Source organism: Saccoglossus kowalevskii, chromosome 13 (genome assembly GCF_978046115.1).
Source record: "Saccoglossus kowalevskii chromosome 13, keSacKowa6.1, whole genome shotgun sequence".
Lineage (NCBI taxonomy): Eukaryota > Metazoa > Hemichordata > Enteropneusta > Harrimaniidae > Saccoglossus > Saccoglossus kowalevskii.
The window spans coordinates 25,208,258-25,435,855 of record NC_140653.1 but is presented as its reverse complement, the minus strand read 5'-3'; the positions used below and the strand labels follow the sequence as shown (position 1 = coordinate 25,435,855).

At 35.7% G+C, this 227,598-nt stretch overlaps 16 protein-coding genes, 1 long non-coding RNA gene and 1 other non-coding gene across 24 annotated transcripts; 10 read left to right on the top strand and 8 right to left on the bottom strand.

Annotated features, from left to right (window-relative positions):
* Nucleotides 1-7,764: 7,764 nt before the first annotated feature.
* LOC100368065 (arylsulfatase B-like) lies at nucleotides 7,765-33,126 on the top strand. The gene is made up of 16 exons (XM_085507376.1): nucleotides 7,765-7,818; nucleotides 9,848-9,866; nucleotides 10,250-10,400; nucleotides 10,621-10,672; nucleotides 10,850-10,953; nucleotides 11,368-11,483; nucleotides 11,702-11,769; nucleotides 11,982-12,083; nucleotides 12,244-12,307; nucleotides 12,432-12,529; nucleotides 12,760-12,896; nucleotides 13,162-13,220; nucleotides 31,504-31,621; nucleotides 31,847-31,917; nucleotides 32,065-32,172; nucleotides 32,595-33,126. The coding sequence occupies exons 1-16, from the start codon at nucleotides 7,765-7,767 to the stop codon at nucleotides 32,765-32,767; spliced, it is 1,494 nt and encodes a 497-aa protein (XP_085363502.1). The 3' UTR covers nucleotides 32,768-33,126.
* On the top strand, nucleotides 26,663-31,413 carry LOC100367915 (arylsulfatase B-like). The gene is made up of 12 exons (XM_002732450.3): nucleotides 26,663-26,738; nucleotides 27,615-27,633; nucleotides 28,298-28,448; nucleotides 28,713-28,764; nucleotides 28,924-29,027; nucleotides 29,424-29,539; nucleotides 29,707-29,774; nucleotides 29,956-30,057; nucleotides 30,210-30,273; nucleotides 30,486-30,583; nucleotides 30,942-31,078; nucleotides 31,323-31,413. Exons 1-12 carry the CDS (start codon nucleotides 26,685-26,687, stop codon nucleotides 31,411-31,413), a joined length of 1,056 nt encoding a protein of 351 aa, XP_002732496.2. The 5' UTR covers nucleotides 26,663-26,684.
* Nucleotides 33,127-38,614: 5,488 nt separating the features above from the next.
* Nucleotides 38,615-40,426, bottom strand: LOC146735106 (arylsulfatase I-like). The gene is made up of 4 exons (XM_085507140.1): nucleotides 40,315-40,426; nucleotides 39,902-39,972; nucleotides 39,641-39,748; nucleotides 38,615-39,171 (listed from the first exon to the last, which is right to left on the bottom strand). The coding sequence occupies exons 1-4, from the start codon at nucleotides 40,407-40,409 to the stop codon at nucleotides 38,999-39,001; spliced, it is 447 nt and encodes a 148-aa protein (XP_085363266.1). The 5' UTR covers nucleotides 40,410-40,426; the 3' UTR covers nucleotides 38,615-38,998.
* A 102-nt stretch (nucleotides 40,427-40,528) lies between these two features.
* On the bottom strand, nucleotides 40,529-46,020 carry LOC100368670 (arylsulfatase B-like). Its single transcript, XM_085507375.1, has 12 exons — nucleotides 45,947-46,020; nucleotides 44,460-44,478; nucleotides 43,524-43,674; nucleotides 43,274-43,325; nucleotides 42,936-43,039; nucleotides 42,538-42,653; nucleotides 42,178-42,245; nucleotides 41,879-41,980; nucleotides 41,649-41,712; nucleotides 41,303-41,400; nucleotides 40,833-40,969; nucleotides 40,529-40,604 (listed from the first exon to the last, which is right to left on the bottom strand). Exons 1-12 carry the CDS (start codon nucleotides 46,001-46,003, stop codon nucleotides 40,529-40,531), a joined length of 1,044 nt encoding a protein of 347 aa, XP_085363501.1. The 5' UTR covers nucleotides 46,004-46,020.
* A 308-nt stretch (nucleotides 46,021-46,328) lies between these two features.
* Nucleotides 46,329-48,966, top strand: LOC146735105 (arylsulfatase B-like). Its single transcript, XM_085507374.1, has 5 exons — nucleotides 46,329-46,342; nucleotides 47,758-47,873; nucleotides 48,045-48,112; nucleotides 48,533-48,596; nucleotides 48,845-48,966. Exons 1-5 carry the CDS (start codon nucleotides 46,329-46,331, stop codon nucleotides 48,964-48,966), a joined length of 384 nt encoding a protein of 127 aa, XP_085363500.1.
* Nucleotides 48,967-49,280: 314 nt separating this feature from the next.
* LOC146735104 (uncharacterized) lies at nucleotides 49,281-49,902 on the top strand. Its single transcript, XR_014931331.1, has 3 exons — nucleotides 49,281-49,412; nucleotides 49,656-49,714; nucleotides 49,836-49,902. It is a non-coding gene; the product is annotated as an uncharacterized LOC146735104 (long non-coding RNA).
* Nucleotides 49,903-54,644: 4,742 nt separating this feature from the next.
* LOC100371095 (arylsulfatase I-like) lies at nucleotides 54,645-56,373 on the bottom strand. The gene is made up of 4 exons (XM_085506769.1): nucleotides 56,267-56,373; nucleotides 55,865-55,935; nucleotides 55,593-55,700; nucleotides 54,645-55,201 (listed from the first exon to the last, which is right to left on the bottom strand). Exons 1-4 carry the CDS (start codon nucleotides 56,359-56,361, stop codon nucleotides 55,029-55,031), a joined length of 447 nt encoding a protein of 148 aa, XP_085362895.1. The 5' UTR covers nucleotides 56,362-56,373; the 3' UTR covers nucleotides 54,645-55,028.
* Nucleotides 56,374-56,480: 107 nt separating this feature from the next.
* On the bottom strand, nucleotides 56,481-62,047 carry LOC146735103 (arylsulfatase B-like). Its single transcript, XM_085507373.1, has 12 exons — nucleotides 61,974-62,047; nucleotides 60,486-60,504; nucleotides 59,458-59,608; nucleotides 59,225-59,276; nucleotides 58,875-58,978; nucleotides 58,494-58,609; nucleotides 58,144-58,211; nucleotides 57,834-57,935; nucleotides 57,609-57,672; nucleotides 57,259-57,356; nucleotides 56,789-56,925; nucleotides 56,481-56,556 (listed from the first exon to the last, which is right to left on the bottom strand). The coding sequence occupies exons 1-12, from the start codon at nucleotides 62,028-62,030 to the stop codon at nucleotides 56,481-56,483; spliced, it is 1,044 nt and encodes a 347-aa protein (XP_085363499.1). The 5' UTR covers nucleotides 62,031-62,047.
* Nucleotides 62,048-62,356: 309 nt separating this feature from the next.
* LOC144347215 (arylsulfatase B-like) lies at nucleotides 62,357-67,053 on the top strand. The gene is made up of 10 exons (XM_085507371.1): nucleotides 62,357-62,370; nucleotides 63,784-63,899; nucleotides 64,071-64,138; nucleotides 64,560-64,623; nucleotides 65,310-65,439; nucleotides 65,683-65,741; nucleotides 65,863-65,899; nucleotides 66,223-66,293; nucleotides 66,441-66,548; nucleotides 66,986-67,053. Exons 1-10 carry the CDS (start codon nucleotides 62,357-62,359, stop codon nucleotides 67,051-67,053), a joined length of 735 nt encoding a protein of 244 aa, XP_085363497.1.
* Nucleotides 67,054-70,883: 3,830 nt separating this feature from the next.
* On the bottom strand, nucleotides 70,884-78,208 carry LOC102801983 (arylsulfatase B-like). The gene is made up of 16 exons (XM_085507139.1): nucleotides 78,120-78,208; nucleotides 76,737-76,755; nucleotides 75,710-75,860; nucleotides 75,477-75,528; nucleotides 75,125-75,228; nucleotides 74,740-74,855; nucleotides 74,387-74,454; nucleotides 74,077-74,178; nucleotides 73,847-73,910; nucleotides 73,498-73,595; nucleotides 73,028-73,164; nucleotides 72,737-72,795; nucleotides 72,506-72,623; nucleotides 72,104-72,174; nucleotides 71,832-71,939; nucleotides 70,884-71,440 (listed from the first exon to the last, which is right to left on the bottom strand). The coding sequence occupies exons 1-16, from the start codon at nucleotides 78,174-78,176 to the stop codon at nucleotides 71,268-71,270; spliced, it is 1,497 nt and encodes a 498-aa protein (XP_085363265.1). The 5' UTR covers nucleotides 78,177-78,208; the 3' UTR covers nucleotides 70,884-71,267.
* A 13,829-nt stretch (nucleotides 78,209-92,037) lies between these two features.
* On the bottom strand, nucleotides 92,038-93,204 carry LOC102806696 (somatostatin receptor type 5-like). The gene has a single exon (XM_006813663.1). It carries the CDS (start codon nucleotides 93,202-93,204, stop codon nucleotides 92,038-92,040), a length of 1,167 nt encoding a protein of 388 aa, XP_006813726.1.
* An 8,331-nt stretch (nucleotides 93,205-101,535) lies between these two features.
* On the top strand, nucleotides 101,536-108,914 carry LOC144347217 (uncharacterized). Its single transcript, XM_078007340.2, has 2 exons — nucleotides 101,536-101,832; nucleotides 105,445-108,914. The coding sequence occupies exon 2, from the start codon at nucleotides 105,553-105,555 to the stop codon at nucleotides 107,833-107,835; it is 2,283 nt and encodes a 760-aa protein (XP_077863466.1). The 5' UTR covers nucleotides 101,536-101,832; nucleotides 105,445-105,552; the 3' UTR covers nucleotides 107,836-108,914.
* A 2,119-nt stretch (nucleotides 108,915-111,033) lies between these two features.
* LOC102806812 (uncharacterized) lies at nucleotides 111,034-125,549 on the bottom strand. Of its 5 annotated transcripts, XM_085507135.1 has the most exons (3): nucleotides 123,220-123,272; nucleotides 122,641-122,762; nucleotides 111,034-113,571 (listed from the first exon to the last, which is right to left on the bottom strand). In XM_085507135.1, the coding sequence occupies exon 3, from the start codon at nucleotides 113,400-113,402 to the stop codon at nucleotides 112,014-112,016; it is 1,389 nt and encodes a 462-aa protein (XP_085363261.1). In that variant the 5' UTR covers nucleotides 113,403-113,571; nucleotides 122,641-122,762; nucleotides 123,220-123,272; the 3' UTR covers nucleotides 111,034-112,013. The 5 variants fall into 5 exon arrangements, with proteins under 5 accessions (XP_085363261.1, XP_006813727.1, XP_085363264.1 ...); XM_006813664.2 differs by lacking the exons at nucleotides 122,641-122,762; nucleotides 123,220-123,272 and adding an exon at nucleotides 125,015-125,549; XM_085507138.1 differs by lacking the exons at nucleotides 122,641-122,762; nucleotides 123,220-123,272 and adding an exon at nucleotides 123,893-123,955.
* An 826-nt stretch (nucleotides 125,550-126,375) lies between these two features.
* LOC144347218 (uncharacterized) lies at nucleotides 126,376-137,504 on the bottom strand. Its single transcript, XM_078007341.2, has 14 exons — nucleotides 137,473-137,504; nucleotides 134,961-135,716; nucleotides 134,575-134,878; nucleotides 134,074-134,187; nucleotides 133,425-133,586; nucleotides 132,832-133,080; nucleotides 131,670-132,415; nucleotides 131,037-131,343; nucleotides 130,338-130,448; nucleotides 128,722-128,895; nucleotides 128,315-128,581; nucleotides 127,795-128,155; nucleotides 127,558-127,621; nucleotides 126,376-127,463 (listed from the first exon to the last, which is right to left on the bottom strand). The coding sequence occupies exons 2-14, from the start codon at nucleotides 135,687-135,689 to the stop codon at nucleotides 127,365-127,367; spliced, it is 3,687 nt and encodes a 1,228-aa protein (XP_077863467.2). The 5' UTR covers nucleotides 135,690-135,716; nucleotides 137,473-137,504; the 3' UTR covers nucleotides 126,376-127,364.
* A 405-nt stretch (nucleotides 137,505-137,909) lies between these two features.
* On the top strand, nucleotides 137,910-137,980 carry TRNAG-GCC (transfer RNA glycine (anticodon GCC)). Its single transcript has one exon. It is a non-coding gene; the product is annotated as a tRNA-Gly (tRNA).
* A 1,733-nt stretch (nucleotides 137,981-139,713) lies between these two features.
* Nucleotides 139,714-167,287, top strand: LOC144347219 (stimulated by retinoic acid gene 6 protein-like). Of its 2 annotated transcripts, none has more exons than XM_085507132.1 (19): nucleotides 139,714-139,784; nucleotides 147,964-148,016; nucleotides 148,517-148,589; nucleotides 149,326-149,411; nucleotides 149,893-150,032; nucleotides 154,891-155,060; nucleotides 155,655-155,780; nucleotides 156,459-156,556; nucleotides 156,855-156,931; nucleotides 158,183-158,244; nucleotides 158,360-158,438; nucleotides 158,595-158,670; nucleotides 159,566-159,659; nucleotides 160,272-160,320; nucleotides 160,953-160,989; nucleotides 161,254-161,355; nucleotides 162,334-162,497; nucleotides 164,224-164,376; nucleotides 165,117-167,287. In XM_085507132.1, exons 2-19 carry the CDS (start codon nucleotides 148,000-148,002, stop codon nucleotides 165,326-165,328), a joined length of 1,815 nt encoding a protein of 604 aa, XP_085363258.1. In that variant the 5' UTR covers nucleotides 139,714-139,784; nucleotides 147,964-147,999; the 3' UTR covers nucleotides 165,329-167,287. The 2 variants fall into 2 exon arrangements, with proteins under 2 accessions (XP_085363258.1, XP_085363257.1); XM_085507131.1 differs by having other exon boundaries at nucleotides 160,881-160,989.
* On the top strand, nucleotides 166,954-177,605 carry LOC146735102 (receptor for retinol uptake stra6-like). The gene is made up of 10 exons (XM_085507370.1): nucleotides 166,954-167,042; nucleotides 170,072-170,144; nucleotides 172,265-172,350; nucleotides 172,436-172,587; nucleotides 172,898-173,061; nucleotides 173,152-173,286; nucleotides 174,386-174,465; nucleotides 174,618-174,703; nucleotides 174,818-174,879; nucleotides 177,597-177,605. Exons 1-10 carry the CDS (start codon nucleotides 166,954-166,956, stop codon nucleotides 177,603-177,605), a joined length of 936 nt encoding a protein of 311 aa, XP_085363496.1.
* LOC100372386 (stimulated by retinoic acid gene 6 protein-like) lies at nucleotides 177,266-181,067 on the top strand. 2 transcript variants are annotated; one of them, XM_085507134.1, is made up of 7 exons: nucleotides 177,266-177,928; nucleotides 178,256-178,304; nucleotides 178,512-178,620; nucleotides 179,308-179,409; nucleotides 179,927-180,090; nucleotides 180,327-180,494; nucleotides 180,671-181,067. In XM_085507134.1, exons 1-7 carry the CDS (start codon nucleotides 177,842-177,844, stop codon nucleotides 180,883-180,885), a joined length of 894 nt encoding a protein of 297 aa, XP_085363260.1. In that variant the 5' UTR covers nucleotides 177,266-177,841; the 3' UTR covers nucleotides 180,886-181,067. The 2 variants fall into 2 exon arrangements, with proteins under 2 accessions (XP_085363260.1, XP_085363259.1); XM_085507133.1 differs by having other exon boundaries at nucleotides 180,665-181,067.
* The last annotated feature ends 46,531 nt before the right edge of the window (nucleotides 181,068-227,598 follow it).

Here is a 227,598-nt window from a genome sequence, read left to right as displayed (position 1 = left end):
ATACGGCGTGGAAACAGAATGCAAAGACAAATTCGCTTTCATAACACATTACTCCTCTGGCAATAAGACGGAAAAAGGCTAAAACGATAGAAACTACTAAGTCACATATAAACCTGTCAATCATGAACAAAAGCTTGCGTTATCAAACATTACGTATATAAGCGCACCAAACTCTCATCTCAAAAAGACATTAAAAAACGTTACAAAGGTGCTATCAACTCAAAAAGCGTCAGAAGTATTCCGGAAACAACACATAAACAAAAACAACTCTTAAAACGTCGATATCTCTGTACTCGACAAATCTCAAAACTCTGAAAAACACGTGGGGGTATCATTCCTCCCATCATATTCCGTACTCATAAACTCATAAAAACTCCATAAAACATCGCAAAACTCATAACACTGTGTTGCAAATACTTGTCAACTGAGGCGCGCTTAAATCGTTATAAAGGACCTCGAACGTCACCAAATATCAGTTCAAAACAAAAATCTGGGCGCTTACATACATACAATTCGACATCACAAAAAAACGGTAAAAACAATAGAAAAAACCAGCAATACATTACATTACTGAGCAATAGGGTTAGGGTTCTGGAAAAGGGTTCAACGTCCTGAGTTATACAGTGTCAGTTACAGTGTCCAACCAGCGGTTCTCTAGGCAATACACAGATAGCTAAAGTCAAAGTCTATAAGCGTCTCTGCTTTTGTCGCGTTATTCCGGGTCGTTCTTTTTCTTCATCTTGTCTTTAATGTCGCTCAATTCTTAATTATACAGTCCTATCCGGTACTCATCCTTCATAAGGGGTTCAGAGGTCTTCATCTCTTCAGCGTTGTACATCGGTGCCATACTGGTAAAGTCGTTAGTCGTCAAGCGCGGTTTCGTCTCTGCCATCGAGCCAGTTAGTTCGGTTCACAAGAAAGACACACCTTCGCCATTTCACTTTTTTTCACAGGATGTCAATGTGCGTAAGGCGCAATGCCCGGATTCTCCACCACGTATCAGGGGGAAATCTCTTTCTCGGGGTTCTCCACACTTGTCAGGGGGAAAACTCGTCTCGTCTCTCTATCTCGTCCCCTTGAGGTACGGGATCGGGAAAGTCACTTTAACTTTACAGTCAAATAAGACACACACAACGAAATTCGTGTCAGCTCTCATCTTAGTCGGTCAATCGAGCACTCTATAAGACACGGCGCCCGGGGGAAAATCCCCAAGACTGTCGCAAGGCTGACTCAAGACTCGCCCAAGACTGCGTCAAGGCTCGCCCCAAGTCTCTCCAGGACTGCTCTAGACTGCGTCTATCGTGGAGTACTCTTCAAGACCAACTCAAACTCTCTTTATTCATTTTCAAAACTCTAACCAATTACAAAACAGTAAAAAGACTCTAGGGCGTAACCTTCAATCATAAAACCAATCACACTAAGTACTGGATACGTCATATCTTTTGATTAATCGTTCACTACATTAATAACTATGAATATAAACTGTCAGAATGAGTAGTCTAAAAAGCGGTGGTTATCTGGTAATTAGTTCCAAATCACTGAGCCAAGTTCCGTCCAAAACTTCAAATAGGCCTACACGATGACAGACATAACACAGCAATTCGCTAATAATCAGTTAATTAAGTCGGTCAACAGATACGCAAAAACAAATTCATGACAGTGCACCCAACTACTGCATGGCGTACTATTGCATGTGAAGCGCCTATTGTCATTACCAAATGTGCCGTCACATATTTTGCAACGGTTTTCTAAGGACGATGCTGACTTATTTTTTTCTTTTCTTTTTCTCCACAGCCATCTTGGTTGCAATTGCAATTACACGTGGGTAATACTACGATTAGTGCATTCACACGAAACCATCTACATATTTCGTGTTAATGCGATGCCACTTACAAGATTGTGATTTATTGGCTATCCAATCTTAACACCCATCAGTCAGATCATGGAACGTACCTTCCATGGTCAGATCAATCAGATTCTACTTTGTGTATACGCTTCAACACAACATGCATGTAATATTGCCACGGTTGATGGTAGAGGGCGTTAGACGAGAGGCAATTAACGCTTCACTACTCGCACTCATTCCTATCGCCGTGTTGCCTAATAGTGATCCTGTGACTTCAGGAGCAGAATACACAGTACCCAAGTAGCCGTAGTGCTAACCTTGCAACAATGACAGAACTCCAGCCGATAATTATGATGACCTTGCTAGTACTAAAGTATTATAGTAAAATTGCAGTCATAATTTCATGTTTGCTATTTTCAGACTGTAACGCACGTAAATTCTTCGAAACCAAATTTAATTAACAGTATCTGTGGAGTGGCTTTTCGGTCGTTATAAACTGCCGGCTTTGAGAGATTTACGTGCATTTACGCTGGACGACGGATCAAATAGTATTGCCATAAATCGAACGGTCACACACCGAAAAAGTTGCCCGCAATATGACGACAATGCACAGCTCATGATAGTTCAGTCGCTAGAAATGGGAAACACATTTTTTCTTGAAATGCATAAATAAACACATGTGGATGCATTTTAGGATACATTCACATTGTACGTGATAACAATCAAGTTAGGTTATAAGAAATAAGCTACAAAATAGTTGTGTATATCACATTAATATGTGTAAATTTCCAATTCTTCCAACGTATTTTCTTGTTTTTATACTACTGTCGTAAGAGGTGACGGAAAGCCGTATTTTTTTTTTAAAAAAACACACATAATAGTGTGATAAGTCTAAAACATAATTTCCCAATTTTCATTAAACTGCGTTATATAAGGATTTATAAAACTACTAGTAGTACCGCCGCCAATACACTATTTCCGTACATAAACGAAATAAGAAACTTCAAATAGTTCAATGTTTCTTTAAGTTTCGAAACAGGCGACATGCCCGGTGAGTTTCAACACCGTATGAATTGATGACGTCACGTGCTCAATTTGATGCACTGCTATCGTATGGATTTTGGAAATACATAGTTGCCGACATATTGTTTCATTATCTTGTGTTTCGAAAAATCGAAAAGAAATTATGGATCATGTCTCTTCATTTATTGACGAAATAGCGTTAGGACACGACACTGAACTGTTTTTGATTACACAGTGAATTGGGGGTAATTTGTTCCGGTTATGCAATGGCAGGTTAGGGAATAATCGCTTGTAGTGTGATGGTATCATTAAGTCGTGAGTCGGGTCACCACAGTCATTCACGCACAACGAATTATGTAGAGATAAACATGTAGAATAATTAACCAATTAGAACATATACAAGCATCATCGCCCCACACCAAAAAAACGTCTGGGTGGAACATTCTATTGTGTAAATAGACGGCGAAACAAAAAAAGTAACGAGAGAGTGTGGATAAAAGACAAATTAATTTTAAATAGTTTTAATAACACGTTTTTCCTACTCACTTTGCGGTTACTGATGTGAATTCACACCCGTGGCCGCAGCTTATCACACTGCATAAATTTGGTTAATCAACCTAATTTAGTGGATATGTGGATGTAATATATTTCCCACGCCCAATGTTTAAGTATGCACTATGATGATGCAATGTGGATGCCTTCCAGCATAAAGGCAAACTTGACTTCCAATTCTAAAGTATTTACATATTCCGCGCCCATATTCGATCAAAGAAGAAACAATTGTCCGATTTTAATTAAACACTACGTTCATTGAAACTGGTTAAAAGATTAGATGAAAAACGAAAATCAAAACTAGTATCCAAAATTGTAAAACAATATTAAATTAGATTGTGTACCCAAATGCTAAGGCAGAACGTTGGGCAACGTAACAAGCAACGTATACGTTGTCTCATGAGTCGTCCCGAGTGCATGTCAAAACCGCCAAATACAAAAACTACATACGGTGGGTTTCCAGGTATCTACACGCTCGTCGCCAAAGTAAATTACCTCGTGTAACCGTTATTGTCGCCGATTTTACCCCATGCGCTGCTCGATGTGTTGCCACAAGAAAGACCTCGTGCAAACAAGATCATGCTTCCCATTCGTAAAGGAAACAGAACAAATTTTAAATAATAATAATAATAATGCATACACATTTGTTTGCATGTCGTATTAAGTCGGATCTAGCGACGTCGTTGCAGACGTCGTGAACTCCTCAACCCTTCAATCCAGTTATCAAGTTTCCTGGCACTAAATAAACGGATATGTAGTAAATTATCTCATTGGTTCATAATTTAATCACCAAATATATATTCTATTGGTTTAAATTTGAAACTCGTCATTAAAGCCACGTCAATGATTGTATCTGAAATCAGACGACATCGGCAAGTAAGGTAGCATGTGTTGACATGCATTTTAAAACTGCTGGTGACGACGCGCTATAATTGGCGTTGACAGTTTCAGTACTGGTAGAAGAGTGACGTAACAAACAATGTCAATTTCGGTCTGCGTGACAATGTATAGCATACCGAGAGTTATAGAATTTACTCTCACAACTTCTAGCCTAAAGTAAAAATTAAAAAACCGACCAAACTCAGAAAAAAATGAACTAAAAACCCAGTGGCTTGTTTGAAAATTTGTGAATTTCCACAACAAAACAAAACAAAACACGTTAATGAACGAACCAATGAGATTATTTTCTCATGTTATTATGTTTAATTATTATGTTTTTAAATGTCTGCCTTTCATTAGCATGACACTTATTTCGTCAAAAGTTCAATATATCGTCATTCAATTCTACAAATGCCGTCACATGTCGTATCAATTGATTTCAACAACATATCATTATTGCAGAATTGTTATGAAGGAACTGCAAACAAGTTTAATGTGCGACTTTTGTTGTTACCTTGATGTTACTGAAGTATAATATATTACTTTAAAACTCGCACTTATAATTTCTCGTCAATTACGTCTAACTTAAACGCGCGGAATTGTATTTCCATTGCGAGCCGATAGCGCTTCTGCGTCTGAAGTAAACAAAGAAAAGTGTTTTAACGTGTCGTAAATCTGACGCACAGTTTTCAAATAAGAAAAACATTAGAACGCGTCCACTTTCGAACATATTCGTTCGTCGTTTTAAGGAAGGGTAAATTGTATTGTTTTAATATTAATACAGGATACGTAACCCGTAAACAGATATTTAGCATGTAAATTAGTTAATTATACGCAAAGCCTGTGAGAGAGTCGCATTAAATGTGCATCTACACAAACATATAACAAGTTGCAATGCATAGATACAAAAAAACAGTCCAGCAGTTTTAATGTATCTCGGTGTATTGTGTTACGACGACTGTGATAAACCATACAATACCCGACGGACGTTGACTTCAGTAGCCTACAAAGTCGATGGTTGAAATCGAGCGTGGTTTTGGCGATACACGCTAACACGCCTAGTTACATTATTGACGCATTGAAATCGTGGTATACATGAGATGGCTGACCATGTAACTATGTGTGCATGCGCATTGCAACCCCTGCTGTCTTGAGACATATCACATGTTCTTCTTACTATGTAAAAACATCAATGTCACGTATAAAAACGTATTGAAGACAATTTATTGTTGAATGGCTGAGGCTATATGAAAATTGAAACATAGCGAATTCTAGTAGTTCAATTGTAACAAAATTCACTACCTTGGGACTTTCATCATGAAAAAACAAACTTTCTCTCAAATTTCAGTATAGCACACAGAAGTTAATCAGGGTGTTATAATATTGTCTAGCAGTTATTATATAATTGCCGAATAGTGTGACGTCATAAAAAATATATAAAACAATAAATTGGAGGCAAAAAAATGGATAATGGGAATAAAGAAGATAATTTCTAATAATAACTTTTAATATATAATGTCATGTTCCAGCAAAAATAATCGTGTTTACCTCTCATTGCACGTTGTATGTTTGCTGTGTCATTTACAAAATAGTCAATATTGTATTCAAAATATATTAATTTCCACACTTAATAATATGAGGTTATTTCGAGGATAACCTTATTATTATACATCTTTTTCTTTCAAGAATACATCTTGGGAATGTCGAAATCCAAAAGGTTTAGAACGAAATCAGCGAACTTCTTTGTGTGGAGTCCGGTAAAACCCAGATGGCAGCCATGTTTGTTTTTATTATTAGAGGACGCTTGTACGCGTAATCGTTCCATATTTGGAATTCGCATTTCCTTATAAGGTAGGATGAAAATACCTGGTAAAATACCGCAAAATTACGGCACGCTGTAACTTATGGCGTTACGGTGAGAGATGTATAATAATGCTTATTACAAACACTGATAGTTATATTGATTGACGTTTATTGCAGACTGTTAGCGCCCAATGATACGCATTTACCAATATACTAATTGTATTCCGTGTTCCATTTCGCAAAACACAAATCCCAACAACAGTACAGCTTCCTGATACTAATAACCTACTTTATATTAAGGTAAATTTTCATAAAGCACATCAACTTAAAATTAAAATAATTGTATATTTTCCAACAGATTAGTAAGAAAAGCAATGTTTAAGGTGAAAATAAGGTGATCAGAAATCAAGAGCGACAACCGGTATTTCTGTAATTGTATACAGTGGAACTTTCTATTTGATATTTGATATCATATCATCTTTGTATACTTCCTGCACGTGGTGCCGTTTTTTTCAAAATACCAACATGGTCACGGTACCAGTACTTATACGTTAACACTTGAATTTTCCAAACACCTGTCACACATATTTATTTATTTATTCAGATACTTTTGTTGAACACGCAAAAAACATTATGAATGATATATTATACCCGCAATAAATTATTCTGACGTTACAATAGGCTTTGTTTATAAAACAAATTATATGTATTTACCAGTGAATATTATTAAACAACATTTACTAAACAACGTCAATTACAGAATTGCGATTGCCACCGAAACTATTTATCAAAATAATTTTGAAAATATTGATGTGCATTATTTTGGACATTTCACAACAAACAAATCATAGAATGAACATTAAAATACTCACATTGAAACATGAGAAGATTTATAATGTATCTATGCCAATGTTACACAAATTTGTCGCCACATATATGCCATCTGTAAATGACCACTTAAATATAAGGTTTAAATATTGCCTCTAAGATGCCGCCTAGAAATTACCCATCAAATGTTCCCTAGAATATGCCCCTTTACCGGTGAGATGCCACCTAGTAATACATACGGAATGTCGCCTTGAAATTGATACCGGGATGCTGCCTAAAAATTTCCCCTGAGATACAGCCTATAAATTGCCACTGGGATGCAGTCTAGAAATTGCCACTGAGATGTCCCCTAACAATTGCCACTGAGATGCAGTCTATAAATTGACACTACGGTGCCGCCAAGAAATTGCCACTGAGACGCCGCCTTTTAATTTCTAATTCTAATCGCTTCACAATTGCCACTGCGGGCCCTTAGAAATTGCGACTGCGATGCCACCCAGATGCATATAGATGCTGCGTCCAATGTTCTTAACTTTAGTGGACATTCTATCTGCTATAACACTATCTACCCTTTTTACAACTGGTCAAGCGGTTATGGTTACTGTCACGTGCAAGTAAATAATTTATTATGGTTCTTCTTTATTTCTGCATCTAAAGGTACCAGCAATTTACAGGTCGTTGCGTAACCGAATCAATAAATTTGAACTTCTTTGTACTATACGTTTATTTTTGTTCACTGGTATTTTGAATATTACACAACACACAACACCGATAAGTATATATATTAGACAACTTGTGTGCAATGATAACAACCGCGAATCGAGGCAGCCACGATGAGTAGTCTACATTGCATAGTTGTTTTTCTGGCGCTGGCAGTTGTCAGCAAGGTAAGTAACAACCGGCAACATTTAAAAACATACCATATGTCTTGTTTGGAAAATTGTATTAACCTTTCTCTTGTTGAAATTTTTTTGTCGCAAACTAGCTTGATAAAAATTAGTTTAGTTCAACTTATAGTTTGTTCTGTGCCATGGAGGGCGTATGTTCAAGTGTCATGCTGCGGGCTCTGTAACTATGTATTTGGCGGTACCGAAGAGTGTGTACGTCGATGAAAGAGCAAACATTATATCCGATAAAATCTTTCAGTTTTGCATGGATAATTTATCGCTTATATAACGACTGTTATTTCTGCAGAGGTTCTTGTGATATGGAATCACCAGGCACGGTGATTCACCGTGTTCGACCATTCGTATGACACTACTCCTAAAATGCGAGAACGTATTGATTAGTCAATTATTATGTATGTCCGCAGTTGAACTACTTGAAAATACATGCACACAATATTTTCCTAAGGTAGCGAGACTATTATTTGTGTTGAAAATTACGATTTTCACATTTATTTATTAATTGATGAAATGCACCATAAACTTTCATATGATAAAGTCAATATAACATAGAATGTCATGTAAGTTGGTTAAAATGTAGATTTTCTGAAGGGAAGCAAGGCAGCCTCAGTAGTGTTTTCCAAAATCAACAACACAGGTTTAATCTGTGTGCCTATAAGTTTCAAAGATAAACTCAAGACAAAGCAATGTTAGGATGTGTTATCAGTAGCTATCTGACACACAATGAGTGTTTCCAAACATTTGAGTGGTTTGTCTTCGCCACTGTTTGTTTCACAGATTAGTCATTTGCACATGAATGTGTCAGACACAAGGTCACACAGCCACTGAAAAAAAATCATTGATTTTGGTGTTTTCATATGCCGAATTTATCCAATTATAGCTATCCCATTCCTTTATTTTTTTGGTTTCCAATAGCCTTACACATTTGGATGTCCCTACACATGGTAAAACAGACCTTGATGGGAAAACAAATTGATTGTGCCGATAAACAAGCTTGAAAATCTTTGCTGTTACTTCATGGACGTTTTCTAGGAGTTTATGTTTTTCAAAATACAAGGTCTTTAACAAAAAATAACGTATACTTATTGTCGTCGGATTAACACCAAATTTTCACAGCTTTAAGGTGACAATGAGAGGAACTTGAATGTGTCCAGACAAACTATTTCATCGATTATTTACCAACGAGTTGTGGTTTGAGTTGGGGGCAATGCGACTAAAACAGTAATTGAAATTCAGGACACTATTTTTTAAAACGCGTTGCTTGAATAAAACTAACCAGACACATTCAATTTACCAGACTATTGGACAACTAGGAAAAGTGAAAAAAATACTTCTTATCGCCAGCATAAATGCGTAATTATTTTTTTTACAGAAAAAGTAATTTTTCACCTTTGATTGAGTAACGCGTCGTAGATTGCAGATACGGGCATGCCAAATACACTTGTGAAAAGCTTGAAGTCTGGCGATTCTAAAGATATATACTTTCCCGGGTCTATTTGTAGTCTTTTAGTCACAATTAGAAGATGAAAACAAGTATGCAAATAATAGTCCCGCTACCTTAAAATAAACCGTGGCATATTTTAGTCTGATGTTATTCAAATTGTTGGTTTTCAACTAATTAGTGAATATTTGAATGCATCTATTGCCCCGTTTTTTTTGAGTGTGTGTTTCATTTTAACTCTACATATGATTTTCAAATAAACTTTTTTCAAAATTATCAATGACGTATTCCATAGTGGGCGATGACTGGTCGTGTCATCACGTCAGAAACAATAGAAACAATAGATCAACAGTCTTTAGTATACATTATTTAAATTGGTATTTTTTTTTCAATAATATTTTATGAACAGATAATGAACATATTTTATGTTGGCGCTAATTAAGAAATGTTATGGTTATTGTTACGCACTTTGAAAAATTGTCAATATATTATTAAAGTTGGCGAGGTGATATAACAATGTTGGATTTGTCACTTTTAACGTATTTTTTTTTTATTTCTTTTGAATTACAGCCTTGTATTGCTAAAGCAGGTAAGAATTGTTTATTCATTTGGGGCGGATTTTGCATAGTGTCAAAATATTTTTTCGATTTCCTAATTCTGAAAGCACAAAGTTGGGGGAAGTGGGAACATTTGGTTACAGTATCTGTAATCAGTAAACGAGTATCGCTATCCGAAGTTCTGAAGGTTACAGAAACCTCTGTATCTTGAGATGTTTCGTAACAGCGAAATTCTTAGACTTACAGAGGTGCTTTTATATGACGACGAAGGCTAATACATTTATTATTTATTAATTTAAATTTTCAATTTTTCCAAACAGTGGATTCAGTTCGTTTCGCAGTTTAAGGATACCAACTGAAAAAAAGCTGTTTTAATGTTATACTTCTATATTTATTCTTTCATTATTTTTATCAGATCAACCGCATGTCATTTTAATATTTGTGGATGACATGGGATGGAATGACGTACATTGGCACAACTCTGATATCGCAATGCCCAACTTGATGGATCTCGCCGCTGATGGCGTCATATTCAACCAATCATATACCCATCCTACATGTACACCGTAAGTGATAATATTGTTATTGTGCATGGAGTGTAGTCAGTCAAGTTCAATATCAACATGTGTACTTATATGGTAGCATACAGGTTATTGTCGGATTTCAGTGTCTTGTGTCAATTGTAACCTTATCCTGCTAGTCTGGACAAATAGTGTCTCTATCCTGTGTATATGAATATGCATCTGCATTGTTATACTAAATACATATTTATATGTAATTATTCAGATCAAGAGCTGCTATGATGACGGGATTGTATCCTTTCAAAACAGGAAATCAGGTATGAATTTTTCTCATTTGAACAAATTATACCTAGCTTCGCAGTTTGTATTTACATGAAAATGACATTACAAAATAAATTAGACCCATGTTTTGAAAAATGCTCCTTCCCAGTGCTAACTTATTACTCATCGATTGAATAAAAAGTCAATAAATTCTGTTCATATTCATTTTTTAGCATCAAATGGTGTTCAACCTTCATCCTAGTGGAGTCCCATTGGAATTCAAGCTATTACCAGAAAAACTTAAAGAAGTTGGATACTCTACTCATATGGTAGGAAAGTAAGTAGACCACAGCATGTATAATATTGATCTTACATTTTTTGCTGTACTCAGGATTATACGATTGCATGGCTGAGAGCCAGATCTCATTCTCAGCATTACATTCTGGGTTTTCACATGACTGATAATGTTTCGATAATATACCATTGATAATAATTCTCCAACAAACATTTTAGATAAACTAACACTGTTACTATCAGCATAGACAAATCGAAAACATCTCGTTCAGTGGTAATAGTTTCTGAAACAAATTGATCCGCTTGAACGCCTGAACATGATGTGATATTATAGGATATCAGTAAAAGTCACGCGCATTGACAGATACTAGTATATATATATATATAGATACAATTTCTAAATAATATTTATATTAAACATTTCTAATATCTAAATGTTTTCTAAATTTAATTTTAGATGGCATTTAGGGTTCTGTAAGGATGAGTATCTACCAACAAATCGTGGCTTTGACTCACACTATGGTCTATGGACATTGGGAGTCAGTGATTACGATAAAATGAATGGAGTACTATGTAAGTTAACTATTAATAAAACAATATACTTATATAACATAGAATAATATATGTGAATATGAATATGTCAAAAGTGATATTGTTCCATAATTATGATAGCACATTCGAATCAACTGAAATGGGGATATTACAAGGGTTTGTGAACGGGTTGACTAAGATGTGAATTTCGCTACTAGAGTTTCAGTTTACTCATATTTCAATTCTTTTTGTCTTTCTAGCTCCTTCTGCAGGATATGATTTCCGTGATAACATGGGAGTGGTACCAAAAAGTGACGATTATCTTGCAGTGAGTATGATTAATACTATTGTCATAAACACATATCATTAACATAGTATTTTGTGCTATACACGCATTGATCAGCATCTTCATATTTATATTTGTCATAAGCAATTAAGAAAGAATGATTCCACGCTTTCGAGATTCTCGCGAAAGGTTGAAAATAATGAAATAATAAATCGACAATTTATTTCATTATATCTTTCTATCTTTCTCTACAGTTAATGCTTGGTGATAGAGCAGAGCATATCGTAAATACCCATTACCCTGGAACTCCACTATTTCTTGCGTTTACTCTGGACATCCCTGCTAAGCATCTGGAGGTAATTATCTTATTCTAATTTAACAATAATAGCACAATTAACATAAATTTAGTGTACTAGATGGAAATTAGCCAAAGGAGATATTACGTCAATTTTATATCTATGCGCTTGTTTCTATTTGTGACATATATTCATTTGTGTATGTTTGTGATTTCGTCAGATTCCAGAAGAGTATGAAGAAAAGTATGCCGAGATTGAAGATGACAGAACTAGACAATTTTATGGTATGTGAAGTAATTCCATATAATATGTATCTAGGGCTGTCACATCCAAGGTTTATGACATTTCATTTCTCAGTTGCAATTGCAAATCTGTGAACAAAACATTTAATTATTTTTACTATTGCAGGAAAGTTGACTATGATGGACGATATAATTGGCGGTGTGGTGGATGCATTGAAGAACCGTGGAATGTATGACGATTCGCTAATAATATTCATAGGAGATGTGAGTGTCCAACGTTTAAGATGTTCAGTTATTGTTTTTCACTGTAAACGTACGCGTGTTGATGTTTTAGCCATTTTATGATTATCCGTAGTGTTGTATTTCCATTAGCCAATCTATGTGTCACTTGCGTTCAAATCACAAGACAGATTCAGATAGATATTTAAGATCGTCTCTTTTTGAATGTCATTCTGTCCGTTTTCATGAAAGCTTATTTATGTGTATTTACACAGAATGGAGCGTTGTCGTCTCAATCCGGCTCCAACTATCCATTCCGCGGTATTGCTGGAACGCTGTTTGAGGGCGCTACTCGTGTACCATCTATTGTCAGTGGGAAGGGAATAAAGAAGACTGGATATGAAAGCAATGAGTAAGTTATCTGTGCTAAATACAATCTCACAACGATGCTCACAAGTAAGATTCAAATCCCAAGGTTATTTCAATGCCTTAGTAAGTGTCAATGACAATTTATAACGTAAAATACGCTTCTAAAAGTGTATTGCTGAATAACTCAGAAGACATGTGTCCTATTCCGCCAGTCGTGTATGAAAGATCCCGCATTGTAGATTTGAACTACTCTTTTAAATTTGACATTTTTGCAAGATAATGTAAGTTAATTTTCGCTTGATTCTCAGGTTATACAGCATAGTCGATATACACAGAACAATCCTTGATGTGGCTGGAGCAGAAGCTGGTAAGTTAACACAATTATTCAGTAGTATTTCATGTCTGACCGGAGAATGTTAGATGGTAGGCGTTGTTACATTTACATCGAGTATTTATAATTTGTTTCGTATTATACTTGACAGAGCCTGAACTAGACGGTTTAAGTATGTGGCCTACATGGTCAAAAGGTAAACCATCGCCAAGAAATGAAATCCTCTATAATATCGATGATGATCCAGTGTCACCTGGTGCTGCTATCAGGTAGGCAATGATATATGTATATGTGTATGAGGGGTTAGTTGGTTAAAAAACTGTTTTCATTTCTGGTTTATGAACAAGAATTGAAAAATTAGCTTTATTAATATTTAGCATAACTGAATAAATGATCCAAAAAATGAAAACGAGTGCAAAACAATGTTCTATTCTATATATCACGAACCTATGGTGGAATATAACATATATGCATACATACTCATCATGAATTATCTTTTGTATTCTTTTAGGATCGGAGACTATAAACTGATTACAGGACACCCTGATTTATTGTATCCATATCGGGATATCAGTTTAACAGGTAACCCAAATAGTTCTCGATTAATATTTTATCAGAACCAAAGATTACTGCATGGCGGTTGTAGCTTGGATCGAGAAGGCAGTGGGTTGCAGTTATCATGTCTCAATGTGATGCGACAGAATCTGACGTATTTCAATGTATATTTATTTCAGATAACTATTACAATTATGGTGACGCCCCAGCAAGCGGATTGCCAAGTACTGACCAACAATCACACGCACCGGCTCCACAGAACGTAGAATACTTGTTCAATATCGTAGGTAAGAGTGATGGATTTTTTTTTTTTTTTTTTTCGTTTTTGATTGGGTGTGCTAAAAAGTGAACAAATATAAGAACATGTAAATTATGGACATATAAACACACACGCAGTAACTATGATAATATTGATCCTGCATTCCACTCACCAAAACACATATGACTCAGCGAACTTTATGGTGTAGTACGATGGTCAAACGTATGAAATACATTGACTACTATTGTCTCTCTTTCAATGCAGTTGACCCAGAAGAACGAAACGACATCTCCGCTGATCATCCAGATATAGTACAGGATTTACGTGCTCGATTGGATGAACATCGTAAACTGCTAATTCCACCGGTAAACCAAACAACAGAGCTAGCCGGTGCCGCCGGGAATTTTAATGATGTATGGTCGCCTGGTTGGTGTTAACTCAAAACATACGACGGTTCCCTTTCTTTGTGGATTTCTGATACACGTGACATAAAATTGTCCACTTACGTCAGCACCTTGTATGCTCGTCGAATTGGCTAGATATTTGTGGAACGAGGTTATTGTTTATTACGTACTCAGACAGAACTTTTACTCACGTGCTAGCAATAATTGTAATTGATCGATTATTTACTTGGGTTTTCAATGGAATCTAATAAAAGTTCATTGTTAAGATGAAGAATTGTGCTATTCAGTAGTTCATTATGGGAAGAGGATGTATTATTAGTTTTAATTAACTTTCAATTCATAGTTCATGTCACATTCTAAACTCTCTTAAATATAAATTATTATGACTTTCCATTGAATATAATTCACGGTTATATTTTACTGAAGGGAAATTGGCATGCACATGAAACAGATTAATCATGCCAAAATCAAGGTGAAACCCTTTGTTTAAGGTGGAGCATGTCTGCGGAGTGAGTGAGTGAGTGGGTCATCGAATTCCAAGTGAGAACAAAGATCGAACATGGAAACATGTGTACCTTTCAGATTAATTGTATTTAGCACGCATCTAAACCAGGAATAAAAACTGAAATGCATGTCGGGAGTTATTTCAGCGTGATGTAAACTTCTACTCCCAGTAGTTGTAACGGACAAATGTCAAATGTTTTTGACGATGTTATCACAAGAATGTTCTAATTTTCTTTTATACATAAGTACTCTCAACAAAATGTTGCCGGGTGTTTAAGTCGTCACAACGGTTTTCTATGGATGATGCTGACTATTTTTCTTTTCTTTTACTTTTAATTTAGCGGATTTAGTGGCTTATTAACGAAAATACCAAAATTAAAGGCAGTGAATAACTATCGGATTTACATTAATTTAAATTTTTGTTATTTTGCATAAAACACTCACAGTTATCACAGACCACAATGAATGTGCAAATACTTCAATAATTGAAAGCATTGTTTATGTATTTGAAAATATTTAGACTTTTTCCTGCCATGAGTGTCGATTTGTCCCAAGGTCATTTTGTCGCAGCTGGTTTGTCTAGTGGTCTCTCATCACAACTTGTTCTTCGTCTGAAATACTGTCTTGTTGCATATTGCTTAATTATTTCGTGAGTTAAGCTAATAAGATTACCAATATATCAATGAGAAGCTATTATTGTCACCAAATAATACAATAGTAATTATTATCACAGAAAAGTGTGTTTCATTAGTAAAAGTGTCAACCCATCGACCTTTTCTTTTAAACTACTGATTCCGATGTCAATTCATGCCTGTGGGTGCATCTTATAATGCTGTATCGTATTCGAAAATTTAAAAGGTTGCCACAGAGAGTGCGAGCCGGAAATACTCTTAGTTGTTTTTAAAGAAATTCTGTGTTTAGTATTGTTCACTGGTATGTGTATACGTGGTGATCTAGGTCTGCAGCGTTGTTTAATACATCAAGCGGCAAGTCGCTTTGATTCCCATCTACAACCACCTGCCAATCCGATTGGACAAACAATCCACGTATGGCAGCTTCTTACGCTTCGATATCATTAATGTTCTGTTGTATTTTGTGCATGTTGACTGAAACACGCGGGGGAACGACATTTCAACACATTGCATCGTTCGTATACATACATCTATGATGTGGCAATTTATCAACGCATCCCGCATTGTACATGTGATATCATGAGTACAATTTCCTGACTTGAGAAAGACGAACACTGTTACTAGAAGAAATACATGCCCGCTTATTTATAGTAAAATATAACGAATCATTCCTAAACGACCGATATCACGTCTTATGTGTTTGTATAGATTGAAGTAGAAGTGGAGTGGATACACACCAACAAAGTGGAACATTTTGTACAAGTGGAGTCGCAAACATGGAGACTCACAATGTTTCATAATTTATATTATTATTTACTCGAATTTAAGTCAAGTTTACGAAGCTTAGGATTAGTAATAAAGTGGGAAGGTATGGTTCAATTTATATTAATATTAATATAATTTACCATACCTTCCCCCGTTACTAAACCTAAGCTTCGCAAACATTTCTATGTTCAGTCACGGGATATTCAACTTTTATTTAATTAAACTTAATTAAAACACAATTCTACATTATATTGCATTGTAATTGAGTTTAATTAAACCCTAATTAGAACGCAACCGTATATAGGAACGCGTTTTAATCGAGTTCATATCGCAACTATATTAAAAGTTAATTCAACTATAATATTAAAAATTAATCCAATGCGTGGCGTTACAACTACGGTAAGTTTGAGTGAGTGAGCGTGTGTGGGCACGTACAACGATGTAATGGAGGTGATCATAATCAAACCAGCCGTTTTCGGCCCGGTGTCCGCGGAGTTCAGGGGAGCTGATTTGTTCTCAGGGGAACTCCCCGGAACATTGTATTTCAATATATGCAAAAATATTCATGAGCTGACAATTCAGTGCGGCGCCTCCTTTTCGCCAGCGGACTGGAACAAATTGAAAACCCATCTCAAACTCCAATAGAGCAATAATTGCTATGTGAAAAAAAGGAAAAAACTTAAAAGTAAATAAAACAAATCATGAACGCTCGTATGTTTGTACATTTTTAAGACATCGGAGTAAGGTTTCTACTGACCTATTTCCTATTATTTATAACATCGTGAATACGCAACTTTGACAAAACGCTGGATTCGCGGTACACAGTTTCCAAAGTAAAATAACATTACGTCCGCATTCTACAAATATTCACAGCTATATTATAGTAACAATGGGATTATATAACTCCGTAATTCATAACATTGTGACGACGCAACGAATCATTTTTCTTGAGAACCCGGGGGAGGCAACTACCAGTCAAACCATCGAGGTCTAACTGAATTAAAATTATTTCGTGACTTGGAAGCACTGGTACTAAAAACATCTAGGAAATCTCTAACATGCCAGGAATTTCGGCTCCCTAAACTTTGAATCAATTTCTATTAGAATTTCCAAACACAGACATTTGTCAGTTATTTTTTCTATATGAACCTGTTCGTATTTGGACTGAAAAATGCCGTTTCCGGGTGACTTCATTGAAAGCTTATTAGTGAAATCATAGACCACAGTCCCTCTATCCCCGGTCTGGAAACGACTAGCGTTCTTTTGTTTCGAACCGCGGTGCTGGTAAACAAACCGCTCACACCCGGGCCGAGGGAGTCAGGAAGACAGATTACAATACCGTCAACATATTCATTAAAATCGGAAAATTTACCGTCATGCAAAGCGATATCTCACGGTATGACTTCACTTTGACTTCAAATTCGGGCAACCACAACGTAAACAAACATGTAAACAAAATTATCACTATGAAATTTGTTTTTTTTAACGGTGATGCGCATCAAAACCAGCCTACAACTCATAAACATCCAGTTCCTACAATGTAAAGATTAGTATCGGGAATTATTTTCATCTTCTAGTTTTAATAGGAAAAAAACTTCGCGTGCCAACATGCTGACATCGCTAAACAAATTTTGTTAAAATGACGTCGTTCATGTTAACGTGATCGATTGAAAAAACATGTGATATTTCTGATTCTGGAGGGTTCATAACAGTCCAAGTCAACTAGACAACATCTAATGACCTCATTCTATGCAAAAGTATATACCAATGCTTCAATGTTTTTATATAAATGTTTTTAGCACAGAATTGAGTACATTGTCATTTCAAAACGTCGTCATTTGCATTTACGATCTAAAAAGCATCCATAAAAGTCGCTCAATTTAACATTAATAAAATGTGGTGTGACAAATAACAAAACAGCCATTTTTAATGATATGTTTCGATCATAACATGTCAAAATCGAAGACAAATATTGGTTTCGCGCCGAGAAGTATGGTAAATAAAATAGAGTTCATTTCAATCACCCCAAAATCAAAAACGACAAACATCTGGGTAAAGGTATAAACATTTGTTGCGAAAATGTGTTTCTGCTTGTAAAATAGATGAGTTAGAGAACTACTAGCCGGCTAAAATATGACCTTATGCAGATATCCTGATTAAAAATTATGTGAAAAAGCACGAATTCTGGAATAAACAACTTAGTTGTAAAAAGTACATAACACTGACGATGTCAAAAACAGTGGCCGGCTGCATACTGATCACGTGACAATGCTTTGCCCATACCCGCAATGCGCCTTTGCCAGGGAAGGAGGCCAATTCACACCTAATACAATGACCGTTTCCAGACCGGGGATAGAGGGACTGTGCATAGACCTTGGAAAGAAAGGGACGGGCAACTACAGTATTTCTTTTGTTTTAACCTGGATTATAATCCTCCAAATAATCTCACAAACCTATTAACGAATGAACAACCATCTGTTTATTTGCACTCTCGGCAGCACTCGTGAAATCGCGCAAAACGCGTGAGTTTCCCTGCGTGGCTACCAAAGCAACGGTCATGAATATGCTAATTGATGTAAATGGTTTCCACTTAGTATCACATGTTTCCAAAAGTAGTTTAGAAAATTCAGAATTTCGACTTTTGTAAAAAAAGTCATCAAATTAAAATACCATAATTACTTCGCAAATTGCACGACTCAAGTAAAAACGCAATAATTAGGTGAAAACCAAAAGTGTTTTTATTTTCCCGAAAATGTGGGCAGTCGCAGGATAGGTATCAGTCAACCATTTGTCACCGCACATAAAATCAACCGAGTAGTTATTTTATACTGATGAAAAAACGAATTGTAACTCAATTTATATTAAGTGTCACCTAATAACAGTACAAAATAATTGGATCTTGTATTGAAATCTAGTAACAATTCGATGTAATGAGCACAAACACTGGAAGACGTGTTGCAAACTGCGCGGCCGATTGATTGTGAACAACGATATAATGGCTTCCTTTTCTTGGTAAATTGTTTATAACTGTAGTAACCCACGCTGCACGCCGGATGTCGGGAAATCCTTTGTTTTATAATCCAGTTGCACGCCCCCACTTTCTAAGTTTAAGTCTATGGTGAAATCGACGGAGCTCCTCTTAGAGCTCCTTCGAGGATATGGTAGCTCCCTCGAACTCCGCGGATACCGGCCCGGAACCCACTGGTTTGATTTAGATAACATCCCGACATGATGGTTTACAAAAGATTAGTCGTTACATGTGGGGCTGTGAAACACAGGAATAACGATAATATTGCCATTACAGTAGCGATTTATTTAACGTGTTTGGCTATCATAGAGAAGAACATCTGTATATGAGTACTGGGTTTGTATTTATCGATGTCCTAATGTTGCAGCTATACATTTTTGTCAATTTCTTTCCGTCATCGTCTAAACTTTATTATATTTAATAATGCTACGCACCAGTAGTAGCATTTATTTCACGTTGAATTGTTTGCTTATTTTGTACGTGGCGAGCATGCTTTATAACGATTCAATGTTACATCCGTTATGTAACCGGAACTCGAAATAAAACAAATAAACACATATGAATGAGTTAATTGCCGTTTTGGCTATTTATAGAATACATGTTAAGCGTCAGAAATGGTTATTCTCTATACCAGTATGAGTGTCCAAAATGGAATGACGGAAAATTAATACAAAGAAAACGATTGAAAGAGCAAAATTATTGGCATTTCGTAAAATTAAATTTGCGGATTAAAATAGACTAATACACTGTATATATCCTTCTTAAGAGACGTGCATATTATCCCATTCATTTGCTCTAATGTCAACAATTATTCAGTATCATGCTATGGGGGGGGGGTAAACAATATGCACACATTTAAATCAACATTTTTCTCATTTCCAAACAAACTACATGCAAAACAAAATATCGACACAATACAATTAAACAGTTTAATACAATTAAATACAATACAACTAAACTTTTCCGTAAAGTATTTAGATGTAGGATGTATCAAAAACAAGTTAAAATATGTTGGACAAACTAGAACCACAGTAAATAGAACGCATGATTCGTAAACTTTCCAATTAGAGAAAAGAGGCATGTAATAGGGAGGGGGGTATAACGACGAATCCATGAAATAAACGACCAAGTACGATAACCTGTAATTCTGTTGTTATTGTTGGTTATTTAGTACCATATATCATCGTTGTATGTTTCCTGCACTTTTACAGAAAAACAACACTGCGTCACGGTACCAGTACGTGTACATTAACACTTGAATTTCCCACACAGCTGTTACATACATCCTATTATTTATAACCCACGAAATGAACCCAAATACCTTTGTTGAATAAAAACACAATGAATGGTATCGGTATGTAAATTATTTTCACGTTTTCATATGCTTTGTCTATAAAAACAAATAATGTATTTACCAGAGAATATTATTAAACAACGTTTATAAAAAACGTTTATTACAGCCTTGGAATTGCTGAATATATTATCTTAAATTTATAGTCTCGTCCCCGTAACTATTTAACAAATTATGAGTGTTCTAGAAATATAGATGGAATCAAATGTGAATTATTTTGGCGATGGCACTACGAATAAATTGTAAAAGGAATATTTAAATTCTCACTTGAAAACATTAGAAGTTTTAAATGATTTTATAATGGTTATGCCAAATGAATGTTACACCAATTTTGTGATACATTGTTAATAACTAATTTTTTAGTAAACTGCCCCGCGCACGGAAACGGCTTTTAATCTCGCTCTAATTTCAGATAAACAATTATGCCTTCGATAAATTACTATTTGAATGTTACAAAGAAATTGTCAGGGGAGCTTAGAAATTACGAATGACAGATTCTGCGTTACTTTGAAGAAACTGCTTTACGAAAGCATGATAATAAATGTGTACTTTAGTGTACTTCACTCTCTAATTTCAGATAAACAATTATGCTTTCGCGAAGTTGCCAATGAGATGCCGTCTACGAATTGGCACTGCAATATCGCCAAGAAATTGTCGTGGGGGGGGGGGCTAAGAAATTGCGACTGCGTTGCCACACAGACAGATTCTGCGATAAGAAAGCTAACAGTACACATACACAGTAAGGGAAATAACCGTTTCCAACAAAACCACATACTTATTACCCATCTAATTTTTCAAAAAAGCACATATTTTTAATATGTTAACCGAAAAGACTAATATTTATATCTGGAATTTGTAAATTGTTCAAGACCGCTGAGTCGGAATGCTGAGTCCAATGTGCTAAACGTGTGTGAATATTCTATCTGTAAAAATGTACCCGCCCCTTTTTTACATAGGCTGGTCAACCGGTTATGATTACTGTCACCTGCAAGTGAATAATTTATTAAGATGCATTTTTATTTCTATGTCTAAAGGTACCAGCAATTTATAGTTTGTTGCGTAACCGAATTAATAAATTTCAACTTTTTTGTACTAAATGTTGCCGGGTGTTTATGCCGGATATCAACTCAACTCAGTGATACACATTTCATGTGCACCCACATACTGTAACAGCATGTCGCACGTGATGCACCTATCACCATTACCAAATTTGTCGTAACAAAGTGTTCTAAGGACGATGCTGACTTAATTTTCGTTTACTTTTTATTTTTCTAATTTAGCGGATTTAGTGGAATTTAATTACTTATTAACAAAAATACCGAAATTAAAAGACAGTGAATAAATATTGCGTAAACATTAATTTAGTAACATGTAGATTTTGTTTGTATTTTGCATTAAACACTCGACGTTACCACAGACCACAATGAATGTGTAAGTTAACAACACTAAATTGATGTAAATAATCCAATAATTGAAAGTAATCCTTTATGTATTTGAAAATATTGAAACTCAATGCTGCTATATACCAGTTTATATAATAATTTGTATTTAGTTGTAGTTAATATCGCATGAGTGTTGATTTCTCCAAAGCCATTTTGTCTCAGCTGATTTGCCGAGTGGTCTCCCATCACACAACGCTGTTTCTTCCTAAAGTACTGTATTGTTGCATATTGCATATTTATTTAGTGAGTTAAGCTAGTAAGATTACCCATATATCAATGAGAATTTAATGTTGTCACCGCCTAATACAGTAGTAATTATGATCACGGCAGGGCTCGAAATTAGCGGCAGTCCCGCGTCCACAGACTACCAGTTTCTTCCTTGAGGCTACCAATTTTCAAATTCGGTAGCCCAATTGGGCTACCAAAAATCCATTACCTTCTCGGGTATGCGTAAGTAAGTTGGAATAGCCCGCATTGAGTTTCTGGAGTGCGTGTGTGGCAGGGTGACGCGCGAGGCAATTTGCCGGGCAACAATGAATTGTCCTTCCCTCTTGTTGCGTGATTTAATTAATTATTTCGCGCGTCCAATTTTTGATTATTACTCAGTAGAGATTTTAAATAAATTCGTTGAATTGTTATGAAATGCAAATTAGTTTCATCGTAAGAGAGTGATTCCGGACTCATATTAAACACTCGATGCTGGAGAATATCCAGAGTTCTTGACCTGATAATCGCAAATTAACCAATCAAAATGGTGGATGATGCCAACGTGCTCAAATTAACATAGCTTATTTAAATACGTTAATGTTATTGAACGCAACGCAGAAGAGATTTGCCGATATTGTAGTAAACTGTTTTGGCTTGGATTTAGATAGGAAAACAGCATGATTTTGTATTAAACAATAAATTAGTTGTTTTAAAAAAATAAACTGACCGTTTGAAAAAATAATTTAACATAGTTTATAGTGATAACAGCTCACTGTCGAAACGAAGCTTACCCATTCACGCTAGCCACGATAAAAATCATACTCTTGAATAGGCGTCAATGACTACGATAAAATTTAAATTAAACTATATTAGCCGTCCGGGATGATTTAAATGTCTAATTTCGCCAAAATATGTAATGAAAACGCGATTTCTTTTATTTTTTAAACTAAACTTACAAATTTACGGCAGAATACAGTACATTGTAAGATGTACATGACATTTGTTTAAAGAGCTTTTATTAGTAAACATATTTACCTATCGACCCACGCCAGTCAAGCTGTGGACTTTTCCTTTTCACTTCATACCTGCAAAAAAGTTAATTTACCTAATTTGATGGATATGTGGATATTATGTTTATGTATGCAATGTGATGCAGTCATGTAATGTGAATGCCTGGCCACACAACGCAAACTTGACTTTCAACTGCTGGGTATTTACATTGCGTGACCATATTCGGTCAACGAACTTTAAATTTTGAGGCATTCAGTGGCAGTGCATTTCCCGGGTGGCAATGTGAACATCAACTAATTTCAACAAATTTCAATGACTTGAAAGGTTAATAAAGAATATCGAACAAGTTTTCCTTGTAAGTCTCGTTGTAGTGAGCAATCGAAGCAGGAAGTTAGGAAAATTTTAGAATTATGAATTTAAAATATAGACTAGCAAAACTAAAATACGCGAGTATCCTTGAAAATAGTATGATTTAGGTGAAAATACCATAATGCAAACAACAAGTGTTTTTATTTTCCCGAAAACAACCGAAAATGTGGCAGTCGCAGGATAAGTATTAGTCAACCATTTGTCACCGCACATAAAATCAGCCGAGTAGATAATTTATAGTGATGGAAAAACGAATTGTAACTCCCCATATATTAAGTGTCATCTAAAAGTATAAAAAATGGGTCTTGTATTGCATTCTAGTGACAATTCGATGTAATGAGCACAAACAGTGAAAGACGTGTTACAAACTGCGCGGCCGATTGATTATGAATGACGTCATACGGCTTTCTTAGCTTGGTCATTTGTTTATAACCGTAGTAATCCACGTTGCACGTCGTGAAATCCTTTGTTTTATAATACAGTTGCCCGCCACTCTCTTTCTAAGGTCTACGGTGAAATCGGTGGAGCTCCTCAGTGCTCCGTGGATACCGGGCCGGAAACCGCTGATTTGATTTTGCTCACATCCCTAACATGGTTTACAAAAGATTAGTCTTTACATGTGGGTTTGTGAAACACGGGAATAACGATAATATTGCCATTACAGTAGCGGTTTATTTTGACGTGTTTGGCTATCATACTGGAGACGAACATCTGTATATTAGTACAGGGTTTATATTTGTCGATGTCCTAATGTCGCTATACATGTATATGTCAATTTCTTTCCGTCATCGTCTTAACTTTATTATATTTAATAATGCTACGCACAAGTAGTAGCATTTATTCACCAGTCAGTAATTTAGTGATGTCACCATTTCGTTTGGAACGGATAGTGAAAATTAAGGGACGCTGTGCGTTGAATTGTTTGCTTACTTTGTACCGTAGCGAGCATGCTTTATAAATATTCAGTTATGTAACCGGAACTGGAAACACATCTTCCTCGAAATAAAACAAATAAATACATATGAATGAGTTAATTGCCGTTTTGGTTATTTATAGAATGCATGTTAAGCTTCATAAATAATTATTCTCTATACCAGTGTGAGTGTTCAAAATAGAATGACGTCAAGTTAATATAAAGAAAACAATTGAAGGAGCAAAATTATTGGCATTTCGTAAAATTAAATTTGCGGCTTAAAATAGACTAATACACTGTATATATCCCTCTTAAGAGACGTGCATATTATCCCATTCATTTGCTCTAATGTCAACAATTATTCAGTATCATGCTATGGGGGGGGGGGGGGTAAACAATATGCACGCATTTACATCATCATGTTTTGCAGCTTCCAAATAAACTTCATACAAAATAAGATATCCACACAATACAATTAAACAGGTTAGCAAAACTTTTCCGTAAATTATTTTGAAGTAGGATGTATCAAAAACAAGTTACCATAAGAAATTAAAATATGTGGGACGAACTAGAACCACGGTAAAAAGAACACATGATTCGTAAAGTTTCCACTTATAGAAAAGAAGCGTGTAATAAGGAGGGTGATATGACGATGAATACATGAAATAAACGACCAAGTAAGATAACCTGTAATTCTGTAATTGTAATTGTTGGTTATTTAGTACCATATATCATCGTTGTATGTTTCCTGCACTTTTACAGAAAAACAACACTGCGTCACGGTACCAGTACTTATGTATTAACACTTGAATTTCCCACAGCTGTCACATACATCATATTATTTATAACCCATGAAATGAACCCAAATACCTTTGTTGAATAAAAACACAATGAATGGTATCGGTATGTTAATTATTTTCACGTTTTCATATGCTTTGTCTATGAAAAACAAATAATGTATTTACCAGAGAATATTATTAAACAACGTTTATGAACGTTTATTACAGCCTTGGAATTGCTGCTGAATACACTATCTTAAATTAATAGTCTCGTCCCCGTAACTATTTAACAAATTATTAGTGTTCTAGAAATATAGATAGAATCAAATGTGAACTATTTTGGCCATGGAACTACGAACAAATCGTAGAAGGAATATTTTAAGCATGAGAAGTCTTTAATAATTTTATAATGTTTATGCCAATTTTGTAATAAATTGGTAATAAATAATTTCTTAGTAAACTGCCCTGCGCACGGAAACGGCTCTTTATCGCGCTATAATTTCAGATAAACAATTATACCTTCGAGAAATTGGAATGTCGTCTAGAAATTGTCAGGGGGGCTTAGAAATTGCGAAAAACAGATACAGACAGATTCTGCGTTACTTTGAAGAAACTGCTTTACGAAAGCATGATAATAGATGTGTACTTTAGTGTACTTCACTCTCTAATATCAGATAAAACAATTATGCCTTCGCGAAGTTGTCACTGAGATGCCGTATAGGAATTGGCACTGCAATGTCGCCAAGAAATTGTCGTGGGAGGGGGGGGGGGGCTTAGAAATTGCGACTGCGTTCCCACTCAGACAGATTCTGCGTTAAGAAATCTAACAGTACACATACATAGTAAGGAAAATAAACCACATATTTATTACCCATCTAGTGTTTCAACAAAAGCACATATTTTTAGTAAGTTAACCGAAAAGACTAATATTTACATCTGGAATTTGTAAATTGTTTTCAATGCAAACTATTGCTCAGATGTCAGGACCGGAATGCTGAGTGTGAATATTTTATCTGTAAAAATGTACCCGCCCCTTTTTTAACATAGGCTGGTCAACCGGTTATGATTACTGTCACCTGCAAGTGAATAATTCATTAAGATGCTCTTTTATTTCTGTGTCTAAAGGTACCAGCAATTTATAGTTTGTTGCGTAACCGAATTAATAAATTTCAACTTTTTTGTACTACACGTTTATTCTATTAATAGCACACTACAACGATAAGTATATATATTAGACAAGTTCTATGCAATTGATAACGATCGCGAATCGAAGCAGTCACGATGAGTAGTCTACATTGCATAGCTGTTTTCCTGGCACTGGCAGTTGTCAGCAAGGTGAGTAACAACCGGCAACGTTTAGTAACATACCAATTTACTTGATTGGTTTAATTTGACGTCCTATATTCAATTAAGAACGATTCCGTTGTTTTAAATACTCCCGGTTAATTGGTGAAATGTTTTCGCCGCAGACTAGTTGGAGAAAATATTGAGTTTATTCGTGATATCTTATTTTGTTCAAATTATAATGCACCTTCGACCACGGAGGGTTCCGTGTGTATTGGACGATACGAGTGTTTACGTCCAATGAAAAGTAAACATTATAGCTGATGAAGACTTTGAGTTTGGCATGGGCAATCTATCGGTTTTGTAACGACTGTTATTCTTCAAAAGGTTCTTAGGAACTATTCGCCATATTTTTGACTATTTGGAATCACTGTGCATGGTGATTCTCCGTGTCCGGCCATCCCATATTTTGGAATCGTCCCACCATTCAATAAAAATAACACGATATCGTGTTCTTGTTGTATTACTGTTTCCGTGGGGTGTTTAGTGGATATATTCATGCATACATTGTTAGTTTTTTGAGTTTGTGTTTCATTTTAACTCGACATATGTTTCTCAAATAAACTCTGTTCAAAATTCTCCATGGCGATGACTGGTATAGCATTTATCTGATAAATATACCGGTATTTTCTTAGCCAGAAACAGAGGTTAATTTTTAGCATAAATTTAAAAAAATGCAATTTTTTCTATAATATTATAAGATTTTTTCACTTAACAAATTCATGTTGCTGCAGATTAAGAACATTTTATAGTTATTGTTAAGCTCTTTGAATTGACAGTGAATATAATATTACAGTTGGCGATGTGATAAAACGATGTTGGATTTGTCACATTTAACACATTTTTTTTATTTCTTTTGTATTACAGCCCAGTATTGCTGAAGCAGGTACGATTATTTTTTTTTTCATTTTGGGAGACCTTCGCTAAGTGTCGAAGGATATTTGCATATTCTAAACTTGAAATCAACAAGTTTTGGAAGTGCGAACTGTCACCATTCGGTTATAGTATTTGACAACACTAAACGAGTAGTTTCGCTACCAGACGTTCAGAACGATACAGAAACTTGGATGTTTCAAATATCAAGAATTTTTTCAATGCCAAGTTTGCTAGATGTCTGGTAGAATATAAGTATTGTTATGACGATGATGTCAAATCAATTAATTATTTACAAAAGATAAAAAATGTAAATTATTCTCCGTAAGGGATATAGTTCGTTTCGTTCGTTTCAAACTGCACACTTAAAGGAAAGTTTATATAATTAGGTATTAACTCTTCACACTCAGTATGTAACAAACACGATGATTGGTCGTTTAAGAATTGTAGTTTTCCATGACAGGTGTTGATGGCTAACTTGTTTTATACGTAATATTTTCTATTTGTATCGATTGGCAAACTGTAAACTAGCGAACATGTTTCATGATTGAGCGTCAACAAGTATTATAGGTTATATCATAAGTTATATATGTTTTAATGTTGAGTTATGTTTTCATGTTGAACTCCGTTTCAATGTTATACATTTTTTTTATTTTTTCATTCATTATTTTTATCAGATCAACCGCATGTTATTCTAATATTTGTGGATGACATGGGATGGAATGATGTACATTGGCACAACCCTGATATCGCAATGCCCAACTTGATGGATCTCGCCGCTGATGGCGTCATATTCAACCAATCATATACCCATCCAACATGTACACCGTAAGTGATAATATTGTTAATGTGCATGGAATTTAGTTATAAATTGTTCAGTCAAGTTCAATATAACAGCAATAAAAGTCAATGTAGAATTTCAGCGTCTTGCTTCTATTTTGAATTATGGGTTCATTGACATCATGATAGCATACAGGTTAATTTCAGTATCTAGCTTCAATTCTAAATCCTGAGTTGGTACCGTATGATATGATACGCAATATACGTCTGAAATATTATACCATATATAGATGTTTATATGTAATTCTTTAGATCAAGAGCTGCTATGATGACGGGATTGTATCCTTTCAAAACTGGAAATCAGGTAAGAATTACTTTCAACGAAATACAATGTATCTGGCTTCGCAGCACATATTTACTGGAAAATAACGATACAAATTTACATTTTTTAAAATAACACTAACATTGTTTCATTAGTTAAATAGAAAACCTAAAAGAAATTCTGTTCATATATATTTTACAGCATCAAATGGTGTTCAACCTTCATCCTAGTGGGGTTCCATTGGAATTCAAGCTATTACCAGAAAAACTTAAAGAAGTTGGATACTCTACTCATATGGTAGGAAAGTAAGTAGACCATAGCATTTGTTTGCTGTACTAAAGATTATGCGATTGCGATGCTGAGAGCCTGATCTAATTCTCAGCTTTACATTCTTATGCTATTTGTGTTTTTTAAATAAATTTTTAATAAAGGATATCCTTCATATAAGCTTAGGCAATTTAAGAAGATCTTTTTCAGTGGCCAGAGTTTTTTAAAACAAGTTGTCGCAAAGGCAGGAACCTCAAAAAATAATTTGATATCGGTAAATAACCTCGACCGCAGGAATGTCATTACACGTGGTTGCTAATTTGACACAAAATAAAAGTCACACGCAATGATAGAAAGCAAAAATATACAGATACAGTCAATAATATTTCTATGTATTTCTATTATGTATTTCTAATTTCTAAATTTGTTTTTAGATGGCATTTAGGGTTCTGTAAAGATGAGTATCTACCAACAAATCGTGGTTTTGATTCCCACTATGGTCTGTGGACATTGGGTGTCGGTGATTACGATAAAATGAATGGAGTACTCTGTAAGTTAACTATTAGTAAAACAATATACTTAATCATAAATATATGTCTAAGTATATGACAGTGGTGATATTGTGCCATAGTTATGATAACACGTTTTCGGGAACGGGTCGACTGAGACAACGATTTTATTCAGTTCACTCATCTTTGAATTGATTTGTCATTCTAGCTCCTTCAGCAGGATATGATTTCCGTGATAACATGGGAGTAGTGCCAAAAAGTGACGGTTATCTTGCAGTGAGTATGAATAATATTATTGTCATAAACCAATGTCAAAACACGCATTAAACAGAAACGTATATTGTTTACAACTAATTAGGTAAAGCACGGTGCCACGCTTTCGAGATTCTGGTAAAAACTTGAAAACAATAAAATAATAAATCGACAAATTATATCATTATATCTTTCTCATACACAGTTAATGCTTGGTGATAGAGCAGAGCATATCGTAAATACACATTACCCAGGAACTCCACTTTTTCTTGCGTTTACTCTGGACATCCCTGCTAAGCATCTGGAGGTAACTATCTTATTTTGTTGGTTACAGTGAGCTAACAACAATAGTATAATTAACCTAAATTTAATCACTTGATGGAAATCCTTCTTTGGTACAAAATGTGTATATCATGCATGTACTTGTATACATTTATGTTTGTGTGTTATTTCCTCAAGATTCCAGAAGAGTATGAAGAAAAGTATTCTGATATCGAAGATGATAGAACTAGGCAATTTTATGGTGAGTAAAGTAATTCCATATAAGCATAGTTCTATTCATCCCTGGCCTAGGACATTACATACGTCATCAAGTGAACGTCGAAACATTAACCATAATGCATTCGTATTTATTAGTACGATGTTAAATAACACTATGGGTCCGCCTTACTTGTAATAAATGAATGCCCCGTTAAAGTATGTAAAATTAAAAATTTAGTATTTTCACTATTGCAGGAAAGTTGACTATGATGGACGATATAATTGGCGGTGTGGTGGATGCGTTGAAGAACCGTGGAATGTATGACGATTCGCTAATAATATTCATAGGAGACGTAAGTGACCAACGTCTATTATGTTCAGTTAATTTAAAAACGTGCTGATATCTAGTCTATGACTATCTGTAAATGTCTGTGTCATGTTTTGTCCAAATGTGGAGACTGATTTAGATGGATAGTTATCATCGTTTTATTTTGAATGCTACAGTTTTACAAGGCATCGCCTACTTTAACTTTGCGTGATTAATTTGATATATTTTAAATTCTAAACCTCCTCGTTTACCATAATCTATCTTCCCGTGTAGATATTTAAGAATTTCCACTCTCAGATTTCATAATTTAATAATAATATAGTTGAGTGGAATTCCAAGTTTGTGTCGTCCATATATCCATATGACTATATTTATTTACATAGAATGGAGCGTTATCGTCTCAATCGGGCTCCAACTATCCATTCCGCGGTATTGCTGGAACGATGTTTGAGGGCGCTACTCGCGTACCATCTATTGTCAGTGGGAAGGGAATAAAGAAGACTGGATATGAAAGCAATGAGTAAGTTAACTGTAGTAATTACAATCTCACAACGATGATCACGAGTATGATTGAAATCCCAAGGTTAATGCACTGTCTTAGTCAGTGTCAATGACAATATATAACATAAAATACCCTTCTAAAATGTGATGCTAAGCAATTCAGAAGACATGTACCAGGGCCAGCTAGTCGCGTTGTTTTATACAGTTTTAAATTTTCAACCATTCTCAGATAACATATAAGTTAATTTCCACTTGGTTCATAGGTTATACAGCATAGTTGATATACACAGAACAATCCTTGATGTGGCTGGAGCTAAAGCTGGTAAGTTAACACAAAAAGTCAATAAATTTTAGGCATGTTGTTTCACGACCGAATGTTAAATAGTGGACGTTTTAATATTTACATCGAGGTTTCTATAATATGTTTCGTATTGTATTTGACAGAGCCTGAACTTGACGGTTTAAGTATGTGGCCTACATGGTCAGAAGATAAACCATCGCCAAGAAATGAAATCCTCTATAATATCGATGATGATCCAGTGTCCCCTGGTGCTGCTATCAGGTAAACAGTGATATATGTATGTATGTACGTTAGTTGCGTATACAAAACTGTTTTCATTTCCGGTTTCTGTAGAATAATTGAAATTCTACTTTTTATTGTATCATTTAGAAGAACCGAATAATTGTTCTAACAAATGATAAAGGTGTGTGTGCTGCAAAACAATGGTGGAATATAACATATATGCATACAATCATGTCATGAATTATGTTTTGTATGTTTTTTTAGGATCGGCGACTATAAACTGATTACAGGACACCCGGATTTATTGTATCCATATCGGGACATCAGTTTAACAGGTAAACACCCACAGAATTTTCGATTATAGTGTTATCAGAACCAACGTATCGCGGACGTATTTTCGATAGTGAAGGCAGTGGAATTGCATTTACTATGCCTCAATATGATTACACGATCTGACGCATGTCAATGTATATTTATTTCAGATAACTATTACAATTACGGTGACGCCCCAGCAAGCGGATTGCCAAGTACAGACCAACAATCACACGCACCGGCTCCACAGAACGTAGAATACTTGTTCAATGTCGTTGGTAAGACGTTTTTTTTTCAAACAAGTGAACAAACATAAGTACAGACAAACTATTAACAAATAAACACCCATACCATGACCACTACAGCATAGCGTCTTGTTCATGTAAGCAGACGCGCGCATTAGAGGAAAGAGATACTGATTCATAACAAAATGTTCCCAAGCAAGTTTTCAGTTTCACAATTTTGTTAAAATAGTGAATGTTTTATTGATTCAATTCTAAGGTGATTATTTAAAAGTTTGAAATTGTTTGTAAATTTCCTGAATTGTGTCATGAAATGTTACTGTCACCTTATCGCATGGTCAAATACGATTATCGCAAGTTCAACAAAATAGTCGCCATTTGATATAATATTTCCCGAAACATGCCCCAATATTGAAATAAATTTACAAAGACTTACTCATGTTCCTTTTTCAATGCAGTTGACCCAGAAGAAAGGAACGACATCTCCGCTGATCATCCAGATATAGTACAGGATTTACGTGATCGATTGGATGAACATCGTAAACTGCTAATTCCACCAGTAAACCAAACAACAGAGCTAGCCGGTGCAGCTGGGAATTTTAATGATGTATGGTCACCTGGTTGGTGTTAAATGAACTAATACATACACTCAAAGCATGCGACGGTTCCCAAACTACTCAATCTATCATATCACTTATTATTCAATACTGTTGTTCGATCTAATATTACTTATTTATCTTGTTAGTGTATAGCCAATATTAGATTTCTGTTACGCGTGACATGAAAATGTTTGCTTACGTCAGCAACTTGTAGGCTCGTTCGAATTGGCTAAATATTTGTGAAACGAGGTTATTGTTTACTGCGTAACTGGCTACGAACGAGATAGCAGATTGTATGACGTACTCAGGCAAAACATATCACGTGTTATACTCTTCGATGATTTAATTGGGTTGTCAAAGGTATGAAATAAAAGTTCATTGTTACAACGAAGAAATTTGCTTCTCAGTAGTTTATTTTGAGTAGTGGATGTTATGTTATTTTTAATTCATTCTTATGTCACATTCTAAATACTTATAACTACATAAGCACTTTATTATGGGTTCCTATTTTTGTCATATTTGAATGAATTGAGAAATGTCAAGAAACTTTCACCGAAAAATAAATTGGCATGTACATAAAACAGAATAATCCTGCCTTTCTACCATAGTCGACACAATTTGTCAAGCTTGCCAGAAAAAATGGTGAGAATACTACTTTTTTTTGAAAACTATTACATCGAAATTCCTCTCCCCTTAATATACTGTTTTGTTATTATAGGTAGTGAGTTTCTAAATGTTACCCACGTTTTGGTTTCTATACCTGTATATCAATATCACATACTTATTTGGCCATGCGGTCAACAGTATGCGTATGTCCTCCGACATGCTGTAAGTTACCCGTATGAAATGTATTTTCTCGAGGCCGCAATTCATATATTATAGGTAACTCAAATCCCACACGGGATTCTGGATTCTGCTCAGTACGAACGATAACTATTTTAATTTCAACAGCAATGTTCAACATATATTTACATTGACATACTCTAAATGAAAACCCTAATTGGTAATACTATGAATGTATACAAGATATTTATTATAGTTGTTTTGTCTCAGACTTTAGTCTTATCACTAAAGCATGATTTTTAAAGATGTCATCATGGTAGAAGACATTGGTCTATGGTGGACTGTGGAAAAGAAATGCGGGAAAACGGGCATTAGGAAATAATTGACTGAGTGATTGTTACTGACGTAGAATATATATTGACTTTAAATACAAAGGGTACACTCATTTCTCGCATCCTCTATCCCGAGACTTTGGCATGACTTGAATACTAGATTCAGATTAATGTCAATTTTATATTATAATACATATTATATGCATGTCTCAAATCCGTCTAAGATGATAACAGTCGTCGCACAATGTCAATGATTTGTTCACTACGTCTTTCCCATTTAGATTTCCTCTTCAGTCTATTCTCGTAATTTTCCAGCGACAAAACATAGCAAACTGCCGGGTCTGCGTGCTTTGTGGTACACTTCTCTGTTGGTCCGAAAGCAATACACATCGGCTTGAGCATTTGAACGACAAGTCATTGAATTACGTCATCTCCGCTAGCATTGTTAATAATGCAGACGTCATCTTTTTTACAAATATTAGTTGATACATGCACAGAGTTTGAAAATGACCTAATTCTTGAAGTGGCGCAATACATAAAAAGTGTAAACTTTTCCAACTGATCGAGCATTATTTGCAAATAACACCACATATATGTGTGCAAGTGTCATCCTAGTTACTGCCTTTTTTTTAATTCATATCGAGTTCGTTAAATGATTAGAACTTCGAGGGCGTGAGGGTCTGCTAAATATGCATAATTTAATATAAACACATTTTGAAAGAAAATAGTTTCCATATGCCTACTTTAAAGAAACCTTATAATAAATAACCTTTTATACAAATATGGCATAATAAATCACTAAATTTTAAATAGAGCAGTGGCGGGGCATGGGGCAGAGGGGGCGACCTCGAAAAAAATTTTTGGGGCGTCGCTCTCCAGAATCAAGCTGAAACCCTTTGTGTCAGAATAATTTCGTTTCAGAGGGTCTGGATTTCATGTTTTTAAGACGGGGGCATGCCCTGGACTTTCTAGTTAGGTGGCGCTTTCGGCGCGAGGTTGGTGAGAAGATCTCGTCACTCCATGTAACATTGCGTGTCGTTGCCTCTGTACAATGGCTCGAACAATACATGCACTAGACACGTACCGAGAACTATATACTCATATGATATTGTTAATACATACAATTTGTTTGATAAATTTACATTTGTTATACGGCAATACATACGACTGGATAAAACAATTGAAAGACGACTGTATCTTCAGGAAATCGGAAAAATTTCTCCACGTTTCCGCTGCAATTTTAGAAGAATAGCAATCAGAATCAAATATTGTACATTTTCGTTGTCGTATACTTGGAAGTAGCATTTTGAATTGCAATTACAGTGGCTGAATATAAATATATTGTGTTATATTTTACGATTTTTTTATTTTACTTTTATGTCCGAGAAATTTGCCGAATCAGCTAATAAAAATCTGGAAAAGTTATTTCAAATTATAGTGACACGCCTTGGGTATGTCATGCAATGAATCATGCAGTTCAGATTCAGAATTTTCTCATTCTGTATTGAAACTGGTCGATATCGTGGTGAGTATGTTAAAGAAAAAAAGAATCATCTAGAAAACTGGTAACACTTGTTATATTGACCACTTTATAAAGATTTTCGTGGAATTTTGTGTAATGTTCCTTGTTATCAGAATGGTTATGGATTGCACACAATGTGAATCCGGAAGCACTTATGTTTTGTTTTTCAATAAAATACACTGCTTTAATAAGAAACTTTCTTTCAAAAACAATATTAATAATAAAAAAAAAACATCTGTAATTTCAAACAGTGGAGTTTTAGTATTTATGGAAAAGTGTTTGTCGGAGTAAATGCTTTCTGTTGAAAATTAACACAAAGCAAAAGCACCAAAATGTTTTTCAAGGCAAAAGCACTTACAATGCTTCAAACCAAACCACCAGACTATATATAATGTTACACAATGTGCTAAGTATAAGACATATTTGTGTTTATGAGAGTAATTTCGATTGCTACTTCTTTTGTGAGATATCTTTTGTAAACGACGTTTTCTCACGATGAGCAGTTTTATATGTTCGGTGTTCAAGTGACTGGTAACTTGGCTCGTGCGCATGCACGATTGGATTATACAATCAGAAGCAAGTGGAAAGGTGGCTTGTTCGACAACTTGGATTGATGACTTTTAGATTTTCCGAGACGGGAACCGGAAGTTATCATAAATAAACTTGAGGTATGGTGGTGTTGCTCCCTTACAAAACTTAAATTTAAAAATTTAAATTAAAAAATGTAATTGATATAGCCGACGTCGGCAGTTCTGTACTAGATTCTCGTTTGCATTTTCATTAATTTTCATTGTGTTTTGGTTGGTACGATAAGTGATTTAACTAAACTTACTACATTAATTTTACAGCGAAATAAATTTCTTATCGAAATCATTCAGAGACTTGATCTGAGTTATAATAAGGCAGATTTTCGTTTCACAATTAATACGCGTACGCTTAATTATTTTGGGAAATATTACATATTTTAATTTAAATATCGCATTGCTCGAAACATTAATGATTAATAAAATTGCTTACCGGTTCTTGATAACATATTTTTCAGATAAAAGAGGTAATTGGTCAGAGCGAACGAAGGTGGTTTTGCCAATATTGGAAATTGAATTTGTGCTGTTAAATATGGATTATTTTTATTTGGTTAATATCTGGTAAGGTAATACACACTTGCCAGTTTGAATATTTCGTATGGCGTGCTTTCTTTTGCTTTTTCACAGCTACCGTGAGATATATATATCTTTATTTAGAGTGAGTATTTAGCCCATTGGCTTGATGGTTTATATACTAGTCCTATAATAAATATATTTACTTACTGTCTGTCAATTATCCCATACAATATCAAAAATCGCCGTATAGCAATTGTAAGGTTACTGTCATGAATTTGTTTTTGCGTATCTGTTGACCGACTTAATTAGCTGATTATTAGCGAATTGCTGTGTTATGTCTGTCATCGTTTAGGCCTATTTGAAGTTTTGGACGGAACTTGGCTCAGTGATTTGGAACTAATTACGAGATAACCGTCGCTATTCTGACTATTAATTCTGACAGTTGGTATTCGTAGTTATTAATGTAGTGAACGATTTATCAAAAGATATGACGCATTCAGTACTTAGTGTGATTGGCTTTATGATTGAAAGTTACGCCCTAGAGTCTTTTTACTGTTTTGTAATTGGTTAGAGTTTTGAAAATGAATAAAGTTGTTTTAGTTGGTCTTGGGGAGTACAGCAGAACAGACGCAGTCCTGGAGAGACTTGGGGCGAGCCTTGACGCAGTCTAAAAGAGTCTTGGGTCAGCCTTGCGATAGTCTTGGAGATTTTTCCCCAGGGCGCTGTGTCTTATAGAGTGCTCGATTGACCGACTAAGACGAGAGCTGAAACGTATTACGTTGTGTGTGTCTTATTTGACTGTAAAGTTAAAGTGACTTTCCCAATCCCATACCTCAAGGGGGCGAGATATAGAGACGAGACGAGATTTCCACCTGACACGTGTGGAGAACCCAGAGAGAGAGATTTACCCCGTGATATTACCATAAATATGTACTGATGAGGTCGTGTTACATACCAGTATATAGACCCGGGTACTTGTCTGGTGCGTATAAGGTTAGTAAATGGGGTTGGCCAAGCAAGGGTATTCCTAAAAATGTTCCTTCCATTTCTAATGTAGTAAGTCTAATGTAATAATGTAGTAAATTAGAAAGTTACTCTTTTTAAAACAAGTATACACGGATTTTTCTCTAAAAAGCACTGTTTATGTATTGATGCAACTTTGAAAACCGTTTGCAAGATTTGTCTGTGAATGTATTAAATGATATTGTCAATAAGATGACGTCTGAATTATTAGCATTCCATGATTTGTCGGTTTTGGGGGAATAGAATAGAATCAAACAGGTTTACGAAGAATATGTTAACACTAATTCATGCAGTGCTGTCTCGACAACCGTCTTGAATGTTGAGTGTGAGTCGAAAACAAAGTTGAAAACGGGGGGTAAAGGAGCTTAATGGCGCAATATGCCCAAAATAAAGTTGTAAACAGCAGCTACCAACCAAACTACGCCAAGTGACGTTCAGAAGCTCAATTTGGTTTGTAATGCTTTCTGACAAGAACCAAATGACGAGTGTACCACTCAGCACGCAGAACCGGATTGTGGCTACGACAACGTGGTCGTGGGAGAAACACGGGTCAGAGAATAAAATAAAGAGAAACGATGATCGGGTAAGTGAAGAAATCCTTCTCTTCGTGTGGTAACTGTTACTATCTTAGACGCAAATAGAATTTAGTTCCAGATATACTGTGTACAAACTGGCATGAATCTGAATCTGTTATTCGAAGGTTTGACAAAGTCAGGGAAAAAGAGAAATAGCTGTCACCAATATGTATTCTCAACAAGAGATGATATATGCACACTTATTTACTCGTTTTATCCGGGAAACAGTAAATGTCACGTCCTTTTGGGGGAAGTGTGTCGCAGATTATTGCCCTCAAAATACTGGAATTTGATTTTAATTTAGGTGGAATTTCGATCAAAGTTCACCAAGATTAAAATGTTTCATGTGCATGCCAATTCATATTTTTCGGTTAAATTTCCTTGGCATCTCTCAAATCTTACTCAAGTATCAAATCAGTCAAATATTGAAAAAGATTATATCATTAACATTGATTTGTATACTCCCTGGGAACTCATAATAGTTCGGTTAAGTAAATAAAAAAAATAATCCACGCTCCGTTCAAAATGTACTACTGAGAAACACTTTTCATCGTAACAATGAACTTTTATTTGATACCATTGAAAATGAAACAAAATAATCCATGAGTTAAAATTATTGATAACACGTGATATGTTTTTCCTGAGTATGTCATACAATGTGCTGTCTCGTTCGTAGCCAATCACGTAGTAGACAACAACCTCGTTCCACAAATATCTAGCTATATCGAACGAGTCTACATGCTGCGGACGTAAGCAAAGATATTCATATCACATGTATCTGAAATCTACAAATAAGATATTGTCTGTGAAATAACAAATTAAATAATATTAGACATTAATAATCGAATAATAAGGAATGCGATAGAATGGGTAGCTAGATTTAAAATGAAGGGAATGTCGCATGTTTTGAGTGTACGTATCAGTCGATTTAACACCAACCAGGTGACCAGACATCATTGAAATTTCCGGCGGCACCAGCTAGCTCTGTTGTTTGGTTTACCGGTGGAATTAGCAGTTTACGATGTTCATCCAATCGATCACGTAAATCTTGTACTATATCTTGATTATCAGCGGAGATGTCGTTTCTTTCCTCTGGGTCAACTGCATTGAAAGAGAGACATTAGTAGTCATTGTGTTTTCATACGTTTGGCCATCGTACCACGCCAAGTCAAGTTTAGTTTTTGAACGAGTAGAATGTCGACCAGATTACTATTAATGTCACAGGTGTAAAACTAAAGAATACCCTAATTGAACATATATTAAGGTAACAGTAACGTTTCATGACACAATTGCGAGCTTTTTAATCAATTTTGTGTTGAATCAGTGTAAAATATACTTTGGAAATGACATTACATGCTAATCATTTTTTTAAGTATACTTGATGAACTGAAAACCTGCTTTGGATCAGTAACTTTGGCGTACTAAGGTTTTCAACTGCATACAGGGACACTATGTTTTTCCGTAGTTGTAACTGTGTGTCTGTATATGTATATTCATATGTGTTTATGTTCATACTTGTACTCATATGTGTTTAATTCTTGTCATTTTCAAGCATAAACGTCATTCTTACCTACGACATTGAACAAGTATTCAACGTTCTGTGGCGCCGGTGCGTTTGCCTCTTGGTCTGTACTTGGCAATCCGCTTGCTGGGGGGTCACCGTAGTTGTAATAGTTATCTGAAATAAATATACATTGACATGCTTTAAATGGTGAGAAAGGATAGATGCAAATCCACTGCCTTCACTATCCATACTACGTCCGCCATACAGTAATCGTTCAGTACCTTGCAATTGGTTCTGATAACAATCAAGTATTCGATATGTGTTTACCTGTTAAACTGATATCCCGATATGGATACAATAAATCCGGGTGTCCTGTAATCAGCTTATAGTCTCCGACTCTAAAATCATAAAATGCATAATTTATGACGAGATTATATTCATATATGTTATATTATTTTATAGGATCGCAATATATAGATAATCTTCTAGAATAGAGCACTGGTTTTGCAGTACACATTCGTTTCAATTAATTATTATTAATTATCATTTATTCAGTAATTCAAAATAACAGTGAGTACCAATAATCCAATATTCAATTCTTGTTCACAAACCCGAGTTTTAAATATCCATCTCCCCTCCCCATTCCGCACATACACATACATATAAATGTACGTTTGTGGTGTGTCTGTAATGTGTGTCGTCACAACGATTATAAGACGTGTATCTGTATCATTGCTTACCTGATAGCAGCACCAGGGGACACTGGATCATCATCGATATTATAGAGGATTTCCCTTCTTGGCGATGGTAGATCTTCTGACCATGTAGGAAACATACTGAAACCGTCAAGTTCAGGCTCTGTCAAATACAATACGTAACACATTGTAGTAAATGTTAAAACGCCCACTATTTAACATTATTTGACGAGACATAATACTTCCAGAGTGTACTGACTTATTGTGGTAACTTACCAGCTTTAGCCCCAGCTACATCAAGGATTGTTCTGTGTATATCAACTATGCTGTATAACCTGAGAATCAAGTGAAAATGAACTTAAGTTATCTAGGGAAGTGTGGTTCAACAACATTGCGGAACTTTTCAAACACGTGCATTTTATTTGAATAGTGCAGTGTCACATTTTTATTTATTTTACTTATTTATTATATTGTCATTGGTTCTGACTAAGACGTTAAATTGATCTAGGGATTTTAATCTTAGTCACGACCATCGAGATTGTCAATTATCACAATTAACTTACTCATTGCTTTCATATCCAGTCTTCTTTATTCCCTTCCCACTGACAATTGATGGCACGCGAGTAGCACCCTCAAACAGAGTTCCAGCAATACCGCGGAATGGATAGTTAGAGCCGGCTTGGGATGACAACGCTCCATTCTGTGTAAATAAACATGAATAAATGAATATTTTAACAATACAAACTGGGACATCTATTCAACTCAAGTTATGGACTCAAGTCAATATAAATGATGAAATCTGAGGGAAAACATTCTGAGATATCTACGTAGAAAAATGAATCACGTTCATAAAGTAATCATCCCCAGTCAAAAAATAGGATATGTTTTCTTAAAAACTTGAGTGCCATTCAAAATAAATACTTAATTCTAAATTTGTCTTCTAATGTTGAAGATAAATACAGATAGTCATAAACTGACTAAGACATCAACATATTTAGAAATTAACTGAACAAATCAGACGTTGGACACTTACGTCTCCTATGAATATTATTAGCGAATCTTCATACATTCCACGGTTCTTCAGCGCATCGATCACTCCGCCAATTATATCATCCATCATAGTCAGCTTTCCTGCAATGGTAAAAATAAGACAATGTTCTTTTGTTTTTTTCATTTAACACACTTTAACGGGACAACCATTTATATCAACTACGAAATGTTATTTCTGACCAGCGCAGAAGGAATGTTTGCGGATCTCTAGTTGTGTACACAGTTACCATCGTAACAAGAAGTAATAATGCTTTATAGTTAATGTTTCATAAGACAGGAATGTCGTCCCCCTAGATAGAACTATGCTTGTACAGAATTACAGCACATACCATAAAACTGCCTTGTTCTATCATCTTCGATATCTGCATAAGCCTCTTCATACTCTTCTGGAATCTTGGGAAAACACAAAAACACAGAAATTTATGTACGTAAAAGATAAAACGTAGCAAATACATGATATATACAGCTGGTATTGGCGGACTTCCACCTAGTTTACTAAATTTAAGTTAATTGTACAATTGTTGTTAGTGTACGGTAACCAACAGAATACGATAATTACCTCCAGATGTTTAGCAGGGATGTCCAGAGTAAACGTAAGAAAGAGTGGAGTTCCTGGGTAATGGGTATTTACGATATGCTCTGCTCTGTCACCAAGCATCAACTGTGGATAAGAAAATATGTTATAATTTGTTGATTTTTTTTCAAATTTTCACCAAAAGTGTGCTATCATTCTTCACCGAAGTTGCCCATAAATATAAAGAAGAAGTTGTCTATCAATACATGTGTACAGCGCGTTCTAATCTCAAAAACTATATGCCAAAGACATTTGCTTATAACAATAATATTAATCATACTCACTGCAAGATAACCGTCACTTTTTGGTACTACTCCCATGTTATCACGGAAATCATATCCTGCAGAAGGAGCTGGAAAGAAAAATCAATTCAAAGTTAACTCGTCAAATTCCCATCTCAATTGACCCTTCCTCATAATACATCAAAACCGTGGAATAATATCTCTACTCTCGTATTCATAATCATATATAATGTAGGATTACATAGTGATCTAAAAGCCGACGTATATCATCTAGTGTTAGGGTTCATTATGAACTCCACATGCCCATTGCTGTGTTTGTTATAAAAACATGTGTATATCACATATTCGAAGTAAATGAAACAATGTACCCATTCAAAATAATGTTACTAATATTTAACTTACATAGCACTCCATTCAATTTATCGTAATCACCGACACCCAATGTCCATAGACCATAGTGAGAGTCAAAACCACGATTGGTTGGTAGATACTCGTCCTTACAGAACCCTAAATGCCATCTAAATTTAAAAAAAAAAAAAAACATTTCATATTGAAGAAACAAATATATATTATATACCGTATAGCATGTGATTTAATTTAAGTTCTCGTATAATTTGTATGTATTTAGTTTGAAAATACAAATAACATAATAATAATAATAATAATAATAATAATAATAATAATAATAATAATAATAATAATAATAATAATAATAATAATAATAATGCCGCGAATTATTAGATCAGGCTCTCAGTATTGCAATCGCATCTTCAATGTGATATATGCTATGGTCTACTTACTTTCCAACCATATGAGTAGCGTATCCAACTTCTTTAAGTTTTTCAGGTAAAAGCTTGAAATTCAATGGAACCCCGCTAGGATGAAGGTTGAACACCATTTGATGCTGTAAATAAATATGTATAAGATGTTATTTTTTAATTAATTATTGAGAATTAAGTCAACAATCATAAGAAACATTCAAATAATTGGACATATTTGTTTTGTGAAGTCATTTTCAAGGATACGTGAACCTCCTATAATTTACATTATATGTACATATTGTATGTATATATATAATATCTGCGAAGCCAGGTACATTGAATACAAATTAAATTCTAATAAAAAAAATAATTCTTACCTGATTTCCTGTTTTGAAAGGATACAATCCTGTCATCATAGCAGCTCTTGATCTAAATAATTACATATAAATATATATATATATTAACAAACCAGGTGTATATTGCATATACATAGAGACTATTTGCCCGGGATTTAAAATTCAAGCTCGACACTGAAATTCGACATCAACCTATTCGCTGTTATATAATTACGCATGTTAATATTGAACTAAACTTAATTTCATGCACAATAACGATATTATCACTTACGGTGTGCATGTTGGATGGGTGTATGATTGGTTGAAGATGACGCCATCTGCGGCGAGATCCATCAAGTTGGGCATTGCGATATCAGGGTTGTGCCAATGTACGTCATTCCATCCCATGTCATCCACAAATATTAGAATAATATGCGGTTGATCTGATAAAAATAATGAATGAATATAAATGTATAACATTGCAACATAGCTCAACTAGTATATTGTATGCATAATAATATGTGGTATTGAATGTTTTAACAAATGAATGTAATCGTTATGAATTAATAGTATGGCAGGAAAAAACATGTCAGACATCGGCCAATAAAATAATCGCACTGTTTTTGTGTATAATTTATGATATTCTCTCTGTAACTTCATATATTTGTTGACGTTGAATCATGAAACATGTTGGCTAGTATACACTGTGTGCCACTCAATACAAATACAAAATAATACATACAAAATACGATAACCATCTACCGGGGAACATTGAATACTTAATTAAGACATTATCGACTTCTTAAAGTACGATTAATTTTATGTATGTTCCTGCTATGCGATTACCTTCTATGAATACAATAATAGTAATAATAATGATAACAATAAAATATCCGCACGTGAATATGTTAGTTGCTCATTTTATCAGGGGTGGATTACGGTATTAAATTTTTGGTAACTCTTCCAAAATATGTATTTACTGTATTCGCGGGATTATAAATTCATTGTCATAACATTGCTCCTGCTTAGGTACAATTCCTGTAACAAAAGTGTCATTCCGTAATATCTTAATATTTAAACACACAAAGTTTTTGGGACTTTCAGAACTTTTTATGACTAAAATATTCGTTTACGGATTACAGTTACTCTAACTATATATTGACAGTTCATATCTCCCTCGCTTTCGACACTCAGTGAGTCTCCCACAAAATAAATAAACTATTCATACCTGTTTCAGCAATACATGGCTGTAAATACAAGAGAGATTAAATTTTACGTTAAAAGTCACAAATTTAACATCGTCAACTGTAATGTTATATTCACTAATAATTCAAGGAGCTCCTTAACAACAATCGTAAAATGTTCTTAAACGACGCCAACAAAAAATATATTCAATGAGGAATACTTGAAATACTATTCGAAAATTGCCAATTTACGTAATTTATATATAAGCAGCGATCGCCTACTCTGGAATACGTTGGGAATTATTTTGACAAGAGTTTTTTTAAACCAGATGAAACACACACCAAAGAAACGATGTATGAATGTATCCACAAATGTGTGGAAACGTACAATTGGGAATGATAAGTATCGGTGAGGACATACAACCGAAAATAAAAAAAAATAAAAAAAGTTATCAGGCGAGAATATTATGAATCTACATAATAAAACGGAACCAGTACTACCACACGAATATGATATCGCATTGTAATTTTTTAAATGGTATCAACAATTTCATCATATAGAATTTTGAATAGTCAAAAGTATGGCGAATAGTTGGTAAGTTATCGGAGCCTTGGTTTTCAAATTGTAATTAATATTATTGTAATATTTTACAGAAGTAAATACATTTTAACCCGATATCAGGAAGGAATTCTGGTAGCGTCGGGATACATTTAGGATTTGAAATTAGCTGACAAACAAACGAAATGAGTGTGTTTACACATGTGACTGTGTGTCAGCAACAATAATTTGGGGAAATAGTTGATATGTTCCCTTATGTGTGCTATCCATTAACTAGAAATACATAATGTAACAAGAGCTTGAAAAAGTATGTGTATCTATGAAATTATCGCTAGTTTTAGAATCGTGGCTGTTATTCAAAACCCATATAAAATACATCGTCTGAAATGTTTCAAGTGAAGACAGATTATCAATTCAAGAATGTCCAACATCGCTTTATATTCCAGAAGAGTCTTTTGTAAAACGGGTACCAAAATAAAGGCTTTGATATATTTATCGTGGTGCACGAAGTTGACAACACCGTGAGAGGAGAGGTAAATGTTGTTTTCGACATCGATCTATGTAGCACATTAATTGCCTTTGTCATGGAGTCATTCTATCGGACAAATGGACTATGTAAAACTACAAGTCAGATATAATGTTTGCTCTATCATTGGACACACACACACCCTTCAGTACCGCCCGACACACACTGCCAGTCAAATGGACTATGTAAAACTACAAGTCAGATATAATGTTTGCTCTATCATTGGACACACACACACCCTTCAGTGCCGCCCGTCACACACTGCCAGTCAAACGGATGTTGTCAACGCACTCTACGTTACATAAAAAACAACATCACATACGATGGCCTATGAAGGAAACTATTTTACCAGCTAGGCTGCGCCTTAGAATTTACACCAATAAATATTCAATTAAAAATAGTCACGACAAATTAAAACAGACAAGACATTGCCGGTTGTTACTTACCTTGCTGACAAATGCCAGTGCCAGGAAAACAGCTATGCAATGTAGACTACTCATCATGACTGCTTCGATTGACGACTGTTATCAATTGCTTACTACATGTCTAATATATATACTTATCGGTGTAGTGGGCTATTAATATCCCACATATCGGTGTACAAAAATAAACAAGAAGTACAAAGAAGTCAAAATGTGTTGATCCGGTCACTTAGCAAATTGCTGGTACCTTCAGACACAAAAATAAAAAAGGGCCAAACACAATATACACTTGAAGGTGTCAGTAAGCATACCCTGTTGACCATTCTATATTATAACGGGCGTGTACTTTTATACAAAACTTCCCTAACGTTTCATACATTGAACGGGGCATTTCGAATTAGCGGTCATGACGCTTGCGCAGTATTTTTCTTCTAAACTAAACTTTTCTTCTTGTTTGCAAATACCATGTTATAAATATAAGGTTTTGTTGAGAAGGTTTATTTTACGTACAAAGAGAAAACGCTACAGGATTATATCTTAGTAATAATTTTAAGAAGATTCTCAGAGACAATTCTAGAGACCACCTCCCACCTAATTCGCAATTTTTAAGGACAGTGTGAAACCAGTGGTAATATTTATCGTATATTTGAAATTAGAGAGCAGTGAAAACCTTGTTCTGTACTTTGAAAATAGAAAAGATACATTTTCGGCACTACTGTTTGTTCGAAAATTATTGTGAAATTGTCTTATTGGGGAACGTCAATACTAAACGACACAATTAACAAACATTTGTATGACATTGACATGTACAAATCTCTCTTAATTTGATAAAATATTTACGGGAACGAGGTTGTAAGTTTAAGAAACTATATCAATTTCGGTATCAATCCCAAGTCCGTAATAAGCAGTGTTTAACACTTTTCACTGGTAAATACATACAACTTGTTTATAAAAACAAAGCCTATTGTAACATCAGAATGTTTCATTACGGGTATAATATACAATTAATTGTATTTCCATGCGTGCTCAGTTGTATCTTGGTGTATCTAGGTGTCGCGTGTGGTAAATAATAAGATGTGTATGACAGGTGTGTGGGAAATTCATGTGTTAAAGTATTAAGTACTGGTACCGTGACTCAGAAAAAAAAACTATGTTGCTATTTTGAAAAACGGGTTCACGTGCAGGAAACATGCGACATGCGATGATATGATACTAACAAAAATACAATTTAAATTAGAAAATACATTACTCTGTTTCTATTACACATTTCTTTTCCGAAAATTGTGACAATGCTTAGCTAACTTTTGACCAAAAGGTACAGTTCTTGGAATCTCACAACGGAAATAAAGACCAAATGAACATTTATACGGGTGGGGTAGGGTTTTGACAGATTCTTGTGAAGACAGTAAGAATATAATTTCACACAATGGTGTCGTTGGTGTCTATCGTGAACATTCTTTGTAATTATTGTAAAGTGATAAAAATTAAGAGTTATTTGGTTTATTGGTTAGTTGAAGAAATGTTTTTTTTTTAATTATTGCCCAGACTTTGCCCTAGAAAAGAAATGTCAGCCGGTTTCGCCAATTTACCAACATCTGGACAGGTTGTCGTTTTATTATTCTTGATCTAAATAATCATCGTGATATTGGTTGTTTTGTTAATCGAGAAACTGAACGGTCTACAATTGGCAATGTGTAATGAACATTGTTTAACATATTTATCATTATGTGTAGTAAGCAATCTTAGATGTAGAATAATTTATGTGATATGTACTGGTAATAAGTATTTCTATTTTATAGTTTTAATTTTTAAATGTTTTCTAAATTTGATTTTAGATGGCATTTAGGGTTCTGTAAAGATGAGTATCTACCAACAAATCGTGGTTTTGACTCACACTATGGTATATGGACATTGGGAGTCGGTGACTACGATAAAATGAATGGAGTACTATGTAAGTTAACTATTAGTAAAACAATATACTTATTCATATATGTGTCTGTGTATATGACAGTGGAGATTTTATGCCATAGTTATGATAACAATTTGTTGTGACCGGGTCGACTGAGACGGAGATTTTATTCGGGTTTCCATTCACTCATCTTTGAATGGTTTGTCTTTCTAGCTCCTTCAGCAGGATATGATTTCCGTGATAACATGGGAGTAGTACCAAAAAGTGACGATTATCTTGCAGTGAGTATGATTAATACTATTGTCATAAACCAAAGTCAAAACATGCAGATATCAGAAACTTATTTTGTTTATAAGTCATTAAAGCATGGTTCCACGCTTTCGAGATTCTGGTAAAAACTTGAAAACAATAAAATAATAAATCGACAAATTATATCATTATATCTTTCTCATACACAGTTAATGCTTAGTGATAGAGCAGAGCATATCGTAAATACACATTACCCAGGAACTCCACACTTTCTTGCGTTTACTTTGGATATCCCTGCTAAGCATCTGGAGGCAACTATCTTATTCTGTTGGTTACAGTGAGCTAACAACAATAGTACAATCTCCTTAAATTTAGTCGCTTGATGAAATTTGTATATCATGTAAGTACTTGTATTCATGTATATATTTATTTTGTGTGTTATTTATTACAAGATTCCAGAAGAGTATGAAGAAAAGTACTCTGGTATCGAAGATGATAGAACTAGACAATTTTATGGTGAGTAAAATAATTCCATATAAGCATAGTTATATTCATCCCTGGCTTAGAACATTACATATGTCATCAAGTGAACGTCGAAACATTAACCATAATGCATTCGTATTTATTAGTACGATGGTAAATGACACTATGGGTCCGCTGCCAATCCCTGTTCGAAAATAAACAGCCTTTGTTGTAATAAATGAATGCTCTGTTAAAGAATGCAAAATGAACAAAAAAACAATTTAGTAGTTTTACTATTGCAGGAAAGTTGACTATGATGGACGACATAATAGGCGGTGTGGTGGATGCATTGAAGAACAGTGGAATGAATGACGATTCGCTAATAATTTTCATAGGTGACGTAAGTAACCAACGTCTGTTATAACTAGTTTATGACTATCTTTAAATGTCTGTGTAATTTTTTGTCCGAATCAGGAGACTGATTTAGATGAATAGTTATCATCGTTTTATTTTGAATGGTACAGTTTTTAGAAAGCATCGCCTACTTTAACTCTGCGTGATTAATTTGATATATTTTAAATTTTACACCTCCTCGATTTGCATAATCTATCTTTCCCGTGTAGATATTTAAGAATGTCCACTCTCAGATTTCATAGGTTAATAATATTATAGTCGAGTGGAATTCCAAGTTTGTGTCGTCCATATATCCATATGACTATATTTATTTACATATAATAGAGCGTTATCGTTTCAATCTGGCTTCAACTATCCATCCTGCGGTATTGCTGGAACGCTGTTTGAGGGCGCTACTCGAGTACCATCTATTGTCAGTGGGAAGGGAATGAAGAAGACTGGATATGAAAGCAATGAGTAAGTTAACTGTAGTAATTACAATCTCACAACGATGATCACGAGTATGATTGAAATCCCAAGGTTAATGCGCTGTCTTAGTCACTGTCAATGACAATATATAAAATAAAATACCCTTCTAAAATGTGATGCTAAGCAATTAAAAGACATGAACCTTGGCCCGCTAGTCGCGTTGTTTTATACAGTTTAAAATTTTCAACCATTCTCAGATAAGATACAAGTTAATTTCCACTTTGTTCATAGGTTATACAGCATAGTTGATATACACAGAACAATCCTTGATGTGGCTGGAGCTAAAGCTGGTAAGTTAACACAAGAAGTCAATAAATTTTAGGCATGTTGTTTCACGACAGAATGTAAATAGTGGGCGTTTTAATATTTACATCGAGGTTTCTATAATCTGTTTCGTATTGTATTTGACAGAGCCTGAACTTGACGGTTTAAGTATGTGGCCTACATGGTCAGAAGATAAACCATCGCCAAGAAATGAAATCATCGATGATGATCCAGTGTCCCCTGGTGCTGCTATCAGGTAAGCACTGATATATGTATGTATGTACGTTAGTTGGGTATACAAAACTGTTTTCATTTCCGGTTTCTGTAGAATAATTGAAATACTACTTTGTATTGTATCATTTAGAAGAACCGAATAATTGATCCAGCAAATGAAAACAAGAGTGTGTGCTGCAAAACAATGTTCTATTCTATATATCACGAACCTATGGTGGAATATAACATATATGCATACAATCATGTCATGAATTATGTTTTGTATGTTTTTAGGATTGGAGACTATAAACTAATTACTGGACACCCGGATTTATTGTATCCATATCCTGACCTCAGTTTAACAGGTAAGCACCCACAGAATTTTCGATTATAGTGTTATCAGAACTAACGTATCGCGAACGTATTTTCGATAGTGAAGGCAGTGGAATTGCATTTACTATGCCTCAATATGATTACACAAACTGACGCATGTCAATGTATATTTATTGCAGATAACTATTACAATTACGGTGACGCCCCAGCAAGCGGATTGCCAAGTACAGACCAACAATCACACGCACCGGCTCCACAGAACGTAGAATACTTGTTCAATGTCGTAGGTAAGAATGACGTTGTTTTTTTCAAGTATTAAAAATCAAGTGAACAAATATAAGTACAGACAAACTATTAACAAATAAACACCCATACTATGACCACTACAGCAAAGCGTCTTGTTCATGTAAGCAGACGCGCGCATTAGAGGACACAGGTACTGATTCATAACAAAATGTTCCCAAGCAAGTTTTCAGTTTCACAATTTTGTTAAAATAGTGAATGTTTTATATATTCAATTCTAAGGTGATTATTTAGAAGTTTGAAATTGTTTGTAAATTGCCTGAATTGTATCATGAAAGGTTACTGTCACCTTATCGCATGGTCAAATAAGATTATCGCAATTTCAACAAAATAGTCGACATTTGATATAATATTTCCCGAAACATGCCCCAATATTAAAATAAATTTACAAAGACTTACTCATGTTCCTTTTTCAATGCAGTTGACCCAGAAGAAAGAAACGACATCTCCGCTTATCATCCAGATTGGATGAACATCGTAAACTTCTAATTCAACCAGTAAACCAAACAACTGAACTTGCCGGTGCAGCTGGGAATTTTAATGATGTGTGGTCATCTGGTTGGTATTAAATGAACTAATGCGTACTCTCAAAGCATGCGACGGTTCCCAAACTACTCAATCTTTCAAATCACTTATTATTCAATACTGATGTTCAATCTAATATTACCTATTTAACTTGTTAGTGTACAGACAATATTAGATTTCTGTTACACGTGACATGAAAATGTTTGCCTACGTCAGCAACTTGTAGGCTTGTTCGAATTGACTAGATATTTGTGGAACGAGGTCGTTGTTTACTGCGTAACTAGCTACTAGCTAACTGCCTTTTTAAAATTCATATCGAGTTCGTTAAATGATTAGAACTTGTTAGATGAAACAATGTTTTCGAGGGCGTGAGGGTCTGCTAAATATGCATAATTTAATATAAACACATCTTGAAAGAAAACAGTTTCCATATGCTTACTTTAATGCAACCTCATAATAAATAAACTTTTATACAAATATGGCATAATAAATCGCAGAGGGGCGACCTCGAAAAAAATTTTGGGGGCGTCGCTCTCCAGAATCAAGCTGAAACCCTTTGTGTCAGCATAATTTGCCCCTCAAAATACAGAGAATAGCGTTTCAGAGGGTCTGGATTTCATGTTTTTAAGACGGGGGCATGCCCCGGACTTTTTAGTTAGGTGGTGCTTTCGGCGCGATGTTGGTGAGCAGATCTCGTCGCTCCATGTAAAAGTTCGTGTCGTTGCCTCTGTACAATGGCTCGAACAATATATGCACTAGTCACGTACCTAGAACTATATACTCACATGATATTGTTAATACATACAATTTGTTTGATAAATTTACATTTGTTATACGGCATTACATACGACTGGATGTAACAATTGAAAGACGATTGCATCTTCCGGAAATCGGAAAAATTTCTCCACGTTGCCGCTGCAATTTTAGAAGAATAGGAATCAGAAATCAAATATTGTACATTTTCGTTGTCGTTTACTTGGAAGTAGCATTTTGAATTGCAATTACAGTGGTTGAATATAAATATATTGGTGTTATATTTTACGATTTTTTTTATTTTACGTTTATGTCTGAGAATCAGCTAATACAAATCTGGAAAAGTTATTTTCAAATTATAGTGACACGCCTTGGGTATGTCATGCAATGAATCATGCAGTTCAGATTCAGAATTTTCTCATTCTGTATTGAAACTGGTCGATATCGTGGTGAGTATGTTAAAGAAAGAAAGAATCATCTAGAAAACTGGTAACACTTGTTATATTGACCACTATATAAGTATTTGTCGTAGTAAATGCTTTCTGTTGAAAATTAACACAAAGCAAAAGCATCAACATGTTTTTCAAGGCAAAAGCACTAACAATGCTTCAAACCAAACCACCAGACTATAATGTTACACAATGTGCTAGGTATAAGACATACTTGTGTTTATGAGAGTAATTTCGACTGCTACTTCTTTTGTGAGATATCTTTTGTAGACGGTTTCTCACGATGAGCAGTTTTATATGTTCAGTGTTCAAGTGACTTGTAACTTGGCTCGTGCGCATGCACGATTGGATTATACAATCAGAAGCAAGTGGACAGGTGGCTTGTTCGACAACTTGGATTGATGACTTTTAGATTTTTCGAGACGGGAACCGGAAGTTATCATAAATAAACTTGAGGTATGGTGGAGTTGCTCCCTTACAAAACTTAAATTTAAAAATTTAAATTCAAAAATTTAATTGATATAGCCGACGTCGGCAGTTCTGTACTGGATTCTCGTTTGCATTTTCATTAATTGTCATTGTGTTTTAGTTGGTATGATAAGTGATTTAACTAAACTTACTACATAAATTTTACAGCGAAATAAATTTCTTATCGAAATCATTCAGAGACTTGATCTAAGTTATAATATGGCAGATTTTCGTTCCACATTTAATACGCGTACGCTTAATTATTTTGGGAAATATTACATATTTTAATTTAAATATCGCATCGCTCGAAACATTAATGATAGTAAACTTGCTTACCGGTTCTTGATAACATATTTTTCAGATAAAAGAGGTAATTGCTCAGAGCGAACGAAGGTGGTTTTGCCAATATTGGAAATTGAATTTGTGCTGTTAAATATGGATTATTTTTATTTGGTTAATATCTGGTAAGGTAATACACACTTGCCAGTTTGAATATTTCGTATGGCGTGCTTTCTTTTGCTTTTTCACAGCTACCGTGAGATATATATATATATCTTTATTTAGAGTGAGTATTTAGCCCATTGGCTTGATGGTTTATATACTAGTCCTATAATAAATATATTTACTTACTGTCTGTTAATTATCCCATACAATATCATCAATCGCCGTATAGCAAATGTAAGGTTACCATAAATATGTACTGATGAGGTCGTATTACATACCAGTATATAGACCCGGGTACTTGTCTGGTGCGTATAATGTTAGTAAATGGGGTTGGCCAAGCAAGGGTATTCCTAAAAATGTTCCTTCCATTTATAATGTAGTATGTCTAATGTAATAATGTAGTAAATTAGAAAGTTACTCTTTTTAAAACAAGTATACACGATTTTTTCTCCAAAAAGCACCGTTTATGTATTGATGCAACTCTGAAAACCGTTTGCAAGATTTGTCTGTGCTTGTATTAAATGATATTGTCAAGAAGATGACGTCTGAATTATTAGCATTCCATGACTTGTCGGTTTTGGAGAATAGAATAGAATCAAACAGGTTTACGAAGAATATGTTAACACTAATTCATGCAGTGCTGTCTCGACAACCGTCTTGAATGTTGAGTGTGAGTCGAAAACAAAGTTGAAAACGGGGGGTAAAGGAGCTTAATGGCGCAATATGCCCAAAATAAAGTTGTAAACAGCAGCTACCAACCAAACTACGCCAAGTGACGTTCAGAAGCTCAATTTGGTTTGTAATGCTTTCTGACAAGAACCAAATGACGAGTGTAACACTCAGCACCCAGAACCGGATTGTGGCTACGACAACGTGGTCGTGGGAGAAACACGGGTCAGAGAATAAAATAAAGAGAAACGATGATCGGGTAAGTGAAGAAATCCTTCTCTTCGTGTGGTAACTGTTACTATCTTAGACGCAAATAGAATTTAGGACCAGATATACTGTGTACAAACTGGCATGAATCTGAATCTGTTATTCGAAGGTTTGACAAAGTCAGGGAAAAAGAGAAATAGCTGTCACCAATATGTATTCTTAACAAGAGATGATATATGCACACTTATTTACTCGTTTTATCCGGGAACAGTAAATGTCACGTCCTTTTGGGGGAAGTGTGTCGCAGATTATTGCCCTCAAAATACTGGAATTTGATTTTTAATTAATTTAGGTGGAATTTCGATCAAAGTTCACCAAAATTAAAATGTTTCATGTGCATGCCAATTCATATTTTTCGGTTAAATTTCCTTGGCATCTCTCAAATCCTACTCAAGTATCAAATCAGTCAAATATTGAAAAAGATTATAACATTAACATTGATTTGTATACTCCCAGGGAACTCATAATAGTTCGGTTAAGTAAATAAAAATAATAATCCACGCTCCTTTCAAAATGTACTACTGAGAAACACTTTTCATCGTAACAATGAACATTTATTTGATACCATTGAAAATGAAACAAAATAATCCATGAGTTAAAATTATTGATAACAAGTGATATGTTTTTCCTGAGTATGTCATACAATGTGCTGTCTCGTTAGTAGCCAATCACGTAGTAAACAACAACCTCGTTCCACAAATATCTAGCTATATCAAACGAGTCTACATGCTGCGGACGTAAGCAAAGATATTCATATCACATGTATCAGAAATCTACAAATGAGATATTGTCTGTGAAATAACAAATTAAATAATATTAGACATCAATAATCGAATAATAAGGAATGCGATAGAATGGATAGCTAGATTTAAAATGTAGGGAATGTCGCATGTTTTGAGTTTACGTATCAGTTGATTTAACACCAACCAGGTGACCAGACATCATTGAAATTTCCGGCGGCACCAGCTAGCTCTGTTGTTTGGTTTACCGGTGGAATTAGCAGTTTACGATGTTCATCCAATCGATCACGTAAATCTTGTACTATATCTTGATTATCAGCTGAGATGTCGTTTCTTTCCTCTGGGTCAACTGCATTGAAAGGGAGACATTAGTAGTCAATGTGTTTTCATACATTTGGCCATCGTCCCACGCCAAGTCAAGTTTAGTTTTTGAACGAGTAGAATGTCGACCAGATTACCATTGATGTCACCGGTGTAAAACTAAAGATAACCCTAATTGAAGGTAACAGTAACGTTTCATGATACAATTTCGAGCTTTTTAATCACTTTTGTGTTGAATCAGTGTAAAATTTACTTTGGAAATGACATTACATTCTAATCATTTTTCAGGGACAATATGTTTTTCCGTAGTTGTAACTGTGCGTGTGTATATCTATATCCATATGTGTTTATGTTCATATTTTGCATGTAATCATATGTATTTAATTCTTTTCATTCTCAAACATAAACGCCATTCTTACCTACGACATTGAACAAGTATTCAACGTTCTGTGGAGCTGGTGCGTTTGCCTCTTGGTCTGTACTTGGCAATCCGCTTGCTGGGGGGTCACCGTAGTTGTAATAGTTATCTGAAATAAATATACATTGACGTGCTTTAAATGGTGGTGTCACATTGAGAAAGGATAAATGCAAATTCACTGCCTTCACTATCCATACTACGTCCGCCATACAGTAATCGTTCAGTACCTTGCAATTGGTTCTGATAACAATCAAGTATTCGATATGTGTTTACCTGTTAAACTGATATCCCGATATGGATACAATAAATCGGGGTGTCCTGTAATCAGCTTATAGTCTCCGACTCTAAAATCATACAAGGCATAATTTATGACGAGATTATATACATATATGTTATATTACATTATAGAATAAAATACATAGAATAGAACATTGGTTTTGCAGTACACAATCGTTTCAATTAATTCTTATTAATTATTAATTATTCAGTAATTTAAAATAACAATGTGTACCAATAATCCAATATTCAATTCTTGTTCACAAACCCGAGTTTTAAATATCCATCTCCCCTCCCCATTCAGCACATACACATACACATATAAATGTACGTTTGTGGTGTGTCTGTAATGTGTGTCGTCACAACGATTATAAGACGTGTATCTGTATCATTGCTTACCTGATAGCAGCACCAGGGGACACTGGATCATCATCGATATTATAGAGGATTTCCCTTCTTGGCGATGGTAGATCTTCTGACCATGTAGGAAACATACTGAAACCGTCAAGTTCAGGCTCTGTCAAATACAATACGTAACACATTGTAGTAAATGTTAAAACGCCCACTATTTAACATTATTTGACGAGACATAATACTTCCAGAGTGTACTGAATTATTGTGTTAACTTACCAGCTTTAGCCCCAGCCACATCAAGGATTGTTCTGTGTATATCAACTATGCTGTATAACCTGAGAATCAAGTGAAAATGAACTTAAGTTATCTAGGGAAGTGTGGTTCAACAACATTGCGGAACTTTTCAAACACGTGCATTTTATTTGAATGGTGCAGTGTCACATTTTTATTTATTGTATTTATTTATTTATTATATTGTCATTGGTTCTGACTAAGACGTTAAATTGATCTAGGGATTTTAATCTTAGTCACGATCATCGAGATTGTCAATTATCACAATTAACTTACTCATTGCTTTCATATCCAGTCTTCTTTATTCCCTTCCCACTGACAATAGATGGTACACGAGTAGCACCCTCAAACAGAGTTCCAGCAATACCGCGGAATGGATAGTTAGAGCCGGCTTGGGATGACAACGCTCCATTCTGTGTAAATAAACATGAATAAATGAATATTTTAACAATACAAACTGGGACATCTATTCAACTCAAGTTATGGACTCAAGTCAATATAAATGATGAAATCTGAGGGAAAACATTCTGAGATATCTATGTAGAAAAATGAATCACGTTCATAAAGTAATCATCCCCAGTCAAAAAATAGGATATGTTTTCTTAAAAACTTGAGTGCCATTCAAAATAAATACTTAATTCTAAATTAGTCTTCTAATGTTGAAGATAAATACAGATAGTCATAAACTGTCTAAGACATCAACATATTTAGAAATTAACTGAACAAATCAGACGTTGGACACTTACGTCTCCTATGAATATTATTAGCGAATCTTCATACATTCCACGGTTCTTCAGCGCATCGATCACTCCGCCAATTATATCGTCCATCATAGTCAGCTTTCCTGCAATGGTAAAAATAGGACAATGTTCTTTTGTTTTGTTTTTTCATTTAACACACTTTAACGGGGCAACCATGTATATCTACTACGAAATGTTATTTCCGACCAGCGCAGAAGGAATGTTTGCGGATCTCTAGTTGTGTATACAGTTACCATCGTAACAAGGAGTAATAATGCTTTACAGTTAATGCTTCATAAGACAGGAATGTAGTCCCCCTAGACAGAACTATGCTTATACAGAATTACAGCACATACCATAGAATTGCCTTGTTCTATCATCTTCGATATCTGCATAAGCCTCTTCATACTCTTCTGGAATCTTGGGAAAACACAAACACACAGAAATGTATGTACGTAAAAGATAAAACGTAGCAAATACATGATATATACAACCGGTATTGGCGGACTTCCACCTGGTTTACTAAATTTAAGTTAATTGTACAATTGTTGTTTGTGTACGGCAACCAATACGATAATTACCTCCAGATGTTTAGCAGGGATGTCCAGAGTGAAAGTAAGAAAGAGTGGAGTTCCTGGGTAATGGGTATTTACGATATGCTCTGCTCTGTCACCAAGCATCAACTGTGGATAAGAAAATATGTTATAATTTGTTGATTTATTATTGAATTTTTTTCAAATTTTTACCAAAAGTGTGCTATCATTCTTCACCGAAGTTGCCCATAAATATAAGGAAGAAGTTGTCTATCAATACATGTGCACAGTGCGTTCTAATCTCAAAAACTATATGCCAAAGACATTTGATTATAACAATAATATTAATCATACTCACTGCAAGATAACCGTCACTTTTTGGCACTACTCCCATGTTATCACGGAAATCATATCCTGCTGAAGGAGCTGGAAAGACAAATCAATTCAAAGTTAACTCGTCAAATTCCCATCTTAATTGACCCTTCCTAATAATACATCAAAACCGTGGAATAATATCTCTACTCTCGTATTCATAATCATATATAATGTAGGGTTACATAGTGATCTAAAAGCCGACGTATATTATCTAGTGTTATGAACTCCACATGCCCATTGCTGTGTTTGTTATAAAAACATGTTTATATAACATATTCGAAGTAAATGAAACAATGTACCCATTCAAAATAATGTTACTAATATTTAACTTACAGAGTACTCCGTTCAATTTATCGTAATCACCGACACCCAATGTCCATAGACCATAGTGAGAGTCAAAACCACGATTTGTTGGTAGATACTCATCCTTACAGAACCCTAAATGCCATCTAAATTACAAAAAAACATTTCATATTGAAGAAACAAATATGTACTATATACCGTATAGCATGTGATTTAATTTAAGTCCTCGTATAAAAAAAATTTAGTTTGAAAATACAAATAACATAATAATAATAATAATAATAATAATAATAATAATAATAATAATAATAATAATAATAATAATAATAATAATAGTGCCGCGAATTATTAGATCAGGCTCTCAGCATTGCAATCGCATCTTCAATGTGATATATGCTATGGTCTACTTACTTTCCTACCATATGAGTAGAGTATCCAACTTCTTTAAGTTTTTCTGGTAAAAGCTTGAAATTCAATGGAACCCCGCTAGGATGAAGGTTGAACACCATTTGATGCTGTAAATAAATATGAATAGAATTTATTTAAGATGTTATTTTCTAATAAATTAATGAAAATTAAATCATCAATCAGAAGAAACATTCAAATTATTGGACAAATTTGTTTTGAGACGTCATTTTTAAGGATACGTGAACCTCCAATAATGTTACATTATATGTACATATTGTATGTATATATATAATATCTGCGAAGCCAGGTACATTGAATAAAAATTAAATTCTAATAAAAAAAATAATTCTTACCTGATTTCCTGTTTTGAAAGGATACAATCCTGTCATCATAGCAGCTCTTGACCTAAAGAATAAGATATAAATATATTAACAAATCAGATGTATACATAGAGAATATTTGCCCGGGATTTAAAATTCAAGCTCGAAACTGAAATTCGACATTAACCTATTCACTGTTATATAATTACGCATGTTAATATTGAACTAAACTGAATTTCATGCATAGTAACGATATTATCACTTACGGTGTACATGTAGGATGGGTATATGATTGGTTGAAGATGACACCATCAGCGGCGAGATCCATCAAGTTGGGCATTGCGATATCAGGGTTATGCCAATGTACGTCATTCCATCCCATGTCATCCACAAATATTAAAATAATATGCGGTTGATCTGATAAAAATAATGAATGAATATAAATGTATAACATTGCAACATCGCTCAACTAGTATATTGTATGCATATAGGACCGGAGAGAAATGTTGGATGCTGCAAAGTTCATGCCTTTCATCGACTCAAAATTCTCAAAAAATGTTCACTCGTGAAATCAAAGCTGTATGTGGTATTGAATGATTTAACAAATGAATTTTATTCGTTCTGAACTAATAGTATGGCAGGAAAAAACACGTAACACATCGGCCAATAAGATAATCGCACTGTTTTTGTGTATAATTTATGATATTCTTTCTGTAACTTCATATATTTGTTGACGTTGAATCATGAAATATGTTGGCTACTATACATTGTGTGCCACTCCATACAACTACAAAAACATACATACAAAATACGATAACCATCTACCGGGGAACATTGAATACTTAATTAATTAAGACATTATCGACTTCTTAAAGTACGATTAATTGTATGTATGTTCCTGCTATGCGATTACCTTCTATGAATACAATAATAGTAATAATAATGATAACAATAATATATCCGCACGTTCATGTGTTAGTTGCTCATTTTATCAGGGGTGGATTGCGGTATTAAATTTTTGGTAACTCTTCCAAAATATGTATTTACTGTATTCGCGGATTATAAATTCATTGTCATAACATTGCTCCTGCTTAGGTACAATTCCTGTAACAAAAGTGTCATTCCGTAATATCTTGATATTTAAACACACAAAGTTTTTGGGATTTTCAGAACTTTTTATGACTAAAATATTCGTTTACGGATTACAGTTACTCTAACTATATATTGGCAGTTCATATCTCCCTCGCTTTCGACACTCAGTGAGTCTCCCACAAAATAAATAAACTATTCATACCTGTTTCAGCAATACATGGCTGTAAATACAAGAGAGATTAAATTTTACGTTAAAAGTCACAAATTTAACATCGTCAACTATAATGTTATATTCACTAATAATTCAAGGAGCTCCTTAACAACAATCGTAAAATGTTCTTAAACGACGCCAACAAAAAATATATTCAATGAGGAATACTTGAAATACTATTCGAAAATTGCCAATTTACGTAATGTATATATAAGCAGCGATCGCCTACTCTGGAATACGTTGGGAATTATTTTGACAAGAGTTTTTTTAAACCAGATGAAACACACACCAAAGAAACGATGTATGAATGTATCCACAAATGTGTGGAAACGTACAATTGGGAATGATAAGTATCAGTGAGGACATACAACCGAAAATAAAAAAAAAATAAAAAAAGTTATCAGGCGAGAATATTATGAATCTACATAATAAAACGGAACCAGTACTACCACACGAATATGATATCGCATTGTAATTTTTTAAATGGTATCAACAATTTCATCATATAGAATTTTGAATAGTCAAAAGTATGGCGAATAGTTGGTAAGTTATCGGAGCCTTGGTTTTCAAATTGTAATTAATATTATTGTAATATTTTACAGAAGTAAATAAATTTTAACCCGATATCAGGAAGCAATTCTGGTAGCGTCGGGATACATTTAGGATTTGAAATTAGCTGACAAACAAACGAAATGAGTGTGTTTACACATGTGACTGTGTGTCAGCAAAAATAATTTGGGGAAATAGTTGATATGTTCCCTTATGTGTGCTATCCATTAACTAGAAATACATAATGGAACAAGAGCTTGAAAAAGTATGTGTATCTATGAAATTATCGCTAGTTTTAGAATCGTGGCTGTTATTCAAAACCCATATAAAATACATCGTCTGAAATGTTTCAAGTGAAGACAGATTATCAATTCAAGAATGTCCAACATCGCTTTATATTCCAGAAGAGTCTTTTGTAAAACGGGTACCAAAATAAAGGCTTTGATATATTTATCGTGGTGCACGAAGTTGACAACACCGTGAGAGGAGAGGTAAATGTTGTTTTCGACATCGATCTATGTAGCACATTAATTGCCTTTGTCATGGAGTCATTCTTTCGGACAAATGGACTATGTAAAACTACAAGTCAGATATAATGTTTGCTCTATCATTGGACACACACACACCCTTCAGTGCCGCCCGACACACACTGCCAGTCAAATGGACTATGTAAAACTACAAGTCAGATATAATGTTTGCTCTATCATTGGACACACTCACACCCTTCAGTGCCGCCCGTCACACACTGCCAGTCAAACGGATGTTGTAAACGCACTCTACGTTACATAAAAAACAACATCACATACGATGGGCTATGAAGGAAACTATTTTACCAGCTAGGCTGCGCCTTAGAATTTTCACCAATAAATAGTCAATTAAAAATAGTCACGACAAATTAAAACAGACAAGACATTGCCGGTTGTTACTTACCTTGCTGACAAATGCCAGTGCCAGGAAAACAGCTATGCAATGTAGACTACTCATCATGACTGTTTCGATTGACGACTGTTATCAATTGCTTACTACATGTCTAATATATATACTTATCGGTGTAGTGGGCTATTAATATCCCACATATCGGTGTGCAAAAATAAACAAGAAGTACAAAGAAGTCAAAATGTGTTGATCCGGTCACTTAGCAAATTGCTGGTACCTTCAGACACAAAAATAAAAAAGGGCCACAACACAATATACACTTGAAGGTGTCAGTAAGCATACCCTGTTGACCATTCTATATTATAACGGGCGTGTACTTTTATACAAAACTTCCCTAACGTTTCATACATTGAACGGGGCATTTCGAATTAGCGGTCATGACGCTTGCGCAGTATTTTTCTTCTAAACTAAACTTTTCTTCTTGTTTGCAAATACCATGTTATAAATATAAGGTTTTGTTGAGAAGGTTTATTTTACGTACAAAGAGAAAACGCTACAGGATTATATCTTAGTAATAATTTTAAGAAGATTCTCAGAGACAATTCTAGAGACCACCTCCCACCTAATTCGCAATTTTTAAGGACAGTGTGAAACCAGTGGTAATATTATCGTATATTTGAAATTAGAGAGCAGTGAAAACCTTGTTCTGTACTTTGAAAATAGAAAAGATACATTTTCGGCACTACTGTTTGTTCGAAAATTATTGTGAAATTGTCTTATTGGGGAACGTCAATACTAAACGACACAATTAACAAACATTTGTATGACATGACATGTACAAATCTCTCTTAATTTGATAAAATATTTACGGGAACGAGGCTGTAAGTTTAAGAAACTATATCAATTTCGGTATCAATCCCAAGTCCGTAATAAGCAGTGTTTAACACTTTTCACTGGTAAATACATACAACTTGTTTATAAAAACAAAGCCTATTGTAACATCAGAATGTTTCATTACGGGTATAATATACTATTAATTGTATTTCTATGCGTGCTCAGTTGTATCTTGGTGTATCTAGGTGTCGCGTGTGGTAAATAATAAGATGTGTATGACAGGTGTGTGGGAAATTCATGTGTTAAAGTATTAAGTACTGGTACCGTGACTCAGAAAAAAAAACTATGTTGCTATTTTGAAAAACGGGTTCACGTGCAGGAAACATGCGACATGCGATGATATGATACTAACAAAAATACAATTTAAATTAGAAAATACATTACTCTGTTTCTATTACACATTTCTTTTCCGAAAATTGTGACAATGATTAGCTAACTTTTGACCAAAAGGTACAGTTCTTGGAATCTCACAACGGAAATAAAGACCAAATGAACATTTATACGGGTGGGGTAGGGTTTTGACAGATTCTTGTGAAGACAGTAAGAATATAATTTCACACAATGGTGTCGTTGGTGTCTATCGTGAACATTCTTTGTAATTATTGTAAAGTGATAAAAATTAAGAGTTATTTGGTTTATTGGTTAGTTGAAGAAATGTTTTTTTTTTAATTATTGCCCAGACTTTGCCCTAGAAAAGAAATGTCAGCCGGTTTCGCCAATTTACCAACATCTGGACAGGTTGTCGTTTTATTATTCTTGATCTAAATAATCATCGTGATATTGGTTGTTTTGTTAATCGAGAAACTGAACGGTCTACAATTGGCAATGTGTAATGAACATTGTTTAACATATTTATCATTATGTGTAGTAAGCAATCTTAGATGTAGAATAATTTATGTGATATGTACTGGTAATAAGTATTTCTATTTTATAGTTTTAATTTTTAAATGTTTTCTAAATTTGATTTTAGATGGCATTTAGGGTTCTGTAAAGATGAGTATCTACCAACAAATCGTGGTTTTGACTCACACTATGGTATATGGACATTGGGAGTCGGTGACTACGATAAAATGAATGGAGTACTATGTAAGTTAACTATTAGTAAAACAATATACTTATTCATATATGTGTCTGTGTATATGACAGTGGAGATTTTATGCCATAGTTATGATAACAATTTGTTGTGACCGGGTCGACTGAGACGGAGATTTTATTCGGGTTTCCATTCACTCATCTTTGAATGGTTTGTCTTTCTAGCTCCTTCAGCAGGATATGATTTCCGTGATAACATGGGAGTAGTACCAAAAAGTGACGATTATCTTGCAGTGAGTATGATTAATACTATTGTCATAAACCAAAGTCAAAACATGCAGATATCAGAAACTTATTTTGTTTATAAGTCATTAAAGCATGGTTCCACGCATTCGAGATTCTGGTAAAAACTTGAAAACAATAAAATAATAAATCGACAAATTATATCATTATATCTTTCTCATACACAGTTAATGCTTAGTGATAGAGCAGAGCATATCGTAAATACACATTACCCAGGAACTCCACACTTTCTTGCGTTTACTTTGGATATCCCTGCTAAGCATCTGGAGGCAACTATCTTATTCTGTTGGTTACAGTGAGCTAACAACAATAGTACAATCTCCTTAAATTTAGTCGCTTGATGAAATTTGTATATCATGTATGTACTTGTATTCATGTATATATTTATGTTTGTGTGTTATTTATTACAAGATTCCAGAAGAGTATGAAGAAAAGTACTCTGGTATCGAAAATGATAGAACTAGACAATTTTATGGTGAGTAAAATAATTCCATATAAGCTTAGTTATATTCATCCCTGGCTTAGAACATTACATATGTCATCAAGTGAACGTCGAAACATTAACCATAATGCATTCGTATTTATTAGTACGATGGTAAATGACACTATGGGTCCGCTGCCATTCCCTGTTCGAAAATAAACAGCCTTTGTTGTAATAAATGAATGCTCTGTTAAAGAATGCAAAATGAACAAAAAAACAATTTAGTAGTTTTACTATTGCAGGAAAGTTGACTATGATGGACGACATAATAGGCGGTGTGGTGGATGCATTGAAGAACCGTGGAATGAATGACGATTCGCTAATAATTTTCATAGGTGACGTAAGTAACCAACGTCTGTTATAACTAGTTTATGACTATCTTTAAATGTCTGTGTAATTTTTTGTCCAAATCAGGAGACTGATTTAGATGAATAGTTATCATCGTTTTATTTTGAATGGTACAGTTTTTAGAAAGCATCGTCTACTTTAACTCTGCGTGATTAATTTGATATATTTTAAATTTTACACCTCCTCGATTTGCATAATCTATCTTTCCCGTGTAGATATTTAAGAATGTCCACTCTCAGATTTCATAGGTTAGTAATATTATAGTCGAGTGGAATTCCAAGTTTGTGTCGTCCATATATCCATATGACTATATTTATTTACATATAATAGAGCGTTATCGTTTCAATCTGGCTTCAACTATCCATCCCGCGGTATTGCTGGAACGCTGTTTGAGGGCGCTACTCGAGTACCATCTATTGTCAGTGGGAAGGGAATGAAGAAGACTGGATATGAAAGCAATGAGTAAGTTAACTGTAGTAATTACAATATCACAACGATACTCACGACTAAGTTTGAAAACCCCAGGTTAATTCAATATCTTAGTCAGCGTCAATGACAATATATAACATAAAATACCCTTCTAAAATGTGATGCTAAGCAATTAAAAGACATGAACCTTGGCCCGCTAGTCGCGTTGTTTTATACAGTTTAAAATTTTCAACCATTCTCAGATAAGATACAAGTTAATTTCCACTTTGTTCATAGGTTATACAGCATAGTTGATATACACAGAACAATCCTTGATGTGGCTGGAGCTAAAGCTGGTAAGTTAACACAAGAAGTCAATAAATTTTAGGCATGTTGTTTCACGACAGAATGTAAATAGTGGGCGTTTTAATATTTACATCGAGGTTTCTATAATCTGTTTCGTATTGTATTTGACAGAGCCTGAACTTGACGGTTTAAGTATGTGGCCTACATGGTCAGAAGATAAACCATCGCCATGAAATGAAATCATCGATGATGATCCAGTGTCCCCTGGTGCTGCTATCAGGTAAGCACTGATATATGTATGTATGTACGTTAGTTGGGTATACAAAACTGTTTTCATTTCCGGTTTCTGTAGAATAATTGAAATACTACTTTGTATTGTATCATTTAGAAGAACCGAATAATTGATCCAGCAAATGAAAACAAGAGTGTGTGCTGCAAAACAATGTTCTATTCTATATATCACGAACCTATGGTGGAATATAACATATATGCATACAATCATGTCATGAATTATGTTTTGTATGTTTTTAGGATTGGAGACTATAAACTAATTACTGGACACCCGGATTTATTGTATCCATATCCTGACCTCAGTTTAACAGGTAAGCACCCACAGAATTTTCGATTATAGTGTTATCAGAACTAACGTATCGCGAACGTATTTTCGATAGTGAAGGCAGTGGAATTGCATTTACTATGCCTCAATATGATTACACAAACTGACGCATGTCAATGTATATTTAATGCAGATAACTATTACAATTACGGTGACGCCCCAGCAAGCGGATTGCCAAGTACAGACCAACAATCACACGCACCGGCTCCACAGAACGTAGAATACTTGTTCAATGTCGTAGGTAAGAATGACGTTGTTTTTTTCAAGTATTAAAAAGCAAGTGAACAAATATAAGTACAGACAAACTATTAACAAATAAACACCCATACTATGACCACTACAGCAAAGCGTCTTGTTCATGTAAGCAGACGCGCGCATTAGAGAACACAGATACTGATTCATAACAAAATGTTCCCAAGCAAGTTTTCAGTTTCACAATTTTGTTAAAATAGTGAATGTTTTATATATTCAATTCTAAGGTGATTATTTAGAAGTTTGAAATTGTTTGTAAATTGCCTGAATTGTATCATGAAAGGTTACTGTCACCTTATCGCATGGTCAAATAAGATTAACGCAATTTCAACAAAATAGTCGACATTTGATATAATATTTCCCGAAACATGCCCCAATATTAAAATAAATTTACAAAGACTTACTCATGTTCCTTTTTCAATGCAGTTGACCCAGAAGAAAGAAACGACATCTCCGCTTATCATCCAGATTGGATGAACATCGTAAACTTCTAATTCAACCAGTAAACCAAACAACAGAACTAGCCGGTGCAGCTGGGAATTTTAATGATGTGTGGTCATCTGGTTGGTATTAAATGAACTAATGCGTACTCTCAAAGCATGCGACGGTTCCCAAACTACTCAATCTTTCATATCACTTATTATTCAATACTGATGTTCAATCTAATATTACCTATTTAACTTGTTAGTGTACAGACAATATTAGATTTCTGTTACACGTGACATGAAAATGTTTGCCTACGTCAGCAACTTGTAGGCTTGTTCGAATTGACTAGATATTTGTGGAACGAGGTCGTTGTTTACTGTGTAACTAGCTACTAGCTAACTGCCTTTTTAAAATTCATATCGAGTTCGTTAAATGATTAGAACTTGTTAGATGAAACAATGTTTTCGAGGGCGTGAAGGTCTGCTAAATATGCATAATTTAATATAAACACATCTTGAAAGAAAACAGTTTCCATATGCTTACTTTAATGCAACCTCATAATAAATAAACTTTTATACAAATATGGCATAATAAATCACTAAATTTTAAATAGAGCAGTAGCGGGGCATGGGGCAGAGGGGCGACCTCGAAAAAAATTTTGGGGGCGTCGCTCTCCAGAATCAAGCTGAAACCCTTTGTGTCAGCATAATTTGCCCCTCAAAATACAGAGAATAGCGTTTCAGAGGGTCTGGATTTCATGTTTTTAAGACGGGGGCATGCCCCGGACTTTTTAGTTAGGTGGTGCTTTCGGCGCGATGTTGCTGAGCAGATCTCGTCGCTCCATGTAAAAGTTCGTGTCGTTGCCTCTGTACAATGGCTCGAACAATACATGCACTAGTCACGTACCGAGAACTATATACTCATATGATATTGTTAATACATACAATTTGTTTGATAAATTTACATTTGTTATACGGCAATACATACGACTGGATAAAACAATTGAAAGACGATTGCATCTTCAGGAAATCGGATAAATGTCTCCACGTTTCCGCTGCAATTTTAGAAGAATAGGAATCAGAAATCAAATATTGTACATTTTCGTTGTCGTATACTTGGAAGTAGCATTTTGAATTGCAATTACAGTGGCTGAATATAAATATATTGGTGTTATATTTTACGATTTTTTTATTTTACTTTTATGTCCGAGAAATTTGCCGAATCAGCTAATAAAAATCTGGAAAAGTTATTTTCAAATTATAGTGACACGCCTTGGGTATGTCATGCAATGAATCATGCAGTTCAGATTCAGAATTTTCTCATTCTGTATTGAAACTGGTCGATATCGTGGTGAGTATGTTAAAGAAAAAAAGAATCATCTAGAAAACTGTTAACACTTGTTATATTGACCACTTTAAAATGATTTTCGTGGAATTTTCTGTAATGTTCCTTGTTATCAGAATGGTTATGGATTGCACACAATATAAATCCGGAAGCACTTATGTTTTATTTTTCAATGAAATACACTGCTTTAATATGAAACATTCTTTCAAAAACAATATTAATAATAAAAAAAAACATCTGTAATTTCAAACAGTGGAGTTTTAGTATTTATGGAAAAGTGTTTGTCGGAGTAAATGCTTTCTGTTGAAAATTAACACAAAAGAAAAGCACTAAAATGTTTTTCAAGGCAAAAGCACTAACAATGCTTCAAACCAAACCACCGGACTATAATGTTACACAATGTGCTAGGTATAAGACATACTTGTGTTTATGAGAGTAATTTCGACTGCTACTTCTTTTGTGAGATATCTTTTGTAGACGGTTTCTCACGATGAGCAGTTTTATATGTTCAGTGTTCAAGTGACTTGTAACTTGGCTCGTGCGCATGCACGATTGGATTATACAATCAGAAGCAAGTGGACAGGTGGCTTGTTCGACAACTTGGATTGATGACTTTTAGATTTTTCGAGACGGGAACCGGAAGTTATCATAAATAAACTTGAGGTATGGTGGTGTTGCTCCCTTACAAAACTTAAATTTAAAAATTTTAAATCAACAATTTAATTGATATAGCCGACGTCGGCAGTTCTGTACTAGATTCTCGTTTGCATTTTCATTAATTTTCATTGTGTTTTGGTTGGTATGATAAGTGATTTGACTAAACTTACTACATTAATTTTACAGCGAAATAAATTTCTTATCGAAATCATTCAGAGACTTGATCTGAGTTATAATAAGGCAGATTTTCGTTCCACATTTAATACGCGTACGCTTAATTATTTTGATAAATATTACATATTTTAATTTAAATATCGCATTGCTCGAAACATTAATGATAGTAAACTTGCTTACCGGTTCTTGATAACATATTTTTCAGATAAAAGAGGTAATTGCTCAGAGCGAACGAAGGTGGTTTTGCCAATATTGGAAATTGAATTTGTGCTGTTAAATATGGATTATTTTTATTTGGTTAATATCTGGTAAGGTAATACACACTTGCCAGTTTGAATATTTCGTATGGCGTGCTTTCTTTTGCTTTTTCACAGCTACCGTGAGATATATATATATATCTTTATTTAGAGTGAGTATTTAGCCCATTGGCTTGATGGTTTATATACTAGTCCTATAATAAATATATTTACTTACTGTCTGTCAATTATCCCATACAATATCATAAATCGCCGTATAGCAAATGTTACATACCAGTATATAGACCCGGGTACTTGTCGGGTGCGTATAATGTTAGTAAATGGGGTTGGCCAAGCAAGGGTATTCCTAAAAAATGTTCCTTCCATTTCTAATGTAGTAAGTCTAATGTAATAATGTAGTAAATTAGAAATTTACTCTTTTTAAAACAAGTATACACGATTTTTTCTCTAAAAAGCACCGTTTATGTATTGATGCAACTCTGAAAACCGTTTGCAAGATTTTTCTGTGCTTGTATTAAATGATATTGTCAAGAAGATGACGTCTGAATTATTAGCATTCCATGACTTGTCGGTTTTGGGGAATAGAATAGAATCAAACAGGTTTACGAAGAATATGTTAACACTAATTCATGCAGTGCTGTCTCGACAACCGTCTTGAATGTTGAGTGTGAGTCGAAAACAAAGTTGAAAACGGGGGGTAAAGGAGCTTAATGGCGCAATATGCCCAAAATAAAGTTGTAAACAGCAGCTACCAACCAAACTACGCCAAGTGACGTTCAGAAGCTCAATTTGGTTTGTAATGCTTTCTGACAAGAACCAAATGACGAGTGTAACACTCAGCACCCAGAACCGGATTGTGGCTACGACAACGTGGTCGTGGGAGAAACACGGGTCAGAAAATAAAATAAAGAGAAACGATGATCGGGTAAGTGAAGAAATCCTTCTCTTCGTGTGGTAACTGTTACTATCTTAGACGCAAATAGAATTTAGGACCAGATATACTGTGTACAAACTGGCATGAATCTGAATCTGTTATTCGAAGGTTTGACAAAGTCAGGGAAAAAGAGAAATAGCTGTCACCAATATGTATTCTCAACAAGAGATGATATATGCACACTTATTTACTCGTTTTATCCGGGAAACAGTAAATGTCACGTCCTTTTGGGGGAAGTGTGTCGCAGATTATTGCCCTCAAAATACTGGAATTTGATTTTTAATTAATTTAGGTGGAATTTCGATCAAAGTTCACCAAAATTAAAATGTTTCATGTGCATGCCAATTCATATTTTTCGGTTAAATTTCCTTGGCATCTCTCAAATCCTACTCAAGTATCAAATCAGTCAAATATTGAAAAAGATTATAACATTAACATTGATTTGTATACTCCCAGGGAACTCATAATAGTTCGGTTAAGTAAATAAAAATAATAATCCACGCTCCTTTCAAAATGTACTACTGAGAAACACTTTTCATCGTAACAATGAACATTTATTTGATACCATTGAAAATGAAACAAAATAATCCATGAGTTAAAATTATTGATAACAAGTGATATGTTTTTCCTGAGTATGTCATACAATGTGCTGTCTCGTTAGTAGCCAATCACGTAGTAAACAACAACCTCGTTCCACAAATATCTAGCTATATCAAACGAGTCTACATGCTGCGGACGCAAGCAAAGATATTCATATCACATGTATCAGAAATCTACAAATGAGATATTGTCTGTGAAATAACAAATTAAATAATATTAGACATTAATAATCGAATAATAAGGAATGCGATAGAATGGATAGCTAGATTTAAAATGTAGGGAATGTCGCATGTTTTGAGTTTACGTATCAGCCGATTTAACACCAACCAGGTGACCAGACATCATTGAAATTCCCTGCGGCACCAGCTAGCTCTGTTGTTTGGTTTACCGGTGGAATTAGCAGTTTACGATGTTCATCCAATCGATCACGTAAATCTTGTACTATATCTTGATTATCAGCTGAGATGTCGTTTCTTTCCTCTGGGTCAACTGCATTGAAAGGGAGACATTAGTAGTCAATGTGTTTTCATAAATTTGGCCATCGTCCCACGCCAAGTCAAGTTTAGTTTTTGAACGAGTAGAATGTCGACCAGATTACCATTGATGTCACCGGTGTAAAACTAAAGATAACCCTAATTGAAGGTAACAGTAACGTTTCATGATACAATTTCGAGCTTTTTAATCACTTTTGTGTTGAATCAGTGTAAAATTTACTTTGGAAATGACATTACATTCTAATCATTTTTCAGGGACAATATGTTTTTCCCTAGTTGTAACTGTGCGTGTGTATATCTATATCCATATGTGTTTATGTTCATATTTTGCATGTAATAATATGTATTTAATCCTTTTCATTCTCAAACATAAACGCCATTCTTACCTACGACATTGAACAAGTATTCAACGTTCTGTGGAGCTGGTGCGTTTGCCTCTTGGTCTGTACTTGGCAATCCGCTTGCTGGGGGGTCACCGTAGTTGTAATAGTTATCTGAAATAAATATACATTGACGTGCTTTAAATGGTGGTGTCACATTGAGAAAGGATAAATGCAAATCCATTGCCTTCACTATCCATACTACGTCCGCCATACAGTAATCGTTCAGTACCTTGCAATTGGTTCTGATAACAATCAAGTATTCGATATGTGTTTACCTGTTAAACTGATATCCCGATATGGATACAATAAATCGGGGTGTCCTGTAATCAGCTTATAGTCTCCGACTCTAAAATCATACAAGGCATAATTTATGAAGAGATTATATACATATATGTTATATTACATTATAGAATAAAATACATAGAATAGAACATTGGTTTTGCAGTACACAATCGTTTCAATTAATTCTTATTAATTATTAATTATTCAGTACTTTAAAATAACAATGTGTACCAATAATCCAATATTCAATTCTTGTTCACAAACCCGAGTTTTAAATATCCATCTCCCCTCCCCATTCCGTACATACACATACACATATAAATGTACGTTTGTGGTATGTCTGTAATGTGTGTCGTCACAACGATTATAAGACGTGTATCTGTATCATTGCTTACCTGATAGCAGCACCAGGGGACACTGGATCATCATCGATATTATAGAGGATTTCCCTTCTTGGCGATGGTAGATCTTCTGACCATGTAGGAAACATACTGAAACCGTCAAGTTCGGGCTCTGCCAAATACAATACGTAACACATTGTAGTAAATGTTAAAACGCCCACTATTTAACATTATTTGACGAGACATAATACTTCCAGAGTGTACTGACTTATTGTGGTAACTTACCAGCTTTAGCCCCAGCCACATCAAGGATTGTTCTGTGTATATCAACTATGCTGTATAACCTATGAACCAAGTGAAAATGAACTTAAATTATCTAGGGAAGTGTGGTTCAACAACATTGCGGAACGTTTCAAACACGTGCATTTTATTTGAATGGTGCAGTGTCACATTTTTATTTATTTTATTTATTTATTTATTATATTGTCATTGGTTCTGACTAAGACGTTAAATTGATCTAGGGATTTTTATCCTTGTCACGATCATCGAGATTGTCAATTATCACAATTAACTTACTCATTGCTTTCATATCCAGTCTTCTTTATTCCCTTCCCACTGACAATTGATGGCACGCGAGTAGCACCCTCAAACAGAGTTCCAGCAATACCGCGGAATGGATAGTTAGAGCCGGCTTGGGATGACAACGCTCCATTCTGTGTAAATAAACATGAATAAATGAATATTTTAACAATACAAACTGGGACATCTATTCAACTCAAGTTATGGACTCAAGTCAATATAAATGATGAAATCTGAGGGAAAACATTCTGAGATATCTACGTAGAAAAATGAATCACGTTCAAGGAGTAATCATCCACAGTCAAAAAATAGAATATGTTTTCTTAAAAACTTGAGTGCCATTCAAAATAAATACTTAATTCTAAATTAGTCTTCTAATGTTGAAGATAAATACAGATAGTCATAAACTGTCTAAGGCATCAACATATTTAGAAATTAACTGAACATATCAGACGTTGGACACTTACGTCTCCTATGAATATTATTAGCGAATCTTCATACATTCCACGGTTCTTCAGCGCATCGATCACTCCGCCAATTATATCGTCCATCATAGTCAGCTTTCCTGCAATGGTAAAAATAGGACAATGTTCTTTTGTTTTGTTTTTTCATTTAACACACTTTAACGGGGCAACCATGTATATCTACTACGAAATGTTATTTCCGACCGCGCAGAAGGAATGTTTGCGGATCGCTAGTTGTGTACACAGTTACCATCGTAACAAGGAGTAATAATGCTTTATAGTTAATGTTTCATAAGACAGGAATGTAGTCCCCCTAGACAGAACTATGCTTATACAGAATTACAGCACATACCATAGAATTGCCTTGTTCTATCATCTTCGATATCTGCATAAGCCTCTTCATACTCTTCTGGAATCTTGGGAAAACACAAACACACAGAAATGTATGTACGTAAAAGATAAAACGTAGCAAATACATGATATATACAACTGGTATTGGCGGACTTCCACCTGGTTTACTAAATTTAAGTTAATTGTACAATTGTTGTTTGTGTACGGCAACCAACAGAATACGATAATTACCTCCAGATGTTTAGCAGGGATGTCCAGAGTGAACGTAAGAAAGAGTGGAGTTCCTGGGTAATGGGTATTTACGATATGCTCTGCTCTGTCACCAAGCATCAACTGTGGATACGAAAATATGTTATAATTTGTTGATTTATTATTGAATTTTTTTCAAATTTTCACCAAAAGTGTGCTATCATTCTTCACCGAAGTTGCCCATAAATATAAGGAAGAAGTTGTCTATCAATACATGTGTACACTGCGTTCTAATCTCAAAAACTATATGCCAAAGACATTTGCTTATAAAAATAATATTAATCATACTCACTGCAAGATAACCGTCACTTTTTGGCACTACTCCCATGTTATCACGGAAATCATATCCTGCTGAAGGAGCTGGAAAGACAAATCAATTCAAAGTTAACTCGTCAAATTCCCATCTTAATTGACCCTTCCTAATAATACATCAAAACCGTGGAATAATATCTCTACTCTCGTATTCATAATCATATATAATAATGTAGGGTTACATAGTGATCTAAAAGCCGACGTATATTATCTAGTGTTATGAACTCCACATGCCCATTGCTGTGTTTGTTATAAAAACATGTTTATATAACATATTCGAAGTAAATGAAACAATGTACCCATTCAAAATAATATTACTAATATTTAACTTACAGAGTACTCCGTTCAATTTATCGTAATCACCGACACCCAATGTCCATAGACCATAGTGAGAGTCAAAACCACGATTTGTTGGTAGATACTCATCCTTACAGAACCCTAAATGCCATCTAAATTACAAAAAAACATTTCATATTGAAGAAACAAATATGTACTATATACCGTATAGCATGTGATTTAATTTAAGTTCTCGTATAATTTGTATGTATTTAGTTTGAAAATACAAATAACATAATATTAATAATAATAATAATAATAATAATAATAATAATAATAATAATAATAATAATAATAATAATAATAGTGCCGCGAATTATTAGATCAGGCTCTCAGTATTGCAATCGCATCTTCAATGTGACATATGCTATAGTCTACTTACTTTCCTACCATATGAGTAGAGTATCCAACTTCTTTAAGTTTTTCTGGTAAAAGCTTGAAATTCAATGGGACTCCACTAGGATGAAGGTTGAACACCATTTGATGCTGTAAATAAATATGAATGGAATTTATTTAAGATGTTATTTTCTAATAAATTAATGAAAATTAAGTCATCAATCAGAAGAAACATTCAAATTATTGGACAAATATGTATTGCGACGTCATTTTAAAGGATACGTGAACCTCCTATAATGTTACATTATATGTACATATAGTATGTATATATATAATATCTGCGAAGCCAGGTACATTGAATAAAAATTAAATTCTAATAAAAAAAAAATAATTCTTGCCTGATTTCCTGTTTTGAAAGGATACAATCCTGTCATCATAGCAGCTCTTGATCTAAAGAATAAGATATAAATATATTAACAAATCAGATGTATACATAGAGAATATTTGCCCAGGATTTAAAATTCAAGCTCGAAACTGAAATTCGACATTAACCTATTCGCTGTTATATAATTACGCATGTTAATATTGAACTAAACTGAATTTCATGCATAGTAACGATATTATCACTTACGGTGTACATGTAGGATGGGTATATGATTGGTTGAAGATGACACCATCAGCGGCGAGATCCATCAAGTTGGGCATTGCGATATCAGGGTTATGCCAATGTACGTCATTCCATCCCATGTCATCCACAAATATTAAAATAATATGCGGTTGATCTGATAAAAATAATGAATGAATATAAATGTATAACATTGCAACATCGCTCAACTAGTATATTGTATGCATATAGGACCGGAGAGAAATGTTGGATGCTGCAAAGTCCATGCCTTTCATCGACTCAAAATTCTCAAAAAATGTTCACTCGTGAAATCAAAGCTGTATGTGGTATTGAATGATTTAACAAATGAATGTAATCGTTATGAACTAATAGTATGGCAGGAAAAAACACGTAACACATCGGCCAATAAGATAATCGCACTGTTTTTGTGTATAATTTATGATATTCTTTCTGTAACTTCATATATTTGTTGACGTTGAATCATGAAATATGTTGGCTACTATACATTGTGTGCCACTCGATACAACTACAAAATAATACATACAAAATACGATAACCATCTACCGGGGAACATTGAATACTTAATTAATTAAGACATTATCGACTTCTTAAAGTACGATTAATTGTATGTATGTTCCTGCTATGCGATTACCTTCTATGAATACAATAATAGTAATAATAATGATAACAATAATATATCCGCACGTTAATGTGTTAGTTGCTCATTTTATCAGGGGTAGATTGCGGCATTAAATTTTTGGTAACTCTTCCGAAATATGTATTTACTGTATTCGCGGATTATAAATTCATTGTCATAACATTGCTCCTGCTTAGGTACAATTCCTGTAACAAAAGTGTCATTCCGTAATATCTTGATATTTAAACACACAAAGTTTTTGGGATTTTCAGAACTTTTTATGACTAAAATATTCGTTTACGGATTACAGTTACTCTAACTTTATATTGGCAGTTCATATCTCCCTCGCTTTCGACACTCAGTGAGTGTCCCACAAAATAAATAAACTATTCATACCTGTTTCAGCAATACATGGCTGTAAATACAAGAGAGATTAAATTTTACGTTAAAAGTCACAAATTTAACATCGTCAACTATAATGTTATATTCACTAATAATTCAAGGAGCTCCTTAACAACAATCGTAAAATGTTCTTAAACGACGCCAACAAAAAATATATTCAATGAGGAATACTTGAAATACTATTCAAAAATTGCCAATTTACGTAATTTATATATAAGCAGCGATCGCCTACTCTGGAATACGTTGGGAATTATTTTGACAAAAGTTTTTTTAAACCAGATGAAACACACACCAAAGAAAAGATGTATGAATGTATCCACAAATGTGTGGAAACGTACAATTGGGAATGATAAGTATCGGTGAGAACATACAACCGAAAATAAAAAAAAATAAAATAAGTTATCAGGCGAGAATATTATGAATCTACATAATAAAACGGAACCAGTACTACCACACGAATATGATATCGCATTGTCATTTCTTAAATGGTATCAACAATTTCATCATATAGAATTTTGAATAGTCAAAAGTATGGCGAATAGTTGGAAAGTTATCGGAGCCTTGGTTTTCAAATTGTAATTAATATTATTGTAATATTTTACAGAAGTAAATAAATTTTAACCCGATATCAGGAAGGAATTCTGGTAGCGTCGGGTTATATGTAGGATTTGAAATTAGCTGACAAACAAACGAAATGAGTGTGTTTACACATGTGACTGTGTGTCAGCAACAATAATTTGGGGAAATAGTTTATATGTTCCCTTATGTGTGCTAGCCATTAACTAGAAATACATAATGTAACAAGAGCTTGAAAAAGTATGTGTATCTATGAAATTATCGCTAGTTTTAGAATCGTGGCTGTTATTCAAAACCCATATAAAATACATCGTCTGAAATGTTTCAAGTGAAGACAGATTATCAATGCGAGAATGTCCAACATCGCTTTATATTCCAGAAGAGTCTATTGTAATATGGATAGCAAAATAAAGGCTTTGATATATTTATCCTGGCGAACGAAGTTGACAACACCGTGAGAGGAGAGGTAAATGTTGTTTTCGACATCGATCTATGTAGCACATTAATTGCCTTTGTCATGGAGTCATTCTATCGGCCTATGTAAAACTACAAGTCAGATATAATGTTTGCTCTATCATTGGACACACACACACCCTTCAGTGCCGCCCGACACACACTGTCAGTCAAACGGATGTTGTAAACGCACTCTACGTTACATAAAAAACAACATCACATACGATGGGCTATGAAGGAAACTATTTTACCAGCTAGGCTGCGCCTTAGAATTTTCACCAATAAATAGTCAATTACAAATAGTCACGACAAATTAAAACAGACAAGACATTGCCGGGTGTTACTTACCTTGCTGACAAATGCCAGTGCCAGGAAAACAGCTATGCAATGTAGACTACTCATCATGACTGCTTCGATTCACGACTGTTAACAATTGCTTACTACATGTCTAATATATATACTTATCGTTGTAGTGGGCTATTAATATCCCACATATCGATGTACAAAAATAAACAAGAAGTACAAAGAAGTCAAAATGTGTTGATCCGGTCACTTAGCAAATTGCTGGTACCTTCAGACACAAAAATAAAAAAGGGCCACAACACAAAATAAAGTAAGGTGGCAGTAAGCATACACTGTTGACCAGTCTATATTATAACGGGCGTGTACGTTTATACAAAAGTTCCCTAACATTTCACACATTGAACGGAGCATTCCGAATTAGCGGTCATGACGCATGCGCAGTATTTTTTTTTAAACTAAACTTTTTTTCTTGTTTGCAAATACCATGTTATAAATATAAGATTTTTTTTAAAAAGTTTATTTTGCGTACAAAGAGAAAACGCTACAGGATTCTAGGTATACTGTCAGTTTGTGAGGCTATTTCTTTAACCATTTATGCTACCAGTCGTATTACATTGATTTGACTAGATATTGGTTAAAGTAAAACAACACAATTTCTAAGAGACATCATAGTAGTAATTTTAAGAAGATTCTCAGAGACAATTCTAGAGACCACCTCCCACCTAATTCGCAATTTTTAAGGACAGTGTGACCCCAGTGGTAATATTTGTTGTGTATTTGAAATTAGAGAGCAGTGAAAACCTTGTTCTGTACCTTGAAAATAGAAAAGATACATTTTTAGCACTACTGTTTATTCGAAAATTATTGTGAAATTGTCTTGTTGGGGAACGTCAATACTAGACGACACAATTAACAAACAATTGTATGACATGACATGTACAAATCTCTCTTAATTTGATAACTAATTACGGGAATGAGGCTGTAAGTTTAAGAAAATATATGCATTTAGGTATCAATCCAAGTCCGTAATAAACGTTGTTTAATAATATTTACTGGTAAATATACATACAACTTGTGTTTTATAACGAAGCCTATTGTAACGTTAGAATGATGCATTGCGGGTATAATATACTATTAACTGTGTTTCTATGCGTGCTCAATAAGAGTATCTAGGTGTATCTAGGTGTATCTAGGTTTCTAGGTGTCGCGTGTGGTAAATAATAAGATGTGTATGACAGGTGTGTGGGAAATTCATGTGTTAAAGTATTAAGTACTGGTACCGTGACTCAGAAAAAAAAACTATGTTGCTATTTTGAAAAACGGGTTCACGTGCAGGAAACATGCGACATGCGATGATATGATACTAACAAACTAATACAATTCAAATGAGAAAATTAACGGTTATGGCACTTGATCGTACTCCTCGTTTCTTTTCCGTAATTTTGAAAATTGTGAAAAGGCTTAGCTAACTTTTGACCACATGGTACAGTTCTCGGAATCTCACAACAGAAATAAAGACCAAATGAACATTTATACGGGCGGGCATGGTTTTGACATGTTTTTTGGAAGACAGTAAGAATTGAATTTCACACAATGGGGTCGTTGGTGTCTATAGTAAACATTCGTTGTAATTACTGTAATATAAATTGATAAAGTGATATAAATTAAGAGTTAGTTGGTTTATTGGTTAGTTGAAGAAATGTTTTTTATTTATTTATTGCCCAGACGTTGCCATAGAAAAATAAATGTCAGCCAGTTTCGCCAATTTACCAACATCTGGACAGGTTGTCGTTTTATTATTTTTGATCTAAATAATCTTCGTCATATTGGTTGTTTGGTTTATCGAGAAACTGAACGGTCTACAATGTGTAATGAACATTTTTCAACATATTTATCATCACTTGTAGTAAGCAGTATTAGAAGTGGAATTATTTATGCGATATGTACTGGTAAAAAATTGAAAATGAAACACAAAACAGACATCGTTTGATGATATGAGACTGGTCATAGACAACTGGGTACTATTGCACTTGGCCGGCTTTTCTGGGACACTGAATCAAATATCTGATCTTGTTTATGTCCGTTATACCATACAGATTTACTGGCATTTAATTTCACTATTTTGATGTTTTGAGCAATTCCAATGGCGTTCACGAACTTGACAGGCAAACGATGAGTTCTATCGTTATTCTACAAAATTGGTTCCCAATGTATATTTATTGTATTTTTCATTATCAACCGTCATACCTTGTTCATTCCCGTTATTAACCTATTTGCCTCGCCTCTATGCCGTGTTTATAGCGCCACTCTTGTATTACGCAGCAAGTATGTGAGGATACAACTACAAAGTAAGGCTATAAAGCACTGAAACACTTCAACTGAACTATCAAAGTAAGGTTATGTCCCCATGAAAAATGCAATAATGAGTGCAACTTCCTCCTCAAGACCCAGAACTCAAACTCCCTTTCGTTAGATGATCCACGTCATGAACTACAAAACAGCTAGCTATGCTAGCATGTGAGTGGTGAAGACATTCTGCAAGTGGCCCATGATTATGTATACGTATCCCAGTCGTTTTTTCCAGCTCGTTGCTCCGCTGTTTATCTTCACAAAACGGTCTCACAGCATATTTAAGTAGCAATGATCACTCCAGGTAGAGTGTTCGTGGCTATGGCCGTAAATGTGTTTGTTGACCTGGAAAGGCTTGCAGGACACGTGTGACATGTCCGTAAAGTTGCAGGTATCGGCTATATGACCTTTATAATGTTAACATGCACACACGCTCGCACACCCATACACGAACATGAATTAGTGTTTTTCACACACAAAAAAAGTAGAAAGTAAATTTCGGACTTTATAGAAAGAAATTATATCAAATTCAAGTTAGAAACTGAGAATATATGGTAACATTTATCGGCATATTTGAGTTAAACATTAACACTAAATATAGTTTACACGCAAAAGCACTTGTAAAAATAGAATATGTAAATAGCATGCGAAAACAATTTCAACTTCAATATGCAACACAGAAAGAAAAATATTCATTAGAAAAGAAATTCCACGTTTGCGTATCTTGTAACTAGTGAACTAATTGTTGTCTTTCATTTGTGTTAATTTGCATATCGCGTCAACCATATTACGAAAGTTATTCTTTAACGTGTTCATAATGACATTGTTGTCTTTACATAGTAAAAAGGACATTCACTATATCTGAAGACAACTGGATTTGTAATTCGCCTGCTTTTTCTTCTTGTTTTTACTTATTTTTCATGACAAATTAATTTGGGTCAATTATTATTTTTTATTATTTTCAGCTAGATGTTGTGGGGATGATTTCTAAAACATTGCCACGGTACATTGCCAAGCAGACCAGAATTGACATCGTTTGCCACACCATTCTTCTCCCAGTAGTATTGTTTAAACTGTCAACGCCAAATATAACGTGCCGTCACCAACAGTCAACAAATGCTATCTTACTTGACTATGTCGTCTGGTTTTAGATACAGTCATGGACGCCACGTTCATGACGAGTTCCAAATTTAAATTATAATATTTCGTGATTAAAGTATGCACCAATACTAATTTATTACACATCCATCTATTCGGTGTAAGGAAACTGGTTAACTGAAGTAAAGGCTAGAGAGTTCACGACATCTAACACGAAGTCTCTAGGTACCACTTGTCATGGATGCGACATTTTATGTACCTAGTATTGGTTAAACATTATACGGGCTGTTCCGCTTCCGTCTAAAGGGAGGTTTACAAGCAACACGCCGAACAGCGCATCGGGAAACTCGGCGACAGTAACGGCTGATAACTTCGGTGAGTGACAGGCGACTAGCTACCTGAAAACCGACATATTATTTTTTTCCAGGCGACGGTTTCTTGCCCAATTTAGCGATGCGGATATGAAATACACACGGACCAACGATGAGACATCGTATAACTTGCTCAGTACGTTGCCTCATGATTTGCCTTAAAATATTGGTGCATAAACTACTTTAATATTGTGTTGACTTATTTAATCCATTGTTGCATTATAAAATTTGAATAAAACTAGTTTTAATATTTGCTATGGGGAATGCAGTGATCTGATCACTTAACCAGTTTCAAATAATGTATACAGTTCCGTCTTGGCTTCAAATTGAACAATTATAGCTTCTCTGGTCGAATATGGGCACGAAATAAGAAAATACCGTACAATTGGAAGTGTTGTTATGTTTCGCCATGCGTCATACATTGCATCACAATACTTACTTACACATTGAACGTGGAAATTTGAAATCAGAATTACGATAAACGTTTCATAAGATGAACATTTCTCCCGAGAAATAAGCCTAATAATTAGTTGTGTGTAAGGCGGTAGCAATAATAAATTCGAATAGATATATAGGAAATCTTACTAGCATATCAAAACTAAACAATTAAGTAATATAAGCGAACAAGAAAAGTTGAAGGATGCACTAAGACAAAACAGCATTTGAACGAAAAAGCGCTGCAACGAAAAGACAATGGCTGGGACAAAATGGCCTAGGAACGAATCGACACTCCTCTCAAATAAAACTACAACGAAACCCATATTATTGTCTAAACGTTTTCATACGGCCAGAATATATATCAATATTTTAAAAATACAAAAGAACATTCAATTATTGAAATATTTATATCAATTTAAAATGTAATAAAGAACATAATAAATATTGTAAACGAATTGATTATTCAGTGCGTTTTAATTCTGTTATCTTCGCCGATGAATAACATTCACTAAATATAATCCACGTGAAAATTGTTTCTCTGGCAAATTTGTGAACTAAAAATTCAGTGACTGTATTCAAAACATCTAAATAGTAAAATCAACTGCTAGAGAAAATACATGGTTTCACTGTAATTACACATTGGTTTTGATATTAGACAAATGATTGTGATATACGAGAAAACAAATGCCTTTTTAGAAGGTGCATACATTATCACATTTCAATATTACAAATTAACGGCTACAAATGCCAGTTATTTTCCTATTTTAATACGCGTTTATATGACTTTTATCAATTTAACGTATAACGTCCATCATTGCATTTTGAAATTGAAATGAATTGGTCAAATTCATTGACGCCCATACTAGTATATAGAATAAAGTAATGTATGAGGGCTATCGCGTGCAATGTGAATGTATCGGAAGTGGTCAATAACGTTTAATTGTGAATAAAAAGGTGCGAAATGGCGACTACAATGAAAACTGTTATCAGTGTTTACATTAAATATTCATTACATTAAACCGAGCAACAGTTACTTTAAAAAATGTGTTATGCTTGCCTGCCGTTGTTTCCTACTTTGGATTGTTTTACAACAATCAATAAGTCCCTTTAACTGCATCAACTTCAAACCATCAATGTCGTTACCAGTGGCCGATTCAAAAAACTCTAATGCAGTTTCTAGTCCTTTTATTGCGTCTGTTGAAGTTGGAGGAGGTTCCATGTTTTCCTTGTCTGTTTCCTCTTCATCGTCGGACGGTATTGGTGTTTCACAGCCACTGATCAGAGCTGCAATTCCCCCATCAGATAAAAGTTCAAACGTGGGAATATCGTCGTCAGCAGTAATCCAATCCATTAATGTATTCTCGGTATAGTCCGTGGCCAAACCATTTGAAGCGGCAGTGTCGATCAGCTGCGAAACAGATTCCTGTTCGGGGTTATTGACGACCTCGTCATTGGTGGACGGTTCGATGCTAAAAGCAGGTCCAAGTCCTTTCATCCAGCACTTCTCAATTGACTCCGATTTAACTTGTCTCCATGCCTTTGCAGTTATGTAACACGTGTCTTTGATCGTGTAGGATTTCAAGCCCGTGTTCAGTGATGAATACTCTGGATCAAGCAAAAGTTGCAACAGTAGTTCGCGGCGATAATTTACTTTGAATGATCGGATAATGCCTTGATCCATTGGCTGAATTTTACTGGTTGTGTTTTTCGGCAAAAACAATGCTTTAATTTTCCCATCTCGTGTTACTAGGGCATCTTCACGTGGGTGAGCTGGGCACTGATCTAAAAGCAGCAATGCTTTCGATTCAAGTCCGTGCGATGACAAGTGGCGACGTACACTTGGGACGAAATGGTTAAAAAACCAGTCCTTGAACAAAAACTGTGTCATCCACGCGTTTCCAGAAGCCATATACACAATCGGCAAATTGTCAGTGTTCACATGATGAAAACAGCGTGGTCGAAGACTTTTTCCAATCACAAGGGGTTTAAGTTTGTGACTGCCGGTCTTATTAGCAGTGAACATGACAGTAATCCGCTGTTTATTTTGTTTGTGTCCAACGTTCTGTGGGTTACTTGCCGATGCCTGCGTCTTGGATGGCAACATTTTCCAAAATAAACCTGCTTCGTCAGCATTATAAATTTGTTCCTCCGAGTAACCACCAGCTTCGATAATTTCTTTCAATTTTCTTGGAAAGTTTCTTGCAGCCTCAAGATCCGCTGATCTAGCCTCCCCTTGTACAGAAATTTCATGGACAGCGTGTCTATTTTGCCAACGCCAGAACCACCCAGCGCTGGCCTCAAAGTCGAAGTCCTGTCCTCGCAATTGTTTAGCCAGGATGCGAGCCTTCTCCCGTATGATAGGACCAGACAGTGGCGTTCCTGCAGATCTTTCTTGAATAAACCATACATATACAGCTTTATCGATGTCTTCATTGGATGCCAGTTTAGCTCGTTTTCGTTTAAGTCCAGATTCCTGGTCCACATCGAAAATGAACTTTCTCAGCTTAGTTTCGTCTTTCACCCATCCGCGAATAGTGGACTCACCTACGCCGAGGTCACGTGCAATCTTCGCCTTGGTTTCACCTTTCCTTACTCGGTCGATCGCTGCAAGTTTATCTCTCACGGAAACGCTTGTTAACTTTCGTTTAGACATACTGCTCAGTTGAAAACTTGAGATCAGAATGAAGCCAGTGGCTGTTTCAGTGAGTTTTTAAACATGTTCATCAAAGTAAACCCGAAAATGGTGTTTATTTCTGGACTGATAGCCGATCACACTTTCACACCTAGCCATTGTTTATGTTCACTCGTTGGCCGCGTACTCGCGGTGTGTACCGGGCATACCTTTGAAATACGGTGCTAATTGATGGCACTGTTTGTAATCATAGTCGGCATGCTTTTATCATTGCCGATTTTACAGCTGTTTAAAACTTCGCACATTTATGAATAAAAACAAACAGACTCATGCACAAAGATGTACTATGATTTTGGGAGCCATGGTGATACCCGCGACTTAGCCGGGACCGCGAGTTAGCGAGGCGCGAGTTAGCGAGGGGCCACTGTATTTAGATATTTCAAGAAAACATGTTTCAAAATCCGGTTATAGAACGGAAGTACAACTAACCAGTCATGAGCTGTGCATTATCGTCGTGTGGCCGACAGTATTTTCGCTGAGCGACCTCACTATGCCTTGCTTTGTTCCGTCACTTACGTTCAGAGTAACCGCACAACATTTAATTTGGACATTACAAACAGGAAATTGCTAGTGTGATTCTAATATAATATGATAATTTAGTGCTACCAGGGTCACAGTATCGCAAATGAATTGTTTTAAAGATCTGCCTGAAGTTCTGTCATCTTTGCGAGGTTCTTGAGCACTTCCGAGTCGATCGCTTGAATACTTTCTATTCTGCTTGTTTAGTTATTTGTTTCATAAATGACTAGCAATGAATGCTCATAGAATTATTAGAGATTTACGACCTATCCTTCCTCCTAGCAATGTTTTGATTACTAGTATTCTTGTAGTTTAAGATGTACTTGATTATTCTGGCTGCTGCTCCAACTGTATGTATAACTTATCTATTTCTGTTCCATCAGGCGCCCTCTATCGTCAGCAATTATCTTTTTTCTGCGTGAAATCCAACGTCGTTCATATGAAATATGTTGTACAAGAATTTGATAGGGAATTTCCAACTTCTCGAGAGATCTCTCTTCACAAATTTAGAATCTTGTGACAAAGATATTTTCTGCTATTCTTGGCGAGCGAGAGTAATTACTGGCGATATTTCCAATTTCTCATCGTGATCTGTGCTCAAAAACGTCTTAATGTCGTGTCACATGTGCATAGGGCTCGCACAACTTGACGAATGAATGAATTGATAGCGGTCGGTTGAAGAAGTTTTTTAAAAAACAGTTAAATGCAAGCTCGTAAATTCGTTATTATGTGTCGTTCTTAGTCATTGTTTTGTGTTTCAATAAAGTACTAGTTACGACCATGGGCAATGTGTATTGCGTTTGAATGAATTGCGTGATGCGGGTAGAGCGTGCGATAAATATCAAGAATAGAACAATAATATGTGCACTTACGCAGTTCATTTGACAGTGGCTTTTTACATATTAAATGTATTGCAGGTAGAGTATCCTAATTACATACATCTGTACTACCAGTAATCTAAAATTTAACGTTTCGAATAATAAAACATTTTTTCAAACAAATAAAAAAATAATGTTAGATTTGTAAAAAGAAAAAATATACCAGTCCACTTTTTGTAAACAAAATTTTGCAATCGTGGCTCACTGTTTAAAATTAATTTTTATAAACAAATTATCACTCTGTGATACAAGTATGTACTTTACCTCGAAAAACACTATCTTATGACGCGCTCATTTGACGATTCACGCGTGATCTACAGGGCACTAAAATATTAGGACAAAAAATAGGTTTTGCTTTTATCGTCGCGCGTCTCATTTTGAAACCTTTGCCTCACGCATTTTTTGCAATTTTGCATGTTTTTGTTGTTCCAAATCAACTTTCAATGCATGTATTTGAAACTTACAATATATATCTTGTTGTTGTGTTGTTGTGTTTAATATTAATAATAAAAATAATAAAACCGTGTCACCGCATCACTTTTCAATTTTTTTATTTTTGCCTTGCTAACGCAGATCATTGTAATCAATATTGAACATTCACTTGCTTAGAATGGTCATTGTTCTTTTGAATAATTTTAATATGACTGTCTGTGTGTATTCTGTTTGCACTTCGACCATTGCATGTATTCTGTTTATTTAGTTGAAGTAATTCATTGTGCATTGATGAATAGTTATTGAACGTGGTACATTATCTCTAGAACTATTTGGAAGATAATGACAGATATATCGTCTATTTATAACCCCACCCCTTCTAGCGCCCTCTGCCATCATCCATAATCATATTTCATGAATGAAGTGTAATGCTCCCTGTATTGTTTTATTTATTCTTGTAAAGCAATAGTACTTGCATGTTTGGGGTATTTGGAAATGTTGTCTATGTTATTTCCAGCTGTTCAAATAATTCTTAACGACGACAAAGTTTGTGCCACCTCGTTCAGTATTTGGTACACCATTACCTTTCTGAATAACATATTCAGCGTAGTTTGCTTGTAGTATTGTTATGAGATATGTTATGTTTGAAAAATAATTGACGATATTTCCGCAAGAAGGAAGTTAAGGACGTGACAAAAGACGTTTTTCTGTATTTTTATAGCAAGGGGTAATTTATACTAATTCTGACTGAATTCTGAATTCAAAACGTCATTGTCGCCAACACATTCCTGGAAAGAGTCACACGTGACGAATGTTTAAATGTTGATAGCGGCCATTATTTTAGCTGTGTCATGATAAAAGCAATCAGTCGCACGCGAATTCCCCCATAATGTATTCATGAGGGAGGCTTCCATTATGAATCAGTGCTGGTGATCAGTATCGGACCATAATAGAGAGCCTCCAGTACTGGACCAGAATTATTGTACTTGATTGAATGATTTGATTGATTGTTCAGATCAGGGGACAAGCGTGCAAAAGAATCATGTGCTGGAGATCTGTCCTGGACAATTATGGAGTGCAAAGATTATGGTTTAGTGCTGGACACGTATTATAATTATGCATTTACTTTCCAATCTTATGAATGAGGCATACAAACGAACCTTGAAATTATGGGGATTCGTTATGGATTGTCAAGAAACCGAATCTATATTTTCCTGTCTCGATATGTTGATCCTAGTGATATGAAATAAAACTTACAAGATGGACAACACATCGAAGCGACTTGCAAAACAAACATCATGTCAGCTGTGTTTAATGACAGAGAAATAATATATAATAATTATAGAATAAAGCAATTACACAATGTAACACACAATCCCGCGATGATATAACTAATAATCAGAAGAGCAAACTAAGGATGGTTCACGAAATGTAGAAGAGTAACAAATTCTATACCTTGTCAAGGCGTACAGAAGTGTTTCCTGTGTTGCCATTGCCAATTAACACAGCATGGTCGACAACGTTTTTTGTTTTTTTTGTTTTTTGTAAACAACAGTATAACACCCAAATATAATAAAAATAAGTGCAATATTGAATTATCAAGTTTTCACCATCGTTTTAAAGCATTACATATGTAAAACATTAATCCAAAACAATCCCCGGTTTAAGTGGCAATAGCTGAGACATTATGGTTTTTTATATATAGAGGTGATTAAATCTCATCAAAATATTACTTTAAAAACAATTGCATAGACAGAAATAACACTACACAAGGCTGTACCACAACCAATGCGATGATAAAACTAACGGTCAAGGTGTCACCATTATATTGTTGAAAGGTCGCCAGAAAGATGCACACTCTGGGGACCTGGACGCAAAACAGCGGTCATCTTTTTTTGCTTGAAAGTGATTTAATGTACAACGTCGGTATGTGCCGCATATAATATGATTTTAGTATCCTCATTTTGCAGACGGCCGGTACAAATTGACACAGGAAAAAATTATTAAAATTAAAAATCGCAGAAAAAAATTAGAGGGGTGAGAATACGTATATGTTATTGAAAATTGACGTTACTCTTGTACTATGTGTATGTTGATAGTGATTTCAAAATACCAAACAACAAAAATGCAGAAAAAATATAACTAAACTGTTGAACAACTGGTGTACAGTTATTATGTGCGATAGCATGTATTTCGTAATATTAATATTCATAAATAGCGTATAATGTACGAAATATCAAATAAATGTGTGCCATTCTGTGAGCCGGATTTTACTATTAAGTGTCCTGTCGCGTTGTGCTATTTAATCTCATATGAGTCGGCTCTTTACTGAACAGGTATGACATGAAAGCAATGACCATACTAGTTCAGGAATTCAGTGTTTTTTTTAATATATTTATCTACTGAATATGTAATGCACATTACAAAAAATGTAACGTACATTTCAATAATACCTTCTGATTTTATATGATTTCAGAAAAAGAACGATACACTGCTAATTATGCAGCCATTTATTGTTATACCACACGGACGACTGAAAATGAAAACATTGAAGTGGCGCATGAAACCACTAGCAGCGGCATTATGGGTGAAACAAGACAATGAATTTGTAACGTGACAGTTCATAAAATAATTGACCAAGAAATAATAATGCAAACAATACTTATGTCGCTAATTGATCTTCAAAATGTGTAGTGTAGAAACAAAAACAATTAAAAGAAATATTGTAGCCACAATAAAAATTAGAAGAATCAGTGTAGACCCAATGCAAATAGAAAAATTATTGTACACACAATAAAAAAATCAGTGTAGACATAATAAGAATTTGAAGAATCAGTGTAGACACAATATGAATTACAAGAATGATTGTAGACACAATAAGACTTAGCGTAGACACAATAAGAATTACGAGAATGATTGTAGACACAATAAGAATTAGTGTAGACACAATAAGAATTACGAGATTGATTGTAGACACAATAAGAATTAGTGTAGACACAATAAGAATTATGAGAATGATTGTAGACACAATAAGACTTAGCGTAGACACAATAAGAATTACGAGAATGATTGTAGACACAATAAGAATTAGTGTAGACACAATAAGAATTACGAGATTGATTGTAGACACAATAAGAATTAGTGTAGACACAATAAGAATTATGAGAATGATTGTAGACACAATAAGACTTAGTGTAGACACAATAAGAATTACGAGAATGATTGTAGACACAATAAGAATTAGTGTAGACACAATAAGAATTACGAGATTGATTGTAGACACAATAAGAATTAGTGTAGACACAATAAGAATTACGAGAATGATTGTAGACACAATAAGAATTAGTGTAGACACAATAAGAATTACGAGAATGATTGTAGACACAATAAGAATTAGTGTAGACACAATAAGAATTACGAGATTGATTGTAGACACAATAAGAATTAGTGTAGACACAATAAGAATTACGAGAATGATTGTAGACACAATAAGAATTAGTGTAGACACAATAAGAATTATGAGAATGATTGTAGACACAATAAGACTTAGTGTAGACACAATAAGAATTACGAGAATGATTGTAGACACAATAAGAATTAGTGTAGACACAATAAGAATTACGAGATTGATTGTAGACACAATAAGAATTAGTGTAGACACAATAAGAATTACGAGAATGATTGTAGACACAATAAGAATTAGTGTAGACACAATAAGAATTACGAGAATGATTGTAGACACAATAAGAATTAGTGTAGACACACTAAGAATTAAAAGAATCAGTGTAGACACAATAAACATTCGGTTATTATATCACATATATCCCCATACAAGGATTGTATATAAATTACGTGCAGTTGTTTCCTAGGAAACACCATATAGATTGGTTATTGATTGTTTAATCTGTTTGTTGGGGAAAACTGTCAAATTGCTAGCACAATTGATTAGACGACTCAATGAAAACCTGTTTTCTCATTTATAAACCAGTTACTATAATGTAAGACATCCCATAATGTGTTCATCCTATTTCACCGGCAATGGCTAAATCGGGTGTTAATTCGATTTTGAATTTATAGCGTACATTAATTTGGTAATATGAAATGTCACGTATATAAGGATAATATTTCTTAGTGTGTATATAGGATTGTCTGAAAATGACCAGATAGGTTAAAATTGAATCCATCTATCCAAATGTACTAAATTCGTCCATGGTTATATTTATGTAACACAAATAAAGTCTCAGTTCTAAAACTTACCACTTATTTATAAAACAAAACTAATTTAATAAAACACTAAAACGTTTCAATTGAATTACGCCCGGAAACGTATTTGTCATTATGCATATCACCCTACTTTAAATAGGTAATATTAACATAACACGTGTTAAAATACATCATTGATGACAATTAGGTGAAGGTAAGAAAGTGAGTTTTCACGGATTGAATACTTAAGTAAATGGCAAAAGATTAGTTGATCAATTATTGGGGCCTGTCGTGTTTGAAATTCTCAGATAACATAAATTTGCACGGAAAACCATCCATGAGATTTTTTAGTGGAAAGCCATTAAAAACGGTCAGTAATAAGTCTGGTATTTAAAAATGTAATTTATACGACATTATTACATAGCTGCTTTTCATAAATGACGGATGTAAAGTATATCTCACATAACGTTTAACACGTTAGTGTCGTTTGAAAGGAGCATATGGCAATTCTGGCACAGAAAGGTTATTATGCAAATTAGCAAATTTGCATAATGTTTATTTCTGAAAACTTGACAAGAATTTCAATTTAAAATCGCTTCAATATCCCTTGCTTGATAATTTTGACAATTTTGTTGTCACATACCTACAATATGTTGTATTTTTTCGTCACAGGACAATTGATAATAAAATTAAATGTAAAATATGCACACAAGTGTAGTTTACGATTGATTGTTGTATCAAAACATCTTTCAATACAAACTTGTTCTATTCATTTTTATCTTCCGAAAAAGATGTTTTAATTGAAATCAGATCAAACTTGTATAAGACGTTTTCTGTAATGATTTTTGACCCACAAAAGGATGTTTTGGGGCACAAATCATGTTCCTTTTAGGAATCAAATTAGGTAATCGCATTTTTGTGAAGCTTCCATATCTAGTTTTATGAATTCTTACAACCCCCAAACAACGTGAGACTTTATAAAATTATACTGTGTTTGTGCAATATGAACGTGTTCTGTCGATGGTGACATTGCCTTTCTTATAAGTACGAGAAGGTACTCTGTAGGAGCATCGTTTGAATGACGATAAAAGTGTGTCTTCCGTGGTTGACGAATAACACCTTGAACGCTTCGATGACGTTGTGGTCATCACAATCCTCTTGTTCGGAGAACTCACATGGAAGTGTTTCTTTTCACGGCTTCGACAAAGAAGAGCTAGATTTCTTCTGAAATTCTCCCCAGCGTAAGTATAAATAATTGGGTTCAAGCAACTGTTGGCGTAGCTCAGACACAGACTAAAGTAGAATGCGATGAGAAATGGCATGGTGATATTATAATTATTGAATCTTTCAAAAAGTCGAAGGATGTGTACGACCCAAAACGGCAACCAACACACGATGAACAACAAGACAACGAGAAGCACCATGATGGTTACTCGATGCGATCTGTGTGGCCTTTTGTTTAGTATGTTGTCACGGCAGTTGAGTTGAGTGAGGTGTATAACGATGCTTGCATAACAGACAGAGATAATAGCGAGTGGAACGCAGAAACCTGTGACGAAACCGTATTGGATGAATACGCTCTGTGGCATCCATTCAGGTGCTGCCACCTCGCAGAGCGTGATACCGTAGAACTCTATCGTGACGGCACTCACCCAGAGAGGTACTGTAACAAGGAAAGCTAGGACCCAGATCAAAACACAGGTCATCCGCGCCGCTTTTATTGTACGATATTTCCTAGACCTCAAACCATGGACTACTGCTAAATATCGGTCAAACGATAGTGCCACGAGGGTAAAAATGCCTGCAAACATATTCAAACCATCAACACCGTGCACTAGTTTACAAACAGCCTCGCCCATTATCCAATTGCTACCAGAGTTTGTGTATGCAAGAAACGGTAACATGACTACGAACAAGAAATCCGCCGAGGCCAAGTTAAGAATATAAACGTTGGCAACTGTTTTGATTTTTGACCGTCGCAGTAACACGTAAATAACCAGAGCGTTGCCGATCAGTCCAGAGAAGCAGATGATACCGAAGATAACTGGAAGAATGGTGTTGAACAGCAGTGGGGATACTTGCCCAGCAATTCCAGGAATGTAATACGATCCGGTACTTTCGTTGAACGTGCTGTTGCCGCCTGTAACCATGGTAAATCTAGTTCGTAAAACTTGCAGATTTGTAGTCTCGCGTGCGTTGTTGTATTATATAAATGCACAATGTGATCGAGTAATGTTGAAACTAATACCGCTACGTACACAGCGCATCTAGGAGTGTGGATGACAACGCAGTGGGTGCTCTTATTAACTTGACGTGTGCTATGAAGTAAATTATATCTAAACTAACACAAACAAAATGATTAAAGGTCAAAGTACCTGTAAACGAACGCATAAATCTCGGAATGCGCTGAATGCAAGTATATGCTTGTATAAACAATACAGCTCCTTGAACTACTTCCTTTGTGAATAGCCTCTGATATGCACATATTTGCACAAGAATTTAAAACATCTTTCAGTTGTATCTTGGTGTCATCAGATTCATTTGATTATTCTGAGATATATCAAAAATTAATATACAGTGTATTACTATACATATATAAATAATTATATTTTGTGATTTCCCTTAGAATACACGGGTCTCATCTGAATTGGATGTTTATTTAGACGGCAGTAGAACACAGAGCAACCTAACTACGTCATTATACACGCAGAACGCGATGCGCGGGCATTATAAATTAAATCAACTACCTCATACATTCTGGTAATTTTCGAGATAGCCTCGAATTTTGCATATACGCCTGCACATAATTCTTCATTCTAATCAAAGAATATATCATCCCTCATTTGAGCTATTCAGTTGTGTAACACATTGTTGCCATGACAATCTAACTGAAACATAGTCTATACGATATATGAATAAACAACAGGAAAAGGTAGCTTTCTTTAAATCCTGACTATTACTTCTTTTGGTGAAAGTTACTAAAAATTCTGAAAGATTATTTTAAGTGAATCCTTGTTGTTTTGTAGGATCATATTTTAATATACTATATATTGGATTCCCAGGCAGAGCTTTGACCTTACACTCGCAGATCTCGCGGGATCTTACTCAATGTTTACATGAGCAGTACAATTCTGAATTTGTGTATTGAAAACCACATAGACACAGACGTACAATAAAATTATATTGAGTATTTGTTAGTTTGATATCGAATATCATTTTAGGACTATTAATGATACCGATTAACGAGATCACGTGGCACCAACGCTGGAGTGCAATTAATACAATTATTCTTGTCTCTGGTCATATTACATTTTTATTATGAATCACCATCGTTATTGTACGCCCAGAAGCAACGATCACGTCATTCATTCATTACCTTGGCGACAGTAGAAAAAAATCATACACCTCAATGATATGTGGCGTTCAGATGGGGGATAATTACCGAGACGTCACGATTTCCGCCGATTCATATTGATTTAGCATTCTCATTAATCGTTATACCTAGAAATGTAAGAATACAAGATCCATCAACGTCCGTAATGCACCATTTGTAGGAGTGTGGTGCGCCTGATAGTAGATCTGATTACGTCAACAACTTTTAACCTGGTTCCAAGTCGGTTTATGATTGCGCTGTACACGTCAGTCGGAAATTTCCCTGCAATGCGGTGGATTATTAGACAGATATTTAGCGTTGATTTCAGTGATTATTGCACAACTGGTTACGAGCGAGGCAGATGATTGATTACCTACTCGGACAAAACTATCACGTTATAGTTAATTTGAGAATCTTAATCTTAATTTGAGAATGCATAACACTAGATGAAATACGCCGTGTGAATACATCTTTCAGTAGCTAGACCCAGAAGAATAAAATAATAGCATGTTCTTTTCCTAGCTTGTCTTGTAATACATATACTAATAATATTAATGTGTTGTATCTGTTGACTTATATTTTGATGGTATCCAGAATGCAATGTGTCAATTACTACCAACATAGACAGCGAAGCACAAGGGAAAGACGTGTGTTTTTGATTCGCACAGCATTTACTTGCTTCACTTCCTATGTTATCAGTTACTACGTAGATGATGCTGCTGCAAATATAACAGAAACAACATAATAGTGAATATTGGCTGTACGTGATGACTGAAAATAATTTGTAATCATTATAAATTGATTGTTCCCGTAGCTGTTACTTAGTATGCATTGTTAACTGTTGGTCAGTATGACTTATTCGTGGCCCCTAGGCATATCATCCTGATACATTGATAGTGAATTTTGTACCTCAGACAGTACAAGGAAGTGTGAATTGTTGGTGGTTATACACCAGTCCTGTTGCCAAATGATGATACTACATTACAGACAGGTGCTTAGAGTGAGCCTGAAATGAGTGTATTGGCGTCGCACAATTCACTATTCTATCTGCTCAATAAGTCATTAGCAGCTATTTACCGATGCGCTTAAGGTCGGTCTCCATCACTACTCAGAAATAATTTGTGCGTTGAAGCAAATAACCCGTTCGTCAATATTGAATGTAGCTAGTAACATGCATGTCTCACTTTTCTAACTGCGTAAACTACAATGTAAATAATGATGAAAGATTAATTGATTAGATGTCCTTCGTCCCACCAATTGTCTCAGTGACACGTGTTGAAACTTCGCGAAAACAGTTCATTGCATATCAACAGTTAAATAAATCAAATGTTGGTTCTTAACGTTCGTACCATGGCACAAATGTACGAACACGATATAAGAGTTCTGTTGTTGTTGTTTTTTATCTGAACGACTTTTAATTAACTAACATTCAAACAAATCTGATCCATAGTTCAAGCATTGAAAACAAGAACTAATTAGTCTCGATGTATACTTCATTTTTCGTTCATCTTCAATATTCAAAGAAAGTCCGATGTTTTTCATGTGATAAGGGGATGATTTGTGTTAACGAAATAAATATTAAACTGATAGTTGAATCTCTGTAACATAATAACACTTGAAATTCACGTTAAAAATATTTACCCAGAGGAAATATTTTAATATAAATTTTTTGTGACTGTCAGTAGTTGTCAAGGGGAAATACTCATTGCATTTATATATATATATATATATTGCATTTGGCATACCACAGTCGGTACGTACGTTCCCGTTCCTCTCATACTCGTATATTCATGTACGTCTGTGGTAGCGTGTCATTGTTGACAAACAAGCATCCACCTATGAGCCTTTGCGTGCGCAGGTGATGACCCCTCCGCTTTAATGTGTTAGACTAGAAAATTTTTAACACGTTGATCAACGTTGTATTAAAGCGGGGGAGTCGTCACCTGCACATGAGCCAGATGGCCATAGCGTGTCATTGTTTACAAACAAGCGTCTACCCGTGAGCCTTTGCGTTTTAGCGTGTGCTGTTATCGTCGCTTGGGACTCAATTCCCGCGCTTGCGCAGGTGACAACGCTCCCCCTTTAACTGAAATTGCAAGTCGCTTAAACAAATACGTATAAACCTACGCAAAACTGCTTAAAATACATACAATACTATGTGCACATACAATTATAGGTAAGGATCGTTATTCATCATCAGCGACACGTTCACATGACAATGCCCATTGACACGGACACAGGCCGGTAAGCTGATTGGTAATCCGTTCCATTCAAAAAATAATAATTTTTCTCGGGTGGTATTTTTTTTTCAAAATTTGTCAACCTAACTATTGTTCAGGTGTGACCAGTCTGTCAAATTTGAAACTTCTATAGAGATTTATTAACACCGCTGAAGTCGAATGTAAGTAACGATTTTGGCTATCACTGAATGCGCGTCTTGTGCATGTCAATCTAGTAAAAGTACCGGCGTCAACTCAAAAACAAAACAGTAATTCCAAGCACACATACAATTAGAGTAAACAATTTTAGAATGAGATATGTGCGAAATTTAGATTCACAGATTTATACGAAGATACATTTTGCGCAAAGCTACGACTAAAAACAGTAGGGCAAATACCAAACCTTCACGGCCAAACTATTCGTTTAGGCAAGATTAAGCCAAACGCTATTAAAATTGGAACGAGTTCGTTGTTTTTGTGTGGAAAAATTCCTTGAATACGAACACCTAATTACACAAATAACCTAGAACCCAATGTTCTTTGGTATTTTTACCCGATTTTAGGGAATCTGAAAACCCCGTTTCTCAAATTGTCTGTTTATTTAGTTTCAAGTCGTATTCAAGATGGCTGTCCATAGTAAATATCGGTAATGTATTTGATAATCACGTGTACGTCAGCTGACAGTGATTGTGCTCGCAATGTATCTTTATTGTGTTACGTAATTGCTATACATTATATTACCATAGAGATTTACTCTATTGTACTTTATTGGCCCCGAATCTGCATAACGTTTTGACATTATATTATAAAGTGCTTTCGTTATCAAGCAACTATTTCGGTGCTGCAGGATTTATGGTGTAAATAAACTTAAAAATAAAACAAAATTAGTACAAATGCCCTTTTAACATTTAACATTCGTTTAGGAATCGTCCCACCATACCCGGTCGTGAATGCAGGAGAGCGCCCTCAATCACCGTATTATACATTTATTTCTCGACCCGCTCGACCATTTATATCACGCTCCTGATTTTGCTGATTGAACGCGTTAAGTAGCAATTCGCGCTAAGATTGGCTGTTTTGGGAAGAGAACGAAGTTCCGTTCGTAAGGAATGGTCGGGTGACGGGCGTATTCGCGACTGTGTAATAATTACTCGTGCTAATAGATGGACTTATTTGGCACAAACCGAATTTTAATCGTCATATTCTAACGTTTAAATAATAGTCGTTGTATTATACTCACAATTGAAGGACTAATGATAATTATTGAAATAGCGCCACCGTGCGATCATTTGATTTATGTTAAAGGGTGGTAGTCGTCGTGCCGCGTCCTGTTCGATATGAGACTCATAGCGACGTATACAACGCGTGTAAAATACATTGTTTATATCCTCGGGGCGTACATCCGGGCATCTTCACTGCCTGGCAACCCTCGCAGTGAAAACAAAGGCCAAAAACTCACAGAAAACGGTACTTTGGAATGGTTGTTGAGACTCCCCTGAACAGTGTAACAAGATTAGCCCTACTTGTGTAACATATATAAATTTGGTTGTTCAGGATTACTTCAAAGTTGAGTTTGTGTTGTTTTCTCAAATTTTCACCGGCTCCATCGGCGTTCCACAGCAGCGCGCACAGAGCCCATAGAAATGCATGTAGAGTGGTGCGCGTCTTAGCAACGTGGAACGTCTTGTGACGTAGCTCCGCTCCCGAGGGTACGTGAAATTCGAACACGCGCTGCGCTACGACTACCGGGCTTTAACGCTCACTTGACATTTAACATTACCGAACGTCGATTATTCGCAATGACAATTATTTTACGGTTATGTATTCGTCGTCCTAGATTTCGTCCACCTTCTTGGCGACACTTTCCACGTACTTGTAGATTACTCTATTACTGTATTACAAAGTCACGTGATGATATGAGTACGCCGTTATTTACATATATATGCTATGCGCCGACGGCGCCATTGAAAGAGTGGAATCAGCCTTTCCCAGTTTATATGTTCGAATTACTATGTTTTTATCGTGCTATTTTTGAGTCCGTGGGGCCCGGGGGGAATCTCTATCAGAAAATATTTACGAATCGGATTCATCGTTGTTGCATATAGTCACTATGGCGACAGGTGATGCAGTTGTTACTAAGGGTCATAGTTCATTATTTATTTGAAGAGCAACATTTGTTGTGACTATGACTATGTTCGACTTTGGACGTTGGTGGCGTAGTTCCAAAATTCTGTAAAAGACTAAACATGGGAATAGCGATAATACATAAACGGGAGGCTTCAAGACAAAACAATACAAACGAAGATAAAACCAATTGCTACACATTTCTGTCACTAAATATTATAATTATATCATAAACTACTGCTCCGGATACTGTTTCATTAAGTTCCTTATACTGCTGTGCAACTGTATAATTCAAGTTTGTGATTCGGAACGAACGACCCATTAAAAAGGTAATAAGTAGTTGTAATTTTTGACATGTTTTGTTTAAATATAACCACATAAAGATAAAGTGATCCTTACATAAAGCGAATGTTACGAGCAATGCGATGTGAAATCTAAGGGTCGAGTTCTCGCTATTGCGTTAAAATCGCTCATGTGATGGGAACCAGGCACTATCACGGTAAATAACACATATGATCATCCGTGAAAAGACGCCAGACAGATGCTTAGCCCCTCCAGATGGCGGCATTGCCCATGTCTCCCGATAAAGTTGTCATCTTGTTCCTTAAATCCCTGAGGTTCGCTTGAAAAAATAAAACATAACCCGGTTACAAACAGTCCTAAACCGAGGGTCCTAGTTTGTCTTATTTTAATGAGCTCCTATTGTAACAGTATGCTGTCCGCAAAGTCACTACAAGTCATAGTCACAGAGATGCAAGGATGTAAAACTGGGACGTACTATTAGCAATCAATCAAAAAACACACACCTTGGATTGTAACTACGGGATTAATTGTAAATGTTTACCAGAGATAGAGCTAATATATACATATCAATCATATACATATCAATCACTTTTGATCACAAAGTCCCCCTTGAGAGAACCAGAATCCACTCACCACTAACTTTGTAACATTTTCTGGGTATCTGAAGTTCAGTCAAGCATGATAAGCCAGCATATTTACCGCAATTGTTTGTTTGTTTTTTTCTGTGAACATTCTTCACATCTATACACAGGGTTGGGTGGGATTAAATAAATGGAGAATATCACTGAATCGACACTTAACAGCGCAAGTCGTTCCAGTCGTTGCCACATTGCAAATTATTTCAGTGGTTTCAAAGACCCACGGTAGATTTGATCCACGGGCTAGAACAGTATTCATCCGAGGATTATTGAATGACTAAAGCGTTCGTCAAACATATCCATGGCGCTCTTGGTGGGTGTAAAACATAAATATCGGGCGTATGAAACTACTTACAAGATTGTGCCTGATTGGCTACCCAACCATAACACCTACCATTCGAACCAATCAGAAAGCAGCTTGTTTGTTGACAGGTTTTTAACGTATCAAATATTTCCTTATATATATTGAATGAACCTTAGCTCTAATGTGTTGATAACAATCTCAATAGCTAAAAATAACAAATTTAATGACACAAAATATATCAGAAATGACTAAAATACTATCACAAAGACTAAAGGCGACACAAGAAGAGCTATGGACCCACAGTTAGCCGTTCAGATGCACGATGATAACCTACCATAAATAAATAAATACCGTAACAGCAAATGAATATGATTTCAGTAAATTTATTTTTATTATCATAAGCGTTTCTTTGTCATGTTTGGGTTAAATACCAGATCGACGAATGAGAACGTGATTTTCGAGTGGCACGAGCCGTGTTGACCCAAACATAAAGGATTAAAAATTTCGGCACGTGCCGAGATCCCGTAACATGAACGTAGCTAATAAGCTAATTGCATTTAGCAATAAGCTAATTATATCGCGTTGTATAATATTTCTCGAAGACACATACAAACATTAAAGGACTATAACATCACATGCATACACGTGCGAACAATACCAATAATGCGACGATGACGTCAATTATTGATCCATTGTTAATGTTGAGTGTTATTGTTGTTTCAAAATACTGTCACCACTGGCCTGAACTAGTTACTTATTAATGGCTACTTGGTTTTCAGTTTGACCAGTGTCATTATCAACAGTCTCCAGTCGTGACCTTGTCACCACAGGAATGTGTCCCGGTATACATAAAATCTATTGATTTTTTTAGTGTTGATGTCAAGGTGTATATATGGGCGTGATCGAGAGACACTGACAACCGAAACATTTTTTTACTAAAAATCGGGCGGTGTTGTTTAATTGTATCCAAATGTTTATGATATGATGATATCATGTTGATATAAATCTCGGTTCAAAGCTATCGGCGTGAAAAGAAAGAGCCCGCCAACGTAGCGAACGCTGTGAACAAACTCGTCCAATCGGGGTCAGTGTTTTCAAGGCGTTACCCTGACATCAATCGACACCCTAAACTACGCCGCAGTTACTTATTCGTTTACTGTTTTGTGATTGACAGACACACCGTCCCAAATTCAAGTGCAATATGCGCTGATCTGAATGGGATATTTGTGTTTCATCACTGCCGAGTCAACATAACTGGTTTCCTTTTTCAATTTTATTAAATAAAACACACATTTTTCACAGCATGCTACTATTCTCAGCACGTTTGGCTCTATTCGGCTTTAACGACCCAGTAACTTTTCGTTTGACAGGTTTCAGTGCTCTATGGAGCGTCGTTATTGAAGCGGTACAATACATCTGTAGATGGGTACAATGTATTCTTTGGGTTTTTATATCGTTCCTATCATCGCTCATTAGCATCATAAAGACTGGAAGCTTCACGTATACACACACTTATAGTGCGGGGAGAGCTCCGTATAGCTTACAGCGTCAGCCTGTGTGGGGGCACGTAGCTGCCACTTGAAGTCAACATGTTTGCACAACACTGGCTTTTCAAACAACCTGTCATCGTATATGGCCAAATCGGGGGATAATACCATGTAGCAACGTCACAGCGAAGAGTGGTGTATACGGTTTTACTGAGCACGCTTCGTTGGACGAGTAGTTGTAAGAAGGGGGATTATTGTAATGACAATTAGGAACCAAGGTGAAGTGTTTCCGACTGATCAGATATACTGCCGATATTTGCCGTAGATCAGGTAATGATTCACTCTAAAGTGTCGCTGTGTGTCCGTCACACGCATGATTTTATTAAACAGCACGTCATCAACCCGCTTATTGATAGTTTTAATTATTTCGCAAGTATACTTCGTTACAATAACCACCTGTTGTTCCGGTACCTGGCACGTTCATTTCCATCCAAAATTTTGCTTTAATGACGACGAACTCAAAGCGGCAAATCGACAATAAACATACGGTAACTACGCTAACAGGTGACATCCTGGTCACTGCAGTGCAACCATGACGAGAACGCCTAAGTAAGGTACCCATTGATCTGCGGAGCTAAGATGACGAGGGGCTAATTCGTGAGTGACATTGTGAGCCCGAGTACACATCAGTTGTGTCAATGAGGGAAAGAAACATATTTGACTTCAATCTTAAGGACCAAGAGTTATTACGATGACAACAGGTTAAAGGGATACTTATAACTCTAGTACGTAACACCATGGTTACGTAAATGTACGAAGGGGGAAGTTCCGTATATTGCTGATAGTTTACAGCAAATACACTACGTCTGTGCGCACCAATGTACGTCACTGTCCTGGCTACCCACATGCCATTATACCCATTTATTCAAACATCTATCCCAAGCGTCCAAATGCCCCGACGTTATACGTGTCAGACGGAGCGAGGAAAACGTAAATGATACATTATACTCAAATTGTTGGATCGATAGATTCGACAAAAAATGTACGAGTTTGTCAATGTATAAGCCTAATTCGATTCACGTTTTGAACAGGTGGGGATATATTTACATTACGACTACTTGTATTAAACGAAATGCATGAACCGGTTAATGAATACCACTGGTTGTAATGCTTATGTAAGTTCGACACAATGGTACTCACTTAGGTTACTATGGAAACCGAAACAGTACCCTTCATTCTATACATAGAAGGTCTGTTTTTAAATACCCAGTTTAAAAGATCGATATCAAACACTCGTGCGCACTGTATTCACTGTGTATAGTACAAGCCAATGCCGTGAACCCGGCCGCTGCCTCTCTACAACAGATTTTATTGGATCTTTAACGAACGTCATCCGTTTTGGTTAATGCATCGTTGTTTAGTTAGAATGCGTGGTATCACGGGTCGGGTACCCAGATCCTTTCTATACTGAGGGGTTTCTGTACAAGCGCTTTATTTTAGAAAAAAACGTACACGACTGCAAATATACTTGGTTAATACCATTTCAACGAACTGAAAGAACGACACTCTAAAATGGCGGACAGAATTCAAAGTTCAGAATAAACATTCGTCTTGGACACGTAGTTATTTACTGTGCCACAGTTAATTGTGTGTCACGGGTTTATCTAGGTGGATTAGTGTGATTTATCGCAGCTCATTCTTGTCGCCAAAGCAAATTTAAAGTCAATAATAATACCAATCTATAAGATAAAATTGAGTCCACGCACTAAACTAGCTTGACAACATGAATTGATGCGACAAACATCGTGATCCTTGACCTTGACGAATTTAGTTATTGTATATATGTATGAAGATTGTTGAAACGTAATCAGGTTCGGTAAATCTCTTAAAATAGCAACCCCCGTAATGAAATCAATGACGATGCGCGTCGTTGGACTGTATCCACATGAATCACAATACACCCAGCATTGTTCTTCCAACTATAACAAATTCTACGAAGTATTTAAATTAACACGAGTGAACGAGTGGCACCAGGTCATTGCACAACGCCGTAGGTAAACAAGTTGACCTTATTTGTAGCAATTACAGTTTTATCGGGCGTGTCAAGAAAAAAATAATAACTAGTTTGCGTGTAGAACACTGTCCATCGCTATGATATTATATAACAAAAAATTCACTCTATTAAAATTTGTATCTTGTTTCGATTTTTAAGAAAGTTTAGAGTAGAAACCCGGCGAACAATGATAATCATGGATTCGGAGCCGATATGTATATTTTACGTCCCGGTTTATATGCTATTTAAAGCCGACAACCAACCAACAACTGTCTCTATCCTATATTTAAGTTTGAGGACATTAGTTGCGTTCACGCACACCTCCTTAGCCCGTGCTAAGCAAACGTGCGTGAATGCTTAGCACGGGCTAAGGAATGCTAAGTACGGGTTAAATCTGATCCGAATTTAAGACGCGGTCTAGACCCTTAGCACAGGCTAACGAAGTGTGCGCGAACGCTTAGCCCAGGGCTAAGCGCCCTCTGCAGCGACCTTTGGGTGTGAACAATATGCACGTGATCAAATATATCCAACTTTCTTATTCCCAAAATGGCAACCGAGCTCAGTTGTACACGCTTCCACACTGATCGGGTCGCTGTAGTCATGGATGTACTAGTACATCCATGCTGTAGTAGCGCGTACAGCAGCTCCAATCGTAGACAAAATAAATTTGGTTCGCTGTCTACGACATGCATTAATACAACTCCGTATTCTATTACGCCGTTGTATACTGTTTCTGTGCATCCAAATAAGTTGGGTTCGTCTTCTCTCGCGTTCCTGTGCACGTCGCTTCAAAATTAGAACGAAACATGTCAGCAGCAGAAATAGAACTTCGCGCGTGTCATCCATTTTTTGTTCGTAAATAGCGGCTTACCAAAGGTTACCAACTAATGGCGTTCCTTAGCCCGTGCTAACGACTGGCCCTCCCTGTGCGTGGACGCAATTGGATCTAGCCAAAATGCAAATATGCTAGATAAGCCTAAATCAGCTTAAATCTTAGCCCGTACTTCGTGTAACGTGAACACAACTATAGTGTCCAATGCTTTGGTGAACAGTTGTAAATTCTGAAGCCTGTGGTCAGATGTATCAAACAAAGGAGAACAAAGACGACATTTCTGCAATAAATTCGAGCTTGTATAACTATAAAATACTTTCAACAAAGCCGATACGAGGTTTAAACAAAAAAAGAGAAATTGAAAATATGAATAGTTGAATAAAATATAATACAGACTTCGTAGAAATGAACGGCATGAAAAACATGAACAAAACAGTTAAAATAGCAAAACAATCTACAAAAGAAATTTTCTATTTTAACTGACTTGTTCATGTTTTTCATGAAACATAAAAACAGAAAATGGAAATATGAAAAAGATGAATGAAAATATACCGTCATAAACTTGTAGCGCTAATCGCTTTTTGAACGCACCAAACACTGATTGCAAAACTAGGTACCTCGCAAAGAAACCCAGAATGAATCCAAACTTTAATGATTTTTTGTTTTAATTGTGAAATACACATTTATGTATTAAGCCAACTGGCATCATAAATACAAATGCAATAAATAAACGTGGGTGCATACATCAGGACGACGGTAAACAGAACCAAGATTATCATAGATCGATCGTTACGGAAGGGGAAAGTGTTATACACAAATTAACATATATAGTTGTACATGCTGCGTCTATTGGTTACATCTGGAATTTGCTAAAGTTAGCAATACCGAATAGCGTGACCGGTGTATACGTACAATAACACTTTTCACGTTTTGCCAGGAGTTTGAAGTCAGCATCTCAGACTGTATTTGCCACCTTGATAAAACGACTATTATCGCAGAGAGGAAATCAATTAAATGCATATGACTTTCTAATTTTGTGTATTTTCTAACATTTCAGATATGATCTGGTGCTAACACAGTTTTAGAATTAAATCCGGGACATACCTTGCTATGGAATAACCAACGTACATGATCGCAGCCAAAATTGGTTTCACAAAGAGAATCCATGTCAGTGTTGGGGCAAGCTACAAGCGGCACGTATCCCGAATCGGGTGGCGTAACCATCGCAGGTGTAGATTATATAGACGGCAAAGAATATCTGCCGAGAGCAAATGACATACTGAAACACACGATGAAGTACGAAACCGACATTTCAAAAAGACGAGAAATGCAGGCGTCCATGGTGACGTACACGGATCGGACCCGTCAACTGCTGAAGGAAAGGGGGTTGTACGACCAGGGCGATGGCGATGTCGTAAACTCGACAAAACAGACGCATCGGGTTGAAAGCAATCGGAGAGTATTCATGTCGTCAATAACCGCGAGCGACATGCACAATTCACTCTCCTTAACGAGTAAATACTTTTCTACCAAAACGCATCTCAATAGGAAGGGTATTAATGCGGGAATGCCGTCATATAGCGGTAATAACGCGCGCTTACCAAATATATTATCAGCTAGTGATCCAACAGGCTATAGTTTTGATATCGTCAGGCGAGGTGTGTCTAGGTTACCTGCTGTAGACGAAGGAGAATCAAATAGTCCGCCGGAAATCATTTCTGGTGTGAATACAAATAAAACAGAAAGAAAGGCAAAAAAAATTAGGACAAGACTAGTATATTTGAAAGATGAGTCACAAACTAAAGCGGTGCGCAAGGCGAAAAAGAAGTTATTAAACTGGGTGCGTGAAGACGAGGGGACACTCCGAATAAATGTCCAACTTCCGACTGTTGAATATGACCCAGAATCGCCCGCGCGGTCGCTGATAAGCGAACTCAGTATTTATCAGTGTGAATCAAATAAAGTTAGTGGCTGTAGTAGTGATATCCAGTGCATTATGTGTAAGTTGGAGAATTGCAACGACATGGTTCGGGAACATGACGGAGAAGGGGACGCACAGAATGACGAACTGCGACAGAACGAAAATAAAGAACAGGATGATAGACAGGTCCCTATGTTTGATTCAGATAGACTGGTAGATGATCCAGAAGAAAGGCTTAGCGATGATGCTGTCGACAAAAATACTGGTACATCACCAGAGTCGAGCGATGAAGGACATAACAAACATACGACCACATCATTGAAAAAGAAAATGAAAAAGAAGGCACGAGCTTCAATTATTAGGAAAACTAAATTGGCAGGCACGTTACCAGAATCCACGGCTACGTATAGAAGCGAGGTTCGGAGGAAACGCGCAGAAGATAAAAGACTGATTCGGCATTATGAAAATCATGATCGGCCTAAATTGGCAGCGTTGCCAATAAAAAATGGTACAGGAATCCTCGATATTGACACTGAATCATATCACAGGTCTTATAAAATAATTCATCGAGACCCCCCGTCAGTTAAAAAAATCAAAACGTGGTTAGAGAGCAACAATTTAAGTAACTCGTCTCCAGGGGACGACGATAACGGTGACGTGTTGAGAACGCTGTATCGAAGTGGAGGGACACTACAGGACGATAACACAAACCATGGTTCAGAGGCTATAAAACAACGATCGCGACTATCACTGAAAGCAGATTATGTGAGCAACAGCACAGCGCTGCCTCAAAATCGAGATAAAACAACTCTTGGTGAAAGTCACAGGATACTTGCCAAGAAAAAAGATCAAGAACGTTCATCGCGATACACTGTGATGTACGACACCAGCTCCAATCCATCTAAATACCCAGGTGGCACGATCACCTTATCGGATGTAACATCCTTCGTGGACGAATCATTCATGCACTCAACCGTGCTGGAGGATAAGCGATCAAAAGGGAGAGTACGAAAGCTGGGTGGAAGAAACGGCGAAATGCTATGTATCCATGGAAACAAAACAGGGAGTTGTCACAACTGTCAAGAGATTGAAGAAGCCGAGGTGATGCTTGGGAAACAAATCGAGAATTTCACGAAGTCGAACGTCCAATGGAGTGTTGTGTCAGATGGTATGGACAGGTCAAGATGGGGGCGTAGTCGACTGGTTAAGGGACCGCAAGAGGGAGACGCACCAGTTTTGAAACATAGTGCAGACAAAACTCAAGGCGACACAGCGGAACGCTCTCTAGCTGTCCCGAGCATTGCTTCTGGCGTAGAATTCACCAATGATGCATCGATGAAGTCGTATCTTGAAGGCCTCAATGATGATGAGTCTGTTTTATCAGCATTTACAATGGGAAAACGAAGAGTACGATTCACGGAGCATGTAGAAGTACACGAGATTGCCCTTTACAGACGTGATCCAAATAAACCTTTACGGAAGCCACGAAGAGGAAAGAAAAAGAAAGCTCTTCCAGTGCACATTTAAATACTATAACTACATAGTACCTTATTTGTCTGGACGTCGTTTACGTTATTTTACTTTGTCACCAATTCCATTTAAAAAATACAACACAGAAGTTCTTAAACTAATATAAACGCAGGGATTCAGTTTTACAAACTAACCATAACTAAGCCTGTGCAATTTCCCGGAAAAATGTGTACAGAAAGTGCAAAATACTCAGGTATTTAATATGTTAAACATGAGGGGTAAGCTCAGGTCAGTAGTGTTGATGCTAATAAAAAGAACACGTTGTACATGTTGATTTAATGTTGGTAGATTTCTTTCTCTACCCATATCTTGTTAGTCGATGTCGATTTGCGCTTATATAATGTCATTGTTACTATTGGTCTCTTCCAATTACATGAACAATTGTCTTGAATCTTATTAGGCAGGTATATTGACATAGACATACCTAGGAAACGAAGATAATGATTCTGCGAGACCGATTCTAGAAAATATGTCTGCAAATGGTTTAAAATTGAAGAAACTCACTTGGTACTTACAACATTGACTTTCGGGTGTGTATCATATAGTTTTATTTTACTGGCTTCATATATGGGTTATATTAGTGTACGATAAATTGGAAAAAGCTGGTCAGGAGACAAACAAATCACTGGATAAACTGTTGGTACACTCAAGAAAAGAAAATTGAATAGATAGGGCACCACGAAAAACTGGACTGGTCAGACCCTCACCAATCCACACCAATGATTTGAAATGGTTTAAAATGTAACACTTCATTGTCAGTTATGTGCAACACTGTACCGATCACGTCGACAATAAAATAGTTAAGGACGGTGACGCGAATATATACCCCACCACTACAGTGACATGATACAGTAAATGTAATGGCATATTACCAATACTGATCTGGTCTCAATGTTTTGGAACACTTGCATCCAGATTACTGGCAATTTATTTACAGGGAATGCAAAGGGAAATAATAACAGTTATATTCAACGTTTTCGCAATCTCCGATCAGATTTCATTATTATACATATATACATTTGAATGATCTATTGCGATGCGTAACAAATAAATCGAAGTCTGATTCATTATTATAATGATTTTGTTCGCTTATTGTTTTGCCTATTCGCTATGTGAAATATAATAGTATGATCGTCAATATACGAGTTTCGATCGAATACTAGTATGCGTAAATAAGACAATAATTCAAACACTGAGGCCCCCCCTCAAATACTTGACGAGCCGGCTAAGTGAATACAATCATACTCGCTATTATCTTTTCGCGATCTTTCTTGTTTTTTATTATAACCATTAGCTGTGGATCTATATCTTTTCTTGTGTCGGTCTTTAGCTTTTGTGATGGTATTTGGTGTCATTAAATTTGTTATTTTCAGATATTAGTTTGTATTACGCAAGTCTATGGGAGGAACCATAGCTCTTCCGAGTTGATAAAAATCATATTATCTGAAAACAAATTTAATAACACAAAATATGCCAGAAATGACTAAAATACCATCACAAAGTTTAAAGATCGATATAGGAAGAGCTATGAACTGACAGCTATATTACCACGAGTTTGTAAAATGAGGAGTTCCTCAGCTGCATCCATACCGCTTTAAAGTAAATTGCCCAGTTTTAACTTGTATCATTGCTATGGCAACATCTGGGATCTCGATTTATACATCACATGACAGCTTTGAAATTACGTTTTTTTTAGATATACACTATTCTTTGATCTACCTGAAACTCGATGGCGGTGGTCATTGACTCTTGAAACAAATCGTGAATATTCATGAGTTAATCATTATGCATTAGTTATAAAATGCAAGATTGTAATACCCATGTACTCTGGGTATAAAATTCTCTCAATGATAAAAGACCTCGAGCTGCGGCCTCGGCTTTATTTGCGTAATGCCCTCTCATTCGGCTCATAAACATAGACCATTGCTGGCGTTACCTACGGTAGGACCATATAATTCCCTTCCAGTCAAAAACACTGAGGGCGCCCTGTACTTGACTAATAAGCATTTCAATTTAAATGATGGTTATGCCTTATTTATTTGTTGGCACTGAAAAAAATATTGTATTTTGCTATTTTCAGAAAGGTAATTTTAAAATCCCACTGCACTGTTCACTTACCTCGTTCCCCAATTATCTATCTACCACACCACTAGATAGCTGATAAATATTTGATTTGAAACACCGAGAAATCCTGACAAAGTTGCATTCATTTGGTGAATTTACACTAGACGGTGGCTATATGCAAGGGATGGCTCCGTGTGCGTCATAATAAGAAACGCGACAAGATCATTGATAACGAGTCCCTCTCCACTCCGTAGATAAATACAAAATGTATTAGTATTCACGGCAGTCCATCACTGGGCCCTGTTTAGAATACTTTATACCCACATCTCTAACCTTCCCAAAATTGGTTGGCATTTTGAGCGAAAATAAATTGTAAATAAGAGGCTACTTAAGATAGATATTAATGAAATGCATTAATGATATGCATTAATGAAATATGTCGTTGTATCGAGTGTTCATTTCGTTATTAAAGTAAACATCGAACGGGAAAAAGTAGTAATTAGTTTTAACAGTCATGTAATCAATCGTGTAAATTCAGATTACGTCAGTAGTCATTTACGAGTCACTACAAAGGTTCCGCTGATTCTATTAGCTGCCAGAGTGTAATGAATTGTTCAGCGCCCTCTGCCGTTCATGTAGAGCAGCGATAGGAAGTAAAATTAAAGAGCGGTGGTCGTCGCGCTACGAGTGTGCGACTTTTAAACATCGATTTTCCCACAATCAAATGCGCTTTTCTAATGGAAATCACAAGTAAGAGGTTTGACCTGGGCGCGATCGACTTGCACTAATTACCGCCGGTGACTCCTTCGATACCTTCCAATCACCTAAAAAATACCTGGCGCTCTATGGTGTTTTTAAGGTTTATATACTACAGAGGGGCGTATATGTGATTAATTTAATCAACTGTTTCGACATTATTTATCGGTTAAACCTTCTCAAATCTAGCTTCATACTAATCTAATAACATTGTTAACATATTCTTGTACCCTTTTGAATACTGAATATCCTAAAAAAAACGTTTCGGCAGTTATTAATAAGGGAATTCATAGTCTGTGTTCGCACACATTCAGGTTATTGTATTTCTAATTAACCGATGACTAATTCGTACACGTAGATTCAGACTGAGTCAAGTTCAAATATATAAATGACAACGTTTGTTTACAGTTTTAATGTCCTGATGTATAAAAACAAACAAACATAAGAAGTATGATCAATATTATAACTTCAGGTGAAAATACAAGATATTAACATCAGATGGCACAAGCGATGCACATGAACACACATTTCATAAATGAGCTTTTGACATGCATAATGTCGGTTCTATGACGTCATGGTGTTCATCATTATACGGGTGGTGCAAATACAATAACACAAAAACAATGCATTGTAAATATAGCAGTTACTCAGCGACCAGTTCAAATCAGAGTCACTCGACAGGCTAAACAAATGCGTGAGATACGTTTGAGCAATTTCAATAGTATAGCTGACAATAACCAAGTTGAACTCACTAAACCAAAAATCGTGACTCTGAAATTTTACTTTAATTTAACTACCGCCCCCCCTAAATATAATTTAACCGTCATTCCACCCAGCTGGCTATAAATACTATGACGGTTGAGTTGGGAGGAGATAGTGTCACACAGCGAATCATGATCAGTGCATAGTTGCCACAATTTAGCACAGACATTATATTATTCATAACATATTTACGTATGACGTCACGACGTTCGATTCAGTTAAATTTGCCAGACAAAACAAACTCTTCTCTTCTGAGTCGTGGGTATACGCGACGTTTTTTTTTAATTCACTCCTAGCTTGTAAAGGTGGGCCTGGGAATCAATGCTGAATGATTTTTGTTAAATCCACAATATATTACTATTATAGATGTATAAGCACCAATCGTTATACACCATTTCTTTAAATCACGCCCTCTAGTGACGAAAAAATGACGTATATTGGTGAAGGCAACGATCGTTTCAATCGACTACTATGTTTGGTTGGGGGATCGTTCGTCTTCAGATCAAAACGACATCGACGCTTTGAACGAACGTCGTGTCCCTCATTTACGTCATAGAAGAATATAATATATAGGAAAGGTGTCAGAGGTCAAGTCATGTCATGTCAAGCTCATTCTTTGATGACAATCTCGAATTTGCGGATATAGGAAGTTCCACAGGTTCAACTGATTTCAGCTCCACGACTATGGAGGAAGGGGTGAACGTTCTCCCATCCTTGTTCGGCGTGTCCGAACTCCGCGGCGACGGATTGCCATTCTCCGCTCCATTTGAGCGGGACCCGTCGCTCCCCGATTCTCCGTCGCGAATCCCCGTTAATAATGATTCTTCGTTACTCGGGGGGCTTTCGTTTGAGCCACTATCCTTAGTCTTGCTGGATATTTCTTGCGAGATCTCTTCATCCAAATCATATTCTTCATCACTGCCTTCGCTACTGCTATCACTATCTCGGTTACTCACATAACCTTTAGGAAGAACAAATTTCACTTTCTTTTTAGCTTTTTTCTTTGCTGCCGCTGCCTCACGTTCAATCTTTTTTCTGGCATTTCGCTCCATTAATGCCTTGATTTCGTCGGCATAAGCCCCGCTAAGCTGTTTTTCAGCTGGCGATTCCATGTTTCTCGTGACAAGTTTTTCTAATCCGATTTCAATCGGCCATTCAGGTATGTAAATATCGCCCTCTGGTGTTCGTTTGTACATTGGTTTTAAATTGCTACCTGGTTGTCGCTCAGGAATGTAGCTTTTCAGTTCTTGCTCCATCAGTTCAGACCAAAGAAACTGTTTTTTGATGGGGAATTTCTTGGCATCGTCTTTTCCTGAAGCTCCCTTGCGTTTTTTCTTCTTAGCGCGTCTTTTCCTCAGCTGTTTATGACTTATTCTTGGCGGGGTAGGCGGTCTTTTCGTATTCTTCTTTGAATAAAAGTTTCTTTTTTTACCAAAATTGAGCATCGGGGAGTTCTGCAAGGACATCGGTTTAACTACTCTAGGGGTAGAATATTGTGAGTCGACATCGAAGTCTGGATAAGGCAAAATGTCGACGATTTCAATACGCGAACCGCCGCGGTTCCGTTGTCGCCTAATGCTGTTGGACACTGATGTCATTGAATTAAAGAGTTCCGACATGCTGAATGACTGTGACGACTTCTGGTCGATGGCGGGAAGAAATGGCTTCCGCCAAATCTCTGGGTGTGTCCGTGAATCGGGTAGATCGGTTCTCAGGGTACACGTGCTTGCTGATCGATACAGTGGTTCAATCCTTACATCCGGGTCCGGCGACTCAGATGGTATCTCTTCGGACCGGCTAACGCGGTTTAAATTGGCAACTTTAAAACTGTATTGAAAGGCGTCGTCGTTCACCAGGGTAGGTGAACGAACTGAAGATAAGAGTCTTTGGTGAGAAATCTCACGCGCACGGTCTGTGTACGCCAACATTGATTTCTGAATGTCTTTCTTCGTCACATTAATTTCTGCCATGGTAGTAGCCATAAATACAGGTTTATATTGGAAATATGTCGATCCGCCGCAGACGAACCCGATGTGTAGTTATTAACAGTAAGATAGGCGGCTACATCTCATTGCTGGCGTCAGACTAACATGTGCGTTTTTCACACACCACAGCCACAGTATAAAGTCCGTTAACAGTTACTAAGGCAGTCTGAAGAGAGATAAAAACGAAGGAGCTATATCAGTTATTGTTAATGCAGTATTTGTTAATTTAATAATGACATGATACTGTGATCGAAACGGCTAAGGGGACAAATATGCTTACTAATAATAATTGAGGGTGGGAATAGTGCATATACTAAGTATATCTCAATACAATGACGAGCAATGCATCGCCACTTCCATGACAATCCTTACAGACTGACACGCACGATCTTGCATTCGGTTACTTCCATTAGACAACCACTGCCCTTTAAGTTGAAAACAAGTTTTGAAGGAGCTCCCCTGCCTTAATCATAATTACCCTAAATTATTATAAAATATACTCCTCGACAAATCGTTTACACGAACAAGAAATACACCGGGATCGAAATGCAAACGTTCACGTTCTATAGTAGGCCAATACGGGCAAGGATATCTCGACCAGACAGGAAATGGCAGTTATGCTGCAAAGGTCAATAGCAAATGCATTACAACGAGCAAAGATCTGTTCGGTGTCGACAGAACTTAACGACGGTAGATGGTTAAACGATTTAATTATTTGCATACGCCTCTAATTATGTTAGTTAGACTCCCTGCTGTGAAGAGAATATGCTTATGAGTATCGACGGATACTCATAAGTCCACATAAAAATAATATTTGCCGTCACATTAGTTGACGTTTCCACATCAAAATATTATCAAAGACCGAGATGAATTACATCTTTGCCAACGTAGGGTATTATTATTATCACCAAACAAAAAGGGGTGACACATTTAGTTGTGTCTGTCTAGGTTATAAAAAAAGAATAATTGAAAATAATGAAAAAAGAGATTACCCCATCATAACGTTTGTTTAGAGTGATTTTCGGAGAGCGTCGATCATCGTACCTCTGTATTGCCATACGGCTATAGGGAACATCTGTAGATTTCACGATAAAGTTATGTGTTAATGGGTTGTGTGCTCAATCGCAATACTAGCGAAAACGCTTGCCTTGCTTTGACAGTAATCAGCCAAACTCCCGTTTCACTGGCGATTATCACAAAAACAGTGAGCACATTCAGTCGTGTAATAGGGTTTTAAGTCCAGAGAAACAAAAATGTCCTGGTCGATTTTTCGTGCCAGCGTTTGCAATCCGAGTCCGATAAGCCCATGCAAGTAGTCAAGAGAAGACGTGAACAAAAAAAAAACGACTGACTAGTGTTGCCAAGGGCAGCAAGCACGAGTCAATATTGTTCCAGTATCGACCCGCCAGTGTTTGAACGACACGAGTCAGTATATAGCACGGACGTCAACTGTACATACATTCCCAGCCCATATATCGATGTAGACAATTATTTGCCAGTCACCGACAGACTGGTTTTCGTGTGGAATGAAAAATGTCGCTATCCAGCAGAAAAGTGAATTCACATTCACAACATTCCACTAATTCTTAATACACTTAATCGACGGCTGAATTAGATAATTATTGTTATCGTCAAATAATATTGATTAATTTATTAATATATTCAGTGTCATTAAATGATGTCATATGCATCCCGGTCAATCACCAAATATCAGTTATGGCTGTCACATGGTTAATGATATACGGATAAAAAAAAAATGGCGTAAGGCGAAGACCCGAATTTCAAATATTAACAGTTATTCAACGCTCCTGAACCACCATCTGAATAAATCGACACTAACACAGTACCGATACATTGTTGCACTGACAGGCTGCGTTATATGATTCGTTGAAAAAGGTTATCGTGAAAGTGACATTGTTCTCGCCAATATTCAGTGCATTTGAAATACGTAAATCTAATATTTAATGCTGTCACTGAGTAACAATTTAGGAAACTGTGATTATTTAGGGTATAAAGGGCGATATACTGTCCATTATTGCGTGATAAAAAAAAACCAACAGCGTCATATTGGCTTCAGGGAAAGGTCTAGACGCGATGTGCTCGCCTGCGCCTCATACACTATCTTACATGATTGTACAATATTAAAGAACGTGACAAAGATGGAGGAGACGCAGTTACGGCCATTATCACGCAATAATGTGTAGCGCGGAGTCCTTTATTTCAATTACTGATAATACATTTGAACTCGCTAGTACAAGTCATTCAGTGGTCAGTTTTCGAACCTTGGTTTCAAAATGTAGTTATAACAATTCATAAGTTGATTATACAAAAATATGTGATGAATGAAAACAAAAACACGTGTACACATTTATGCTAACAAAATCAGTTGAATGTGACTAGCCAGCCTGAGTGCAAACTCCTAGGTGTGGTTGACGTATTGTAAGTCAGATAGTGCACTTGTGTTGTGCATTCGTTCACATATTTGATCCCAACTCGGGCGCATGGTTCTCGTGTCAGCCATGTATGTAACGAATTACTGTAGTTGTTTGGATATAAGATTTTTGAAAACAGACCACCTGATCTACTTACATACAAACCAGTCCGCAGAGACATTTCTCCGATCCGCAACAGCCTATATACGAAAATACGCACATAGTGCGTACGCTGACTCGATTAACTAGTCAACCACCCAAACATCTCCACGCTCGGCCGCCAACGAATCATAACAATCAGCTGTATGCGGCCGAGGCATCCAAAAACTCAACCCTTTTGCCAATCGGCCACCTCGAATTTCACAATTATTCTATATCTCCCACTGCAATGTACACCAATACAGCATTTACCACATTTGTTAAAATATGTAGTTTCCATAAATTCAAAAAAACAGCCACTGAAAATGCATCAGTGTTTTAGTGGAAAATTAATTTTGCTGCAAACTGTAGTCAGACGCAGTTATACAGTTGCGTTTTGAGTAGTGCGACATTAGCGCTCTACATTATTCTTGCCTGCTAGGTTAAAAGTCAAAGTCAATGTTGAAAAGATTCGGTATCAGTGTGTGTTGAGTTGTTTTCTGAAACTAGTTATAGCGTCCTACCACTTTGATGACGTAATGCGACTTACATCAATTTTTCATTAACAAGTTTCTTGTTTTAATTTCCGGTCTGTAGGTTCATTTTACGTTGATGGACGGAATATAATAAAACATGTTCCATATAATGACAGAAAATTACTCGGTAAATAAATCTAAGTCCCGTCATTGGACAGATCGTTATTTCAGACTAACTCATTCGAAAGACGAAAGGAAATTTAGCGCGTAACTAAAAAGTGAAATTGACGTCTGCATAGTACAAGTTGGGAAATAACCACATCCGGCGGTAGTAACGGTATTTTCTTTTTAAATATATATACTCTTGGTCTGATTCGAGCTGTTCGATGTGAGTTCTGGTTTATGAGACAGTAACATATATCGGAAAACGATTCGAATTCGAGATTTTAAAGCGGGAGGAGCGTCACCTGCACACGCGCGGAAATTGAGTCCCAAGCGACAATAACAACACACGCTAAAAACGCAAAGAGTCATGGTAGACGCTTGTTTGTAAACAATAACACGCTTTAGCTATCTAACGCATGCGCAAGTGACGACTCCCCCGCAAAGGTTTACACCTTTATTTAAGGCGAATTGTGCAATAATAAGTATTATTATTCCTCATAGCCCTATCAGCCAATTTATCGGCGTTCCCAATGTAATTGTAAACAGGTTGAACAACTGAAAAATATTCCGGCCAACAATGTATCGTGCCTCGACTTATTTTTTACATGAATACGGTGAATACTGGGAGATAATTATGGACTCGTAAAACGACTATATCGGTCGGACAGTCTTTGGTCGCCACACTACACGTGGCTAGCGCTGAAACTGGAACTCCGCACAGAATTTCAGAATTGGTCGAGGCCGTAGGAACCGTGCCGGCCATACCGGCTATGGCCGGTGTACTTCTGCACGTCCCCCTTAGCAGACGTGATCATTCGGCGCACGTCAACATACGCCTCGGACCTACGGCCCTCGATGGATGGCCGGACCAACTAATGTTTGCTTCCTACGGCCTTGTTGGTTGACGTCGTATATCGTTTGGTGCTTCTTATTTTATGTCTCGTGTGTCAGGAGTGGTTCAGTTTGTCGCTCTTGTTTTATACTTGCGCCCGCGTCTATGTGTAAACACGGCTTCTGAAATGTCAGACGGTCGCCCGTAGCTAGTTTATACTCACTTAAATCATAAATGTCACCATAATTTATGGAATATGTGTGTACATACTGACCATTAGAAATGTGATGAAATAGCTGATTGCGAATGGAAAAAATTCTGGATGTTTTTATTGGAAGCTGGGTCCAATGGAGAAATTGCAACGCAACCTTTTACAATTGCATGTTTCATTCTGTATAATAATACCAATTTTAGCCAGTTTCAAGGCCGGACCATTTATTCTTCTTTTTCATTGTTGAATAAACAAGATTAAAATTTGGATCGCTTTTACATTGTTGGGACGTTATTTAGACGATGGAAAGGAGAATTGTTACGTCTAACGTCTTGTTTCTTCTCGCAGTTTGTCAGTATTTACGTAGCCAATCTCGACGAAGACGTAGTCTGTAGTTTCATCGGAATGGTGTTTTAAATCGCCCTGGAGTTCTTCCAAATAATTTGAGTCGTTGAGTGAGCACAAAATAATTGTTTAATTTGATTTGGGATACGACACAGTTTCAGTGGATAAACTGTGTATATGGTTTGTTTTGAACTATTGAACGGAAACTCGGAAACAATGGTGAGACGAGACAATAATTGGTACACACAAATAGTTTTGAGAACATGTGAAAAAATCGCAAGACTTTCGCCACTACGATGGTTGTTGTCAACTACTGCCTTAAAATCCGCCAACTCATATTTCTTTTCACTTGTGCTTCCGTTCTCTCTATCTATCTCCTAACCGGGCTGCGATTTTTTCGTGTCTTTCATGATTTTGTTTTTTCGGCAGTCAAATTGGCTTCTCTCACACTCACCTTCGTTGTCACGGATTGTGAAAACTTTGGATATTGCGCAACAAAGCTCACGAAATTGATTTGATCAGGTGCTTGTTCACATTATAGTTAGGCCGGCCTAACTTTGGTATTAAAATTAGGGCCGGCCTCGGCACCGTTTCTCAGCACGACTTATTTAAGCCGGCCTAAAGTTAAGTTCATGTTCACACACAAAATTTATGCAAGCCTAAAATTTCGGTAAGCCTAATGCCTGGCTTCATTATATTATGACGTGAACCCACCTATTGACCCCATCCAATATATATTTTTTTTCATTTGCATATACTAGATACCTCCACATACCAGCCAATAGCCCCACCCCTTCGTACAGGCTAGACGTATACTAAGTAGTTTATTATAGTTCCTGAAATCCCTGTGATCGAACACGATGGTAGGGCGTTAACGACTCGGTTGTATTTTGGTAACATCGTTTTACTTCAGAAAATCAGTTCGAAAAAAGACAATTACTCGTTCCGGCTAATAACCACACAGACGTACTTTGAATGTTCTTTTAACTAAATAACTGGACCTCCTTACCATTTAACGTGCTTCTCCAAAATACGTCAATGCATATTCCAACTGAAGCATAGAGGAACGAATCAAATGTAGCCAAGACTCTCAATATAACCCTCAGATGTTTTTCAATGTAACACAACCGTAACATAAGTACCTCAGAAAATGAAAGCACTACAGCGTTGTTATGGACTGTCGTACCAGATACAAGACGAGTGTCACGTAGCGCTGAGAGTAGTATTCCGAAATGTGGACGGGGAGATTAACGTTATCCCCTTGTCTGACCCGTAAACGAGCAATTTATACCTGTCAGCGAAAGTCCAATTCACACTGGCATCGTCATTAGGTCAATCGTCACATGAAGGCGTAATGGTACCTAATCTCAATGTCACCAGAAGACTTTGTAGTAGTGGAATGAATTTACAAGGTACGCGGCGGCGTCCGCAATGTCGGACGGGAGCTGAATATGTGTCACAGTACACGGCGGGCACAGCGCAGTCGTCAGGGGTAATAGCTAATATAAATTAAACCTATACACGTTGATAAACAATGCATACATGTATTTTTACAATAGCACACGGTATGCTTACCTATCGATTGATCTCAATATGTCTGAACGACCCACAATGCCGACCAGTCACGCCAAACTGGCGGTTTTCACCTCACATTCTTTGTTCCCCATTGAGTGGGCGCTTAGTTTCCATAAGCACACACATCAAACGATTTTACAATAATACTACGCACCTTTTAATGTACTGTACCGCCACGTGAACGGTGAACGCATTAGGTTTAAATTTCGACTATTTTCAAAATAGTGACCCGAGAAAGACTATGACGTGACATGATTAGAACAAGCTTTTATACCAAGGTTGAGTTTACACGTCCCATAGCCCCCTCAAGTCACGCTAAATTACGCAACTGTATTTAATATATTTTTTTAAATAAGATAACTATTTAGTGATTTGACGTTTGCATAAGCATTCATTCAGTCCATTCGTCACCGAGTACAGTCGGAAGGGGAGAGGAGCAACGGCTCCGTAGAGCTGGCACTCTGTGTGGATTAAACGTGACAACATTCTAAGTCCGCGAGTGTTTGTTGAAATTCGAAACCGGGCAAGTAGCGGTGTTACAACTTAAAGCACAGCGAGAAGAACCCTCGATGAAGACGTTTGAGGTTGCAATTTTGAAGAGCTCCCATTTGTGAATACAAATCATTAAATCCCATACATAAATACACCTAGCTCGGTGACAGCAACGTAAATAATGCGACATTATTGATAGCAATGGGATAGCTAACAAGTGCGCGAGAACGCACGCCACAGTGCACGATTTTCAGTAGTATTGAGCATTAGTGATTTAAACAGTTATTTCACCAATAATGAAATAACAACTGCAACTTGTCACAACGTACATTTCTGCACCACTGGAACTTGAAAATGCTGGCCTATATCAATGCATGGCATTATTTGTACACAAAAGACGAGGCAGAAGTAATTTTCCATCTGATCTGGTTCTAGCTATGTTCAGCACCCACGGCACAATGTTCGATAAAGCCAATCCCTGAGATGCGCCCAGGGATTGGCGATACAGCAAATAATCGTGTCTTGGGGCTAGTATGAAAAGACATAGAAGCTGAGAAATTCACGTAATTCAGTTTCTAATCGCTGATCCCGGGGTCACTAGACAAAGCACACATCGATACAAAGAACGGAGGTTTCAAACACATTTAGTACCCCGAAATTAGTTTTCCTCTGATGAATCTATGGGCAGTGCATGGTGCATTTACACGTAAGGAAATGGGGCGCAAAGTTAATATAAAACAACTAAATGACAATGAACTTGATCTGAACTAATTATACACGTATCAATAGTTTTTTTCAGTTCAAAAAGTTATCGACCATGTGCATATAACGAGATAGAGCACGACCCGATATCGTTGTTTATGAGGGATATTCTTCAACTTGAGATAAAGCACAGCACGATTGCGATACAAACTTTAATCTAATCGTAAAAGGTATTAACAAGCCGATTGCAAGATTAAGACGTTTTAAAGTGTCCTGATTTATGTTCTTAAACGATTAAATACACGGGTTTAAAAAATAAATCGCATGCCCAAACGTAACAACGTGCGTGACGTCACCGGCTTTAGCCCGAGGGTGGATTTGGTGAATTACGATAAGTTTATAACCAGCACGGGGATCATAATTATTTGTAAGAACATTTTCACCAAACATTTTGTTATGTTAATTCAGTAGGTGATTTGATCCCTAACAATTCATTTGAGTAAATAACAGCGTGAGTATTGAGCATGAATCACCGTATTTTCATGTTACCACTTTCCCTCAGTGCATCACTCAAGACTATTTGCATTAACTGAACATATGTGTTTGTATAAATGTAGCACTATCATCGTAAATACTAATGGCAGTGAATTTGTTTTGTTCAAAAGAACTATTGAGTTCATTAGCTCTCACTTCTTGTGGTGTATTGTGGAAAGGAATTTTCAACATTGAACCAAACTGTGCCTATATGCAATTGTATATTGACTACTGCATAATGAAAGTTAACAACGACAGGTAAGGTGTTGTTGAGGAATCTAGTTAGAGCAGATCTGACAACCGACTTTGACAGTACCAATACTCTGATTGTCCATGTTAATATCAGTTGTCAGAGAGAGGTAGGGCGAGGACGGACTGTTCCTTTGATGGTCTCAAAACCGCCGTGTGAAAGTGCGTTAAATACAAACGAAATGCCACTAAAATGTTTCAATTCCATATCGAACCACTTTATAAAAGACAATAAAACAAGTCAAAAGAATCTGATTTATTTTACTAGTTGCTGGAGGGAAATGGTTTACCCGCTAATAGGGTTGTCATCAGATCTCTAATTGACTCAGTGGCAGTAAACAACGGGGCATTAAACTTATACAGTTCACGACCATTAAGTGATATCGCATGTTCACTTTGTCCATGGCCGTCAACAAGGTTTGTTCTGTGGCCATGACAGGAATGTCAAGAGGGATTTAGGACAAGAAAACAACACAAAGATAGACATGGCGAATCGTGTTTGAGGCTGATTCTTGGCTCAGATTTGAAAGTTGTGGGGACAACGGCGGACAATAAGTGATGGGTATATTGTCGTATCACATGTTTTGTAAAATAGTCAGTATTATCATTAAACAAACATGATTATAAATGAGCTCGAATTCGTCCACCAATATATTTTGGAGAAAGATAGCGGTGATATAAACTATGTGCTCGAATCATGATGATAAACCACATCATTTGGACAGATATATCATATGATCTTACCGCCAGTGTCAGACATATTTAATAGTAACTCCCCCTCCACAGAGCTTCGAAATTAGCCCTATAGCCCGGTGTAAAATCGAAGAAAACAAACCACTGTCTGGTCGCCGTGCTTATACGATTAAAGCCATAGGGTAGAATTAATTCATATCTAGAAGACCCATTGTATTTCTTCAATACTGGACCTTGGGCCACTCAAAGTGCCCAGTAGTAAAGTGCAATCATACTTATGGGTCGACGGTTTTTCACTAGCCTGGGGCCACGCACTAAGGCATGAAACCAAGTCATAGCCACCACAGAGTGTTGCTTACCGCGTTGCTATGATCAAACGTGTGTTAAATACCTGTTATACTCTCCGGAATTGCCAAGACGCTGTACCCAGTAAACAATTCCGACTTGCCCCGTCGCAGGTGGGGAATGCTCCTTGGGTAACTGCGTTGGATCCAATGAGCAAAGCGTTGTGAACTACATTGAAATCATAAAATGACAAACATTGTTGTGATTCAGGGGTTGACGTGGGGGCCAGGTGAAATTATGGCCGCTTAGGCTAGTATTACACGGCTCTTCAGCCTCGTCACGGTGTATACATAATGCAACAGGTGTGGTTGGGCTGAAAAGGGATCGTTTTACAACCCACGAATCAGCCTGATTGCGTGTAAAGTAACTTCATGTTCTGTCGGTTATTGCTAAGATACGCACAAATATTCGCCACGTAATTATTTTACTCTCTCACAGGAATGCGAAAAAAAGCTCATTCATTTGGGAGTGTCAAGGTGGTTAAACAGAGATCAAAACTCTTCACTCGTTGCGAAAGGGGGATAAATGAAACTGTTTCGGTTGTCACGCAAAATGCAATCAATCGGTAATACGTCCTCGCTCTCTGTGAGTCGTGTGGAGGCGCAAAATACATACGTATACGTACCTCGGTAGTCAAAAACAAACTATACAATCGTACTGGGTGCAACGAGTGGTAACCACGGACTGAAACAATGTTGGTGTCAATGTAAGGGTATACATAAAGCTACATTTCCCTCGAGGCGACTTCACAGCAGTCCGAATGGAACACAAAACATGACTGCATGTAGCGATGCGGAAAACGGATAGCGCTCCAATCAGCGTGGCAACAATTGACCATCTCTTATTCCCTAAACATATACAATTGCAGGTTTCATGTTTATGACACAGCAGAACAGACAGAAAGTGACCAAATTACCGAAAAATAAGCAAACACACGTACATACACGCTCCCGTACTGAGCTGATCCAATCATATAATCATGTCTATGATATCATGCCTATGCGGGGACTGAAATTAGCGTCCTGGAAGTTCAGAACATAGAAGCTGTGCAGTATCACATTTCCCGAACACTCGAACATTTAAATACATTAAATAGAGATACAGTGTTAGAGTGACTTTGCACCCACGGTCAGTCGTTACGCTGCCTGATTTACGGCATATAATGTTAAAGGTGTGCGTATGTGACACCACGTTGGTTTTTAGTGATTATTTATCGATTTTTGAGCTCGCGTTTTACTGCGCGATAGCCAATCAAACGTCGAAAAATGGACCCCATGTAAGTTAATCAGAATACCTACCGTCGTTGAATATCTAAGCTGTTAAATAGCATGGTCTGGTTACCAGAAAATCGGATAGCACGTTGCATTAGCTGCTTTAATGGGGAAACTGTTTTTGTGTTTGTTATTAGGGGTTATTTTTACATAACCGGAGTTGGATCATTCTGACACCAGTTTGCGGCAATGTTCGTCTTTTGTTGCATGTGAACAATATTTTGAATGGCTTACCATGTATGCCAGTTTGTGGGCGTGGGAAGTGTGTATTCAACAAGCGGTTTACAATAACAACCGACTCGGAAATCTATTATATTTAAAGTTTCTAATAAAACAGCTATTGTATTTGTATAACTCGCTCATAATTTTACGAAATTTCCACTCAAGGTATTTTGTTGATTATCGAATTATCGCCGGTCCTAGTCATTAAGTTGGTCGCGGTTAGTTACCGGAGTCTGAACGCGCGGTCATTAACTTAAAATGGACCTGTTGTACATTTCACTGTGGTTTTTAAAACGATGGATTGCTTGTCGAAACTGTTGTCTACTTCATTTGCGTCATTCTGGTCGTTGATTGTACTACATGTACTTTGTATGTCACAGCGGGGATATAGGCTTCATGGCCACGTTACTCGTCATTTCCCGGCGGACGAGGGTCGTCAGTCGGCTTCCACTAAATATGTGTTCACAATCATAACCAAGCTGTGTACTGTAACATTGAATTGTCGTACTAGTTGTTTGTTCTAGGATACAGGTACCATCCATTCATGATTGAAATAAAGCGAACAGAAACACGAAAGAAACTTAACAAAGGCAATTCATTTACTTGTATTTGCACCAAGGTTGTGGGTACAGCATGAGCACTGGCTTCGACAAAGCGTACAGATGAAGTCGAAAGAATATGTCATTATATACATATATATATATTCGTAGTACGTCACATATTCATCTATTTATCTTGCCATCGGGGGAGTAATTTAGTGAATAATAGTAATAACTGCCATTGTCTCATGGTTTTCTCCAGTTTAATCGTTGAAAAATGATTGGAAAGGGCATCATGGTGGCTGGGATCAATCGTTAGCAACGAGCGCTCATTAAAATAACACACAGTAGAGCAAAGTTCGACATTGATAAAATATGACCGACTCACCTGTGTTGTGGATTTCAGGCCAACGACTGCCACAGTTCTTGTTCGGCACCGCTTTCCTCGCGGGCTGCAGATCCCTGATGTCTTGGTAGCCTATTAAAATATGTTTCACTATATCAAAACCTTCTCTGTAGTTAACCGCACATGTCAAGTATCTCCAACTGCGTGTTACGTCCGTTACGTGTTCGCTCATCAGCGGACAACGTTCAATTACGTGTACTCGCCCTTTGGTGAAAATGAAAACGGCGTTGTCGTCACTAGTTTGTGTTCACGTACGGTACAGTTAACATCGGCGACGGCGGCGAACACTCTTATTCATAACGACGATGGGACTCAGTAGGTCGGTCTTCTACTGCACTGAATTACACTTCATAGACGTAGAGGTCGAAACACCGCGAGATCAAAAGTTACCCACCCCTTTATTCTAACTGTGTAACCGAGGTAGCGGGTCTTGTTAGATTACGCAAGTAGATCGATGAGCGATTTGTGTAGGCAGCCTCCAAAACAGTAAACAGAAGGAAGACAGCAAAACACTATTGTTAACAGACGCGCTTTCACAGTTCGTTCAATAAATTGAAATCTATTGTATTTAGAAACTTTAGTCAATCCAGAGAAAGAGATACAGGTAATGACAGTAAATTGGCCGATCTCAAGGTATTGAGCATGCGCAGTGTATTTTTCGTTGAGCGGTGGTTTACCGGTACGTCGTAAAACTAGACTACTAACTATAATTACCCGTTGAAATGGTCGTAACAGAATATTTACACAATGATATTAGGGTAGCCCTTAAGGGTCACACATCCTGGTACCTATAGGAGAGAGGGTGTCAGTACTAAACTTTATTCAACTCAAAAAGTCGACCTTGGACATTTCATAACTACCGCAAACTTATAATAGGAATAATTTTTTTTTTTTTTTTAATATTGTTTTATTTGCGTCACGTTGGTTCCCAATGAGAAAACAAGAATTGATCACAAACTCCATGGAAATGGCCTGTTTGTACTATAATACCTCACTGGCGATGAAGGCGACGGAGACATTTTGAACAATTGTGAAACTGTTACTTCTCATTTAAAAATAAATCCCCCTATTTTGTCCATTTCAAAATATATCATTGTGAAGTTTCACTAGCCGGATTGTTAACGCCATGGTCGTCGGACCGTGACGTGGTCGATATGGGTCACACGCGAGGTATACAACGCTTAGAACATGTTTCAAACATCTTCCGTTTGCCGGGCGCACTCTAGTAGCCGAAGCACTCCAGACTAACGCTAATGGGGCGATTATACTTTAAACCGAGCGTTGCTGTTTAACTTATCACAGCCTGTTCCCAGAAACAGTGCAGTGACAAACCCAGGAATTAATTAGGAATAAAGATCGCGACTAAAAGGTACATTTGCCTCTCTGAAAGCCTAGCAAGGGCAGTGATAGACTCTGGTAAAAAAGGGCCGGACATGTTTGTTTTCCTCAGTAAATTACCATCTATGTTTTTGACATTTGTTGGTTATTTTTTTTTCCAAGACGAAGATTTAGAACAGTACCACGTCATGTATATATACCATATTTACAAAATCTTCATAGTCAAGATCCTGACATTCGACAGCTTAGAGAAGTCATGCGATCTCAAAACGTGAACAAAAAAAGCACACACGAATGATACTGGTGTAACAGGAATAGAACAAAAATGCTTTAAAGATATGGTAGAGACTTCCAGGAAATAAAATTCACATTAATCATTTTCATAGCAGAATTGTTTTAATAACCATAATAAATATATATTTTATGAAATCTCATAATTCATACTACTAAATACAATAAATAGTGTGTGAATAATATTTTGTGAACACTGATTTATTAGTAAAACGACCGTATTTGGCACACTTGATCAGTAGTAATTACAATGTATCAATAGAAAACAAGACATTTGGCAAAAACCAATTAAAATGTACATATATCTATAAAAATCTAAGTTGTAGGGTGATACATGATAACACAACGTCCTGAGAACCTGAATGACATCATAATCTCCACAATTGCATATAAACGTTTCCCTGCACACAATGCATTGTTCGTCGCCAAACACCTGCTCTCAATAACACACCGACACGTTTGAGGCAACCGGAAAACTTATTTAGGACATATATGGCATCCATCATGTTGAGGGCGCTACATCACAATCGCCATTTCAGTTCATGGATCAGACCATGATAAAGTGAATACTGTTCAGTTTGCGAAGAATGGTGACGTCAGTACAACAAAAAACATAATTTCATCAAAGAGAATAACAGATACTAGTAAATGATCACGTGGTAATGATGGTTACCACTACGGGCATCACATGTTCAATCAGCTGTTAATATAGTTGCTCCAGCGATTTTGTAAATGTCATCATGTCGGTTAAATCCACCAGTTGGAAATATGTCTCTAGGTAGTGATGGAAGAACTCAGGAGCCTGAAATGATATAATACGATTTGTGTAAAGTAAAAATGAAGCTATCTTTCTGGATCGCACAGTATTTTGTAATTGATCGAATTATATAACATACCTCTCGCCGAAGTTCTTTCAAGTACAACAGCTGCTCTCCCGAAGTGATTTTTTCCAGTTTCGAACTGAAACATAAACATAAATTACTGAAAATACTTTACGGGTATGTCATTTTACAGAAATCATATCACTGTTTGATGAAAATATCAGCTAATTGGCTACAACGAAGAAAGCATGTCACCGCCACCGGGTTGTTAGCTGGATGAATAATGAGCCTAAACATCAGTCACGTGCTTACCGGTTCAGATCATTTTCAGCTATCCACTTTTCGACGTTCTCCTTTGTCCACATGCGGGCGCTATTCGTCGATGAGGATGTTACGTCACCACTCCCCGCTCCCGACACACTGGTGGCGTTCACCATTTTCTCAGTGATTCTGGTCTTTGTTCCCCGTTTTGTCCGAACACCATTTGTCACTTTTCCCCGCGTGCCGAGCTCTTTCATCATAGCTTGTAACGAAGATTCGAAAACGTCCTCGCCAAGAAACTGGAAGTAAAACTTTGTACCAAGTATAGCTCCCAACCAGCCATCCGGGTGATAATCGGATCGTACTTTTATAGGAACGATCTTTTTACGACATTGGAAAGCATATTCAGCCTCTATGGAAAATAAGTTGAAAATTGATATATTGATTGAAATGCAATATGTTGACGAATTACCTATTATTATCTTGAACGAGGTGGCAAAAGAGAAGACGTCAAACGTGTGCGCACATGGTGATGCACGTAACCACTCAAAATAACGTTGAGACTACATACCAGTTCGACAATTTGGACTGTCTTTATAGTTCTGTGTCATACAGACGACGATGGCAACTGCATTTTCAACGGCATCCGCCATAGCCGATAAAGTAGACCCGCCCATTTGTTCGATGTCCATCCATACGTTGTATCCCTCCGCACGCAGCCGATCTTTTATACGTTTCATCAAATTCTGGTTATCCCATTGGTAGCTGATCATCACGTGACCAACCTCGTCCCTGGCATCAGTTTTGAAGATGTGTTCCATTTCATTGCTTGATCTTTCTACGGATGCGAATGCAAGGAATAATTGTACGCACAGCAAGTAATTACATTAACATATTCGTATACTACTTCATTGAAAATGAATATCTCCCGATAAAGGTAGATATTAACATATTTGCGATGCATATTTTCATGTTTACCTTGTTGGGCATCTTGGTCCTTTAACACCCATAGTGCGCCCTCACATGCCCTTTTCAGTTGTGTATTATTGCTGCTGCGAAGTTGTTCCAGTTTCTCAACCAGGTGGGCATGCTTCAGTATCGTATTTTTGTTATCGTCGTTGAAAGACAATTCCCAAACTGTTTCCGTCGCCGCTAAATAAACGAAAAAGACAAGAAGAATTATTTTTATTATTCCGATTTGCGGTTTCAGTACTAATATGCGTGGTGTTTTTGTTCGGGCGGTGGTAATTCGGGTGAGCTTATCTCACCATTGTCCATGCAGCTTATAATTTTAATTTTCGGGTCCATAAATGAGACATACAATATGACTACATATTCTAAGTGAGACTTATCCTCAAAGAGATACCAGTGGGTGGCAGATAGAAGGAATAAAAGCCAATAACAACAACAAATTGCAAAGATATAACACAACGCGAGAACAATGTAATAATTAAGTCAGATTCAGAAAGAAACGATCACTGCTGTCAAACGCCATCAGTAAAAAAAACTGGCATGACTCAAAACTGCCCTAATTATGCTAACAATAGATTCTTTTAACCCCATTTGCACACACCAGACATGTCGGATATTTGTAGGTCATAAATACTGTTTTCTTGTTCGTATCCAGTCGTGTAAATTCGTCGTCGACTTTCTTATCTATCACAGCACTGCATTGAATGTTTTATTTGCGATACTAAAACATTCTGAACAAGTTGCATTAGTCTAGCTTCATGGCATAGGGGCGGTAAACCATTCGCGTCATGAACCACCTTCGAACAAGCCTACGTAATGAACCAGTTTTGCCGTTACTTTAGAAACTTGCGCGCTTTGGCGTAAAAACGTTTAAATTTCGTATGCGAAGAGAATATTATCCAAGCCCCGACTGATTTCTGCAACGGACGACATTTTACACGACATTTTTTTCACATATTTATATATTTTATATAAAAATATTCCCTCAAGCCAAAATTGGGCAACTTTGATAAATAGCCATGGAAACAAAAAAACAAAAATAACAAAAAAACGAAGTTGCTAGGAAAACAGAACGTTGTTCCTTCCCAGTTTTAGTGTATCACGTGCACCAGTTCATTACAATAACATTACTTCCCACAACGTAGTCCGCGATAAAATTGTTCATATTTACGTTACATAAGTCAAACATTGATAAATAGCTCGGTTATCAAACAACTGCGCAAACACTTGCCATGAGTAGTTAGATGATTTACCGCAAAATTGAACGCTGCCTGTGGCAGAGGTACTATTGCGTAAAAATCAACCTATGCAAAGAAGATTGCGTAGGGAGTTGATTTCGCTACGTAAGCGTTCGATAGCTCATCAGAACGTTGGGAACCAGGGAAACCAAATTGAACGAGCTAGAAATCACCCCCGCCCCCATCCCATTCTCGCACAGAGACCGACTGATGGCGCTGTAACTCGAAACTCGTCTGTTTGAGCGAAGAATCACGTGCACAAGAAAGTGGAATATTACGGTCTATACTGTGATATACTGCACAAACAATATCTGGAGTAGTCTGTACTCAACACTTGACCTAATGTGAAACAATTCTGAAGCAATTATTTAATGACCAACTAACCTATTTGTTCATCCTCTTCTCCGTCCAAAATCAGGGAGCTCAGTGGTGTAAGGACGTCGGCGTTCACGATTTGCACTTTATTAGAATCGTTGATTGCGAGTCTTCTCACGCCTGTAAAACCAAATACAAACAAATGAATGGAAAATACTTGCAATTAACTGTCTTTCGACGAACAATCGATTTAACATTATTTCGAACTACAATCATTGATAAACGCCGCGGTTTGCAACCACATGACGGTATCGGCAAAACTGGGCTGTGTTTTGTGTGCACTTATTTTCAAATGTTGACTATTATTAAAGAGATGCCGAATTGTTCGAGTTAAAAATGACACCGCCCATGTTCTAGAAACTTTGCCCACTTTTACGGAACCAGGCCTAAATTATAACTCGATGTGCAATTAACCGCGACAGTTACCGAACTTCGAGTTACGGGCAACATAGATTGATGTTTTATTGTTGAACGTCCGCATTTAGTAACTCGAACTTCAATTAACAGAATGGACATTTTGATTCTACTTTTTTCATAATAAAGATTTATCATATTTGAATTTATATTTAGCTTAATTGAACATAGTACAGTGCTTTGGTGTAATAACGGAGCCCCCTTCTTTTCTACTTATATGACCCGTGAACAATTATTTCTTTCTCAGATGGAATTTTCCAGACAACTAATTTTGCATGTTTTATGCTTCCTTACCTTTAGTCAACTCTAAAGCGCTGTAACCACCGTCTAAGTGGGAAGGATGCTTGACAGCTTTAGCCAACCGACCGATGATGTAACGAATCAACTCTTCATCCGCGAAGAAACGTTCGCTTTGCTCCTCGTTCAGTGTATATGCCATGATGAAAATTATGTAAGTACGAGGGCGCTCGTCCTGGAGTCCGATCATAGGGGACAAGATTTTATCGACCACGTTTGCTTCTCGCATCATCTGACGAGATTTGGCATGGAGACAGCAGTTGTAGAGGCAGGCCAAAGTAGAACGAGTTGCACGACCAGCGATCTACAAATTGTTAAAGTGGTTAGAGGTTGGAATGATTTGAATTATATGAACTATTAGATCGTTATCATAATACGTGGACATTGTAGATATTTACACCATTTGCCTATTTCGTTATTTCGAGTTATTGCGACCCAAACTAATTCCCGAGAACCCATTATGATATTTCCCGCAATTCGTGCATTCCTACCAATAAATATGTAAATGTGTATTAAAGACGGTGAGTGTAGTCTAAAAACGTCAATGAATAACCTGAAGCGACAGAGTCGAAACGCAAAATACACATGGAATTCAAACGCGCTTCGTTGACTATCGCGCTATAAACTTACCGCATCCTGGGGATTGCCCAGGTATCTCAGTCCCTCGCTGTTCTGGATCTCTTGCACCAAATCAAGAAAGCCTTCTTTCAGAAGAAATTCGCAAACTTCCGAGCTGGCATCAGTGAAATTCCACATCATGGAGATGGACGTATTGAAGGGTCTCCAGTACGAATCATCAACAACCCCCTGATCATCTCTCCAACCGTGCTTTACGTTGTACCGAATCACTTTCAGTACGTACTCCAACCCATTGTGGTTCATGAAAGTTTTCAATAACACGGCTTTGTACTGTCTCCTCGCCTTTATCGACAGTTCTTTTAACGCAGAATATAAACTCGCCATGGAATATAACGGGACGCGAATGTTATCATAAGAATTAAACTCTCCTCTGGAAACAGACGAGGTCACTTTCTCAAGACTATCCTCGAACGACTTTTGCTTTATTAAAATCTTTGCTTTTTGTTCTTCTGAAACATCAGTTAATATATCATCAAATTCGTGGGTAAAACGTGACCCCCCGCTCTTCACGTTCTGTACAAGGTTAACCACATTAATAGCCGATTTGCTTTTCTCATAATCATTAATCGCCTTCAACAGTTTTTCCGTTGTTGATTCGAAATCACCAGCAGTACTTTCAGTAAATTTGTAGTATAGTTTAGCACCTAACAGGAGACCCAGCCAACCATCAGGAGAATAGTTGTCCTCCATCATCAAGGGGATTACTTTCTTTCTTAGTTGAAACGCATATTCTGCTTCTGGTGAACGATTAAGCAGTTGGTAATTAGAGATATAGGTCATATATTGAAAAGAGAAGCAATCTACAAACAATAACACCAGGAAACAAAGACTACAGTAGGAATTTTCAGGGACGAAAATACTTGTTTTTAAAAAAAATCGCATCCATGTTCAAGTTTAAGAAAAAAACACCAGCATCTTAAAATAAAATAAACTCACCCCAAATAGGTGAAAAACTGGTAGTTTATGTTCTACCCTCAATTTCTAAATGACCAGCTCCTAGTGTTACTAAGACCGGATGTTTGGGTGCAAGGCTGGCATATAAAATCGTGTTATCGTTGTACAACAGAATATAATATAAGTACATGTAGTGTACATAGTTCATTGATGACGTCCAACTCAATTAAAACATATATACACGTATTCAAATACTAACCCATCCGACAGTTTGCACTTTCTTTGTATTTCTCAGAGATAGCGATGAGTACGATTTCGGATTGCTCCACGGCATCAGCCATTGCGGACAGCGTCGACCCTTCCATGTTTTCCACATCGACCCATACTTTAATTCCACCCTTTTTAAGATGTTTAACTATATCGAGGATCGTTGCCTGGCAACCCCATTGATAACTTATCATCACGTGTTCGTCTTTGGTGTCAAGCTTACATTCAGACATTTTTGAATCTAGCAAATAGTAAAAATTTTGCAAATAAAAAAAAAAACTATATAATAATATAGTACACTGCAGTAGTACCATGCAATTCATAATATTACTATTTAGGGCCGGAATACAGAAGAGAAATGATGACGGCGTAATTTCGAAGTCAAACAAATAGTAATATGTTGGTGATGATCGGACCGTCTTCATAGTAGCCGTGTGGAAACCTTGACTTTCATCATGGGATACAAATATAAATTTTCACTTCGTTTTGTTGGCAAACTTATGTGACTCGATATTCATGTTCGCATTATAATTTCTTCTGTTTTATCGGTACGTATCAGTAATGCTGAGAGTTTACTATGCTTACCTCTGTTCTTTAAATTCCATAATGTACCCTCTGCCGCCTTTCTCACTTTGCTGTTATCGTGTTTCTGTAGGGTCTCAAGTAATTCTACTGCGCCCTCTGTTTGCAGAATGATCGCTTGGTTTTCTTCGTTAAACGAGAGGTGTCTAAGCGCCTCAATGGCGGCTGTCAATTTCAAGAGAAATGCATTTATTAATTATAATAGTAATATAGCGTGTTAAAAAGTAAAAGACAAAATATCTAAAACAAAGGTGAAGACAACAACAATGATAACGACAAAAACAATGACAACAACACAAATAACAACAATAACAACAATAACAACTTACAACTACCAACTACCTTCCATGCAGCAACAAAAATGGCGGAGACATTAACGACGATGGCCCGGGAAATACAGTAAGACGTCACGTTGTTGCCGTGTAGAAATGCTAAAATGTATCAACATGGTATTTGTATATCGCACCAAAACACTATATCGAAGTTGGATTGACATACGATGGTTCAAAACATATGGCTAACATAATTGCTCTCATCTTTGGTTCACTGTCTACAGGGGCTTGTGACCAGTGTTGCACATACTTTCACGGTTACTAGCTAGATCACATTGCATGCAAGATATGAATGTTGGACAAAGAACCAACAAATTTACCGATTTTCTCGTCTATCAACTTGTCCCCTTTTACGATGCCTATTAACAGCGGCACGGCACCTGCCTTCACGATACTCGTCTTGTTGACATCGTTGACAGCCAGTCGGCCAATCACTGGAAGGGAAATACGGTAATAAATGGCCTCTCAGTTATTGGAAAAAGTTAGAAATAAAGGGAAGAATGTCACAGGGAATCACTACAAGTCTGCATGTTTTCGTTTTTTCAAGTTGAAAACAATACAACGGCAAATCAACAGGTTCAATGCAGCACCAAGGAGTAGCAAGAGGCGATCTACTTTCAACGTTTCAACTTTTGGACTGAAGTAGTCGTTTTTCGAAATATACCACTTTTTAACTGAAGTTTCCATGTTTATAAAACTATGCATAACCGATGAGCATTATAAAACAGATTGGAGTAAATATACAACATTGCAACAATAAGAAGATAATGTTTGTATAAAATTTAAATCAAGCTTAAAAGAACAATAACACAGGAACTTACGAACACAAAGTTCATGAACTGAGAATCCACGACTCCTACGATGTTTCTGTTTGGTGGCTTTCTCAACATGTTTAACGATGTTGTTAATGATGCTTTGATCGTGAAATAACTTTTCACTCTGCTCTTCGTTGACAAGATACGCGGGTATAAGAACGAAATAGATGTCCAGGTCATCGAGGCCTGCTGTCATCAAAGGGGACATCACATCCAGGATTCGGGACTGTTTCACAACGCCTCGTGAAGCCTCGTGAAAGGAACAGTTTGCAATGACAGCTAAACAAGATTTCAGGATTTTCTTCGTAGCCTGGGAAATAAATAAATAACTATATCACGTCATTGTGATTGACAATGTGATTGGTTAGGAATAAATTAAGAGTTAAACTCACGTTATCCATTGCGTACGTCATGGAGAACTGGTACGATGTGCTGAGTACCTCTTGGATCAGTTCAATTACGCCCTCATCGACAATCTCTTTCGCAAGACGGTCACTCGCGTCAGAGAAGTTCCAGAAAATCTGCGCACCATTGTAGAAAACATTATAATATATGGGAATGACTTGTCCTTGTTCGTCCCTCCAGCCGTGTTGATGGGCCGCACGCATGATATCTATAATTATGGTAATCGATTTGCTTTCCACCATATAGAGCGACAGACTTTTTCGATAATATTTCCTTTTCATTAGGCTCTTTTTATTTAAGAAGTACAGCCCGTTTATCATTTGCAGTGATTTTTTAACGATTTCCGATGACGGATCGGCTTCGGTCTGAATGATGTCAATATTGTGTTGACAAATCTGCTTGCTTGTACGTAACTTCGCTTCCACTTCTTCGTCTGTTTCTGCAACAACTTTGAATTCCGACCTCTCTGCTTCTTCCTTCTGGCGTCCGGGGTATATGTTGTGATTTTTACTAGATTTGGTTGGACTCATCTCTAGGGACAATTTTGAACTTTGACATTGAGAAAGGCCCGTTGTCTTCAAATCCCCGTCGTTTTCATCTGGTGAAACAAGGTCATTGCCAACGTCTTGTTTGTACCTGGCATCCAGCAAAGTGTTTAGCTGATTAGTATGGCGCCCTCCCACGACGCTTGACACTGTGCTTGGTTTTGAACCCATTATTGTGGTAGGCTGTGCATATTACTCCTATAATATAAACAGAAATATTTATCCAGCAAATATACATTGTGATTATGATACTAAGTCCCCGACACAGTCCATGTGCACAGAGCTACACACAGTAGGGAGGGAGGTCGTAAATCGGCAAAATTCATAGGACGAGCTACTGAGACCACGGACATTCAAATCACCACACATTTTTTGACTGCGCCTCGGTGAGTAATTATCACATCGGGGCGACAAATATACCCCTCAGTTGCAGTTAATAAATCTTTAGTGTGTGACAGACATTTTAGTTTAGTTTCTGTTGTGTTCTAAAACTACTCGACTAGTATATTTTAAAACAAGCAGCCTGTCGGCTGAGATAGCTCCGCTGTTAGCAATGCGCATGGCAATTAAAGAACAGAAGATATCATTAGAAAATGAACAAATCTGAGAGAGGTCCACATGTAGTACCTATATGTATAATATATCAAAGCAATTGGACTTGCGGTTTTCAACAAGAAGTCGAAAATATCACTTTTTACCAAAAATTACAAAAATATTCATCAAAATTAGAGAATTAAAGATATCATTACAAAATGAACAAACCTGAGAGAGGTCCACATGTAGTACCTATATATGTAATATCAAAGTAATTGGACTTGCGGTTTTCAACAAAAAGTCGAAAATATCACTTTTTACCAAAAATTACAAAAATATTCATCAAAATTAGAGAATTAAAGATATCATTACAAAATGAACAAACCTGAGAGAGGTCCACATGTAGTACCTATATATGTAATATCAAAGTAATTGGACTTGCGGTTTTCAACTAGAAGTCGAAAATATCACTTTTTACCAAAAATTACAAAAATATTCACCGAAATTAGAGAATTAAAGATATCATTACAAAATGAACAAATCTGAGAGAGGTCCACATGTAGTACCTATATATGTAATATCAAAGCAATTGGACTTGCGGTTTTCAACAAGAAGTCGAAAATATCATTTTTTACCAAAAATCACAAAAATATTCACCAAAATTAGAGAATTGAAGATATCATCATGAAATGAACAAATCTGAGAGAGGTCTACCCAAGGTACATATACACCAAGTATCAAAGCATTCAGGCTTGTAGTTTTCAAGAAGAAGTCGAAAAAGTAAAACATTGACACGGACGACGGACGACGGACGACGACGGACAATCACTCATATGATAAGTTCCGCTCGACAAAGTCGACAGCGGAGCTAAAAAAAAGCGCAAGGACTACAGAAAATTATGTATGTGTGGGACTGTACATGACAGCGACGTACTTAGTACGGCCATCCCTCTATATAAATGCGCTACCCTGGCCTGTCGAAAACACAATGCCTCGTCGATTCCAGCTGTCTAGGACTGAACGAATCTTGGTCAGAGGAATTTGCTTTCCCCCATGATTGAGTCTGTGGTGGCGTTGGGGCATACTAGCCCATGCACCATAGACCTCTATGTCCAGGGCAAGTACGAGAGCGAACCGAACTCAACGGTGGGTCACCGGCACAATAACCGGCGGTCTGACTGGTACTAGTACTAGCCGCGATCGCTAAATCTACAAGTATATGCAACAACAATCAATGAATCATGCATGGTGACGTGGGAGAGAAGGCAACGAAGTGCATACCTTTGAATCAGATGCATGAATATTGAAACTTGCGATTCACGGAAGTGTTCTTGACGCCACTCCGATCAAGGAACTATAGTTTATAGTTCCATGCTCCGATCGAGTCGCCGTGAGTACAACATGTACTACTACTACTCACCGAGGCAGGTCCCCCACAACGGTCACGGCGACTCTGTATCACGTCGTTTCTGGATACTAAGAGATCTGTGGTACAGATAATTTAACAGAAGAGACGTGGGTTAAATGTGTACATTCCTCCAGCTAAGTGTTCTTCTCCCAAACTGACGGCGAATACGAAATGCCCTGCGTATAGAAACGAAGAAAGTGAATATTGTTTACGCCTGTATAGTAACTACGTAACCTTTGACCTATGTGATGTGCGTGCGCATAAATGGAGAAAATGGAGGGCTTGCTGCGATGTGCATACTATTTCGGAGACGAACGCTTAGCATAAAATACAATCTAAAAATGAAGTAATATATAAATTAACAAATTGAAAATATGACATTACATAATATGCACATCTACTATTCAGTAAATGTAGTAGGTTTTAGCTATACTAACCAACTCCATGAAGCATCGGTGGTTCAGTGGTAGAATTCTCGCCTGCCACGCGGGAGGCCCGGGTTCGATTCCCGGCCGATGCAACCGTTTTTTTATTTTTATTATTCATTTTTCTTTCGAAAATTATAATAACTTTGTTGTCGTGTTCTACTGAAAAGATATTGCTACATTCTTCAATTACGAAATACTTTTTCGTTTTCACAAATATCTCCAAAAATATATAAGCCAGTCACGCCATGTTTGAACAGCATGGAGATTATACATAGATTGATATTATTAACAAAAAGTCCGCTGACACGGAAATAATTTTTGAACTCCTGACTCCTGATTCTCGAGCTTAAAACACTTTCTAATTGGGAATAGAAGCAGTTATTCAATTGAGTTCCAGGTACCACGGGCGCTTGCAACAGGATTTATGGTTAAGGGTAGGGTTATATACTAATAGAAATAAAGACTTTATTTCTATTAGTATATAACCCTGCCCAACCCTATCCTTAACCATAAATCCTGTTGCAAGCGCCCGTGCCAGGTACTAGTACACGCTATCTATTAGGGATTGGTCAATTACTTCGGCCTAGGGGGGATCGGTGGATCAGTAGGGGGTTTACCCTGTTTTTTGATTGTGCGAATAGGGGGGGTCACCCTGTTTTTGATATCATGTTTTCCAGAATTCACACACGCGCTCATGCATATATTTTTAAAAATTTTATTTCAGAACAAACGATAAAAAAGTTAATCGTACAAATGTGTTCTTAATAACTATTACCTATAAATTTGTTGATGCAAAAAATGCTGTAGGCTAAATATTTTGAGGTTAAAGTTGCCAAATAACTAACAGATTATGCAATGTGGCTAGAATCCCAATTATACAGTTTTAAACACATCCCAAGTCCATGTGCTGCTGATATCAGATTATTTTATTTAAAGTCTGAAGTCACCATTGTATAAGATATTTACTGGATTTATCCAATAATAACAGGAGACGGAAAGACAACACAGCAATTAGTACAAAGAGCAGTGACAGTTTTTGTTCAGCAAATCAAAAAAATTAAATTTTTGAAAATGCTGATATATAAATTAAAATAAATGATGAAAAAATAAATAAATAGTTTTTTTGTTTTTTTAACTTTTAAATATGCATATTTTGCTCTGTAAAATACCAAAATCCAACACAAATTTAAGCAAAAATCAAAGTTTCCTTTGTTTTCATAAGCACAGACTGTGCTTCGGGTGTAAAGCTTTCCTGGTATATAAGATATGAAAGATATTTTAAATCCAACTTAGTTTTCAAAGAGTTCAAACCGCCTAGATTCAAATCCTCTTTTCCTATCTTATAAGGGCGTTTATCGAGTAAGTACTCCACAGCTTTGTTTTTATTTACTATCTTTAGCAGCATAGATTTCCCTCCTTCCTGCAGCCTTTTCTGTAGTCGGATCATTTATTGGCTTTATGCTTCCCCTCCCCTTACAAGGTCCATTAAATGCAAACGCTAAAAATTATGTCAAAATTATGGCAAACCATGATATTTTCATTGCACATATAATACATTTTGTAATCATGTCAGAGCCAAAACTGTTAATTTTTCTTTGTTTTTTTAGCGGGGTCAGCATGTTTTAAGTTTTAAAATATAATGTGGGGGGGGGTCACCCACTTTTTTATTATTTGATAGGGGGTGGGTCAACTGAGATTTACAGCTGGCAAAATGGAATCTGCCGACCCCCCCCCCTAGGCCGAAGTAACTTACCAATCCCTTAGTACTTTCACGAGACAATCAGTATCGCACATGCGCAGACGCCCTTTTTTCCAGGAAAATAACAGTCAAAAGATAACTATCGCGTCGGTCAACAACACTGTAAGCGTCGCGACGCCATACTCGCCTGAAATAAGGTAAGATTCACATTTAATTATTTAATTTAATTTTGTATTAATTGGCATTTAGCTAATGAAGTAAGCGTGGTTGATTAGAAGGACAAATATTTAAATATCTTGACGGTCTGCTCTAATAGTAGCCCGGGTCTAGTATATAGTCATGAAAATGCTTTCACTGTCAATTCATGCAACTAATCGCTCGGTTTCCAAGAAATTCCATGTCATATTTCACCCACATGTGCTTAATGTAACCGATTTTGTTAGACCTGGGCAATGCGTGTGTAGTAACATCGCGCTAAACTGTCACTATTGTCTGCGCTCGGCGATAATAACGAATAATAATTATCAGTGTACCATGTTAGGCTGTGGCGGCGCCATTATTACCAAACGCTTCAGCGTGGTATTAAGATTTTGTTTTCAGGCTTGGGTGGTACCAAGGTGGAAAATGGTTGCACATATGGGGGGTAATTCCTGGAATTGCAATAGAGAGGGTTCAGGCCGAAATACATATATATAGTGTTTCCATGTTTCGTCTGATATTTCTGTGGTATTCTGCTGCTGTAAATAATGCAAGATTTGTTCCGAAATTCAGTGTGTTGTGTGCACTCCAGGGTTATTCGTATTTTTTGCTCAAAACACCCCTATTTTTTAATGGTAGAGTCGAATAGTTTCACTCCCACTGGGAAATCTGCATTGTTACTTGAATGAGAGCTAACTAAACACATTTTCCAGACCGGCGAAAGTGTATGCAACAGCCAATTTTAACAGCCTGTCACGTGATTTTAGTCTGAATGTCAACCTCACAAGAGGCTAATCCATTTACGCAGGTATAACTGGGAATAGAATATGTGAGGGATTGTATCAACAGAGATGTGTATAATGAAAAGTAACATCTATCCTTCTTTTGCATCGCTGAGCATTTTTGTTTTAGTATACTGGTATGAAAATGTTGAATTTGCATGATTTGCAATGTGTTTTTTTACTGAAACTCCCCTATTGATCGAATCCCGGGTTTGAAAGAGAACGGCACACCACGTGATTCGTCTGAATACAATGGTGAAGGCACGCAAGCATGACTGACGTTGTCAGCAGTAGTCGCTGAGCTTCACGCTACAACTTCACTTGTGATGTTGCTTGTTAGCCGTGGATTGAATTAATCTTGATTACCGGTTAAAATGTTGCTTATTTGGCGTTGGTGATCTTTATTTGGAACTGGGTAACGTCGCCAGCAGAAACCTCCTGGGATTTTGATGTTGATGGTTGCGCCTCCATGGCAATCGCTAATTTTACTGCGGGTGGATCTTCCAAGAGTCCTTCGGGGTTTATAAAACTCATTCAACATACATAAAGTTCTCTCAATCGTAGTAGTCCATGTGATGTACACCTAATATGCCAAACATGTTACTGAACGATTTTGCCAATGAAAACAAGCCGGTTGGCGATCCACTCCACTAAAAAAAACTAGCAATATGTTTTCGGCTGTTGCCATGGTAGGACATGAACGTGAAGCTAACGTCGGTTTATAACTAAAACTGGGCACCGTATACAAAGTTCGCAAAAAAACATTCAATCCTTAGAAGTCATTTTATTTTATTGCTAGAACATATGCTGTTGTTAGGGATTGGTCAGTTACTTCGGCCTGGGGGTGGATCAGTAGGGGGGTTACCCTGTTTTTGATTTTGCGAATGGGGGGGGGGGGGGTCACCCTGTTTTCCACAATTCACACACGCGCTTATGTATATATTTTTTTAAATTTTATTTCAGAACAATAGATTAAAAAGTTAATCGTACAAATGTGTTCTTAATAATAACTATTACCCATATTGCCTATAAATTTGTTGATGCAAAAAACGTTATAGGCTAAATATTTTGGGGTTGAAGTTGACAAATAACTAACAGATTATGCAATGCGGCAGAGCCCCATGCAATTATACAGTTAAGTTTTGAACACATCCCAAGTCCACGTGATATCAGATTATTTTATTTAAAGTCTGAAGTCACCATTGTATAAGATATTTACTGGATTTATCCAATTGTAGCTGGAGACGGAAAAACACAGCAATTAGTACAAAGAGCAGTGACAGTTTTTGTTCAGCAAATCAAAAAAGTTAAATGGATTCATGTATATAAATAAATAGTTTTTTTGTTTTTTTTAACTTTTAATTATGCATATTTTGCTCTGTAAAATACCAAAATCCAACACAAATTTATACAAAAATCAAAGTGTCCTTTGTTTTCATAAGCACAGACTGTGCTTCAGGTGTAAAGCTTTCCTGGTCTATAAGATATGAAAGATATATTAAATCCAAATTAGTTTTCGAACCGCCTAGATTCAAATCCTCTTTTCCTATCTTATAAGGGCGTTTATCAAGTGAGTACTCCACAGCTTTGTTTTTATTTACTATCTTTAGCAGCATAGATTTCCCTACTTCCTGCAGCTTTTTCTGTAGTCGTTTTTTGGCTTTATGCTTCCCCCTCCCCTCCTAAGGTGACTGGTCTATTAAATGCAAACACTAAAAATTACGGCAAACCACGATATTTTCAATGCACATCATACATTTTGTAATCATGTCAGAGCCAAAACTGTTAATGTTTCTTTGTTTTTCGGGGGGGGGGGGTCAGCATGTTTTAAAATATAATGTTAGGGGTCGCCCACTTTTTTGTTGTTGATAGGGGTGGGTCAACTGAGATTTACAGCTGACAAAATGGAATCTGCCGACCCCCAGGCCAGAGTAACTGAACAATCCCTTAAATTTATTATTTCCAACCGATAGTATTTTCTAGATTGCAGGCAGCATTTACAGTTCATTCAAAGTTCAAAGTTGCGTCGGGATTACAATGTCGGCGTCGGTGATCTCTTACCGGTGTGCAACGTAGCCAAAATAAAAGGCATGAATACAAGACTAGTGGGAGGTAATAAATTTGGGGTCGAAAGTATTCAAAAAACAATTTTTGGCTGTTGCCATGGTAGCTGTGGACCAGGATTGTTTTGCCAATTAGTGACGGTACGACCTGCCTGTCAATTATAAACAAAATTAGCCAAGCCAAAAAAAATCTCAGTAAATTGTTGCCCACACTCAAGCGGATTAGAATGAGCTACGTCCATGCTTTTTAATCATAGAAATGTAGGGTGTGATACATTTGACGTGAAGGTATTAAAACATTCAGTTGTTGGCTGTTTCCATGGAAACGGTTGTCAGAATTTGTTTTCAGATTTTACCAATAGTAACTTTGTGCCCACACTCAAGCTGAGCAAAATGAGCTATGTCTGAGGTGTTGCATCCAAAATTTGTAGGAGATACATTTCCTGATAACTAGGGTGAAGGTGTGACCTACCTGCTAAGTTTGAGCGAAATCGGCCAAGCCAAACAAATCACAGAAGAATTAATACGTGAAAACACTAGAAATCACACACACACACATATACACAAAATTAAAGTGATTTTAAGGGCAATCCAAGTGGAGCGAATCGCCAATACCATGTTCATTTGCATATTGACCGTGAAAATATCAAAAACATCATTGCATGGGTGATATGCAAATTAGTTTTAGTCAAAATAAGTTACTGCTTAGAAGTACCATTACTGTTGTTCAAATTTCATTTCACTCGGCAAATATATTCATGTACCCAAACGTAAAGTATCGTACTTCTAAATAATGTTTATTTCTGCTATGTTTCGAAAAACGCTACTCTTGAACGGACTACTTTATTCGCTCTCAGACCTCATTTGCATATGGGGTGTGGAAGTACAGATTTTGATTTCAGGGACGAATCAAAATAAATTGCAGTATATATGTAATAATGTGGAATACTTCCCTTCACTGTGAACATTTTTCCGCTAAAATAAATTCCAGTGAAAATGCCATTTCCCTCATACTCTATTGAGACTTGACACGGCACAGTGAAAATTTGATTCACACCGTATGCTTGAAAACTTTTCATCGAAAATAAATTAAGTGAAATTCTGTGTGATTTCATGAGAGTTGAAAATGAAAAAAATATATGACACCCAACCCTACCACTCCATACACAATGTAACCACACCTCAAAAACATCCTTTCACCAGTGTATTCTATTTGAATTCAGGAGAAATTTAAATAAACAAATTATATGACAACGAACTTAATTATAATTTCAACCTCTAGTTCAGCACTGATTAAATAAACTACCTCGTCTTTATGCCAACTTGAAGTTATTCAATGCCTACACCAGTGACTTCAAAATCTATGTTTCAATTCCAGGAATTTCACTTGCTATTAATTGTATGGGAGTGCCAATCTTTCATGAATTTCTATTGTCATGTCAATTTCTTGTGATTACTCGGAAAATGAAGCTGTAACCACAGACCACAGTGCTGCAACTAAATCCTGGTATAAGCACCGGTTAGGCAGTCTTGAACTATGCATGTGAAGCCAGCTGAGAGGTATATCCAATCCTATAGATTTCTCATTGTTTGGTAACTATTTGCTGCAAATGCAACAAAAATCAATATAAAAAAAAATATTACCCACACAGCATTCTACAGGTTACTTGTTGTGGGACAGTAATTCATTTCTACGCCCGAACAAGAAGAACATTTTGGCATGTACTACCTGTGCAAGTCTAGAGCCATCGAAATGTTTTCTCGTGCTTGCTAGCACCGGTAATAACTATACTGGCACACATATATAAATACTTGTTTGTTATTGTTAAACTTATGTAAATGCGCTGGAATACATAATTCATCGTGGGTAGGTGGCAGCTGGTAGGTGGTTGTTACGACCCTGCTCACTCACTCCGACTGGTGCACGCATAGAGCTTAAAGAGCTCAGGGGCAGGCAATAAATATACGCAGTAAAATACTGGCACTCGGCAATTTCACTGACCCTCTTTCTGATTAAGTCTTGGTACTAATCCTATTCGTAAACGTGTACTAATGACGTTTAGTTCAACCATATACTATTTAAATTAGTTCCATGTTCAGCCCAGTGTTTCTGCGAACTCAGTGGTTTGATTTTATACAACTGACGTTGTTTTACCAATAATTTGAAATAAGCCGTAACATTATTTATGAGACAACGCAGTACTTGTTTTTAATTGTATAATGATGTTTATTTAATTGCATCATGGTATTTTGATCAAAAACAGAACATACGTTATTCATTGGCAGCCCTTCAAGCCTAGACCTTGTTGAAAATTTTGCCTGGTTTATCTCAGTAAATACATGGATATACACCCCTGCGTAACATGGGGAAGTAGGCCGGGATTTGTTCTCTTTTTTACTTTGAATATAATCGATTGCCAATTACATAATATGTTGTCCCGTCGTATGCACGGTTTAGTTTCCACTAGTGAACTCGGAGAAAGCTACAAACGTACTAGTATGCAATATGTAAACAGCCCGCCCGCTCCGTCACCTGAAGATCTTCACTTTTTGGCGTAAATGGGAATAATACTTACGCTCCTTTATTTTTCCGCCAGAAATATGTGTTATATTCTATATGACACACACTTGTTAGCATTACAATTGCATTTGTCAATGACCAGACAACAAAGGAAGATAGAACTTTCCATGAGACAAGTGAGGTCATTGACTGACCGTTTCGCTTATGACTCAGATTTAATACTCTAATCTAATTTCATCGTACTAATGTTACGACCTGCGCCGTTGGGTTTTTCCTGTAATTGTTATAAAATTTGTCAATTTGTGTTGTTGTTTTTTTCCGAAAACAATATTTTTATTGCATTTTTCTAAAACACGAGACACTGTTGAAACTTGTATATACCTAACCACACTAAGACCCTCCACTAAGTTACAGCCCACTTGAAGCGGTCAAGGACGATTGAAAACAATTGTACATATGCAATTGCTTATGTCGTTTTTCATCCGTTTTTACGACATTTCTCAGTGGGCGCTTTTTATATAATTCTGATTTTCGGCCAGTCACAAATAATGTAACATAATACTTTGCATTTTGAGCCAGGCAAACACTGGACATTTAGTTGATTCTAACATGGAGGTAAAAATGATTCTAAGAACTTTTCAGCTTATAGCGTCTTTCGAACGGAGTTCAACAATATATATAGTAAATCGTGTGTTGATCAAAACTATAGAACTGTACAGAACTTACATCCCCAAACATGGTAGACTTATTTAAACAATATAAAAACGCACTGCTTAATCTGAACGCATTTTTCGTCCGATTTTGAATTAGTAATTTTGTCAGAACCTTCTAGTTGTGCATATACTAAACACCATTAAACGATCTATTACGTTGTATCATAATTCATGCGTATGACCCGAATCTGTACATATAAAATCAGGTCATCTAACTGGTGAATAGCAAAACGTTCCCCAAGTTGCCTAGCAACATATGTATGTACAAGTGTTGTCCAGGCTGTTTTAACAACGTTACGCCGTAAGTCGACGAGAGTGTCAAATATTGAGTTGCCTTAACGCTGTATAAGGTGGATAATTTTGAGCAGGTTTCTATATTGCACCTAGATAAACACATTATGGTATGCCTGCACCAATCATAGAAGTATTCGTATGATGAAGCACATGGCAATTACAAAATCGCGTTTTCATAGTGTTAAGGCGGCAATGGCTGTGAATTTTGATTTTTTTAATATATCCACATTACCATGACCAAATCTGTTTTTGATACATGGACGAAGTGAGCCTACACACGGCTAAATCATTTTAACATGTGATATGAAAACCATGGCCGGGTTGAGCAGTCGATCACGTGATGTCGATCACGTGATGTCGATCGTTGGCCACAGACTATTATGGAAAATGACATAAAATCAGTAGTGACAGACCATCAAAAATACAGACCCTGATGTGCGGCACATAACATTACTTTGGGCCAGAGAGACGCTCTGGGTCTCAAAGTTAGCCACAATAACTATCCATAGCACATGCTACACCACAACTGCCAATTATGATAGTCTTCACGAATGCTGACACGAGTGACCTTGACCAACTTACCTAACTCTGAATATGATATCCCCCGAATAACCGGGAAGTTCGTGTATTTAAATCCTGGCAATGAAGCATTCTGATTGGCGGAAAAGTTCTAGATATGTTTTAATTGCTCCAATACCAAAACGTGATACCCCCCACTTCACTAAAAGGACGAGGAAAAAAAACACCTCCGCCAATATACTGATTCTCTATTTTCATGACTTTGAAATTATGCATACACCACATTTATTTATGAACAATATTTAATTAAACAATTATTATTGTACAAGTGGGTATGTCCGTTTATGTTTGCCGTTACCCATATCTCTCGCCATGTGTACTACCATACTGCACTACCTTATTCAACATTAGGGCGGATATGTCTGCAGTTGTATAGTTTTCCTGTGGTGCATATGCTTAAATTAAAAAACTGTATACAGACCTTTTACAAATCGTATGGGTTTTATGGCGTTTGTTTGTTTGTTACATATAATTTTTACATAATCTAGTAACATACTGTAGAAGGATTAATTATTCACCGTGTTTTAGTTTTGCTTATTTCGCTGACTGGAAAATGCGCTAAATTAAAACCCAGTGAATATGTAAAATTTAGCATAGAACACACTATCTAAATGATAAATCCGTGAATTTGAAACCCACTGAATATGCCAGAAATGGTAAATCATTGAAATTTTAACCCAGTGAAAATTAGTCATTTTACAGTATTTAATGTTATTTTAATTATTGCCACATGCCGACATTGTAAAAAAACACTACCTGCAAGTGAACTTGAAGGTAACATTAAACTAGATTTATATATACATTTATACATGAACACTAATAATTAAAGTAAAACAATGGTGAAAATGGCTTTCTCATCAACATCGTCATAGTTGTACACTGTGATTTGATACCGTGACCACTTTGGGTCACTAGTTCAGACATCCCTAAACCCACGTGATTTATCAAATCTCGCGTGATCGTGCAATATTCGATACTGACTGTTTGGAGGTCAACTAGTAAATGCACCAGTGAATAGCCTGGAATGCGGCTATTCAGAGTGCCCTTCCCAGTGCACTCACTTTTCAATTTCTCACGATTACAGACGGTATCTATTGTACTACTGTTGACATAAATATAACAATATTAAACGCAGTTCATTTGAATAACTGCCATATGTTGAAACCGAAGCGTGTTTGCAATTCGTTTTATTTAACATGATGTCTAAATATTTTCTTTATCATAAGGTACTTATCTGAAAAGCCAAGAGTTAATTTTCGGAGATGGATGGGTTAGACACGTAAGTACAAATTGTAGAGACTTGTTTCTAAGAAGTACCTTGCACTAGATAACAGTGAATGGGTGTAGATGTAGTTTGGTACTGTTCAGTTATATTTAAGCGTGTACTTCGAGTCCCCGGTATGTGTATTCTGTTAGATGTTTATAGGGGCTGTACGGCAACATAGACTTATAAACATAAATTGATCATGATTTTTGCTGAAAGTGCCAAAACACTACGATCGCAAAGACTGTGGTAAAATGGGTCGTGGTCACAAGGAATATAACAGGAAAATATTATTTCAAATGTATATACGCTTGTTTTCTTGCTATTTTCCGATTGGTCTACCATGAAATGAACAGTGACGATGCACTACTGCTTCACCAACATGACGCGATATGAGTATTAAATGTCATTCAACAGCCGTTTTTTTTTTTCCGGATAAAATTAATACGGTCATTGTAGTTGAAACAAGAAACGTATAATCATTGGCTACGTGTCATATATGTGTGTCTTTCTAGATCCATCCCAGTCCCTGACGCCAAGTGTCAGCGTGCTCTCACGAAATTTGACATCGCTCTGAATGTAGTGTCCGTAAGTGCAAGTTTTTATAATGGTACTGACAAACACCCCTTTGATGCTTTGACAAAAACACACACAAGCTTCGTTCATGTTCCCCAAACGATTCTCTGCCAAGTCCCTGGTTTTCACCCGAGATAGCATTAAATCACTCTTTATTTCTTGTCACTCCTTAACCAATTACAATCAGTATAAGGGACTCCAAGGCCTTGCCTTCAAACAAACAACCAATCACATGAAAGTTTTACACATCATAATCAATTAATTACTCGTCAAACTATCTAGAAAAAACACTACTATATATTGTCAACACTAACTAATATTGATGGGGTAATAGTCTTGCACTAACATTCCACAAAGATACCGCCTTAGTTAGAATCGCAAACAAAATTGGTTTAGGATTACAGCTACTGTATTGTATCTTAAAAACTGCAGAGTCATAAGATGTTTTTGGTTGCTTTCGACCAGCTCGCCATCTGGTCTTGTCATTAACCTTTATCAGTATATGTCATGGCAACCACTGTCAAACTGACTGAAATATAAATCATGATAGAACGTTGACCTGAAGCCTTTATATCCGCCTAAATTCAAATATTCATTTAGCGGTTTTGAAAAAATACATTATAGGACATAAAATATCGAACAGCTCTATCCCAATCTATATTAGACGATTTGTGTACCTTCACCAATCAGCCGAGTTGCAATCTTGCCATGGCAACCGCAATAGTGAGAATTTATCTTTGATTTACAGATTATACTTATGGTGGCTCTCAGTTTCTTACAAAAACGAAAGTTCCTCAAGATGGATATTTGTCATGGACGCCCAGGAGTTATTTAGTAAGTACACTACTGTGATAATTTACGTGCACTCACAAGCCAGAAACATCGCGTGCGATCGACAGGTATATCTCATACTGGGCGTCATTCTCTTAACTAGTGACACCAAGAATGATAGTTTGGATGAATGTACACTTATTTTCACCACTAATTAGGCAACTGACTACGGCAATCGATCCATCAAATCATCATCGACGGACATGTTAAAGGGCGGCAGTCGTCGCGCCGCGTCCTGTTCGATATGAGACTCATAGCGACGTATACAACGCGTGTAAAATACATTGTTTATTTACATGAAATTCGAACACGCGCTGCGCGACGACCACCGCGCTTTAACTATTTTGTCACAGTTTTAATTACCATAGCCAATACATGACGACATTTTACAGTTGAACGTCCAACTTTAATTGTCTCCATAAATGTTGTAATGGTGCAAATGCCTATGTTGAACTATAACGCTACGTGTTGATGATCATTTCAGCCCTGTCAACTTGTTGGACGACCGTACATGCAGGTTTACATATGCAGCAGCCTTTGGTCTTGCATCGGCATCAATATTTAAATACCTCGTTGGCGAAGGAGATCCGTTTGGTGTCAAAGATGTGCCTTCCTACTTAAAAGGTATTTCTATGAAATGTGTTAGGTCGTATATTTCGTACTTGTGCAATAGTATAACAATACTGCGCCAACACAGATGTGGGTATGCATTTTAGCATCAGCTGTTGTAAAATAATTTCAAGGCTTTCTGTCTGCTAACTTCCAACAATGTCGCTGGGAGGGATGGTAGAAATCGACCTCTGACACCACCTTTTTCCATAAATTACAGCAAACAATGCGAAAGTAAATGCCCCTTTTCCTCCCAAAGGCTACGTACATCGCCATTGTTTTAAATAAAAACGCCCTCACGCGGTTATGGCTGACAATTTAAGTGTATCACCGTGACGTCTTAATCCATGACAACATAGGGGGTATTCACTGAAAAACCCGTTGCCAGCAAACTATGTGGAAACCATTGAATTTATTCCCGGGTCCTGTGCAAAGCTGTGTTCCAGAGAGATGCCGACTGCAAATAATATGCGTGCGCAAACAACAATCTTTTCACTTTGTGTCATAAACTTTAAAAAAGGTCTTGTATGGGGTCAAACATTAGTACAGTTTTCGTATTCGACTCTGTCGGGTTCGTTAATTAATTTTCAGTAAAATCTCTAAAATCTACCGGCGCCATTTCTAACCATTTCAACCATTCCTGACGCCTAAACGTCGTTTCGACAATGAGCTGTTATGATGGTAGTACAATTAAAAACAATATTCTTCAAAGCTCAGTTTAACTTTCGAAAACAACGCTTATTTTATTTAATAAAATTATGCCGTTTTCCCATCAAAATTTAAGCCAAGAGATCGTACTAGAACATCGGTAAATCTCTTTCCTGTTGCGTTTGTCATGAAGTCGCCGAACTAACATATTTAAATGAGCTATGGTAATTTGAACAAGTTGACATAATCCAACATTTCGATTGGTCAATTAGCGATTTGACCTACTAGTATCAGGTAGAAGAACACAGTTTCAGGTCATCTTCGAGTTGTGTGTGGAAACACATGTCGGATATCGTATCGCATCGGGCGTTTACAAGCGACCAGAATCATTCGCTTACAATGAAAATAAATTGAATTTTATTTGCATTTCATAACAATTCGATAAATTTATTTTTTGTACGTTATTATAATCACTACTGAGTAATAATCAATAAATGCAACACATCGAAAACAGTTATTCACTTGTGAAACGTACCATGAGCGGATTGTGCTACCGTGATCATTTGCTACAAAGCAATGCATTTGTGTTTGTTTTTATTTGAAACTTTTTTAGAATATACTTCACGTTACCAACGAAATAAAAAAAAATGTATATGCCGAGTATAGTTTTGTCATCTGGTGAATTTCTTTATGATCGACTGATATTTCAAAATTTCATGACACCTATTTAAGAACCAAATTAAGGTAGCGAGAAGGGAAATTTTCACTTTTTTCTTGTTACTTGATACATCATCCTAGGTTTTCAAAAACTGCGAAATATATTGCTCAAATTAGTGTTTTAAAACGCTAGCAGAAAAGACTACAACTGCCGTTTCGTGGATATTTGTATAATATTTATCTTTGGGACCGTTTAAATGATAACATCTTATCTGTATACTCTGTTGTGGACGATTCTGATATAACGGGTGATAAGCTTCCAGTTGCAAACAATGTGTGTTTATCTAACGTCCATTGTCAGTCGAGACTTCGTCGAAGAAACATGGTCATACAGTACTCATTTCGCATAACCTTCCGCATTTACATCGACCGCTTATCGCTTAATTTCCGACCGCGCGGTCTTGCCGACCGGAAACCGACCGCATTTTAATCACGTGTTTTTCGCTCGCTCGCTCATTAAAAACACCAACCACTCGCCCAAACACTGATCACTGGCACATGAGTGGTCCATGGAACTATGTGGTTATAGTTCCATGAGTGGTCGAAATGGTGGTTTTGATAGTAAAGTGTGAACATGCAACTAGTATTAACTATTATTAAATTCTGAACGACACTTCAAATCTAATAGTTGTATGACACTTGTATCGTGAAAGCAACTGAACTGCGACCTCTTGTTACGTGTTTTGGGTACTTGTTCTAGATGTAATATTTTATTTTATTTTAGTTACGTGAAACAACAAAGGTAACTCCTTTTAACAGAGCAGAGAAACGAGGAAATGTTAATGATTAATTCCCAAAATAACGTTACCAAATCCACGTCGGTCAACAGGTGGTCTAGTAAAATTTGACATTCAATTTTCAAAATTAAGTCACGATAACTGAATAACTTCGGTCTATACGTACCGTAAAAGTGTTCCCACAAAACATATGTTCGACTAAAACGGCCACATGCCCTGAAAAAATCGAACAGAGCTTGACATGTATGAATAATTTATTGGGCTTAAAAAAATCGTGTCAAATTTAGTTATGGCCATAATAAATATGTGGTGGCCAGTCGATGACCAATTCGAAACTCAGGATTCACACGGAAGTCCCTCAGGGCTGAAAATCATCGACCCTACTCTGGTTTACTTTATTTTACAACTTGCAGAGAAAACTGATTCGCCGTGGATTCTAATGTATCTCAGCCTAGTATTTTCTTTTTGAACTGATGTCAAATCCCACCCGTTTGTCAAAATATACCGATGCGAATAATTTTGAAGCTTGTCACAGCACAAAAAACTATGTGAATCGACGCCAGATATAAGATGGTACGACGACCCTTCAATTAGCGTCAAATATGCTTTGTTACAACATTGGCTGAAAGCCACATTATCGGAGCACGACCTGGGTCACAGAACCATATTTGTCCGTTCAATATCTGTTTGTTCAATCTTTTTTAACGCGGAAGTTGCCAACAAATGTTGAAAAACTCGTGAATTTCATGGATTCGTATAAAATAAAGCTAGCGATTGCTAAGAATGGTTGTTAATATTTACCCCTATGCTCTTCGAATTTTTATTTTTTTTATTTCAAGGTAAGTAATGGCTAGTTGAAGTTGCATCGACTCTAGCTCTGATGTAGTTTTGCGATGTAAAATAAAATATATATTATAATAATAATACTTGTTTAATAATTTGGGGTTTCAGCCCACAAATTAGGGACATGATCTCCATGAATTACGGTCAAAGTTTGTCCTGTCTCGACTGATTGTGTTGATCGACGCCCGTCCTAAACTCAGTATGGAGAAACAAACGGGGATCGATATTCCAAACAAATTATTGGGACACGGTCGACAGTCTTTCCAAACAATTGAAATTATCAACGAAAGACGATATTTTTCTAGATATTTACAAACATACTGTCATGACAAACATATGCAAAATTAACAAATACACAAAGAGGTGTAATATTAGGTTTTATTTTAGGCTTAGAAATATTTTTTTTCACTCAGCCCATGCATGGAACTGCCATATTTAGCTTCATGGTCCTTCAGCTTGTCTTCGCCTCGGGGAAAACAACAACAATTATACAAAACACATTGCGAAGACTCGAAAATCAGGAAAGAAAACTCAGACAACCATGTCGTACTTGTGTTGAAATACATTTTGTATTTTACGTCAGAATATTTTTTAAATAAAATATTCACTCCAAGCGAAATCGAGGTCAAAGGGTCAGATTGCGTGCATATAATTATTGTCTGGTCGAATTCAACAAGCGGTCGCAAAAGCGAGAGAAAAAGGTGATTGGAAAGCGGGCGGGAGGTTGTGCGAGTACTGTAACTTTGCGCAACTTTCTTTAAAATCGTTTTATTTTCCAAGTCAATATTCTATTTTACTAATACCATTTTTCTAACGCAATAGCGTAGAAAAGAAAGAAAGCGTTGACAGACGAGGCAAAGAAAAATCTGCCATTCAGTGTCGCACTCTGACACAGCAATTTTTTTTCAAACATCGGCAATTTTGTTTCACCATGAAAACCGTTTTATTAGATCAGAGACACTTGAAGGATTAGCTTGTCTGTAAACTGTCAGCGTGTACAGTGGGACAGTAATGTTTGTCAGAGAATTATCCCTCGTTTTTCGTTTGCGTAACAATGGAAACCCGAACGTTCTTGGAGTACGGACTAAAATGCCAGCAGTTTTCTTCATTTTTCACGCTCGTGCTTGAAATTATTCATTACCTGACACTTTTTATGAGTTCTATGATATTAGTGGTTAATATGTTTGGCAATTTTTAGTGTATATTTATGATAATGCAACAAATCTACAGTGTTTTATAATCCAAAACTTGGATGAAGTTTTCATTGGGTACGACTCATTGAGACCGCCGCCAAATCAAGTGCATTTGGACTTCGTTTGGACTAGGACATTCAAACTCGCAGTTATCGTTCTAAAGTTAATGACGGTGCGAAATATGTCTGGTTTTTTTAAGAAAATAGTTTGTCTCAGAATAACAGTCTGTTAAAGGTGTCAAGTATGGAATAATTATGGGACAACAAACAAACCTGCGTAGAAATCGGATTAATAGGTCTTTTGATGATCGGAAACGCATTTCAATGGACTTGGTTATAGACTTTACGGTGTTCAGGCTCGAATGCGTAGTTTCCTAACCCGAATTCCAGAAAACTCATGGTTTTTGTGTCTAGAAACACGTGTTTCCCCCCGAAGACTGTAACACACTGCAGTGCAGAAACACACTTTTCAATCAAACCTTAGATAATCAGACAATAACACATCACAGTGTCTATGAAAGTACCCGGATGTTACATATATGTGTGGGTTGTTTATTAACTCAAATAATTACTTCCATTGATATTTGCCATCGACGCATATATAAGGATGACAAATTTCACCACTCATAATTTAAATCAGTGTGTTTATTAGTAAGTAAAAAAAAAACAATTAAGTAGCGCCTTGACCTACTCTTCAATATTGAAAGTTACTATTGTTTGTTTGTTTGTTTTTCAGCGCTATGGCTAATAGTTGTGGTAACTTTCACCGGAAGTGCTTACTATCCCCTCTTCGTATCTATTACATTGGAATCTGTTGTAACGTACATCATTGGAACGATTTACTCGTGGATATTTCTGATAAGAACGATCCTCGACGTGTTTTTATGCAACAAAGAAAGCGAAACGGTACAGAAATTCTGCAATGGTTTCTTGTGTGAATTGGAAAAAAAATGTACTATTACTCTAAATTTTATAACATTCATTCTCAGTTTTTTGTGTCGGCAAAATTCCCCCCTCAAAATGCAGGAGATAGCGTTTCAGAGGGTCTAGATTTCAAAATTTGTGAGAGGGAGCATGCCCTCAGAAACCCCGAGTAAGGTCGCGCCTTCGGCGCGGGGGATAGTGAGCAGATCTCGCCCCTCCCTGCAATATTTCGTGCCTTCGCCTCTGTATAGTCATCATTTTCCTTCAGAATATCGAGACAAAAATAGTCAAATTAACTAAAATTTACTCAAATTGTGTCTGTTGGCTTCAAAATTAGTGTTCGTTTCTAGAAATATTGAAGAATATAAAAAAAAAAGTGCAGACAAATTTGGGCGATAAAGTCTACTGGTGAAAATATTAAATATTGAATATATTTACATAATACTAGTACATGTATATGAAAGCTAAGCGTCATACGCCGAAAACAATTTTTGAGCCTAATTTCGTCTATTTTTGTGTTTTACAACTCAGATATACTTTATATTTTTTTTTTACTAAATTATGTGTGTTTCATAGTCAGGAGTAATGACTGCAGCACAACTGCCTGTCCTCACGTGTGCACTGTATTTGTCCATACGATTCCCAATTGTTCTGGTCAAATATATTTTGCAATACAGACATACCAGAGACATGGAAATTGACGTGAGTAGTGTTTTACACTTCAGCTAACAATCTTTTTCTATCTCGATATAGTCTTATTTGAATAAAGATTCGTAGAAATTTTCTTCTATGATGATACCAGTCGGTTTGACATATTAGATGTTTTTGATAACAGGGACAGTGTTTTAATTAATATGTTCTGCTTCTTACTTTAATATTTTTTTTTTAAAAAATAGTTGATCGAGGAGATAGCTCTTGACATTGTTGACTCTTCTGTCTCCCTTAGTGTGCAAATTTAGGTACACTTGTAAGTGTTAATGGTAAACATTGTGCATATTACCTTGTGTCAAAACGAACTAAAAACAGACATCCGCGGACATTACCAAAGGGTACTGTATGAATCTTGTCCGGCGAGTATGTGATACATTCACTCAGGTTACGGATCGATCCCATGTTGGCGTTACTTCACTCGTAATTTACAAATCATGATTTCGACGCAAACATTTCGCTGCAACTAATCGCCCCATGTGATATTTAGAAAAGTAATAAACAAACCTTTATGAAAAATATCAAAAACATTCGATCTAATTAAGCATTCTACAGCATGATTGTATATTATCACGTGACTATACTATAAGGTTTAAGTGAAATCATGCTACAATTATGAGGCATGGCGATCAGTGTAGGCGTTTGTATCTGTATTTATTATGTGTCATTCAGTTCAAGGAAAAAATGGCATCGAATTATCAAGCCCAACACGTAAAGAGATTACTCTATGGACCACAAGTTAATAAAACAACTACCAAGGAGAGGGACACGTAAGTTTTTTCTTTCTTTCTTTCTTTCTTTCTTTCTTTCTTTCTTTCTTTCTTTCTTTCTTTCTTTCTTTCTTTCTTTCTTTCTTTCTTTCTTTCTTTCTTTCTTTCTCATTTATTTATTTATTTATTTATTTATTCTTATTTATTTATTTATTTATTTATTTATTTATTTATTTATTTATTTATTTATTTATTTATTTATTTATTTATTTATTTATTTATTTATTTATTTATTTATTTATTTATTTATTTATTTATTTATTTATTTATTTATTTATTTATTTATTTATTTATACAGGAACGATATACAGTTGACTGAAACATTCATTGAACGCGGAAAGCGGGTTGCTAAGCGACTTTACATCCCAATACCAGGTATAATATGCCCTTTACATAAATATGGCTATAAAGTTTTCTATGGTAAATATGTTATTGTTACTAGTGTCGCTGAATTCGTAAAAAATGGCTACACTGACTACACCATAATAGTTTACTAGTACTATGCGTATGAATGCAGCAAAAACAGGTCTCCCCGAGGAGATTTTTTTACGGTTTTATCTGAAAAACTTAAGGCCACTAACTGTACTGAGGGCGCCAGACTTATGAAAAGATTCTATAGTGCATTCCATTTTAATCTATGAAAAACTAATGCACTAATGCATGGCGCACTGATTTTTAGTCCCCGTTCGGACGAAGTCCGAAAACGGGGACTTATAATTCGGTCTCCGTCCGTCCGTGCGTCCGTCCGGACTCATATCTCAGAATCCCTTGGACCGATTCCGTTCATTCTTTGTATGTGCCTAGTGCTTTATGTGGGACATATGCACATGCAGTGGTTTAGCGATTCGATTCAAAATGGCCGACTGGCAGCCATCTTGTTTTTTGAAAATGTTTTATTTTGGACATGCTTTGTCAGTTTTCATTCAAACTTGGTACATAGATTATACATGTTAGGATACATGTCCATGATGATTTATTTCACAATTGGATCAAAGATGGTCGACTGGCAGGCATCTTGTTTTTGTTTTTTTATGCGGTATCTTGGACGTGCTCTGTCAGTTTTCATTCAAATGTGGCACATACATGTACTTTATACATGTTAGGATGCATGTCCATGACAATTTGTTTCAAAATCTTGTCAAGGATGGCCGATTGACAGCCATCTGACTTTTTGGCCTTACTACTATATTTCCACAATTTATGTACCATTTTCATTCGTATTTGGCACATACATCATGCATATCAGTGTGTTTCATAATCAGATCAAAGATGGCCGAATAACGGCTGTTTTTATTTTTGGCCATATTACTACTACACGGAACACATGTTTTGATGTAAATAAACAATCTGTTGTATACGCCACTTGAAACTCAAGTTTCAAGGACACGCTCGCGACAAGCCCTCCGCTTTAATATGACGAGCACAAAGAGAACTTAACGGGGACTGTGTCATTTTCAATGACTTGTTTGTCACGGATATTATGGTAGGTCATACTATCATAAGTGATATGCATCAATAGCCAGGCACTCTTATATACTGTCAATTCAGAGGAATACAAAAATGCTAGTTATCCTGTACAGTATTTAATTTATTTGTTGAAATATTTGTTGTGATTTAAATTTGCAGGTTTCAAATATTCAACACGTATGATATCGACTATTGTGGTGTCCATTATCGTTATCTATGAGGTGAGTGGTTCGCATCCCGAGTTATGTGTATTACGTCATGATTTAGCATACATACACACTTGCCCTTTGTCAACTAAACAACGTCATCAAACTTGATCATCTTGTAATGTTGCAGTTCCTAGTACTTGGCATTTGGTTTACCATATTGTTAACTGACGCATTTTTCCCAGATGGCGAAGACTTGAATATCAAAGGTAAATATCACGTTCATATTCCGCATATAAACCTTCCCATGGGTGCGGGATACCATTTCACATTGATATTATTGAATGAGATTACGGCCGCGCTTATCGGAAACATATACTTCAATTGTATTGATAATAACATATTTACCTGTGGTTACGTTACAGCGTGTGCTATATCGTCACTCGTGCTGGCTTTTATAGTGTCCATATGTGTAATGTTACATATGCTTCAGAAATACAGGTAGGTGATGTATTACATTCGTCTTCCGGCTTCCAGTTTTCAAATGAACTGACTGTGGCATTCCATTTGAGGCAAACTGACTTACTCCCTGTGTAATGAGAATCTTCCCATGTCAACAAAACTGGCCAATGTGCAAACTATCTTGCATTTTGAGTAGGGGTCTCTTATGAATGTAACTCAAATATAAAGCTAGTTGTTTTTCGGTTACACATATGATAAATCAACTAATCCCGTAACATACAGAGTGTTTTTTTATGAATAGACACAAAATGTGCATTGTTACCATCTTTCCATCGTATGAATCGCACGGTCCCGTGTCTTCGACCTGTAGGCCTCGACACGATACCGTGCGGGATCGCATAGGCTAATTGCGGCACCAACACCGAAAACTTTCACAATTTTATCATCACAAATATCACGATTCACGAGCGCCGGCATTTTGTTTAAAATAAAACGCCGAAAAGGGATTTGTAACACGCAAACTGATTGGGCAATGATTGCCGCAACTGACTATAGGGGGCGCTGTTAAAATACGCATATTTGATGGTCGTTCTGCCAAGATCTGTTCAGAGGCTTGGCCGAATAAACTTAGACCTTGGCTAGCGAAGATGTCATCTTTCATAAGTCATCGACTCCTGAAAATCATCATAGCACAAGTATTTCTCTTTATATGACATTGTATGACTATCACATCGTTAATAAAGTGTAGAGAAACGTTTTGAAAAATGTTGATTTAGAATTCATACAATAACATAATAATGATAACAGTATACATTAATTCGTGGAGTACCGTCTCACTCCTGCAAATGGTGTGCGGTGAATAAGTCGTGGGATTGCGTCATTGTTTATTTCATTCATCGTGTGCACGTCCTTTACATACATGTTTAAATTACAGAGACAACACACTTGCTGTATGTCGAGGCGATCATTCACTAATACCAAGCGTTGATGGACAAAGCATGTTTTTATTTTCTCCTGCCATGCGAGTGGTAAGTTGCTAAAATTGAACTTCAACATTACTTGAAATTGGTTATGAGATTGTGACGACTTCAATTTAACTTTACGCCGACCTTAGACGACATGACCAACATTAATTGTCACGACCCTCACAATGTTTCATGATTTATATTACTATTTATTCGAGTTTAAGTCATGTGTGGGTAACTCTGGTTTAGTAAAGGGGAAAGGTGTGGTTCAATATATATTAATATTAATATACTAGTATTATATATATATATACCATACCTAGCCCCTTTAATTGAACTAAGCTTCGCAAACATTTCTATGTTAAGTCACAGGATATTCAACTTTTATTTAATTAAACTTGAATTAAAATACAACTCTATATAGAGTCGCATTTTAATTCAACTATATTAAAAGTTATTCGAGTGTGTGTCTTCACAACGTCGGTGTGTGTGTGTGTGTGTGTGTGGGGGGGGGTGATAATGCTATTAATTATTCATTATGCCATGAGTTCCAGCATACCCGTCCGACGTTTTATATCTGTTTTTGTTAATGCTTTTATATACTTTTCAAATACATGTACTTTCTTTATATATTGTTATTGTTTATTCTATTTGTATTATTTTATATCTTAATAGGTATCAGGAAGTCGCTATATTGGTTTTCAAGTGGCATACATGGCGTGGGGTGAGTGTTGATAATTGTTTCGTGCACACCAGCCGTAGAATGGAAACTATGAGGGAACCGGAGTGTGTACTATACTAACCATATCTTTTGTTTGATTTGCGTGTGGTTCGAGGCTACTCTCATTGTTGACGTACACTGGTATTCCCCGCTGTTTTGACTCCCATTTTTACGGTCAAGCCGATTTTGTTTACCCCCATTTCAAGATTTCAGCTGTGGATCACCCACGCCCGAAATTCCCCAGGCTTTATTATTGCCATTCAGCGTTAGATAACCCACCGTACTCCAAAATTACTTCATGATAGATGTATCATAACGATGCCGCTGGAATGTTAACATCATATGATTGCCACTTTTTTATATCATAAATTGATCATGAGTAATTTCAACATTGCAAAAGTGTCGTTGTAGTACAATTAATGACATTGAACTTGGTATGTGTTTGCACGGTAATCCGTCATGTTGCCGCACGTGATGACAGTAATTTGCAAATAATGTCATTGGAGAATACTAATACATGTTGCAGATTTGAAAAAAAAAATGTTATCATTTATATTTTGCAGGATTTATCATCCAATCTGTCTTGCTTTTTGTTTTCATTTGGATATTTGTTTTCTTTTTATCTGAGTCGCAAGGGAGGGAATATCTGGTACAAGGCTTGGGATACATTGGGTATGTCGATACAATAATTACTAGACACTGAATGATCGAAAAGCAGACAGTTCATTTTCGCCACTGGAGTGGGATATATTTAAGTGTTTATGCATCGTACTGTTCGTTGTTACTACTGAGAGTAGTTGTGTTGTCTTTACAGTAACATAGTTACCACATGTATGCATTCGTATCACAGTAGCAACATACAGTTGATTAACGCTTGATATCGATATATATATATATATATATAACTTCAGGTAATACATTGTTTTCTTTTTATAGACCTCTTGTAGTAGTCGGTATTTTAGTGACTGTTATTCAATATGTCATGGCAAGGTTTGTTTTTCTTCAAGACAAAGGACAGAGTTTTGCATTGGACAACAGGTAAACTACTATCTACTCGAATATATTCAATATTTGGAATTTTTTTCCCCAAATTACAACTATTACATGAATACAATTATGTTTTAATTAGCTTTACATTTTGTGTTAACGCATCAGTAATTCTGTCACATTTCGGAGTGATTATGTAAATTAGCTAACTTTATTAAAGTAATGAGACACAGGGGTTGTAGGTCCAGTCTGTCTATTCCGTCCCAGGAACGCACTATTGTGCTGAAAAGTCGAAAACAAAATCCATGGGTTCATTTTTATATTTAGTTTCTTAGTCTAAATGCCGGAACTGAAATGAACGGACTATAATAAGTTAAACCTATTCAACAAGCACATTTTATTTTATTTATTTTTTTTTTAATTACGTTAATTTGTTCAGTGCCAAAACCTGTTCAAAATAATACTCATTGTTTGGATCTGAGTGAAGTTTATGCAAATATAGGTAGTAGCGAATGCCAGCAAGGTAGTGTAAATGTCGGTGGGGAGTTCTAGCAATTAATAATATATGTTGCTCTAAGTGAAAGTCCCAGCAAGAGCATTTAAATGGCATGGGAGGTGGCGAGCTTCAGCAGTGTACTGGAAATGTCTGTAGAGGTGGCGAATGCAAGCATAGTACTATAAAAGTCACATTCAATATGAATGATATTATTTTCATCTAAAAGATATTCATTTTTTGAGTTTTATTGGTTACTAAACAAACTTATGAATATTCAACTATACTATCCCATAATTCTAGGGTACATGTTACCAGGTTACACCACTTTTTGCTGAAAAGAGTTTCAGTGTGAAAATGAGTGCGACAGACTCCCATCTTTTTTAGTTTTTTTTTATGCTGTTGACAACCCAACCATATAAATATACAGTTCAAGATCCAACAAGTTACTTGTTCTCTAATGTCTTTTTAATCCTTGATAAATACTATGGTGAGATGTGTCTTAATGCACTTTGACCTCATTCATTGTTTTCAAGGCGATTGTTCCACAATTTCACGTACTTCATGTTCTTCTACAATGCGTTTCTTGGGGTGTTCTCCTGTTTAATGAGAATATTGAAAGCGATGATAATCGGCGCCTTCGTGTTGTCACGTATTGACCAGAGTACTCTTCCCAGAAAATATGAGATATTCGACCCAGGTAATGTGACATTTGCAAATATATGTTTGTCTAAATATACTTCAGACACGAATAGCCGTCGAGATCTCGTTGAGAACGAGAGAATCACTAGACTTGGTTTTTACCACACAAATAGTCGGCTGAAATAGTGTTCAGTTCTATTCTGTCGCAATGTCCTCTGGTTTCATAAGTCAGGGGAACAGTGAATTCGATGATCGGAAAAAAAATATTTGAAGGGTAAAAACAAGTTTGGACGGCCGCTAAGGAAACTATATGTGTTATTAAATTTAAACATAGTTGAACTACCTGAACTAAGTGGGCATTTATTTGCATTTATAAATAATTAATTGTGTTTTTGAAAAAAACCACAACAAATTTTCATTATTGACGTCAATAATGTGTTTAGTTTTATTTATTTACAAGTCGCAACACAACCTAGTAAAAACGTAAAAACAGTATTGGTAAAATCAATTACTGAAACAATGCTATTAAAAAGCGGGAAATTGTCCGATTAAAAAAATAAGACGTTCTTTCAGAGAACTCGCCCAGGAACATTAAAAGAAGTTTCCCCTAATATATGGGATGTGTTATGTTATTAATACATTCAAATACAAATATTAGGTCTAGAAAATGTCTACGAGCTTCAAGTTTAGGAATTCAAAAATACTTGCGTAAATCGATGTGCATATTTGACTGTGTGAAAAAGGTATTTGTTATAAATATTTGATTAATATAATTTATATCCGTTAAAGTGTGTCTATTAAGTATTTCGCGACGGTGACCAAACATAAGAGCAGTACTCCAGGTTCTCATGCACATTACAACGACTTTAAAACCACCATATGACCACATTCTTCAATATGGGCTATAATAATACTTGACTCGCAGATACATTGCATTTATTTTGGACAATCAACTTGAAAAATAAATTACATTGTAGTTATCTAGAAGTTGTACCTACCCATAACAATAAGACAATCTCACTTATTGGTTGTAGAGTAAGAAGAGACTAGTTAGAAGTTGAACATTAGGAAATTTAGAAGAGATAAATGATTTTACATAAAACATGAGCACTAACAAAATTTACAGTGAAACAAAAATCAAAACAAAAATCTTTTTAAAAAAAATTTCCACATACTTGATAAAAAAAATGCTGTATCATCATGTCTGGCCCAGAACTAAGTGAAGGAAAAACATAAGTTGCACAATAGTTCAATCAATGTCAATGGTTAAGACATGGCGTTTAACCTTGTAAGATATATACATGTATTTGATTTCATATGTATGTAGCGTTGGAAAGATGACGAGCGGGTTGGGAACAGACTGAACCATGTTTATGCACAGGACAAAGCATTGATTTCAAATATTAGAAACAATGAAAATCCTGTTTAAGTCACTGAAAGTGAAAAACCTGAAAATGTTCTTTTTTAGAGAGAAATGTTTTGTGTCGTGGTTTGTGTGAGGTTTAAGTACATGACCTATGTGTGTCAAAAACACATCTATAAGGTGTCACGCCATTCCACTCCGTAACCAATAGTTTAGAAAACAAAATCTCCAATATTATTCAGGACGTTTTTACGAAATACGAATTACAAAACCGAGTAGATACTAAAGACACATCGGTACCAACAAACATGTAAAAAAAGTTAATATTCACATGACTAGATGGAGTCGAGTAACTTTTTGTAATATGTATGTTATAACAATCCACTTCGCTTTTTGATGATTGTCTTTCCCTTTTTTTCAGGTTTCAAATCATATATTGGGTTTATACAACTAGAGAATGCACATACCCATCCAATTCTGCTTACATTCTGTAACGTGTTACTGAATAGTCGACAAGAGAAATCTATACAACACGGGGAGGCATACGATAATGACATATATGTAGTTACTGAAGGTAAGTTTTTGTAATATATCATTTCCATGGTTTGTAAATACACCATGACAAATGCAGTACTGTAATATACATCGTATACCGCAACCGGCCTTACACTATAGAAACTGCTCCCTCACACCAAGGCAATAATTTCCCGTATCACGCCCGGGCCAGCGCGCTCGGTTTTCATCAATCAAAACAATTACACCTGTAATACGGTACATGATAAAACCTTTATGGATTGGATACGTCTTTTGTTGCCCTCGGTTGTACGGCTCTCGCGCGCCGCACGACCTCGAGCAGCAAAAGCCATATCCAGTCAATAAAGATTATGATTACGTAATAGAGAATCGCCAACACCAGGAAGTTTATTTTTAAAATCGTAACATTTTTGCAGAAATGAACGATGCCACGACATAGTGATTAATCCCTGATCCATTTAAGTGCCGACTATTCAAGTGCAAATATTGCATGAGTATTAGTTGTGTTCGTGTACAGCTCCTTAGCGCGGGCTAAGAGGTCAAAAACGTTCGTCCGTGCTAAGAAAACATGCGTGAACGCTTAGAATGGGATGTGAATCGACGATTATAATTGTGTGTTTTTTTCTGGACGATGAAATAAGCTGGATCGTCAGTCCTATTCCGATCAATTTGCTGTGATGTTGCAAAGTGTATAATATTATATTTGGCGTGTTCTAAGACACTATTGCAGAATACAGTTTGAATAATTGTAACTATTACATATATTGTTCTCCTGTTTAGGTGGGCGGGCCCAACCCAAAGGTGCTCGAACCGAACCTAGAAGTCCGCGAAGCACGCAGTTACGTAATCGTTGGTTGGTTGCTCTAACACTTACCCATAATCCTGGACTCCGCTTGAAACGGAAGAGAGTGATGGGCCGAGATAGATCCGGAGATGTCGTCACAGCTGTTGAAGACGTTATTGTAAGTGGATTCGGGTCAGTGATGTTTTGAACAATAATTGTGCTAAGAATGAATGCGTGACGTTGCGAATATGAAGTATCGAAAATCGCATGTGATGTGGTGCGCCCTCTACCTCTACGAAAAACAAGCCCTTGGCAGAGGAAATATTTAATTGCATTTAATTATTATATCAAACTGTATCAAGAACTGTTCCTGAATGATACTTAATGTTTTATAAATTCATTTTTGTTAGTGAGTTCTAGTAGCAGTTTTTAAACAGAATAATTATATCAGAGGCTGATTTTACTACTAAGCGTTCGTTTACGCTCTTAATGTCAGACCAAAAAACAGGGATACATGTACCACCTACTTGTACTGTGAATCTACGTAACTTCAGTTCTTAATGATGTTTCCAAGTCTTGATTCGTTTAATTGTACTAAGTATTATACCGTGTCTGCTAATTCGAACCTTATACATAGTTACTGAGAATCATACCAACTATCACACACTGTGGTTTTATTTCTCGCGTTGTCAGAAACCACCGTGAGATATATTGTATACTTTAGCATCAAATATATCCGATTCAACTCTGTCATCAACATATTCAATTTATACAAAAAATGTTGGTAGGTAATCCTAATCTCTGCTTGATAATTATATAATATAACAAGTTGTCATTTCATAGTATACAAATAGATGAATGAACGGCCGTTACATGGAACGTGTGGTTACGTTGGTCTATACAGCTATTGCATTGTTGCACATAGCAAATATAATTTTGTTTCTGTTGTTGTTGGTAAAGTGGACACTTGCAAACGATGTTGTTCGCGAAAAAATATTATTCATTTATTTATCAGGAGAATGTAATTACTGTTTTCTACGTAATATTTGTTATTCGTTAAAATAAAGTAACAATAAATACAACAACGCCTTTACCGTCACCTGTTTACGACTGGTTAAATTATTCAGAAATATTTAACATAAAAATGTTTTTAAGGTGAAAGGATTGTCACTGGACTAGAAATATTGCCTACTACGAATAACCTCAATCGGTATAATTGGTACAATTGGTAATATTGTTGTCCTTATACCCAAGAATGAACAATGACCGGTTACTAGTAGCATAGTGGTTGTCGCATCAGACTCATGACCGGTAGACCCGAGTTCAAATCCTGCCTTAGGCTGAATATCAATGGGTCGACCCCTACCCTGGGTGAGTGTGTCACAGACTCAATGGGAAGCCCTATTCCACTAGTGTTCGACCGAGCCTGGTTGATGCCGGGGTAGCGCATTAAAATTGCCATTCGATAGAGAGATGGCCACACAGCCCTGACATGTAGTCACAAACATAAATATGACTTCTGTGGAAAAAAATGCTCTATTTGTCAGCATTTGCACACACACAAAAAAGTCAAGAGAGACAACAGTGGCATTCAATGTTCAAAACTAATTTAAAAAATAATAAAATAAACGTCTCAGATTTTTACTATGATGCTCTTATATATCGGTCAGATATACAAATTGTTGATGAAAATAATCACATTATCTGAAATAATAAACAATATTTGCAATATTTGAAAATACTACAGTAGCTGAACAGTATTTAACTGTAAACTCGTTGTGGTGTGACTTGTGTAATTTGTTATACTGAATAAAATGCACCATTTATTTAAAAATGCAACGTTCCAGTAAGTCGAGATTCCTTGCGTCGGGTGATTTAGAGAAGTCACACATTGTTGCTAGAGAACGAGACTTATTGATAAGGTATGTAATTTTTTCCCGCAGTATCGAACATATCCAAAACAGTTTCATTAACAAATGTTGCAATGTTCCACTTTGCGCTACATACACCGAATATAATATCCCAACTATCCCTGCGAACATTCAGTAATTGTAATATTGATACTATTGTTGTAACTTGCATTAATTTTATTTCACCCCACTTTATTCAGTAAATTTAATAAGATTTCATGTATTTTGTTGTATAATAATAAAGGCATGATACTTAATTATTGTGGTTCCAATTATTTCGATGTCACCATTTACTATTTCAATCAATATTATCTTTATTGTGAGAATATTTTGGTTTAATTTAATTTTCTTCATCGTTCAGAATTGGAACAGGATGTACACATTGAGATGACTTTGCACTTGAAAACAAACAAATCCCGAGGTGATATTCTGCACCATATGATTACATAAATTTACAGATTCCAACTATATTAGGACTCACGTTCACGGAGAAAAAATATTGCATTGCCATTATTGCTTGGCCACCCCTGTCCATTAAGTTAAAGTTAAAGGCCCAAGTAATTCGACCCAGTCGTTAATCTTTGTTTATTGGAGGTGGGTGTTTATTTCCAGTTTGACATTTTACTGACACTAATATGAATACTTTCATAATTAATTGGGCTCATTCACTAGAATGTATTTTAGGAATGAATGAATGACTGAATGAATTTATTAAGGTATAAAATTAACCCATGATTGTATGTATTAATGAATAAATGCCTTTAATCTGTTATATATTTTGTTTATTTAATTTTGGCATGATATTTTCTATTTTTGTAATTTACTTATTCATTTTTATTTCGGTATTTTACAAGTTTTTTATTTTGATATAAGTTTTTATTTTAACTAGTTTGATTATATTTAAAATCTGTTTTTTTATATATATTTTCGTAAAAATGCTGACTGAATGCATGAACAAAGAGAGCACGACAGACCAGTTGTAAAAGACTCGCGTTAGTGTCAGACGTTTCACAAATTCATTCTCAATTGAAATTATCATATGAAAATATATTTACCACGACTAGGCCAGATTAAGTGCCCATCTGCGTACGCCCCAATAAAGTCATGCAATCATTTTTCCCTGTGCAACAAGCAAGGAAATCTCACTCATTTATTTGCAGTGTGTTTGGATGATTCAGTCCCATTATATCTATTCATACAGACAGTACGTCATCAGTTTATTGTTAATTCGTTTAACATTTTTTCAATTTATTTCTTTCCAAACTATACTTATAATTGATGCACTATATTAAGTATTATATACTGTTTTATGTTCAAACTTGAATAACTGTTTACCTAGATACAATTGTTTACCTGCATGTTAATGATAGATTCTTAATATTTTCACAAATATTTCGATCTCTATATTCACTCTAATTTAGAAAACTAGTTGTATTGTTATCGAAAGTTAAATATTTGTTTGCAAATATAACTTTTTAAAGCATTGTACAAATAGTTAACTCGGTCAGCATTCTGCATATCAGTTGCACCATAACCAATAAATTAAATAATAATAAATTACAACAATAAATTACAGCGGCGACAAAGGGGCGAAGTTAACTGTCATATTTCATATTTAGTCAGTACTACCGAGAACTGCAATGCAGGCGGATTCCACGTACTGCTGCTTATGTGTATAGAAGTGTCACACAGACAAGCGGGTGTCGGCGCATTGCAGTACTCTAGGTAAGACTGAGTCTTTTAACACCGTTTACGTGTTATCAGTGAAGTATAGTAATGTCGGCCACTAATCACCGATTAATGGCAAAGGCGTAGATATGCTGATAGTATGGCGTGCCTAGATATTGAGTGTGTTTTAAGGTAGGTAATATAAAACACAATCAGTATACAGACTGTACACCGTAAGGTATACAAGAACACCCCCTTAATTAAACAGACACGCCCGATAGATGGACTGGTTCTGCTGTGGCAATTGTAGTGATCTTTTTTCTTTTCTTTTGAATCTTGGTCTGACGCATCATTGCCACGATCTAGTCTAGATCTATTCGGGGGCATACTCATTGATTATTCGCGATTTGCAATGACGTTATAGACAGTAGACGTGCGGCTGCGACGGTGGTAATTATAGAGAGCACGAACGAACATAACAGTCGTAGAAAATTCGCGTTAGTGTCAGACGTTTTACAAATTCATTCTCAATTGAAATTATCATATGAAAATATATTTGCCACGACTAGGCCAGATTAAGTGCCCATCTGCGTACGCCCCAATAAATACGACGGCATCTCATGATATTCTTGTTTAAAGTTTGGAATAATATAGTTACCAAGGTTACTGTAAAATCGCCTGCGCTTGGGCGTTCTTTTCTGGCATGACTATCATATTGATATGGCTAAGTAAGAAGAAATGTTATTTTTTGCAATGATTTCATTTCTACCTACTTGTCAAACCGTAGGTGTTTATTTCAAAAACTTACTTTTGCATTATCATGTGTCAGATGGCATATCGTAGCTTAATTGGTAATAATGCCATTTCAATGACAGGTATTCAGAATGTAACTGCCCAATGCCAATAAAGTCTCCATTCCTCTTTTTAAAAAGAACAAAATATTGATCAATATATTTTGTAATGATCAATATACTGGACAATTGGTTTGACATTGGGCAACCGGACAAATACAATACAATAGTGCACTACACGGTTTAAATTTAGCCAAAAATAGTACTTTCCAAAATGAACTCATGGCGCCCATATTAATGCGAAATTTATTCACATTGTGTTTCAGTCATTTGCAGGAATATTACATCTACATAGGCCTGTTAATCAGTTACCAAGATATTGGTCAATATTGAAATTAGCTTTGAATAAGCCATGAAGTGAGTATATGTGTGATGCGTGAATCTGATTGGCTGTCATGGTTGTGAGTATACTAATTATTAGTGTCCGCCATGTAGTGTGCTGTTCTTTACAAAATATATTCATAAAATATTGAAGATACATATGTGTATTCATATTGAATATTGAATTTGCCTTCATTTCAGTGATACGTCCTCACAGGAAGATGAATGTTTTGACAACCTGTATGCATTTATTCGTTGGTTTAGCTGGGTGTCTGTAAGTACACTTATGTGATGTAATTATAATAATAATAATAATTATTATTATTATTATTACAATAAATACAAACAATTAATGACTATCAAGAGGCTGTGAAATATTAAGTGTATAGAAACAGTCTATTTAAATATAAGTGCTAATATAAACTTAGAAGATATTTTTGATATTCAATTTAAAGGTATATCTAGAGTGGTGCTTTTTAATGCTTTCCGGAATATTATTTCAAACTTCGGGGGCTATATACTTGATAGCGGTTTCACCAATCCTAATTCAAAATTTTGGTGCATGGAGAACGCTGTACGTTTTGGACCTAGTATAACGGACTTGATCAAAATCAAACCATAATAATAAAGACTGTTAATCTACATTTTATTATTCCGGTTAATATTTGATAGTCTGCTGAAGTGTATATGCAAAAAGTGAGTTTAATATGAACGAAATCTCAGTAAATATTGAGAATTATTGTTCTTGCTATCAGTGAAACATTACTGTTATCAATCGATACATCACATTCACTGTGGTCACATAAACAAACTTATCTATGCAAACAGTTTCTAGTTGTCTGCAAATCTAGCTGTTTGTTCTTAGTATATGTGTATATATAACGAACTTGTACATCCGGAAATGTTTTGAAATCGGCAAATGTCGTCATGAAATCAGTATTATTATGTGACTTAGAGAAAGGCGCTGATTTGGAATTTCAATTTCTGGCCTAGATTTAGGAGGAACGCATAGTTCAGTTTTGTCGTCAAATTGTGAGTTTTTATTTCAGTGTGATCCACTAAAGTTCGTTTTTATTATAATAATTGATTTTATTCAAATCAGAGTAATAAATAGTAAAAGTCTTCCTATATTTTACGTCAACAATGCAACGTGACATAGCAAATATTTACGGGCCGTAATTTTGTGTAATCTACGCATATGCATGGAGGCAGTGTTATTACGTGAATTTCACAGAGGAAATTGCTGACACGTATATTAATTTCAGTGCGATTCACTATAATTTTTTCTTATTATTGGGAAATAATTGTTCATATTATAACAGTGCTAGCTATAACGCGAGTCGTTCGGTGTTTACAGCTGTAAAGCAACGTGACACAGCAAATATTTACGGCCAGCAATTTTACGAAATCGATGCAAATAAGCAAACGGCAGAAACTTTTATACTACAATGTCTTTAAAAATTTACAAACGTCCTGTTTTTTTACACAGCAATTAATGTTGTTATTTTGGAGTTAAACAAGAGGTTTTCAATTTGTTCCAATCTGCTCGCGAATTCTCAGCTCATGAATATTCTTGCATAAATTTGTATATTGCGCAGAGTTTCGGGGATCACCCCGGAGGACAGAGCATGCAGCTTCTCGGACCTCCTCGAATTTTGATCACCTCCCTTACGTGAATATATTGTTGAGAAATAAGTTGCAAACTGGAAAGGAAGTCTGTAGTGCAATGAATTAAAAACAAAAATACCAACATGGAATTCAAACAGTTTTTGTAAATAAATGGGCACTATGTGCATTATATTTACTAGCTGATATAATATTTCATTTAGATACGATTTAAAAGTGCTCCCCATACTGTTTGACGGAAGGATTCTGTAGTAGTTATATCATTAATATAAATTAAGAAGAAATGCCATGTATATATGTGTGGTACGCCGCATGTAATATTTTGTTTCTTTAATTTAGTGTTGTTCATTGCGATTTATTGATTTCTTGATGTTAGATATCTTTTAAACCATTTTAACACAGTGTTCTAAATTTGAAAGTAAAGTATTAAGGTTCACGGGAATCGAACGCTTTCGAAAAGTCTATGAACAAACCAGCTGACACGTCTCCCTTGTCAATTTCCACCAATATAATTTTGACCAGACCTATAGGGAAGGTTTTCCCTAAATTAAATATGCAATAAATTATGAATACGTAATGAGAATTGTTGACTCATTGATATTGTGTGGTACATTATAAATGAAATATATTCGTCCATGGTGGACAATGTGAAAATACCATTTGTCTTGCTGCCATTTGTCATTCAAGTAACTTTCTTTATTCAAGATTACGTAAGTCCGTCATATCCACGACAATATGTGATTATTTATTTTATATTATTCATCACAGATTTGTGTAGTACTTGCCTTAACATTTTTGCAACGAAGAAAGTTCATTCATTTGGATAAATTAAATGGACGTCCTGGCATCATATAGTAAGTACTGTTTGAGCTCGTATTATGTTATTATATTTTTAGGCTTTTAACATATTAATAAATTGTCCACGTATTTTATCAACAGTCCTGTCAATTTACTAGATGACCGCAGGAATAGGTATTGTTATGCTGCTGCGTTTGGTACGGTGACTGGATCTCTTGTGTGGTTCTTTGCCTCTATAATATTTGGCGACGGTGACCCATTTATGATTGATGATGTGTTACCTGTCATCAAAAGTAAGAGGGCTGTATTCATTTTATATAATAATTAGTAACTACTACGTCTAATATACTCGTTATTGACAAAAATGCTATTGTTAGTTTAATATTACTTTAGTATATTTATTCACCAACAATCAATTAGCATTTCACTCATTCCAAGATGAAGACAATATTGTTGGCATGTTAGTACATTGTATATCGACACTTTAATAACATATATATATATATATATATATATTTACAAATGTGTTATGCCATATGAGAAGATACTAACATATGAACTAACATTGTTTGATTTCACTAATTTTTATGTTTTCATTTATAGTATTGTATGTCGTTCTTATTGCACTTATATGCGGTTTCACGTACTATCCATTGTTTATCGCAATCACCATGGAAACCCTGGTCACTGTCGCTATTGGTACTGTCTATGCGTATACTTTCATGATTACAAGTTTAGTTACTGTCTTTTCCTGTGGCACTAGTGTGGTAAGTATTTAATTATTCACACGTGTCATTGGCGATTACTCACATAATAATATCTAAACATTGAAGCTGAAATACTCATCTATGTTGCAGAACTGGTCGGAGGTATTAATATCATTGCCAATCACCATCTGTGCCGCATTCTTATCTGTGCATTTCTCCATTGTTCTGGTGAAAATGATTGTAGCAAGAATAAGGACTGGGCAGTTCATTGGAAATGAAAATGAGGTTGGTAACAAATGATAATCATAATCCGTTATCCTATTATATCCAGCTTTAGGACATATTTATTTATATATTCCTTGATAGAAATTGACAATCCGATTGATTGCACATGGAATGTGAATTACACAGTAACATAATGAGTTATACTTAAATTATAACATTATGTTTGTCTTGGCAATGAACATCCAAAACTACGTTTAGCATACATCTTTCCTACACAATAACAACACTTTAATTTGAATTATGTAACATACTACTTCATGTAATATTAAATAAAACATTAATTAAAACCATGCGTTTTTGTACTTACAAAATGACATTGTCCGCTGAACAAAATACACAGTAAATGTAACATCTAGTGTGAAATATTAGCAGTTATTGATTTATCAAGTATAAAACTATTGGGATGAATTGAAAAACTTTGAAACCCAAGTTATATTAACACTCGCCAGATAAACATGTAAGCACGCCGTTGTTTGAATTCGCGCGTACGCGCGAAGTTTCAGTGGCTTTGTCGTAGATATTTACTTTGCAGAAAAAAAAAACCCTAAACATCGAAACGATGTATCTTACTTCATAGTTATTCTGACACATTCAGTGTTTCGTTGGGATGGCAAAAGTTTTTCTTGCCTTGGAAGAAACAGCGGCAGCACAGTCAACGACAATTTGTTTTGCGCAGTATTGTTACGCTGTTGTTTCCATGTAGTCATGTAACCCAGTTCTAACCAATCACAGAATGCGTAACAAGAGTGATATATGGTAAACATACAAATCTTCTGTGCAGTAGCATATACTATCCATTCTCCATCATTGCATTTTATGTAATAATTCGTTTGATATAATGTATCACATTTGACCAAATTCAATTGGCAACAACAAGCTTTGAATTTTGTTTTGACCATGAAGTTTTCACTTTACACTATTGTTACAAAACAGGGTTACGCTACCCTGCTACCAGGGAAGATGTTAAACGCAACATTTTATATTAAGTAACATTTCACTCAAACTACAGTGTTGAGTTTAATCCCTTCCTTTTTAAACCAGTCGGCACGATCGGTAATAAATTAACTTTTTTATAATATTAATTATTACCTCTATCAAGCCATTGGAGATCGATAATTACAACTTCCGTTATGTCAAACTATTGCTGTATAGTAGTACCATTACAAAAGAAGAAGCCAGGTTAGTAATGTTCTATCATGTTCTATCTATTAAGATAGGTCTCTATGAGTAGTAAATGTTGTGTCAAGTATAGACGTTATTATTATTATTATTATTATTATTATTATTAATATTATTAATATTATTATTGAACATAAATATTTAAATTATAGTGTTGAGAATGACATTGAAACAACTAACAAGAAGTGCTTGAAGCGATGTAAAGACATACTTAGGATGTTTTATGTACCAAGAAAAGGTAATGTTGTATTAAATAAACAATTTTGTTCACGCTTGTTGGCAAGTGAGACACTTTTGGGAGACACCAAAATCACATTATAATGATTTAAACAAAAAGTATTTGTATTTGCAGGATTTAAATATTCAACACGACTCGTAACCACCATGGTGCTTTCTTTCATTCTCATCTACCAGGTAGGTTTAGCATATTGAAACATCGATGAAAGCAATTATTTTAGTGCACGGGGAACCACATTGATGTTGATGACTTTTTTAAAGGAGTATCATAGTTAATATTATCGTTCAAAGGAATTGACTGTGGTAGTGTGCCATTTTTGCACATTGGGACACATGTTGACGCAACTAGAGTCTATTTAGTTATTGTTAAATTGAGGCGAAGATAAAAAGCATCACATAATAACTACAAACATTGGAAATTAGTGTATTCAATTGATACTAATATTGTACAACATTCATCAATTACTCGATTTCCATATTATGTTATTCTGAACAAACCAGTAATCGAATCTGTGAGTGTCAAATCCATTTATCTAAAACCAATTTCGGATTTTAATGAGACTTAGTAAATAGATGCCCTGGCACAATACTCGGAACATGTTTTGTCCGTGCATATTAATTACCTAGTTTGCATATTATTCGCTAATTTTAAACTTTTGTTCAATTGTTACTCACAAACATGATTGATTTCTATACATATTAATGTACAAACTAATTACCAAATTAACAAAAAATATCTCAACCACTCATCAGTTCATGGTTAAATTCTGTGCTTACTAATTGCCTTATTAGCATAAATTAACTAATTGATAGGTGTTCCACTCATCAAATGTCAAAGATATTTGGTACAGATCAGACTACTCCAGGGTTAAAATCTATAAATATATTACTTCATGTGACCTCATTAGTATGCATAAGTTTAATATCTCAAGCACTGTTGTTATAATGCAACTTTTGCTATAATATAGAAATTTGACAAGAAAGCATATGGCCATATATAGCTATGTGACTATCTTTATTATGCAAAACTTAAATATTCCATGCACTGTTGCAGCCTAGGATATGCATTTGGTGCTATATTGACGGCATCGGACAAGAGATATTACTAACCTATCAGATGATTGTATGTGGTCATGTGATCTTATTAATATGCATAACTGTAATGTGTTAGGCACTGTTGTAGATAATGAAATACAACTAGTGCTACAATGAAGACATCGTACAAGAAATATGACCTATGTATCTGATGTGTATATATATGTTCATGTGACCTCAATAATATGCATAACTGTTATACCTTAAGTACTGCATCTATAACTGTGTTGTCGGTCAAGATATTTGAAATATCACGACATCATATATCGTCAGGATTTCATTAATTATCTGTAATGATTATAGTATAGTCAATTTGAGCCACCCTGATCACTGCTTGCATCTATATTTTTAAATGCCATATTTTTTTCTATTAGAAGCAAATCTGCAAATCAAGGCAAATCATGTGGCCAAAATAAGACATACTTCAATAATGTTTATACAATAAATACAATTTTTGCTTCATGTGAATTAGAGATGTGCTTCTAATAAGGGGAATACAGTATTCCATATTTGTACTTCATGCTTCCAATACCCTCAGCACACACTAGTTTTATTCTAAGCTTTCTTTGATTGCATAATTTTGTTCAAGTTATATATAATTGGAATGTATGTAGTGCATTTAGTGGCGACGTCGGAAAACGTCAGGAAACCAGTAACAGGTAATCAGATTTATTGCCAAATATCATGAATTATCAAATTATATGGATGGCAGGGGATTATTTAATATAATTTACTTTCCTTTATTATATAATACGATCTAATTGAAATTACTCTGCAACTCCCCGTATTTAGATTTTACAGTCTGCATGTACATCTCACTGTCGGCAACCTTTTTACTTACTATATGCGTGATACTACACATAATGCAACAGTACAGGTACGATATTATGTTTCAGTATCAATTGTCACAACACTAATGACACACAGACATGTAACTGTCAATGTTAAATGTTTCAGTATCAATTTTTACAAAACACGAATTCCTGGTTTGAACAGGTCTTTCTATATTCGGTAAATACTCCTTGTACTCATTTATGAAAGAAAATTAAATAACATTATCTGAATTAAAGGTTTTAAGGTAGAGATGCAGTTTACTTGGCAGGTATTTTAATTAGTTAATTAGGAAACCAAGATGACCTCCCTTGTCCACAAAACTATATATTTTCGGAAAGCTTATTGTATGAATTTTAAAATGTTGTTAGTATTTTTTATGGACTCTGTAGTTTGAAATATGCACAAAAATGTGTGTTTTTGGTTAAAAGTGATTTTAAAAAAATAGCTTCTAAACCATGCCTCTGTTTCCTGTCAAAATTGGTTTACGGGTACATCTGTTTACTATGAAGAAAGTGCCGTCATGAAAACTGTCTACCAGTTGTCAGTTTTACAGGGCAGCAGCTTAAATTTCATTACTTCAAGTTTATGCATAAAAATTAACCCCCAGGCTAGTTGTCTGTACGATTGTTGTAACACTGTTCAACCAAAAATAATGCCCTGACGGCGTTTTGAATATAAACACATTGTCAATCATTTGTGAAAATTTCAAAACAAAAGGTCAAAGCGTCTAGTAGATATTTTTTTTTAAAGTTCTGGAATGTGCACCAAACAGAAACTGAGAAAATTGCTAATTTGCATAACAATTCACGCAGTAAGAAGTTTGCTAATGCTCATGTTAAAAATGGCTGTAACAGTTCCAAATTTGAATGTATTACCGTTTTGTAAAAAGTTAAATATAGTGCATAATATGGAGATCCCGTCATTTCCTTTTTTCACCATGTTTCTTTTTTATTATTTATGTGCAGCTTGGCTAAATCTTGCATTCAAAAGAGAGAATGTTTGCACCTGTTATATATAATTTAAAATCGTCTTTTGAGTATGCTCCACAATTCACAATTCTACAAAATTTTAACAGTCTATAGCCAAGACAATTTGGATAATAAAAAGCAAAAAAAAAAGAAATTCACTCCCAGGTGCCCACGAACCTGCATCTCTATCTTAAGTCTGTGTAACAAAATTACACTTTCTCTTTTTTTAATTCAGGGAGAATATGCTAGCTGTGTATAGAGGAGACCATTCTTTAATTCCATCTGTGATTGAAAACACAACGTTGTCCTTTAGTCCAGCAATGCGGGTGGTAAGACTGGCTCGACATTATATAATGCATGCTACTCGTGACATTGATAATTCTTCATTCATATATCACAAATGATAATTCGTATATGATAAATCTCTTTTCCGTTTGAACATATCGCAAACAAACTGCATACCTCGTATTCCCGCATCTCCTACGACGTGTCTAATGACCTCAAGTCAGTATTTCGTCCTTGGCTTTGTTTGATCCTCTGTATAAAGTATTATAACTGATTTATTAGTTGTCTTAATATTACGTGATTTCCTGAGATTCTATGACCATCCGAAAATCCGTGGCAATTAACACTACTATATGTATACTATTGTACAGGTATCTGCCAGTCGATACATGGGATTTCAAGTTGCCTATATGATTTGGGGTAAGGGAAAATATGTTTTAAATTGTAATCGTTTGATTGAATCCCTTTCATGTGAATATTACATTTACTAATATGGAACATGATCTTTCAAAATATGTATTCATTGTCCATTATGACGTTTATGATCGGTTTAGCTTTTGCAACTAAACGATGCTGAGTAGTTGCGAAAGTGCAACTATTTTAATATTAAACAATTCTATTTTGTAGGCTTTTTCATACAGTTTTTGGTTATTGGTATTGGAGTTTTTTTACTGGCAATTGTTTTGGGTGACGATGCTTGCAGGAAAGTACTGTGGCAACTACTCGAATATTTAGGGTGCGTTCTTATTTACAAGCATTTACTTCGACTTCCTAAATATTTACCATACATCATATGCCATACAGAACATGTATAGAAATATACAAACCTGCATACGTCTTCTAGAAATATAGTCATTCTGCAATTTGCTAGGGCAATTTTATAATCTATCCCTGCTCCCTGAAATAAACGTGACCATTGACGACTCTGCGTGCCCATGGCGATGTTTACACGCATTATTGAGGTCGCACGCACAGTGTACACCATATGCGATGCACTCACATTGACATTTCGGTTTAAATATTGTTGGCAGTACTAGATTGAGTAGTCATGCGTACAGTCATAATTAGATAAATTATATTCATGTCTTAAACAATACTAATCAGCAAATCATTAAAATACACAGATTATGACACACAAATTAGATAATTAATATGTACGGATTACAACCAAAAACTAATGAAGTATGTATCCAACAGTACACATGAAACGCATTCCATTGCATTATTGAAGGTTATTCAAATACATCCGTTGAATTACAGTGGAAAAATCACACCACCGCGTTACACAACGTCTTCCGATACGTGGTGATATAACTGTAATAGTCGCGTATAAATAAACCACCACAAAATAGTGAGGTAGCGCTTGACAAGTAATTTCCATTCAACGAACTACATACCGTGGCGTGTTAATTTATTATTTTAGGCCAATAATTCTGGTCGGCTTATTGGTGACCCTTGGACAGTACCTTATGGCACGATTTGTATTTCTTCAAGATCATGGGAAAGTGTTTGCATTGGACAACAGGTAAAGTGTTCTTAGTCATATGTGTTACTTTCTGTGACCAATCAAATAATGACGGAGATTTAAGTATCTTTCATTTCCGCTATTGCTTCTTACAGTATCTTCCGCATGCAATATATAGTGAATTAAACTTCGAGTTAAAGTAAATGGTGCTATTCTGATGCCTTCTGTCGGCGTATTATCACTGATTTTGGGATACGAGATATTATACATGTTGCTTTTACATTTGTACACCTAACAAGCACAAGAAATGCGCACATACTGTAAAAGCAATGTTTGGAAATATTATTTGTTATCATTCCGATGAGTATCTACCCATTCGCATATAACCTGCGTTAATTTTAGGCTTAAAAGTATGAAATATAAGATGTCACTATAACATGCATCCAGAGAGATAATACCCCGCAGGTAATAAGAATGAATGAAAACAAGTCGACTAACGTTATTTGAAAATCGTCACGCGAACAGCGTGCATTGTCACATAGTAATCTCAAACTCAATGATTCGTGTTTCATTTCAGGCGTCTTTTCCACAACTTTACCTACTTTATGTTCTTTTACAACGTGTTCCTTGGAATTGTATCGTGTGTGATAAGATTATTCAAATCGATTATAATCAGTGCATTCGTGATGTCACGTATTGATCAAAGTACGCTCCCCAGAAAATATGAAAGATTCGACCCAGGTAATGAAAAGTTACTTTCGCTACCAGTTTATATAATTGACAATCATTTCGTATTAATTTTCTTATTTCTCCGTGGTGTGTAAACAAATGGAAAGAACAGAGAGCAAACACTTTGGTGATTTTATGTACCAAAAAAGTTATAAAAAAAATAGTGGGGATTAAATTCCGCTTCGATTAAGTTCGAATGACAACAATCAAAGTTACATTTACTTATTACGTATTATAATTATGTTTAGGTTACAGAGCTTATGTTGGATTTTTACAATTAGAGAATGCTCATACCCATCCGATTCTGGTGACATTCTGCAACTTATTGATGAGTGCTGTCAATGAGAACTCTGCGAAATCGCCAACTAAACATTCTCAAATGCAATTGGTTGTTAATATGGAAAACGGCATTGAAGGTCAGAGCTGGTGTTAAATTACCGACTTTTCATGATATTGTAATGCTATATTTAATTATGGCAATTGTTGGACATCATTGGTTCATAATATTAGATAAAGGATGGAGGATTGCTTTGCGGCCATGTTGCTTCATCCCTATATTTATATAACTATTTTGATTTATTGACAGAAGCAGTTGACACTGGTAGTAATCGTATTGTATCAGTTTCTCGGCGTCGACAAGTTATACGCAATAGGTGGTTTGTAGCCTTGACCTTGGCTCGTAATCCTGGATTACAACTAAAACGCTACAAATGTGACCCGCAAGTAGAAATGGAGGGAATACCTGCTGTCATTGACGATGTTATAGTGGCAGGATTGGGCCCGGTGATTACAGAGTCTTTCACCTGAGATAGTTTTACCTAAGATGGCACTGACCGTTCTGTTTCAAGATGAAGTACAATTAACGTTATAATCACAAAGGGTTTAACATTTTGAAAAAGAACGCTTTCAATTTTCATAGTTACTTAATTCATTTCAAAATAAAACAAAATGTTATGATGCAATAAAATGGAAGAGTTGATCTACACATAGATTAGACCTGGAGTGGGATCTGAATGTACTTGCCATTGAAAGGTCTCATTGACTGTTCTATGAGATGTCGTAGAGGTTTACATTCTCAAAGTGCATTTTAATTGTATTATACTATAAATACCTATACCTATATATAAATATTGATTTTCTGCTAAGCGCCATTGAAACGAAACAGCCTATTGGTTTCATGACCAAACTCTGAGCGATATTAGTGATGTCATGTGAGATAGCAAACAAGTAACAATAAGAATCAGGCGAGGTCAATTAATCGGAATTCTGAGTAAAATGTTTAAGGTGTTTAGGGTGCCATGCATCGCGTGTAAATAAAATTATAAATATTATAACAGTAAAGATGCGACACATAATTATGTATTGCAGTTCGCAAACCTCCACAACTATCACTATTATTCGCCATAATATATTGAGGGTCTAATTTCAACACAGAGCACCAGTATTCGCATTGTCTCCAAGCTTCACATTAGTCAATACTAAATAATATGCGTTGATGGTCTACAGAATATATGGTGTTTTGATGAGTTTAAATGACGTGTGTTGTTTGATTATTTGTTGTAAATACAATTACAATTGGCGTAAGTTGATGACATTCTTTGACTTACTAGTATATGCCGTCAGCAGATTTCATCTAAACGGTAGTTTAAAGCGGGTTATAGGCCCTGTGAGAATCTAACCAAGTATAACTCTTTGTACAACTGTTAGTCATTGATAACTGTAATATGGACATAGAGATTCCGGGAAGTGACTCACTTGGGTCGCGGTTGATATATACCACGTCAGTTTGACGATGATTGAATGAATCATATACTATTAGTTTCAACAAAAGTGTCAGTGATTGGTTCAATGAGTATTTATTATGCGATTGTAATCTTAGAGGGCGGTGGTTGTTTGTCAGCATAATGACGTACGTTATATTGTAGAAATGAAATAAAGCTGGGAGTGCGAGTGAAGCAATGTCATAAAATATATCGTCAATACACAGATACCTAAGACTAGAAATATATATATTGAGTCAGTAAATAATTTATATAAGAACGTGAAATATAGATGGCTACAACTTGCCATGGTTATATATGAGAGTAATAACTGCTAATCTTTGATAACGAACAGTTTTTGTTTGGTATCTTTTGTCGGCATTTTCTGGGAAAAAAACTAATTTTTGTCCCAAACAGTCTCCGTTTACTAGTTTCTTTGTTATCGACAAAACCAGTTTATTAGAAACGGACTGTGTTCTAGGGCGAGGTTGTTCTCCCATAATCCCCCATCCATTTAATTGGTACCCCGGAATAGAACTAGCGATTTACAGATTGACGAGAAGTATGAAGTATGTGAGCTAAGTAGGTGATTTGTGGTTGAATGCAGCATGTAGTACTATAATACTACATGATACATCCTTCTATACAAAATAAGTTACGTAACACGCGTACGGTATAACAACACACAATCCGCAATTAAGGACAATTAAGACAAGCAGTTTTCTTAGATGCTGAATTGTTCGAGTTACGAACATCGAGTTACGAATAAAGCTCAAAAATTGAAACAAGCAAGCTTATTGCTAGTCAAAAAGAGCGAGTGCCAATATAAAGGTAAACAAAAGGTAAACAAAACAAAAAACACATGTTGCTCGTAAATCGAAGTTCGAGTTACTGAATGTGGACGTTCAACAAAAAACAATATGTATGTTCCCCGTAACTCGAAGTTCTGTTTGTAACAATGTGGGCGTGGTTTCACAAAAGGGCACGTGGTTTAAAAAATATGGGCGTGGTAATTTCTGTAACTCGACGTATTCGTAACTCGAGGTCCGTAACTCGTACAATTCAGCATCTCCAGTTTTCTACTCGGTCTATGCGTTCATAGAATTAGTGTGGCAATTTTATTACGTGAATTACTGTCTATTTGAATGTCAAATAATCTGTTCGTGCTTATATTATACACACGTATGATGATGCTCAGACAACTAATAATTATTAGTTGTCTGAGGACGATGTTTTTGAACGGTATTCGACCCGGTGACTTTACTATTTGACGAGTAGGAACATAGCTTCTGTAAATATGTTAAGCAAGTTTATCTGCAGTGAGTTTGCAAACACGATTACTAGCAACGGTTATTAACCATGTTTGTGACAACAGTGGCACGTCATTGGGTAGATAGCTGGTCGAGTGGCGTCGTCTTATATGATGATTTATAATACTTATTTCCAAGCTCCGCCCACTGCTACAACTAACACAGATCTGAGATCCGCGACAGCCTCGAAATTGTTCGTAAATATTCTATCGTAACTTTAACGTTACTTATATGAACATGGCGAGGTTACTAATATAGTGACTTACAATAGTCACAATACCATCTAAACCCATTTCGTTGCGATTTCGCAATTTATTGAATATATACAGCCGTTAAATGAACGTCCAACTAGCATAATCTGAACCGACTACGCCATCCACTAGCCTGGATACCAGGATAATCGATGCATCTATATCAACCAATCAGATTCACGCAACGTCTCAGTGGCCAAGCCCCGCCCACTGCTACAACTAGCAGAGATCTGAGATCCGCGATAGCCTCGAACTTTTTCGTAAATATTCGATCGTAACTTCAACGTTACTTATGTGAACACGGCGAGATTTCTAATATAGTGACTCACATTTATCTTAATACCGTCTACACCCACATCGTTACGATTTTGCAGTTTATAAATTAAATACAGTTGCTATACATATTTCTCGTACTTATTCATTTATTAGCCCCCTACTATGTTGGTTCATCCGCAGTTTAAACCATGTCTCTTCTTCGTTATACATCGATATCTCGGACTGTATGCTGCATGCTTATCTTAAGCACTTCCTTTTCCTATATTCGTTGTTAAACGAACTTACAACTAGCACAATCTGAGCCATTGTTATTATCGTTATGGGTACCTTGGCAACGGACACAAATTTATACCAACCCCAACAAAGCCAACCTATCACATTTTGCTCAGAGACATGTCTATGATATCTAGGAGAATGCGTATCAAATATTTAATGCGTAATAAACAATTTCAAAAACACCCTTTCAAAATAAAATCAACATGGAACCCACCAGACTCACATAACAGGAGACTCGAAAACTATATTAAGGCAACCAAAGTTGAGATATTCAAAATTACTACCAATTAACTCAAACAAAACATGAATTCTGTCGAAAGAGCAGCAATAAAAAGACTACATCATGATAACACAATTGTAATAAAACCATTTGACAAAGGTCGCGGCATTGCAATCATGAATACAACTGACTATATACATGAAAGCCTTCGTCAGCTAAACAACGAGCAATACTATACTATAATTAATGGTAACGATACCATGGTTACAACTAATTTGGTCCATGAACTCGTTACAAAAATGTACAACCTGGATTTAATCGATTACGACACGTATAATTATACAAACCCATTTAACTACAACGTTAGAACGCCCCGGTGATAATTACTGCCTAAAGTACACAAACCACCATCAGAAGGCAGTATATTGATCGGTTGACCAATAATCAGTGGTTGCGCTGGTCCGACGAAAAAAATATCAGAATTGATTGAATTTAATTCCAATCGTTAAAAGGCAACATACATACATACATCAGAGATACTACTGATTTTATTAACAAAATCGAAAAAATACAAATATCTGAAATAACGTCCCAGTAACCATGGATGTTGTATCAATGTATACTAATACTGTCCACGAAGAGCGATCCGAGCAACCGCCAATGCAATGCAATCGAATTACAATCACAGTGATATCGCTGCCTTTGGAATATATACTTAAACTTCTTGAAATCATTTTGAAAAGAAATACATTCGAGTTTAATAATGAATATTATACCCAAGCATGTGGAGTTAGCATGGGATCACCGTCTTCACCTGAGATTGCTGACATAACATTCCACCTACTGGGAAATCGAATTTTACTTACTACTTGGTGCTCGATATATTAAAACTTGGTATCGTTTTCGAGATGACATCTTCAAGTTATTCAAAAGTACTGTACCAGAATTACACAAATTTGTTAAAGAAGCTAATATGCTTCATAGCAAATACCGGCTCACATTTGAATACTCTCTAACACAAGTCATGTACTTTAACCTTGACCTATATAAAGGACAACGCTTCCATGATTTGAATATATTAGACGTGAAAATGCACATCAAGAAAACGGAAACGTTTCAACATTTGAAACGCAATTCTTGTACGTCATCCTACATTAGTATTCAAATGATTTATTAAAAGCGAACCATCCGGTATGCTCGAACATGTAATAATCTAAACGATTTTACAAAAACGTGATCTATTTATTGAAAAATTGCGTGAAAAAGATTACACAGATAGTGATATTGAAAGACACTCTTCAAATAATGAACATGATAATCGTATCTCACATTTACGTGAATCAATGCCTAATCAATGATGGGCAAACTATATTCACAACTACAGAACATTCGACCCATGAATACTAGGGTCTTAACCCTATTAAACAATTGGGACATAATTCGCAATGAACCGTTACTCAGTAGCATTTTTCCAAATTTGATTAACAGACCTATGTAGATGTAATATTCCTGCAAATGAATAAAAAACAATATGCATTCATTTCGCATTAATATGGGAACACTAATTTCTATCTGGAAAGTACTATTTTTGGCTAAATTTAAACCCTGTAGTGCACTATTTTATTGTATTCTTCTGGTTTACCAATGTCAAACTAATTGACCAGTATATTGATCATTACAAAATATTTTGGTGAATATTTTTGTTTTGAGACTTTATTAGCATTTGGATGTTACAATACCTGTCATTGAAATGACATTAATTCCAATTAAGCTACGGTATGCCATCTGCCACACAATAAAGATACGATTACCACGGCAGTGCCAGTCCAACTAGAGGGTGTTTTCCTGGTCAAACTCCTGTGTTTTATATTATCTACCTATAAACACACTCAGTATATAGGAAAACCATGCCGACAGCATATTCCCACCTTTGAGTTTAATCTCTTACATGCTGTTGTCGTCATCGACATACTTTCTATACTTCACTGAAATCACGAACACGTAAATGGGCTAATCTGCACTCCCATATTAATGCGAAATGAATACATATTGTTTTTTATTCATTTGCAGGAATAATACATCTACATAGGCCTGTTAATCAGTTAGCAAGTTATTGGTCAATATTGCACTTAGCTTTGAATAAGCCATGAAGTGAGTATATTTGTAATGCGTGAATCTGATTGGCTGTCATGGTTGTGAGTATACTAATTATTAGTGTCCGTTATGCCGTGTGCTGTTGTTTACAAAATATATTCATAAAATATTGAAGATACATATATGTATTTCTATTGAATATTGGCCTTTTATTTCAGTGACACGTCCTCACCGGAAGATGAATGTTTTGAGAACCTGGGTGATTTTATTTCTTGGTTTAGGCTAGTGACTGTAAGTACACATATGTGATTACGATACAAACAAAATGTATGCATTAGCCAATTTGCGTGGCTTATGTCGCAATATTCAGATTGAAAATTGTTGAAACATTTTAAATCATTGAACATCGAAACATCAGTAAACATATCGATCTGTTATGCTGCCATTTGTTATTGAAGTAACTTCTTTTATTCAATATTATCTAAGACAATTTTTTAATAAACTATTATATTATATTATTATATTATATATATTATTATATTATATTATTTTATTTTATCAACAGTCCTGTCAATTTACTAGATGACCGCAGGAATAGGTATTGTTATGCTGCTGCGTTTGGTACGGTGACTGGATCTCTTGTGTCGTTCTTTTCCTATAGCGTATTTGGCGAGGGTGACCCGTTTGGGATTGATGATAAGTCACCTGGCATTCAAAGTAAGAGAACATTTACGTCTGATATACTCATTATAGACAAAAAATCTATTGTTAGTATATTACTGTAGTCTAGTCATTCGTCGACAATCAATTGTCTTGCTGACAGCAAGGAACTTTAATATACCAGCTCAATGTATCCCCCCCCCCCACACACACTCTCTCCCTGTGTGTCACACAGACAAGCGGCTGTTAGGTCATCGACATTGTATTGACCCAAACACACACTCAGAAAAGTTTAATCTGACCAACCTTTCATTCTTTACAAGAAAAAAAATAATATTGTTGTCATGTTTGCACATTGTATCTAATATATATAAATATATATATTCACTGATGTGCCATATAAGGAGATTATTTGGTATGCGAATATAATGAACTAGCGTTGTTTAATTTCACTAATTTTTATGTTTTCATTTATAGTATTGTACGTCGTTCTTATTGCACTTATATACGGTTTCACGTACTATCCATTGTTTATTGCAATTACCATGGAAACCCTGGTTACTGTCGCTATTGGTACTGTCTATGCGTATACTTTCATGATTACAAGTATAGTTATTGTCTTTGCTTGTAGCACTAGTGCGGTAAGTATATATATGGTCATGTGACCTCAATGATAAGCATAAGTGTTATAATTGTGTTATAGCTGAAATATAACTTCATCATACATGGTAATATTTCTATTAATTACATTTAATCATTATAATATACTAGTAACCAATTTGAACCACCCTGATCACTGCTTGCATCTATATTTTTAAATGAAATATTTTTTCTATTAGAAACAAATCTGCTCAAATGCAAATGACAAAAGCAAAGCATGTGGCCAAAATAGGACATACTTCAATAATGTTTATACAATAAATACAATTTGTGCTTTATGTGAATTAGAGATGTGCTACTAATTGAGGTAATGCAGTATTCCTTATTAGTAATTTATGCTTCCAAAACCCTTTGCACACACTAGTTTTATTCTAAGATTTCTTTGATTGCATAATTTCGTTCAAGTTATATATAATTGGAATGTATCTAGTGTATGATGCAGTGCCGACGTCAGGAGAAGCCTGGAAACTAGTAGCAGGTAATATTATATGGATGCCGTGGCAATGTAATTTATTTTCCCTTATTGTATGATACGGTCTAGTTTTAGTTACTCTGGAACTCCCTGTATTTTGATTTTACAGTCGGTATATACATCTCACTGTCGGCAACTTGTTTACTTACTATATATGTGATACTACACATAATGCAGCAGTACAGGTACGATATTCTGTTTCAGTATTAGTTTTTACAACACACGAATTCCTGGTTTGAACAGGTCTTTCTATATTCGGTAAATACTCATTATACTCAATTATGAAAGAAAATTATACAACATTATCTGAATTAAAGGTTTTAAGTCTGTGTAACACAATTACACTTTCTCTTTTTTTAATCGAGGGAGAATATGCTAGCTGTGTATAGAGGGGACCATTCTTTAATTCCATCTGTGATTGAAAACACAACGTTTTCCTTCAGTCCAGCAATGCGGGTGGTAAGTCTGGCTTAACATCATATTTCATAAATGATAATTCGTATACGATTAATCTCTTTTCTAATAAATATGGATCCCTTTGAACACATCGCAAACAAACTGCATACTTTGTATGTATTCCCACATCTACTACTACGTGTCCTATGACCTCTAGTCAGTATTTCGTCTCAGACTTTATTTGATCCACTTTATAATGTATTATAACTGATTTATTAGTTGTAATTGAATGATGTGATTTCCTGAGATTCTATGACCATCCGAAATTACGTCGCGATTAACACTACTATATGTATACTATTGTACAGGTATCTGCCAGTCGATACATGGGATTTCAAGTTGCCTATATGATTTGGGGTAAGGGAAAATATGTTCTAAATTTTAATCGTGTGATGGAATCTCCTTCACGTGAATATTACATTTACTAATATTGATTATGATCTTTCAAAATATGTATTTATTGTCCATTTCGATGTTTACGATCGATTCAATTTTCGCAACTAAACGATGGTGATGTCAACAAAAATGTGAGTAGTTGCGAAAGTGCAACTATTTTAATATTAAACAATTCTATTTTGTAGGTTTTTCATTCAGTTTTTGGTTATTTTAATTGGAGTTGCTTTTCTGGGATATTTCTTGGGTAGCGATGATGGCAGGAAAGGTCTGTGGCAACTATTCAAATATTTAGGGTGCGTTCTCATTTGCAAGCATTTACTTTTACTTTGATATTTACCATATATCATATGCCATACAGAACGTCTTCTTGTAGTAATATAGTCATTCTGCAATTTCCAAGTGCAATTTTATAGTCTACTCCTGCTCCCTGAAATAAACTTGTTCCCTTGACCACTCTGCGTTACAAGCACTCTACAAATATGTTTATGGTGATGTTTACACGAATTATTGAGGTCGCACGCATAGTGTACATCATATGCGATGCACTAACATTGATATTTTGCTTTAAATATCTGTGGCAGTACTAGGTTGAGCAGTCATACGTACAGTCATAATTAGATAAATCATATTCATGTCATTACTACTCAGCAAATCAATAAAATACACAGATTATGACCCACAAATTAGGTAATTAATATGTACTGATTACAACCAAAAACTAATGCAGTATGTCGATTATCAGTACATATGAACCATATTTTATTACCAATATTGTTGGTTATTCAAATAGATCCGTTGAATGACAGGGAAAAATAACACCATGGCGTTAAACAACGTCTTCCGATAGATGATGATATAACTGTAATAGCCGCGTATAAATAAACAAGCACAAAATAGTGAGGTAGCGCTTGACAAGTAATTTCTACTCAATTTAGGCCAATAACTCTGTTCGGCTTACTGGTGACCCTTGGACAGTACCTTATGGCACGATTTGCATTTCTTCACGACCATGGGAAAGTGTTTGCATTGGACAACAGGTAAAGTGTTCTTAGTCATATGTGTTACTTTTTGTGACCAATCAAATAATGGGGAGATTTAAAACAGTGTTTAACAGTGAAGTAACTTTAGGTTCCGCTATTGCTTGTTACAGTATCTTCCGTAGAGAAAGATTCTGGGATACCAGATATTAGACATGTTGTTTTTAAATGTGCACACCTAACAAGCACAAGAAATGCGCACATACTGTAAAAACTATGTTTGGAAATATTATTTGTGATCATTCCGATGAGTATCGCCGCCGTAAGGCTACCCATTTTAGGCATAAAATGGCTTCCAGTCTGCAATCGGGGCCGATTATGAAACACAACGATTTCAACATAACATGCATTGATACATATCCAAAAAGATAATATCGTCGCAGGTAATAGAATGAATGCAATCAAGTGGACTAAAGTTACATACATCTAGCTGTCATATTGCCATTTGAAAATCGTCACGCGATCAGCGTGCATTGTCAAATAGTTATCTCAAACTCAATGATTCATGTTTCATTTCAGGCGTCTTTTCCACAACTTTACCTACTTTATATTCTTTTACAACGTGTTTCTTGGAATTGCAACGTGTTTGATAAGATTATTCAAATCGATTATAATCAGTGCATTCGTGATGTCACGTATTGATCAAAGTACTCTCCCTAGAAAATATGAAAGATTCGACCCAGGTAATGAAAAGTTACTTTCGCTACCAGTTTATATAATTGACAATCATTTCGTATTAAATTTCGTATTTCTCCGTGGTGTGTAAACAAATGAAAAGAACAGAGAGCAGAAACTTTGGTGATTTTTTGTACCAAAAAAGTTAAAAAAAATAGTGGGGATTAAATTCCGCTTCGATTAAGTTCGAATGACAGCAATCAAAGTTACATTTACATGTTTTTTTTAACTACAATTAATCGTATTATGATTATTTTTAGGTTACAAAGCTTATGTTGGATTTTTACAATTAGAGAATGCTCATACCCATCCGATTTTGCAACTTATTGATGAGTGCTTGCAATGAGAACTCTGCGAAATCGCCAACTAAACATTCTCAGATGCAATTGGTTGTTAATATGGAAAACGGTATTGAAGGTCTGGTATTAAATTATCAACTTTTCATCATATTGTAATGCTATATTTAATCATGACAATTGCTGGACATCATTGGTTCATAATATTAGATGAAGGATGGAGGATTGCTTTGCGGCCATGTTGCTTCATCCCTATATCTATATAATTTATTTTGATTTATTGACAGAAGCAGTAGACACTGGTAGTAAACGTATTGTATCAGTTTCTCGGCGTCGGCAAGTTATACGCAATAGGTGGTTTGTAGCCTTGACCTTGGCTCATAATCCTGGATTACAACTAAAACGCTACAAATGTGACCCGCAAGTAGAAATGGAGGGAATACCTGCTGTCATCGACGATGTTATATTGGCAGGATTGGGCCCGGTGATTACAGAGTCTTTCACCTGAGATAGTTTTACATAGGATGGCACTGACCGTTCTATTTCAAGATGAAGTACAATGAACGTTATAATCACAAAGGGTTTAATTTTCTAAAAAAGAACGTTTCCAAAATAAAAATAATTGTTATGATGCAATAAAATGGAAAAGTTGATCTAAAAGCATATGGCAATCGATTAGACCTGGGGTGAGATCTGGATGTACTTGCCATTGAAAGGTCTCCTGTCACTGCCAGATAGTAGTCCAGACAAGTTATGGTTTGACCCATCACAAATTGCAACACAAATAATTTCTTTACAATACATTCCGGGGAGGTGCCTAGATTGACATACTAAAAGTCTAGGAAAATTTATATTCAAAATGGCCGTTTGTTGCATTTTTACAACATGGAAAAATAACTATTAGGACATATCTTTAATTTTAGATGACATTTTTTTAGATATTCAAGTTGCTGCGATATGGTTTGGTGTGTGAGAATGTATGTGATTGTGAAACATTTTATTGAATAGCAATCATTTGCATGAATTCAATATGCGTGTATCATTTAAATGTGCAATCTCGGGCGGCCCCTCACAGTCTGTTCCTCGTAATGACTCTGTGAGCCACGCCGTGGGGTGAGGGAGGAACATCGATCCCAGTGACCCGATGTTCAACACCCCCCCCCCCGTCGTTCCTGAAACAGTCACTCTTGGTAGGACTGTCGCTTCCGGGATCCAGAATCCTACATTCAATATTGCTGGGATCCCGCCGAGTGCTGGACGTAGGGGGGAACGCACAGACGATGGTGATTGGCGGACCTTGGTTCCCCACGGGATAGAGGCCTAAGTCCTTAGGGTAGGTAAATGTTATGCTCAACCTTTTCTGAAGTCAAATCTCGCACCCGATCGGATCCTACAGTTCCTCCCCAACCCCCGGTACCACGATTTTTTTGGGTTCGGTGGGACGGGCAAAGGGGGTGGCCGTGTTCATGGAATATTTCTGAGAAAACGTAACGATCAAAGTCGTCACCCACTGGCCAGAAGTAGCCTGGAGGCAAGCATCCCGGCTCTTCCGGGGGATGGAAGAGTGGCGACGTGCCCCCAGGAAGAAGGGACCAGGTGGTGTTCCCCCCTCTTCCTCAGGGGTCACCTACCCAGCTCGCAGGGGAAGCAGGTTTGATGCTTCCGCTTGCAACAAGGGGGATGGGCATATGTTCAACGGGAGGCAGAGTCGAAACCTATCGACTTCTATAAACCTCACAGGGTCTGACCTCGGTGGAGGGAGATCACCCCGATGTGGAACCGACGAACCCATACATCTCTGTCGCACTGACTGCGCTAGTGTATTCCGGTTCAAAGGCAGCATGTAACCGCTGCAATCTCCACCACCCTGGCACCAGCCCCAGTTCGGGGCACTACCAGGGTCCTCGCAAAGCGGGAGCAATCCAACAGGAGGTAAATAGTTTGCTTACAAAGGGCGCTATACACAGGATAGGGGACCCGGCACTAAGTCCGGGCTTCTACTCGCAAGTATTGGTGGCTCTAAAGACTACAACTGAGACTACAGGTGGCTGTGCCCGGTTTGGACTTAAGCAGACTAAATTAGTATGAGCTTCCTGGAAGCGCCGAGCACCATATTATTCTCCGTGCTCTGTTTCTGGTTAGCTTTGTTAGATTTGAGCGATACTTACTCGCACATACCGATACACCCAGTGAGTCAGTGACACCCTCGATTTGCTCAGTTGAGCCAAGTAATCGGGGTGCTCCCCTTCAGGTTTTGCATGGCTACATACGTATTCACCAGAGTGTGGAAACAGGTGGTGCTACTGCTGCGTCGGGACACATCACATGCTACCTAACCCAACAAGGAGTGGTTAAGTAAGGCTAACACCAGATTTTCTAGACCAGCTGTGCTTCATAGTAAATCGAGCAAGTCACGAGACTTGGTTTTTACCACACATATAGTGTTCAGTTCTATTCTGTCGCAATGTCCTCTGGTTTCATAAGTCAGGGGAACAGTGAATTCGATGATCGGAAAAAAAATATTTGAAGGGTAAAAACAAGTTTGGACGGCCGATAAGGCAACTATATGTGTTATTAAACACAGTTGAACTACCTGAACTAAGTGGGCATTTATTTGCATTTATAAATAATTAATTGTGTTTTTTAAAAAACCACAACAAATTTTCATTATTGACGTCAATAATGTGTTTAGTTTTATTTATTTACAAGTCGCAACACAACCTAGTAAAAACGTAAAAACAGTATTGGTAAAATCAATTACTGAAAAAATGCTCTTAAAAAACGGGAAATTTTCCGATTAAAAAAATAAGACGTTCTTTCAGAGAACTCGCCCAGGAACATTAAAAGAAGTTTCCCCTAATATATGGGATGTGTTATGTTATTAATACATTCAAATACAAATATTAGGTCTAGAAAATGTCTACGAGCTTCAAGTTTAGGAATTCAAAAATACTTGCGTAAATCGATGTGCATATTTGACTGTGTGAAAAAGGTATTTGTTATAAATATTGGATTAATATAATTTATATCCGTTAAAGTGTGTCTATTAAGTATTTCGCGACGCTGACCAAAGATAAGAGCAGTACTCCAGATTATCATGCACATTACAACGACTTTAAAACCACCATATGACCACATTCTTCAATATGGGCTATAATAATATTTGACAGTTACATTGCTTTCATTTTGGACAATCAACTTGAAAAATAAATTACATTGTAGTTATCTAGAAGTTGTACCTTCCCATAACAATAAGACAATCTCACTTATTGGTTGTAGAGTAAGAAGAGACTAGTGAGATAAATGATTTTACATAAAACATGAGCACTAACAAAATTTACAGTGAAACAAAAATCAAAACAAAAATCTTTTTAAAAAAAAATTCCACGTACTTGATAAAAAAAAATGCCGTATCATCATGTCTGGCCTAGAACTAAGTGAAGGAAAAACATAAGTTGCGTTTAACCTTGTAAGATACATGTATTTGATTTCATATGTATGTAGCGTTGCAAAGATGACGAGCGGGTTGGGAACAGACTGAACCATATTTATGCACAGGACAAAGCATTGATTTCAAATATTAGAAACAATGAAAATCCTGTTTAAGTCACTAAAAGTGAAAAACCTAAAAATGTTCTTTTTTAGAGAGAAATGTTTTGTGTCGTGGTTTGTGTGAGGTTTAAGTACATGACCTATGTGTGTCAAAAACACATCTATAAGGTGTCACGCCATTCCACTCCGTAACCAATAGTTTAGAAAACAAAATCTCCAATATTATTCAGGACGTTTTTTACGAAATACCAATTACAAAACCGAGTAGATACTAAAGACACATCGGTACCAACAAACATGTAACAAAAGTTAATATTCACATGACTAGATGGAGTCGAGTAACTTTTTGTAATATGTATGTTATAACAATCCACTTCGCTTTTTGATGATTGTCTTTCCCTTTTTTCAGGTTTCAAATCATATATTGGGTTTATACAACTAGAGAATGCACATACCTCTCCAATCCTGGTTACATTCTGTAAAGTGTTACTGAATAGTCGACAAGAGAAATCTATACAACACGGGAAGGCATACGATAATGACATATATGTAGTTACTGAAGGTAAGTTTTTGTAATATATCATTTCCATGGTTTGTAAATACCGTATACCGCAACCGGCCTTACACTATAGAAACTGCTCCCTCACACCAAGGTAATAAATTACCGTATCACGCCCGGGCCAGCGCGCTCGGTTTTCATCAATCAAAACAATTACACCTGTAATACGGTACATGATAAAACCTTTATGGACTGGATACGTCTTTTGTTGCCCTCGGTTGCACGGCTCACGCGCGCCGCACGACCTCGAGCAGCAAAAGCCATATCCGGTCAATAAAGATTATGATTACGTAATAGAGAATCGCCAACACCAGGAAGTTTATTTTTAAAATCGTACCATTTTTGCAGAAATGAACGATGCCACGACATAGTGATTAATCCCTGATCCATTTAAGTGCCGACTATTCAAGTGCAAATATTGCATGAGTATTAGTTGTGTTCGTGTACAGCTCCTTAGCGCGGGCTAAGAGGGCAAAAACGTTAGTCCGTGCTAAGAAATCATGCGTGAACGCTTAGAATGGGATGTGAATCGACGATTATAATTGTGTGTTTTTTCTGGACGATGAAATAAGCTGGATCGTCAGTCCTGTTCCGATCAATTTGAGTTTGAATAATTGTAACTATTACATATATTGTTCTCCTGTTTAGGTGGGCGGGCCCAACCCAAAGGTGCTCGAACCGAACCTAGAAGTCCGCGAAGCAGGCAGTTACGTAATCGTTGGTTGGTTGCTCTAACACTTACCCATAATCCTGGACTCCGCTTGAAACGGAAGAGAGTGATGGGCCGAGATAGATCCGGGGATGTCGTCACAGCTGTTGAAGACGTTATTGTAAGTGGATTCGGGTCAGCGATGTTTTGAACAATAATTGTGCTAAGAATGAATGCGTGACGTAGCGAATATGAAGTATCGAAAATCGCATGTGATGAGTTGCGCCCTCTACCTATGAACGAAAAACAAGCCCTTGGCAGAGGAAATATTTAATTGCATCTGATTATTATATCAAACTGTATCAAGAACTGTTCCCGAATGATACTTAATGTTTTATAAATTCATTTTTGTTAGTGAGTTCTAGTAGCAGTTTCTAAACAGAATAATTATATCAGAGGCTGATTTTACTACTAAGCGTTCGTTTACGCTCTTAATGTCAGACCAAAAAACAGGGATACATGTACCACCTACTTATACTGTGAATCTACGTAACTTCAGTTCTTAATGATGTTTCCAAGTCTTGATTCGTTTAATTGTACTAAGTATTATACCGTGTCTGCTAATTCGAACCTTATACATAGTTACTGAGAATCATACCAACTCACACACTGTGGCTTTATTTCTCGCGTTGTCAGAAACCACCGTGGGATATATTGTATACTTTAGCATCAAATATATCCGATTCAACTCTGTCATCAACATATTCAATTTATACAAAAAATGTAGGTAATTCTAATCTCTGCTTGATAATTATATAATATAACAAGTTGTCATTTCATAGTATACAAATAGATGAATAAACGGCCGTTACATGGAACGTGTAGTTACGTTGGTCTATACAGCTATTGCATTGTTGCACATAGCAAATATAATTTTTTTCTGTTGTTGTTGGTAAAGTGGACACTTGCAAACGCTGTTGTTCGCGAAAAAATATTATTCATTTATTTATCAGGAGAAGGTAATTACTGTTTTCTACGTAATATTTTTTATTCTTTAAAATAAACTTTAAGTAACATTAAATACAACAACACCTTTACCGTCACCTGTTTACGACTGATTAAATTATTCAGAAATATTTAACATAAAAATGTTTTTAAGGTGAGAGGATTGTCACTGGACTAGAAATATTGCCTACTACGAATAACCTCAATCGGTATAATGGGTACAATTGATAATATTTTTTGTTGTTAAAGATTCTCGAACAATATGTCCTTATACCCAAGAATGAACAATGACCGGTCACTGGTAGCATAGTGGTTGTCGCATCAGACTCATGACCGGTAGACCCGAGTTCAAATCCTGCCTTAGGCTGAATATGAATGGGTCGACCCCTACCCTGGGTGAGTGTGTCACAGACTCAATCGGAAGCTCTATTCCACTAGTGTTCGACCGAGCCTGGTTGACGCCAGGATAGCGCATTAAAATTGTCATTCGATAGAGAGATGGCCACACAGCCCTGTCATGTAGTCCCAAACATAAACATGACTTCTGTGGAAAAAAATGCTTTATGTGTCAGCATTTGCACACACACAAAAAAGTCAACAGAGACAACAGTGGCATTCAATGTTCAAAACTAATTTAAAAAATAATAAACAAAACGTCTCAGATTTTTACTATGTGGCTCTTATATATCTGTCAGATATACAAATTGTTGATGAAAATAATCGCATTATCTGAAATAATAAACAATATTTGCATTATTTGAAAATACTACAGTAGCTGAACAGTATTTAACTGTAAACTCGTTGTGGTGTGACTTGTGTAATTTGTTATACTGAATAAAATGCACCATTTATTTAAAAATGCAACGTTCCAGTAAGTCGAGATTCCTTGCGTCAGGTGATTTAGAGAAGTCACACATTGTTGCTAGAGAATGAGACTTATTGATAAGGTATGTCATTTTTTTCCCGCAGTACCGAAGATATCCAAAACAGTTTCATTAACAAATGTTGCAATGTTCCACTTTGCGCTGCATACACCGAATATACTATCCCAACTATCCCTGCGAGCATTCAGTAATTGTAATATTGATACTATTGTTGTAACTTGCATTAATTTTATTTCACCCCACTTTATTCAGTAAATTTAATAAGATTTCATGTATTTTGTTGTATAATAATGAAGGCATGATACTTAATTATTGTGGTTCCAATTATTTCGATGTCACCATTTACTATTTCAATCAATATTATCTTTATCGTTAGAATATTTTGGTTTTATTTTATGTTTCTTCATCGTTCAGAATTGGAACAGGATGTACACATTGAGATGACTTTGCACTTGAAAACAAACAAATCCCGAGGTGATATTCTGGATAGATGCACCATATGATTACATAAATTTACAGATTCCAACTATATTTGGACTCACGTTCACGGAGAAAAAAATATTGCATTGCCATTATTGCTTGGCCACCCCTGTCCATTAAGTTAAAGTTAAAGGCCCAAGTAATTCGACCCAGTCATTAATCTTTGTTTATTGGAGGTGGGTGTTTATTTCCAGTTTGACAATTTACTGACACTAATATGAATACTTTCATAATTAATTGAGCTCATTCACTAGAATGTATTTTAGGAATGAATGAATGACTGAATGAATTTATTAAGGTATAAAATTAACCCATGATTGTATGAATTAATGAATAAATGCCTATAATCTGTTATATATTTTGTTTATTTTATTTTGGTATGATATTTTCTATTTTTGTAATTTACTTATTCATTTTTATTTCGGTATTTTACAAGTTTTTTATTTTGATATAAGTTTTTATTTTAACTAGTTTGATTATATTTAAAATCTGTTTTTTTTTATATATTTCCGTAAAAATGCTGACTGAATGCATGAACAAAGAGAGCACGACACACCAGTTGTAGAAGACTCGCGTTAGTGTCAGACGTTTCACAAATTCATTCTCAATTGAAATTATCATATGAAAATATATTTACCACGACTAGGCCAGATTAAGTGCCCATCTGCGTACGCCCCAATAAAGTCATGCAATCATTTTTCCCTGTGCAACAAGCAAGGAAATCTCATTTACTTGCAGTGTGTTTGGATGATTCAGTTCTATTATATCTATTCATACAGACAGTACGTCGTCCAGTTTATTGTTAATTCGTTTAACATTTTTTCAATTTATTTCTTTCCAAACTATACTTATAATTGATGCACTATATTAAGTATTATATACTGTTTTATGTTCAAACTTGAATAACTGTTTACCTAGATACAATTGTTTACCTGCATGTTAATGATAGATTCTTAATATTTTCACAAATATTTCGATCTCTATATTCACTCTAATTTAGAAAACTAGTTGTATTGTTATCGAAAGTTAAATATTTGTTTGCAAAATGTAACTTTTTAAAGCATTGTAAAAATAGTTAACTCGGTCGTACGTAAATGCCCAGGAAGCATTCTGCATATCAGTTGCACCATCACCAATAAATTAAATAATAATAAATTACAACAATAAATTTCAGCGGCGACAAAGGGGCGAAGTTAACTGTCATATTTCATATTTAGTCAGTACTACCGAGAACTGCAATGCAGGCGGATTCCACGTACTGCTGCTTATGTGTATAGAAGTGTCACACAGACAAGCGGGTGTCGGCGCATTGCAGTACTATAGGTAAGACTGAGTCTTTTAACACCGTTTACGTGTTATCAGTGAAGTATAGTAATGTCGGCCACTAATCACCGATTAATGGCAAAGGCGTAGATATGCTGATAGTATGGCGTGCCTAGATATTGAGTGTGTTTTAAGGTAGGTGATATAAAAAACAATCAGTATACAGACTGTACACCGTAAGGTATACAAGAACACCCCCTTAATTAAACAGACACGCCCGATAGATGGACTGGTTCTGCTGTGGCAATTGTAGTGATCTTTTTTTTCTTTTCTTTTGAATCTTGGTCTGATGCATCATTGCCACGATCTAGTCTAGATCTATTCGGGGGCATGCTCATTGATTATTCGCGATTTGCAATGACGTTATAGACAGTAGACGTGCGGCTGCGACGGTGGTAATTATAGGTCTCATGCCACTAATTAACCAATGGCTGCTCGTAGGACTGATAGTCAACACCAGTACATTACATGGAGTTTGCAGGTCTCAATTCAATTTAAATGCCCAGCAAGAACCAATGAAATGTTTTAAATATTATTTTTCTCAGGTGCTCCCTGTTTGAGGGCGTAATCACCTGGGTCAGAGGTGAGACCAACATGTGGTCTTTTGTTTACTACTTAGCGGCTGTGTACCTGTGGGTTTATTCTGTGTGTTAATGGATGTTCTAATCTTGGTGTTTTTCCAGTGATTTCTCTTGGTGCAATCCAAATACAGTAGGTGTGTCTTGTTTACCTGAGATTTGCAAGAGTTTGAGCTGGCCAACATGTTAGTTTTTTTCATATGGTTGATTACTGGCATGTTGATTTCCCATTTTTGAGCCATATTTTCAACTTTCTTCGTCATTTTCATATAGCAATCTCATCATATGTTAACATTGTCGTCTATGGAAATTCAATTAGTGGTATGAGCCCTGAAGTAACAGTTTGCCTAGGACCACCTGAGGTTGTTGTTTTAACCATAATTATGGCTCTATTCACTGGAATTTAGTCATTTTTGGCAGATCTCATCTTACATAACCAAAGTTTACTTTGACCTAATTATTATAAGTTTTGACCTCTCCTGACCTTGCATAGATCTGATAATTATGAGGTTGTGTGTTCAAACACACATTTCATGAGATCAGCTCCATTGATTTGGCAAGTATAGTGCAAAGTAACTGGGAATCTTTTTTATTTTTATTTTACCACTTTTCTTGCTTTGTATTCAACTATTTAGATACAATGGAGTAATTTTTTATCCAGAAATGTTATATTTTGCTATGCGTTTCACCCATTTCTGTCAATCTCTTATATCTTGGTTGAAGATTTTGAAAATTTGTAATTCGGTATATTTTTTGCCCTAATCGTCCAAAAATTGTATTCATTCATCAATGAATTATTCATGTCACCACTAATTTCAATGGCTCTAGGAATTCTGAGAAAAATGCTTAACCCCATTTTATGTTTTTTTGGTCTTATTTTCACATTATGGCAGACAAACTTAACAATTTGTAGTGCGGTCATTTCTAATGTACCCTATTCAAAGTTTAATGAGGTCAAAATCCCAAATATTTAAATAAATTCTCAAAATTGTGTTGTGTATCTTGTCACTGACAAGAGATTTGCATACTGTCAGTATATTAGCCAAGTATTACAACTCTTTCAATTTCACAATTATTGCTCTTTTCTCAGAATTTTTGTGAATAGTTAGCTAATAATCCCATCTTGAGTTTATTATTGAACAGTGCATGTACCCCCCCCCCCAATTAATCAGAAATCCTGTTGATTTGAATTTAATTTGATCAGGGATGTGTAATACGAGTATTTTATATTTAGATCCTTTTCTTGTTTGTATATTTTTATTTTTATTTCTTTTTAAATCATAAAATTTTTTCGTTGAACTACATTTTTTCACATAAGATGTGATTAAGCTTTTGATGTTGAGCAAATTCTATGTGTGGCCATGGTAAATCAAACCACTGTTGTGTTTTGGTATATCCAAGGTTGCCCGTCACTGGTCTCCGGCCTAAATGCAGATACTGTGGAATTGTTTTTTTGTTTTTAATTAATTGGAGAAATAATGAGCTGATGAATTGAGACTTTTGATTCAGTAGAATTTTTTTTTTTAAATTATAGTGATAAACTACTTTTAATTGTCATTATTCGATGTATTATTTCTAGAAATTAATTAAAATTACTAATCATGCCAAACGTTGGTCTGTACTTGTTTGTGGTGAATGAGAACATTATATTTTACAGTACTGCATCTAATAATCAGGCTTACATTCATTGCCTACCATCTATGTTGGTGTTATGCTGAGTGTGTATGTTGCCACTTTCTACAACTAGTTGTCTGGGTATAGGGCGCCACCAAGTGGTAGATTTTGATAAATAACTCCCAGGGTTTAAGTTTTGGGGATTTTTTTTGCATGGGAAATTACTCGTCTAATGATATTCCATCATATATAAGATCAACAAGAACTTTATTAAACCTTCTTATTTCTCTTAAGGTCTCATGCCACTAATTAACCAATGGCTGCTCGTAGCTCTCAATTTAAATGCCCAGCAAGAACCAATGAAATTTTTTAAATATTATTTTTCTCAGGTGCTCCCTGTTTGAGGGCGTAATCACCTGGGTCAGAGGTGAGACCAACATGTGTTCTTTTGTTTACTACTTAGCGGCTGTGTACCTGTGGGTTTATTCTGTGTGTTAATGGATGTTCTAATCTTGGTGTTTTTCCAGTGATTTCTCTTGGTGCAATCCAAATACAGTAGGTGTGTCTTGTTTACCTGAGATTTGCAAGAGTTTGAGCTGGCCAACATGTTAGTTTTTTTCATATGGTTGATTACTGGCATGTTGATTTCCCATTTTTGAGCCATATTTTCAACTTTCTTCGTCATTTTCATATAGCAATCTCGTCATATGTTAACATTGTCGTCTATGGAAATTCAATTAGTGGTATGAGCCCTGAAATAGAGAGCACGAAAGAACATAACAGTCGTAGAAAATTCGCGTTAGTGTCAGACGTTTTATGAAAATATATTTGCCACGACTAGGCCAGATTAAGTGCCCATCTGCGTACGCCCCAATAAATCCGACGGCATCTCATGATATTCTTGTTTAAAGTTTGGAATAATATAGTTACCAAGGTTACTGTAAAATCGCCTGCGCTTGGGCGTTTTTTTCTGGCATGACTATCATATTGATATGGCTAAGTAAGAAGAAATGTTATTTTTTGCAATGATTTCATTTTTACCTACTTGTCAAACCGTAGGTGTTTATTTCAAAAACTTACTTTTGTATTCTCATGTGTCAGATGGCATATCGTAGCTTAATTGGTAATAATGCCATTTCAATGACAGGTATTCAGAATGTAACTGCCAAATGCCAATAAAGTCTCCATTCCTCTTTTTAAAAAGAACAAAATATTGATCAATATATTTTGTAATGATCAATATACTGGACAATTGGTTTGACATTGGGCAACCGGACAAATACAATACAATAGTGCATTACAGGGTTTAAATTTAGCCAAAAATAGTACTTTCCAAAATGAACTCATGGCGCCCATATTAATGCGAAATTTATTCACATTGTGTTTCAGTCATTTGCAGGAACATTACATCTACATAGGCCTGTTAATCAGTTACCAAGATATTGGTCAATATTGCACTTAGCTTTGAATAAGCCATGAAGTGAGTATATCTGTAATGCGTGAATCTGATTGGCTATCATGGTTGTGAGTATACTAATTATTAGTGTCCGCCATGTAGTGGGCTGTTGTTTACAAAATATATTCATAAAATATTGAAGATACATATGTGTATTCATATTGAATATTTGCCTTTATTTCAGTGATACGTCCTCACAGGAAGGTGAATGTTTTGACAACCCGTATGCATTTATTCGTTGGTTTAGACTGGTGTCTGTAAGTACACATATGTGATGTAATTATAATAATAATAATTATTATATTACAATAAACACAAACAATTAATGACTATCAAGAGGCTGTGAAATATTAAGTGTATAGAAACAAACTATTTAAATATAAGTGCTGATATAAACTTAGAAGATATTTTTGATATTCAATTTAAAGGCATATCTAGAGTGGTGATTTTTAATGCTTTCCGGAATATTATTTCAAACTTTGAGGGCTATATACTTGATAGCGGTTTCACCCATCCTAATTCAACATTTTGATGCATGGAGAATGCTGTACGTTTTGAACCTAGTATAACGGACTTGATCAAAATCAAACCATAATAATAAAGACAGTTAAACTACATTTTATTATTCCGGTTAATATTTGATAGTCTGCTGAAGTGTATATGCAAAAAGTGAGTTTAATATGAACGAAATCTCAGTAAATATTGAGAATTATTGTTCTTGCTATCAGTGAAACATTACTGTTATCAATCGATACATCACAATCATTGTGGTCACATAAACAAACTTATCTATGCAAACAGTTTCTAGTTGTCTGCAAATCTAGCTGTTTGTTCTTAGTATATGTGTATGTATAACGAACTTGTACATTCGGTAATGTTTTGAAATCGGCAAATGTCGTCATGAAATCAGTATTATTATGTGACTTAGAGAAAGGCGCTGATTTGGAATTTCAAATTCTGGCCTAGATTTAGGAGGAACGCATAGTTCCGTTTTGTCGTCAAATTGTGAGTTTTTATTTCAGTGTGATCCACTAAAGTTCGTTTTTATTATAATAATTGATTTTATTCAAATCAGAGTAATAAATAGTAAAAGTCTTCCTATATTTGACATCGACAATGCAACGTGACATAGCAAATATTTACGGGCCGTAATTTTGTGTAATCTACGCATATGCATGGAGGCAGTGTTATTACGTGAATTTCACAGAGGAAATTGCTGACACGTATATTGACTTCAGTGCGATTCACTATAATTTTTTCTTATTATTGGGAAATAATTGTTCATATTAAAACAGTGCTAGCTATAACGCGAGTCGTTCGGTGTTTACAGCTGTAAAGCAACGTGACACAGCAAATATTTACGGCCAGCAATTTTACGAAATCGATGCTTTGATAAATAAGCAAACGGCAGAAACTTTTATACTACGATGTCCTTAAAAATTTACAAACGTCCTGTTTTTTTACACAGCAATTAATGTTGTTATTTTGTAGTTAAACAAGAGGTTTTCAATTTGTTCCAATCTGCTCGCGAATTCTCAGCTCATGAATATTCTTGCATAAATTTGTATATTGCGCAGAGTTTCGGGGATCACCCCGGAGGACAGAGCATGCAGCTTCTCGGAGCTCCTCGAATTTTGATCACCTCCCTTACGTGAATATATTGTTGAGAAATAAGCTGCAAACTGGAAAGGAAGTCTGTCGTGCAATGAATCAAAAACAAAAATACCAACATGGAATTCAAACATTTTTTGTAAATAAATGGGCACTATGTGCATCATATTTACTAGCTGATATAATATTTCATTTAGATACGATTTAAAAGTGCTCCCCATACTGTTTGACGGAAGGATTATGTAGTAGTTATATTATTAATATAAATTAAGAAGAAATGCCATGTATATATGTGTGGTACGCCGCATGTAATATTTTGTTTCTTTAATTTAGTGTTGTTCATTGCGATTTATTGATTTCTTGATGTTAGATATCTTTTAAACCATTTTAACACAGTGTTCTAAATTTGAAAGTAAAGTATTAAGGTTCACGGGAATCGAACGCTTTCGAAAAGTCTATGAACAAACCAGCTGACACATCTCCCTTGTCAATTTCCACCAATATAATTTTGACCAGACCTATAGGGAAGGTTTTCCCTAAATTAAATATGCAATAAATTATGTAATTACGTAATGAGAATTGTTGACTCATTGATATTGTGTGGTACATTATAAATGAAATATATTCGTCCATGGTGGACAATGTGAAAATACCATTTGTCTTGCTGCCATTTGTCATTCAAGTAACTTTCTTTATTCAAGATTACCTAAGTCCGTCATATCCACGACAATATGTGATTATTTATTATATATTATTCATCACAGATTTGTGTAGTACTTGCCTTAACATTTTTGCAACGAAGAAAGTTCATTCATTTGGATAAATTAAATGGACGTCCTGGCATCATATAGTAAGTACTGTTTGAGCTCGTATTATGTTATTATATTTGGAAGCTTTTAACATATTAATAAATTGTTCACGTATTTTATCAACAGTCCTGTCAATTTACTAGATGACCGCAGGAATAGGTATTGTTATGCTGCTGCGTTTGGTATGGTGACTGGATCTCTTGTGTGGTTCTTTGCCTATATAATTATATTTGTTGACGGTGACCCGTTTGGGATTGATGATATGTTACCTGTCATCAAAAGTAAGACGTCTAATATATACGTTATTGACTAAAATGTTATTGTTAGTTTAATATTACTTCAGTCTATTTATTTACCGACAATCAATTAACATTTCACACATTCAAAGAAAAAGACAATATTGTTGGCATGTTAGTATATCGACACTTTAATAACATTTATATATTCACTAATGTGTTATGACATATGAGGAGATACTAACATATGAACTAACATTGTTTGATTTAACTAATTTGTATGTTTTCATTTATAGTATTGTACGTCGTTCTTATTGCACTTATATACGGTTTCACGTACTATCCATTGTTTATTGCAATCACCATGGAAACCCTGGTTACTGTCGCTATTGGTACTTTCTATGCGTATACTTTCATGATTACAAGTATAGTTATTGTCTTTGCTTGTGAATCTAGTGTGGTAAGTATTTAATTATTCACACGTGTGGGTGATTACTCACATAATAATATCTAAACGTTGAGGCTGAAATACTCATCTATGTTGCAGAACTGGTTGAATGTATTAATACAGCTGCCAATCACCATCTGTGCCGCTTTCTTATCTGTGCACTTCTCTATTGTGCTGGTGAAAATGATTGTAGCGAGAATAAGGACTGGAAAGTTCATCGGCAATGAAAATGAGGTTGGTAACAAATGATAATCATATTCCTTTATTCTATTATATCCAGCTTTAGTACATATTTATATATTCCTTGATAGAAATTGACTACCGCCGATTGCACATGAGATGTCAATTACTGAATTACACAGTAACATAATGAGTTATACTTAAATTATAACATTATAACATTATGTTGTCTTGGCAATGAACATCCAAAATTAAATCTAGCATACATCTCTCCTACACAATAACAACACTTTAATTTGAAGTATGTAACATTCTGCTTCATGTAATATTAAGTAAAACTTGAATTAAAACCATGCGTTCTTGTACTTACAAAATGACATTGTCAGCTGAACAAAATGAGAAAATACACAGTAAATGTAATATATAGTGTGAAATATTAGCAGTTATTGATTTATCAAGTATAAAACTATTGGGATGAATTGAAAAACTTTGAAAACCAAGTTATTTTAACACTCGCCAGCCAGATAAACATGTAAGCATGCCGTTGTTTGAAGTTTCAGTGGCTTTGTCGTAGATAATTGCTTTGCATAAAAACAACACCCTAAACATCAAAAAGATGTATTTTACTTCATAGCCATTCTGACACATTCAGTGTTTCGTTGGGAAATTTTTTTCAAAGCCTTGGAAGAAACAGCGGCAGCACAGTCAACGACAATTTGCTTGGCACAGTATAGTTGCGCTGTAGTTGCCATGTAGTCATGTAACCCAGTTCTAACCAATCAAAGGATGTGTAACAAGATTGATATATGGTAAACAAACATAATCTTCTGTGCAGTAGCATATATTATCCATTCTCCTTCATTGCTTCTTATTTAATAATTCGTTTGACATAATGTATCACATTTGACCACATTCAATTGACAACAACAAGCTTTGAATTTTGTTTTGACCATGGAGTATTCACTATACACTATTGTTACAAAACAGGGTTACGCAACCCTGCTACCAGGGAAGATGTTAAACACAACATTTTATATTAAGTTAACATTTCACTCAAACTACAGTGTTGAGTTTAGCAACTTTATTTTTTAAATCAGTCGGCACGATCGTTAATGAATTAACTTTTTTATAATATTAATTATTTCCTTTATCAAGCCACTGGAGATCGACAATTACAACTTCCGTTATGTCAAACAATTGTTGCATACTAGTAGCATTACACAAGAAGAAGCCAGGTTAGTAACTTCTGCACGACAACTAGAGATTTTTAAGACTCATGTTCTATCTATTAAGATGGGTTTCTATGAGTAGTAAATGCTGTGTCAAGTATAGACGTTATTATTATTATTATTATTATTATTATTATTATTATTATTATTATTATTATTATTATTATTATTGAACATGAATATTTAAATTATAGTGTTGAGGATGATATTGAAACAACTTACAAGAAGTGCTGGAAGCGATGTAAAGTCATACTTAGGATGTTTTATGTACCAAGAAAAGGTAATGTTGTATTAAATAAACCATTTTGTTCACGCTTGTTGGCAAGTGAGACACGTTTGGGAGAGACCAAAATCACATCATAATGATATAAACAAAAAGTATTTGTATTTGCAGGATTTAAATATTCCACACGACTCGTAACCACCATGGTGCTTTCTTCCATTCTCATCTACCAGGTAGGTTTAGCATATTGAAACATCGATGAAAGCAATTACTTTAGTGCAAGGAGAACCACATTGATGTTGATGACTTTTTTTAAAGAAGTATCATAGTTAATATTATCGTTCAAAGGAATTGACTGTGATAGTGTGCCATTTGTGCATATTGAAACACATTTTGACGCAACTAGAGTCTATTTAGTTATTGTTAAATTGAGGCGAAGATAAAAAGCATCACGTAATAACTACAAACATTGGAAATTAGTGTATTCAATTGAAACTAATATTGTACAACATTCATCAATTACTCGATTTCCATACTATTTTATTCTGAACAAACCAGTAATCGGATCTGTGAGTGTCAAAGCCATTTATCTAAAACCAATTATCGGATTTTAATGAGACTTAGTAAATAGATGCCCTGGCACAATACTCGGAACATGTTTGTCCGTGCATATTAATTACCTAATTTGCATATTATTTGCTAATTTTAAACTTTTTCAATTGTTACTCACAAACCTGATTAGTTTTTATGCATATGAGTTACCTAATGTGCATACTAATTACCAAATTAACAAACAATATTTCAACCACTCATCAGATTTCAATGAAACTTGGTATATGTATATATATACATATGCTCTAAGCTAAGCCATATATATGTTCAGTTTATTGTTAAATTCTGTGCTTACTAATTGCCTTATTAGCATAAATTAACTAGTTGATAGGTGTTCCACTCATCAAAGGTCAATGATATTTGGTACAGATCAGACTACTACAGGGTTAAAATCTTTAAATATATTACTGTGACCTCATTAGTATGCATAAGTTTAATATTCTAAGCACTGTTGTTATAATGCAACTTTTGCTATAATATAGACACTTAAAAAGAAAGGTGACTAACACAACATTTGGCCATATATAGCTATGTGATCATCTTTATTATGCTAAACTTAAATATTTCATGCACTGTTGCAGCCTAGGATATGCATTTGGTGTTATATTGACAGCATCGGACAAGAGATATTACTAACATATCAGATGATTGTATGTGGTCATGTGATCTTATTAATATGCATAACTGTAATGTGTTAGGCACTGTTGTAGATAATGAAATACAACTAGTGCTACAATGAAGACATCGTACAAGAAATATGACCTATGTATCTGATGTGTATATATATGTTCATGTGACCTCAATAATATGCATAACTGTTGTACCTTAAGTACTGCATCTATTACTGTGTTGTCGGACAAGATATTTGAAATATCACGACATCATATATCGTCAGGATTTCATTAATTATCTGTAATGATTATACTATAGTCAATTTGAGCCACCCTGATCACTGCTTGCATCTATATTTTTAAATGCCACATTTTTTCTATTAGAAGCAAATCTGCAAATCAAGGCAAATCATGTGGCCAAAATAAGACATACTTCAATAATGTTTATACAATAAATACAATTTTTGCTTCATGTGAATTAGAGATGTGCTTCTAATAAAGGGAATACAGTATTTCTTAATTGTACTTCATGCTTCCAATACCCTCAGCACACACTAGTTTTATTCTAACCTTTTTTTGATTGCATAATTTCGTTCAAGTTATATATAATTGGAATGTGGGTAGTGCATACAGTGCCGACGTCAGGAGAAGTCTGGAAACTAGTAGTAGGTAATATCAGACTTACTGCAAAATATCATGAATTATCATATTATATGGATGGCAGGGGATTATTTAATGTAATTTACTTTCCTTTATTATATGATACGATCTAATTGTAATTACTCTGCAACTCCCCCTATTTTGATTTTACAGTCTGCATGTACATCTCACTGTCGGCAACTTTTTTACTTACTATATGCGTGATACTACACATAATGCAACAGTACAGGTACGATATTCTGTTTCAGTATCAGTTTTTACGACACACGAATTCCTGGTTTGAACAGGCCTTTCTATATTCGGTAATATACTCCTTGTATTCACTTATGAAAGAAAATTATATAACATTATCTGAATTAAAGGTTTTATGTCTTAGTAACACAATTACACTTTCTTCTTTTTAATTCAGGGAGAATATGCTAGCTGTGTATAGAGGAGACCATTCTTTAATTCCATCTGTGATTGAAAACACAACGTTTTCCTTTAGTCCAGCAATGCGGGTGGTAAGACTGGCTCGACATTATATAATGCATGCTACTCGTGACATTGATAATTCTTCATTCATATTTCACAAATGATAATTCGTATATGATAAATCTCTTTTCCGTTTGAACATATCGCAAACAAACTGCATACCTCGTATTCCCGCATCTCCTACGACGTGCCTAATGACCTCAAGTCAGTATTTCGTCCTTGGCTTTGTTTGATCCTCTGTATAAAGTATTATAACTGATTTATTAGTTGTCTTAATATTACGTGATTTCCTGAGATTCTATGACCATCCGAAAATCCGTGGCAATTAACACTACTATATGTATACTATTGTACAGGTATCTGCCAGTCGATACATGGGATTTCAAGTTGCCTTTATGATTTGGGGTAAGGGAAAATATGTTCTAAATTTTAATCGTGTGATGGAATCTCCTTCACGTGAATATTACATTTACTAATATTGATTATGATCTTTCAAAATATGTATTTATTGTCCATTTCGATGTTTACGATCGATTCAATTTTCGCAACTAAACGATGGTGATGTCAACAAAAATGTGAGTAGTTGCGAAAGTGCAACTATTTTAATATTAAACGATTCTATTTTGTAGGTTTTTTCATTCAGTTTTTGGTTATTTTCATTGGAGTTGCTTTTCTGGGATATTTCTTGGGTAGCGATGATGGCAGGAAAGGACTGTGGCAACTACTCAAATATTTAGGGTGCGTTCTCATTTGCAAGCATTTACTTTTACTTTGATATTTACCATATATCATATGCCATACAGAACGTCTTCTTGTAGTAATATAGTCATTCTGCAATTTCCAAGTGCAATTTTATAGTCTACTCCTGCTCCCTGAAATAAACTTGTTCCCTTGACCACTCTGCGTTACAAGCACTCTAAAAATATGTTTATGGTGATGTTTACACGCATTATTGAGGTCGCACGCATAGTGTACATCATATGCGATGCACTCACATTGACATTTCGGTTTAAATATTGTTGGCAGTACTAGATTGAGTAGTCATGCGTACAGTCATAATTAGATAAATTATATTCATGTCTTAAAGCGAACCTAAATGCGGCCTTAATTTATAGTTGTGTATATTCTAAACTGTATTCGAAATAATATTGCAGTGGCTTAATTTTGTTTTAATTATAACTGCAGCTTGGATAGGCATTTGAAGTGCTTGCCATGGAGGCCATTCATGGAGGGGAATATTTAACGAACGAACATATTTAACATCCGGGTACTTTTCAAAGCTATGACGTTTTAGCATCTGATCGCATTCGTATACGCCATTGTACATAGCCGTTCATGCTGCCAAGCATTGTGTACTATTAGTATAAACTCAACTTTTATATGCACAATGTGCTTTTTAAAACTTGGGTTAGAGCCTTATGCGTTTGAACCACAGTATTCTGAGAGTGAAAGCCCAATTGCGTTAAAGTACCGTACTTCCCCGATCGTAAGCCCCTCCCGAGTATGAAGCCCATCCCTATGTTTTTACTTGGTATTTATCGAGTTGAGGGCATTCACGATTATAAGCCCAGAGTGTTTTCACTGGGCGTCGACGATATTCTTTAAAATATGCTTGTAAAATGTGTGTTTCATTTCATAATAATCGTGATTGGCATGTTAGTTTGGTTCATGCTTTTAGTTTTATGAGAAAACTCGCATTAATTTCAAGTTCAGAGTGCATGGCGAACGTACACAACGTGATTCGCATCGTTTCTATTCTGTCATTTACTCAGGATGAACATCGATGTTGCAAATCTGCAATAATCAATATTTCTTTGAGTAGTAGCCTTCGAAAAGCCAAAAATGTGATCGTCAAGGCGTGTACCTGGTTATTGGGCATGGTTTATTTTGAGACTACTTTAAAATGACTAATTTTCACTGGGTTTAAATTTCACTGATTTACCATTTCAGGCATATTCAGTGGGTTTTAAATTCACGGTTTCGTCATTTAGATAATGTGTTCTATGCTAAATTTTACATATTCACTGGGTTTTAATTTAGCGCATTTCTCCAGTCAGTGAAATAAGCTAAATTAAAACCCAATGAATAATTACCCCCTTTACAGTATCATGAAAGGCCTAGGGTTTGAACGATGAGACATGTTGGCGACCGAGAAAGGTGTTTAAATTCTTCCTCCACACTCAGTTTACCCACTGTCGCTATTAACCGTCGTTTATATTTCGGAAATTGCGAATCGCCAGTTTTTAAGGAAAACAATCATCGTTTTTTCGTTGCAATCAGTGCTACAGATCGCATTTTAACATTGCGGTAATTCACTTCCGCATTGCGCTAAAAAATCATCGTCAATAATCGGAAAATTTCATCATTATTTTGATTGGTTAATGAAAGACATGACCTGTTATGTCAAAGGAAGTTGTTCCAGGTCAAATCGTGCTGAAAAACCTCATGGTGGAAATTTGTTTTGCGTCGAGAATTTGCGTACGATCGAAAACATACCAAAACGAAGATAATGATAAATGCCTTCGTCCACTGTTTCCTCACAGACCGTACCCATTATTTCACCGTATATTCAGACGGTATGTAAATCGTATTGTAATAATGCGTGTGTTTTTTATGAACATGTTTGATTCTTCATTGTAAGTATCGTTCAAATCAATGACGCATTTTTTTTTCAAAAATAAGTATTATTTTCCCGAGCCCGGCGTGGTGAACGAATATTTGTTGGGGATAATTTTTCGTTGTTTGCAAGATGGTTACAGTGTTTAACCCCAAAACAAAATATTTTTTTCTGAGTTGGTCCTCGAGTACAAGCTCATCCCTTACTTTTCCTTTACGTGTTCATGCCTCCGGGCTTATGATCAGGGAAGTACGGTATACTGTGACGATTCAGATCAGTCTAGTGTGAGTGATGAGAGTATATCGTCGACGATGCCCCTTGTTCGGATGAAAGTTTCATTTCAAATTACACGGAAGTCTGTGAACAATCTGCTTGGTGTTCCTGTGACACTTGTCCCATGATTTGCCAGTGCAGCTTCGTGAATACATGGACGAAAATGTTTCCACCACCACCCTACGAACTCAAGATTGCATACTCCAGCATCCATACTTTGAATAATTTGCACGCCGCACAGTGCAGTACTGGAAACAGCATTTATTAGACAGTTAGACAAAAAACAAAACAAAATGCCTGTTTCGATCAATCACACATTCATGATGTTTGTATGTTGATATGCTTGTAAATAACATTAACGTAAAAGTCGAAACAACCTAGACTAGAAGTCAATTCACCAGTCCAGCCAGCTATGGCTCCCTAAGTTGCTTATATTTAATCAGATACTATTTCGTCATCATGCTTTGTTACCTTACCTGTTTATACCTCATGAGGGCGTTTTTTTATGGCAAGATGGCGCAAACGGAAGTCCTTCGCAGGTTTATGGTTTCTCATATTTAAATCATCATAACTCTGAAGATAATCATTTTTTTTATTTTTTTTTAAATTTATAATCAATATACATAACTTGATAAATACAAACACCAAAATAGGCTCTATTTAGTTTCCCTTTAAACATTACTACTCAGAAAATCATTAAAATACACAGATTATGACCCACAAATTAGATAATTAATATGTACGGATTACAACAAAAAACTAATGAAGTATGTCGATTATCCAACAGTACACATGAACCGCATTCCATTCCATTATTGAAGGTTATTCAAATACATCCGTTGAATGCTAGTGGAAAAATCACACTATCGCGTTACACAGCGTCTTCCGATAAGTGGTGATATAAATGTAATAGTCGCGTATAAATAAACCACCACAAAATAGTTAGGTAGCGCTTGACAAGTAATTTCCATTCAACGAACTACATGTCGTGGCTTTTTAATTTATTATTTTAGGCCAATAATTCTGGTCAGCTTACTGGTGAACCTTGGACAGTACCTTATGGCACGATTTGTATTTCTTCAAGACCATGGGAAAGTGTTTGCATTGGACAACAGGTAAAGTGTGCTTAGTCATGTGCGTTACTTTCTGTGACCAATCAAATAATAGGGAGATTTAAGTATCTTTCATTTCTGCTATGCTTTTTACAGTATCTTCCGCATGCAATATATAGTGAATTAAACATCGATTGAAAGTAAATGGTGCTATTCTGATGCCTTCTGTCGGCGTATTATCACTGATTCGGGGATACGAGATATTAGACATGTTGCTTTTACATTTGTACACCAGCACAAGCGCAAGAAATGCGCACATACAGTAAAAAAAGTTTGGAAATATTATGTGTGATCGTTCCGATGAGTATCTACCCATTCGCATATAACCTGCGTTGATTTTAGGCATAAAATTATGAAATATAAGATGTCACTATAACATGCATCCAGAGACATAATACCCCTGGCAGCTAATAAAATGAATGAAAACAAGTCGACTAACGTTATTTGAAAATCGTCACGCGAACAGCATGCATTGTCACATAGTAATCTCAAACTCAATGATTCGTGTTTCATTTCAGGCGTCTTTTCCATAACTTTACCTACTTTATGTTCTATTACAACGTGTTCCTTGGAATTGTATCGTGTTTGATAAGATTATTCAAATCGATTATAATCAGTGCATTCGTGATGTCACGTATTGATCAAAGTACGCTCCCTAGAAAATATGAAAGATTCGACCCAGGTAATGAAAAGTTACTTCCGCTACCAGTTTATATAATTGACAATCATTTCGTATTAATTTTCGTATTTCTCCGTGGTGTGTAAACAAAAGGAAAGAACAGAGAGCAAAAACATTGGTGATTTTATGTACCAAAAAAGTTTTAAAAAAATAGTGGGGATTAAATCCCGCTTCGATTAAGTTCGAATGACAACAATCAAAGTTGCATTTACTTATTACGTATTATAATTATGTTTAGGTTACAGAGCTTATGTTGGATTTTTACAATTAGAGAATGCTCATACCCATCCGATTCTGGTGACATTCTGCAACTTATTGATGAGTGCTGTCAATGAGAACTCTGCGAAATCGCCAACTAAACATTCTCAAATGCAATTGGTTGTTAATATGGAAAACGGCATTGAAGGTCAGAGCTGGTGTTAAATTACCAACTTTTCATGATATTGTAATGCTATATTTAATCATGGCAATTGCTGGACATCATTGGTTCATATTATTAGATGAAGGATTGCTTTGCGGCCATGTTGCTTCATCCCTATATTTATATAACTATTTTGATTTATTGACAGAAGCAGTTGACACTGGTAGTAATCGTATTGTATCAGTTTCTCGGCGTCGACAAGTTATACGCAATAGGTGGTTTGTAGCCTTGACCTTGGCTCGTAATCCTGGATTACAACTAAAACGCTACAAATGTGACCCGCAAGTAGAAATGGAGGGAATACCTGCTGTCATCGACGATGTTATAATGGCAGGATTGGGTCCGGTGATTACAGAGTCTTTCACCTGAGATAGTTTTACCTAAGATGGCACTGACCACTCTATTTCAAGTTGAGTACAATTAACGTTATAATCACAAAGGGTTTAACATTTTGAAAAAGAACGCTTTCAATTTTCATAGTTACTTAATTCATTTCAAAATAAAAATAATTGTTATGATTCACTGTACTATGAGATTGTCGTAGAGGTTTACATTCTCAAAGTGCATTTTAATTGTATTATACTTTATATATATATTATCTATAAATATTGATTTTCTGCTAAGCGCCATTGAAACGAAACAGCCTATTGGTTTTATGACTAACATCTGACCGATATTAGTGATGTCATGTGAGATAGCAAACAAGTAACAATAAGAATCAGGTGTGGTCAATCAATCGGAATTCTGAGTAAAATGTTTAAGGTGTTTAGGGTACCATGCATCGCGTGTAAATAAAATTATAACTATTATAACAGTAAAGATGCGACACATAATTATGTATTGCAGTTCGCAAACCTCCACAACTATCACTATTATTCGCCATAATATATTGAGGGTCTAATTTCAACACAGAGCACCAGTATTCGCATTGTCTCCAAGCTTCACATTAGTCAATACTAAATAATATGCGTTGATGGTCTACAGAATATTAATTATATGGTGTTTTGATGAGTTTAAATGGCGTGTGTTGTTTGATTATTTGTTGTAGATACAATTACAATTGACGTAAGTTGACGACATTCTTTGACTTACTAGTATATGCCGTCAGCAGATTTCATCTAAACGGTAGTTTAAAGCGGGTTATAGACCCTGTGAGAATCTAGCCAAGTATGACTGTTTGTGCAACTGTCCGTCATTGATAACTGTAATATGGACATAGAGATTCCGGGAAGTGACTTCCTTGGGTCGCGGTTGATATATACCACGTCAGTTTGACGATGATTGAATGAATCATATACTATTAGTTTCAACAAAAGTGTCAGTGATTGGTTCAATGAGTATTTATTATGCGATTGTAATCTTAGAGGGCGGTAGTTGTTTGCCAGCATAATGACGTACGTTATATTGTAGAAATGAAATAAAGCTGGGAGTGCGAGTGAAGCAATGTCATAAAATATATCGTCAATACACAGATACCTAAGACTAGAAATATATATATATTGAGTCAGTAAATAATTTATATAAGAACGTGAAATATAGATGGCTACAACTTGCCATGGTTATATATGAGAGTAATAACTGCTAATCTTTGATAACGAACAGTTTTTGTTTGGTATCTTTTGTCGGCATTTTCTGGGAAAAAAACTAATTTTTGTCCCAAACAGTCTCCGTTTATTAGTTTCTTTGTTATCGACAAAACTAGTTTATTAGAAACGGACTGTGTTCTAGGGCGAGGTTGTTCTCCCATAATCCCCCATCCTTTTAACTGAGCACTGGTACCCCGGAATAGAAGTAGCGATTTACAGATTGACGAGAAGTATGAAGTATGTGAGCTAAGTAGGTGATTTGTGATTGAATGCAGTATGTAGTACTATAATACTACATGATACATCCTTCTATACAAAATGAGTTACGTAACACGCGTACGGTATAACAACACACAATCCGCAATTAAGGACAATTAAGACAAGCAGTTTTCTTAGATGCTGAATTGTTCGAGTTACGGACATCGAGTTACGAACATCGAGTTACGAATAAAGCTCAAAAATTGAAACAAGCAAGCTTATTGCTAGTCAAAAAGAGCGAGTGCCAATATAAAGGTAAACAAAAGGTAAACAAAACAAAAATCACATGTTGCTCGTAAATCGAAGTTCGAGTTACTGAATGTGGACGTTCAACAAAAAACAATATGTATGTTCCCCGTAACTCGAAGTTTTGTTTGTAATAATGTGGGCGTGGTTTCATAAAAGGGTACGTAGTTTAAAAAATATGGGCGTAGTCATTTCTGTAACTCGACGTATTCGTAACTCGAGGTCCGTAACTCGTACAATTCAGCGTCTCCAGTTTTCTACTCGGTGTATGCGTTCATAAAATTAGTGTGGCAATTTTGTTACGTTAATTACTGTTTATTTGAATGTCAAATAATCTGTTCGTGCTTATATTATACACACGTATGACGATGCTCAGACAACTAATAATTATTAGTTGTCTGAGGACGATGTTTTTGAACGGTATTCGACCCGGTGATTTTACTATTTGACGAGTAGGAACATAGCTTCTGTAAATATGTTAAGCAAGTTTATCTGCAGTGAGTTTGCAAACACGATTACTAGCAACGGTTATTAACCATGTTTGTGACAACAGTGGCACGTCATTGGGTAGATAGCTGGTCGAGTGGCGTCGTCTTATATGATGATTTATAATACTTATTGCTTACACTGCTACAACTAACACAGATCTGAGATCCGCGACAGCTTCGAAATTGTTCGTAAATATTCTATCGTAACTTTAACGTTATTTATATGAACATGGCGAGATTACTAATATAGTGACTTACAATAGTCGCAATACACCATCTATACCCATTTCGTTGCGATTTCGCAATTTATTGAATATATACAGCCGTTAAATGAACGTCCAACTAGCATAATCTGAACCGACTACGCCATCCACTAGTCTGGATACCAGGATAATCGATGCATCTATATCAACCAATCAGATTCACGCAACGTCTTAGTGGCCAAGCCCCGCCCACTGCTACAACTAGCAAAGATCTGAGATCCGCGATAGCCTCGAACTTTTTCGTAAATATTCGATGGTAACTTCAACGTTACTTATGTGAACACGGCGAGATTTCTAATATAGTGACTCACATTTATCTTAATACCGTCTACACCCACATAGTTACGATTTTGCAGTTTATAAATTAAATACAGTTGCTATACATATTTCTCGTACTTATTCATTTATTAACCCCCTACTATGTTGGTTCATCCGCAGTTTAAATCATGTCTCCTCTTCGTTATACATCGATATCTCGGACTGTATGCTGTATGCTTATCTTAAGCACTTCCTTTTCCTATATTCGTTGTTAAACGAACTTACAACTAAACTAGCACAATCTGAGCCATTGTTATTATCGTTATGGGTACCTTGGCAACAGACACACATTTATACCAACCCCAACAAAGCCAACCTATCACACTTTGCTCAGAGACATGTCTATGATATCTAGGAGAATGCATATCAAATATTTAATGCGTAATAAACAATTTCAAAAACACCCTTTCAAAATAAAATCAACATGAAACCCACCAGACTCACATAACAGGAGACTCGAAAACTATATTAAGGCAACCAAAGTTGAGATATTCAAAATTACTACCAATTAACTCAAACAAAACATGAATTCTGTCGAAAGAGCAGCAATAAAAAGACTACATCATGATAACACAATTGTAATAAAACCATTCGACAAAGGTCGCGGCATTGCAATCATGAATACAACTGACTATATACGTGAAAGCCTTCGTCAACTAAACAACGAGCAATACTATACTATAATTAATGGTAACGATACCATGGTTACAACTAATTTGGTCCATGAACTTGTTACAAATATGTACAACCTGCGTTTAATCGATTACGACACGTATAATTATACAGACCCATTTAACTACAACGTTAGAACGCCCCGGTGATATTTACTGCCTAAAGTACACAAACCACCATCAGAAGGCAGTATATTGATCGGTTGACCAATAATCAGTGGTTGCGCTGGTCCGACGAAGAAAATATCAGAATTGATTGAATTTAATTCCAATCGTTAAAAGGCAACATACATACATCAGAGATACTACTGATTTTATTAACAAAATCGAAAAAATACAAATATCTGAAATAACGTCCCAGTAACCATGGATGTTGTATCAATGTATACTAATACTGTCCACGAAGAGCGATCCGAGCAACCACCAATGCAATGCAATCGAATTACAATCACAGTGATAGTCCTTTGAAATCGCTGCCTTTGGAATATATATTTAAACTTCTTGAAATCATTTTGAAAAGAAATACATTCGAGTTTAATAATGAATATTATACCCAAGCATGTGGAGTTAGCATAGGATCACCGTCTTCACCTGAGATTGCTGACATAACATTCCACCTACTGGGAAATCGAATTTTACTTACTACTTGGTGCTCGATATATTAAAACTTGGTATCGTTTTCGAGATGACATCTTCAAGTTATTCAAAAGTACTGTACCAGAATTACACAAATTTGTTAAAGAAGCTAATATGCTTCATAGCAAATACCGGCTCACATTTGAATACTCTCTAACACAAGTCATGTACTTTAACTTTGACCTATATAAAGGACAACGCTTCCATGATTTGAATATATTAGACGTGAAAACGCACACCAAGACAACGGAAACGTTTCAACATTTGAAACGTAATTCTTGTACGTCATCCTACATTAGTATTCAAATGATTTATTAAAAGCGAACCATCCGGTATGCTCGAACATGTAATAATCTAAACGATTTTACAAAAACGTGATCTATTTATTGAAAAATTACGTGAAAAAGATTACACAGATAGTGATATTGAAAGACACTCTTCAAATAATGAACATGATAATCGTATCTCACATTTACGTGAATCAATGCCTAATCAATGAAGGGCAAACTATATTCACAACTACAGAACATTCGACCCATGAATACTAGGGTCTTAACCCTATTAAACAATTGGGACATAATTCGCAATGAACCGTTACTCAGTAGCATTTTTCCAAATTTGATTAACAGACCTATGTAGATGTAATATTCCTGCAAATGAATAAAAAACAATATGCATTCATTTCGCATTAATATGGGAACACTAATTTCTATCTGGAAAGTACTATTTTTGGCTAAATTTAAACCCTGTAGTGCACTATTTTATTGTATTCTTCTGGTTGCCCAATGTCAAACCAATTGACCAGTATATTGATCATTACAAAATATTTTGGTGAATATTTTTGTTTTCAGACTTTATTAGCATTTGGCTGTTACAATACCTGTCATTGAAATGACATTAATTCCAATTAAGCTACGGTATATCATATGCCACACAATAAAGATACGATTACCACAGCAGTGCCAGTCCAACTAGAGGGTGTGTTCCTGGTCAAACTCCTGTGTTTTATATTATCTACCTATAAACACACTCAGTATATAGGAAAACCATGTCAACAGCATATCCCCACTTTTGAGTGTAATCTCTTACATGCTGTTGTTGTCATCGACATACTTTCTATACTTTCTATGTGACTGCGCACTGCTGGAACTACCTAACGTATTTTACTTAATCACGCTAGTTATTTCAAGCCGTACCTTTATTTGCGAGGCCATTCATTTTAAGAATGCTACAAACAGCTAGAAAAGGAGATGCTGAATTACGGAAAATATTTCCCTTTCACAAATGTTACATATGCTCCACTTTGCGCTGCTTACACCGAATATAATATTCCAAACGTTCCTGCGAACATTCAGTAATTATAATATTATTAACTATTGCATTAATGTTATTTTACGTCACTTTATTTAGTAAATTTGGTGTGTTTTATTGTATAATTGAAGTCATAATAATTAATTATTCGGGTTCCAATTATTTCAAAGTCATCATGTACTGTTTCAATTAATACTATTTTAATATATTATCTATATCGTTATAATGTTTTGGTTTTATTATTTCATATATACTATTTAACGTTTGAGTGTACTACATTTTGCTGAGAGCATAAACCTAATTTGTTAATTGTGTTACAAACCGGAAAACTAAATAGTCTCCTGCGAACCTAGCTGCAAATATCCCGCAACACTGAAAGTCAAACAAAAGCGCACAACCAGTATAAGACTAATAATACTAATTTAATAACCAATAAGACAATCCTAAACCATTAACAGGGGTAATATAAATTACAATTTACAGATATTCTGTTGGTCATATAGTCGTTGATGATGGAATTAGTCAGTGACATGTACATATATACAGAAGCTGCTATTGCTTGAATGCATAATCATTGCGATCGGTGTCAAATCGGACAAACATAGACATCTTTGGATTGACTAATGCATAATTAGCAAAATTATTTAATTCAAAAAAGTAGTATTGTGGACAGACGTACCAATGCGTTTGTAATTATTGATTCCAACTATTTTAGGACTCACGTTCACAAAGAGGAAATATTGTATTACAACGATTGAAGGGCCCCTGTCCATTACGACTAGTTGAAGGCCCAAGTAAGTCGGCCCGTTCGTTAATCTTTGTTTATAGATGAAGGTGAGTGTTTTCAATTTGTCATTTTTCTCACACTGATGTGAGTACTTTCGTAATTAATTGGGACTATGAATCAAAATGTATTTAAGGAATGTATGACTAAATTAATTCATGAATGAATCTATGAATAAACGAATAAAATTAACCCATGATTGTGTGAATTAATGAATGAATGCCTTTAATCTGTTGTCACTTGTTGTTGGGCTCGCCGTCGACTGATTGCGATTCAATAAAATAAAAATAGGATTTTGATTATAGCCATTCATTTCATCTTATTTTGTTTATTTTAATTTACTTTTTTTACTATTTTTATTTCGCCATTATTTTGCTTTATATAATTGTTTTTATTTTAACTAGATTATATTTATTATCTTTTTCTTTTATTATTTCCGTAAAACATGCTGTGAAATTGTTTTTAAAGGTTGTGGTAAACGTTTTGTCTGTTAATTGTCAGATATTGAATTTCTAAATTTATGTAAGTATAAAACTCATCTCTTGATTTCTTACAAAAACACATGTGATTTGTTTTACGGTTTCCAAGCACAATTGTACACAGTGACTGAATGCATGAACAAATCATTATTAAATAAAGTCATGCAATCATTTATTCCCAGTGCAACAAACAAGTAAATCTCACTCATTTACTTGCAGTGTGTTTGGATGATTCAGTTCCATTATATCTATTCATACAGTGTACATCCAGTTTATTGATACTTCTTTTAACATTTTTCAATTTATTCCTTCCAAACTATACTTAAAATTGATGTAATATATTTATTTTCAAGCTTGAATAACTGTTTACCTAGTTACAATAGTTTACTTGCATGTTAATAATAGATTCTTAATATTTGCACAAATGTATTTTTGAAGAATTTCGAGCTTTATTTTTATGTTTAGTTAAGTTTAATTTAGAAAACTAGTTATATTGTTACCAAAATCAATAAACGGATATAATTAATTACGGCGGCGACAAAAAGGCAACGTTAATGAGTTTCAGGCGACGATAACAACACACGCTAAGAACGCAAAGGCTCATGGGTAGACGCTTGTTTGTAAGCAATGACACGCTTTGGCAACATGACGCGTGCGCAGGTGACGACATCTCCTAACTCATATTTAGTCAGTACTACCGAGAACTTCCACAAACTGCTTATGTGTAAAGGAGTGTCACGCAGACAAGCGGGTGTCGGCGCATTGCAGCACTATAGGTAAGATTGAGTCTTGTAACACCGTTTACATGTTCGTAATTTCAGTGAAGTATAGAAAGTATGTCGATGACGACAACAGCATGTAAGAGATTAAACTCAAAGGTGGGAATATGCTGTCGGCATGGCTTTCCTATATACTGAGTGTGTTTATAGGTAGATAATATAAAACACTGGACTTTGACCTTGAACACAACCTTTAGTTGGACTGGCCCTGCCGTGGTAATCGTATCTTTATCGTGTGTCAGATGACATATCGTAGCTTAATTGGAATTAATGTCATTTCAATGACAGGTATTGTAACTGCCAAATGCTAATAAAGTCTCAAAACAAAACTATTCACCAAAATATTTTGTAATGATCAATATACTGGTCAATTGGTTTGACATTGGGTAACCAGAAGAATACAATAAAATATTGCACTACAGGGTTTACATTTAAAATAGTACTTTTCAGATAGAAATTAGTGTTCCCATATTAATGCGAAATGAATACATATTGTTTTTTATTCATTTGCAGGAATATTAAATCTACATAGGCCTGTTAATCAGTTAGCAAGTTATTGGTCAATATTGCACTTAGCTTTGAATAAGCCATGAAGTGAGTATATTTGTAAAGCGTGAATCTGATTGGCTGTCATGGTTGTGAGTATACTAATTATTAGTGTCCGTCATGCCGTGTGCTGTTGTTTACAAAATATATTCATAGAATATTGAAGATACATATATGTATTTCTATTGAATATTGGCCTTTTATTTCAGTGACACGTCCTCACCGGAAGATGAATGTTTTGAGAACCTGGGTGAATTTATTTGTTGGTTTAGGCTAGTGACTGTAAGTACACATATGTGATTACGATACAAACAAAATGTATGCATTAGCCAAATTGCGTGGCTTATGTCGCAATATTCAGATTGAAAATTGTTGAAACATTTTAAATCATTGAACATCGAAACATCAGTAAACATATCGATCTGTTATGCTATTATTTGTTATTGAAGTAACTTCTTTTATTCAATATTATCTAAGACAATTTTTTAATAAACTATTATATTATTCATCACAGATTGGCGTAGTAGTTGGTTTAACATTCTTGCAACGAAGAAAGTTATTTTTGTTGGATAAATTAAATGGACGTCCTGGCATCATATAGTAAGTACTGTTTGAGCTCGTATTATATTGTTATATTTTTAGGCTTTTAACGTATTAATTGTCCACGTATTTTATCAACAGTCCTGTCAATTTACAAGATGACCGCAGGAATAGGTATTGTTATGCCGCTGCGTTTGGTACGGTGACTGGATCTCTTGTGTTGTTCTTTTCCTATAGCGTATTTGGCGAGGGTGACCCGTTTGGGATTGATGATAAGTCACCTGGCATTCAAAGTAAGAGAACATTTACGTCTCATATACTCATTATAGACAAAAAATCAATTGTTAGTATATTACTGTAGTCTAGTCATTCGTCGACAATCAATTGTCTTGCTGACAGCAAGGAACTTTAATATACCAGCTCAATGTATCCCCCCCACACACACACACACACTCTCTCCCTGTGTGTCACACAGACAAGCGGCTGTTAGGTCATCGACATTGTATTGACCCAAACACACACTTAGAAAAGTTTAATCTGACCAACCTTTCATTCCTTACAAGAAGAAAAATAATATTGTTGTCATGTTTGTACATTGTATCTAATATATATATAAATATATATATTCACTGATGTGCCATTTAAGGGGATTATTTAGTATGCGAATATAATGAACTAGCGTTGTTTAATTTCACTATTTTTTATGTTTTCATTTATAGTATTGTACGTCGTTCTTATTGCACTTATATACGGTTTCACGTACTATCTATTGTTTATTGCAATTACCATGGAAACCCTGGTTACTGTCGCTATTGGTACTGTCTATGCGTATACTTTCATGATTACAAGTATAGTTATTGTCTTTGCTTGTAGCACTAGTGCGGTAAGTATTTAATTATTCACACGTGTCATTGGCGATTACTCACATAATAAACGCTGAGGCTGAAATACTCATCTATGTTGCAGAACTGGTCGGAGGTATTAATACACCTGCCAATCACCATCTGTGCCGCTTTCTTATCTGTGCATTTCTCTATTGTGCTGGTGAAAATGATTGTAGCGAGAATAAGAACGGGGAAGTTTATCGACAATGTAAATGGGGTAGGTAAAAAATGATGATCCTAATTCGTTATCCTGTTAAATGCAGCTTTATGACTTATTCATTTATATATTCATATATTCCTTGCGCTGTTGTTTCCATGCTGTCATGTAACCCAGTTCTAACCAATCAAAGAATGTGTAACAAGAGTGAGATACGGTAAACATACATAATCTTCTGTACAGTAGCATATATTATCCATTCTCCTTCATTGCTTCTTGTTTAATAATTCGTTGGATATTATGTGTCATCGTTTATATGTATGTTGACCACATTCAATTGGCAACAACAAGCTTTGAATTTTGTTTTGACCATGGAGTTTTCACTTTGCACGAGGTTACGCATGATGCGTGGACAAGTGCCATCCACTGGCACCTGCTACCAGTGAAGATGTTAAACATAACATTTTATATTAAGTAACATTTCACTTAAACTACAGTATTGAGTTTAACCTCTTCAATTTTTAAATCAGTCGGCACGATCGGTAATAAATTATCTTTTTATAATATTAATTATTCCCTCTATCAAGCCATTGGAGATCGATAATTACAGCTTCCGTTATGTCAAACAGTTGTTGTATAGTAGTACTATTACACAAGAAGAAGCCAGGTTAGTAACTTCTGCACGGCAACTAGTGATTTTTAAAACTCATATTCTATATATCAAGATGGACCTCTATGAGTTGTAAATGTTGTTTCCACTATTGACGTTATTAATATTATTATTATTATTATTATTATTATTATTATTATTGAACATGAATATTTAAAATATAGTGTTGAGGATGATGTTGAAACAACTAACAAGAAGTGCTTGAAGCGATGTAAAGACTTACTTAGGATGTTGTATGTACCAAGAAAAGGTAAACAAACTTGTTTCCACTTATTGGCAAGTGGGACACTTTTGAGAGAAACCCGAATTACATTATAATGAATTAAACAGAAAGCATTTGTATTTGCAGGATTTAAATATTCCACACGACTCGTAACCACCATGGTGCTTTCTTTCATTCTCATCTACCAGGTGAGTTGAGCATATTGAAACATAGATGAAAGCAATTATTTTAGTGCAAGATCAACCACATTGATGTTGATGACCCCTTTTTTTAAAGAAGTATCACAGTTAATAATATCGTTTATAGGAATTGACTATGATAGTGTGTCATTGGTGCACATTGGAACACATGGTCACGCAACTAGAATCTATTTAGTTATTGTTAAATTGAGGATTACCTAATTTGCATGTTAATTTTAAACATTTTCAATTGTTACTCACATGCCTGATTAGTTTCTATGTATATTAATTACCTAATGTGAATACTAATTACCACATTTTTAGCTTTTCCGCCACAACCACTCATCAGACGTGAATGTATGCTCTGGTGTAAGCCATATATATGTTTAGTTTAGGGTTAAATTATGTACTTACTAATTACCTAATTTGCATAAATTAACTAATTTATAGGTGTTTTACAGATATCGTAACACTCATCAAATACCAATGACATTTGGTACAGCTCTGACTACTTCAGGGTTTAAATCTATAAATATATTACTTACCTACTTTATATAAATTGATTCAAGCGACCACAGTAATATGCATGAGTTTAATTACTCAAGCACTGTTGTTATAATGCAACTTGTGCTATAATATAGACACTTGAAAAGAGAGGTGACTAGCACAACAGATGTTACCATCTTTATTATTCATAACTTAATTATTTCATGCACTTTTGCAGCCCTGGATGTGCATTTTGGTGCTATATTGAATGCATCGGACAAGAAATATTACTAACATATCAGATGATTGTATGTGGTCATGTGATCTTATTAATATGCATAACAGTGATGTATTAGGCATTGCTGCAGATAATGCGATACAACTAGTGCCATAATGAAGGCTTCGTACAAAAAATATGACTATATATATATATATATATATATATATATATATATATATATATATATATATATATATATATGTGTATATATGGCCATGTGACCTCAATGATAAGTATAAGTGTTATAATTGTGTTATAGCTGAAATATAAGGTCATAATACATGGTAATATTTCTATTAATTACATTTAATCATTATAATATACTAGTACCCAATTTAAACCACCCTGATCACTGCTTGCATCTATATTTTTAAATGACATATTTTTTTCTATTAGAAGCAAATCTGCTCAAATGCAAATGACAAAGGCAAATCATGTGGCCAAAATAGGACATACTTCAATAATGTTTATACAATAAATACAATTTGTGCTTTATGTAAATTAGAGATGTGCTACTAATTGAGGTAATGCAGTATTCCTTATTAGTAATTTATGCTTCTAAAACCCTTTGCACACACTAGTTTTATTCTAAGATTTCTTTG

Excerpts from the sequence above, each read along its gene's own strand:
- LOC102806696 (XM_006813663.1), bottom strand. The coding sequence starts at position 93,204 with ATGGTTACAGGCGGCAACAGCACGTTCAACGAAAGTACCGGATCGTAT.
- LOC146735105 (XM_085507374.1), top strand. Across the intron at positions 47,874-48,044 it reads TAAAATGAATGGAGTACTAT|CTCCTTCAGCAGGATATGAT; the intron begins GTAAGTTAACTA and ends TTGTCTTTCTAG. Across the intron at positions 48,597-48,844 it reads TAGAACTAGACAATTTTATG|GAAAGTTGACTATGATGGAC; the intron begins GTGAGTAAAATA and ends TTACTATTGCAG.
- LOC146735106 (XM_085507140.1), bottom strand. The coding sequence starts at position 40,409 with ATGTTTCCTACATGGTCAGAAGATCTACCATCGCCAAGAAGGGAAATC. Across the intron at positions 39,973-40,314 it reads TCCCCTGGTGCTGCTATCAG|AGTCGGAGACTATAAGCTGA; the intron begins GTAAGCAATGAT and ends TTATGATTTTAG. Across the intron at positions 39,172-39,640 it reads ATACTTGTTCAATGTCGTAG|TTGACCCAGAGGAAAGAAAC; the intron begins GTAAGAATGACG and ends CTTTCAATGCAG.
- LOC100371095 (XM_085506769.1), bottom strand. The coding sequence starts at position 56,361 with ATGTTTCCTACATGGTCAGAAGATCTACCATCGCCAAGAAGGGAAATC. Across the intron at positions 55,701-55,864 it reads TCGGGATATCAGTTTAACAG|ATAACTATTACAACTACGGT; the intron begins GTAAACACATAT and ends TATTTATTTCAG. Across the intron at positions 55,202-55,592 it reads ATACTTGTTCAATGTCGTAG|TTGACCCAGAGGAAAGAAAC; the intron begins GTAAGAATGGCG and ends CTTTCAATGCAG.
- LOC102801983 (XM_085507139.1), bottom strand. The coding sequence starts at position 78,176 with ATGATGAGTAGTCTACATTGCATAGCTGTTTTCCTGGCACTGGCATTT. Across the intron at positions 75,229-75,476 it reads CTTTCAAAACAGGAAATCAG|CATCAAATGGTGTTCAACCT; the intron begins GCAAGAATTATT and ends ATTTATTTACAG. Across the intron at positions 73,596-73,846 it reads TAGAACAAGGCAATTCTATG|GAAAGCTGACTATGATGGAC; the intron begins GTATGTGCTGTA and ends TTACCATTGCAG.
- LOC146735103 (XM_085507373.1), bottom strand. The coding sequence starts at position 62,030 with ATGATGAGTAGTCTACATTGCATAGCTGTTTTCCTGGCACTGGCATTT. Across the intron at positions 58,979-59,224 it reads CTTTCAAAACAGGAAATCAG|CATCAAATGGTGTTCAACCT; the intron begins GTAAGAATTATT and ends ATTTATTTACAG. Across the intron at positions 56,926-57,258 it reads TAATAATATTCATAGGAGAC|AATGGAGCGTTGTCATCCCA; the intron begins GTAAGTGTCCAA and ends TTATTTACACAG.
- LOC144347215 (XM_085507371.1), top strand. Across the intron at positions 64,139-64,559 it reads AAAGTGACGATTATCTTGCA|ATTCCAGAAGAGTATGAAGA; the intron begins GTGAGTATGATT and ends ATTTATTACAAG. Across the intron at positions 66,294-66,440 it reads TCCTGACCTCAGTTTAACAG|ATAACTATTACAATTACGGT; the intron begins GTAAGCACCCAC and ends TATTTAATGCAG.
- LOC146735102 (XM_085507370.1), top strand. The coding sequence starts at position 166,954 with ATGCAACGTTCCAGTAAGTCGAGATTCCTTGCGTCGGGTGATTTAGAG. Across the intron at positions 172,588-172,897 it reads TGTGTTACCTGTCATCAAAA|TATTGTATGTCGTTCTTATT; the intron begins GTAAGAGGGCTG and ends TTTCATTTATAG. Across the intron at positions 173,287-174,385 it reads TCATTGGAAATGAAAATGAG|CCATTGGAGATCGATAATTA; the intron begins GTTGGTAACAAA and ends ACCTCTATCAAG.
- LOC100372386 (XM_085507133.1), top strand. The coding sequence starts at position 177,842 with ATGCTAGCTGTGTATAGAGGAGACCATTCTTTAATTCCATCTGTGATT. Across the intron at positions 178,305-178,511 it reads AGTTGCCTATATGATTTGGG|GCTTTTTCATACAGTTTTTG; the intron begins GTAAGGGAAAAT and ends TCTATTTTGTAG. Across the intron at positions 180,495-180,664 it reads TATGGAAAACGGCATTGAAG|AAGCAGTTGACACTGGTAGT; the intron begins GTCAGAGCTGGT and ends ATTTATTGACAG.
- LOC100368670 (XM_085507375.1), bottom strand. The coding sequence starts at position 46,003 with ATGATGAGTAGTCTACATTGCATAGCTGTTTTCCTGGCACTGGCATTT. Across the intron at positions 43,326-43,523 it reads ACCCATCCAACATGCACACC|ATCAAGAGCTGCTATGATGA; the intron begins GTAAGTGATAAT and ends GTAATTATTTAG. Across the intron at positions 43,040-43,273 it reads CTTTCAAAACAGGAAATCAG|CATCAAATGGTGTTCAACCT; the intron begins GTAAGAATTATT and ends ATTTATTTACAG.
- LOC144347219 (XM_085507131.1), top strand. Across the intron at positions 155,781-156,458 it reads CCAGAGACATGGAAATTGAC|TTCAAGGAAAAAATGGCATC; the intron begins GTGAGTAGTGTT and ends TGTGTCATTCAG. Across the intron at positions 158,245-158,359 it reads CCATTATCGTTATCTATGAG|TTCCTAGTACTTGGCATTTG; the intron begins GTGAGTGGTTCG and ends GTAATGTTGCAG.
- LOC144347217 (XM_078007340.2), top strand. The coding sequence starts at position 105,553 with ATGTCAGTGTTGGGGCAAGCTACAAGCGGCACGTATCCCGAATCGGGT.
- LOC100368065 (XM_085507376.1), top strand. The coding sequence starts at position 7,765 with ATGAGTAGTCTACATTGCATAGTTGTTTTTCTGGCGCTGGCAGTTGTC. Across the intron at positions 11,484-11,701 it reads TAAAATGAATGGAGTACTAT|CTCCTTCTGCAGGATATGAT; the intron begins GTAAGTTAACTA and ends TTGTCTTTCTAG. Across the intron at positions 31,918-32,064 it reads TCGGGACATCAGTTTAACAG|ATAACTATTACAATTACGGT; the intron begins GTAAACACCCAC and ends TATTTATTTCAG.
- LOC100367915 (XM_002732450.3), top strand. The coding sequence starts at position 26,685 with ATGAGTAGTCTACATTGCATAGCTGTTTTCCTGGCACTGGCAGTTGTC. Across the intron at positions 29,028-29,423 it reads TCTACTCATATGGTAGGAAA|ATGGCATTTAGGGTTCTGTA; the intron begins GTAAGTAGACCA and ends ATTTGTTTTTAG. Across the intron at positions 30,274-30,485 it reads TAGAACTAGGCAATTTTATG|GAAAGTTGACTATGATGGAC; the intron begins GTGAGTAAAGTA and ends TCACTATTGCAG.
- LOC144347218 (XM_078007341.2), bottom strand. The coding sequence starts at position 135,689 with ATGGGTTCAAAACCAAGCACAGTGTCAAGCGTCGTGGGAGGGCGCCAT. Across the intron at positions 134,188-134,574 it reads AGTTCATGAACTTTGTGTTC|TGATTGGCCGACTGGCTGTC; the intron begins GTAAGTTCCTGT and ends TTTCCCTTCCAG. Across the intron at positions 128,156-128,314 it reads CAGTCCAAATTGTCGAACTG|AGGCTGAATATGCTTTCCAA; the intron begins GTATGTAGTCTC and ends TATTTTCCATAG.
- LOC102806812 (XM_006813664.2), bottom strand. The coding sequence starts at position 113,402 with ATGGCTACTACCATGGCAGAAATTAATGTGACGAAGAAAGACATTCAG.